The sequence below is a fragment of the Schistocerca serialis genome, chromosome 4 (assembly GCF_023864345.2).
Source record: "Schistocerca serialis cubense isolate TAMUIC-IGC-003099 chromosome 4, iqSchSeri2.2, whole genome shotgun sequence".
Classification (NCBI taxonomy): Eukaryota; Metazoa; Arthropoda; class Insecta; order Orthoptera; family Acrididae; genus Schistocerca; species Schistocerca serialis.
Window position 1 is genome coordinate 832394591 of NC_064641.1, and position 284348 is coordinate 832678938.

The following is a 284348-nucleotide window of genomic DNA, read 5'->3' on the forward strand; positions in this document are numbered from 1 at the left end:
GCATGGGATGAGAAGGATCATTTTGTGCACTCAGTGTGTATGCCTCAGGTCCTCATCCAATATGATGAGGCCGTTCTGGCAGTCACTGAGAGAGTAGGATGCAATCAGGCGCAGATATTGGCGTAAGTTGGAAGGAACAATGACTATTCTCTGGGCTAAGGCCCCAGATCTAATTATGGCTCATTGGTTCTGAGTTGAAAGGAAGGCTTGAAGCAGTACTTGAGAGGTTCTGTAACTTTCTTGGCCAGAACTACAGTGTTGAGAACTGTGGCATCCCCCTAAACGGGTCAAGGGAGCACAGCCAAGGCTGGTAGTCATGTAGCTGACTGTAGGTGGGGTGTACACAAGGGTTATCCAACTGGGTGACTGCATTCAATCCAGATAATGCTAGCTGTACAAGACCCCCAAATGTTAGTGGAAAACTCAAAGAAATAATGCTCACAGATGAGATGATTAAAATTGTAGTGATGGGCTGCTAAATGATACACAGCTGGATGAAACCTGAAGTTAACTGCAGTGATGTTTTTATATTAAATTTAAGTGTAAATCAAAATAAAATGGGAAGCTGGGGTGATGTGTTCATTACAGTAAACAAGAAATAAAAATCCACATCAATAAAAATTAAAGCTGCATGCAAGACTGATTGGGTAACACTCAGCATTCAGGGTGGGCTTAGAACTGAGACCTTCAATCAGTTACTGGTTATCAGTTGCCAAATCTACACTGAAAGCTTCTTTTTTTTTAAAAAAAAAAATTAAAAAAAACCACCTCAGCTCACTAGTACAAATGGAGAAAACTTACTATGGGTGGAGACTTTAATAAAAACAAAGATCAGTTGTGATCATTGCTGTTTTGTAAGTCATGGGTGTGACAAAATATCATGCAAGACAATATTACATGCTTTCTCTGGAAACTAACTAGAACAGATACTCTGAAAGCCCACTCATGACGCAAATATTGACAAAAAATACACTTAAACTCTTTGAGGATGTCCGCACTGAAATTGATATCAGTGACCGTGAGACAACTGTAGTAGCAACAATGATTACTAAAGTAAAAGTGACAACTAATACTAGTAGAAAGAATTACATGTTCAGCAAAGTAAATAAAGAGGCAGTAGTGTCTTAATTGACAGTAACTTCAAAACCTTTAGCTCCGATCACGAGTACAGAAGCAAAGTTTAGAAAAATAGTTGGCCATGCGTGGTTCAAAAAGTAATGCCTCCTGTGTCATAACAATTTTAATGATTAACATATAACAGTGGACTTAGTACAGAAAATAGCCTGAACTGTCCTCAACACAATGCTACTGTGCATTGTGGCATAGTTGGCTATGCGTGGTTCAAAAAGTAATGCCTCCTGTGTCATAAAAATTTTAATCATTAACATATAACAGTGGACTTAGTACAGAAAATAGCCTGAACTGTCCTCAACACAATGCTACAACATAAGTCACCATGCATTTGTACATATTTGTGCCATCAGTGAAACCAGACATCAAAAACAGTTTAGAAAAATTCACGGTTGTGCTTCTTGACCCAAAATTTTAAAGCTGTTTTAACCTCATCCACAAAGAAAGTGTTCAGGGATGTTGTAATGACCATAAATAATGGAGGAACAGACACTATGGCTGGCCAACAACATCTGTCACACAAGCCAGTCAAGGACAGGCTGATGAAAGGATTCGAGGGGACGGACACGTTCGAGTTTACAAATAAAGATGAAGCCTGTGTAACCATACTTAAGAAACTTAAAGAGGAAATAATGCACGCCCCCAAATTACACAACCCATGCAATTTCAAAAATGGGCTGGTTAAGTGTTGCCTTATGCATACTACATCCCTGATTTTGCTCCATCTGACTTCTACCTATTTGGGCCTATGCAAGACAGCCTATGTCATTACAGATTCAATGACATGGATGTGATTACAACAACTTTAAAATCATGGGTTAAGAAGCCAACTGATTTCGATGCCTTTGTTCAATGATAACACAAAAGCATACAAATGCTAGTCTACATTGAACGGTTGGTTTGTGTAGAGGACAGTTAAGGCTATGATCGTACTAATTCTGCTGTTACATGTTCATTTTTAAATTTTTATGATGCAGAAGGCATTACCTGTCTGATCTGTCCTCATATGTACTCCTTGCGACTATTCCACATCTACATAGATACTCTGCAAGCCATCGTACGGCATGTGGCGGAGGGCACCCCGTATCACTACTTGTCATTTTCTTTCCTGTTCCACTCAGAAAAAGAGTGAGGGAAAAATGACTGTCTGGGTGCCTCTGTATGAGCCTTAATTTCTTGTATCTTATCTTCATAGTCCTTATGCTGCAATGTAGGTTGGCAACAGTAGAATCATTTGGCAGTCAGCTTCAAATGCCGGTTCTCTAAACTTTCTCAATAGTGTTTCTTGAAAAGAACATCGCCTTCTCTCCAGGGATTCCTATTTTAGTTCCCGAACCATCTCTGCAACACTCACATGTTGTTCAAATCTACCAGTCTTTATTCAACCCAACCTGGTATGGATCCCAAACACCCGAGCAGTACTCAAGAATAGGTTGCACCAGCATCCTATATGTGGTCTCCTTTACAGACAAACCACTCTTTTCGAAAATTCCCTCGATAAACTGAAGTCGACCATTAGCCTTACCTACCACAGTTCTCACGTGCACATTCCACCTCATATCACTTCGCAATGTTACGTCCATATATTTAAATGACTGTGTCAAGCAGGACACTAGTGATAATGTATCCAAACATTACAGGTTTAATCTTCCTGCTCATCAGCATTAACTTACTTTTTCCACATTTAGGGCTAACTGACATTCATCACACCAACTGGGAATTTTGTCTAAGTTGTCTTGTATCTTCCTACAGTTACTCAAATTTGACACCTTTCTGTACACCATGGAATCATCAGAAAACAACTGCAGACTGCTGTCCACCCTGTCAACCAATCATTTATGTGTATCAAGAACAACAGTGTCTCACTACACTGCTCTTGGACACTCCTGATGATACCCTTGTCACTGATGAATACTGGCCATTGAGGACAACATACTGGCAGCAGCGTCAGCAGCCTCATTTCCTGGCAGACCAACATCACCAGGAACCCCCATAAACATCACAGTGGCTCCACCAACTGTGAGTGAGTGACGGTTTTCCTGGATCCATTGCACTAAAGGATGGGCAGTACACGTAGAGTTTGAAGGATGCTGAGAGAGTCTGAGCAGAGGACGCAATTGAAAAGTCTGTGTCGCCGAATGTACTCCATGGCCTGATACAAGACGAAGAGCTCAGCTGTAATTATTGAGCAGTGTGCCGGAAACCGATATCGAAAGACGTGGGCACTAATGACGAAGGCATACCCGACACCATGGTCAGTCTGAGAGTGATCAGTGTACACAAAGGTACTATCATGAAGTTCCATGCCAAGGTTGTGAAAGTGAAGGTGACAGAGCGAGGCTGGAGTAGTGTCCATAAGAGGCAAATGAAGGCCAAGGTGAACACGGGCTGCTTCACGAAGCCAAGGTGAAGGGTTCAAACCCACCGGTAAAGTGGAAGGTAGTTTGAAGTTAAGCTGCCGGAGCAAGTGCTGAAAGCAGACTCCAGGAGGTAACAGAGAAGAGGGACATGCCTCATACTGGCAATCAAAGGTATCATCGAAGAAGGAGGCATAAGATAGGTGGCCACGCATGGCAGACAAATAGCATGCATACCTGCCGAGGAGAAAGTCACAGCAGTAGGACAGTGGTAGTTTAGCAGCTTTAGCATACAGACTCTCAACCAGGCTAGTGTGAAAGATGCCAAGGCCAAATGCATGCCACAGTGGTGAACTTATTCCATACGCTCATATCTTCGTTAACAACCTGCAATGGGGCACTGTGTCAAATTCATGGCAGAAGAGACCCCTCCACGGTGTGAAGTATCTGTAAAGAAACTTCTAGATAAAAACTAACCTTTCCGTAATAGATGTAAAATAAAGCATAGTGCTGTAAATAAAAAGATGCTAAATGAAATGTTTTGGACTGTCAGAAGGGGAATGACTGAGGACTTAAATGACTACCGTAGCATCATCTTCTCAAAAGACTTCACACATACCCAAAGATAGAAAGAAGGTAGATTAGAATTTAACGCCCCATCAAGAGTGAGGTCATTAGAGATGGAGCACAACCTCAAGTTACGAATGGATGGGAAAAGGAAATAGGCTGTGTCCTTTCCAAAGGGAGTGATTTCGGGAAATTATGAAACACCTAAATCCTGATGAGTTTGAACTGTACTAACCACTGTGCCACCTCATTTAGGTAACCCAAAGAAATTCTGCTTATACACTATGTGATCAAAAGTATCCGAACAACCCCAAAAACATACATTTTTCATATAGGTGTATTGTGCTGCCACCTATTGTCAGGTACTCCATATTAGCGACCCCAGGAGTCATTAGACATCATGAGAGAGCAGAATGGGGCACTCTGCAGAACTCACGGACTTCGAACATGGTCAGGTGACTGGATGTCACTCATGTCATATGTCTGTACACGAGATCCTCACACTCCTAAACATCCCTAGGTCCACTGTTTCCGATGTGATAGTGAAGTGGAAACGTGAAGGGACACATACAGCACAAAAGCCTACAGGCCGACCTAGTCTGTTGACTGACAGAGACAACCCACAGTTGAAGGGGGCCATAACTGCCGTCTGCTTACTTCTTCTTCCGTGTGTTTTTGCTTTTAGGAAGCTTTAATTTTCGAGTGCTAGTAATAGTGTTCCATAGATTTCATGTTTGTTTTGAATACAGTCAGAAAGAGTACCTTTAGTCAGCCATAGTGCCAGTAGTGTCAGTGTCATCGTAACTGCCGTCTGCTTCACATCTGCTGTGCAGCGAGCTACGTTATCATAAGTACTAACTGTATTTTTCTTACTTGTCACTTCTTCTTCCATGTGTTTTTGCTTTAGGAAGATTTAATTTTTGACTGCTAGTAATAGTGTTCCATAGATTTCGTGTTCATTTTGAATACAGTCAGAGAAAGTCCCTTTAGTCAGCTGTAGTGCCGGTAGTGCTAGTGTTTGTTTTGAATACAGTCCAGAGAAAGTTAGTGCTTATTTTCATTGTTTTCAACAAGAAGTGTCTAGTAACCACAGTTAGTCAGCTATCAGCCGCCTTTAGTGAATTAGCAGTCTAGTTAAACAGGCTGCTGCCTCGGAGTGTAGCGGCAGTGGGGAGCCTGGTGCATTGCATGGTAAACCCCAGGTGTTACATGCTTCACCCACGGTCCCTGCTGCTGAGACACCTTCGTGGGTACCGGGTGCGGTTGGGCCACCCTCTCCCCAAGGGGAGTGGCGGGTTCAGTGGCGTTTGCGGCACACAAGGTGAAGGGTTAATGTGGAGGCTGGCCGTGCGGCATCGCCCGCACTGCCTGTGAGTGGACATGTGGCCGCTCCTTCAGCATGGTCTGAGCACGCACACGGGGGAGGGGTTTATTAGTGATTGGGAGCTCCAACGTTAGGCAGGTGATGGAGCCCCTTAGGGAGATAGCGGAAAGGTCGGGGAAGAAGGCCAGTGTTCACTGTCTGTTTGCCGGGAGGTCTCATCCGAGATATGGAGGAGGTCCTGTCGGCGGCGATAGAGGGCACTGGGTGCACCTGGCTGCAAATTGTTGCTCATGTTGGCACCAATGACTCCTGCTGTCTGGGTTCAGAGGTCATCCTCAGTTCATACAGGCGGTTGGCGGAGTTGGTGAAGGCGGAAAGCCTCACTCGCGGGATGGAATCTGAGCTAACTATTTGTAGTATCGTTCCCAGAACCAATCGCAGTCCTCTGGTTTGGAGCCGAGTGGAAGGCTTAAACTAGAGACTCAGACGATTCTGCGGAGATCTGGGATGCAAATTTCTCGACCTCCGCTATCGAGTGGAGAAATGTGAGGTCCCCCTGAATAGGTCAGGCGCGCACTACACGCAGGAAGCAGCTACAAGGGTAGCGGAGTATGTGTGAAGTGCACATGTGGATTTTTTAGATTAGAGAATTCCCTCCCTAGGCCTGACAAGACGCCTCCTGAGACGCGACAAGTTAGTAGTAGGCAAAACACAACAGGGAATAACAATATTAATGTGGTAATAATAAACTGCAGGAGCGTCTATAGAAAGGTCCCAGAACTGCTCTCATTAATAAACAGTCACAATGCCCAGATAGTACTAGGGACAGAAAGTTGGCTGGAACCAGATGTAAACAGTAATGAAATTCTAAACTCAGATTGGAATCTATGCCGCAGAGACAGGCTGGACAGTGAGGGGGAGGCGTGTTTATAGGGATAAAAAGTGCAATAGTATTGAAGGAAATTGACGGAGATCTGAAATGTGCAATAATTTGGATGAAGGTAATGGTTAAAGCAGGCTCGAACATGGTAATTGGATTAATTGGATGTCTCTATAGGCCCCCTGGCTCAGCAGCTGTTGTGGCAGAGCACCTGAAGGAAAATTTGCAAAATATTTCGAGTAGATTTCCCCACCATGTTATAGTTCTGGGTGGAGATTTTAATTTGCCGGATATAGACTGGGAGACTCAAACATTTATAATGGGTGGCAGGGACAAAGAATCCATTGAAATTTTTTAAAGTGCATTATCTGAAAACTACTTTGAGCAGTTAAACAGAGAACCGACTCGTGGCGATAACATATTAGACCTTCTGGTGACAAATAGACCCGAACTATTTAAAACAGTTATTGCAGAACAGGGAATCAGCGATCATAAAGCGGTTACTGCATTGATGATTTCAGCCGTTAATAGAAATATTAAAAAAGGTAGGAAGATTTTTCTGTTTAGCAAAAGTGACAAAAAGCAGATTACAGAGTACCTGACGACTCAACACAAAAGTTTTGTCTCAAGTACAGATAGTGTTGAGGATCAGTGGACAAAGTTCAGAACCATCGTACAATATGCAATAGATGAGTATGTGCCAAGCAAGATCGTAAGAGATGGAAAAGAACCACCGTGGTACAACAAGCGAGCTAGAAAACTGCTGCAGAAGCAAAGTGAACTTCACAGCAAACATAAACATAGCAAAGCCTTGCAGACAAACAAAAATTACACGAAGCGAAATGTAGTGTTAGGAGGGCTATGCGAGAGGCATTCAATGAATTCGAAAGTAAAGTTCTATGTACTGACTTGGCAGAAAATCCTAAGAAATTTTGGTCTTATGTCAAAGCGGTAGGTGGATCAAAACAAAATGTCCAGACACTCTGTGACCAAAATGGTACTGAAACAGAGGATGACAGACTAAAGGCCGAAATACTAAATATATTTTTCCAAAGCTGTTTCACAGAGGAAGACTGCACTGCAGTTCCTTCTCTAGATTGTCGCAAAGATGACAAAATGGTAGATATCGAAATAGACGACAGAGGGATAGAGAAACAATTAAAATCGCTCAAAAGAGAAAAGGCTGCTGGACCTGATGGGATACCAGTTCCATTTTACACAGAATACGCGAAGGAACTTGCCCCTCTTCTTGCAGCAGTGTACTGTAGGTCTCTAGAAGAGTGCAGAGTTGCAAAGGATTGGAAAAGGGCACAGGTCATCCCCGTTTTCAAAAAGGGACGTCGAACAGATGTGCAGAACTATAGACCTATATCTCTAACGTCTATCAGTTGTAGAATTTTGGAACACGTATTATGTTCGAGTATAATGACTTTTCTGGAGACTAGAAATCTACTCTGTAGGAATCAGTATGGGTTTCGAAAAAGACGATCGTGTGGAACCCAGCTTGCACTATTTGTCCACAAGACTCAGAGGACCATAGACACGGGTTCCCAGGTAGATGCCGTGTTTCTTGACTTCCGCAAGGCGTTCGATACAGTTCCCCCCAGTCGTTTAATGAACAAAGTAAGAGCATATGGACTACCAGACCAATCGTGTGATTGGATTGAAGAGTTCCTAGATAACAGAACGCAGCATGTCATTCTCAGTGGAGAGAAGTCTTCTGAAGTACGAGTGACTTCAGGTGTGCTGCAGGAATGTGTCGTAGGATCGATGCTATTCACAATATACATAAATGACCTAGTGGATAACATTGGAAGTTTACTGAGGCTTTTTGCGGATGATGCTATGGTACATCGAGGGGTTGTAACAATGGAAAATTGTACTGAAATGCAGGAGGAATTGACGCATGGTGCAGGGAATGGCAATTGAATCTCAATGTAGACAAGTGTAATGTGCTGTGAATAAATAGAAAGAAAGGTCCCTTATCATTTAGCTACAATATAGCGGGTCAGCAACTGGAAGCAGTTAATTCCATAAATTGTCTGGCGGCAGGCATTAGGAGTGATTTAAAATGTGATGATCATATACAGTTGATCATCGCTAAAGCAAGACTGAGATTCATTGCAAGAATCCTAAGGAAATGCAATCCGAAAACAAAGGAAGTAGGTTACAGCACACTTGTTCACCCACTGCTTGAATATTGTTCAACAGTGTGGGATCTGTACCAGATAGGGTTGATAGAAGAGATAGAGAAGATCCAACGGAGAGCAGCACGCTTCGTTACAGGATCATTTAGTAATCGCGAAAGCGTTACGGAGATGATAGATAAACTCCAGTGGAAGACTGCAGGAAAGACGCTCAGTACGGGCTTTTGTTGAAGTTTCGAGAACATACCTTCACTGAGGAGTCAAGCAGTATATTGCTCCCTCCTACTAGCTCGTGAAGAGACCGTGAGGATAAAATCAGAGATATTAGAGCTCACACAGAGGCATACTGACAATCTTTCTTTCCATGAACAATACGAGACTGGAATAGAAGGGAGAACCGATAGAGGTACTCAAGGTCCCCTCTGCCACACACCATCAGGTGGCTTGCGGAGTATGGATGTAGATGCAGATGTAGAATGTGTAATAGGCAGACATCTATCCAGACCATCACACAGGAATTCCAAACTGCATCAGGATCCACAGCAAGTACTATGACAGTTAGGTGGGAGGTGAGAAAACTTGGATTTCATGGTCGAGCAGCTGCTCATAAGCCACACATCATGCTGGTAAATGCCAAATGAAGCCTCGCTTGGTGTAAGGAGCATAAACATCGGACAATTGAACAGTGGAAAAACATAGTGTGGAGTGACATATCACAGTAAACAGTGTGGTGATCTGATGGCAGGGTGTGGGTATGGTGAATGTCATCTGCCAGTGTGTGTAGTGCCAACAGTAAAATTTGGAGGCGGTGGTGTTAATGGTGTGGTCATGTTTTTCATGGAGGGGGGTTGCACCCCTTGAATTTTTGCGTGGCACTGTCACGGCAAATGCTTACATTGATGTTTTAACCACCTTCTTGCTTCTCACTGTTGAAGAGCAATTCGGGGACGGCAATTGCATCTTTCAACACTATCGAGCATCTGTTCATAATGTACGGCCTGTGGCAGAGTGGTTACACGACAATAACATCCCTGTAATGGACTGACCTGCACAGAGTCCTGACGTGAATCTTATGGAACACCTTTGGGATGTTTTAGAATGCCAACTTCATGCCACGCCTCACTGACTGACATCAATACCTCTCCTCAGGGCAGCACTCTGTTAAGAGTGGGCTGCCATTCCCCAAGAAACCTTCCAGCACCCGAGTGAAAGTATGCCTGCGAGAGTGGAAGCTGTCATCAAGGCTAGGGGTGGGCCAACAGCACATTAGATTCCAGCATTGCTGACGGAGGGTGCCACAAACTTTTAAGTCATTTTCATTCAGGTGTCCAGAAACTTTAGATCACATAGTGTATATAAAGAATATCTCTTGTATCAATGTTAGTCTAAAGGCACTCATGGCAGAGAAACTGAAATTGAGGGCAGTAAATGAAAAGCAGAAGTGCTGAACACCTTCAGATGTTCACTTACAAAGGGGGATATAGAAATATTACACCAGTTTAAGGCTCCCACCACTAATTTGTTGAAACTGAACAAGACCCCATGGTCCAACATAATCTGTGTCAGATTCTATACAGAATTCACAACTGAGTTAATTTCTCTTTTAACCATAATATACCATACACCCCCTGAACACAAAGTTGTGCCCAGCAGTTGGAAGAAAGCACAGGTTTCACCTGTCTACAAGAGGGATAGTAAAAGCAATCCATAGAACTACTGTCCAATATCAATATACATTGTAGAATCTTAGAACATATGAGGGGATTTTGAAAAGTCCGTGCGAAAATAAAAACTACTTACGTGTTTGGTGTAAACCTATTTTATTTTTTGACATAGTCTCCTTTTAGACATGTACACTTTGTCCAACGCTGTTCTAATTTGTTGATCCCTTCTGAATAATAGGAATTGTCCAAGTCTGCAAAATAGCTATTAGTTGCTGCAATCACCTCCTCATTTGAATAAAATCTTTGTCCCGCCAGCCATTTCTTCAAATTGGGAAACAAATAATAGTCCGAGGGAGCGAAGTCTGAAGAATGGGGCGGGGGAAATGAGTTGGAATCTATTTCCAATAATTTTGTGACCACAACTGCTGAGGTGTGTGCTGGTGCATTGTCATGATGGAAAAGGACCTTTTTGCGGTCCAATCACCGACGTTTTTCTTGCAGCTCAGTTTTCAAACGGTCCAATAACTATGAATAATAAGCACCTGTAATAGTTTTACCCTTTTCCACATAGTCGATGAGGATTATCCCTTGCGAATCCCAAAAGACAGTCGCCATAACCTTTCCGGCCGAAGGAATGGTCTTCACCTTTTGTGGTGCAGATTCTCCCTTGGTAACCCATTGTTTAGATTGTTGTTTGGTCTCAGGAGTATAGTAATGTATCCATGTTTCATCCACAGTGACAAAACAACACTTACCCAAAGTCCTGCAGATTCTTCCAGAACAGCTGCAAAACATCCTTGTAACACGTCACATGATTCAATTTTTGGTCAAGCGTGAGCAATCGCGGAACCCATCTTGCAGATAGCTTTCTCGTGTCCAAACGTTTATGCAAAATATTACGTACCCGTTCATTCGAGATGCCCACAGCACTAGCAATCTCATGCACCTTAACTCTACTGTCATCCATCACCATATCATGGATTTTATCAATGATTTCTGGAGGCATAACCTCCACAGGGCATCCAGAATGTTCAGCATTACTTGTGCTAGTATGGCCACTCTGAAAATTTTGAAACCTCTTATAAACTGTTCTAATCGAAGGTGCAGAGTCACCGTAATGTTTATCTAGCTTCTCTTTAGTCTCCTGAAACATTTTGCCTTTCATAATCACCACATGAAACACTTTTTTTTCATACATTTTTTGACAATCACTCGACTTCCTTGATTAACACGAATGCCAAACACAAAGATATAGATGAATATGGCCGAAACTTGGTGTATGGCCTCAGCACCACACCAAATTTAATTAACAGAAATACAATCATATGGGATATCAAATGAATGTTTTGAGGGATGATGCAGCATGTTATTTTGGAGTCATTTATATAAGTAGAATTTACTTCAAGTGTCCCTCAGGGAAGTTTACTGGAACCCTTACTGTTCATGTTGTAAATTAATTACCTAGCACATGATATTAATAACAACTTCTGACATAACATACTTGTCGATAAGTGAATGTTATTGGAAAAATGCTACACAAATATTCATCGAGTCAGATCTTGCTAAAATTTCAAATTGGGGCAAAGACTGGCAAATTGTTTTAAATGGTCAGAATTGTAAAATTGTGTGCTTCACAGAACTCAAAAAATTGTATTCTGTGACTACAATATCAGTGAGACAGCTGGAATCAATCAACTTGTACAACTATCGGTCAGTAACAATTTGTGAGCATACAAAATGGAATGAGCACGTAAGACACACACCTACGTAAAGTGGGTGGTAGACTTCAGTTTGTTGGTTGGATATTGGGAAAATGCAATATGTCTACAATGGAGATTGCTTTCAAAACACTCAAGTGAACCATCTGAGAATATTGTGAAACCCAAATTGGTATAACAGGTGATACTGAATAAATACAAAGCATGGCAGTATGATGGTGGTGGGTTTGTTTCAGCTAGGGGTGAGTGTAAAAAAAATGCAGAAGTACATTGAATTGGCAAGTGTTTGAATACAGGTACCAATGGCAACTATCCCATGAAAGTTTGCTTACACAGTTTCATGAAGCCACATTACGTGATGAATCTATGTATATACTATCTGCCTCCTAAGTATCAAACACATACATGTCACAAAGGCAAGATTAGACTAATTACTGCAAGCATAAAGGCATTAAGAAGTAATTCCTGCTGTACTCCATATGCAAACGCAGTGGGTAGTGCCCTCTCTCAAACATTTCACAGTGACTTGCAGAATATGGATGTAGATGAGCAAAATCACATCACATTTCTTGAGACAAATCTCCGCAATTACCAAAAACACAGGCTCCATGTGAAGGAAGGCAGCGGACTTGTGGCTTGCAAAATGGATTGGGTAAGAATAGGGTAAATATTGTATGAGGGCGTGTAGAAAAGTATTGTGTCCAAAATTTTTATATGAAAACTCAAAGCTTTTTAAATAAAATAAATGTTATTAACATTCTGTATCTTTATCCTCCATGTCTACATATTTATTTCTCAACATATTCATCCCAGCAACCAGCAAATTTCTCCCAATGAGAGACCAGGTTGTTGATACTGTCACTGCAGAATGTTGACAAGTCACAACCTCAACTCTCCTTGCACAGCTTCATCTCTACCAATGTGTAGTCCTCGAAAGTGTCCTTCAGGTTTTGGAAATGATATGGGGCTATGCTGGGATCTTACAGAGAATGATCATGTCTGTGAACTCAAGGCATCGGATTGCTGCAGATGTCGCAGCACTCGTCTATGATATGGCATTGTCATGCTGAGGAGAGTGTGCTCCATGTGTGAATGATCTCTTCAAATGTGAAACTCAATTATAACACCCTTTTTCTCATGCACCGACACTATTGCATTAATAGTGGCAGAGGGCTGCAAATATGTAGAAATGAAGAATAAAAATGTAGAATGTTAATAACATTTTTAATTAAAAAAACCATTAAGAGTTATCACATAAAAACTTCTGATGCATTACTTTTCAGCACGTACTCGTAGTTGGATTCTTGTATCAACTAGTAGTGGATGTAAACTTCCTGTGAAACTTTTATAATAGTGCTGTTTGAAAATTACCTAAAACACACTATTTGAAATTGCTTACATTACTGAGGAACTATCTGTCATAGCATACTAATGCAACACTATTATTTGTCCTTGAGCTAATCTGTGCTTCTGTGAAAAGTCTCTTTTGACAAGCAACTGAGGAACTATCTGTCATAGCATACTAATGCAACACTATTATTTGTCCTTGAGCTAATCTGTGCTTCTGTGAAAAGTCTCTTTTGACAAGCAACGAAATAGCAGTGGAAGAGCCGTTTACAACATATAGTTTCTTTTGTTCTGTCATGAAATCTTTTGTACTAAATGTGAACAGCGAATAAATGTCAAGTTTATTGTGAAACTTAAAATCAACAACAGTAACTTTTCAAATGCTGCTTGATGTTTACACAGATGAGCACATGGATTTGCATGTCTGAATGGTAAAAGGGATTTTTCTGAAGGCAGACACATGGAAAGTTACTATGAAACAGGTCAGCCATACCATCGATTAACGATTAAAGAGTTGCAAAAGTTTGAGAACGAATATGGAAAAACTGAGTCTCAGGTTCATTTCAGTTTTACCACAAAAATATTGAAAATAAACTATTTAGAAATATACATTTATGTTGGCCCTGTTACTGGTAATGAAAAACTTTACAACATGAATGTGATATGACAATTAGTTGTACTCTTTGAATTTGCCTTGGCACAAATAAATTAATATATAGCTGGATTAACAATTTCCAAGCAAATTTGTTAAACAAATATGGAAAGACATCAAAAGGCAACTCTAATGTGTTTGAAGTTTCTACTGTACACAAATACAACAATCAAAATGAATTTTCGATTTGTGTAGTATCTTGAAGCAATTGGTTGTACCATTTATTTTCCAATAATAACTTGTCTAGTATCACTATTTTTGTTAATTAAGCTGCATAGGCTACGCAAAAAAACTGAGTGTAACACGTACACAGCAAACTGAATCAAAGTTACCTACGTTGCAACATCAGTTAAGACAGCGATGAAGAGTAAAGAATTTGCAGACACAGCCTTAAAACTGTGACATTATGTTCAATAATATTTTTGTGAAATGCTCATTTGTAGTAATACCAAGGACAAATCAATTGCTGATATACCGTGTTCATCATAAGAATAAACCTAATAAAACATTACACCACGTATTATTCGGCATCTGCTGGAATCTCATTGTATTTCGTTTCACAAAGGCAGAAGACAAGCTGTCTCCAGTACAGGAAAGTACAATAGTAAGGATATGTTTTTATGCTGTGCATTATGCACACATCGACTGAGCGATAATAGAGGACAACAGCTTTACCAGTGCATTTAACTCTGACAGCACTTGCTAGCCAGTTGGTTCAATGAATCTGTAGTGCAGTTGCAGTTGTGATGTAAAAAGAGAAAGCAGAGGTTTTGAATGTCATTTAATTTTTTTAAAAAGTGAAATAATATTCGGCAAAACTTCAACAATACCACACACTTCTTAAGAGGACTACAGGCAAAATATAACACACTCTCATTCTTAGCTATCATAGTATTGTAATTAAAAACAACTGTGATGAAAATTCCTAACTTAAAAACAGGGTAGTATTTCTACTTGAGAAATGTGTGACGCAAAAGTGTACTGCACAGACTTTACCACGAAGCATACTGAAGCCACTTAAGGTATTAACTTACAGTCAGTCATCTCATAATCTCTCAATTCCTTCCATATATGAATCCGAGAAAAACATGTCAGTATTGGAACTGTAATCTGCTACATTGACAATGAGTCAATCAACAGAATCCAAGAAGCTAACCAAGTGCAACATTTCCTCCTCTTCTTTTATGAAGTGCTATTATGTTTCCCGCCAGTGTTCAACAGTGACACGTGCCAAGGCTTTGTGCGTTAGTTCCAGTACATCTGGCAGCTTAAATGCCTGGTTATTTCTTGCAACAAATCCTTTAACTCAGCTGCAGATCACTTATGTTGCGTTCATGTCACAGTGGTATGGGGCAACCGTGAAAATATGGAATTTGGATGATATGCTCAATGTTGTGAAAATGATTGTTCTCCATGTTTCCACAACGCTTATCACTCTGGTTCATTTGAGACCATATCTGTGCTATAAAATGCTGGATATATAGAGTATTTAATTTTCATTTTTATACTAAGAATTTACTTTGTAATTATTTCTTAATTTAAATAATCTTAACTGACAATCTTTTATAAAATACTGATGATTAAGAATTTACGTTTGCAATGAAATCTGGAATTTTAAATGCAATTAGAAACAAGACATGCATTTTTAATTAAAATGATTAGATATTTGTTAATTAGCATATATTTGATGAATTTGACATTTAACAGATGTATGTATTCCACATTTAATGAAAAAATGAACAACCAAAGCGATATTTGAACACCTGATAAAAGGATTAATTCTGGATTAAAGGCAACTTTCTCCCAAGACTTCTGAAAAACACTTAGAACAACCTGTTTCTCACCACTTTTTGACTGTGTCCCCTGTGTGTTGTGCTATGGAGCAGAAAGCAGCATCATACTTTTTCACCCTACATATTAACAGTGCGACAATCAGAGCACAACAGTACAGAGACTACGACTGTATATTATTTTTGAAATAAAAACTACTTTGCTGAAAAACAATTACGAAAAACGTTGATGGCTGCCATATATTAGAATATCTTAAAGTTTCATTTAGCTTAATGTAGTAATAAAATACATAATATACAAACAGCAACTACTTACAAGAGCGTAACATCAGTTTACATGGACTATGGCTGCCGACCAATCACCGTGTTTTTGTTCTTTTACATCAGTTTTACTCTTATGATGAAAAAAGTATAATGCTGGCTATGTACATAATTCAAATGCAATTTTTTTCAGTGATTGAATGAAAAGAAAGTTATATCATCTGGTATCCAAATTAGCTGAAAGGTCACAGGAGCCTGCAAGTTTCTATATAGCCAAGACTAGGCCATTACAACTAGCAGTAGCTCATATTACCATCAACAGTTGAAACATACTTAGTACAACATTTCTATGCTCATGAAAGATTTCTGCATGATGAATTTACATTGGTACATTATTGGTAAGAATCATTTGAATAATCTCCTAATAAAGCCACCTGGTGGACAAGTTTGATTTAATTTGCCATGTGCAGAGGTTGTCATACTGGAAGTGATCTAATAATTTGCATAATATTAATTAAATAATCTGTTGGTACTTGGCAGAAAACAAGAAAGTGTTCCTTTTTTGTTCATAACTATTTTTATTAATTCTGTATCAATTATTTGTTAATGAATGTCCTATGAATCATTGTTCTTGAATATAACTATGTACACCACATTAACTACATTCTGTTGGCTTCACAACACCAAATAACTCATAGTGATTTATTTTGTGTGCCACACACTAATTTACTTCAGTATGAAAATTGTGATGAATAATGTAATATGCTCAGGACTACATAAATGGGTAAAAAATAATTTTGTTTGATTTTCAAAGGAAACAATATTATTTATATTTCTCCAATTTACTTCTCAAACTTTACAAATTATACAGAAGATATCTGTATCCAGTATAACTTAACACAAAGTTGTTTACAAATTTACAGTTTTATGCAGAGCTAGAGTGTAATCCAGTGTTACAAAATGTTTCTGCTTGTACTTATACCTCCAACTGTCTGGAGCTAAGTTCCACACAGTTCAATATACTGTCTTCGTTTTTGCCATATAAAGGAAATGTCAAATAATAACTACAAAAATGTTAGCTCACCACAGCACCTACTGTGACTTAACAATATAAAAAAAGTGTTATGCAAATAGAAAATCAAATACTGTTTCTAAAATGTGTAACAAAGTGTCAGTATTATAATTTGACAAAACTAAGGACAATGACTTTGAACTCTCAGGCATAAATGAAACAGCACAGTTTGACTGTACACTCTGTAGGACCATGTCTAGCACATTGACAGTTTTGCTGATGCTCATGCCTCAAACATCTGCCTGTATATGGACAAGCACTTCTGAATGACCAACTTTGATGCAGGACCTAACAGTACATTATTTGAAATTACAAACAAATACTGCCAAATTGCAAGATTCCATGCATGGGTATCACGACATGAGACATAATGCATGATCTTACGTTTTGCAGGAGGAAGACAAGAAGGGGCACAAAATACAGAATAAAACTGACGGTAAAGGGTATAGAACAATTTTAGTCAGAGAGAGAGAGAGAGAGAGAGAGAGAGAGAGAGAGAGAGAGAGAGAGAGAGAGAGAGAGAGAGAGAGAGGGGGGGGGGGGGGGGGGAGGCACATAGGCATGTTGCAGGAAAATCTAAAATGCAATGATTTAACTTCTAGATCTACAGTATAAATTTATACTGAATCTATGCTAGTGAATCACAAGAAAGAATAAAAAAAAAAGGGAAAAAATCCTTTATTTACCAGTCTTTATCAAAGGCAGTAAATTAAACACTAACCCAATAATCACAAAGGAAATGTACTCTTTACAGAAAGTGACAGCCAAAAGGCTATTCCGAGATAATGGAAAAAGAAAACCACCGGTATGTTACACTTTCTCATTTACAAGTGTCTTTTGAACATTTTAAAGTGTGACCACACATCTACTACAGTTTTCTGCTGCTTGAGGGCACACTACTATCCATGAATGATCATACAACATCCAGTGATATGACAGAAAATACTTTTATCTGAGGCTCTAATACATGAATACTATTTAGCTGAAGATCACTTGTCAAAAGATGTTACAATGCAAAGAAATACATCAAGCCATCATCTGGTCATTGTACAGATACGCACATTTCATTATAGCACCAGGGTAATTCAATACATATATTTACATAAGAATTTTACTTTTTAACCTGGTAACTTTGACACAGGATACATTTACAAATCAAAAAGCTACTAACCTATTTCTATCAATGAAAAAGGATTCACCCTAAGTTAAATTCCAAATTAGAAATACTTCAATCCCACTTACGCAAATGTAAGATGACAACACATAATTTGTGCCAGTTTCAATATTATTTTAAAAAGCTATGCTAAAAGAAATTCTTAAGTTAGCCCCTAAATCATTTCACAAGTAACACATGGTAGGCCTGTGCAGTGAACTAAGAGAGAGCCACAAACTTATTCTTCACAGTGCAACATTATCTGTGTACTGTGAGTAAAAATTCCACTGATACAGGGTCTATGCTGCAACTCAGGGGGGCCTGAGGGGTTTACAGAGAAAAATAGCATTCACATATATTTTGCATTTTTCTTCAAGAAATGAGAAACAACAGGAAGTAATCTCCAAATAATGGAAGGAATGGGAGGGCAAATATCGGTTTCTCATGAACCTTCTCACCTGCACTAAACATCGTAAGTGTAATACGTTACTTAACAAAGGATTATGAATTTATGCAAGATTCCAATGTCATGTGAAGTATAATGCATTACATCAGCACAAAGATATAAAACAGATAAAATGAAAAATAGGTCATAGTAGTGATATATTTGTTACCAAACATCAATCTGTGAACAAAAAGATAAACTACAGGATGGTGATGAAAGGCAGCTTTGCTGCTACTTGTGAAAAAGCTTCGGATTTGTTTCGGATAGCCTGTGGTAGAGGATGGGGTAAGAGGGCAGGGTGAATGGCAGTTCAGCATATTCTTTCTTAAATCTGCAGTGTGTGTAACTTTTCCAGCCTCTACAGCTGTAAGATTTTCCTCTGTTTCTTACTACTTTTTTAGCCTCTCCATATTCAGTTTCAGCACCTTGTAGCAAATACTGAAAGAAGATCTGCCATGTCAAGGTAACAATGCATTAAGATGAAAAGCTGCTCGTAAAACAAAGATTTACATTGTGTATAAAACTGAATGGACTATTTATTATCCTGTTGACTAGATCATGAAAAACATCACATCCTTAAGTTTAGTACTTGAATGAGCACCATGAGATTAATGAAAGAAGGTATCTAATACAGGGAAAGGACATTTACATTAAAAAATTGTGCTTTAAATAACAAATCGAAAGTCAAACACGACTTCAAATACATAATATGCTTTTGTGACATAATAAATTACACTAATATATGCTACTATGTTCCAACCCAGTATGATTTATTTACAGCTGAAATGTCACAATTTTAAATAAATATTCATGTAACATCTTGGAACATTATATACATAGAGATCATGTACTTATGCAATACATATCTATACAGACAACAGAAATATAATCATGCCTGCTATAACGTGACCATGAAAAGCATTCCACTGTTCTGTGTGTGATGAGGATGATTTTCTAAGAATACCACAACTGATATTTATAAATGTTCAGTGCACTACTCCAGAGAATACAAAAAAAGGAAATGGAATAGGAAAGTGCTTCTATCATTATGCACAGAAGATACTAAGTTTCCCAAAATAAGCAAGGAATGGTCAGTAACAATATGAGGTATTTGGGAATGGAGGTACCATCTAAAAAATCAAGTACAGTTTTATTTACCAATAGATATTATACCATTTTACTCTGGAGCTTTTGTATAATGACTGTGTAAAGATGAAAAGTAATAGAACTTTAAAAATATAGTGTCACAAGTTTAACCACACATAGGCTGCTGCTTTAACAACATAAAAATATTTAGTATTGGAATTTAAAATCCAAACTTATTTATTAGAATACTTCACAGGCTTCTTTGGGCTATATTTTATTGTGACATTGACATACCTTGAAAGAGGAAAACCTAGTCTCAAAATGAGCACTATATTACAGAGATTAGTATGAAAATGCCCTTACAAGATTCTCTAGGAGATGGAATACTATTGAGAAAGAAACACATTTTAAAAAAATCAAGGCAAAGAAGAGCTGTAATGCCAGAAATGAAGTAGGAGATAGAACAACTTACTTCAACATCATGGCGTTAATTAGGGACCATTTAAGAAAAAAATAAATACTAATGTTTCAAGAGTCTAAAAGACAGAATACAAATTATTGCACAGGGCACACATTGTAGCATTCCTCTCATAGACAGAATTCTGGCCATGGGATACAACAGAGTAGAGGGTCTTGTTTCAAAGTAAAAACTTCTTTTTGAAAATGGCGTAGATGACAAGCAACATGTTCTTTATTCTGAAACTACAAAAACTGCTTGAGGAAAAGGCTTGTCTCCTAGTACATTGTCTTGTCAACAGATTAAAAGGAAATACTCTGTTCATGACATGCCTCACTTACTGCCTGGAAATTTGGAAATGACCCCACATACATTTCTACTATTTCCCATTTTATATGTCTCAAGGCTGCTTTTGGTTACACCCACATAATATTACTTAGAATGCTCTAGATTTTTTTATATAACTGCCTACTGAAGAAATAACACAACAAAAATGCCATTAAAGGAAAATAAAAATTAGAATAAAACTTCACACTCAAAGTTACCAAGTAATGATTCTAAATACACACACATTCAACTGCAAACTGAAGCAAAAGCAAATGGAACCAGTTATTAAGCTCATGCGAACACAAAATATAATTAGTTTACTTTCTTTCTCTCTTGCATTTACACAAAATTAACTGGCAAAAAGATACAATGACATTTTTGGTACATATTAACATCAATATAAACAGAAATCGATTTTCTCTTTACTTGGCCACAGTAACAGTCAACACAACCTTAACATAGAAAGAGTGAGGGTATATATCAAATATGAAGCTGTAATACAACAGATGGGGGCCAGAAATATCAGTTGCGGTAAATCACTGGTTTCATATACAATAAATCACTGGTTTGATATACACTGTTCAATCAGATAAAAATGTTTACGTGGTATTACAATGTTGATGCACATAAGTACACACAGTCAGACTTTCAAATTAAGTAATCAACTCAATTCTCAACTTACCGAGGCCTTTATCTGAAAATAACTCACTCACACAGAAATCCCTGTCTACGTGCACGCTAACAAGTCATTTTCATCTACAATAAAACATTATCCACATTGTGTTGCTGGCAATATCACTGCCAGATAGACACTGAAGATGCATCACAGCAGGTAAGTTCTTTTGTGACATTAAACACAAGTCCATTGATGGCATCGTAATTGAAGAAACGAGACAGAGATAGAGAGAGAGAGAAAACTCTCTCACTACTTGTAATGTAGATAGGATTTTTACCATTAACATTCTGACATGTAAAACAAATTTTCAATATAAAAAGTATTTTACTGCACTTTTAGTCGATAAAAGTCATATTTCACCACAATGAAATTCAACAACGGCTTCAGTAATCACCACTCATACAATGTATATTTTGGAACATTGATAAACAAACTTCCAATGTCTCACATCACAAAGTAACATCATATTCCATGTAGTCAGGTGAGGGAAGTGGACCTAAAATGAGCAACTAAACAGGACCCTCAGGAGCACCTGCAAATGCGAAACATTTATAAGTGTTAGAGTAAATAATGTATGACTGACAGAAAGGACAGACAATATGAATTTTGTCAATTGTTAAATTACCCTTCAAATCAACAAAAATAGCAAATTTAATATATTGCCCAAAAACTCTGCACAGTAATTAATCTTTACAAGAACACGCCTTATGCGTGTTAAAGGCAAGAATAAGGAAATTTGTGTGCCACAAATAGAGTCACCCTCAAAATACAAATCAGAGACAAGAAGGCAGCACCACTCCATTTCCATATTCTGCAAATGTATTCAAGGAATCAGAGCATAATCACGCATGGCCATATAATTGTTAGGAGCAGTAAATGAATTGAACTAACAGGTATCCTTATTGAGATTTCTTAATTTATTACTACAATAACCATCATTATACACTGAGGTGACAAAAATCATGGTATCATGTCATCTCTCTTTTTACCAATAGTGCAGAAACTCGACATGGCTTGGACTCAAAAAGTCACTGGAAGTCCTCCATGCTGCCTAAATACCCATCTATAACTGTGGCCCGGTGACATAACACATTGCATCCATAAAAATTCCATTTCTGTATGGAAATATGGAGTCCATGAATGGCTGCAAATGGTCTCCAAGTAGCTGAACATAACCGTTTCCAGTCAATGACCACAGGACACATCAATTCCATGTATACATGGCCCACACCATTATGGAGCCATCACTTGCTGGCACAGTGCCTTGTTGACAACTTGAGATGAAGGCTTCATGGGGTCTGCGCCATACTCAAACCCTAACATCAGCTCTTACCAACTGAAATCAGGACTCATGTCACAAAACATCAGCTCTTACCAACTGAAATCAGGACTCATATCACAAGGCCATGGTTTTCCACTGTTTAGGATTCTTCTGATATAGTCACGAGGCCAAGAAAGGCACTGCAGTTGATGTTGTGCTGTTAGTAAAGGCACTTGCATCACTCATCTGCTGCCATAGCCAATTAATGCCATATTATGTCGCAGAGTCGCAATGGATACATTTACCGTACATCCCACATTGATTACCTGAGATATTTGCAGGTGTTTCTCGTCTGTTGGCAGGGATAAATATACACACAAGCCGCTGCTCTTGGTTGTTAAGTGACAACTTCATTGTTCATGGTGAGATGTAATAAGTGAAATTTTGTATTCTTGGCATGGAATGCTGAATTCCCGAATGATATCCAAAATGGAATGGCCCATGCGTCTAACTCCAACTACCACTTCTTGTCCAAAGTCTGTTGATTTCTGTTGTGCGGCAATAATCACAACAGAAAATTTTTCACGTGAATCGTCCGAGTACAAATGGCAGCTCTACTAATGCATTGCCCTTTTATACCTTTTTTACATAATACTACCACCATCTACATCAGTGCGTATCGCTATCCCATAACTTTTGTCACCTCAGTGTATATTGCTCATAAACTATACAAATTTTAATACTGACCAACAAAAGATATCTGGTTCAATGAAAGAGGTGAAGCTCCTTAGCAATTATCAATTAAGAAGAAATAGGTAAGTGAAACCCCTTAGCAATTATCAATTAAGTGGTTACAGAGAAAGTAGGCCACAGAGCACTGCTTGGGTTTCATCAGAACATTGGGTGATTTAGTGGGAAAGAAGAAAAAAAAAAATTGCTGGACAGTACTCACCTTCAGGAAGTGAAAAATATAGTACTGCCGACAGACACATAGAAAAGGACACAACACCATGTTAGCTTTTGGAGCCATTAGGTCTTCCTCAGGAAAAAGAGATGCACAAGTTAATGAAGATTGCAAAGAAAGGGCAGGTCAATCACTCTTCTAAATTAAAAGGACCCACCTGTTGTGTGCATCCCACTTATCCTGGGGTCTGAATGACCTGCCCTTCTTTTTTAACCTTTCCCAACCCATCTCTCTCTCTCTCTCTCTCTTTCCACAGAAAGCAAGTAAGTTTCACAAACTACAGCAGTGTTCTACTTTAGTAAAAATCTATCGGCAGTACTAAGTTCATTGCCTCTTGAAAGTAAAAATGACCAGCATTCTGTCTCGATAATTTTAAATATCTTCTAATAATCATGAAAAATGCGTGCACATGTGTGGTGCTTAAGGATGCCACCCTTAGGAATGTGATACTCTTATACATATTGAACTTCAAAACAAAGCACTCTAATACAGTCGCATATTCTATGAATTTCAAGAAAAATGTATTGAGTCACAACAGTTAAAACTGTATTTGTTTCAGAGACAACAAAATGAAAATAATTTGAAACTCAACTTGAACTGAAATAATGCCATGCCATTAAGTAGGATTACTGAAAGTTTCACATTTCTAACACTTACCTAAGTGTTACCATAGGCGGTGAAGATGCAAGTTCCTACTAAGCACACTTCGAACATCCTGGGTGAAACGTAATGCGTCCAGTACTGGCAATAGGTTCAGCAAAGCTGTATCCATTGGATCACAGAACCACGATTTAATTGGAATTGCATTATCTGCAAGAGTAGGATCGTATTTCTCAACTCTCTAAGCTTTAAAGATACAAATTAAATCAAAGTCTAGTGCATATTCCTCCAAGGCCAACAAGAAAAATCATAATAAAAGCTTGTACTCAAATTGTCATCTTAATAATCTTTCATCTTTTTGCCAGATCCTCCCATCACCTTGTTCGTGTCTCTTATCTCTTTGTTCCTATTTCCATTAACAATTAATTATAAAGACTAATACAGGAAGTTTTGCATTTGATACAGAAAAAGCATGAACACCCTTATAGTAGTTCATTTAAATCTGTGGTCTCCAAATTACAGCCTGTAGGCCAACTCTGGCCCATGAACACCATCAATCAGGCCTGAGTTAAGGAGTCAGACATGCATGGTATTTGGCCTGCCATAATATTTTTTAAAATTACAGTTGAACCTAACTTATCGAGCACCTCCCATAATGAGCGATTCAAACAAAATATAGAAGAAAATGTAAGCAACTGACATGCCTAGGGATAATGTTTCACATAGTCTGTTTCGTGTAATTTTTTCAGTTTTTAATAATCATTTAAAAAACCATCTTCTGGCCTGGATCTGGCCACTATAAATGAAAACTAAGTTATGCATTCTCCTATAAACTACTGCTATGTAAAGTAGAAGCTCCAACAATGTTATATTCATCAGCTGTACTGATCGCAATGCATCTCGCGCTGCAATTATTGCCACTCATACCACTGCTCAGGCTTCTACAACGATGTTGCAAATGCTCTGCAATGATTTTGCAAGATCTTTTCATTGGTGGCACATGGTAACCCCTCCTCTTGCACTATCTGTTCATGAATTCCAATTCCGATTTGTCGTCATTAACTAACACAAATTCATTAAAGATGCCCATAAGTCAGTAGCTATCCATGTTATGAATTTAATTCACAATCGTGCTAATTTTTTTCGGTAAATTTTGAAGCAATTGCATGAACAAATATCTTAAGACAATTTTCTTCTGAAACTGGATGTACTGTACTATAAATAAAAAATTACAATGCCATATTATAAATTTGTTCCGTGTACCTATTTTTTCAGAGTGGAACGCACTGACCTCTTCTACATGGATTCGTGTGGAAGAATGTGTTTCACGTGACAAGTATTAATAACGAGCAAAAGGCTCAGGAATGAATCATGTTCATTAAGTGAAGCAACACTGTACAAAATGTAAAATTTACAATGCAAATAAATCATACAAAATATGTGCAATAATCAGCTATTTTTGTTTTATTACCAATTAAGATATACATTAACTGACATATGTAATGTAACTGAACATTTTAACTGTTTTTTCCTGGAAATTTACCATTCCTATGTGATGAACATAGGCAATTCACATAATGAAATTAAGCACTGCAGTTATGATTAATGAGATTTACTGTATGCTGCTATAACCTCCCATTTACAATTGCTTGCAGTTGTAGAGCAAGTTTACTAGTGTAAATTATCAGCAGTGACTTCAAATGCTCCTCAGTTAATTTGGTCTGTAAATATTTTTAGTGTATTTCATTTTGGAATATGTTTTTTCACAGTGCCAAAAGTGGAAGAAAGCCATGAGCAAACTTATGCAGCTGACAGGACTATACTGAGTCTATGACTATCCAGCAATGATAAATTTAAATATTTATCTTTATAAAAATAGCTACATTGCAAACCAATGATTTCCATATGAAATTCTGGGGTAAGACTTTCTACACTGGTGTTAAAACAGCTTTGGAAAATCTTAGTATCATTTGCAATTGCATCAAAATCTGAAAAACAAGACTAAAAATTTATTTGTAAAACACTCAAGAGAATCAGCTGCAAAATCTACCGTAAATTGCTGACTGAATGTTTGGCATATACTAAAATGCTTGAAACATTTTTTGTTCACCTGAGATTGAAACAAAACATTTTTTGTCAAGAGTATTTAATATATGTGAACAAATCAGACAGTAGCAGGTCTTAATTAAGGTCATTCATATGTTTAGTGAAATCTGTACAAAATGGTGTTTTGTAACTCAGCCAGAGGATGACTCTTTTCATTCAAGAAAATTCTGATTGTTGGAAACTTTCCTGGCAGATTAAAACTGTGTGCCAGACCATGACTTGAACTCAGGAACTTTGCCTTTTGCAGCCAAGTGCTCCACCATCTGAGCTACCCAAGCACAACTCACACTCCGTCCTTGCAACTTTACTTCTGCCAGTACCTCGTCTCCTACTTTACAAACTTCACAGAAGCTCTTCTGTGAGGACGGGGCATGAGCCGTGCTTGGGTAGCTCAGATGGTACAGCACTTGCCCACGAATGGCAAAGGTCCCGAGTTTCAGTCTCGGTCCGGCACACAGTTTTAATCTGCCAGGAAAGTTTCATAACAGTGCACATTGCACTGCAGCGCGAACATCTCATTCTGGATTTTGATTGTTGCTCATAGCTACAAAACTAATCAGTGCTCTCTCACAGCTAAGCCAGGGTATTATTGTATAACATGGTAAGTCACTTTCTTCAATCCCTTCAATAAACTTGTGGAACTGACAGTGATTGAGAGCATGTGATCTTATATAATTAATAGCTGGAGGCTTTAAAATGTAAGTTTAATTGTTTTGATCCACTGTCATTTTCTACCACCTTTGACACAAGAGCAAAGACACCTTTACTTTTTTCACAGATGTTTTCTATGTTGTCAGTTGTGATACACTATAAGTTTTTCCATTGAAGACTGCTTTTATGAACAGCATTTCCTGCTCATTTAAAAATTTCTTCTGCCATGGATGTGAATGCTACAAATGCCAAAAAGCTCTTCATAGACTTCATAATTTTTGGTTATCCTTTGAATAAAAATTAACATTTGTGCAGTATATGAAACAACTGTCGACGCATCCAGAACTAAAGAGACACTTAAGTGTAGAGTTTTCTCAGATAACTGTGTTAATATATAGTCAGCAATATCATTTACTCTTGGAGCCACAGTGTTTGATGACAAACTAGTGTTTTTAAATGAATAAGATTTTTTTGGTCACATTTCAACTGCTACAGTCATGCAATTCTTTACAAATTCAGTGCCAGCAAATAGTTTTCCACATTTGCTATTGAGTGAGCCACATGGAAACCAGCACTAGTTACTTCTTCTTATTCAGCATTTACATTCTTAAATAACATTTGCCGAGGTTTCAAACCACGTTTCAGAGACACATATATTTCTAACCGTTGGTATCCTGTGAATCTGGTATACCTCTGAGAATGTTTAGTCTCATAAAGAAGTTTTATATTGGATTCTTTGAGAACACTTATCGTTTCATTTCAAATTATACACTGGCCTTATAACTTGGATAAATCACAAAATATTTGTGTATTGATGTAACTGCAAATCAAAACGATGCCAATTAATATTATTATAGTATAACCCCACTTTCATGTTCCCGGAATTAATGTTTTCCCGCCGTTTACGACATTTTTTATCGGTCCCACCAAATTTCCTATATCCACAAATGACCAATCACAACCATTTCCAAACTGTCTCGACTGCGCAAACACAATTTCATGATTGTGGCATCTTTGTTGAAGCATATTTAGCGTGTTTCGGTGTACGGCCGCTTGGAGCTCTAGTTGACACCGTCATTCACTTTGCGTTGCTCAAATATTTTCAGTTTAAACACAGCACCGGTTATACTTTATTTTATTCATGCTGAGCAAAATGTGTTTCGAGAATTTATTGCTGTTGTCAAGTGCAGTATTTACGTATGTATTTTTTTGTGATGTTACGCAAATAAACAACGTGAGTGATAGTTTGTGTGTGTGTGTGTGTGTGTGTGTGTGTGTGTGTGTGTGTGTGTGTGTGGTTTTCTACATAACTGATGAGGCACAGTACCTGATAACCTCCAAAAGACGACTACAGTGCAAGAGATGCAGAATAACACATATTCGAACACCATACAGAATACTTATTTACATATTTTCAATTGACAACGAGAAAAAATTCTTGTAATGCATTGTGCTAAATACATAACTAGTGCAGTATTTCATTATTTAAATAATTAATGACAGCTGCAGGCTTTCAAAAACACCAATTATGACATGTGAAATTGAGTCAAACATTCCTACTTCCCAGACAGTTATCAGTTCCAGCCACATCAGCAGTTTTTATTAGATAGCAAACCTTCAATAGATAACAAACAAGTCCCTGACAAGTCTTTTGATGCTTGTAATGTACATACACCTCACATAAAGTGCAAGGGGGTATCCTATACGTAATTTTTACAGCTTAAAACGTTATCTCCCAAATTTTACATTTTGCCACATTTTACACAATTTAAGTCATTTAAAAAGTGTAAAAGCGGGGTTCACTGTAATAGCAAGGGTTCTGAGCAAAGAATTGCACCGAACTTATCTTCAAGGCAATTTTAATTAATTAATTACTGTGAAACTGTGCCTTCACTAAGATACTGTAGTCACAAAATGCTCTAGTATCACTATACTTTGCTTTTCAGATCACACATGTCGCTACTCCCTAGATGGTGCTGTACTACTGCACATAACTTCTCTTCTATCTGGAAGATGGCATTACTATACATTTAGCATTGTTTGAAGTAGTTGTAACAATATGTAAGGCACAGCACACACATCGGTTCACTGTAAAAATGAAATGACGTGTACACTTGCCAACAGAAATTGCAGCCTGCTCCCTGTGCCATAGATACTTCAATCACCGTCTAGTCCTGAAATGAAAGTTGTGCATAATTCTATACTACAGTACGTCAGTATGGTGAACTATATATTCTGTCCAACTTTTCTTCCGCCATGCCAGTGGTGACCACAGGGAGCGGAGGTAACCACACTATTGCCACCGTGAGGTGAGGAATGCTGTGGTGGAAAGATATCCCACAGTGCTGATACCATACACAGCTCACAGTACATTCTGATCATTTGCTGTGAAGTTAAAGACGTACTGAAGTAACAAGGTTTCATAAAATCGCATTACAACACCCTTCATGAGTGGTATATATTAGTAGCAATGTATGTGAAATGAAATAAAGGCCACAGTTCAAGGTCACGCAATAATCAGTTCACTGTATAATGACTATTGCAAAGCCACTCAGTGTCAGCTCACGAAGACTGGCAGCAGTGGTAAGCATCCCGAAAACTTCTCCACTGTACCGAAGAGTTCTGAGTAGTATTACAGTATCAGGCCTCAAGAAAATTAGACTACAGCTAGGTCTTGTCCCTTGGGACTTAGTGGAAGCGCCAGTGTGACCCTTGCGCTAAAATGTTTGGAGACACCTGATTTAAATTATACAAACAATACTGTATGCAATTTCCAATATTCCGCATATTCAACGCAAAGGTAAGTATCCACTCAACAAAGACTCAAATGGGACAGTAACATACATGAAAAATGTTGAAGCTCTTCCTTAAATGACATCTAAAGCAGTTCTTTCAGCAACAATTACAACAAATATGTTTCATTTACATCTGACTACTATCAGTATGAAGTATCTACAATTTTACACAAATAGTTGACACTTTTAATTATTCTTGCATATATTACTCTTTCGATTCCTGGATGAAATACTTATAAAGAAAACACTAAAAACTTGAAGAGATTAACCGTGTGTGTGTGTGTGTGTGTGTGTGTGTGTGTGTGTGTGTGTGTGTGTGTGTGTGTGTGTGTTATCTTGGGAAGAGAAATGTAGCTTGAGAAGCTAGTAAAAAAAACTGAGTTCCACTCATAATAGAGAGAGATATATTGCAAGAACTATTCAGATTACTATATTCCACTAAAAGATCAACTCAATCTGATATCTTGCCAACTGTATATATCCGAGTTTCTGAAGAATTTTGAGAGAAACTATCATCATTTTTAACATCATACAGAAAATATAATCACAAAACAGCTTCTCCTCAGCCAACAAAAATCAGGTTAATCCACTTCATGTACAAGATTAAAATAGATCCCGACAGCCTTATATTGTTGATTGCTACTAATATAATAAGGAAACGGTATGCAGACTATTCTGTAAATTGGTAAGGAGAACACACATGACGAAAATCATCCATTACGAGAGTACAATGTCACATGTCTCATGGAGGCATTTCTAAACTTGGACGAAATTCAATGTCACACAAGCTCCTTTATGTCTTCCAAACTTTGTACAGACTGGCAAGTGAAAGATAACACTGTTAGTACAACCAAGTAACAAGGTAAATCTGAAAGAAAAAATTAGATAGAAATCCAACAATAAAGTACACTCCATCAGCATCTTATTGTTGAACAAAGACAGAAACAAAAAAATATATTGAAGCTCTTTTCACATTAAAGTAGCACTGGGAAATGAATATAAAAGAAAGCAGATACTGAAATTATAAATAAGAGCACTAAGTATGTGTTCTAAGGGTCTCACCAGATGACGTGTAAATGTGTCACAAAGGCTGCAGGTAAAAAGCAGCAACTGCATGCCTGCTACAGTATCTAGCAGACAACGAATAATTATGCAAGGGTCATTTATCTATTAAGAAAAGGAACCAAGAGATCAGGGGAAGAATATGTTGCAGAACAACAGGTAACAATAAAATCAGATGAATGATTAATGGCAGAGGGGTTGAGGACATTGGTCAGCAGGCAGAAGCAACATGGATGTGTGTAGTAGACGACCACAATGAACTCCTGAAGGTGGTCTTAATCCAGCAGCAGGTGTTGAATGGCTCTATTTAATTACTTATATTATTATTGTAGCATTTAGATTAGTTGATTACCACAATGATTATAGTTTTACATCCTAGACATTTTGCATTGAAAATCTCTGATGAATGTACACAATTTCTTGTTCTTCACACTGCAGTATGATTCTCTCACAGAGGTAATTGATATAATTAAATTCTTCACAGCCTCAATGTATAGTCTAAATGATGGAGTCATTTTAGCCATCACAAGCGGTCAGTTTTATTCCTTTACTGTAAAATGCATGTAAATTACGTTACTGGTCAGTTTCGACCTTAGGCCGTTATCAAATGTCTGCGATACAATACCAAAAGTACACTCAACATGTAAGACATATTGAGCAGATAACATTACACTTTCGTATTACAATTGTTATTTAAACTGACAAGATATTGCTGAAGTGTGTGTCACATTTAAAAATGTTTGTTCTATGTTATGTGGGAACAGACACCATTCCACACATACATATGATGAATGTTACAGATACGGTCTTACATGTACCAATCAACTTAAAGAACAACTTTCACACCACATGATGTAGGAAAAAACCTTACAGTAGGTAGCTTACTAGCCCTTGCACATTTGTTTAGCAGCATACTGTGTACTCTTCTGCACTCATACATAGACATAGCTGTTACAATTGCAGGAAACACACATCAACCAAATAGCACGCTAAGACCTGTCATTTTGCAGAGACAAAAGTATCACCAGAGGGAGCTGTAGTCATGATGACAGTCTTGCGTACAATGAGACAGAAAGAATGTCCAGCCAAAATAATTTAAGAGTCCAAGAACAGCACTGTGCCTACCCAAGTTCAGAAGTGCCAGTGTTCATAACTCTAGCAGTCTGTGGAGCTACAATACTTAAGATACAATAAATGTCAAGACACTTTGCAATTTAACTCATCGTATAATTTCATCTGAAAATCATTACTTGAGCATGTAGAAGCAGTGAAATATAAGAACTTCACGTCGGTAGAATCACTACAACCATGAGCGTCTCACATCTGTTTCAATGGCTGAGTGTATAGGCTGATGATTTACATAAGTAAATTATATATATATTTTTTGGGGGTGGGGGACCTGTGCAGGTAATATCTCAAACCTCAATTTGGTACAAACTGTGCAGCTGTAGGCTTTCCCAGGTTCCATTTTATAATATTCTAATATTTAAACAAACCAGCAAATGGTTGTAGTAAAAATATTGAAAATGAATGTATTTATTAGTAATTACTTCGACCACCACCTGGTATGTCTATAATTTTCAGATAAGAGAAATTTATCAACTGATTGGCATCTTACACGTGGTTTACACGAGTGAGTGGATATGCCTTTCAGTATCTGCTGTTTCCAGTTTAATATCCATTTTTCAACTATGGCAGTCCTGTTCAACCATTATGCTATGAAGACGAGATGGGTAGCTCCTTGGCAATGTGTACCCTTACTGTACTGGTAGCTGTTGTATGTGTCAGATTTAATCTCACTTCAGCCCTTTCTTTTATTGTGTCACAAATGTTTTGTGCCTTATTTACTTTTTGTTATTAAATTATATTTTCTTTATTTTTACTTTTTCAATATTCTTTTCAGTAAGTAACTAATTATGGTTTACGAATTTCATGTCTAAAAATCGTCTCCCTACGAAGGTGTTATTTATCGGAAATCCAATAACAACAAAAATAATCATCCTTGGAGAGTGATATTCATCTGACTTCTCATAAAAATACAAATAATACAGTGGCAAAAAGATTTGTATTTTGAAATTAAAATTTTTGGCCTAATAACTATGAATGCCTTTTACAGAAAAAAAGGAATAAAGTAAAATGAAGAGTAGGCCCCACCTATAGTTTCAGTATTAGTCCACGTACAATTGGCATCAAATACAGCTTGGATCCTCTGAGGCATAAATTTTACAAATCTATGGAAAAAATTCCTCATCCATGGCAATTCTCTTCCATGAAGAATAAACCAAATCCCGCAGGCATTCACAGTTCCCAGAGGAGGGTCTTGCCTATTGTCCCATGGAGTCTTCTTAAGTTGAGCCCTTACATGCTCTATGGGATTGAGACCAGGTGACTTTGGGGGCCACAGAAGGCACTGAATAATATTCTCCCTCTTGAAATCAGCTCTGAATCCTAATGCTAGTGTGTGATGGATGATTATTGTGTTGGTAAGTGAGATGTCCTTCAGGGTACCAAAAGCCAAGCTCCACAGACGATTACATTTTCAAGGAAATGTTCATAGTGTGCTGAATTGAACTTTCCTGGATATGTTCTTTAAGTTCCTGCACCCATGTAAGACACCCAACCTCAATATTCCACACTCCTGAGTCTGCTTCTAGTACGTCTGCCCACGAAGGATGCATCATATCATTGCTGTAAACAAGAACAGGACCTCTGCTCATTGAATCAATTGCGCACTAGTCAGAGAAAATGACTTTCCTCCAATCAACATCTTCCCAGGAATACACAATCCACACCTTATTCATCAGACAATGGTTCTTTGTTAATAAGAGAATGAAGGGACATGATTCCATGGTCCTATAATTTTCTTAGAGCACTTCTCAACAAATGCAAGACTCTCCTTAGTTCCTGTATGATTCACAAAGGTGCATCCTGGGCCACACTGACCAATTTGTCATCTTGTCATCTTCCAGGTATTGGACATCTCACTACCTCACCATTATCTCTAAATTGGGCCATCTCCTCGCTATGGAAGCATCAACACCCTAATAACGTCCTGCCTCAGATGCACAGAGAGAGAGAGAGAGAGAGAGAGAGAGAGAGAGAGTGCGCAATTATTTGCTTGCTAACATTCACATCAGCCACTGTGAAGCAGACCTATGACACCAACTGATATGTTTCTCTAAGCTGAAAACTATACAGACACCATGTGGCGGTCGAAATAATTACAAATAAATACATCGATTTTCAATATTTTTACTATGACCATCTGTCTGTTTGTTTAAAGATTAGACTATTATAAAATGGAATCTTCTGAAAGAATGTGGAACCTGGAAAAGCCAAAAGTCTAAATAAAAAAAATGACAATTGACTCCAGTTAGATTCGAATGCTCATCCTTTATGTTCGTAAGTTGTCAGCCTAACCACTCAGCCATTGAATCGGATGTGAAACGATTGTTGTCATAGTAATTCTACCGAGTAGTTCTTATATTTCAACTTTTTCTATGTGCTCAAATAACGATTTTCAAAAGAAATTATATGACGAGTTAAATTGTAAGGAATCTCGACATATACTGTATCCTAATTATTATATTGCTTTTATTTGACAATGTAAACACCATGCTGAATCTCCACAGGCCACTAAAGTTGTGAACACTGGCACTCTGCACTTGGGCATTCACATTCTTGGAATCTAAATTATTCGGGCAGGGCAATCTTTTTGCCTCCCATTGTATATGTTCTTAGTTTCTATTAAACTTCTTATGTGATGGACTTTGACAATATTTATAACCACTATAGGTATAAATAGACTTCTGTTGTTGCTGCAATGATGCTACATGGTCTTATTACGGTACATCTTTTTAAAAATTGCTGCAGTTTAATATGGCATTGCTGAAAACAACCTCATGCTAGTTGTCATTACACAAATCATCACTACTATACTAAAACAGCCTTTACATTTGATCAGTCCTATATCACATTAATCTGTGGACTTACAAAAGTATTCACAATACTTTACCAATTGTTTACAATAGTGTCAAATACTAAAATGATTTAGATTCATTATTGCTGTATAAAAATAAGTGTATCTGGTAATATTTATCACTGAAGAAGTCACATTTGTTCACCACTTTCCTACAATAATGAGTAATAGATGATTTTTGACAATTTTAATTGTATTTTATGAGCTATATGAGTTAGGTAACAAGAGTGACTCATCTTTGTGCCATGAAATTTGGTTGGTGGTTGTAGCGCAGTATCGCATCTCCGCAAAGAAGTAGATTTGTAGTTTTACTTATGATGAACATTATTTATCTCAATACATTGCTTTAGGAAAACAAACACATCAGATAACTTAACTGAAATATAATGCCAGAAAGACGCTTATTTTTAGACATGATAACAAACAGATAGATGCGATATGGGACTGATCAAATATAAGGACTATTTTACTGCAGTAGAGAGAGACAGTAATGAGACACTTTATGATTTGTGTTATGACGACAAGCTGAGAGGTTATTTTCAGCAATGACATATAAAAGTAAGAAACTGAGGCTATTTTTAAAAAGATGTAATAAGACCACTAGCATCATTGCAGCAATAATGGAAGTTTAATTATGCCTACAATGATTATAAATATTGTCAACATCTAATATGTAAGAAGTTTAATAAGAATTAATGACATGCACACAAGACTGCGATCACATGACTGCGGATCTCTCTGGTGAGAGCTTTGCATGTGCAAAATGATGAATTTCAGCATGCTGTTTGGTTGATACATGTTTCCAGCAATTGAGCTGCTCGGGGGAACAAAATGGTACGCGCCAAAATCACAGTTTCAAGATACAGCGCATCTAAAGTTTCAATTGATCTCCAAATCTGAATAATTTTTTTTGGACAGTCTTTTAATTCAGTAGTGATTCTAACATCTATCTTCTACTATACAGACATAAATGAAACTCAGGACTGACTAAACCAAATGAAATATACAAAAATTATTACATTACCATACACCATTAACAACACATAGTGATAGAACATTACACATTAAATTTTACAGTAAGTCTTCAACACTTTACTGAAACTGCAAAATCATTCATCACTATCATTACTAATGTCTTTTTCATCTAAAACTGTTGGCTTTAGTGACAGGAAAAATCCATTGTGGACAGGAGGTATGTAATTTAGGAGCGACAGGACGTCAGCAACTTTCTTCTTTTCAATAAGCCTTGGCCCATTGTATTTAAGTCGAAGCGTAGGAACTGGTCTTTGCTTTCCACGTTTCCTGAAGTTTATTTCATGCCCAATGTCATGACAAAATGTCTCGCTGGTGAATAAAGATGATGGATATTCGGAGGTCACCTTCCACCTACATACTTTCCTTAGGTTGACATCTCAACCATGAACTGTCTTCTTTCTGAAGACAAACACCTCTTTGGAGTGTCGTATTTGATAGAAATCCTCTCTTTTCATATTATATACAAGCAATGGATTCTTCTTAGCCGACTTCTTGATGATCTCGCAGCACTGTGTCTGGACTGTACACATCTTGTACTTGTCGGCGAACTTAATTCTCAATTGTACTTCAGGAACATAATGGTATGTACATGCACTTACCATTATGTTCGTGAAACGTACTAAAGACAGTATATTTACAAAATAACATACCTCTGAGTCATCTGAATTGTTAGGAATGTGTTCTGGATCCCTCTCGAAGATATTAGTATCATTGGAAGTATATTCCTCGTCTTCTGCCATGTTCACTGTAGCCATAATCTCGAAGATGTTTTTACTTGCCGCCATTCTCTCTGTCACTTACCATTATGTTTCCGCAACAGATGGACAATGGCGCTTACCATTAAGCCCCTCCCTGACATCTGTTGAGTGCATTTGGAACTACGAGTAAGTTTACTGCATTTTGCATCCCACAGGTGGTTTCATTAGTCATCTACTGCAAAATACACGGCGATGGCGCTTACCATTGTGTTCCCCCGAGCAGCTCAATTGTAAGTTATGTTTATGTAGAGTGCAGAAGAGCACATGGTAGATATATTTTTAAATGTGACACGAACATCAACAATATCATGCTGTTTTAAACAACAACAACAACAACAACAACAACAACAGCAATACATAAGCATAATGTTATCCACTAACACGTCGTATCTTCTGGCTCTACTTTTGGTACTATATCGCAGAAATTTGATAATGGCCTAAAGGAGGCTGAGTGAGTACGTCCGACTCTTCATGACTTATCTTTTGTGTGTGTGTTTTATACTCTTGTGATCACAGAAAATTGGTTGTACAACCACCTGCATAATGATGTCAAAGTAAATCTGCATTCTCAGTGCAGTTCAGTACTGTGTGCAATGTACCCATTCATGAACGGGACAATATGGTGCGTACACGTTTAATCTCTCAATATGGCTCCATTTCAAGCTTAGAATGTGCAAGTATTATCACTTTAAAGTAACAGGGGTTGTTAATGCATGAAGTTGCCTACTGCATTAGTATACGTCACAGCGATGTCATTCACACTTTCACCCACTGCCATGCGAAACAAAACTCTGAAGATCTGTCTCTAAGTGTTTGTCTGCACTCAATGTCACTTTATGATGACTGCTACCTCCAAATTATGGTTCATAGGTACCCTGAGGAGAACGGTGGCATGCTAGGGACAAAACCTGGATCATACATGCAGATTTTGATCTCCAAGAAGTGCAGGATTTGTGAGATGGCCAATGACTTTTGTAGAAGAATGTGAAGAGAGTCAGGTACCATGCATGTCTCAAGCATGCAGTCCCAGCATACAGAAAGGAGGCCACAACTTAACACTCCCTGAAGAATTTGTTCTAACCTGACATTGCAACTCATTTGAATGTCACATGGGCAAGAGTGTTTACTGGCTACTCCTTTCATTCTGGAAGCATCCTACAAATGAGACAGATTTACAAACGAAATTTCTTGGGTCCAAAAATAGCAGCTATCTCTATTAACACTGAGGTACTATCCACATAAAAAAGAACTATTCGCAGACTTCTGTCAGAGATACAACTGTTATGTCATTTGCCTACAGGAGACCCACAGAAATAGCACACAAAGAGGACTGAAAATAAATGGCACGAGGCTAATGACAGAAAGGCCACACCGACAATATGACATGGATATATCTGCCAAAAACACTTACATATCCACTCAACAAATGTATGTGACACATCTGACAGTTAAGTGCTGACTATTGAACTATACGGCTACATGATCACATAAACCATCAAATGTAGTGTTCTCCTAACATCTATAGTTTTAAGAGAGAAAAAGACAATATTGTCATTGGAGTGTACAACAATCACACAGCACTCTTTGGGCCTTTTTGAAGACGATAACAATGAGAATGTACTCAATGTGATAAAATTAATTAGAGATGATCCACAACAAACTTCCTGCATCTTACAGTAGTGGAAGATAGCAAAGAAGATAAAACGGAGACCTCAGTTTTGTCGGTTAACATATAGCACAGCAATGTCTAAATGGTTTTTTGTCACCATTACTGGCGAACCATGTGCCAAGTAGTGCACATTGTCCTTCCACTAAAAGTACCGTTTCAATGCAGGTAGAACTTCCAAAAAGCAAACTGGAAGAAGTTCCACAGTCCAGTGAATAATGCAGTATATGAAACAACTACAGCAACCAAGTTCCACAACAGGTTTGTTATAGCTGTAAAAAGGAGCTCAAGGCAGTCTATCCTAACAGACAGTAGCTGCAACTACACCAACTAAAAAAAGAAAGGGTACAAAGACAACTAAAGAACTAGATGTGAGAAGATGCAGCCAGAAGCCATGGAAATTGCTACGACACACCTCTAAACTAAATTTCAACCAAACCAGTGCCTTCATCACATAAAAGAGCAGCTAAAAAAAAAAAAAAAAAAAAAAAAAAAAAAAAAAAAAAAAAAAAAAAAAAAAAAAAAAAAAAAAAAAACAGCTACTGGTGCCTATACTCCAATTAAAATAACTTTGTGTTTGACAGACTGCAGTGGCGGGACAGCTTTGTCAATGTGCAGCCAGATATGTTAAGCATGGCTGCATATGAACCTACAAAACTTACAACACAATGAGCAAATGGCAACTGAGAAAGAATAAGGATTGGCTGGCAGCTGGCCCCCACCACTTGACTTCCTAAAACCTCAATCGCAAAGTAATTTTAATATGAGTATAAAATTGGCCAACTACCCAACATCTGGAAACAAACAAGTCATTGCTATCCAAGAACCGGAAAAGCCACTTATGATCCTAGTATGATATGCTTAATATCGCATTCCTGGTGAAAAGATCTGCACTGTTGTTGTTGTTGCTGCTGTTGTTGTTGTGATCTTCAGTCCAGACTGGTTTGATGCAGCTCTCCATGCTACTCTATCCTGTGCAAGCCTCATCATCTGCAACCTACATCCTTCTGAATCTGCTTAGTGTATTCATCTTTTGGTCTCCCTCTACAATTTTTACCCTCCACATTTCTCTCTAATACTAAATTTGTGATCCCTTGACGCCTCAGAAAGTGTCCTACCAACCGATCCCTTCTTCTAGTCAAGTTGTACCACAAATTCCTCTTCTCCCCCATCCTACTTCGTACCTCCTCATTAGTTATGTGATCTACCCACCCAATCCTCCGCATTTTTTCTGTAGCACCACATTCTGAATGCTTCTATTCTCTTCTTGTCCAAACTATTTATCGTCCATGTTTCACTTCCATACGTGGCTACACTCCGTACAAATACTTTCAGAAAAGACTTCCTGACACTTAAATCTATAGTCAATGTTAACAAACTTCTCTACTTCAGAAATGATTTCCTTGCCATAACCAATCTACATTTGATATCCTCTCTACTTCGACCATCATCAATTGTTTTGCTTCTGAAATAGCAAAACCCATTTACTACTTAAAAGTGTTATATCCTAATCTAATTCCCTCTGCATCGCCTGTTTTAATTCGAATACATTCCATTATCATCGTTTTGCTTTTGCTGATGTTCATATTATATCCTGCTTGCAAGACACTGTGCATTCCATTCAACTGCTCTTCCAGGTCTTTTGGTGTCTCTGACAGAATTACAATGTCATTGGCAAACCTCAAAGTTTTCATTTCCTCTCCATGGATTTTAATTCCTACTCCAAATTTTTCAGACCTGCACTATAACAAAGAAATATGTATCGTAGCACATAGTATTGTGCTGAACATTTTTAATAATTATATCTATTAGCAACAAGAACTGAATAACACCACAATTTCATATATGTCGATGACCAACATGTGGCCATGACGAAGCTGAAGTGAGGCTCACTAAAGCCCTAGAAACCAACTTGAGGTGGGATTTAATGGGCTAAACAGGCGAGGTCATCAGTACATTCTTCATGGGATAGTCAATTTGGAGTTAGTGACATGCCAGAAAACTGACAGAACTTGATAGCATGTAGTAGCGGTAAAACTGAGGCACTGAAAGCAATACTGATGCCAGAGATGAGAAATAATAGAATTAAGTAAAAGTATATGAGTAGGGCCAGTCCTCAGGCCAGAGAGCAGATGAGGTCCCCTGGGCTCGCTTATACTGAGAAGTATGTCCCCCCATGTTTGGCCGCTGCTGACCTGATGCAGGGGTATGAGAGTAACTAAATACCGTATTTACTCAAATCTAAGCCGCACTTTTTTTCCAGTTTTTGTAATCCAAAAAACCGCCTGCGGCTTATTATCGAGTGCAAAGTAAGCGGAAGTTCTGAAAAATGTTGGTAGGTGCCATCACAACTAACTTCTGCCGTTGAATATATGTAGCGCTACACAGGCATGCTTTGCAGGCACAAAGATACATACTGGCGCCAAAACCTCTGCGCCAGTAAATAAATTATAAAAAATGGTGGGAGGCGAGTGTTTTTCTCCGCCCCCGAGTATCGACCACTGCATTTTCATGTATTATCCAACGAAGTAAATACAAATTCCGTATTGTTCATCTTTGAATGTAGCAGCATTTCAATGTACCACCAAAATCTGACTGGCAAGACTGTTCGGGATGTTTGTCAATATGGCCAACTGAATTTTTTCCTACCTGTGAGAAGAGATGGTTGCTAATAGGAACTTTTATGAATGGTGAATCACGTGCAGTATTCTCTTCACCATAAGAATAATATGAATATAAACATTTTGCCATGTATTCTTTCGTGTTTGCTGCTATCTCATTTAAATCTTGTCTGCCTAATAAACTACGAAACTAGAGTGAGACAACAGCAAACGTATTATTCTTATGCCTAATAGTAATACAGTCAGAAATGAAGCACGACAATTGACTAGATTTTTAAATCTGAGATGACTCTAATTTCTGTGCAGAATGTAATGTACTAAAGAGGCGTCTGCAAAGATTTTCAAACGGAGAAAAATTTTCGCTAAACTCTCGTTCAGAACATCTTCTATCATACGCAGTCTATTATTTGGTTCTTGTTGATCATTATCAAAGAAAGCAGCAGTGTAAGTAACAACAAATAGCAGTCTCTTGCCATTGTTTCGCTAATGAGACGATTCCTCTCTTCTCTCTCTTTTTTTTTTTTTTATTCTAAGCGGCGGTAGCGCGCACAAAAGCAAGCCAAGCCACGAGTGTCGACAGGCCGTAAACATTCATCATCAGAATGCAACAAACAATGCATGACACAGTACAGTAATGCATTTTCAGCTTAGAGTGACGTAAACACCTATAACAAAGAGAACGGCACTTATCAGATCAAAGAAAAATAAGCAAGAGAACGGCACTTATCAGATCAAAGAAAAATAAGCAATCAGTTCAAACCAGACGAAGCATGTGAAAAAGGAAGGGTACCCTTATAAATACTGACGCATAGCAATGGCTACCTGGTAAAGCTTAACTGCTAAGCTTACGACTCGAACCTAACTACTGTAGGTGTATCGTCATTCCTTCGAACTAAATTGTGTCTCATATTACAATGGACCAACTTTGTTTCGATTTGGAGGTGCAGCCTAAAGCTTTTCTCTCCCCTTGAATTTCAAGTCTCAAATTTCAGGTGCGCCTTAGATTCGAGAAAATACGGTAAATGAATAATTCCTTCTAGTCAAATGGAGAGTAAATCTGTAATAGTACAAGTAAAAAGCATGAAAACTAATGAATATCAACCAACAGGATAGTGAAATAAAGTGAGGGAAATAATTATGGCAGCAGGTTTGTGGCTTGCAATTGAGTGCCCCCAAAGCTTAGTATTTGGCAAGAGACATCCCTCCCACAACCGCCCAACCCTGAACAGTTACAGTCAAAGTGTTAAAAGATAAGAAAAACCCATTCCCTCAGAGGGAGCGTAAAAACATGTTCGCTTGTTCTTCCATTATTTGCTAGCTTCAAGGATAAGAAAAATTTAACGCCTTTACTCTATGGAAGTACTATATGAAGGGGTCCCTCTTAGAAAGCAAAATAGGATGTGGCAGAAAAAAGGGCTAACCACATAAAAAATAATTAAAAACAAAGTAAAAGAGTGTACCCAAGTGTCTGGCTGAGGAGGTACTGTCAGACACCTTCCCCTCCCTGTGCCCACAGTGCGGCATCAAACACCAAAACTATCCTGAACATGCCTGACAGCAGTTTAAAATGTTAGATTTGAGAATAAAACCCACTCCCTCGGATTAAATGAAGAACCATTTCAACTGTCCATATGTCATCCACCAACATTAGAGACAAAGAACCTGGAAAATCATGCTTGGTGTGTAAAAATAGAAGGAAAGATGTGGCCTATTGTCTGTGAGGCTCCATAACCACACACCATGTGGGTGGCTTATTATAGAAGACTAGCTTAGCACCCATTGCTTCGCTTGCATAGACTTTACAGTCTGTAGAGATTTTATTGTTTTTATTTAATCGAATTTTTGTTGTTCATAAATTGCAACAGCTTCTAAGCTTCCATGCTAGTTAAGGCCATATAAGCATGGGCTTTTCTGAATGTACTTCTGACCAAAAAGCGATTCTGGTAGTTGAAGTCTAAAATTTTTGTTAATCATGCCTTTTGAATTCTCGTGGCGATAGCTCCATAGCAACTTTCATCCCCTGACAAATATTTCTTTATACCTTACAGAGCCCCCCCCATGAACCATGGACCTTGCCGTTGGTGGGGAGGCTTGCGTGCCTCAGCGATACAGATAGCCGTACCGTAGGTGCAACCACAACGGAGGGGTATCTGTTGAGGGGCCAGACAAACGTGTGGTTCCTGAAGAGGGGCAGCAGCCTTTTCAGTAGTTGCAAGGGCAACAGTCTGGATGATTGACTGATCTGGCCTTGTAACAATAACCAAAACGGCCTTGCTGTGCTGGTACTGCGAACGGCTGAAAGCAAGGGGAAACTACAGCCGTAATTTTTCCCGAGGGCATGCAGCTTTACTGTATGATTACATGATGATGGCGTCCTCTTGGGTAAAATATTCCGGAGGTAAAATAGTCCCCCATTCGGATCTCCGGGCGGGGACTACTCAAGAGGATGTCGTTATCAGGAAAAAGAAAACTGGCGTTCTACGGATCGGAGCGTGGAATGTCAGATCCCTTAATCGGGCAGGTAGGTTAGAAAATTTAAAAAGGGAAATGGATAGGTTGAAGTTAGATATAGTGGGAATTAGTGAAGTTCGGTGGCAGGAGGAACAAGACTTCTGGTCAGGTGACTACAGGGTTATAAACACAAAATCAAATAGGGGTAATGCAGGAGTAGGTTTAATAATGAATAGGAAAATAGGAATGCGGGTAAGCTACTACAAACAGCATAGTGAACGCATTATTGTGGCCAAGATAGATACGAAGCCCACTCCTACTACAGTAGTACAAGTTTATATGCCAACTAGCTCTGCAGATGACGAAGAAATTGAAGAAATGTATGATGAAATAAAAGAAATTATTCAGATTGTGAAGGGAGACGAAAATTTAATAGTCATGGGTGACTGGAATTCGAGTGTAGGAAATGGGAGAGAAGGAAACATAGTAGGTGAATATGGGTTGGGGGACAGAAATGAAAGAGGAAGCCGCCTGGTCGAATTTTGCAAGAGCACAACATAATCATAACTAACACTTGGTTTAAGAATCATGAAAGAAGGTTGTATACATGGGAGAACCCTGGAGATACTAAAAGGTATCAGATAGATTATATAATGGTAAGACAGAGATTTAGGAACCAGGTTTTAAATTGTAAGACATTTCCAGGGGCAGATGTGGACTCTGACCACAATCTATTGGTTATGACCTGTAGATTAAAACTGAAGAAACTGCAAAAAGGTGGGAATTTAAGGAGATGGGACCTGGATAAACTAAAAGAACCAGAGGTTGTACAGAGATTCAGGGAGAGCATAAGGGAGCAACTGACAGGGATGGGGGAAATAAATACAGTAGAAGAAGAATGGGTAGCTTTGAGGGATGAAGTAGTGAAGGCAGCAGAGGATCAAGTAGGTAAAAAGACGAGGGCTAGTAGAAATCCTTGGGTAACAGAAGAAATATTGAATTTACTTGATGAAAGGAGAAATATAAAAATGCAGTAAGTGAAACAGGCAAAAAGGAATACAAACGTCTCAAAAATGAGATCGACAGGAAGTGCAAAATGGCTAAGCAGGGATGGGTAGAGGACAAATGTAAGGATGTAGAGGCCTATCTCACTAGGGGTAAGATAGATACCGCCTATAGGAAAATTAAAGAGACCTTTGGAGATAAGAGAACGACTTGTATGAATATCAAGAGCTCAGATGGAAACCCAGTTATAAGCAAAGAAGGGAAAGCAGAAAGGTGGAAGGAGTATATAGAGGGTCTATACAAGGGCGATGTACTTGAGGACAATATTATGGAAATGGAAGAGGATGTAGATGAAGATGAAATGGGAGATATGATACTGCGTGAAGAGTTTGACAGAGCACTGAAAGACCTGAGTCGAAACAAGGCCCCCGGAGTAGACAATATTCCATATGAACTACTGACGGCCGTGGGAGAGCCAGTCCTGACAAAGCTCTACCATCTGGTGAGCAAGATGTATGAAACAGGCGAAATACCCTCAGACTTCAAGAAGAATATAATAATTCCAATCCCAAAGAAAGCAGGTGTTGACAGATGTGAAAATTACCGAACTATCAGCTTAATAAGTCACAGCTGCAAAATACTAACACGAATTCTTTACAGACGAATGGAAAAACTAGTAGAAGCCAACCTCGGGGAAGATCAGTTTGGATTCCGCAGAAACACAGGAACACGTGAGGCAATACTGACCTTACGACTTATCTTAGAAGAAAGATTAAGGATAGGCAAACCTACGTTTCTAGCATTTGTAGACTTAGAGAAAGCTTTTGACAATATTGACTGGAATACTCTCTTTAAAATTCTAAAGGTGGCAGGGGTAAAATACAGGGAGCGAAAGGCTATTTACAATTTGTACAGAAACCAGATGGCAGCTATAAGAGTCGAGGGGCATGAAAGGGAAGCAGTGGTTGGGAAGGGAGTAAGACAGGGTTGTAGCCTCTCTCCGATGTTGTTCAATCTGTATATTGAGCAAGCAGTAAAGGAAACAAAAGAAAAATTCGGAGTAGGTATTAAAATTCATGGAGAAGAAATAAAAACTTTGAGGTTCGCCGATGACATTGTAATTCTGTCAGAGACAGCAAAGGACTTGGAAGAGCAGTTGAATGGAATGGACAGTGTCTTGAAAGGAGGATATAAGATGAACATCAACAAAAGCAAAACAAGGATAATGGAATGTAGTCTAATTAAGTCGGGTGATGCTGAGGGAATTAGATTAGGAAATGAGGCACTTAAAGTAGTAAAGGAGTTTTGCTATTTGGGGAGCAAAATAACTGATGATGGTCGAAGTAGAGAGGATATAAAATGTAGGCTGGCAATGGCAAGGAAAGCGTTTCTGAAGAAGAGAAATTTGTTAACATCCATTATTGATTTAAGTGTCAGGAAGTCATTTCTGAAAGTATTCGTATGGAGTGTAGCCATGTATGGAAGTGAAACATGGACGATAAATAGTTTGGACAAGAAGAGAATAGAAGCTTTCGAAATGTGGTGCTACAGAAGAATGCTGAAGATTAGATGGGTAGATCACATAACTAATGAGGAAGTATTGAATAGGATTGGGGAGAAGAGAAGTTTGTGGCACAACTTGACCAGAAGAAGGGATCGGTTGGTAGGACATGTTCTGAGGCATCAAGGGATCACCAATTTAGTATTGGAGGGCAGCGTGGAGGGTAAAAATCGTAGAGGGAGACCAAGAGATGAATACACTAAGCAGATTCAGAAGGATGTAGGTTGCAGTAGGTACTGGGAGATGAAAAAGCTTGCACAGGATAGAGTAGCATGGAGAGCTGCATCAAACCAGTCTCAGGACTGAAGACCACAACAACAACAACAACCTTACAGAGAAATGAAACATCAATTTTCATAAATATAGCTTTAAAATTCTTTTTAATGTAACAAAATATTTTCTTAAAAATTTTCATCACATATTGCACTCCCATAGCGGTTGAATTTCCAGAAACAATGAGGTTGAATTTCAAAAAATGCTGAAAAACAACTATGTTTATTTTCTGGCTAAGAAAACAAATATCAGTATTTGTAGTTCTAGCTTCAAAATTCCCTTAATAGTGACATACTTTCAAAAAGTCTTTCAACCCAAATTTCACCCCTTTAGGAGTGGAATTTTGGACAATCCCTTCTTAAGTGATGCCTACAACATAAGAACCACACCCTCTTCGAATTTCAAGTTTCTACCCTTAGCAGTTTGGGTTGGGTGATCATGAGTCAGTGAATCAACCTGACCCTATTTCATCCTCTTAGGGGTTGAAGAGTACTGACAGACCTAAGTCGAAACAAGACCCCAGGAGTAGACAACATTTCATTAGAATTACTGATAGCATCGAGAGACCCAGACATGACAAAATTCTTCCAACTGGTGAGCAAGTTGTGTCAGGCAGGTGAAATACTCTCAGACTTCAAGCAGAATATAACAACTCCAATCTCATTAAAAAAAACAGGTGTCGACAGCTGTGAAAATTACCAAAATATCAGTTTAATAAGTCATGGTTGCAAAATACTAACATGAAGTCTTTACAGACAAATGGAAAAACTGGTAGAAGCTGACCTCAGGGAAGATCAGTTTGGATTCTGTAGAAACATTGTAACACGCTAGGCAATACTGAACCTACGACTTATCTTAGAAGATAGGTTAAGGAAAGGCAAACCTACATTTCTAGCGTGTGTAGACTTAGAGGAAGATTTTGACAATATTGGGATACTCTTTTCCAAATTCTGTAGGTGGAGGGGTAAAATACAGGGGGCAAAAGGCTGTTTACAAACTGCATAGAAACCAGATGTCAGTTACAGGAGTCGAGGGGCATGAAAGGGAAGCAATGGCTGAGAAGGGGGCGAGACAGGGTTGTAGCCTGCCCTCAATGTTATTCAATCTGTATATTGAGCAAGCAGTAAAGGAAACGAAAGAAAAATTTGGAGCTGGAATTAAAATCCATAGAGAAGAAATAAAAACTCTGAGGTTTGTCAAGTTTCTTGAAAGGAGGATATAAGATGAACATCAACAAAAGCAAAACAAGGATAATGGAATACAGTCTAATTAAATCAGGTGATGCTGAGGGAATTAGGTTAGGAAATGAGCCACTTAAAGTAGTAAATGAGTTTTGCTGTTTGGGGAGTAAAATAACTGATGACGGTCGAGGTAGAGAGGATATAAAATGTAGACTGGCAATGGCAAGGAAAGCGTTTCTGATGAAGATAAATTTGTTAACATTGAAAAGATTTAAGTGTCAAGAAGTCTTTTCTAAAAGTATTTGTATGGAGTGTAGCCACGTATGGAAGTGAAACATGGACGATAAAACAGTTTAGATAAGAAGAGAATAGAAGCTTTCGAAATGTGGTGCTACAGGAGAATGCTGAAGATCAGATGGGTAGATCAAGTAACTAATGAGGTGGTACTGAACAGAATTGAGGAGAAGAGGAATTTGTGGCACAAGCTGACTAGAAGAAGGGAACGGTTAGGAGGACACATTCTGAGGCATCAAGGGATGAGCAATTTACTACTGGAGGAAAGCGTGGAGCATAAGAACTATAGAAGGAGACCAAGAGATGAACACACTAAGCAGATTTGGAAGGATGTAGGTTGCAGTAGTTATTTGGAGATGAAGAGGCTTGCACAGGATAGAGAAGCATGGAGAGCTGCGCCAAACCAGTCTTTGGACTGAAGACCACGATGATAACGACAACAACGGCTGAATTTCCAAAAAAGAAGCGAAACATGAATTTTTTAATCTCTAACTGAGAAGCCAAACATCAATTTTCAAAGATTTAGCTTTAAAAATGCTTTTGCAATGAAATATTTTCATAGAATTTTTCACCCCATAAGGGGTTGAAATTCCAAAAACAGTTACATTTGTACATTTTATTTCTAGCAGAGAAGGCAAACACAAATGTTCATTGCTTTACCGAAGTGAAATATGCAAAATATAAATTTCTGATTTGACTTCTCCTTAGTCCTTTTGTTTTCAGCTGTTTTTCTTACAAGATTCTCAGTGTATCGCCTCTTATTCCATTAAAAACAATACCAAATAGTTTCGTTTTGTCTAGGATATTCTATCACGTTCTTACTGTCATTTACTTGAAACTCTCACATTTTCCTCAGTATGAGGGGTTGTCACAAACTTTTGTTTGTTCGCAGTATGTGTCTATAGATCTGGCACAGACTGAAATCCCTGTGCCACAGTAAGATAGCATGCCACAAGAAGAGGCAAAATAAAATGGTGCAGACGACTGATAAAGGGTGTACTTTCCGGTAATTTGTTTTGTGCAGTTGATAATGAATAAGGCTGCAACAATCTATTTTGAGTTGGAGGAAGTGTATAGCCACAATGTATCATCATACGACACAGTGGTTAGGTGATGTAGATGCCTCCAGTGTGGTCAAAAGGTCTAGATGACAAACAACTAAGTTGCAGACAACCTCTCTGTGAAGAAACAGAATCACAAGAGAAGTGGGGACCTCGTGCATGAAGTGAAAGTGAAAAATCAGTCACAGATCTATTTCAAACACCTGGCATGACTATTTGAATAAGACACATATCACCATCCAATTGATTCTGCAATAGCTCACATCCATTCAATAGTATGCAGAATGGAAGCAGCAATGGAAAATTTAAGTTGTTCCAGGCCAATCCAAATGACTTCTTCAGCTATTTAATCATCATGGGTGAGCGATGGGCGTATAATTATAACCCCAAGAAAATGGAGCAAATGGCAAAGTACATGAGGATTTATCACTGCCAAGAAAAAATGAAGACCAACCCATCAAAGAACATAGTGATGTCTAGTATAGTTTGGGATTACCATGGTGTGGTGCTAAGAGATTATGTTTGTTAAGGGGCAAATGGTTACAGGAGCATAAAGCCGTAATCTCCTGATGAATTTACAGGAGACTGTCTAGACAAAGGCATGCATGAAGCTGTACAAGGGCGTGTTTTTGCTCCACAATGCTCCAGCTTAATCTGCACTGCTGCTTCTCTGGGATACAAAATTTTGCCTTACCCCTGTATTCTCTGATATGGCACCCAGTGACTTCTTCCACTTTCTTCAAATGATTAAACCATCACATAATGGGCATTTCCTGAATGACAATCACGCGATTTCCGAAAATTAAATGTTTACCGAACAACCAAACTGCAGACTTGTACAACTGAGGTCTCCACCACACTGGTAAGAATGTGTCACACTGAAGGGTGAATATGTGAAGAAGGACTAATGGTATCACCAAATTGACTGGCTGAAGCTTTGTTTTCTTTCCTTGGTTTCTTTGGGATGACAACTGAAATTTTATAACTACCCCTCACACTTCTTGTTCTAATTGAGACTTTTTTCTCTTTTGCTTTCTCCATGATTGTGACTTCTTTTACTTGCTTCATAATTATCTGTGGTAAATTGTTGTGTTTTGTCTATGTCTTCATAAATTTAATTTTCTAGGTTTCCAACTTGTTGCTTAGTTAAATCTGGTGGATATCACCATTTTCAAATAAATTTATATAATAAACATTTTTTACTTTATGCTCTATGAGTTTCCCCCTAGCTTCTTACGTATTTTTCCTCTGCACCTTATTAATATATGAACACTCCAAATTTTCTGAATGCCTTAGGATTTTTGATATCTCTACAATCCATGTTGTCTCTTAAAGTAAATGTAATTTCAGTTTTAGCAGAATTTAGTTGTTCTCAAATCCACTTTCTATTAATTTCTTCTGGAAGAATGTGCCAAGGACAAATATGTAATCATTCCCAGAAATATCTATTAATTTATAACTACTGATATCAATATAATAGAAGGAAACATTCCACGTGGGAAAAATTATATATAAAAACAAAGATGAGGTGACTTACCGAACGAAAGCGCTGGCAGGTCGACAGACACACAAACAAACACAAACACACACACACACACACACAAAATTCAAGCTTTCGCAACAAACTGTTGCCTCATCAGGAAAGAGGGAAGGAGAGGGGAAGACGAAAGGAAGTAGGTTTTAAGGGAGAGGGTAAGGAGTCATTCCAATCCCGGGAGCGGAAAGACATGTCTGCTTGTGTCTGTATGTGTGGATGGATATGTGCGTGTGTGCGAGTGTATACCTGTCCTTTTTCCCCCCCTAAGGTAAGTCTTCCTCTATTTCACTCCAGTAGGGGTGGAATTTCGAACAATCCTTTCCTGAATGATGCCTACAGAGTAAGATCCACACACTCACAGGCCCTTCACAGATTGGGCTGGGTGATGAGAAGTCAGTGAATCAGTCTAGCCCCATTTTTCACAAACAATGAACCACTTATTTTTCATTTCTAACCAAGATGCAGAATCCAATTTTTCATACATTTAGCTTTAAAAATGCTTATACATTGGAATATTTTCACAAAACATTTCATAGGTAATTTTTATAACTATTTTTTCTAAAAGAGATGCCAAATGCAAATTTTCATGGATTTACCTTAAAAAATGTTGGCATAATTAAATATCTCCAGAAAAAACTTTCATCTTCTATTTCACCCCATGGGGAAGGGGATTTCCAGAAACAGCAAAACATATATTTTTAATTTCCTACCAAGAAGCCTAATTCAAATTTTCATAGATTTAGAACCGCTTTTATAAGGAAATTTTTTCATAAAATATCTCATGCCGTTAGGGATGGAATTTCAAAAAATCTCATCGTAAGTGTCGCCTGCAATATAAGATCAACACACATTGCACATTTTAAGTTTCTATCCTTAGTGGTCTGGGCTGGGCGATGTTAAGTCAGTGAGCGAGTCAGTCAGTTGGGACACTGGCTTTTGTACACTCATGCTCATAAATTAAGGATAATATTGATACATGGTGAAACAACGCTGTGGTGGGCGATTTGCAGGTTTAAATCACCTCTGCGTATGACCATGCCGTGCATTTGACCTGCGATCGTAGCACGGTGACACAGGCAGCAGTCCACATACGCAGAGGTGTGTTAGTGTATGTCAGAGTACGGTGCAGCGAGTAAGTGTGCAGATGTTTTCAGATGTGCTAATGGTGGCTGTGTGTTGAAAATGGCTCAAAGGACACATATTGATGATGTTATGAGGGTAGAATACTAGGGCGACTGGAGGCTGGTCAAACAAAGCAGGTCATAGCACGGGCTCTCCGTGTGCCACAAAGTGTGATATCAAGATTATGCCAACGATTCCAGCAGACAGGAAACGTGTCCAGGTGCTACAGTATGGGACGTCTACAGTGTACAACACCAAAAGAAGACCAATATCTCACCATCAGTGTCTGCAGACAGCCACAGAGTATTGCAGGTAGCCTTGCTAGGGACCCACAGCCACTGGAACAGTTTTCTCCAGACACACAGTCTACAGACGACTGTACAGACATGGTTTATTTGCCCAGATAACTGCAAGGTGCATTCCACTGATCCCTGGTCACAGGAGAGCCCTTAAAGCCTGGTGTCAAGAACACAGTACATGGTCATTGTAACAATGGTCCCAGGTTATGTTCACGGACAAGTCCAAGTATAGTCTGAACAGTGATTCTCGTAAGCTTTTCATCTGGTGTGAACCAGATACCAATCCCTTAATGTCTTGGAAAAGGACCCGTATGAAGATCGTGGTTTGATGGTGTGGGGTGGGATTATGATTGGTGCACGTACACCCCTGCATGTCTTTGACAGAGGAACCATAACAGGTCAGGTTTATCGGGACGTCATTTTGCACCAATATGTCTGCCTTTTCAGGGGTGCACTGGGTCCCACCTTCCTCCTGATGGATGATAACACACAGCCCCACCAAGCTGTCATCGTGGAGGAGTACCTTGAAACAGAAGATATCAGACAAATGGAGTGGCTTGCCTGTTCTCCTGACCTAAACCCCATTGAGCACGTCTGGGATGCTCTCGGTTGATGTATCGCTGCACGTCTTAACCCCTACGACAATTCAGGAGCTCCGACAGGCACTGGTACAAGAATGGGAGGCTATACCCAGCAGCTGCTCGACCACCTGATCCAGAGTATGCCAACCCGTTGTGTGGCCTGTGTATGTGTGCTTGGTGATCATATCCCATATTGATCTCGGAGTACATGTGCATGAAACTGGCGTTTTGTAGCACATGTGTTTCAGGACAGTTTTCTCAACTTATCAACCCGCACCACATTCTGGAATTATCCTTAATTTATGAGCATGAGTGTATATAGAGATTGTTGCAGCCCAAATATTTGCCCACCCATCCAGATTTAGGCTTCATTGTATCAATTAAGGTACATGGTGGAATGGTTTCTTCGTAAAAGTTAAAGGGGCAGTCAAATGGAAAAGAGCAGAAGGTAAGACAACTGTTTATGATCCCAAAAGTAATCACCATACCTATTAACAGATGTATCCCAGTGTAAGACACGATGATCAAAGCCTTCTTGGACAAAATCTTTGCGGTTGCCTATGGAACCATGATAGCACCCAGGCACGCACCTCCCCGTCCAAAGCAAAGTGACGGCCATGAATGTCTTTCTTTCGGGCTCCAAAAATATAGAAATTGAACGGAGAGAGATCTCGACTCTATGGAGGATGTGTAAGAGGGTTTGCCACATGTTACCAAGGTTGTTTCAATAATGCTGCAGAAGTTTCACTGGGAAGTCCTTTCTTACACATCCTCCATACAGTGCACATCCCTCACCATGTGATTTTTATATTTTTGGAGTCCTGAACGATTGATTAATTGAGAGTGTTTATGGGACCAAACAGTGAGGCCATCAGTCCCGCGATTCTGAAGTTACTCACAGAAAGAGGGTCCACTAAAAGTGGACAGATCCAGTCAGGGGAGTCAAATGATAAAATAACTAAGTTAAAACACACACACACAGTAAAAGGCTTAGAAGGTGAGACCAAATCTAAAAACTGGAAAAAACGAACGGTCTTTCCATGGGGGAGTGGTCATGGGGTCCCAGACCGATAAGACATGAAGAGAGATCCGACCACAACCACCCTGCCCCTGCTACATGAGTATAGCAAAACATTATATCTGGAAACAAAAACCACTTTCATGGAAGAAACTCAGGACCAGTTCAGACAGCCATGAATCGTCTGCTAATATTAGAATTAAGGAAACTGGAAGATTATACTTAGCACCATGGTCCAAACCAAGAGAACATGCCACCTATATATGGGATGCCATCAGTCTGGTTCCACAACCACATTGTGAGGGTGGTTCATTACTCAAGAGCCCTATATGACTAATGCGTTGACGGTATAAAACTGTGGACTCCTTCCAAGAGGAGTGGCAGATGTTATTCCACTTTTGCGCAAAGAGAGATTTGATGGAGATCTGCATATCCATAGCTAGAATCACGGAAGGGAATATGGGACAGCCATGTCAGTTTTTTATCAAACACAAAGCCCAAGAAAGGGAAAGTGCTACAACCTCGAGGAGCTGGTCGTTCACCTAAATAAAGTTGTGGGTCTCTGTGCACTGTGAGTCAATGAAAAAAATGCATAACCCATATTTTGGAGGGAGAAAACTGGAAGTGATGGGTGATGGCCCACACTCAAAGGTCCAACGCGTGGCGTCTTTGAGCCTGTACTCAACAGCTGCTAACAAGTGGGAGCTGCGCCAGTTGCAAAAATTGTCAACGTACAACGCCAAGGTTACCATAGGCACAACAGAAATTACAAGCCCATTGAAGGCTATGAGGAAGAGTGTGAAACTTAACACAGAACCCTTTGGGATACCGTTCTCCTGAATCCGAGGGGCACTGAGTGAAGTGCCAACTTGAACCCGGAAGAACCATTGAGATAAAAACTTGCAAATAAAAATCGGAAGGGGGCCACGAAAGTCCCAGTCATGAAGGGTAACTAAAATGTGATGGAGCCATGCAGTATCGTATGTAGGCCAAAGAAGACCGTGACAAGGTGCCAGTGATTAGTAAAAGCCTGCTGGATTGCTGTTTCCAATCTGAGTAATTGATCAGTTGATACTGGACGAAAGGCCCCGAGATTTGAATACCCAACTTCATCTGAAGGTAACCATCCTCTCGAGCAGGATAATTGGGCGTTTCCTGTCGAGGGACTTTGGTTCTTCCCAGACTTAAGAACGGGGATAACTATACTGTCACACCACTGCAACGTGAAAGCACCTGTGAGCAAAATGCGGTTGAAGACCCTGAGGAAGTGTCGCATCTGGGGAACATCAACATGTTGGATCATCTGGTTGTGGATGGAATCCGGGACTGAGGCCGTGTCATGTGAAGAGGTAAGAGCCTGCAAGAAGTCCTGTTCAGTGAAGGGTTCATTACAGGGTTCAGTGTGGTGCAGGCTGAAACAGAGGGTAGTCTATTCAACTCGGTGTTTCTGCTGGAGAAAGGTAGCAAGATAGGAAGAGGATGTGGGACAGAAGGCTATAGAGCTTGGACGAAACCTGTGATGAAGAGGCATACGTCCCTAGGGAGGAAACTAGTGCTCCCAGCATTCCTTTATACTCTGCTTAATAAGGTAATGAGCCTTAGCATGGAGATGCTTAAAAGCAAGGAGGTTAGTCTGAATTGCTGCAGTGCCAGTCAGCATTCCTAGACAGCGACTGCTTCATCCTTGGTCCACTGCGGTACCAGTCAACAAGGGGGTGGGGGACTTATGGATAGGGGACTGCAGTGCCAGCAGCATGAAGAATAGTGGCAGAGATGTCTTGCATGACCGCATCAATGCAAGTTGAGAGGGAGGTGCCAAAGTGCACAACAGACATATATAAAAGCCAACTGGCCCTGTGTAATACCCAATGTGGGAGCCTCTCTGCAGCAGGGGAACGATTAAAATCACCGGAAAGTGCTCTCTGTCACAAAGATCATCCTGAGATGACCAATGTAGGGAAGCCATGAGAGCAGGGGAGGAGATCGTCAGATCGATAGCAGTAAAGGTGCCTTAAGCGGCACTGAAGTGGGCAGGGGAAACATTATTGAGAAGACACAAATTGAAATATGTAATAAGTTGGTCAATTAGGAGACACCCACCTGTTGAGATGGCACTCTCCCATAGTAGGTGGTGGGCACTGGAAAAAAAAAGGAGGAAAAAGGGGGTGGGAATTGCTGTATTGAGGTACGAAGTTCAAATAATGAAGTGGCCTACCTGGAGGGAGCTAGACACTGCAAATGGTGATTGCCAGAGTCATCTGTGCTCTAACCATTACTGCTGCCAGGTTGGTATAGAGGGGGTTCCAGTCTCTAATTACACCAAGTAAACCAAAGTGCAGACCCCACAAGATGCTACCCTGGGGCCAGCATGGTTCCGACAGAGCACCCAATAACCACAAAATGTTAGAGTGTGGTTGTCACAGAAGTGCATTTCTTGAAGAGCAAGGCAGAATGCAGAACAAGAGGAAACAAAACATTGTATTTCTGGTAGATGATGATAGTAGCCGTTGCAATTCCACTGGATGAACGTGTGGCGAGAGTTCAGGTTAGACATGAAGAAGCCGAGAGGTGGTCATGTCACTTGGTCAGTTGTCACCGACAAGGATGGGGTGACATCCTTAAATAAGATGTCAGACTCAGGATGTGAGAGGGGGAGATGGCACCTCTGGGGGCACCAAGGGGGGCCGTGTCTTGGGACTTAAGTTCCTTCTTCTTCTGTTCTGGAGGTGGAGGAGGGCAGGGCACAGAGGGAGTACAGGCGTCTGCAAGATCCAGAACTGAAAGAGAGCAAGCAACCTTAGGGTGCACAAGTAGTGCTTCTCATGGTAGGAAGCTCTGGACTGACACACACCAGAGAGTGGGGGAGGGGGGGCTTCATCAGCTGGTGCTGAAGAAGGGGGGGGGGGCACTTCTTTGGCTGAGGAGGAGGAGGAGTGGCTCCTGGATGGGAGGTCGTGGGAACTGCATGGTGGGGGGGGGGGAGTGGGGGGGGGGAGAGGGGCGAGGAGGGGAGAGGGGGGCGAGGAGGGAGGGGAGAGAGGGAGGGGAGAGAGGGTGTGGAGAGAGGGAGGGGAGAGAGGGCTGGGGGGTAAGGAAGAGGTAGGAGGAGGAAAGGATGTAACTGAGGCAAAAGTTGAAGAAAGTGACACTGGAGGGAGTGTCTCATGTTTCTGGTGAGCCTCAGCATAAGAGAGGCGATCCAGGGACTTGTACTCTTGGATCATCTTTTTTCTCTTGTCAGCCGGGCAATCCGGTGAGTGAGGGGAGTGGCAGTCATGACAATTGACACACACAAGTGGCGGAACATATGGCTTCCCTCATGGAGTGGGTGTCCACAATCACCACACAGAGGGTCTGCCATACAGCGGGAAGACATATGCCCAAAATGGACGCAACACTGAAAGCACTTCATGGGTGATAGGATGTATGGCTTCACATCACATCTGTAGCACATAACCTTGACCTTCTCTGAGAGGGTGTCCCCCTCAAAAGCCAGAATGAAGGCGCCAGTATCGGTGCGGTCGTCTCTGCGAGCCCTCTGCACATGCCAAACGAAACGAAGCCACGTCACTCCAGCTTAGCCCGGAGTTCATCATCAATTTGCAGGATGAGGTCTCTATGTAAAATCACTCCCTGGACCACATTGGTGAGAGGTAATAGGCACTGGGACATTGCCAAGAAGATAACAAGCATGGAGAGCTGCAGATTGGGTGGCAGAGGAAGCTTTGATCAACAGGGAACCTGACTGCATCTTATTGAGAAACTCCACTTCACCAAACTTGTCCTCGATATTCTTCACAAAAAACAATGACTTTGTGGTGGTGAATGTGTCCCCATCCGTGCTATTACAGACAATGTAGCAGGGAAACTGTTTCATCCCAAGTCGGAGAGTTGGGCCCTCCTCCCATGGTGCAGCCAGGGAAGGGAAGGCTGCCGTGTCATACAAAGCAGCAATTAATGATCTTTCACCATTCGAAGAGATGACTGTTTGAGAACAGCTAGATTTTTTCAGTTTGATATGCTTCATGTGCTAAGCATCCGCCCTGATATCACCCACTACAATCAGGAGCTCTCCCCATGTATGTGACCCAGCAACAGCAAGGGTAACCTGGCAAAGCTCCGTTGCTGGGAGTTCTGATGCTCCAGGAAGAGAAGCAACCACTCATTCTCATACATGGGGAGGGAACAGCTCAGGTATCAGTAGTATGATCCTTGTGTTGTCAGAGGGCTCAGCCAAATGGGTACATAACAGCTCCACAACACGGACTGCCTACATGGGCTGGTGACCTAGCAGGGCGGAGGGGGGGCTACAATGGAAAAGAACTGAAACTTCTGCAGCATAACTGAAACAATCTTGGTAACATGTGGGAAACCCTTACACATCCTCAATACAGTCCAGATCTCTCCCCATGCAATTTGTATATTTTTAGAGCCCTGAAGAAAGACATTCAAGGCCATTGGTTTGATTCGGATGAAAATAAGCATACCTTGGTACAATCATGGATCCCTAGGCCGCCACAAACATTTTTTGATGAAGGCATTGACTGTCTCGTCTCACACTGGGTGATTAAGAGTTTTGGTGATTACTTCTGAAATGACAGTTTACTTACTTTTTGTTCCGTCTGTCTCATTTTCATTTGACTGCCCCTTATATCTTCACACCAAAAATCACTTGGTCCAACAAAAATATATAGTAAACTGCCATTTAGCATAATTTAATGCAGAATTCAGAATAATAACATACTGTATATTTATACTGAAATAAATAATCATGCTTAGTAATACTAATGACCTTAGCATAAAAATTAAAAGTTGGTAATATTAACAAGTTCTTATGCAGGAGTAAAAATAATCTTTTATTGCCATTTAATCGGTCACATTCTATGTTGGTACTGTGTTAATTTTTCAGCAGCTGGTTATCTAATCATTTACACCTTTCTAAAAACTAACCTGGGTATGCCCTGTATGCTCCTGGAGAATTGTCCAGGATAAAAACACTGGAGAGGTCACCACATATTGCAGAGAGATCCTTTGTATAGCTGCCCAAATCAGGTGTGCAATGCTGCCTGTAAAATCGTCGCTGTAGAATGCCACGATTATTATCTAATTTATCTGCCACTGCTGCTCCATATATTTCCATGCTGGCAGTGAATACAACCAACTCATACCACTGTGATACCTATTATGAAGGAAAACATTAAAATTTCTTTTAGATGCTTACACAACTCCACACTATATCTCTTCCAACATTCCTTGAAACTAAGTTATCATTTCAACTAACACACATCACACAGTACAATGACATAAGCACTTAAGTACACAATTTTATCAAGTCATAGAAGCACTTACAATATCCAGAAAGAAGTCCACATGTGGTCGCTTATGGACAAAAAATCGCACTGGATGTCTGTCTATTGTAACTTTAAGCACAAAATCTGGTGGAGTACCAGGTTTCACTGTTTGTCTAACCACACCATCATGGTGTGAATGAATCAATGTCTCATCAAGATCTAGTACTAGTACTTTACGTTTTACAATACCTGTAAACACAGAAATACATATTATATTTACAAAACATTTGCAGAAATTGTATTATTGTTATTGTGAGTTACTGACAACAAACACTGAAACCCCCCCCCCCCCCCCCCCGACATGTACTGAACAGTCTGAAGACTGCTGAGGCAGCTGGAGGAGGCAAGACAGAAGCGCAATTATCTGTTATGAAGGGGAATCTGCAATGAAGGCCACATTACCATTACTAATGCATATTACTGCTCCAATGCATCCACAGATTTAAAAAGCCACAATCTATCTTGTTATTATACTACACACTCTGGGAGGTGTATCAGACAGATCACAGTGAAATGAATTATGTTTACAGGTCTGCAACAGAATTGCATTTCCTCTAACTCCTAGCATAGTAACAACTCTGAGGCAGTGTCAATTTCACACAAGCAAATGTGTATACAACTTGTAACTATTAAACTATTTTTATTATTACTATTTAATGAATATTGTTCCGATTCATTTTTATTCACAGGGGCCTTTACTTCAAGTGATTAATTAAACTTTCAGTTATTTGATGAGTAACAGATCAACTCTAAGCACGATTTCCAAAGCACTTCAGTAAACTGAAATAAAATAAAGCCATTCATTTCAATGGTTAGTCAAGCAACGTGTTTATTGCATTAGGGCTACTGGTGTTATCCAGCAAATTTATACGAGGTGTGATTGGAAAGTTTTAAGAGTGGGCTTGTAATTGTACAATGGTGATGCTACTGTGATGCATCTCCTTCAAAATAGTTCCCTTCTTTCTGAATACACCGACTCCAGTGGTGTTTCCACTTTTGGAAACATTCCTGGAAATATTTTTCTTGAAGTGTGTTAAGGACGCTCTCTGTATTTGCCTGTATATCTTCAATCAAGTCAAACTGCTTCCCTTTCAGTGACAATTTCAGTTTAGGAAACAGGTAGACGCCTACAGGGGCCAAATTAGGGGAATATGATGGTTGTGGAAGCACAGGAATGTTGAATTTGGTCAAAAATTCAACTATGGAGAAGGCACGATGAGCCAGAGCATTGTCATGGTGTAGCACCCAACTCCTGTCTTTCCACAATGGAAGCCTTTTATTCCGCACCATTTCGAGCTCAAGGACACATTTGTAGTATTCCTGTCCTCCAGGTGCAAATTCATGATGCACAATACCGGTAGGGGGAGGGTGGGGGGAGGGGGGGGGAAATCGCCAACATTGTCTTCACCTTCGACCGACTGTGCCTCAATCCCCCCCCCTTTTTCTTTCCTTGGGTCGTGGTGAACCCGGAGTCTTCCACTGCGAAGACTGCAATTTGGTATCAGGATCATATCCATATACCCAAGATTTGCCACCTGTAATTACCCTATTTAACAAATCTGGGTCATTTTTAGTCCAATTAATCAGTACTTGGCACACTTCAAGTCGGTATTGTCTCTGGTCACTTGACAACACTTTTCCAATGAACTTTGCAGACACTTGGCGCACGTTCAGATCCTCAGTTAAAATTGACTCAACTTAAATGAAGCACATCAGCCATCACCCTAATTGTAAGTCTATGATCAGAGCGCACTAAGTCGAGAACTTTCACATTTTCGTTCATTTTTGAGGTGAAAGGACAACTGGACCGTGGTTCATCTTCAAATGATTCGTGGGCATTTTTAAATCTGTTGAACCAGACAAAAACATTTGACTGGCTCATAAAATTATCTCCAAAAGCTGTTTTTAATAGTTCATAAGTCTCAGAAGGTGATTTCCTGGTTTTAAAACAAAATTTCACACAAACTCGTTGCTCCATTTTTATGCCCATTTTCACGTAGGCAGAATCCAGCAACAAGCTCTAGCAGACCCGCACTCCACCAGCAGCCCCAACAAACTGAATAAAGGAAATGCATTTTCGTGTCAGAGGGCGTTCAAGGGTAAGGCAATGACTCATTCTCCACCCTCCATGTACCTGCCAGGCAAACCAGTAAGCAGTAGCGGATCCATTCTTAAAACTTCCAGTGAGATATTACTGTGTTGTATGCATATCAGTGTTTTCAATCAGCACTGCAAATACATGTGCTCAATGAAATATTGTTTATGAAAATGTGCTTCAGTAAATTTACCCTTCTTATTTTTTTGTTTATATATTTTTGTGTGCAAATTTAGGAGCGGATAATTTAACATAAATTCTGTGTCATGCTGTTTAATGCCTCACCAATGGTAGGGTAGTCCATAACCAGTCATAGTAATACTTAATTGTGAACAACAGTTACTGTATCAGAGGGAACAGAATCGAAAGTGTGTCGCTGCACTGCAGTATATTAAGTTTTCAACACACAAGTAATGGCAATGCCTAGTGAAATTTCAGTTTATAGCAGTTGCATGACATTAACACGAACACTCTTTGTTAAGAGAATAAAAAAGGCCATTTCTGGCTATATCTTTACAGCAGAGTTGCATTGTACTTTGGTTACAGAGCTTTTTTGTTACAAAGTGTGTGGGTTTAAATGTGTCCTACTCTGAAGATGACTATCACTAATAAAATCTATTTGTGTTACAACAATAATTAGCAATACCAGTCTTGTTTCTTTTGTGTCACATTTGGTACACAACACTTACTGGTTCAGTAAATACCTCATTCATGATCGAGTTACCTTTTTGTGGCTCTGAAACACACATCTACAACACCTAGAGGGCAGGGAGGAATGTCATTTATTCTTGTTGTGACTGAATACTGGTCAAAGTTAGTAACATTATCTCTGATGAAGACAGCTCCAAGCTATGTAGTAACAACTACACTCATGGACCACTATTTTAGAGCTATAGGGAAGAACAAAAGATTCACTTTCAGATAATGGCACACAGTTAACCAACTATAAGTTTAGGCAGTTCTTAGCCTGGGAAAATGTAAATGAGCAAGGGCACAAAACCTTGTGATGAGTAACTGTTTTTTTAAAATTTTACATCTCATTAATGTCAGACACTTACAAGATTGATTTGACAATGTATAAATTTTTTGAGACTGTATGGTCCACAATATAATTATACTATAGTGGTTATAATAAGTCAGTCACAAATTACTTGGGTTACTCAATAGTAGAGGTGACAGTTGTGAGGGCACAGAGACGCGATTTAATATTTCAGGAGGTCATAAAACACTTACCTCATAATAGCTGATGTAACTGAGAAATCGTGGTCACTTGGTAGGCAATTAAGTTTAAGTTAAGTTATTAGTGTTAGAGTATTGTACCGATTCTGGATTCGTTGCATTTGGATTTTTTGTTAGAGGTTCCCCTTGGGCGTCATGCAGCAGAAAAAGACCATCTTATGATGAATCTGAATCATTACAGGTAGCCACAGAGTAAACAGTGTCATGCGTCAAACCACGACTCCCTTTATAATGAAGTTCTGTGACAATGGTTAACGCTGACCTAAGAGTGTCGAATGAAGCGGATGAGGATTCTGCGAATAGCATTGGAACAGTTCAGTAATACTTGTAATCTGGCAAGTAAAACCAGATAATCTTCCAGAATAGTTGAATAGTTCTCCTTAGTAAAAAGGAATTTTCAGGAAGGACGTCTGGTTGAAGTAGGGAGTTCTGCCAACTGAAATTAAAAGTGTTGGTTTTGTTTGGTTTTGTTTTGCTTTAGGGGACAAAACACAACTGGGGTCATACACGCCCAAGTCAAAACTATAGAACATGAAGAGAGGGGAGTTAAAAAACGACTATACGTCAGTCCCAATTGACATAACAGAAGGCAGCTACAAACAGGCACGTGGAAAAAGGGCTAAAAAACACTGTACAGAAACAGAGGTCCAAAACTAAAAATTAAATGGCCTTTGCCATATTGCTTTAGCGGATAAGTGCAACGTGCACAAAGTGGTGGGGTAGCGCCACTTATCAAATTATGATGGCTAAAAAGGCAGTGCCCAATATGCAGCTGAGGGGAGGGGCTTAATAAGCCGCAGCTTATTCCTGTGAAGCGAGAACCATTGGTGATGCCAAAGGGACACCACATCCTGACAGACGACAACACAGAGATTATCAGAGGGAATATATGAACTAGCGGGCTGAGGTACGAGAACTGCAGCCTTGGCACCAGCCTCGTTTCCTAGCAGACCGATGTGACCAGGAACCCACAGAAACATCACACCGGCTCCACCAAGAGTGAGCAGTGACAGTTTTCCTGGACCCACTGCATTAAGGGATGGGCAGCGTACAGCACACATACTCTTTGAAAGGCAATGAGTGAATCAGAGCAGACGATACCGATATTGAAAGACACGGGTGCAAATGATGAAAGCACACCCGACCCCACTGTCAGTCCGCGAGCCATTAGTAAAAAGGTACTATCGCGAAGTTCCATGTGTAGGTCGTGAAACTGAAGGCAATAGAGGGAGGCTGGAGTAGTGCCCTTAGGAACCAAATGAAGGCCAAGGTTAACAAGGGCTGCTTCACGAAGCCAAGGTGGTGAAGGGTTCACACCCACTGGGAAAGGTGCAGGTAGTGTGAAGTTAAGCCACCGTAGCAAGTACCGAAAGCAGACTCCAGGAGGTAACAGAGAAGGGGGACGCACTCCATACGGGCGATCAAAGGAATCATCAAAGAAAGAGGCATTGGATGGGTGGCCACACCTGGCAGACAAACGGCATGCATACCTGCTGAGGAGAAAGTCGCGGTGGTAGGACAGTGATAGTTCAGCAGCTTCAGCATACAGACTCTCAACCGGGCTAGTGCAGAAAGCACCAGTGGCCAAACGGATGTGACGATGGTGGATAGTGTTGAATGATATAGGAGGGATGGTCTTGCAGACGCATAAACAAAGCACCCATAGTTGAGTTCCAAATGGAAAAGGTACCAGTACAAACGTAGGAGGGTGGTTCGATCGGCACCCCAGGAAGTATCGATGACACGTAGGACATTGAGCAACCGCGTACAGTGGGCTGCCAGGTAAGACAAATGGGAGCACCAAGAGAGTTTTCCATCGAGCATGAGCCCCAGGAACTTCGTAGTTTCAATGAATGGAAGGGTAATAGGCCCAAGATGTAAAGATGGTGGGAGAAACCAATTGCGCCATCAGAAATTCATACAGACGGTTTCGTCAGTGGAAAAATGAAAGCCATTGTTGATGCTCCAGGAGTAAAGATGATCAAGACATCGCCGAATACACCGTTCAGTGAGACAGGTCCTGGAGAACTGCAACAGATGGCAAAATTGCCAACAAAAAGGGAGCCAGAGATGCCCAGCGGGAGACAGGCCCCTGAGGAATACCATTTTCATGGATAAAGGTGTCCGACAAAGCAGAATCCACATGCACCTTGAAAACTCGGTCTTTTAAAAATGCCTGAAGGAAACAGGGTAGGCGACCATGGAAACCCCATGTGTAAAGATTACAGAGGATACCAGTTCTCCAGCAAGTGGTGTAGGCCTTCTCCAAACCAAAAAATACGGCCACAGTCTGGTATTTACACAGAAAAACATCATGACTTGGGTCAACAAAGTAACAAGAGGGTCAACTGTAGTATGCCGTGCTCGAAATCCACACTGTACATTTGGCAGTAAATTGCAAGACTTGAGCCACCATACCAGCCGTCCATGAATCATACATTCCATCACCTTGCAAACACAGCTGGTAAGAGAGATGGGACAGTAGCTAGAAGGAAGGTCTTTGCCCTCACCGGGCTTAGGTATGGGTACGACAGCGGCTTCATACCAGTGTCCGGGAAATGTGCCCTCTGCCCAGATGCGGTTGCACGCGTCAAGCAGGAAGTGCTTGCCCACAAGAGAGAGGTGAATGTCACATGGGTGTGAATGGCATCTGGCACTGTGTCACAGGATAGGGATGAACTGAGAGCATGATCTAGCTCCCTCATAGTAAAGGCGGCATTGTAACACTCATGATTCGGAGAAGAGAAGGGTATCGCCCGAGCCTCCTCTGCTAGTTTCCGATGGAGGAAGGCAGGCTGACAGTGGGAAGAGCTCGAAACTTCTGCAAAATTGTGGTCCATGGTGTTGGGGATACCAATTGGGTCCAAGATAACATCGTCTGCTACTGCGAGGCAGGAAATGGGGAATGGCTCTTGGTCCCAGAGAGCTGTCGGAGGTTGGCCCACACGACAGAGGAAGGGGTGGAACTGTTAAAAGAACTAATGAATGAAATCCAGCTAGCTCGTTAGCTATCTCGAAGAACATGATGACATTTTGCACACATCTGTTTATAATGAATGAAGTTTGCCAGCATAGGATGATGGTCAAAAATGTGTAGAGCAGGTCTCTGTGCATGAATTGTGTTGCAGCATGCCTCAGTCTGCCAGGGGACTGGAATAAGGCATGGTAAGGAGGAAATGCGAGGAATGGAACATTATGCAGCAGTAAGGATAACAACTGAGACACATTCCACCTGGTCATCACAACTGGGGAAATCTTGTTCTTCGAAGGCCGCCAGGGAGGAGTAAAGCTGCCAGTCAGCCTTAGTAAGTTGCCAATTGGGCATGCATGTGGATGGGGTACGAGTCAGCTAGCAGATAGCACACGGGAAATGGTTGCTTGAGTAGGTGTCAGAAAGAACGGACCACTCAAGATGATGGGCAGGCTGGGGAGACCACAAGGATAGGTCCAAATGAGAATAGGTGAGCGAGGAGTCGGAAAGGAAAGTGGGTGCTCCAGTGTTAAGGCAGAATAGGTTAAGCTGGTTAAGAGGATCAGCCAAAAAGGCACCTCTCTGACAGGTCCTGAGAGAACCCCAAAGGATATGATGCACATTAAAGTCACTGGGTAGCAAAAATGGGGGAGGTAGCTGCCCAATAAGCTGAAGGAAGTCTGCCCTGGTGACATCGAATGGCAGAGGTACATAAATGGTACAGAGGGAAAAACTGAGGTGAGGAATAAAAGGCGAACTGCAACAGCTTGAAGATGGGCAGTCAGCGAGATTGGGTGACTATGAATGTCATCTTATATGAGCAGCATGACGCCCGCCCCCATGAGATGGAATGCTGACCTCATGGGGAAGGTCAAAACGAATCGGTAAGAAATGTGAAAGCTCAAAGTGGTTGTGAGGGCGCAATTTTGTTTCCTGGAAGCAGAGTACAAGGGGACGCTGCAATGTTAAAAGCAGCCGTAAATCCTCTTTGTGGGACCAAAGGCTGCAAATGTTTCACTGGCAGAAGATCATGATGAGGAAGAGACGCAGGGGTGTCACATCGGCAGCTGCTAAGTGACAGCATGTGAAGAGTCGCTACCTCAGGGCACAGAGGCAGGAGGATCCTGCTCCATGGGGTCCACAGAAGCATTGGCTTGCTTGTGCGGTCAGTCTGTGGAGTCCAACGCTGAAAAACGGTTGGTGGTGTGCACCTGCAACACGGAGGCTGGCTGGGCTAAGGTATCACGTGGCGACACCATTGAAGAGGATCTTCAAGTTGGTGAAGGAGAAGACCATTTGCCTTGGTGGACTTCTTCAAGCCTTTCTGGTTAGAGGAAGACTTGGGTGTTTGGCTGGAGGGACGGAGGAAGTCTTCACAGGAGTACTCATTCTGTCCTTTCTGGTCTACTGGTTGTGTAGCTGGTGGCTTCACCACTTGAGGAGAGAGTTTGACGGCCTGATGCACTGCTGGATGGGGGGATGGCTGTGCTACCTTGGCAATGGGCGATTTCACAACCTCAGAGCTGAACTGGAGGTTACATGTCTGCGTGGCCACATCCTTTGTAGAGCGAGGGGTAACAAGAACAGAACTACAGGTGCCAGATGGGACAATGCAGGGTTTGCGAATAGCCAGTAACTTGCGAGTGACTGGGTAAGGCACTTTTTCCTTTATCCGGATCTCTTGGACAGCCCGCTCACCAAGATACATGGAACAGTCCCGAGAGGAGGTGGCATTCTAATGTGATCTGAAACGATGACACTGGTAGCAGCGCATCGAGTTCGGAGTGTACGGCCGGACTATGATAATTTCATAGCCTGCTTTGATCTTGAACGGAAGCACCACTCTATCAAAGGTGATAAAAAGAGTGCAGGTGGGCACTAAGGAGGAATCCACCTTTTTCATCACATGATGGATGGCAATGAAGCCCTGATCAGAGAGGTAAGATTGGATTTCGGCCTCGGTTAGACTGTCGAACAGCCTAATGTAAATTACACTACGGGAAGAATCAAAGTTCTATGGGCCTCAACACGAACAGGATAGCCGTGGAGAAGTGAGGCAGCAAGCAGTTGTTGCGCTTGAGAATCAGATGTGCTCTCCAAAAGCAAAGTACCATTTCTTAAACGAGAGCAGGATTTCACAGGGCTGGCAACTGCATCAACACCTTTCTGAATAATAAATGGATTTACCGAGGTGAAGGACTGGCCGTCTTCAGTACATGAGACCACAAGGAATCGTGGTGCAGGGGGAGGGGTCTTTGAATCATTAGTCTCATTATGTTTACGTTTCGTAGATGCTGATTGGGAAGACGACTGGCTCATCGTGAGGAAATTCTCCATGATTGCCAATGTCTCCGATGGCATGCTCTTCCATCAGGGGGACCTCTTCACAAGGGGCGCACCCGCCTTAGGTGATTGTTCACATCTCAGGTCAAACCTCCCGAACATCTGACAGAGGGACCAATCGGCAATTTGGGAAGGTTGCAGCTAAGGCAATCACCCCTCCCTGGGCCTGGCTTTCACCAGGGGTATGTTCGAACCCTACCTGTTGACCCAGGGCTGGGAATTACACATCACCCAGTCACCCGTCACACATCACACGTCAGACGCATGGGTTGGCCTTAAGGAGTGCACAAGGAGGAAGAAAGAAAAGAGGAACCTCAAATGCCAAAGTGGAGGAACGAGATGAGAAGGGAAACAAAGAATGGAAAAGGGAACGAAATACGAAGGTGAGACAGTTCTTACGTACGTGACGGACAATGCAGAACATTCCCAGTAACATCCCAGACACGTTCCCTAAGTGAGAGGAAAAAGAATAGCAAGAGGATAGACATGCAGCACAGACAGGAGAAAATGCTGCAAAGGCCGGGGCCCCAAGGCAGCCAAGTATGAACTCACCAAAGAGTGGTGAGCCCCCTGGGGGGAATTATAAGTATGCATCAAGACAGCAGAACCCTTGCACCACAACAAACAGTTCCTTAGTACTGCCCACTGCCTCATTTCTTTTTCTTTGTAGGTAGCATACAGAGAACAATTGTGTCCAACCTCTGGTCTGTGATTGGGAAGAATGGAGAATAGTGACTGCTCTCAGTGCTACACGAAACTGTCTGTTGCCCAGCACAAAACAGGAAATCGCAACAGCACTAAACAGAGAATGCCTTTCTAGAATCCATAAAGTTGGATTTTACACACTTACTAATGATTTTAATAAAGATTCAATGTGAGTTGTACGTTTTTGTTCTGACAAGCAGCCTTTACCATGAAGACCAATTTGATTCCCACTGTGCTACCTTTCTTACCGTGACACTGACAGCAAATTGCCTTTCTCTTTCTTTTCACCTATCAAATAATTTGGATGGTTATGAGGAGAATAACAACATTTTACAGATTACTACAGAACAGAAAATAGAGTAAGTTTAAAATTCCAAGATACAGGACAGAATATTAAATTTTTTCCTGTATGTAGATTTTCCTAAACACAGAGAGATTTTAGGTTTTAGTTCTTGATTTCTCATAGGTATACAAGAAAAAATGAATGCAGGGAAAACTTAAACCCCCATGGAGGAGGTTACATCCATATATTGGTTTTCTAAACTTTATTTGACATCACACAAACACCTGCAGACCTTAATAAAAAGTATAACTTTGACAACTGCCCCTATTCATAATGTGACTGCTTATAACAGCACACGATGTCTCTAATGTTTTTAGTTTTGTAAAATATAGATAAGCAATTACTGTTTACAATATCCACTAACGAGGACAAAGTTCACCAAACTCAAAGGGAAAAATAAGGAGCAGTATCAAATAATGTTCAGTACTTCATGAACAGAGAAAAACCTTTGACAAAAGGTGCATCACAGAGTATGAGCTTCACTCAACAGCCTACACAAACCTTTTTAACTATCTTCCTTTCTGTTGTCATCAGCATTAATTATCAAATAAAACCAAGATTTTTTCTGAACAATGGTAATTATGAACAGTCTTACTCATCTAAACTTTTACAATTTTATTCCTTTACACATTTGCAAACAATTATTGATGAATCAGAACATACAAGCATTAATCTGTTTCTAGCAGTTTGGAGATAGGTACCATGGATTAGGACTTCACAACTACTATTAATATTAAATAATTCTATTTAGAAACACATAATATTGATCTGAACTTACTGAGCCTGTGCCTGGATAAAGGTGATAGCGGGAAAATTTCATACTTGACTGGTTGATGTTGTACAACCTGTGGGCAGAGTTAACATTCATTATATTTTGTTATGGATGGTATGGATGTTGTTACATGACAAATGGTTTTACAATATATTATAATGAACCTTTACTAAAGTCAGCAGTTAACTCCAAGGTAACATACAATATACAACAATTCTGTCACTGTATTACAGTAGTATAGAGGAGGTGTTCAGTCACAACAAAAAAGACTGCTAAACATTTCAGTGGTTGAACAAGAAAGTCCTTCTTCTGAAATAGAAAACACACATACTTGCAAAAGCACAACTCATACACACACATGGCCACTGTCTCCAGATACTGGGGCCCAACTGTAGACTGTGACTGTGTCTAATGCAAGCAGCAATCTGCTGGGTTGGGTGGTGAGGGTAAGAAGGAGAATGCATGGGGGACAAGAGGGAGGTGTAGCAGGGTATGGATGGGGGAAGTGCTGTGTTGCCTGCAGGAGTGTGCAGGAATGAGGTGTGTAAGGATGGGCTGCTAAGTGCATAGTTGGGACACTGTGTTGAGTGTGTGAGGTTGGGGGGAGAGGGGGGGGGGGAGGAGGGATGGGGAAAAGACTAGTAGGCACACTGGTGGGATGGAAGGAGGGGGTGGGAACGCGGAGAACAGGGACTAGTGCTGGTTGAGGCCAAGGGTGTTATGGGAACAAATGATATATTGCAGAGAAGGTTCCCACATGCACAACTGAGAAAAGCCGGTGTTGGTAGGAAGAATCCAGATTTCATGCGCTGTGAAGCAGTCACCGAAGTGAAGCATGCCATGTTGGGCAGCACGATCAGTGACTGTGTGACCCAGATGTCTCTTGGCCACTGTTGGGCGGCAGCATGACACGAGGGGTTAGGAGCAGAGTTGGAATAGGGATGGACAAGAATATTGTGTAATTCGGTGGGTGGCAGTATACTACCCCTCATCAGAGCTGAATATGTTACCCAACATGATGTGCTTCACTTCAGGGACTGTTTCACAGCTTGCACCATCTCTATTCGTCCCACAAGTGCCTTCTTTTCCGAAACGTGCAGGTGGGCATTCTCTCTGCAACATGTGCTGTGTCAAAACGCACGGGGTACGTTCGCCCTTACTGGTGCTGAGCGTCCTGCATGATAAATCAGTGATAACACCTGGTGGTCACAATAATATATGTGTATGATGTGGTAAAACCAAAATCAAATTGTGTCCTAGATGATATGAGAGCGTCTATCATATGCAAGCATGCGCGACTGCAGCAATCTACCATATCGCCCTTGCTGCGTCCAGAGATGCTGCCTGAGCGACAGGCAGCAGCCGGCCGCTATTGCGAAGAATCGACAGCATCGATGATTATTACATTAATTGTTAAAAGTTGGCGTGGCGTTGCGTGTTTGTTTGTTTTAAATGGTTCCTATTGTACAACAAAAAGGGTTAGTTAGTTCCCGGATAGACCTCTCACCGACCAAGTGGTGGTAGTGGTGTATATCAGGTCTGATCTTATAGCGTTTCACTGCGTGGTGTAGTGAGGCTACTTAGTTGACACCTAAGTCTTGGGAGGGTGCACGGAATTTTGTTGATTATAGTTGTGGGAACAGTTTTGTTCGTAACATTTGCTGGGGTGAGTTCCGCGTGAGCCTGATTTAATTGAGAGATTGATTTGTTAAGTGATGAATTTTGTGGAATCGGTGTGACCGATATCCCGTCTGCATTGTATGTTGAGCGGTCGCGACACGCCCAGAGGTAATTGGGCTGCTTGTCGTTTTTATTGAGGTGGTTTGGCTATTGTGCGTGTGTGTATCGAGAAGGGAAAGCCTCGAACACATGTTGGTAGTTTTATTTTCAAGACCACTAGCTTGCAGCAGACAGCGAATTGGCTCATAGAACGACGAACTGTTTCACTATGCGGTGATGGTGTGCGCGTATCACTGAGTAGACAAGCGATAGTAAATTCAAGGAACCATTCAACGAGCTACACATAGCTAAACCAAAACTTGATTAATCAAGGTGATGAGTGGTCGATTAAAATGTTAGAGAACTTAGTGGGTCGCGTGTGGTCAACGCCTGAAGAGGTCAAGATTTGCTTTTAAGTTGTAACTTAAGGTTAGCTGAAAAGTGGTGGTGACATTAGGATATTTGTTTGATTTTTTTTATTACCTGTTTCCGTATTGTGGGGACTGATAATATATTTGCTGGCACTCGTTCACTGGTGATAACCAACAGGTATTGAGATACCTAGAAGGAAAATAAATCCAATTTTATTGGGGTTAAAGGAAACTTCCCAGTCTATTCAATTGGTATCTAGTGTGAATATATCTATATCATTTTCGGGAAGTCTAAAAGAGTGTAATTTAGAGATATTGATACAGTGGAGTCGATATCACGTATAATGTGCAGTTTTAAATGTGTTTGGTAAAAGGGTCTTGAACGAATGAAATTATAAATAGGCTACTGAAAGTAGATCGTCTAAATATTAAAGAAAAGATTTCAATTAAGGGAAAAAGTTTTTTAAATGATGAATAAGTTTAATTGAAGTAATTGAATTATTTGCGGAAAGACCAAAGATTTTGCTACTAACAAAGATTCGTTATTCTGTGACGCATGCGAAGTCTCATCACTTACATATTATCGCTGCGTCGAGTTGGAAAAATATTTAAGGGAAAATTAAAACTGTTTTAATTCCTAACAGTAGTGATGGAAGTGTCCATAAACAGAATAATCATTTCAAGACAGTAGACAGATTGGTATTTTAGTACAAGTAATAAAATAGTTCCGAGTTTATGTCAGAGAGTATGTACTGCGTTGTGAAAAGCTCGTTGCGAAAGATAACAACTGCTAGTTGGATGTCGCATTTATCATCAAGCAAGATAATCAGGTACTGAAATTAAAGTAATTTGTTGCTCTGGCAAGATTAGTATCATAGACAACGAGAGTGGTTCATTAAATAGGGCCATTTATTCACTACTGCTTAACTTCAGTAATCATTGGCGTGTGAATATTGTTAAGTGATTATTCGCAGTTCTGTCGTGGCTTGGTACGATTCCGGCGTCATGTCTAGGCAGGGTGTTGTTCCCATTATTTGGCAGACAGGCTGTTTGCATGGTCAGCGGTTGAGGTGGCTGCAATATTAATTGTACTAAGGCTGATTTCGTGTCCGATTGGTTCATTGCCAGTGTGATTGCGGCGCGGGCTAGATTATTGTCGATATCAGAGGCTCCTCTCCGACTGGAATCTTCTGCAATTAGATAGCGTTCTGCAGTCTTAACATCTAGTTAAAAATAAGACACTGTACCTAATTAAAGGTGTGGTGGTCGACTGGTGGCCTAAGTACATTGCGCAACAGGATACTCTGCAGTAACGGCACAGAGACGTTAGTACAGTACGATCCCTTGTCGTCGTCAATCGATCTTGGGTACTGCCAGTCACGCACCAGTACAAACATCCCCTTTGTTCTTGTACCCACCCTGTTCTCACCTTTGCTGGTCCCAGTCCTCCACCCATCTACCACAGTCCTTGCTCCCAATTCCATCACTACACGTGCCTTCTATTCTCTCAAAGCAACTACTACAAGTCTCCCCCCCCCCCCCTCCCTCCCTCCTTTTTCCCTAAACACAACCTCCCAACATCATCTAGCAGCCTATCTTGTTCCAACTACATCCCTGTGCACACCCACAGGCAGCACACCTTTCCTCACTCCTAATCTGCTATCCCTCTGCTTTCTCGCCCCATGGCTCCTCCTCACACTTACTGCCGACCCCAGCAAATTGTAGCTCACATCAGACGTAGTTACAGTACACAGCTGGGCCCAACACCCCGAGACAGTGGCCATGTGTGTGAGTGTCTTATTCTTGTGTGAATGAATGCATTTTCTATTTCAGGTCTTTTTTTGTCCGAAAGCTTAAAAGTTCAGCATTGTGCCTGACTGCAACTCAAGCCCCCATTCTTCGCTAAGTAGCAATCTGTTTTCTCATATTGTTATTATTCTATCCTGGACTTTCCATTATCACTGTAATTAGTTAGCAAAGAAGTAATGTCGATACTATAGGGCAGATGTCATGAGGCAGAGGAGCCCTAACCCTGCAAGCATGACACAGGGGACAAACATTATGTATACAACCGTCTGGCCACATCCTGGAATGCACTGAGATGATTATAATACTGCAGTGGCTTACAATGGGATAGTGATTTACATCATGGTGAAGCTTGCCATTAAAAATTACAAGAGTTCACATTCAATCAAGAAAGTCAGATGTTACTTTCCCCCCCCACATACATCCACATAATTCTTAAGAGTATTGAATCAGAGGAATTTAAGTTTACACAGAGCCTTAAAAGCTGCTGGAGCTAAATGAAAAGGGCAGTCAGGAGATCTATGCCCTGATGGAAAGAACACATGTAGGGACATAACCAAAAAACATTGAAGAATGTATAATATTAATGTTGTTGTTGTGGTGGTGGTTTTCAGTCCTGAGACTGGTTTGATGCAGCTCTCCAGGCTACTCTATCCTGTGCAAGCTTCTTCATCTCCCAGTACCTACTGCAACCTACATCCTTCTGAATCTGTTTAGTGCATTCATCTCTTGGTCTCCCTCTACGATTTTTACCCTCCATGCTGCCCTCCAATACTAAATTGGTGATCCCTCGATGCTTCAGAGCATGTCCTACCAACCGATCCCTTCTTCTAGTCAAGTTGTGCCACAAACTTCTCTTCTCCCCAATCCTATTCAATACCTCCTCATTAGTTATGTGATCTAACCATCTAATCTTCAGCATTCTTCTGTAGCACCACATTTTGAAAGCTTCTATTCTCTTCTTGTCTAAGCTCTTTATCGTCCACATTTCACTTCCATACATGGCTACACACCATAAAAATATTTTCAGAAACGACTTCCTGACATTTAAATCCATACTCGATGTTAACAAATTTTTCTTCTTCAGAAACGCTTTCCTTGACATTGCCAGTCTACTTTTTATATCCTCTCTACTTCGACCATCATCAGTTATTTTGCTCCCCAAATAGCAAAACTCCTTTACTACTTTAAGTGTCTCATTTCCTAATCTAATTCCCTCAGCATCACCTGAGTTAACTCAACTACATTCCATTATCCTCGTTTTGCTTTTGTTGATGTTCATCTTATATCCTCCTTTCAAGACACTATTGTTGTGACTCGCCAATTATTCAAAGTGCCGCCGCGCAATTACGCATGTCCTCTACGTGCGGCGCTGTCTGCCAGCCATGCAGCAGCTGCGCCACCTAAGCGGCCAGCCGAGCAGCGGCCACTAGACTGAGACTCAGTGTTTAATCGAATGCCGACTTGTTCACAGGACCACTTACTCAGTGACTTATATGTGTTGTTGTGTTGTCCGAAATATATGTGTTAAATTTGAAGATTTAACAATTGGCGACGAGGATGGGATTTTTCCTTTTCACCGTTTACTTACAGGGTTCCATGGCTACTGTCGAGCAACTCTTGCAAAATCTCCTTGAACAGCAAACGCTTCTAACAGCGGCGATTCGCGATTTCGTTGCGGCGTCAAATGCGGGGCGTTTCTCGTCATTGGCTGTACCTCCTTTTCCACCTTACGACGAGACGGCGGAAGACTGGTCTGATTATGAAAAACATCTTCGACAGCACTTCTTGGCATTTCATGTCACGGACGAACAACCATGTAAGTCTCTGTTCCTTTCCTGGATTTCACCTCAAATGTATCGGTTGTTGTCGCAATTGGCTCCTTTGAAGGATCCTGCATCTTTGTCCTTTGCTGAAATGTGCTCCCTTCTGTCTGCCTATTTTCAAAAGCAAACGCATGTGGTAGCCTCTCGTGTTGCCTTTTATCATTGTCAAAAACAACCAAATCAGTCCTATCGCGCTTGGGCTGCTCAACTTCACGGCCTCAGTCGAAAGTGTCAATTTGTTACTGACGTTCACAAAGAATCCTACGCCGATTCCATGGTACGGGATGCGATTATCCGGTCGGCGCCCGACAAAGAAGTTCGGCAACGTGCCCTTCAGTTGGCAAATCCGACACTAGATTAAGTTCTCTCCATTGCGCAGTCTTTTGAAATTTCGCGCGCCGCTGAGGCGCAAATAGAAGCGTGGGGTGATGTCGGGGAAATACAACCTCTGTGCGCTGTTGACGACGCGTGTGGCGCGTCCCCGCCGGCCGACGTGGCCGCAGTACGCTCCCACGCGCAGCCTTGGCCTAGCCGTAAACAACCCACTAAGAAACTGCAGCAAAATCCCCGGCAACTTCCTTCATGTCCGCGGTGTTTTACGAAACATTCACGCGAGGATTGTCCCCAACGTTGGGCTGTGTGTCACAATTGCAAAAAGAAAGGTCATGTGTCTTCCGTTTGTAAATCCGACTGCATACACGATGTTCATGAACGTGACGCTGATTCTGTGTTGTCTGTCAATTGCACTTCTTCCCTTTCAGGGAAGTTATTCCTCACTGTCCAAATCCTTGGTCGAGATGTTCGCATGCAAGTGGATACCGGTTCTGCTGCCACTATAATTAATTCTCAGACGTATCTTCAGCTGGGTTCTCCACTCCTGTCCCCTGTCACTCGGCAATTACGGACGAACAATAAACAGAAGATTTCTCTCTTGGGACAGTTTAATGCTGCGGTATCTTACAAATCCGTCGTTCGCACTGTTCCCATATTTGTGGTCGACCAGAGCAACGCAGAAAATCTTTTTGGTTTCGATGCCTTTCGCGTTTTTGGGTTCTCCAAAGATGACTCTGTCAATATTGTCTCTGATGCTATTCCTTATGCTCAACTGGATTCCTTGTCGACGACATTTTCGTCCCTTTTTTCTCCTGGGTTAGGCCGTGCAAACGACTTTGAAGCTCATATCATGCTCAAACCTACTGCTCGGCCTAAGTTTTTTCGGGCTCGGCCCATTCCTGTGGCCCTTCATGATCGGGTAAAACGGGAGTTGGATCGTCTCACTGCTTCAGGGGTCTTGCTTCCTGTCACTTCCAGTGAGTGGTCCTCTCCTGTCGTTGTAGTTGCTAAGCCCAATGGTGATATTCGTCTCTGTGGCGATTTCAAAGCCACTGTAAATGCTCAATGCCTCATCGACACTTACCCTATGCCCCGTCCTGAAGAACTGTTCACTAAACTTGCTGGAGGACAGTATTTTTCTAAAATTGACCTGTCGGAAGCTTATCATCAACTTCCTCTCGACGCTGCTTCCCGGCAGTTTCTGGTCCTTAACATGCCTTTCGGCCTCTATCAATACCAACGCTTGCCATTCGGGGTTGCTAGCGCCCCTGCTCCTTTTCAGCGATTCTTGGAACAATTATTGCTCCCTGTCCCGGGGTGTATCAATTACATGGACGACATAGTTGTCACTGGCTCCACCACTGAAGAACATCTTCAAAATCTCCGCACACTTTTTAATGTCTTACAGACTGCCGGTCTTAAGTGTAATCTTCAGAAATCACAATTTTTTCAGGCATCTATCACGTACTTGGGGTTTCAACTCTCTCGGGATGGTATTCGTCCGCTTCAACACACTGTTGCTGCGATCGATGCCCTTCCTCGCCCTACATCTGTTAAGGAACTGCAGGCCTTCTTGGGGAAAATAGCATAATATCACAAGTTTTTACCATCTGTGCCGTCGGTGGCTCAGCTGCTGCATCGCCTGTTGCATACAAACATGCCTTTTCACTGGTCCGCGTCATGTGACACGGCTTTCCGGAAATTAATGACTATGCTGACACAGGCCCCGTGCCTGGCTACTTATCGACCTGGCCAACATCTTGTTCTTGCCACAGACGCCTCTCAATACGGGGTCGATGCAGTCCTTGCGCACTGTTTTTCTGACGGTTTGGAACAACCCATCGCTTATGCCTCCCAAACGCTCACGGATGCCCAACAAAAGTATTCTCAAATTGAGAAAGAAGCTTTGGCCATCATTTATGCTCTTCATAAGTTTGGTGCTTTTATCTATGGCTCAAAATTTCATCTTGTTACAGATCACAAACCACTTGTTTCCTTGTTTCATCCATCAACGTCACTTCCCGACAAGGCTGCACACCGCCTCCAGCGTTGGGCTCTTTACTTGTCCCGTTTTAAGTATGAGATTCATTTCCGGCCAACGGCTCAACATGCGAATGCTGATGCTTTGTCTCGCCTTCCCATGGGTCCTGATCAGGCATTCGATAGGGACGAACTTTTGTGTTTCCACCTGGATGTTGCCGAGCAGCGGGTTGTGGACGGGTTCCCCATCACTGGGGACAGGCTGGCAGCTGCTATGGGTTCTGACCCTACCCTCTCCCGGGTTTTACGCTGTATTCAGAAGGATTGGCCAGATCGCCCGTCCGCTAAGACTTCTGATACGTTGCAGAACTACTACACTTTGCGCTACCGCCTCACGGCTAGGGATGGTGTTATCCTCATCTCCACTGACAATGCTTCGTTGCGTGTTGTGGTACCTGCATCTTTGCGTGCTTCGGTCTTGCGCCTCCTTCACCAAGGGCACTGGGGTGTGTCTTGCACAAAATCTCTGGCGCGCCGTCATGTGTACTGGCCTGGCATCGACTCTGAAATCGCACACATGGTCGCTGCTTGCGGCCCTTGTGTGTCACAGGCCCCTGCCCCGAAGTCATCTTTGTCACCGTGGCCTTCGCATGAGAAGCCCTGGGAGCGCATTCATGCTGACTTTGCGGGACCCTTTTTAGGTACTTATTGGCTCCTCGTAATTTGACGCCTACTCTAACTTTCCTTCCATTGTCCGTTGCACATAACCTACCACCGCGGCAACCACTAGTGCTCTCGCCCGCATTTTTTCTTTGGAAGGCCTCCCCTCTACTCTCGTTACTGATAATGGTCCGCAATTTGCCTCTTCCGACTTTGCGGATTTTTGTGCTCGTCACGGCGTTACGCATGTCACGGCCCCGCCGTTCCATCCACAATCCAACGGTGAGGCTGAACGACTGGTCCGCACATTTAAGGCTCAGGTGCGGAAACTTCTGACTTCTTCTGCTGCTTATGATGATGCGCTTCTCCAGTTCCTGGCGTCTTACCGTTTCACCCCCATGGGCGATCACAGCCCAGCTGAGCTCTTACATGGCCGACAGCCCCGCACGCTACTTCATCTTCTGCAGCCTCCCACCTCACGGCCGCGGGTGCCTTCACTTGGCCGGTTCACCGCCGACGACCTCGTCTGGGTACGGGGATATGGCAGGCGGCCAAAATGGAGCCCGGGCCGCATCTTACGACACCGTGGCAGACACCTGTATGAAATCCAGACGGACACGGGTGTTGCAGTGCGTCATTCAGACCAGCTTCGGCCTCGGGTGCCAGCAACGCCTGTTCCGAATGCCGCCACACCACCTTTGGCTCTACCTGATGCTTGGGATCTTGGCATCTCTCAATACTCACAATGCAGCCCTCTCACCGTCATCGCGATGCCAGCACCAGAACGGACGCCACCAGGAGATGTGCCCATGCAGGAACCGGAGGACTATCCTCTGTCAGAGTACATCTACTCGCCTCCTCCTCCAACGGACGCCGACACATCGCCCATGTCTCCTGTCATATCAACTGGACTTGCCGCAACGGGCAGATTGGTGCATGGGGCCCCAGCAGATTCGACCCCTACGTCTCCTGTCATCTCGACCCGTTATCATCGGGGACACTTCCGTCCGTATGGGAAGCCTCCTCCTCGAGGCTTTACGGCGAGTCAAACAACGCCTATGGACGTTAGCCATCTCCAGGACACCTCCATCAAGACCAGTGCAACCATTTCAAAGGGGGGAAAAGTGTTGTGACTCGCCGATTATTCAAAGTGCCGCTGCGCAATTACGCACGTCCTCTATGTGCGGCGCTGTCTGCCAGCCATGCAGCAGCTGCGCCACCTAAGCGGCCAGCCGAGCAGCGGCCGCTAGACTGAGACTCAGTGTTTAATCGAATGCTGATTTGTTCACAGGTCCACTTACTCAGTGACTTATATGTGTTGTTGTGTTGTCCGAAATATATGTGTTAAATTTGAAGATTTAACAACTATCCATTCCGTTCAACTGCTCTTCTAGGTCGTTTGCTGTCTCTGACAGAATTACAATGTCATCGGCGAACCTCAAAGTTTTTATTTCTTCTCCATGGATTTTAATACCTACTCCGAATTTTTCTCTTGTTTCCTTCACTGCTTGCTCAATATACAGATTGAATAACATCGGGGATAGGCTACAACCCTGTCTCACTCCCTTCCCAACCACTGCTTCCCTTTCGTGCCTCCTCTACTCTTATAACTGCCATCTGGTTTCTGTACAAATTGTAAATAGCTTTTCGCTCCCTGTATTTTACCCCTGCCACCATCAGAATTTGAAAGAGAGTATTCCAGTCAACATTGTCAAAAGCTTTCTCTAAGCCTACAAATGCTAGAAACGTATGTTTGCCTTTCCTTAATCTAGCTTCTAAGATAAGTCATAGGGTCAGTATTGCCTCACGTGTTCCAATATTTCCATGGAATCCAAACTGATCTTCCCGGAGGTCGGCTTCTACCAGTTCTTCCATTCGTCTGTAAAGAATTCGCGTTAGTATTTTGCATCCGTGACTTATTAAACTGATTGTTTGGTAATTTTCACATCTGTCAGCACATGCTTTCTTTGGGATTGGAATTATTATATTCATCTTAAAGTCTGAGGGTATTAAAAGCCTGTCTCATACATCTTGCTCACCAGATGGTAGAGTTTTGTCAGGATTGGCTCTCCCAAGGCCGTCAGTTGTTCTAATGGAATGTTGTCTACTCCCGGGGCCTTGTTTCGACCAGGTCTTTCAGTGCTCTGTCAAACTCTTCACGCAGCATCGTATCTCCCATTTCATCTTCATCTACATCCTCCTCCATTTCCATAATATTGTCCACAAGTACATCGCCCTTGTACAGACCCTCTATATGCTCCTTCCACCTTTCTGCTTTCCCTTCTTTCCTTAGAACTGGGTTTCCACCTGAGCTCTTGATATTCATACAAGTGGTTCTCTTTTCTCCAAAGGTCTCTTTAGTTTTCCTGTAGGCAGAATCTATCTTACCCCTAGTGAGATAAGCCTCTACATCCTTACATTTGTCCTCTAGCCATCCCTGCTTAGCCATTTTGCACTTCCTGTCGATCTCATTTTTGAGACGTTTGTATTCCTTTTTGCCTGCTTCATTTACTGCATTTTTATATTTTCTCCTTTCATCAATTAAATTCAATATTTCTTCTGTTAACCAAGGATTTCTACTAGCCCTTGTCTTTTTACCTACTTGATCCTCTGCTGCCTTCACTACTGCATTCCTCAGAGCTACCCATTCTTCTTCTACTGTATTTCTTTCCCCCATTCCTGTCAATTGTTCCCTTATGCTCTCCCTGAAACTCTGTGCAACCTCTGGTTTAGTCAGTTTATCCAGGTCCCATCTCCTTAAATTCCCACCTTTTTGCAGTTTCTTCAGTTTTAATCTACAGTTCATAACCAATAGATTGGGGTCAGAGTCCACATCTGTCCCTGGAAATGTCTTACAATTTAAAACCTGGTTCCTAAATCTCTGTCATATTAATGTATAAACACATTAAATGTCTCGTGGAATAATTTCAGGGTTGCTTTCTGCTCCACTCATTGCCAAAGAAGACACTAAAGCACGGTCTAAGAAAATCTAAGTGATACACTTCTCCAGGCAGTGACTTTGTTCCTTGATTTCAATAATGGCTTCCAAACCCAAAAATATATTTTGGTTGTGGAGACACTTTGAGAAACAGTGACGGCACTAACACTGTACTTAGCAAACTGTAGTAAGTAAAGCAGTCTCTTGCAGCATTGCAATCATGATGAAACAAAACCAACAGCAGGACTTTTAGCAGAAGTTATTCAAATCGAAGCAATCTGACGGAACAATGGAATGTACTCCATCCAATAATACATTATTCAAGCGTGTTTCTACAATAAACTCTTTTTATAATAATTTTTCACACATATACTTACTTATGAAGGACCATACACATAAAGTTCACTGGTAAATAACATTTATTATTACAGTCTTAGGTGGCTTTGATATTATTGACAATACTGTCAGTACTTAGAAAATGCTTGCAATTGTTAAATAATTATGTATAGGTTTCTTAAACAACCTTTACAGTCAAATTACACCACGACAAACACTGCTGACATGCAAAAAAGAAGAGTACAGAAATCCACAACAAGCGTATAAAACATGAAGCTCGCAGATGGCTTTCTCTATTTTCTTTCACTAATGTCTGATGGCATCATGTTCCGTCTTAACTCATTACTGAGAAAAGCATTATTGCAACATAGAAGCAGGTAACAAGGATAACATGTGGGGTCGACTCAAGAACCTGTTATACACACCAGCCTTACAGTACACTTATTTCCTTATGAAATTAATTGTCAACAATCAATTGATGTTTGAAAACAACAGTAAAATCCACACATAAAATACTAGAGGAAGAAATGATTTAGACTAAATTAGTTGACAACAATCAAATGATGTTTGAAAACAACAGTAAAATTCACACATAAAATACTAGAAGGAGAAATGATTTAGGCTATCCATCGCTCAGCCTTAGTATGGCACAGAAATGAGGGTTCAGCAATGCAAAGAATTTAATGGGTAATACACCAAAGAGCCAAACAAACTGGTACATCTGCCTAATATCGTGTAGGACTCCCGTGAGCACACAGAAGTGCATTAACATTATGTGGCATGGACTCAACTAATGTCTGAAGTAGTGTTGAAGGGAACCGACACCGTGATTCCTCCAGGGCTGTCCATAAATCCATAAGAGTATGAGGGGGTGGAGATATCTTCTTAACAGCATGTTGCTAGGCATCCCAGTGTCCTGCTGGAATTTCCCACGTCCAATGGAATACACAATGGACATGAATGGATGCAGGTGATCAGACTGGATGCTTACGTATGTGTCATCTGTCAAGAGTTGTATCTAGACGTACCAGGGGGTTCCATATCATACAGATTATACATGCCCCACATCATTATAGAGCCTCTACCAGCTTGAACAATCCTCTACTGACATGCAGGGTCCATGGATTCGAGAGGTTGTCTTCACACCTGTAGACGCCCATCCGCTCGATACAATTTCAAACGAGACTTGCCCGACCAGGTAACACGTTTCCAGTCATCAACAGTCCAATTTTGGTGTTGATAGACCCAGACGAGGCGTAAAGCTTTGTGTTGTGCAGTCATCAAATGTATACGAATGGGCCTTCAGCTCCAAAGGCCCATATTGATGATGATCCATTGAATGGTTTGCACGCTGACACTTGTTGATGGCCCAGCATTGAAATCTGCAGCAATTTACGGAATGGTTGCACTTCTGTCACATTGAAGATTCTCGTAAGTTGCCATTGGTCCTGTTCTCTTTTTCCAGCCCGCAGTGTTGGAGATTTGATGTTTTCCTGGATTCCTGATATTCATGGTACACTTGTGAAATGGTCATACAGTAAAATCCCCACTTCATCCCTACCCCACAGATGCTGTGTCCCACCCATCGTGTGCCAACTGTAAGACCATGCTCAAGGTCACTTAAATCTTGATAAACTGCCTTTGTAGCAGCAGTAACGGGTCTAACAACTGCACCAGACACTTGCTGTCTTATAAAGGCATTGTCGACCACAGTGTCATATTCTGCCTGTTTACATATATCTGTATTTGAATAAACATGTCTATACCATTTTCTTTGGCACATCAGTGTAAAAATAACAAACTGAAATCATGTCTTCTTAACAACTCCTACTACTTAGAAAGAATTCCAAATGTGTAGTAGTAAGAACGTCTGGTGACAAGACACCACTTCAGAGCAATGATGCATAGCGCTATGCCTTTTTACTGATGAATAACGCTTGCAACTAAAAGTTATAATGTGTCAAATGTAAAGGTAAAGATACTGTGTAGGGGTTTTATTTTTATTTTGTATATGATGAACTGGACTGAAGGGTGGCATGCGTCTTCAGCATGGGATGGCCATCATAGAGATGTCACGAAAAGAAATAACTCCTCAGATGTGGCCTGCCCTGAAGATCCACAGACTTCCAAAGCATGGTTATATTAACAATGGGCTAATGTTGTCAGAGATGAAAAATGAATTTCTAACACATTACAATGATACTGTAAATGGAATGATAATGGTTGTCATTTAATGTGGTTAATGTATGTAATGATGAAGAGAATAAACACTTTATTAACTCAAAAGGCATATGGCAAGTTATTTTTAAAAATGTGAGGTAGCAAATATGTCAGTTTTGGATGTTAAAAGTAATTACTACAAATCTGCGAAAGAAGTCCAAAAGAACTACGGTCAGACAACGGTAAAGGAGGTAACACTCAGCATGAAGAAATATTTACATCATGTTTGTGCTGCCCCACTGCAAGACACAGATCAAGTGATAAATGTTTATCACTTAAAGAGAATCAAATATTTAAACTTCACAAGGAAACATTATACAGACCACAAAGGGCGATGAAAGTGTATATGACTATAGAAAACTGATGAGGAAGAATACTGCAAGAAAGTACATATGAAGAAAGACCTGGTTTAAACAAGGAACTGTTGCAAAAATGTTGCATTGTTCCCAACAACTGAATGAATAACAGATCAAAAAAGGAAACTACATTTGTTAACATAACTGCTAGAGACAATTATCATGAAGAATAATAATTAGGGGTCACAGCATTGTATTCAATGAAGATTTTAAAAGATGGTGGAATGGAAGAAAGACGGCCAAATGCTTTGGTGGGCCACAACTGATCACAGAGGACAACCAGTGACTACACAGAAATTTCTAGATTGATCCACTGCTGCCCTATTTCTTCATATTTCCACCGAGAGTAGCAGGATGCAGTGCAATCTACATTACAATGCAGTGTAAAATCACACATCCACGTGAGCTGTATAAACAACAAAATTTTTTTTATCCCACTCTGTGCTGTGTGATATTGTGGGGTTGGAAAGTAACGGAGTTTAATTTACACAGTAATTTTGAAGGCAAGGGTCAGTAACTGTCATGGATTGGGAAAAACCTGAGGATTTTTTGGAAACATTTCAGTAATTGAAGGCAGATCTAGAGGCTAAATCAGGACAGTTAGGTGCTGATTTGAAAGCAGAGATAGGACAAACTAATATTAACATAAATTTACAAAATGTTAGGTTTCAAAAAACACTTGCTGAGACAAACAATGTAGGACAGTTAACTACTGGCCTAAATTTAGAATTAGATGCTATTAACGAGAAGAAGTACAGTCACATCAGGAAAAGGATTAGATAAATCTAAAAAATATTAAAATTAAAGAAAATTATATTGAATTTAAAGATGAGCTGGATTCTGGGATAATTAAGCAATGTGATACTGTATATGAATTTTCACCTAAGAAACTTTTACCTAAAACATGCTAGAGCATCTACTGAACAACAATTTGCAGAGGTGTAAAAACAAAATTCGGATATCAGCATAAGATTAAACATTTTCGATCAATGTGAAGATTCAGATGAAGTAGCTATGTCAGTTTCCAATTTGACAACATTGGAGTAACGTATGAATGATTAGACTGAACAAAAAGTTCAAGAAAAGATACAGTTATCCATTAGTACATCTCATTCATCAACTGACCTCAGGAAAACAGAAGCAGAATTTTCAATATTAAGAGCAGAAAGTTATTTTAAATGTATTATATGTCACGAGTCTGTTGGGGGTGGGTATTTAAATTTTGTACACAACAGCATGACCAGTGAAAGAAATATGTAAATAAATTTTGTAAACAGTTTAAAATTAATTGGGATAACTTCTTGTTATGTAGTAATTAATGTTGATTTGTTTAAAACATCTGATTCTGGTGGAAAAATGGGATCTCATAACTTGACAGGTTAATGAAGAGGGATATTTGAAAGGACAGTTACATCTGTTTCTGAAAATCCATACTCTTTTGATTTAAAAGTAGAACTGAAAGGGAGAGCGGTTACAAAATGTAAAAAGAGCATTGTGTTTGACATTAGAATTGTATAGGAAAAGATACTAACTAATAGAATTTAAAAAAAAAAGAAGAAAAAAAAAACCACCAGACAGATTTAAAGTGTCTTCTCAGAGAAACTGTAGCCAAAGCCTCGAAGGTCCCTAGTTGGTCAGTGTGTTTCTTCATATTCGGTTTTCTATCACTGATCCTACCCTCTTACTATTGTGTTTACTCCACCTGTAGTTTCTTTCACCATCAGTATCTATCACACAAATGAGTAAATAAATTTAGTACTTTGTTTGCACCACTAAGTACTATCAAGGTTATGCATTTGTTTTTTTACTTTGTCCCAATAATTGCTGTGGATATTCTACTTCATTCTAGCACTGATTGGTAATACCTAAGCATCCACAATAACAAATGCCAATTTAAAGAACACATCATAATTCGGAAGATCTTAGTCGCCGAGACAGTTGAATAAATTGTGAAATATACCTTTAAGTTTCACAGCGCACTGCATTTAAATTTTCTCTATGTATTAGCAACGTCACACTGACATGGGGCATTAACAACTGAATAGTTCACCACTAAAATAACCTGTATGAAATGTTAACTGACTGCCAAAATTATATCTATGGCATGCTGACATGATGAACAACACATTGGAGCGATGACAAGCTATGCTGGCCACAATGGCACAGAAATAAGTAAAAAGGGATGAAACAAAAGCTGGAAAGTGTGTAGTTAGAGAACTAAAGAAAAATTGCAGCTGCAAATGTAACAAGTTAGGTTGACACATCTGCACTGCTTGATACACCAGGTCAATGGCTGGCTGGCCACTGAATTCTGCTGGGATGGCTTCCTGCACATCCTGTGGTGCTGACACGGATGGTCCATAGAATGTTGACGGTCTCATTACATAACCTGGACTTTGCAGTTCCTGAGCCAGCGGTGTGTACTTGATGATGGTGTGTCTGCTATAGCCCTGAGTGATCCCCAGCTGCGTCATGGCAGGGAAGGTCCACATGCTGGGATACTCATCTAGTGATGGTGGGCAATAGCTCATGTGCATGGGGTGCAATCCACTGCCCTCTGGGCAAGAGTTGGTTGTGGTGCAGGAGATGACCTGGGATGGCCAGCTCTGCTGTGGCACTATGTCTGGGGAGGGATTTAGTGCACAGAGCTGTTTCCCTGTGTGGCCTCAAACTGGTGACTTCTACTGGCAGGTCCACATGGAGCCCTTGTCTCGCACAGCCCTGTTTATCTTAGTAGGGCTGCAAGACTAACAATAAGTCTATTACAAAAATGTGCAATACTTCTAGTCAGCAGTGGCAAATTGTTATGCATAAGTGTCAACTGATCCTCAAACACCCTGCCACTGTCAGCATGGAAATATGCCTTGCCAGTGGCTGCACTAGTCTCTGCAGTACCACTGCAATCGCTGTTTCAGTAGGCTAACCTGCATCACAACATCGCATCAGCCTTGCCAGCTGTCAGAGCTATTATCAGTACGCAACATTAGCGTCCTCTATGAACAAGACCCTGTCCCTCAGTTTGGCATTAAAACCAGTTTCATATCACATTACATGTTTCATATTGAATACAGAGAAATCTTACAACCAATAATAACTGGAAACTTGAGCACATGGGTTACATACTGCATCCAATATTACTTACTATTCTGTTTACTACTACTGTACTTGCAATTATATTTATCACACTTGTTTTGTGTTTCTAGCAATTTAATCTTCATGGCTTGTTCCATTACTTCCTTTTCTCTTCGCCCTAAATTTGCATTTTTTTTTTTCTGTGTTCAACTATAAGGTTACGGTCACTCTCTCTTATGTTCTAGGGATCCAGACCACTGCAATCTGGACTATTGGTGGTTTACATTGACAGTTGGCTAATATGTCTCAAAAGAATAAAAGGTAACCACAGCTGAGTTAGTGGCACTTGGTAATGCAGCACTCAAAGTCATTGTTACGCTTAGTTGTTCTCCTTTAAACTGCTCTATGTGCACTGCATTAACTGCTCGATTGAAATGGGCTCTTCCTGAATGGCAATGAGTCAACCCAGGAAATGGATTAGGTCAGGTTCCAGAGTTTGATTTAGGAATGTTATAGTCAGTGCTGGAAATAACTCTGAAGGTACATTTAGCCAACTGCAGTTGTGAGATGTTCACTTGCACGATTCCCATAGTTGTGGCTGGTAGACGGAAGATTAGCCCCATTATGTCGCATGCAGTCCTCTTGATTAATAAACCACTTCCCTTAAGTTCAATCCACCTGGCCTCTCTGAGCTCCCTGCTTGTAACAAATAGCCACTATTACCATGTCATCGTAAGTGGAGTAAATCCAATGAAAACCCACTTGCTGGAAATGCAGTCTGGTTCCTCGTTGTCCCTTGGACAATCTAGACTCTTCTGTCAGACTAAGAACAATTGTATGGTACATTTTCTCTGGCTGGTTTGTATTACACTGGTTGGACACACTGTGACCTCCCCCTTTGACGACTTTGTAACTCCTCCTCCCTCATTACTGCGTGCCTGCTACCATCTTCCGAAATTAATAATAACCTGTAGATTCTCACCTGCATGAATTTTCCCAGATCCCTCCACTTCAATGGTTACACATGAATGGCATAACACTTAAATTGTGCACATCTTTCAGTTACCGGCAATTGAATTAGAATATGCAATCGAGCTCAGTCATTTTTCACTTCTATTAATACTACATGGTAGTAGAAGCAAAGGTTTTCTCTACTGGGTTCCATAATTAGGCCTACAACCCCCAACAGGTACTATTCAGTTGACAAAAGGCAATAATACTATGACTTTCATGCTGAATGTCAATATATCGCAACCTGAGCCACAGGGACTTCTATCACCCTTCCGCCTTCCTCAGAAAGCTGCTGCCACTAGCAAGCCCATTCAGAAACAACAAAAGAACAGAAAAATATTTCCACTAACATAACTTAATCACTACAATCCTACACATATGCAAACATGTAAAGAGAAGAAATCCGTGATGACATCCTTCATCATATTGATTTCAAAGCATACAGTACATTGTCAACAGGTTGAACCATATCTTCCTGTCTCTTCCTGCGATTCCTTCACCCTGCATTCTTCTCCAGCTCCATCCGTGAAACTCCTGGAATCAACTCTCGACTACGTCGAAAACGTAACAGATGCCCAACATGTACTATTTCATTTCTGCTGGCAAATGAAACTTCATGTTGACTGGCGAAGTAGTCTGCACCATGTAATAGGGTCCTTGATACCTTGTGATGAACTTCATCTTCCCTTTTGGCATGTACAGACTGGATAACTTTACCCACTGTCCAACTTTATACTGAAGTAAACTAGCCACACGTTTCACTGATTTCTCCTGCTTCACTAATACCTTTTTATTCGCCTTCTGTACTTGTTTCCTTACTTATCATACTGTTTCTGCATACTTGGCTTACCGACTCTCCATCTTCACCTTTCTTGGCCTTTATCAAATCTAATGTTGACGGCATTTTCCAACCATACACCACCTCATATGATGACAACTCAGTATTTATGTGGACTTTTGAATTATATGCTGACACAACATACCTTTAATAAGTAGCCTAGGCAGTATGATGCGCATTCACATAGAACTATTGCAAAAATGTTAAGCTACTATGTACCCGTTTCCATTCTACCATTGGCCTGTGGATGAAGAGGACTAGTTCTTAATTTCTTCACATGCAATAACTGACACAGATTCTTCAATAAGTCCAACGTGAAATTATCGTATCTCATACCCCAAAATTCAAAATCAGTTGTTAACCATTGCTTGTGCAACTGTCACTGGATGCTGGCTCAGAATAGCAACCGTCTCCAAGTACAGAAAAAAGTGATCTATTATTGTTAATACGAATCAGTTTCTTGCTGTTGTGTGACAGAATGGCTCTTATAAATCAACCCCAAACATTTAAAATGATTCTGATGCTTCTGGTAGCCTCTGCATCGGTACTCATTTACGATTCAAGTCAGCTCACAGTGCATGGTACACTCAATTCCTCATGTATTGATACACACCTGCTTTTCTTCCTTTCCACCAGTATCTCTCTGCCCCCCCCCTCCCCCCACACTTATTGCTCTGCATCCTCTGTAACCAGGTAACACATGATCATGTGCTACCTTTAAAATCTCCTCCTCAAACTTTGCTGGTGTTACTACCTGCAGCCCTAGTCTCATCCTCTTCCACAACAGTCAGTCACATGTGCTAAACTGCGATTCATCCTGCACTGTTTACCCGTCACTGGTAGCACTGTGCGCAGCTTGCCACTCTGCTAAGACCATGAGCCAGAACACTCACCACTGCTACCTTCCTGCTTAATACATCTGCATTCAAGTCCTCCACACCTTGCTTTTGTACTACGTTGCAATCAAATTCAGGGGCCATCTTCTCAGCCTGTTAGATAGACCTTGCAGTCCCAATAACCACTTCAAAGCAGCATAGTTGGTCACTAACAAAAAATTTTCCCGTAAAAATAACATCTAAAACATGTGAAGCCATAAATATAGCTCAAAATCTGCATCTGTATTGTTGAATAATTGTTCTCCACTGCATTCAGCTTTCTCAATGTGTAGGCTACAAGATGCTCTTCACAATTAATCTCTTGGCTTAAAACACATACCAAAGCACAATCAGATGCATCACACAACAGGACAAACTCATTAATGTCTGGAAATACTACAACTGGGGTGGATGTCAAAACTCTCTTTAATTGTTCAAATGCACCTTGACGCTCTTCCATCCACATGAGTTTCACACCTACCCTTAGCAACTTGTGAGAGTGGTCATGCTGTCAGGAAACCCTTTCGAAAATTTTCTGTAGCAGTTTTATATTTCCTTAATGGATATGGGCACTGCGACTCTTGTACAGCTTGTACTAGCCTCAGACCTGTCCTCACTCCATCTTTACTAATTACATGGCCTGAATACCTTCTAATACAAAATGGCACTTCTCTGTGCTCAACATTTGACATGCTGCCCACAATCTCTTTAACACTTCCTTCAGACACTGTCTATGCTGCTCCACGTATTCTGAGAATATGGTGGTATCATCTAGCTGAATTAGACACTCATGCTGTTTGACACACTGCCTAATAATACCTGAAACATAGCAGTGCATTTCTCAGTCCAAATGCCATTCTCTTGAACGGATAGTGCCGCACTGTACCAAAAATGCTGTCTTCAGCAACAACCTCCAGTTGATGGTAACCACTCTCAAATCCGTGGATGAAAAGTACCGACATTGTCCCACGTTACTGATGATATAAGTAATGTTGGAGATGGGATACACATCTGTTATAGTCTTGCTGTTCAGGTGACAGTAATCACAGCAGAATCTGTGTTGTCTAGAACCATCCACAGATTTCTCTGGTACAACTATGATTCCTGCATCCCCATGGACTACGACTCTCTTCTATTATCCCGTCAGTTAACCACTGGTTAATAAAATCTTCCATAATTGGCTACAGATACCTAGAAATGTGATACTGTTTCTGATACATTGGTGCTTTGTTCCCTGGACGTGGACTTGGCAACACTAATCTTTTAAGGCTTTTACTGCACCTTCAAATACAACACACATTAGATGATAAGTACGCTGTTACAGGAGGCATCCTAGGTAACAAATAACAAACTTTTTAAAAAAATACACTCATATACTCATTGTTGATATAAACTTCTGGTCATTGGTATACCTTGACAGTGTGGCTGCCGCAGAAGACTCTTTGCCACCTTTGACTACTTTGCTCTTCATAGTTAATCTCGACTTGAAACACATATCAAAGCATGATCAGATGTGTCACACAAGATGACTGACTCTTTAATGTCTGGAAATACTAGAACAAAATTATTTATTTCCAATCTTGGACTACAAAATACTGGGAAATCTTGTACCCTCACACAATGGACCCTCTGGAGAACATAAATCCTCAAATTTGAACAGTAATTCTTCTATCCGCTCTTTGTCTACTCCAATTTCCTGCATGTTGTTGTTGTTGTTGTGGTCTTCAGTCCTGAGACTGGTTTGATGCAGCTCTCCATGCTACTCTATCCTGTGCAAGCTGCTTCATCTCCCAGTAACTACTGCAACCTAAATCCTTCTGAATCTGCTTAGTGTATTCATCTCTTGGTCTCCCTCTACGATTTTTACCCTCCACGGTGCCCTCCAATACTAAATTGGTGATCCCTTGGTGCCTCAGAACATGTCCTACCAACCGATCCCTTCCTACATAATGCTGTCTTAATGGTGGCTTGCAGTTCACATTCCTCGTGCACCACTCGTCCTCATCAGGAATGTCGAAACTCACTATCAACATCTCCTTCCTTCACTTTGTCAGTGTCAAAATTACATATATTTATGGGTACCACTCCCTTGCTGCATCTCTTTTTCATATGTACTTCTCTCGATAAAATAACTTGCTGGATCCAGCATATCATTCTCTTCCAGAGGCTCTACAGTACATAACATACCCACTAGTAGTTCTGGCTCAACATCCAACGAGAGTGACTTTCCAGTGCCTACTGGCACACAATCATTTCAATCAATCCTTAGTGCAATTGTATGCACCTCAAATAGCTTGTCCAATACACTACATACCCCTTGTGACAGTTCTACACTGGCAACAGTTTCCCCTAGCTAGAATGTCATTCCACTAAGTTCTACTGTATGTTGCCGAATGTCAATTTTAGCACAATGCTGATACAAAAAGTCTAATGTTGCAATCTCCACTACTTTCATTACTATATCTACACTCTGCCTAAATCAAATATTCCCTACACAAAAATCTATTTCCACTGACCCCAATGGTCTCAAATTATACACAACCCCATGTAACCTACTACGGGGCGGGTTCCATTGCCTTCGACCAACTAAGCCTCTACTGGCAGCCGACACTTGCGCTCCTGTGTCTAATAAAAGCTTGTACTCTGTAGCGGTTCTAATGCAAAGTACTGATTAAGTTGTTTGGGCTCTGTATTAGGTTATTAAATTTAATAGTTTTCAATCTTTCCTTGAAATATCAAACCATGTGTTTACATTTCGCAGCACGCAGTTGCAACTGTAGCGGTTCTGAAGTACTGACAAAATTGTTTGTGCACTGTATTCATTTAATAAATTTAGTAGTAATTTCTAACAGTGTCTCGTGCTGTTCCTGGTGAAATAATGGTTGAATAACTTTTCAGAAACTTTCACTCACTGTGTTTTATACATTTGTTTGTGTGTTGTAGGCTTTTGTTAAATTCAGCACGGTTATTTCCTGCTGATGTTTCTTGGTGAAATATTTCAGAAATACTTTTGCTCACTGCGTTTAGTTTTGTTGAGTATTCCAGTAGACACTTGAATTTCCTTGCGTACAGGTATCAGTTGTGGTTTAGTAGTATTAATAGAAGTAGTTGCTTTCTTAGTAGAGAGCAAAATTCGAGGTAACTGTTGCTAGTTCTTTAAATTGTTCAACTATAGTAACTGAACTTAGGTAATGTATCCATTTAGTTTTTCAGTAATTGTTAGCATTTTACCATGAGTGAGAAGTAGGTTTGTGAGTAGTGGGTTACTGTGTAAGATTTGTTCAAAGTATTTTCATTGGGGGGAATGTAGTGGGGAAGCCAGTGGGCATTCTACGGAGATCCTCTCCTGGGAATGCAGAATTTGTAGCATAAATAAGTTAACAGATGAGCAGAAGTGTAAGGTCTGTGCTCTTCAGGTGCAGTTCCAAAATGTAAAGAAGGAACTAGATAGAATGAGGAGGGAGAAGAGTGCAGGGGAATGGGAACTGGCACTTCGTCCAAAGGCTGTTAGAAGGAGGAGATTTTCACACAGTTGTGCATTACACGCTTTACACATCACCAGCAGATCTGACCAACTGTCAGAGTTTAGTGGAGAGGGGCCTCTTGTACATGCAGGTGTAGGTATAGCAGGAAACATGCAGCAGACCTCAGTAGTTAAGGGCCATAGGACAGTTGCAATCTCAAACAGAAAGAAGAACGTTCTGCTATTAGGTAGTTCACATGGCAGAGGTGTTGGCCAGCAGTTGCAGGAAGTGTTGAGGAGTGAGTACCAGGCCACCAGCATTGTGAAAACTAGTGCAGAGTTGGCTCAAGTGACTGTTAACTTAGGGGAGTTATGCAGGAATTTTATGAAAGAGGGTCAGGTAGTGATTGTGGGTGAAGCTGGGAAGAGTCTTGATAGGGACAGGGAATATGATGTAGGTGGTGACCTGGAAAAGACAGTTACTCAAAATGGTAGCACAAATGTGTGTCTTGTGAAACTGTTTCAGTGTCATGATTGCCCTCATTTTAATGCTGCTGTTAGGCATATTAACATGGGGTTTGAGAAGGCACTGATGGCGGAGGACATGGCTCACACTGTAGTGGTGCCAGGTGAGTCTATCAATAGTTTGTGTTTCACCAGGCATGGCCTGCACCTCAACTGCATGACTGCACATCCTCAGATGATTTTCCAGACATGGAAACAATCAATCCTAACGCAACTGGATCTACCTCATGCTGCGAAACCAGAATCAATACTGACAGTTCATACATTGCTACCAACTGCCCATGTAGCTGCATATTTTCCACTGTCAGCTGTGCTACCTATTATAACAATTTTCATACCGCTTTCACCTCCGGTGAACCTTTCGTCTATACCACTGAGACACATTTACACCCCGTTAAATATAATAATTCAAAAATAAATTACAGCTCCAAAAGATAATCACAAATTAGTCCTTATGTCATGTCAGGGGCCACCTAGACACTCTGCATTGCCTTGCAATATGAACAGGTCGACAACATATAAAACAGGTTAGAGACACTCTCTCTGTGAATGGTGCAGTATGCCCAAATAAATTACACGACATACCTCTTAAAGACACCAAATACTGCTCCTCACAATTACCCTTAAACTCTTGAAAGTCAGTTGACTCCTCTGGCCTAAACAAGATATTCTTCAAGTTACAATTATAGTCACACCTCACTCCCATGCCTATTACACTCTCCAAAACATAACCAAATAGTTCATAACTCACTGCGCTGTGTTGACACTGTAGGACTACAGGTCACGGTCCAGACGCCATGCTACATAAAGATGATGCCACATACTCTGATACCAAACTATAGGGGCCCCAGTGCGGGGTGGGGCAACTATGAGCCAGTATGGTACAAGTAGGTGACAGACATGAGATGAGAGCTCTGGACGCTCCAGAGAAAGCCAGCTGGAATGTAACAAGTTCTTTATTGACCCGTTTCTGTTGCTTGATACACTGGTCGCTGGGTGGCTACTGCTGAATTCGGTTTGGTTGGCTTGATGGCCTTGATGCTGACATGGATAGTCTGAGCATTGGTGGCCTCGTTATGTAAGCCAGCCGCATGGTCCCTGTGCCAACTCGACAATGGCGTATCTGCTACGACACACGAAGATGCCTGGCTGTGTCACAGCAGTGGAGGCGCACAGCACTGGGATTTCCATCCAGCGATGGTCGACGATGGCTAGTATGCACAGGGTGCGGCCTACTGCCCCTGTTGCGGAAGATGATCTGGGATGGCCAGCTGCACCGTGGCACCAATTCAGGCTTGTCTGATTGGTTGTTTAGGGTGAGGGGACCAAGCAGCGAGATCTTAGGTGCCATCAGGTTAGGGAAGGATGGGGCAGGAAGTTGGCTGTGTCCTTTCAAAGAAACCATCCAGGCATTTGCCTGAAGTGATTTAGGGAATCACAGAAAACCTAAATCAGGATTGCCAGATGCGTGTGAGAGCCATCGTCCTCCCGAATGTGAGTAAAGTGTGCTAACCATTGTGCCACCTCGTTTGGTACCAAGTCTGGTTGGTTGGTTGGTTTCAAGGCAGGAGAAGGGACCAAAAGTGCAAGGTTATTGGTCCCTTGCTACTAATAAAACAAAGCCACAAGTGTGAGGATGAAACGGACGAAACATATAACGCAAAACGGAAAGAAAGGAAAAGCCACAAGAACGAAGGGAAGGCAACGAACACTAAAAGGAACAAAAGAGGCCAAGAAAACAACAGAGAGACGCTAGAAACAGAAGAGCATAAAGCATGCAAGCAGATTACAGTGGCAGGCCAACCACGAGAATAAAAAGGGAAAGCCAGCCACTCTACAAGACATTAAAACCTCCACACCAAAAACCCCAGGGTGGAGAACACAGAGGGACAAATGACATGTGCTAAAACCTACATAGAAGTATAAAACCCACTCTCACGGATAAAATGTAAAACTAAAGCTGCTGTGGATGCACTGTCGCCCAACACTGAAGGCAGGGTGCTGCGAAAGTTAAAAGTCTGCTGCAGAGCGGCTAAAATTGGGCAGTCCAGCAAGAGGTGGACAACTGTCATTTGGGAGCCACAGCGACACTGAGGTGGGTCCTCACGACGGAGTAGGTAACCAAGCATTAGCCACGTATGGCCAATGCGGAGCCAGCAGAGGACAGCTGATTCCCTGTGAGAGGCCTGCATGGAAGACTTCCACACATTCATGGTCTCCTTTATGACATGCAGTTTGTTGTGCGTGCTGTTATGCCATTCCATCTCCCAAAGCCGGAAAACCCTGCGGTGTAAGACAGATCGCAGGTCAGCTTCTGTGACGCCTATCTCCGCATCACCTGTTTGGCCAGCCTGTTGGCAAGTTCATTGCCGGGGATTCCAACGAGTTCTGGAGTCCACACGAACACCACGGAACAGCGGGACTGTTCCATGGCATAGATGGACTCCCGAATGGATGCTACCAGAGGGTGGCAAGAGTAGCACTGGTCAATAGCTTGTAGGCTGCTCAATGACTCAGTACACAGGAGAAATGACTCGCCAGGGCACGAGCAGATGTACTGAAGAGCACGAGATATGGCCGCCAGCTCTGCAGTGAAAACACTGCAGCCAACTGGCAAGGAGTGGTGCTCAATATGTCCTCCATGAACATATTCGAAGCCTTCGTGACCATCAGCCAATGAGCCATCGGTGTAAACCGACTTCAGAGTTCCGGAACACGTCAAGAATCGAAAGGAAGTGACAGCGGAGAGCGGCGGGGTTAACAGAGTCCTTAGGGTCATGCAAAAGGTCCAGACGAAGCTGCGGCCAAGGCATACACCATAGAGGCATACATAAACGGACCGCAAGTAGAGTTGGTAAAGGAAAGGACTCCAGTTCGGAGAGAAGGGACCGCATGCGAACCACAATCATTAGCCCCGATCTGGGCCGCTGATGCAGGAGATGGACTGCCGTGGGTGGCAAAAGGAGGCGGTAATTTGGATGCTCAGAGGAACTGTGAATGTGTGCTGCGTAACTGGCGAGCAGATGCGCATGTCTGATCTGCAGTGGAGGGACACCGGCCTCCACCAGTACACTGGTCACCGGACTCATCCTAAAAGCTCCTGTCGCTAATCGAACCCCACAGCGGTGTACAGGGTCGAGTAAATGCAACGCTGAAGGCGCTGCCGAACCATAAACCACACTCCCATAGTCAATTCAGGATTGGACAAGGGTTCTGTAGAGCTGCAGCAGCGTACAGCGATCAGCATCCCAATTGGTGTTGCTCAGGCAACGGAGGGCATTGAGGTGCTGCCAGCACTTCTGCTTAAGCTGATGGAGATTAGGCAGCCAAGTCAATCTAGCGTCAAAAACCAGTCCTCGGAACTGATTTGTCTCCACTACAGTGAGCGGATTGTCATCAAGGTAAAGTGCAGGTTCTGGATGAACAGTATGACGCTGACAGAAGTGCATGACATACAACTTTGCAGCTGAAAACTGGAAGCCGTGGGCTACAGCCCATGACTGCACCTTGCGGATGGCTCCCTGGAGGCACCGCTCAGCAACAACAATACTGGAGCAGCATTACGAAATGCAGAAGTCGACTGCATACAGAGAATGTGGGACAGAGGGCCCGACAGCTGCTACTAGACTGTTAATGGCCACTAAAAATAGAGACACATTCAAATACAGAGCCCTGCGAGACTCCATTCTCCTGGATATGGATGGAACTATGGGAGTCACGAACTTGGACATGGAAAGCATGGAGCGGCAGGAAGTTTTGGATAAAGATGGGGAGTGGTCCCCGGAGACCCCACTCATACAAAGTGGCAAGGATATGATGTCGCCAAGTCGTGTCGTATGCTTTACGCAAGTCAAAAAAGACGGCAATCAGGTGTTACTGCCTGGAAATGGCTGTTTGGATGGCAGACTTGATGAATACAAGATTATCAGTGGTAGAGCGATCCTGACAGAAGCCGCCCTGACATGAAGCCAGCAAGCCACATGACTCCAGGACCCAATCCAACTGCTGACATACCATATGTTCCAGCAGCTTACAAACAATGTTGGTGAGGCTGATGGGCCAATAGCTATCCACATCAAGCGGGTTTTTACCGGGTTTCAGCACCGGAATGATGGTGCTCTCCCGCCATTACGATGGAAAGACGCCATCATACCAGAGTCAGTTGAAGATGACGAGAAGATGTCGCTTGTAGTCAGAAGAGAGATGTTTAATCATTTGGCTGTGGATGCGATCAGGCCCAGGAGCTGTGTCGAGGCAATGTGCAAGGGCACTGAGGAGCTCCCACTCTGTAAATGGGGCGTTATAGGATTCACTGCAGCATGTAGTGAATGAGAGGACATTCCCTTCCAGCCACCGTTTGAGTGTGCGAAAGGCTGGGGGGGGGTTAATTCTCTGACGCAGAGGCTCAAGCAAAGTGCTCGGCAATCGCATTTGCCTAGGTACATAACTCGCCAGGGACAGCTGTTGGGGCCTGGTACCCGAAAAGACGTTTTATCATTGCCCAGACTTGGGAAGGTGATGTGTAGCACCCAATGGTGGAGACGTATCTCTCCCAACACTCCTCCTTCCATTGTTTGATAAGGTAGCAAACACGGGCACGGAGCCGTTTAAAGGCCATGAAGTGCTCCAGGGAAGGGTGCCGCTTACGCCACTGTAGAGCTCGCCGATGCTCCTTAATTGCTTCAGTGACTTCTGGCAACCACCAAGGGACTGCCTTATGCCTCAGGCACCCTAAAGAGCGAAGGATCAAGTTTTCTGCCGCAGAAACAATTGTGATAGTCACCTGCTCAACCATCACATCGATTTTACTGTGTGTGGGAGATTCAGCAGTAAAGGAGAGGTGAAAGTTTCCCAGTCCGCATTGTTCAAAGCCCATCTGGGCAGGCACCCGTGTGCCTGACGCTGGGGCAGTGACAGGAAGATGAGGAAGTGGTCACTACCACACAAGTCGTCATGTGTTCTCCAGTGGGTAGATGGGAGAAGTCCTGGGCTGCAAATTGATAAATCAATGGCCGAGTAACTACCATGAGCCACACTGATATGTGTGGCGGCCCCAGTATCTAAGAAGCAGAAGTCGAACTGCGACAGTTAAGTTCCGACATCTCTGCCTCGGCCAGTAAGCATGGTACCACCCCACAAGGGGTTATGGGCATCAAAATTTCCCAGAAGTAGGATGGGTTTAGGGAGTTGATCAATCAGTGTAGCTAATACATTCAGGGGTAGTGCACCATCTGGAGGAAGATATACATTGCAGACAGTTATTTCCTGCGTCGTCATTCTGACAGCCACAGCTTCATGAGGGGTTTGAAGGGGCACATGTTCACTACAGACCAAGTTTAGCACATAAACACAAACTCCACCTGACACTCGATTATAGTTGTTGTGTCTAGACAAGACAGCCTAGACACAATGAGAGGAAGCTGAAAGGCACGCATTTAAACTCACACAGGCTGGCGTGAGGTCTGAAACAGGATACGTAATGAATGCTATAAAGAAAAGTACGTAGCTTCTGGAATACTTAACTTTAATCCACATTTGTAGAACATTGCTCTTGATGATACATTAATAGAATCTCAATATCAATTGAATACGGCGCCTTGCTAGGTCGTAGCAAATGTAGCTGAAGGTTATGCTAACTATCGTCTCGGCAAATGAGAGCATATTGGTCAGTGAACTGTAGCTAGCTACGTCGGCTGTAGAACTGGGGCGAGTGCCAGGACGTCTCTCTAGACCTGCCGTGTGCTGGCGCTCGGTCTGCAATTACTGACAGTGGCGACACGCGGGTCCGGCGTATACTAATGGACCACGGCCGATTTAAAGGCTACCACCCAGCAAGTGTGGTGTCTGGCGGTGACACCACAATAGTCACTATGGTTCCTGTAATATCCCTTATAGCCGTGGAGGGCTGGGGTCCGCATTGCTGGGAACCAGGTTTCATGGAGGGCAATGCAGATAGCAGGTGAAAAGCTTAATAATTGCCGTAGCTCAGCCAGGCGGTGGAAAAAACCGCCGCAATTCCACTGGAGGATGACATCATGAGACTGGGAAGGCATGGAACATTCAACGAGACAGTTTACACCTCAGAGTCACCTGCTGCCACTGACTTATTGCCCGAGCAGTCTCTACCCAATGTGTCAGGGGGTCTGGCGAGATCTAGGTCCTCAGCGAACGATAAAATCTCCACACCATCCTCAGCTGCAGAGCTTGTAGGTAGCGGTGGTGTGGGTGCCACTACAATTTCCTTGGTCTTAGGGGTTTTCTTTTTGGATTTCTCTCGCTGCTTCTTGGGTTTCCCTGGGTGGGAGGACTTCATTGGCTCAGTCTCCGGGACTGAGGATGAGCGTGAAGCCCTACAACCAGCTGCTTTTGGGCTCTTCAGCCACTGGCGGGTGTTATCTTTCCCATTAGATGAAACCTGGGAAGGGAGTGACACAAGGGACCCCTTCCTAGCGAGAGAAGTCGAAGAAGACTTATGCTTCTCTGGCTTAGAAGTGGGGATGGATGTCCCCGCTGGTTGGTGGTGGGGGGATGGGGTGTGGGGTGGTGGTGTTGCTCCCGAAGCTTTTTGTTGAGCACTTAGAGGACAAGTTCAGGGAGGTGGAGGGCTTGCCCAAAATGAGACAGGGAGGGAAATGCCCCCCCCCCCCCCCCCCCCAACAATCAATGGGGCAGGTGTAGTCTTCCGGCTCTCAGAGGTGACCTGGATTGGTGGAGCTGATGGTGCCAGAACTGTTGTAGCGGCGGCGTAGGACGATGTCATGCGCACAGCATGGAGGTGTTCAAATTTTCTCTTAGCCTCAGTGTAGGTCAGTCGGTCCAGGGTCTTGTACTCTATGATTTTCCTTTCTGTCTGGAGAATCCTGCAGTCAGGCGGGCAAGGCAAATGGTGCTCTCCGCAGTTGACACAGATGGGAGGCAGGGCACATGGAGTATTGGGATGTGATGGGCATCAGCAATCTCAACATGTGACACTGGAAGTACAGCAGGAAGACATGTGGTCAAACTTCCAGCACTGAAAGCACTGCATCGGGGGAAGGATATAGGGCTTTGCAGCACACTGGTAGACCATCACCTTGACCTTCTTCGGCAATGTATCACCCTCAGAGGCCAAGATGAAGGCACATGTGGCAACCTGATTATCCTTCGGACCCCGGTCGATACGCCGGATGAAATGTACACATCGCCGCTCTAAATTGGCACGCAGCTCGTTGTCGGACTTCAAAAGAAGGTCTCTGTGAATTATGATACCCTGGATCATATTTACGCTAGTATGGGGCGTGATGGTTACAGAAACATCCCCCCGCTTGTCACAAGTGAGTAACTCCCATGACTGGGCAGAGGATGCTGTTTTGATCAAGACTGACCCAGATCTCATTTTGGACAAGCCCTACACCTCCCTGAACTTTTCCTCTAAATGCTCAACAAAAAAACTGACACTTCATCGTCATGAAAGATTCCTCATCAGCTCTCAAACGTACAAGGTACCGGTGCGAATAAGATCCACAACCACCCGTAGCCTAATGTTCCTCCCATGGTGTGGCCAGGCAGGGGAACAATTTGGGGTCTTACTTCTGTGTGTTGAATTGAGCTCATGATATCTAGAGATTGCTGGTGTTTCACCACCAGCAAGAGAAGATGGACTATGCATCATCGCATGTCATCCGCCCTGATGCCACCCACTCCGACCAGGGGCCCTCTCCACAGGCGCCACCCAGCCGCAGCAAAGGCCACCTGGCAGGATGGCCATTGCCGGGAGTCCCGATGCCCCAGGGGGATGGGCATCTACCCCTTGGCATACGTGCGGAGTTAACGGCGCAAGCATCAGCAGAGCGATCCCTGTGTGGTCAGGGGCTACAACCAACATGATACATGGTAGCCCCGCCATAACGGACTGGCTACTGTGCTGGATATCAGGTGCAAAAGAGGTTCATGGTCATTGTTGATGCAGAAATTGACACTGCATAGGGCATGCGGAAAACACACCCAGGAAGGTGTCCTCAGCCAAGAGATGGAGAATGGGCAGGACTGCAATGCGATGACGAGAAAGTGGGCTAAAAATCTCTATGCAAGATGGACACTATGCACCTTGTAAGGCGCCCTTCCCCAATTAGCTTGCTCTTCGGGAAAATTTTGAAGAATGGAGGTCAAACTTGACAGGGGACCATCACATAAAGGCAGAAACACGTGAAACTCCTTTTAGTCACCTCGTACGACAGGCAGGAATACCTCGGGCCTATTCAAGCCCCCGTACCCGCAGGGGAGTACTAAGTCTGGGGAAGGACTAAGTGCAGAGTTGTTGCCCTGCTATGGCTTTGAACAGGTGACTTTTACTGGCATGTCCATGTGGTGTCCTTGTCTTGCATAGCCCTGTCATCTTGGGTGGGCTGCAAGACTAATAATAATTCCATTACAAGAACATCCAGCACTTATAGTCGGCAGTGGCACATTTTTGTGCATATGCACCACTATCAGTCACGTATCTCAGAACACCAATGTCTCTGTCAGTGTGGAAATCTGCCTCACCTCTTGCTACAATAGTCTCTGCAGTACCAGTGAGTTCACTGTTTCGGCAAGCTAAGCTGCCTTGCAACATTACACTGGCCTTGTTGGATTATTTCAGTGGCAACATCTTGCACTCGCTCACTGTCAGAACTGCTGATTATATACAACCCAGACTTGCACTAATATGCCCATAAATGGCTGGTATGCTGCAATGCAGTGAGAGGTAGGCACAATTGTCTGCTGTGTTGGTTTATAGTAGTTCACTATTTCATACTGTCTCCATTCCTGGAGATAAACATATACAACTGCTGCAGTTAGAATGTTTATTAAATATGTCAATGCGTAAGCCATTTTTGGTTTCATTTATGAACAACATTTAAGCAATTTTTCACTTCCTTGATTGATTTATGGTTTTGCTGAAGCATGAAGTGCAGTTATGATGCTGGCTTTCTACAACTCAGGTGTGATTTGTTCCCCACGCACTGATCGTCATCCCATGGTGGTACCATCTGAAGAGAAAAGAAAGAAACTGGGAATGAAATAAGACCAACAAGTTTGGGAAATGAACTGAAAGTAGTATAATGTAATTTCAATAGCAATGAAATATTTTACTTTAGAGACTTACTCCCATGTCGCGCAGAGTAATAGCTGTCCAAGATGTAAAAGACTACAGCGGTTAAGCAAACAGGAAATATTAAAGATATGAAAAGTTTCTCAAATTGTGTAGCTGTGATAATATACAGAATACAGAAACTAAAGTACAGAATACATGTAGAAGTTAGAATACAGAAGTTTTCATAAAGTCCTCATTCTATTATGCTACTTATGAGAGGCCAATTTTTTGAAGATTATTCCTTGTAACTACAGCATATATGCACAATCAGTATTGTTTATTAAAGTCTGTAAAGGCTTTGTGGCCATAAGCTTTACTTGCTTAGCACTCTTTTTGTTGTGCCTGCCTGCAACTCAACAATTTCACTATATGCTGAGTAGCAATCTACCATTTTCAGAATATTGTCATTGTTCATAAAGATCTAAGGTGATTCTTAACAAAGTATCATCTACATTACACCTACATTGATACTCCACAATCCATCTAACAGCATGCAGGACCACTACTACTCATTTCCTTTCCTATTCTACTTGCAAACAGAATGAGGGAAAAACAACAGCCTATATGCCTCTGTGTGAGCTCTAATTTCTCATATCTTATCTTCGTCGTCCTGACATGCAATGCATGATGGAGGCAACAGAATTGTTCTGCAGTCAGCTTCAAATGCTGGTTCTCTAAATCTTCTAAATAATGTTCCTCAAAAAGAATGTTGCCTTGCCTCCAGAGATATCTACATCTACACGAATACTCTGCAATTTACATTTAAGTGCTTGGCAGAGGGTTCATCGAACCGCAATCATACTATATCTCTACCATTCCACTCCCGAACAGCACGCGGGAAAAACGAACACCTAAACCTTTCTGTTCGAGCTCTGATTTCTCTTATTTTATTTTGATGATCATTCCTACCTATGTAGGTTGGGCTCAACAAAATATTTTCGCATTCGGAAGAGAAAGTTGGTGACTGAAATTTCGTAAATCGATCCCACCGCGACGAAAAACATCTTTGCTTTAATGATTTCCATCCCAACTCGCATATCATATCTGCCACACTCTCTCCCCTATTACGTGATAATACAAAACGAGATGCCCTTTTTTGCACCCTTTCGATGTCCTCCGTCAATCCCACCTGGTAAGGATCCCACACTGTGCTGCAATATTCTAACAGAGGACGAACGAGTGTAGTGTAAGCTGTCTCTTTAGTGGACTTGTTGCATCTTCTAAGTGTCCTGCCAATAAAACGCAACCTTTGGCTCGCCTTCCCCACAATATTATCTATGTGGTCTTTCCAACTGAAGTTGTTCGTAATTTTAACACCCAGGTACTTAGTTGAATTGACAGCCTTGAGAATTGTACTATTTATTGAGTAATCGAATTCCAATGGATTTCTTTTGGAACTCATGTGGATCACCTCACATTTTTCGTCATTTAGCGTCAACTGCCACCTGCCACACCATACAGCAATCTTTTCTAAATCACTTTGCAACTGATACTGGTCTTCGGATGACCTTACTAGACGGTAAATTACAGCATCATCTGTGAACAACCTAAGAGAACTGCTCAGATTGTCACCCAGGTCATTTATATAGATCAGGAACAGCAGAGGTCCCAAAGTTTCTCCGTAACACTTGTGTGTTGTTCGAACCTACCAGTAACCAATCCAGCACCCACCTCTGAAATGCTTTGATGTCTTCCTTTAATCTAACCTGGTATGGATCCCAAACACTCGAGCAGTATTCAAGAGTAGTTCACATTAGCGTCCCGTCCCGTATGTAATCTCCTTTACAGATGAGTGGCACTTTCTTAGAACTATCCCAACAAATCAAAGTCAACTATTCACCTTTAATACCACAATCCTCACATGCTTGTTTGTTTGTTTTGTTTTAGGGTGCAAAAAACAACTGGGGTAATACACACCCAAGTCAAAATGATAGGACACGAAGCCAGAGCGTGTTAAAAAAACGATTATACATCAGTCCCAACTGACGTAAGAGAAGACAAATAAAAACAGGGATGGGAAGACAGGGCTACAAAACACACCATACTGAAACGGAGGTCCACAACTAAAAATTAAATGGTCTTCGCCACATTACTTTGGCGGATAAAAAGTAAAATGCGGTCGACAGCCCGCACGTCGTTTGGTAAAACAGACAATAACTCAGACGGCAAACACAAGTGGGAAAGTAAACAGTTAAAAAATGAGCATTCCATCAGGAGGTGGCAGACAGTTAAAACTTGGGCACAATGTGAACAAAGTGGTGGGGTAGCGCCAGTTATCAAATGACGATGGTTAAAAAGGCAGTGCCCAATACATAGCCAAGTTAAAATGACCTCCTACCAGCTGAAGGGCCGAGAGGAGATCGTCCAAGCTGCTGGGAGAGGCTTAATAATCTGGAGCTTATACCTGTGAAGGAAGGACCATTGGTGATGCCAAAGGGACAATACCTCTTGACAGATGGCAACACAGATGTCACTGGAGGGAATACATGAACTAGCGGGCTGAGGTACTTTAGGGCGAACAACTACAGTGGTCATTAGCGCCCAGACTAAATTATGAATGCACTGCGAGGCACAATGTTAAATCAGCAACTAAACAGGACAACACTATAAAAGGCACATTAACAGGCAAGGGATTAAAAGAAAACAGCATAATCAAATGTCTTTAGACAGGTTTGTCAAGCGGATAAAACTAAGAACATGAGCAGCTGCTCCTGGGTCATCCGCTAAAATTTCATTCAGAGTACATGGCAGGCCAAGATCAATGTGCAATGTATTAAAATTCGGACAGGACGTTAAAATGTGGCGTACCGTCAGCAGATGGTGGCAGTGTCCAATCCATAACCGGGCCAAAACGACCTCCTCCCGCCGGCTGAGGTACGAAGACTGCAGCCTTGGAAGCAGTGTCAGCAGCCTCATTTCCTGGCAGACCAACATGATCAGGAACCCACAGAAACATCACAATGGCTCCACCACGAGTGAGCAAGTGACAGTTTTCCTGGACCCACTGCACTAAGGGATGGGCAGTGTACAATGCACGTACACTATGAAGGGCGCAGAGTGAATCTGAGAAGAGGACACAAATGAAAATTCTGTGTTGCCAAATCTATTCTGTGGTCGGATACGGGGCAAAGAGCTCGGCTGTAAATACTGAGCAGTGTGCCGGAAACTGGTATCAAAAGATGTAGGGGCCAATGACGAAGGCACACTAGACACCATGGTCAGTCTGAGAGCCGTTCAGTGTACACAAAAGTACTACTGCAAAATTGCATGCGAAGGTTGTGAAACTGAAGGGGATAGAGCGAGGCTGGAGTAGTGTTCTTAGGAAGCGAATGAAGGCCAAGGTTAACATGGGCTGTTTCACGAAGCCAAGGTGGTGAAGGGTTCACACCCCCATTCCACTGTGCAACAAACCATCAAACTCTCGCCTCAAGGGACGAAGCCACCAGCTATGCAACCAGTAAGCAGGAAAGGACAGAAGAAGTACTCCCGTGAATACTTCCTCCGTCCCTCCTGCCAGACAAGACCCGAGTCTTCCTTTAACTGGAAAGGCTCGAAGAAGTCCACCAAAGGCAAATGGTCTTCTTCTTCGCCATCTCGAAGATCCTGTTCGATGGTGTCGCCACTTGGTACCTTAGCTTGACCTGCCTCTGTCTTGCCGGTGCGCACCACCAACTGTTTTGCAGCATTGGACTCCACGGACCGATCACACAGCAAGCCGAAGCTTCTATGGACCCCATGGAGCAGAATCCTCCTGCTTCTGTGCTCTGTAGTAGCAACTCTACACTGGCTGTCACTATGCGGCCACCAAGTTGACACCCCTACAACTCTTCCTCCTCATGACTATCCTCCAATGAACGTTCATGGCCTTCGGTCCCACAATGAGGATTTACAGCTGCTTTTAGCATCACAACATCCCCTTATACTCTGCCTTCAGGAAACGAAATTGTGCCCTCATGACCACTTTGAGCTTTCACATTACTTACTGATTCGTTTTGACATTCCCCCTGAGATTGGCATTCCATTTCATGGGGGCATCAAGCTGCTCATACGTGATGACATTCATAGTCAGATCTCCCTGACTAACCATGACGTTTGTGTATGACTATGACTGGTGGATTGCAGAGATTGTAGAAACCAGAAATGAGTTAACCGACATTGTAGTGACCTTTATGCTACCACATGGATGAGCTGCTGGATATAGGTTTCCAGCTGAAGGACGGCAACAATGCCATCAGTGCTCACTTCCTCTTCACAATGTTTTGAAGACTTAGTGCTCCAGCTCCTATTTGTTCAACAGGAAGGCATCACTCTATATCAAAGGAAGATACTGAAGCAGTGGAACACATTTTTAGTTCATTGACTGGCTAATTCAGTACAAAACAGTGTCCACAGAAGTTGTATAAATTGAAACCTTTAAGTCTTTGGACCTTTCACATACATTTTGGAAACATTTAAAATGGTTGAAAAATGATTCTCTTACTCATCTTTCAAAACTAAAATTATGTTAAATGAGGCTAGGTTTTGATTTTTTTGGAGCCTGTTATGAGATAATAAAACAGGTTTTATGTATGGTAAAAATTTCAATTGTTTATAAAACCTGTTCAACCTAAAAGTGGAAGCTCTTCTTTTCAGAGAATTTAGAACTGTATGGTATTAATAAACAGAAAAAAAAAAAAAAAAAAAAAATCAAAATTTATAGATTGGCATTAAAAAAAATCCATAAAGTATACAAAAAGTTCAGAATGCTGTAGTAAAAGAACACTGACAGATAAGTCAAAATGGAGGATTTCTTTGTAATCATGTTAAAGCAATTATCTTTCAAATAATAATAAAAAAACCAACAAAATATCTGGAACTGTTCCAGATATTTTAAAATTTTTTCCAAAATTTGCATCTTCAAAATGGTATGCGCAGTGTTATCTTTGAAGGGCTGTATCTCTGAGCAAAATTTTTTTTGAAGAAAACAAAAAAATACGTGTTCCTCTCTTAGTCCTTCATTTTAACATGCGCTAAATTCAATAACATTTGAGTCTATGAAGGTAAGATTTTTTTCTTAACCTGCCTGGACTGTTATGGACTATGCCTCACAGAGATGTTATGGTCTGCATGATATTGCAACATTTAAATTTGTTGCTTTAATTTTGGACACCAGTGTAGAGTGTCTGGATCAAAATGGTGAAATGTTCAGTCCTGACGCAGCTTTACACAAAAACTGAAGGACATGTTATGGCAGGCATGATCTGTAAAAAGTAAATAAATTTACATGGTTCATACAATAATCTAATGGATGAGTTGAAAAGGAAGCACTACCCAGTTCTTAAACATTGTATCTGTGACTAATTTGTCAGAAGGTACAACAGGCAGCCAACTTGTCCATCCACTACCGGCACCATGTCTATACTGGAACCACAATGTGTGCCTCTTCCTCTGTTGCTGCTGACACATTCACAGACACAAACAATTTTATGACTGAACCAACAGCAATAAACTAATCCTCCTCCCCCCCCCCCCCTCAATTGTCCAGGTGCTACAGTCCCAAAAGTGCCATGAAAAATATCAAGGCAGATGATGATTTTTGATACAGTGAAGATAAAATATCTAGTGGTAAAATTAAAGACGTGAGAATCTACTCAGTGGTACTGTGGCTGAGAGTTTTCCACCATTTTGGTTGGTTGGTTGGTTGGTTGGTTGTTGGAGTTAAATGGACCAAATTGTGAGGTCATCAGTCCCTTCATTCATTGTGCATCGAATCAGGAGTAATCCTCAGCAGAAGGATACAAAAGCAAATCCTGGAAGCCCAATTTAAGTAAGATACAATAAGAAGTAAGATACAATAAGACAGAGATAAATCAAGGCGAAGTAGGAAGGGTATGAGAGGGATGAGCTATTCTACTCAGAATGCAGTTGGAGGTCCCCAGAGCATGGTACATGGTGGGGGACGTGCCGTCTGCATCCCACCAGCACCATCTCACTATCCATTAACAAAGGAAAACGAGAAGCACAGACAAGATAATGAAATTTTAGTAAAGAGAAAACATTAAAAATGGCAAACATAAAAGAACATGGAAAACATAAAGGTGGGAAACATAGGGGCCAGCCAGGCCGCCAAGGAAGAGCCGTCACGGGACCCCTGGTCCACAGCTGGCGAGAAGTGTCCCTCCAACCTGTCAGGCGGTCAATAATGCCAAAGAGCCCCACCTTCACAGATGAAACTTAAAACCAGGTCAGCCACTTTGGTACTGTGCACTAGGACCAGCTGTAGCATATCAGGAAGGTTAAGAGATTGCAAAAAATAGCCACATTTGAACAGTCCAGCAGGATGTGGGCCACCATCAGGCAGGCACCACATTGGCAGCAACTTGAGTCCTCATGCTGGAGAATGTGGCTATGGGTTAGCTAATTGTAGCCAATGCATAGTCGACAGAGGACAGCAGATTCCTTGCGAGAAGTGCGAAGGGAAGACTGCCACAGTCGTGGTCTCCTTTATTGCCCTCAATTTGTTTGGGGAGTTCGGGGTGAAGCATTCAGAGTTCCACACATCCAACAACTGAGGGAATACAGCCAACCAAAGGTACAGTTCTGAGAACTCCATTTCCAGAAGTGGCATCCTGGTAGCCAACTTTGATAAGTAGTTGGCATGCTCATTCCTTGAGATTTCAACATGTCCACCAAGGGTTGAAACAACAACTGGCTGTCCAGCTTGATGGACATCAGAAGAAGATGGTCATGACTAATGGATTATTAGTTTAGCACTGGTCTCTAGACTTAAGTCTGTTCAGGGAGTCACTGCAAGTTAGAAGCATACTGACAGTGCAAGAACAAGCATGGCTAAAGGTTCATTTGACAGACACCAATTCATTAGTGAAGACATAGCATTCATTCGCTAAGGAGCATACTTTACTGCACCTTGCACATACATACGCAAAACAGGTTCTCCCATCAACCATTGAGTCGTCAGTGTTTAGCACTTCCGAACCTGGAAATCCATAGAGGACAGCCAGGAACAGGTGGCGAAACATCATGGTGTCAACTGAATTTTTCAGTTCACGGGATTAACTGAGAGAGATGTGAGATCAGGGTATACACCATGGGGTGTATGCAATTGCTCCCTGACAAGAGACAACAGTGGGGGAAGCTGGAGTTCAGAGCAGAGACACCATAGTCAAACTACACTTGTAACGCAGTTCGGAGTCTCTATTGTGGGAGGTGGACTTCCCTGCTAGGAAAAAGGACACAATAGTCTGGATGTTTAGGGGAGCTGCAAATGTGGATAACATAACTGAGCAGCTGTTCTTGGCACCTGATTGATAGATGAGGGATTCCAGCCTCCTCAGGTAGGATGCTCACAGTGCTAGTTCAAAAGGCTCCTACAGCAAGTCGGACCTCACAGTGGTGTATCGGGTCCAGTGGCCGCAAAGCTGAGGGTGATGCCAAACTATATACTCCAATAATCGAGATGGAACAGGATGAGGGTTTTGTAATGCTGCAGAAGGGTAGTGTGGTCTACCTCCCTTCTGGTGTTACTGAGGGAGCAAAATGTATTAAGGTATAGCAGCACTTTTGCTTAAGTTGGTGAAGATGGGGTAGCCACATCAGCCAGACATCAAAGACTGTCCCAAAGAGCAATAGGTATCCACCACATTGAGTAACTGGTCACCAAGGTAAAGTTCTGGTTGTGGATGAACAATATGACAGTGACAGAAGCACCTGTGCAAGTCTTGGCAGCAGAAAACTGAGAGCTGTGGGTGAGGGGATATGAATGCACCTATCGAGTGGCATCCTGCAGTCAGTGTTCAGAAATGCCCACTGGAGGGGCAACAGTAAATGCAAAAATCATCAGCATATTGAAGACCCAACAGCTAGACCATTGATGGCCATTAAAAAGAGAGGGATACTTTCATAGAGAGCTCTCCGACACCCTATTCTCTTGGATACGGGAGATACTGTCGGAAGCACAAACTCCAACCCATAAAGTATGCATTGACAACAAGTTATGGACAAAAATCAGAAACAGACCCTGAAGACCCAACTCAGTAAGGTACCAAGGATGTGGTGTCGCCATATGATGTTATAAGCCTTTTGTAGCTTGAGGAAGACAGCAATAAGATGTTGACAGTGATCAAAAGCTGTCTGGATGGCAGACTCCAAGCACATAAAATTATCAGCTGTGGAACAGCCTTGGCAAAAACTGCCGTGGGATGGAGCCAGAAGGGCCCGAAGCACAGCCGCTGGCTCATAATGCCTTCGACCAACTTACAGAGAACATTGGTGAGACTGACAACAGCTGCGCATCAACAGAGGATGCTTACTTGGTGTTTTCTTTCCATTGAGGTGGGAGCGCACCCTCACTCCAGATACGGTTGACGATGGTAAGGTGACGTTGACAATCCACTGATAGTGGTTCGAGAATCTGGTTATGGATGCAGTCTGGCCAAAGGGCTGTATCAGGGCAAGGGGTTGGAGCACTGAAGAATTCACACTCCCTGCATGGAGCATTATAGGATTCCATGTGGAATGTAGTGAACTGCAATCACTCCAGTTGCTGTTTAAGGACACAAAAGGCAGGTTGATAGTTCTCAGATGCAGAGGCCCAAGCATAACATAGAGCAAAATGTTCAGCTAAGGCATCTGAATCAGTGAAAAAAGCATTGTCCAACGAAATGCCAAATACACCTATAGAATACTGGTGTCCATAGAGGTGTCTGATATTCGCCCAGACCTGCAAATGAGGTGTTTGTGGTCCTATGATTGAAACGTAACGTCCCCAGTGTTCTTGCTTCTGTCATTTCATTAAGTGACTGACCATGGCATGTAGCTGTTTAAAGGCAATGACGTGCTGGACTGATGGATGCTGCTTATGGCATTGGAGAGACCACCTGCGATCTCAAATGGCCTCGGCAATATTCCAGAGCCACCAAGGTACTACCTTCCAACAGGGGGACCCTGAAGAATATGGGATCGCTGTCGGCTTGAAATAGAATGGCTGCTGTTGCATTCTGGACAGCTTCATCAATGCTTCCATTTAGCAGGGAGCAAAAATGACACTGGAGGTGGAAGTATTCCAGTTGGCAATATGGAAAGCCTCTCTAGATAGACGCCCAAGGGAGTGATGTGGAGGGAGGGACAGGAAGATTGGGAAGTGGCTGCTACCACACAGGTTATCGTGGACCCTCCAGTGGATGGACGGGAGAAGAACAGGGCTGCAAACAGAAAGACCATTGGCCGAGTAATTCCATGTGCCACACTGAACAGTGTGGAGGCACCAGTAGTCAAGAGATGGAGGTCAAGCTCAGCCAGTAAGTTTCCGATATCTTTACTGTGGTCAGTGATCATGGTTTCACCCCACAAAGGGTTATGGGTATTGAAATTGTCCAAGATTAGGAAAGGTGGGAGGAGCTGAGAAGCCAATGCAGACAATAAATTCTGAGGGACACCATTGGGAGGGAGATAAATACTACAGATGGTAAAATACTGAAATTGCATAGCCTCCAAAGTTGTATTAAGAGGCACATATTTGCAACATACAGAGTTCAGAATATATGTGCAAACCCTGCCTGATATCCAATCATAATTGGTACGATTCTTAAAATATCGCCAGTAGCCATGAAGGACAGGGGCTTCATGTCACATTGGTATACCATCACCTTGACTATTTCAGGCAACAAATCACCCTCAAAGGCCAAAATGAAGGTCCCAGTAGCAACCATATTCTCCTTTAACCCCCCATGTACACAGCGGACAGTGTGTACACCATGTCGCTCCAAGTTGGCATGCAGCTCATTATCAGACTACAAAAGATGGTCATGATGGAAAATGATGCCTTGAATCCTATTTGGACTATTAAGGGAACAATTGTCACTGGTATGTTCCCCAGCTTGTCACAAGCAACCCGTAACTTCCCCAAGCTTGTCCTCTACAGTTTCTACAAAGAATGAAGGCTTTGTGGCCAAAACAAGAATACTCATCTGTCCTCGTACAAAGCAGGTGTTGGGGGAGAGTATTTTTCTACTTGTCGCTTAGTCCGGCGTTCCTCCCACGGCATAGTCAGGGAAGGAAACATTCTGGGGTCACATCTCTCTACATTGAAGACTTCTTCCCTTATGAAGAGGCTGCTGGGTCCATATGATCACCAGTGGGAGAAAGCTTTATCTGCTTCAGATGTGAGTCATCTGCCATGGTGCCACACACTCCGAATGGGGGCTCTCCCAATGGAAGCCACCCAGCCTGGCCAGTATTCTATTGCTTGGAGGCCCCATGCCCCAGTTAAGATGAGCACATACTCCTTGGCATACTTGGTACATTGTGAGGTTTCAGTTCAGGCACCAACAGTACAATCCTTGCATAGTCAAAAGGCTACAACCGTGCATGTAACTGACGACCCCTCCCCCACAATGGGATGGCTACCATACTGAGTTTTGGGCGTACTACCTTACTGGAAAGGAAGGGCACTAAGATGGAAAAGCACAAAGGTGGAACAGACACCAAATTGGTCTACCTTCCTTGCATGATCTGCAGTTCTGAAAAATTTGGAAAAGTGGTGGCAGGTCAATCCCAACAATGGGGACCATGTATTTACTAATGTAAAGGTGCAGAGACTGCTGGAAGGAAAATGGAAAACCAGGGTCCTAAATCAAGTATCAGGTGCATTTGGGGTCTACACCAGAAAGACCATCTGGTGAAAAGGGAAATATGGGTCTGGAGTACAAGAAAGGAAGTAGTACTGCAAAAGTTGGGGGCCTATGGCAGCCAAGAATATACTCACAAGAGAGTTGTGAGCCCCATGGTGGGGATCTACCATTTTATTTAGTTGACAGCACCAAGTATAGTCCATTTAAAATTACTTGACAGTTGAGGTTGGTCACTTGCCACTATGGTGTTGCCACACTGGCCACCAGCTACCACGTTTTTATAGGTAACACTCAAACATGGCAAGTCACTTCACAAATGCTGTTAATGTGTCATGCGTAGCAATGTTGGAAGTGACCACTACATGGTATGTTGGAAATGCGAGAATGATCAATGACTGAAGTGCACCAGGAGACACAATTTGTAACCCTGAATTTAAACTCATGTCCTAACTAACTGCAAACTCATGATGTGTAATGTATCCGAGAAAGCTGTGATCAACAATCCGCAGCAGAACTGAAGTCATGATTGCTTTGTTCACAGCTATTAAATGCTCACCTTTATGAGCAAACAAAAAGCAGATAAAGTTCAGTTTCAGTGCTAAAAGCAAACAGTAATTTCTTGCTATCATTGGTTACCTTAAAGTATTCTCTCACTGGCTACACAAGCTGCAGAGTTACCAACCGATGAGCAATCCTCATTGCCACTTGGTATCAGATTATAGATGGCACAGGCAGGTTCCAGACAAAAAAAAAGAATTATAGGCAGAGAAACAAGAGCAACTAAAAAAGTCAAAATGATGTGGCAAAGAATTAAAAATAAGAAAAACACTTAAACCAATTAATTTAATAAAAATGAAAATCAAACTCTTTCAATTAGATTTACAAATAAAAAAATTCACAACATTTGAAGAGGTTTGAACCTACAAGCTTCAAAATTACAGGTTAATACGCTAACCACTGCGCTAAAGTACAACACAAAGTCAAGCTGTTATATTTTTGATTGTGACCATCCAGTCGCAATGATGAATTGCAGCCTTGAAAAACTATGTTTCTCGCAATGTGATGCGAAGCTTATCTAATGTAGCCCGATCTCTGTGATTATGATAATCACATCTTTTGCAAAAGTGTCCAGTAGTGGAGTCATTTCATGTCAAGTGGCCTAAATTAAGACAAGCTCCCCACCCGACCACCTCCAACTTTTATGAGATTTACAGGATGTACATATAGACCTTACATGAAGCACTGCCAAATTACAGCTTCATAAGTAGTATGGTGGTGACACTAGACACCTTTTCATAAAGGCTTGTTTTTTAACATTGTAACTGAAATGAATAAATGACCAACTTTGTTTTACCATCGTTCAGGATCTAAGAGACCTGTCGTGCTGAAACTTTGTGATCTTGATCAACTTTTTGGGTACAGTAGATTAGTTGTAGTACAAAAGGTCAAATTATGGTAAATTCATCATAGTGTGCTATCAAAGTGGCTCATAAGCCTTGTTGTGCCAAATTTTGCCTATATTTTATTGCCTTATATCTACTGAAAGAGTGACTTTCTGAAGCTAATACTTTGGTCATCTGCAGCCTGCCAGCATGTCACAAAGCTCTGCAAGTGGCACCCAGATTGCTCAAATAATAACTGAGTTATTGAAGTTCAAAGTGTGCTAAAAAATTTAATCCATCAATTTTGACTCACTTTCAAAAGGTCATATCTCAAAAGGGATCACTCAAATTTGATTTTTCTCAGCACCATTGAAAAGAGCTCACCTTGTTTGATCAGAAAAAGTTGTTTTTATTTTGGAGACTTTGTATTTAAGAACAAATAAAGTTATATTTTCATTACATTACATTTCTCGAAATCGTGACTTAAATGAATAAATGACCAATTTTGATTTACCATTACTCAGGACCTAAGAGACCTGTCATGCTGAAACTTTGTGATTCTGTCCAACTTTTCGGGTACAATATCTTACAAGGGAACCTCCCCATCGGACCCCCCTCAGATTTAGTTATAAGTTGGCACAGCGGATAGGCCTTGAAAAACTGAAGACAGATCAACCGAGAAAACAGGAAGAAATTGTGTGGAACTATGAAAAAAATATGCAAAATATACAAACTGATTAGTCCATGCGCAACATAGGCAACATCAAGGACAGTATGAGCTCAGGAGCGCCGTGGTCCCGTGGTTAGCGTGAGCAGCTGCGGAGCGAGAGGTCTTTGGTTCAAGTCTTCCCTCGAGTGAAAAGTTTACTTTCTTTATTTTTGCGAAGTTACGACCTGTCCGTTTGTTCATTGACGTCTCTGATCACTGTAATAAGTTTAGTGTCTGTGTTTTGCGACCGCACCCCAAAATCGTGCGATTAGTAGACGAAAGGATGTGCCTCTCCAATGGGAACCGAAAACATTTGATCGCAAGGTCATAGGTCAACCGATTCCTCCACAGGAATACACGTCTGATATATTCTATATGACACTGGTGACGGCATGTGCTCACATGACAGGAATATGTTGTCGACCCACCTAACTTGTACACTTGGCGAATGGGTAAAAAGATTCTTCCACCTTGCCCGATTTAGGTTTTCTTGTGGATGTGATAATCACTCGCAAAAAAGTGATGAAAACATAAGAGATACATACACTGTAACAAATGAATGCAACAGTTTCACAGTCGCACAGTTTTCCCTGTGCTCTGTCAAAACATATGTTTTCCACGTTTTCAAATTTTTCTGTGTGTAGCGTCCCCATACTACGGCGCAGTTACCTTGCATCGAACGGACGGACAGATAATAATTGTCTGAAAATAAAAAAAATTAAAATTTTCACTCGAGGGAAGACTTGAACCCAGGACCTCTCATTCCACAACTGCTAACGCTAATGACGGGACCACGGCACTCCTCAGCTCACCTTCTCCTTGATGTTGTCTATCTTGCGCATGGACTACTCAGTTTGTATATTTTGCTTATTTTTCTCATAGTTCCACACTACTTCTTCCTGTTTTCTCGATTGATCTGTGTTCAGTTTTTCAAGGCCTATCCTCTGTGCCAACTTATAACTAAATCTGAGGGGGGTGTGATGGGGAGGTTCCCTTGTTAGCTGTAAAACAAAAGGTCAAACAACGGTAAATTCATCATAGTGTGCCATCAAAGTGGTCCATAAATATTTTTGTACCAAATAAACTTACATTTATATTACATTAAAAAATACATGTACGAGTCGTGCTCTTTATGGTTCCCAAGCCAAATATTTCAGTTCTTATTAATTCATTTGCTGAAATGTGTTATTAATAGCAATTACAGCCGATTCTAATAAGCTATAATGCCGGCCCATTCTTGTTGCTGATGGAGCTGGAATGACAGAAATAATGTGTTTGTTTGGAATCCAACAAGCATCCTGCCTAGCTGGCCAATAGAATGAATGTGCAGATCCATTGGGGTGGATGAAACTGACTAAAACATTGTTTTCTTCTTCTGAAACTTCAGACACATTACCAATCCACCATTTTCCATCATATATACAGGCAACGTATTGGCCTGGTTGTAAGGCTGTAATATTTCTGAATGAATCTGTTGCTTGACTTTGGTCAACATTTGCCACAAAAAAAATTGTATCATTGGATACTCTTCTAATACAAACTTACTTTTCATTTAATGCACAAAATGGAGATTCTCTCTTCTTCCTGATACTGCACAGCCATTTATGAATCTTGCTTCCTGCTCAGTTTTTCCTGTTTCAATTTCTTCTTTTGAAACAGAAATGAATTGGATTCCTCTGATATTCTTTGTACAGTATTTAAACAAATCAGTTGGTGTCAAAATTTGGTCCTCAGTTGGTCTTTGAAGGCTTTCTCTTGCTGCCAGGCACTTTACAGGTCCTCCAATTCCATCACATGGAGATTTTCCATGGCTTGTAGCAAAAAAGTTCCATTCAGCTGAGATTCCAAAGTCATTTTGATGGTGGCAGAGATTCAGAAAATTTTTGAAGTTTTTGTACTGTGTTGCTGAAGTAGTAAATGTGTGTGATTTTTCCAAGGAGGCACTTTAGATCTTCTATTAGTTTCACTATAAAAGCATGTACAGCGACTGCATCATGTTTCAGGCTGTCGCTTATTATACAGTAGCTGATGCTTCTGATGTCCAAGTTATTTCTGAAGTACATATCAAATGGGTGTAAAGTTGCTTGGCTGTTATTCCAGTGAAAACTTTGAGTGGCACCCTGGACAATGAAGGAATAATTTTCAGCAAAGTCTATTAATACAATCAGTTCAGTTGGCTTACAGCTTTCTTTTATCCATTTATAGTGATTGCTCTGCTGCTTTGTAACATGATGATGAGTGGAAAGTTTGTCAATTTTTGAAATCCGATCTTCAATAAAATCCTCGGTGGCCATCTGCTTGGCTTCTAATGTATCTCTATTGGTGTGCATCCACTGTTTGAACTCAATGGTATCATCTGGATCACTGTCTTCAAAACTACTTTCTAAAAACTGTTCCAGCAGTTCTTTTCCCAGACAGATTTCACAGTGATCAAGCATGCAGTCTTTGCATTCCAAACCACACGCTGTTTTAGCAGTCAGACTCTTATAATCTTTTTTGATTGAAGTGCTTGCAAACATCACTTTAACATTTTGGTGTAAAGTGCAAACACAGACTGAGTGGGTTCCTGCAGCACCCACAGTGATGCACCATTTTGGTCTCAATTCGCAAAATTTGGAAATGCTAATTTCAGGCCCATGCTGAAGTCAATAAGCAGCAAACATTTATTTCAAATTATTCAGAAGACAGTATTTTTGCATCAAAACTTTCTTTCCTTCTATTCTCATTCATACATAGTGTTTTTTACCTGGACAAATTTGGCTAAATTCTTCATTCTGAAAAATGTTACCACTCTTTCTTTTACGGGATCTGGAATCTTCATGCCACACTTGTTCTTTGGCAGAGCCAATACACCATTTTTGCCTGCAACTTCCTAGCTGCTTTTACCATCCTGTCTGAAACACCAAATTCTTGCATTGTCTTTTTTATAGTCCAGCTTTGTGGTACTAATGTCAGTATTTGCAATTTTTCAGGCTGCCTTGACAATTGCAACTTCTCTTTCAATTCTTTAATCAGATGCTTATAATCTTCACAATCGGGACATGTCTTGCTTGTACTAGGTGCTTGAAGATCTTTTGGGGTGAATCCTCCAGCAGCAGCAATGTTATTCGTAATTGCCTCTTGAGCTTTGCTTATTTTTCATTTTGTGTAACCTTTCACATCCCTTTTTGATACTCTCTGAAATTTTAGTGAGGAGACTCCAAAAGCAGTTAAGACTTGAATCAATTGCTACTTCTGGATATGCTTCATCCTCTGACTGGTTTGAATTTGACTGTGATTTTTCTGCTTTCTTTGCTAAAAATTGCTTTCTGCAAGTTGGACAGATCTTCTAACCAGGTTTCACACTGATCTTAGTCTTGGCTTGCAATTATTTTGCTGTTTCCATGTTGACAATCCGTAAACCCTTTTTAACAGAATGGTTCTTTGCACCAAAAGGATTACAACAAGATCTCTGTATGAAGTCGTATTTGTCCACAAGTATTGCTTTGTGATGAAAGCATATTTGTGGATTTTCAGTAAGACATATCTCACTTCTTTGGTTTATTAATTCCTGTTGCTCTACTGAAAATTCTTTGATTGGAATGAAGCGTTGTTGATGTGTGTATGTTTTCAGAATTATCTGCAAGGCCAATGACATATGGTACTGAAACCTCATTGATATCCATTACACTACTATTAAATTTAAGCTTCCAATTGCCGTTTGTTTCAATATTAGATAAAGTAGAAGTGGTGTATTTTTCCCACTGAAAAATATTAAACGATCATATATAATGGGAACTTCCTTGAGAATACAACAGACAAAATTAAATAACCTGATAAACATTTCTAAAAAGTCACCCCGTACCTTGAAATAATTACCGAAAAAAGATGTTGATCCAGTAATGACAACACACTTTACATAATTTAAAAAGGCACACACAACATCTGAACACACTTAACTACACAACAGTGTGCTTCAGACTGACTGTTGAAGCACGTTACCAGACTCCATTGCTTACACTAAACACTGTTGACACTAAACTGGTCTGTCTCCAAAATAAAAAATAAATAAAAATAATAAAAAATTAAAAAAATCTTTTTTTGATCACACATGGTGAGCTCAGATAACTCAGTTATTATTTGAGCAATCTGGATATCACTTGCAGAGCTTTATGACATGCTGACAGGTTGCAGATAACTAAAGTATCAGCTTCAGAAAGTTATTCTTTCAGTAGATACAAGGCAATAAAGCATAGTCAAAATTTGGTATGACAAAATTTATGAACCACTTTGATAGCACACTATGATGAATTTACCATAGTTTGACCTTTTGTACTACAACTAAGCTACTGTACCCAAAAAGTTGGCCGGCCGGAGTGGCCTTGCGATTCTAGGCGCTACAGTCTGGAGCCGAGCGACCGCTACGGTCGCAGGTTCAAATTCTGCCTGGGGCATGGATGTGTGTGATGTCCTTAGGTTAGTTAGGTTTAATTAGTTCAAAGTTCTAGGCGACTGATGACCTCAGAAGTTAAGTCGCATAGTGCTCAGAGCCATTTGAACCAAAAAGTTGATCAGGATCACAAAGTCTCAGCATGACAGGTCTCTCGGGATCCTGAACAATGGTAAAACAAAGTTGATTATTTATTCATTTCAGTCACAATGTCAAAAAATGAGCCTTTACAAAAAGGTGGCTAGTGGCCACACCACACTACTTATGCAGCTGTAATTTGGCAGTGCTTCATGTAAGGTCTATATGTATATCCTGTAAAAATTTCATCAAAATTGGAGATGGTCGAGTGGAGACCCCTAGGCCACTTGACATGGAATGACCCAGTGTTTAGTCAGGGCTGTGTATGAAATATGTGTATTTCATTAGCATAATTATGTGTATGTGTTGTTTGTAGTGTGGTTATACATATATGATGGAATACAAAATTAAAGTGCCAGACCCATGATTCAGGATACAAACGTATCACGAAACAATGCTGGACAAGGTATTTGAAAGTTAACTGACCAATTTTTGTGGCAGTTTGGCAACAGTGAATGGTTCAGGCATGACACTGAGTGCTTTGATTGGAGGAAACCAGCTCCAATGTGTGAAGTGTCAAGGATCAAGTAATTTCATTCAGACTATAGTCAAGACATCAGAACCATGATATTCTCTGTCTTCAAGAAAGAACCTGATGAACAAACCGTCAAATGATCAATTCTTGAAATCAGGGAAGTTATGGGCAATAAGCTGGCTGAAACCAAATATGCTACATTGACTGTGGACCAACAAAAGGTTTCTGACAGTGACAGTACACTTTACTCAGCAGCACAAACTGCAGTCTGCTCTTTTGACAAATGTGCAAGGAAAACGAGTGTTGTTTATTTGTCTTGCTTTACTCACACACTCATGTAATTTAGTATTGCCATGTTTGTTCAACAATCCTGAACCAGCAGCACTAAGTTCCTTGTGATAGAAACATTGCCAAATTTTTGGTGTTTTCAAAAGCACCACTGTAGCCAATGTGAAACTGGTAGACTGCCCAGTTCAGTTCGGGGTGTGGGGAGACAATTAAAGCTGAAATAGGAGGCCCCAACCAACAGATGGAACTCTACTTTCCTTACGTACAGCACTTAGTATTGATCAAAGATGTCATCATAATGACAATTTCCAATGTCAACTGGGAGGCTATGATGGCAGGATAGTGGCTTGTTTCAACTGCCTTCCTGGACTAGAACCTCTGAGTTAATAGAATAAATATCTGAAGAGCAGTTCACAACATCCTCCATTGTGGTGCTATTGGTTAAAGGACACCCAAGAGCAGTGATTGACACAACCACAACTATGGAGGCAGGTATCACTTAGGCTCAGAAAGTGTGGGTTTTGAGCATGCGAAAGCGCTGAAAATGGCAGAGTGCGCTCATAAGACAGCTTAGTCAAACTCCAAACAACGACACTGTTGTGGTAGATGGCATGTTCGTTCAAGTACAGACAGCTGAAACACAAGTTAATAGGAAGAAGATTTGGACTATTTCATGGAACAGAAAACTAAAAATGAGTCAGCATCATGGATACTTACTAACGTCCAAGAGGAAATGCAGTTCCCCTAGTCCAAAAAGATACTACACTTGGAGGATATACCTGATCCACTAGGTGTTGGAAGAAGTTCCACAGTCCATGTCATCTTTTGTCTGACACTGCCTTAAAGTATTTGTGCATTCCAGCTGCTTCGATTCCCTCAGAGCGAGTTTTTTCAAACACTGGACACTTCTACAAAGAGGAGGAACCACTTGAAATCTAAGAACCTGGACAAGATGGTGCTTTTAAACTCTTACCGAAGTAAATTTAAGTAAACGACCTACAGTACCACCACCTGACAGCTATGGTTTGATTAAAACTGTTAGGACTTCTCTTGTAACAGAAATGTGCTTAAATAATATTTTGAGCTTTCATTAAAAATCAATACTTGCCTATGTATTCTGTGTTACACAAACTAAATCAAAACTTCATGAACATCCAATGATAATAATTTATAATTACCCCAAAAGCTTATCAAATCAAATACACTGATGGGAAAAAAACCACAACACCAGAAATTATTTATGTACAGTAATTTGAAATTTTGGGAATACATTTGTCTAGGCAAATATTTAAGTGGTTAACATGACAAGATCAGAGGCTAATGTAAGTAAGTGCAAGACATGTCACTGCAAATGTGAAATGCTGGTACATTAATAACCGGTATAATTGCCAGAATGTTGAATACAAGCATGGAAATGTGCATGCATTGTGCTGCACAAGTGCCGGATGTCAGTTTGTGGGATGGACTTTCATGTCTGAAGCACTTGATCTGTCGACATAGAGATGATTCATGCAGTTTGTGGATGATGCTGGAGTTGCCATCCAATGATGTCCAACATGTGCCCAACTGGAGACACTTCTGGTGATCGACAACGCCAAGGCAGCATGTCAACACTCTGTAGAGCATATTGGGTTATAACAGCGGTATGTGGGTGAGCACTGTTAGAAAACATCCCCTGGAATGTTGTTCATGAATAGCAGTACAACAGACCGAATCACCAGATTGATGTAAAAATTTCGAGTCAGGGTGCATAGGATAATCATGAGAGTGTTCCTGCTGTCGTATGAAATCACATCCCAGATCATAACTCCAGATGAGGGCCCAATGTGTACATCAAGCAGACAGTTGGTTGCAGGCCCTCAACTGGCCTCTTCCTAACCAACACAAGGAACCAATGCAGAACCAGCTTCATCAGTAAACACAACAGACCTCCACCCTGCCCTTCATAAGTACTCACTTGATACCACTTACGTCACAAGTGTCTGTGATTTGGGATGAGTGGAATGCACACTACAGGGTATCTGGCTTGGAGCTGTCCTTGAAGCAAACCAGTTTATAACAGTTCGTTGAGTCATTGTGGTGTAAACTGCTGCTCAAATTGCTGCTGCAGATGCAGTACGATGAGCCAGAGCCATACAGTGAACAATGCGATGTCTTTTCCTCTCTGTAGTCCCATGTGGCCATCCAGAGACTTGTCTTCTTGTGACTGTACATTCTCGTGACCACCAATGCCAGCAATCACGTACAGTGGCTACAGTCTTGCCAAGTCTTTCTGTGTCTCATTCTTGCTACGTCTTTCTGTAATATCACAGAAGGAACATCCAGCTTCTCAAAACCTTATTGCATGACCTTGTTCAAACTCGGGATGAGTTCATAATGGCGTTTTTGTCACCTTAAAGGCATTCTTTACTAAGATTGACTCACCATATCCAATCTCACAGGTACAGGGTGTTTCAAAAATGACCGGTATATTTGAAACGGCAATAAAAACTAAATGAGCAGCGATAGAAATACACCGTTTGTTGCAATATGCTTGGGACAACAGTACATTTTCAGGCGGACAAACTTTCGAAATTACAGTAGTTACAATTTTCAAAAACAGATGGCGCTGCAAGTGATGTGAAAGATATAGAAGACAACGCAGTCTGTGGGTGCGCCATTCTGTACGTCGTCTTTCTGCTGTAAGCGTGTGCTGTTCACAACGTGCAAGTGTGCTGTAGACAACATGGTTTATTCCTTAGAACAGAGCATTTTTCTGGTGTTGGAATTCCACCGCCTAGAACACAGTGTTGTTGCAACAAGACGAAGTTTTCAACGGAGGTTTAATGTAACCAAAGGACCGAAAAGCGATACAATAAAGGATCTGTTTGAAAAAATTTCAACGGACTGGGAACGTGACGGATGAACGTGCTGGAAAGGTAAGGCGACCGCGTACGGCAACCACAGAGGGCAACGCGCAGCTAGTGCAGCAGGTGATCCAACAGTGGCCTCGGGTTTCCGTTCGCCGTGTTGCAGCTGCGGTCCAAATGACGCCAACGTCCACGTATCGTCTCATGCGCCAGAGTTTACACCTCTATCCATACAAAATTCAAACGCGGCAACCCCTCAGCGCCGCTACCACTGTTGCACGAGAAACATTCGCTAACAGTATAGTGCACAGGATTGATGACGGCGATATGCATGTGGGCAGCATTTGGTTTACTGACGAAGCTTATTTTTACCTGGACGGCTTCGTCAATAAACAGAACTGGCGTATATGGGGAACTGAAAAGCCCCATGTTGCAGTCCCATCGTCCCTGCATCCTCAAAAAGTACTGGTCTGGGCCGCCATTTCTTCCAAAGGAATCATTGGCCCATTTTTCAGATCCGAAACGATTACTGCATCATGCTATCTGGACATTCTTCGTGAATTTGTGGCGGTACAAACTGCCTTAGACGACACTGCGAACACCTCGTGGTTTATGCAATATGGTGCCCGGCCACATCGCACAGCCGACGTCTTTAATTTCCTGAATGAATATTTCGATGATCGTGTGATTGCTTTGGGCTATCCGAAACATACAGGAGGCGGTGTGGATTGGCCTCCCTATTCGCCAGACATGAACCCCTGTGACTTCTTTCTGTGGGGACACTTGAAAGACCAGGTGTACCGCCAGAATCCAGAAACAATTGAACAGCTGAAGCAGTACATCTCATCTGCATGTGAAGCCATTCCGCCAGACACGTTGTCAAAGGTTTTGGGTAATTTCATTCAGAGACTACGCCCTATTATTGCTACGCATGGTGGATATGTGGAAAATATCGTACTATAGTTTCCCAGACCGCAGCGCCATCTGTTGTTGAAAATTGTAACTACTGTAATTTCGAAAGTTTGTCTGCCTGAAAATGTACTGTTGTCCCAAGCATATTGCAACAAACGGTGTATTTCTATCGCTGCTCGTTTAGTTTTTATTGCCGTTTCAAATATACCGGTCATTTTTGAAACACCCTGTAACTAACCCTCACGACCGTTAGAGCGCGTATTTAAAGAAAACCTTATTTGTATCCTCATAGTGGCACCACTAACATCACTCTTACAGGACTAGCACGAAATCTGAATAGACATCGTCTCACATATGCAGTAACATGCCTACCAACTTCTGTTTGTCACACACCACTCCTCCTTGGCAATGGGATTTCTTTTACAATCAATGTATATCTATGCTCATAGTGACTTTGTTACCTTGATATTTATCAAAACAGAATTATCGTTGACAGGTTCAACCCAGTGGAAAGAGAGACAAAGTACTTGAGTAAGTTTAAAAAAAATATTGCCCATTGTGACATAAATTTACAATGAAACACCAGTTGTTAAACTTTTAAATTTATTTATATTTAATTTCAGAAGCATGAAAAACTCATAGTTAAATAAATTTTGAAGATGCTTAATTTTTACAAATATAGCATACTGACTATTGACCTCTCTTTGAATGTAGATGTTACTTGTCACTAAAAATAAGTTGGAACACTATTCATGGCTCGTATTTGACCAGAAAGGCTGAACAAGTGTTTTCATGAAAACACTTCTACTTGGAGACCGAGTGAGAAAATCTATATGCTGGACATAACTGTATAACATTTGTTTCAGTTGGTAGTCTCACATTAAGTAGAACCATTAACATCCAGAAAGGAGTGAAACCTTTCCTACAGTGATGGCAGAAAAAAACTTTCATTTCATTGTTTCGTTCAATTGAAAACCTGACAAAAAAAAAAAAAAAAAAAAAAAACATTGTTTGGTCAATCAATTGTTTAAACAAGTCACTAAACACAGATCATCTAATAGAGTACCCCTGCTTAGACCAACTATAAATAGTCATCCTTTTGTACATCACATTTAAAATTTTATAAAAGAAGAGTTACGAAGGTGCATTCTTTCCTTTACCGCAGTAAAACTAAAATAATTCTGGACCTCTTCGGTACCCAGGATGGCAGTAAGCACCATCTCTACTGTGAATTATGCATTTGTTACACACTTAGTGCCACTAAGTCACACTTTGTAAGACTCCCAAATGGCTTTTATGTTAGTGAATGATTCATGAAAATCAATGGTTTAGTATGCCAGTGATTATGGAACAATGAAGAAACCGCATACCACGTACACCATCAGCAGCTGAAGCCAGGTGGTAAATGGTGGTCCATTAGCCTCAACGCAGACGCTGGGTATTTGGTGTCTCCTCTAGGTGCACGTTGTGAGCCTAGTCCCTTCAAGGTGCAAAGCCAAGGTACTTTAACTAGCAAGGTAGGCAATTCCAGTTGATGTGCAGCCATTTCTGCTTTTCTAGCATCATTATGCCAATAGTAATCAGTTTTCATGCTTCTTGCTCTTTAATCGATTCAGAATGCCACAATGATGGGATTCAGTATTTCTTTAATTAATTACTACATGGTGTAATCTAACAAATAGTTCCTTAGCAATAATGACATCACTTGTCACACTGCAATCTGGCTGTGAATATTAGTCATTCACGGTTCTGATTTGAAAATGTAATTTGTAAACATTTTGTGATTTTGCATGCTTCTTTATACCATATGTATTCCGCAAATAAAATGAAAATGATCACCAAACTCATTACAAATTTATTTGTAAGTAATAGAATATAGTCAAAAGAAAATTATTTTTGATAAAAGTCTGTTTTATCATGCCTTCTTTAATTCTTTTATTTAAATACTTAATAGAAATTCAAGTTCCTCTATGTGGTATGTAGCAATCTATACATTTTGTATTACTGTTAACACAAATAAAAGTTCTTGTGAAATATAAAATAATGATTTTCATTCTGAGTTCAGGAAATTTTGAATGTATCAAAGAGAAGCTGAGGCTTCCATTACATGGTTACAGCTGGAAATATTTTCTACATTAAATAAATAAATAAAAACAGGCAAGCCTTGATACGACACTGATGAGAAAACACTCAGGTGATGGATAAATTACACTGTTTCACTATTTCTTAGCTGTGAAATCAAAAGCTGTCTTTGACTTGTGATGTTAAAATGTGATATAATACATGCATGATATATCTGAAACTTAGCTTGTGTGAAGATGGCATCACGAAGATGTGTTGTTGGATGTGGCAGTCTTGAGGTAAATTTCAAACTCCAGTAAATAGTAAAATGAATTTCGAGGTGGTTCTACTGCTTGCGCTGATTATCAACAAGGATTCCTAGGTTAAATTTAACAGTGGAATGTTGTATAAGGAAATCTTGGACATGTCATCCATTATTTCTTTTCTACAAAAGAGTAGTGCTCTTGTTGATTATGCTAAAGGTCACAGGAGTGGCAAGAATACAAGTTTGATCCAAGTTGCCTCTTTGGTTCAAAAATTCGAGACATTGATCCATGTTACTGTATTTTTGTTACTGGGCTTCCATACAATTTGGTGCACATGACATAGATATCAGTGAGCAAAGGAGAAAATAAGGGGGGGGGGAGTTATGAAAATAGATGAAACTGCATTTGGTCAAGTGAAGTGATGTATCTTATGGGATACTCGATTATGAGGAAAGGGAGGGAAGCGGAGAGGAGGGATTTCTCTAATGTGATTCTGCCAAGTTCTGTCTAATACAACTATGTGAGTCCATTGTCGGAATAATAGATGAATGTATTGAGAAGTGTTCTACCATAACTTCCAATTCATTTTGGTTTTAACTATTATTTAGTTATAGAGATTAAAAATGATGATGCCAGGGCTTGTACTAACACTACTGTGATCTATTGGCAGGTGCTAAATCTATTTATGGGGGAAGTATCTGTACTGCCTTACAGTCGCATTAGGTGAGTGCGGTTGTCAGAAGAGATGTCTGAGAATCACTGGTCATTTTCAGTTTTTTAAATAAAGTTTATGACAAAGATAGAAAGGCTGAAGTTGTCAACTGAATTATACAGTGTATTTGGTGTAGAACCTTGAGAATACCTACTTGAGGTCATCTCCCCAGTATCCCATGGTTATAACAATACCTCCATTTCCTGTAAATCACAACGTTCCACTGCTGTGATAACACATGCTAAGCTTGTGGTACTCATCATTTACAGTTACAGAACTGCAGATTTACCAAATCCATAACCATCCCGGCTGGGCCACATGGAATTGGGTCCCACATACAACTACAAGGACATCTTACAAGTAATAAACGAGAGCTACCCGATGACAAGCACATGAAAAATAGTTAAACCCAGAAACAAAGCAAAACAAAAGTTACTTTCAAAATTATTTGGATTTTTCTTTAACACACACACACACACACACACACACACACACACACACCATTGGAGAGCACCATCAAACACAACAAGAGGACATCTACAACTAAAACCAAGTCATAAACTTCCTGCCATAATGTCGTCACACACAACAACACCCTTACATTACGGGTCAAAGCAGACAGGTGGACCTGGACGCTTCCGTTGACCCAACAACTCAATGAGTACGAAGAACCAACCTGTCTGGAGGTACAGATTCAGATAAAGCTTTCGACTGTTTCAATCAAATCTGTGCTAAAAACCCTTGATAACCAAGGCACAGAAACAATCTGTGGTAATATAATGGAAAATGTATAATACATGATTACTGCAGTTTCCATTACACATCAGGATAGTTAGAAATTGAGAATTATAATAAGACTTTGACATGGAAATGTCATATAAACTGTTCTCAGATATTCCAGATTAAGTTTCGGACCCATTAAATGTTGATGACAAAGAAGGAAAACGTATCACCATCTTCACTACCTCAGCAATCCAAGTTGAAAGTCAGATTCACAGTCTCCTCCTGATCCAACGAACATTAAATAAGTTTCAATGACTGAAAAACTATGTGATTAAATCCAGAGGAACACAAAAAGCAGACACAGAATTGTTTTTGGTGAAACAATTCTGCTTAGTGTTGAGTTGGAATGATTTGAGCAAAAGTAAAGAAAACCTCAATCACAACAGTTAAGTGAGGAGTTCAGTGACATATCACAAGGGTCAGCATACAATGTTAAAGCATCTAAAATGTACGAGAAGGAAGCTTAAAGATTCTTACAGCAAGAAGTAGTATCCTGGATGGAATAATAATAATAATAATAATAATAATAATAATAATAATAATAATCAGCCTTATCCATGTCAGTCCTAAAAGACACACTTTGTAAACCAGACAGTTTTAATTTAGTGTCTTACGACCATTATGCTGAGCTAATACAATTCAAAGTACAATACTCTCTGCATCTACCTGTATCTTGCACGACTAACATTGGGGGAGACTATAATTTTTGTAGATGAACCGTATGTACATGTGTATGGAGGAATAAGTTTTCAGAATGATGTAACACTCCAATTGCTATTGTGGTTTCAGTTGGTCTCTATGAGACAGATAAATTTCATACATTTACACTATATGATACATTCAGTGAATCGTATATCAGTACAAGCATTTCTCCAAGATGAAACTGACATGCAGCGAACTCTGGAGTTATAAAATTTCATTCACAGCCTGGGATTCGCAGTAAGCATCATAAAAGAAAAAACCTTGGTGCAGACCATCAGTTCAAGTATCACATAAAACAAATCAATTATTTAATTGTTGAAGCACCTGTTGGTGCAGGGTGGGTTAAACCCGCGAAGAAATCATAACAACTCTAGGTTTTAAGGTGAGAGACCATAAAAATTTGCTCATATGCATGGCAATGACAACAACAGGAAATACAAAATAACAAAGCTTTAAACTATGTCTTAGACAGTCCGACACGCTTAAAACGTCGACTAACGAGAACAGCACAGTCGGTGGTGTAAAAATACCACGAAAGCGAACTACTAGTACTTACTGCTCTAACCTGTTTCTTCAGTAAGAAACAAATACAGGTCCATACTCTTGACGCTAGGAGTAAAAACGCGCGAAGGCCCATTTGCAATTGTTTCAGCATTTGTGAAATCTTGCACGCACGTCTTTTTGAAAGGTACACAAGTGATTTAATTGAATCCGCGCTGAACGAAATCAGCAACAATCACATATCTATATGCACCGATACACAATAGTCGACGCCATGATCGACCCATTTCAAGGCACATCGTAGAAACACATGTCACATGCGGCGTACAGCAGAGATAATTGAAAGTGGAGTGGTGATTTCCCCGTTCTTCTCTTAAAAACGTAATGAACTAGTACTCACTGATCAATTTTGTTAAATCTTTACATCTCTCCAATTTCTGCTCACTTTCTATAACTTTAGAGACATTTGAAAATTCTGTTTCGTACTTGAGTATGAAAACTGAGTTCGGCAATATTTTATAATGTACGAAATAACTCCAGGTACTTTTTACCCCTGAAAAAAAACGAGCAGAGAATTGGCGATATCTTTCGTAGCAGAAAACACGCATATTAAACAGAAGTGGCGAATGTTATGATCAGATCCTGTAATACGAAAACTTAGATAAACTTGTAAAAGTATTGGTTGCTCCAAGGAGGACTGCGTTCCCTACATAATTCTTTCGTCCCGTGTGTTTTCCTTTGAACTTTATTTACTGTGCGTTGCTGGTGAGACTCCTTGTTATATTGTATAGAAATCTGTGGGGAGGCTATGTAGTAGCGGGATACTTTAAATGTAGTGGGAACGGGGAAGGCAGCGTGGACGCTAGAATTTAGCGACAGAATTGATATTGTTCTTCCCATAAGGGATAGCGGCGTATCCGTAGTGTGCAGTTCTGCGTGGTCATGGGAGATAAAGTGAACTGAAGATGCGGGTGTGAAAAGTGACACAAGCCGATATCGCTAAGTGACAACACTGTAATGACGCTATGGTCACTGAATGCCCTCTCCTCCGAAGTCGATAGCGTAGTACTTGCATCGTCATTTGGAATAGTGAGCCTTAGGCCGATATTACCAGAACAAATAACAGCATGGTTTCCTGCAGCCCATTTCACTCCCGCGAAGTAGAACATTTCCTGACAGATCAATTTGAATACAGTGACAATCCGGTAAGTTTTATAGTGATATCTTTCTTCTTTTACAGAAATGTAAAGTGTAATAAAAAACTGAATATGTTGTTAAGTTGATTGTTGGCCGTTTGTAAATAAATTGCAGAATGACAAGCAGAGGCTTCTGGCTTGGTTGATGACGACACCTCACTTCACAACACTCAGGGTTAATACATTGAAGTCGTCGGTGAAAGACGTTATAGCAGCAATAAATGACGCCCTGCAGAAAGTAAGCCATTCAGTCTAATAAGTCGGTATATTTACATAAATAAAGATGTTGAGAAATTTTCGTTGGAAAACCTGTCAGCTCTCATCATCACAAGAAGTGGGACTCTTATACTGAGATTGAATGACGCTTTATTTATTTATTTATTTATTTATTTACTACCTTATGCACTTATCCTTCTTTCCTCCCTCCGTGTCAGGACAGTTGTGTACCGTTGTGTATGTATTGGCAATATTAAACAGTTGGGCTGTTTTCTTCCCCCCCCCACCCCCCCCCCCCCCCCCAGACTAAATATTAAGATCTACCTGTCATGAAGTCAGTTTATTACATACTTAGTTATCTTAACTGGCTATTATTTGATGGCTTGCGCTCTGAAAACCAATACAAATGTTATCCAATTAACCTGTGTATAAACAGATCTTTGAATTTTGTGAATAAACCAAGATGGTCTGCCCATGATTGTTGCTTTCAAAATCAATGCAAAGTACCATATGAGTACTGATTAGATTCGTGGAAAAACTTGCTCCGATATCTTAAACAATAAAATTCAGTATTAATGTTCTACAAGATTTATTTTGTTTGTGGACCACCTTTGACTTTCTAGGTCATCAACAGACAACTTAAGACTGAACAGTCCTAAGCTGTCTAATGTTGACCTAGAAAACCAAAAGCCAGTGTATGAAACATAAGTATTGAGGAACATTAATACTATATATTTCAGTTTTTAATATGTGTGTTTCTCCAAATGCTGACAGAATGTCCCATAAATGTTAGTATGATGTATCCAAGAATTTTGCAGGAAACTGACATAGATAATATGATTTACAGTTACACAGATTGGATCAACTACTGTACAGAATTGGAGTCTAATATGAATGCAGATGAATTGCTGTTATTCAGAGCTTTTAGTTATTTCCATATAGATATGCTTTCACCATCTCATATTTGTCATGCGACTGAGAAACTTTGTAAGTCTTCATCAGTGAACAAACTTAGTATTATTTTGCTTGTTCCAACAACAGTATGATTGCTAGTAGTTGAGTAAGAATTTTATTCAATTGGATGACATCACACATGATGTAGAGAGAATGAAGAAATTAATGGAAAACTTCTTACGTAGATTTCAGCATTGTCCTTATGTTTTTGTGTACCTTTTGAGTGTTGCAGTCTTAAAAGGTCTATGAATCTGTTTTGCAAATCTCTGATCCTTAACTGCTTTCTCACAGACCTGCAGTTGATGGTTATCTTCCTTAGCTATCCTACTTAATTCCTTTTTTAGTGATTTTTAGTAAAAGCTTTAATTTTTTATAATAAAAACAGTATATAACAGCAAATCTAAAACAACTGTTTTGTATTGTTTTTCCATAGCTGCACTGAAAGTAGGTCCTAAGAAGTAGCATATTTAACACAAACGGAAAGTCCTTTATAATTTCTCAATAAAAACTTTTGGATAATTCAGCGTAAATTCAATTCAGCACTCAACCCAACCGATCCAGATAAGAGCTGAAAAACTACTAAATTGCAGAGGTATTTGACAGTTGTGAAGAAAATTACAGATCTGCAAAATTTGGAAACTGTGTGAAATTTACATGTGTCTGTCTCAACATCAATGACTGTAATTCTGACTCTAATCCAGGTGCATCAGTGAAGTTGTATCATTGATGCAGAACATGGTAGGTTTCTAGGAATTTTCACATTCGAGGTCATTGACCTTAACCTTTGGTTTTGAATACCTCAAAATAGCCCACTTTTTTTTTTAATTTTAATTTTTTTAAATATATTACATTCCTCCTCTATGCTGCTATAAATATAGTAAATATCAAGATGGCACACCAAAGGCATCAGGCCCAAAAATTTATTTCATCCACATCATTACACTAAGAAAATGCAGTTAGCAGCTAAGTATCTTGGTTTTTCCAGGACACCAGACAATAGCAGTCACTATTACTTTGAGAAACTGGTGAATATTTGTGCAGTGAACAGTCAGTCAGACGTTTATTTCAACCAGTCATCATTAGCTTGTCTCGTGGGTGTGGCTTGTTTACTCAAACTGCTGTGTACATATACTGTGAAGTAGTATTTAGCAGTAGTTCATAAAAAATGGATTTCATTTCAATATTATATTGCTGCAATCCTTTTAAAGGTCATGGCAATTGTCATAATATATAAGGGGCATTCAAATGAAACCTGGTCACTATTGTAAAGTAATGGTAACAATTTTATTAACTCGAAAATTTAGTTATACACATACTGAAAAATAGTTGTCAAAACTGTTTGCACATTTATCCCATTGCGACACTAGCCATCCATGAGGAAGCTAGTAGGCTGCTGTTGGATCCACACCTTGACCCAGTCTCACACTTAGTCATCCTTTGCAAATCGATGTCCCTGAATACCTCGTTTTAGAGGTCCACACACATGAAAGTCACATGGTGAAAGGTCGAGACTGTACGGTGGATGTTCCAGCAGTTTCCCACCAAAACTGCTGCAATGTCGTCTTCACCACATTGGCTGTGTGTGGGCGGGCATTATCATGCAGGAGGATAACACCATTGGACAACATGCCTTGGCGTTTCGACTTGATGGCCTGTTTAAGGTTCTGTAAAGTGGCTTGATAACACTGTGCATTGACAGTGGATCTCTGTCCCAGGAATTCGACAAGCATTGGGCCCTTGTGGTCAAAAAGGAAGACATCATGATCTTACCAGAACTGGTGTGCATGGCCTTTGATTTCTTTGGAGGTGGTGAAGTCAGATGTTTCCACTGCTTGCTCTGACACTTGCTTTCCAGTTCAAAATGGTGACACTGTTTCATCACTTATGACAATACACGACAGAAAGCCGTACTCCTCCTCATGATAACATTGCAGATGACTCAAGGACCGTGCCGTTCTAGTATTGCACTGCTCAGCAGTTAGCTGGTGGGGAACCCACTGTGCACAGATTTTTCAAATGTTCGAGTGTTGATGCATTATGGTGTGGACAGTGGCGGTGCTAATACCCAGTAACCGATGGATCTCATCCATGGTGAATCTGCGGTTGTCCAAGACTAAAGCATCCACTTCCGCAACCATTTCTGGTGTGATGACAAGATCAGCCTGTCCAGAATGAGTATCGTCACCCAGTCACTTGCTCCCCTCAAGGAATCATTTGCGCCATTCTCCATCACTTGAATGACTCAGACTGTACTCACCATACGCAGCCTTCATTCATTGATAATACATTTCACGGCCTCCAACTACCTCCGCCGCCAAAACTTGAATCACTCCTTGTTGTTCTTGCTTATTTCCCGCATGTTCGGTAGTGGATAACTTATGTAACCACCTTCTTTCTGGCATGAAACCACGCTGGCACTATGCAACGTCAAACGGTGTGTACGCTTCAAGTCTCTCTACCAGTATATGACACCACCATACCTGCAGTTACGTGGTGCCACCTTACATGTAAGGCAAAGGTAAATGCACTGACCAGGTTTCATTCAAATGAACGTCGTATTTCTAGGTGGAAAAAATTTGCAGCAAATGTAGAAAGCAAATATTACAAAACCCATCAACACCTGTAAATGTTACTCAGCTGTTCTAGGTACTTCCAGACATGATAAGTGAAGATAAAATCTAATGGAATCGGGCATTGAATTGTTTCATCTCTAGCCTCGAGTATTCAGTTGAAACTCCGATGAAGAAAAAGAAAAAAGAAGCTCCAGTGTGAGGAAAAGTACCCTTAACAAAAATTGAAAATGGTTGCCTCAGTGTTGCAGCATACTTACATGAAACAATTGGAAAAAGAAGAGTGTGAAAAAAAAATAGAGAAAAAGAAATCGTAGCCCAGCTGAAAGATAAGTTTCACATAGATGGTATGTGTGACAAAATAGAGATTTTGACAGTACTTCCAAAGAGCTGGAATACAAAGAAACCTATGAAAGAATTTTCTGCTTCAGATTATATGGTATGAAGAGCAAAACGGTTTGTTGCAGAATATGGTATATTAGTGATATCTAATCCAAATCCATGTAACGCATTGTGTGAAAAAACTATTCCGCAGGTACGTGGTTTTTACTGTGCTCATAACTGAACCATGTGATGCCAGTGCTGCTAGTGTTGCAAAATCTTAATCAACTTAGTTTTTAGGTAGTGTTTTGCACTTTAATACAGCTCGGAAATTCTCTCATTTTTAGTAGCAATTCCTTCGAGTTTTTTTTTTAACTGTCACTGATTAAATATTGGATTCTCAAAATTTTATGAGTCGTAGCCAAAGCACTGTGTCCTTGCCAGTGACAGCGAGATCCATTCTGTGTAAATTACATACAAAAAAATTACACATAAGATTTGGTTAATTATGGGCTTGGCAGTTCTAGAGACTATAACAAAACTGTCATATGATTTCATTGAGGTGTTTGCATTGAGTTTACAACAGCTCATAGCACACTTTTATATCACCCAGCAGCAGTCACAAATCTTCAAAACCTCTAAAGAACTACTCAGTGTGTGTATGTATTGTTTGTGATTTTGCAGAGAGTTAAAACTTCACCTTTCAGGGTGAAGTACAGGGATTTCATGCGTGTGTAGCTTACTACAGAGACACACATTCTAATGAAATACACTGTAAGTCATATGTGCAAATATCTGACTGCCTTCAGCATGGTACTGTGTGTGTGTGTGTGTGGGTGTGGGTGCATGGGCGCGCATGGACAGAATTGCTACCTAGTAAAAAAACAGAAATAATTTTGTGAATCTGTCCAACATCAGGTTAGCCACACTTGCCAGCCTCACGTGGCTGCATGAAAACCATATTTTGGCACCACAACTGTCGGGTTAGCGGAGCAAAGGAAATATTCCTTTGTGTGTCTTTGATTGTACATTGGCTTCCCATCACGATTGAAACCAAGTCAGGCAGAAGGAACATTTCAAAAATACAAATAGAGATACCACTTCTTGTAAGTTTCATAGTGTAATACATGTTTACAAAGGTATAGTAATAACAGACATATTCTGCTTCTTTAGCGCGCAGAGGTGAGTCGTGATTGCTATAGTGAATGAAATGCTGTTAACATACAAAAATGGATTTATTTCCTGTATTGTGACAGTCATCAGTGGGTTGCACATGTCTTATAAATTTATGAAGAAATAGATACAGCCACTTGGCCCATCAGCATCATTTGTGTTTCCTGTCAAACCATACATTTGTATTATTAGATGATGTGACATTTTCACAAGACTGAATCCACTGACACTAATTGGAAGGACGTACACTCTCCCTGTGTCAGATCTGTTGAACATTAACAATTTAATTGGAGATTTGTGAAATGAGATATAACCATGTTTTATTGCCTTTTAATAGATGCAACACTGTCTGTGGTTCATAATACCACTACAACAATACAAGACATATCTTTGCACATCATTATGTATGAATTGTATTTATAATAATTTGTGTTACATATTTATGTGCTATTTTTTGCATTTTGGTAGTATACTGATGCTGACAAAATAAATTCTTGGACATGATGCCTGGTGTGCCTGCTTGATATTTACGTCATTTATAGCAGCATATTGGAACAACAGAATATTTTTTTTTCTTTTTCAAGAAAATTTAAGGTGTGGTGTTTTGAGACATTCAAGGTTAAAGTTCAAGGTCAATGACCTTGAATGTGAAAATTCTTAGAATTCTGCCATGTTGCATGCCAGTGTAAAGCTCTACTCGTTAGCTTTTCAATGACACAGGGTTCATTATTGCATCTGGATTAGAACCAGAATTACCGTCATTTATGTTGAGACAAACATGTGTAAATTTCACACAGTTTCTGAACTTTCTTCACAACTGTCATGTACCTCTACAAATTCTGGACCATGGGATGCACCAAATTTGAGAGAAACCTGAAATGGTCTTGTTTGAAATGTTACTTATTGACATGGTATTACCCTGTTGTTTTTTCTGATTCAGTTAAACAGGCAATTCATAAGGATTTTGTGTTTTGTATTTATTTAGATAGTTTACATCTATGTTGGAGCACTATAATCAGTCAATATACACTAAGTGTTAAAAATATTAACTAGACTTTATCATCATCATCATCTCCTTCTTCTTCTTCTTCTTCTTCTTCTTCTTCTTCTTCTTCTTCCTCTCTTTCCAAATCTTATTCATTCTTTTTGACTTGATTGATCTGTCTTCATCAGTAATGGAGTATCGTTTTGTTCATTATTTTTAGTTTCTCATGCATTGCTCAGCATATGGATGTGCACTTGAACTTCTTTTGAAATAACAAAATATCCATTTCGTGGAAACTTTCTTGTTCCGATTCTGTGATTGTGTGTAGTGGTTTTGTAAAGGTTATGATTGTTTGAGCTCAGCCAGACTATTAAGTAATGTAGTTGAGATTTCAAAAGTGGTGCTAGTTATTTTATCCATGAAGTTAATGCTGGTTAAAAATAAAGTCATTGCGAAGTCATGTTCACATCAGTATGCGTTCTATAAATCCACGTGCAAAATAATCTAAACCTACAGGATGTTAGGAAATTCCCATTGCAAACTGCTAGGACTTTTAGAGGGGAGTGCATACATAATATTTTGGAATGCAACTCATGTCCAGAAATGTAGTTTTCTGTTATGACCGTTTCAGTTCAGCTGTTTAACTCATCTGCTTCTGTTGGGGATTGAATTAAGTGTGATGTAATACAATTATTAGGTAACAGTTTGAAAGGAAACACAATGAAACCACCATTTATCACTTAAGCTTATTTGTCTCTATTAATACTTAAACATTACATGTTTACATTATTCCAGAACAAAAAAGACACCAGCATACTGTATGTACAGAATGTGATGTGATGTTTTCATGTTGACACCAACAAATGTGTTTAAGTGATAAATGGATGTTTTGTTGTATTTCCTTACAAATTGTTACCTAATAATAATACTGCATCATGCCCAATTCAGTTCCTGAAGCAGATGCGGTTGAGTTAAGGTTAGTCAAGATTAGGTATTTTGTGTGAGGTAAATTTATTAAAAATGCATAATGGCATGTCATACTGGCAGTTTATTAATTCTGTGAATATTAGCAGTTCCAGCGTACTGTATTGCATTCACCTAATTTGACAATCTCCTGACAAATGATCAGGGTTTTAATTATTATATTCAGTTTTCTGCCATGTTCCACACCCACGAGAGTCATCTCATTTTCGAGTCTATGGAATGAAAACTGAATCTAATCTAATCTAATCTTAATTGAAACCATGGTTGAACTGAAACAGTATGTTTCTGGACATGAGTTCCTATTCAAAACATTATGTACTCACTCCCCTCTAAGAGTCCTAGAAGTTTATAATGATAATTTCTGAACACCCTGTATAATTAATGTGCCTCTCACACACTAATGAACGATAGATAAAGACTTTCTTAGTATCTAACTAGTCCACATTGCTCACAGACTCTTAGCAAGAAATTCATCTCTACGGACTGCCTACTAAATCTGAACTCTTAACTGCCTAGCCTGCTCATACTAAACTCTATTGGCCGCCAGTGTGACCTGAACTTTATCAACAGTATGCACAGGCCACTACAACAGGGCACTGTTCATAATGACTCGACAATTCATGAAGTGATTTGAGCTGTTCATTTACACTGAAGAGCCAAAGAAGCTGGTACACATGCTTAATATCATGTACGGTCCCTGCGACCATGCAGAAGTACTGCAATATGACACGGAATGGGCTCGACTAATGTCTGAAGTAGTGCTGGAGGGAATTGACACCACGAATTCTGCAGGATTGCCCATAAATCCACAAGAGTATGAGGGGGTGGAGATCTCTTCTGAACAGCATGTTGCAAGGCATCCTAGATATGCTCAATAATGTTCATGTCTGGGGAGTTTGGTGGCCAGCGGAAGTGTTTAAAGTCAGAAGAGTGTTCCTGGAGCTACTCTGTAGCAATTCTGGATGTTTGGGGGTGTCGCATTGTCCTGCTGGAATTGCCCAAGTCCATCGGAATGCACCATAGACGTGAATGGATGCAGGTGATCAGACAGGATGCTTACGTACGTGTCACCTGTTGAGCCATATCTAGACACATCAGAGGTCCATTATCACTACAACTGCACATGCCCCACACCATTACAGAGCCTCTACCAGCTTGAACAGTACCCTGCTGACATGCAGGGTCCATGGATTCATGAGGTTCTCTCCATACCCGCATACTCCATCTGCTGGATACAATTTGAAACGAGACTCATCTGACGAGGCAACATGTTTCCAGTTGTCAACAGTCCAATGTCAGTTTTGACGGGCCCAGGCGAGGTGAAAGCTTTGTGTTGTGCAGCCATCAAGGGCACACAAGTGGGCCTTCGGCTCCAAAAGCCTGTATCGATGATGTTTCGTTGAATGGCTTGCATGCTGATACTTGTTGATGGCCCAGCATTGAAATCTGCAGCAATTTGTGGAATGGTTGCACTTCCTTCACATTGAAGATTCTCTTCACTTGTCATTGGTCCTGTGCTTGCAGTATCTTTTTCTGGCCGCAGTGATGCTGGAGATTTGTTGTTTTACTGGATTCCTGATATTCGCGCTACACTTGTGAAATTTTAATATGGTAAAATCCCCACTTCATGCTACCTTGGAGATGCTGTGTCCCTTTACTTGTGTGCCAACTATAACATCACTTCCAAACTCACTTAAATCTTGATAACCTGGCATTGTAGCAGCAGTAACCAATCTTACTACTGTGCCAGACACTTCTTGTCATATGTAGATGTTGCCGACCGCAATGAGATCTTCTGCCTGTTTACTTATCTCTGTACTTGAGAGTACACATGCCTACACCAGTTTCTTTGGCACTTCAGTGTATTATCTTATCTTTTAAATGTAGGTGTCACATTATTTTCATCACTACTTCATCATGTCTAAGTTGATGAGAGACCCTTAATACATATAAAAATTCCTATTTGACATTTATTTAACAAATAATAAACAATCAACTCACATGTTTTGGTGTGCATGCACCCCCTCAGCAGTCGATAAGTATAGTACTGCACCTCCAGTACCATATCAGCTAAGTAGAGGCACCCAGCAAGCTATGGTGCCATGTTGACACATGTTGAGTTTTGTGGTTGCACACATGAATCAGTATTTTCTAATGACATCATCTGCCTGATGAAGCACATAGGATGCTGTATCAATAATGATGTAATCGTGGCTGCAATAGCTAGAAATGTCACATGTTGTTGAACACTATCCACAGCACATTAGAAAATGGGATTGAGATACATTATTCAACCTTGCTATAGTAAATTAGCTTGTGTGCTGCTACCATGTCGGCCCCCATAGCATGGCTGCACCCTAGAATCAATTATATTCAAAAAGTAAGAATGTCCCACTTAGGATAAAATCTTTATTATTATCATTAATAGTATCATTATTGAAGTACTCCTATTTGCTGTGATCTCAGCAACACTGAAGATCGTTCTCAGATACTTAACCTGGAAAAAAAAGGAGGAATACATATGTAATAATGGAACACACCTGAACAACCTATGGTATGTTTTGCTTGTGGCATATTGTTTGCCTTTGGTGCAGATATACTCCCCATGACAGTCAAAGACTCATCACTGTTGTAAAACGTCAAAAGTAATAATATCGTTCTGACAGATAATTCACACATAAGAATAGTATATTATTGGATTTGAGGCCCTTGTTGAGAAAACAGAGATTTTAGTAAAGGATTTCATTAAGTTCATATTCTCAAAAATCATCCTTTGAGGTATTCTTGAAGTGATTGATAGATGGTAAGTTTTTACGTTTTTAGCAAAGTTGAAGTTTCCACAAATTACGCCTTGCAGGCATCCATTAGTGATCGTCTTTATTACCCTGTAATCTCTTCCATTCTACTCCTTCTCGTGGCATTCTCAAAGCCAGCAGTTTTAAGATCACTTGTATACGTGAACATTGCAAGCCACTTTGGCTCTCCCATTGTAGCTGCTTTACAGTGACAAAAGTTATTGTTGTGGTACTGGCCCTCAGTCCGAAGACTGTTTTGTACAGCTCTCCATGCTAGACTTTCCTGAGGGACTATCTTAATCTCTGCGTAGCTATGGCAACTTACATCCATTTGAACCTGCTTATTATATTCAAACCTAATTCCCCCTTTAAAGTTTTTATCACCTAACCCCCATTCCCCTCTCCCCCAGTGTGTCCTTCCATTACCAAACTGACAATTCCCAGATACCTTAGGATGTGTCCTATCAACCACTCCATTCTTTTGGTCAGTTTCTTTTTTCTCCAGTTCGATTCAGTACCTCCTCATTTGTCATTCAATCTACCCATCTAATCATCACGATTTTCCTATAGTCCCACATTTCAAAAGCTTCCATTCTCTTCTTTTCTGAACTGCTTATTATCCATGTTTCACACCCGGGCAAGGCGACACCCAAGACAGATACCTGCAGAAAAGACAGCCTAACACTTCAGTGTATATTTGATATTAACAAATTTCTCTTCTTCTGAAAAGCTTTTTTTCCCATTACCACTGTAAATTTTATATCCTCTCTACTTCGGTGATCATCTACCACTCTTAGTGTCTCATTTCCTAATTTAATTTCCTCAGCATCATTTGATTTAGTTAGACTACATCCCAATACCCTCATTTTACTTTTGTTGATGTTAATCTTATACCCTCCTTTTAAGACACTGTCCAATCTGTTCAACTGCTCTTCCAAGTCCTTTGCTGTCTCTAACAATATTACAATGTCATCAAGAAACCTCAAAGTTTTTATTCCTTCTTAATTCTTCTTTAATTTCCTTTCCAAGTTTCTCCTTGCTTTCCTTCACAGCTTGCTTAGTGTACATGTTGAGTAACTATGAAAATAGCCTACAACCCTCACTCCCTTCTCAAACTACGGCTTCCCTTTCAACTCTCATAACAGCAGTCTGATTTCTGTACAACTTATAAATAACCTTTTGCCCCAAATATTGTATCCATGCTTCCTTTAAAATTTCAGGGTATAGTCCAGCCAACACTGTTGAAACCTTTCTCTAAATCTACAAGAAATATAAACATATTTTTCCTTTGTTCAACGTGTGTTCTAGGACAAGTTGTAGGGTAAGTATTGCTTTGGGTGTTAATACGTTGATCCAGAATCCAAAGCAACCTTCTCTGATGTTTTCTTCTACCAGTTTTCTGTTCTTCTGCAAGTAAATCATTCCTGTATTTTACAAGCCAGATAGAATAATTTGGTTGTGGCTGGCTCCCCCAAGGATCTCAATAATTCTGAAAGAGTGTTGTCTGCTGCAGGGTCCAAAGGTCTTTCAGTGCTCTGTCAAAGTCTCCTCATAGTATCATATCTTACACCCTGTTTTCACCTACTCTGCCATCTCTTGATATTACATTATCCTCAATTTATTTCCATTATGTAGACACTGTGTATATTCGTTCCATCTTCAGCTTTCCTTTCTTTGCTTAGTACTGACTTGCCATCTGAGGTCTTAATATTCATGTAGCTGATTCTCTTTTCTGGTAAAGTCATTTTCCTTTTTCTTTAAGCACCGTCTATCTTTCTCCTTATCGTGTATGCTTCTTCAGCCTTGCATTTGTGCTCTAGCCATTTCTACTTAGCCACTTTGCATTTTCTGTCAACCTAATGCCGCGTCCACATGCTTGTCAAACCTCGACAAGCCATCACAAATTCAAATGTGTGGCTAGGACATTTGGCTTGACTTGGGTAGGCTTGCTAGTGCTTGTGGTCGATCTGGTTGAGTCAGTTTTTTGACACAAATCAAAGGAGGTTTGCGGCAAGCACTTGCGACGTGTCCACATGTTTGTTGTGGACCTAGTATTGTTTGTGCACTGGCGGTGGACAGAAGTGCATTCCTCTTTGTATAGAAGTAGGCTACAGCAGGGAAAATGAATACCGGTGACTGGTCCAATGAGGAAATTTACAATTCATCGAATGTTATCAAGCAGAACCCTGCATTTGGGACCTGAGGAACAAAGACCATAAAGATAAAAAAAAAAGTGGCTGATGCCTGGAGTCGTCTCAGTGAAGTTTTAAAGAAACCTGTCAAGGAGATTAAAAGCAAAAAGGAAATTCTTATGGTCACATTTCATAAACATTTAAAGAAGAAGCAAGATTCTATTCATTCTGGCTCAGGTACAAATTTCTTTATTTTTTAATATTTACATAATATATACAATAAATTTGATAAATAGATGATTGGAACAAAGTGTACATTATTCAAAGTTCTATATTTATTTTTACTAAAATAGTTGTGTTACTAACAAAATAAGTATGTATATGACGTAAATAATAAGTAATTATTTTCCCTCAGAAGTTGAAGGTATATACAAACCAGTTTGGTTTGCATACCAGCTTATGGAATCATTTCTGCTGCAAATATATACCAACAATGTGGTTTGAACTCAGATACGGTAAGCAAAAACACTTCAGTATTTTGGACTCTATCAATTTTGATTTTTACTGTTTCTATAATTTGAAGTACATGCTCCAAAATTAAGAAGTCAGAACTCCTCATGAAGCATTTGTACTCCTACAAAAATATGAAGTAAATTCATCCCTAATCTTGATGGCATTTAGCGGCGATCTTTGAGGTACAAGTGGCAAATTTTGTATTGCATTATATTCTTCTATATTCCTCCATGCACCAGGTATTATCAGATTCCCATTACTATCCCATACATTCAAAGTTCCAGGGGGAATATATCTTTCTGAAGAAGATCTACTTTTTCTGAGAAAGTTATGTAGTAGCACACGGGTCATAGTAATTTCTTTCACAGTTTCGAGATCTAAATTAATAGGTCTTTGAAAAATTCTGAACACTGTAGTTAAAAATGCCAAAAGTATTCTCCATTCTAACCCGGGTTCTAGACAATTGTTTGTTAAATATTCTTTTTGGCAATCCAATCTCATGAAGTCCAGGGTAAGGCTTCATAACACGTGTACTGAGTGCAAAGGTACCATCTGCTAAAAATACATATGGCACATTTACGTTATTATTCGATCCAAGAAGTGGGCATGGTGTGGGGAAGTTCATTTCGTTTCTGCAGATTCTTTGCCATAATAATGAATTGTTAAAAACGCCACCATTGCTAATCCTCCCTTGACATCCTATGTCAACAAACATAAAGTTATAATTGCTATCGACGAATGCCAAAAGCACTATACTGAAAGTTTTCTTGTAGTTGAAATATTCAGTTCCACTATGAGGTGGACACTCGATAACTATGTTTGCCATCCAACAATCGCACATAATGTGGGAATTTACTGCTGTATCCCCTTTCTATATTAATCCAATCTTCCACTGTAGAGGGCATCTGAAAAGATAATGTTAAAATAATAATTAAAATTTGAAATAATTTTTTGTTCTGTAGAATTATTAATAAAATCTAATTTTTGCAGCAGTCAAGATCTTCAGAAACAGCTGGAAAAGAAACGGTGGATGAAACCGAGGAGACAGAAAATTATAACAGTGTGGTGGGTTCCTCGACTCCTGCATCTATGGTTTCTTCACCATCTACAAGTAAATCTAAGGAGAAATCTCGTCGTCGCACTGCATCGAATATAGCAGAAGAGCAAATGGCCACAGCATTTGGTCAATTAATGAATGTGCTTAGTCAATGTCCATCATGTGCAAATGCTGAAGATAATGAATGTGATCTGTATGCTAAGCTATTAGCCAAAAAGATGTGGGAACTTCTTCAAGACGACAGGAAATTAATGATGTATGAAATAGATGGTTTATTTATCAAAAGAATTAAACAGAGGTCATTTTTTTTTTTGAAACACCATTCCCTCATAATTCATTTCAATATTCTAGACCATCATCAGTGTCAAGTGGATATACGGTAGTACCAAACCACTCAGCATGTGTTCAGATGTCATTTTCTGAACCTTCTACCCCAAATCATGACCCCTTCACTACCAATCCCATCTCCAATTATGAAAGATCCTCCACTCCATTACTACCACCACATCCTTGAAATAGAGATGACATCATAACTATTTACTCAACCGAATCCAGCCCTTCAAAGCCCACCTCTACAATTTCAGTAATACCGGTACCGGTATCTGATGAAATAATCGTGCCTCAGACACACAACATTATTAACGAAGCATTCCAGAGAGCTTACGAAGATTTTGAGCAGTATGATACTAGTGCATAAGTACAGAACACTGATTTATATTTTTGTACGCTTATCTCTTCAAACTAATAAAAAACATTAAAAACAAAATATCAAACATGTTTCACATTACCTTTATTGCATCTTTCAGAACGTTATTAATAGCTCTGCTGACTTCAAGTACAGTTTTTGATATTGTCTGGGTGGATACTTTAAACAAATAGTGTAGTCTTTTGTAACTGTCTCCAGATGCTAAATATCTCAGTGTTATTGCCAGACGATATTGAGCTGGTATAGCTTCTCTGAAGTCTGTATTTTCCTTCGAATCAGAGGTGAAATTTCATTCAGCAAATATTCAAAATCAGCGTAGCTCATCCTGCAGAAGTTATCAAACTGTCCAGATGGTTTATGAAGAAGCTCATTATAGTTTTCTTCCATAAATTCTCCGCAAACACAAATTTTAAATCAATAATTTTCTCATAGGCCTAATTATATTGAATGAAATACACATAAGAAACTATATAATGATCATAGATACATGAATGATGCTATAATTTAACAATTACCTGGTACGGTTTCTATGAATTTTTAACATCCACCATCTTTGCCATATTTTTAATTTTCTTTCCTCTTTTTTCTTTTTTTAGTAAAGATAGGTTAAGCCAAAGGTTATGGCCGACACAACCTCTACATCCATCATGCCTGCTTCTCCAGAACAAACAAGCACACTCGCGAGCGTGTGGATAGTTCCCCAAATGTAGCCAAGCGTTTGTAGAGACTTGGAGTTTGCGGCAAGCCCCAAGCATGTGGACGCGGCATAATTTTTCAGGTATCTGTATTCCCTTTCACCTGATTCATTTGCTGCATTTTTATATTTTCTCATTTCTTCAGTGAAAGTCGATATCTGCTTTATTATCCAAGGATTTCAACTAGACTGTGTCTTTTTACATGTTTGATCTTTTATTGCCTTCAATATTTCCTCATTTAAAGATATCCATTCATGTTCTGTTTTAATTCTTCCCACTGTTTCGGTCCAATATTGTCTAATGCTCCTTCTGAAACTCTGAATAATCTCTTGTTACTTCATTTTATCCAGATCCCATCTCCTTTTTGCAGTTTCTCCAGTTTTAGTCTGCAGTTCATAAGCAATAAATTATGGTCAGAGTCTGCACCGGGAAATGTCTTGCTGATAAAACTGTAATTTCAAAATCACTCTTTAACCATTATTCAATCAGTCTGAAACCATACAGTGTCCCCAGGTCTCTTCCAAGTGTACACCTTGTAGCGGCTCGCCTACTTTGTTTCTTCGTTGATTGTCCTTGGTGTTGACGTACTGGCTGAAAAAAATAGGAGGTGGACATGCAGTACTGTCTACTGTAGCCGACAGTTGCACAGTTGCATTTCACAGTCTTTTACTTTCACTTTTCACAGTCCCCCAATAATACACAGTTATATATGGCCAGTGCACTATTGTTCTAACTTCCCATAAGCCTCATTAATAGTTAGCAGGCAAAACTCCACATACTGCTACAATAATTTACTGTTGAACATCTATGAGCAGTAAAAGCCAAACCACAAAGTTCACAGTTCTTTAAGAATAGAAAGGTACATATGGAGCAGACACAGTCACTGTTTTAACACACGACGTAATTGTGTAACACTTGTTACACTGTTAAGTTGATGCATTGTTGTTGTTCTAACCAACACAGATTCCTCGTCTGAAACTTGGCTGTGGGCTGACTGTCACGGGATCAAAAATTGGGCCTTATATATCCTCACAATAATAGGGGCTGAAACTACACATTGTTCGAAGTTAAATTTACAGAAATTACAATTAAAACTTAACTCATTAAATTAACTGAATACATCGAAAAATTCAGTCTTTTTAACAGTTTCTTCTACTACCAGGGTTAAGCCAAATTATTTGTTTAAATGATGAAATTAACACATATAGTTATGTAAACAGTACTTTTGACAAAAGTGTTAATTACTTTGGAATTAATCAAGTGCTGACTTTGCTAACGTGTTTTCGAATAGAGCCAAATAAATACTTAATGAATACTATTAGTTTGTCTTCCAAATGTTTATAATTAGTACAGAATTTATATTTGTTTATACATCAACAATAGAATTTAAATTACGAAACAATTACTGATTTTGCCTATAATGAAAGATACTAACTAGGAATAGTCAAAATAAATTAGAAAATCAATTACATACATAAAACTAAGCACAAAATTGGATCTCATGTTATATTCTTTAAAACTAAGGGCCAACCTTTCTCTTTTATGAAAATGCAGGTAATGTTCACATATGTTAATGGTAATTAGTTAAAACTGAAAAAATGAATTTTAAGGAGGCGTATGGCAAAACAAGAGGGGAAGTAAAAATATCCCAGCTTGCTTTGTCACAACCTTGTTTCATGATTCTTAAACCAAGTGTTAGCAAATCATGCTCTATACAAAATTCTACCAGATAGCTTCCTCTTTGTCCTTTTCCCCAGTTCATGTTCTGCAACTGTTTTTGCTTCTATTCCTTTTCCTGTCAAATTTCAATCGTCCATCATAATTAAATTTGTGTCTCCCTTCACTAACTGAATAACTTAAGGCAGATACAGATTGCTACTTCCCATAAAGATCACACGTTAAGTTGCAGACAGGCACAATTAAAGACACTTACACATTAGTTTTCAGCCACAGCCTTCATCAGAAAAAGAAAGAGAAACATACACACAGACATGCATTCACACAAGCTAGCACACCTCACTGAAGGATTACCATCTCTGACAGCTTGGACGAGAATGCAACTGTCATGTGGAACAGAAGCAGCAATCTGGAGAGGATGGGGAAGCGGAAGGGATAGTAGTGTACAGGTGGGGTGAGACAAGGGCGCTGTCTGGCAGTGTGTGCATGGACTGCCAACAGTTGCAGCATCGGGGGCTGTGGGCATAGTGGTGGGGAGCAGGAGCAGAAGAGGGACTGAAGCGGAAAACGAGGGTAGTGGGGAAATATGGGCATGTGCGTTGGCAGAAAAACGGTGGGAGACGAGAATAGGGAGGAGATTAGTCAGAGAGGGGTGGAAACTGTTAGATGGAGGTGTGTGGGCAATATGTTACTGTAGGCTGAGGCCAGGATAATTTTGCGAGCGGAAAATGTGTTGTAAAGGTAACACCTGTCTGCACAGTTCAGAAAAGTTGATGGTGGAGGGGAGGATCCAGATGGCCCAGGTACTGAAGCAGCCATGGAAATCAAGCACGTTATGTCTAGCTGAAAGTTGTGCCACAGGGTGTCTGTTTTGCTCTTAGCCACATTTTCCGATGGCCAATCATCCTGGTGGACAACTGGTTCTTAGTCATACTAATATAAAGGGTTGTGCAATGATTACAGCAGAGCTCGTATATGACATGGCTGCTTTCACAAGTGGCCTGACCTCTGATGGGGTAGGATAAGCCAGTGACAGGATTGTAATAGGAAGCACTGGATGGGTGGATTTGGCAGGTCATGGACCTGAGACTTCCAATGGGATATGATCTTAGTGCAAGGGATAGAGGTTGGAAGCAGTGTATGAATGGACTAGGATGTTATGGAGGTTGGATGGATAATGGAACACTACTTTAGGAGGATTGGGAAAGATCTTGGGTAGGACGTTGTTCATTTCAGGGCATGATGATACGTAATCAAAGTCCTGGCAAAGGATGTGGTTCAGTTGTTCCAGTCCATGGTGGTACTGGGTGATGAAGCGGCCACTCCTTTGTGGCTGTTTCTTGGAGGTGGTGGGAGGATTGGGGTGTGAGGGGAAATGCCACGGGAGATCTGTTTGCAGACTAGGTCTGGGGGCTAGTGCCTATCTGTGAGACCCTCAGCATACTGGGCAAGGGAGTCCTTGTCACTGCAGATACACCATCCATGGGTGAGCAGGCTGTATAGGAGGGATTTTTTGGTATGTGTCGAAATGCAGGTACTGTTGGCGGTCTTAATGTGGACAGAGGTGCGGATGGAGCCATCAGAGAGGAGGTGGTCAACATACAGGAAGGTGGCACATTGGGTTGAGGAGGACCAGGTGAAGCGTATGGGAGAGCCTTCTCACCCATCTGCTTCACCTGGTCCTTCTCAGCCTAGTGTGACAACTTCCCGGATGTTGACCTCCTCCTCTCTGATGGCTCCATCCACACCATTGTCCATATTAACCCATCAACCACAACAGCGCCTGCATTTTGTCAGCTATCATCCCTACATTTCGACAGCTGTCATTCGTTCCGTACCAAAAAATTCCTCACATACAGTCTAGCCACATGGGAACAGTGTATATGCAGTGACAAGAACTCCTTTGCTCAGTATGCTGAGGCTCTCACCTAGGCCTTCATAGACAGGCACTATCCCCAGACTTAATCCACAAACAATTCTTCCTTGCCTTTTCCCCTCACACCCCCAGTCCTCCCACCACCCCCAAGAACCATCCACAAAGGAGTGCCCCTTTGTGACCCACTACCACCACAGACTAAAACAAATGAACCACATTCTTCACAAGGGTTTTGATTAATTATCATCATGCCCTGTAATGAGGAACATCCTACCCAAGATCCTTCCCACCCCTCCTAAAGTGATGTTCCATCATCCACCCAACCTCCATAACATCCTAGTCCATCCCTATGCCACTCCCAACCACTACCCCTCGCCACAAGGATCATATCCTGTGGACGACCCAGGTGCAAGACCTACCCAATCCATCCACACAGCACTTGTTATTCCACTCCTTTCACACTCTTATCCTACCCTGTCACAGGTTGAGTCACCTGTCAAAGCAGCCACGTTGTGTACCAGCTCTGCTGCAATCATTGCACAGCTTTGTATACTAATGTGACTAACAGCCAGCTGTACACCAGGGTAACAGCCCACTGCCAAACTGTGGCCAGGGGCAAAGTAGACCACCATTTGCAGCTGAACATAACATGTTTGATTTCCATGGCTGCTTCACTACCCAAGCCATCTGGATGCTCACCTCCATCACGAGCTTTTCTGCATTGTGCAGGTGGGAGTTATCCTTACACCATATTCTCCACTCCCAAAATTAACCTGACCTCAAACTACAGTAACATACTGTCCCCACACCCTCCCCTTAACAGTTTCCTCCCTCCTCTGTCTTATCACCTCCTCCCTATTCTCCTCTCCCACCCTCTTTGTGTGCCACCTTCTGCCAATGCACTCTCCCATCTTTCCCCACTCTTCTCCCGTTTTAGTCCATTCCCCTTCCGCCTACACATCTCCCTGCCACACAGCCTCCTGATGCTGTGCCTGTTGGCAGTCTAGTCCTTGCACGCTCTGCCAAACAGCGCTCTTCTCCCTCCCTCCACCTGTATACTGCTATCCCTTCCCCTTCCCCTCCAGATTGCTGCTTGCATTTTATGCGACGTTTGTATTCCGGTCTGAGCTGCCGGAGATAGTGGACATGCTTACACAAGGTGTGCTAGCTTGTGTGTGTGTTTCTTTTTTTTCTGATGAAAGCTGTGGCCAAAAGCCAATGTGTGAGTGTCTTTTAATTGTGCATCTCTGCAACTTAATGTGCCATGTTTACAGTAAGTAGCAATCGATTTTTTCCTTACATTGTTGATATTCCAACCTGAAGTTACCATTGTTTGATTTTTAACTGAATAATTCATTTATTGTATCATGTATTCGTTCAATCTCCTAATCATCTGCAGAGATAGTTGGCATGTAAACTAGTACTGCTGTAGAGGCTGTTAGATTCATGCCTATCTTGGCAAAATAATGTGTTCACTATGCTGTATGTTGTAGCTTATCTGCATTCCTATTTTCTTATTTATTATTAGACTCATTCCTGCGTTATCCCTATTTGGTTTTGTGTTTATGACCCTGCACTCACCTGACAAGACCTATTCTTGCTGCCGACGCTTCACTGATCCCCATATGTCTAACTTCTATTTCCCTTTTTAAGTTCTCTGATCTGTGTCTCCGTTAAGGAATTAAACATTCCACACTTCGACTTGTAGAATGCCACTATTCTTTTCCTGATGATGACATCCTTCTAAGTACCCCCCCTGAAAATCGAAATGGTAGACTATTTTTGCTCCGGGATATTGTATTCAGCTGGATGTCAACACCAGTAAACTGTACAGTGGAGTTGCATTATCTTTGGGGAAACAAAATGGCTGTAGTTTCCCCTTGCTTTCAGCCATTCGGAGTACCAGCACAGCAAGTCCATGTTGGCTAGTGTTAAAAGACAAGATCAGTCAATCTCACAGACTGTTGCCCCTGTAACTGCTGAAAGTGGTGCTACCCTTCTTCAGGAACCACAGGTTAGTCTAGCCTTTCCACTTATACACCTCCATTGTGGGTGCAACTATGGTATGGCTGTCTATATCATTGAGACACGTATGCCATATGACCGCCGCAAGATCTATGGTTCATGGATGCTTGCCCAAGAGCTTCAAGTCAAGCAGCAACAGCAGCAGCAGCAACAACAACAACAACAACAACAACAGTAATGATGGTGATGGTGATGGTTTGGTGATGGTGATGGTGATGGTGATCTTGAACTACATTAGAAGCCTAAGTGCAATCAGGCTGTTGCACAGTTTACAGGAATACAAGAAGGCCCACCAGAAATGTGTCTATAATGTTAATCTAAATGAGCTGTTGCTGGCGGACAGGCCACACTTATTCCCCAGCCACGGCCAGTCAAATATTTGTAATAAATGTTATTTAACACAATTAAATTCCCTGGTCATGGCCAATAAAATGTTTGTAATAAGTGAGACCTCTCAAAATGTTAAACATATACAGTGCACAGAACTTGGGTACAGGTGAGGCCCACTGTAAATGCAAAAAATGATTTTAAATTTTAAATAATCAGCCATGCAATAATATAGCAACATCCACCACTCGCTGGCGCTATCAATAATTTTCACAATAGCTTAAGTGAAAAGAGCTAACATCAATGGCCTTGGATAACTGAGCTTAGTACCAGTCAATCAAATCATTAAGTCTGGTGACCTGCCCTTTCTTTTTAACCTTTCCCAACCTCTCTATCCCTCAGGTCACTCGCCCCACCCCCTACCAAGGAAGGAACTCTTGGTTCCAAAAGCCAGGTAATGTGTCACTTTTGTGTGTATCTGTTGGCAATACTACACATTTTGCCTCCTGGGGTGAAGTGTTGGCCGGAAGATCTGTCTAATGGACTTTTTATTTGAGATTATGAAATTAATTCATAGGTAAAATGGTCACATTATAAAGATTTTATGGAATTACTCCATCTAAACAAAGCATGTTGGTCACAAAATTCACAAGTTAGTTGCGAACCAAGCGAAAAGAGGTCGTAAGTTTGGAAATACTGTATTTCTTTTGGGTGCAGTTGTCAAAACTACATGGCAAATGTTGTTGAGCAAAATGACATACTTTCCTTTGTACTTATCTCTACCATACCATCAACACGAACCAGGAAATCTCCTCCATGGCTGTTTGTTTGGACGTCCTCACATAGTTCCCCACTTTGCCACTGGAAGTTTCTGAATATTCTTCCTATAAAAAAGAAGCTTTGATGTTAATTATTTACTAAATGGTCCATGAAGAAAATGGGAGTTAGTGATGTGCAGTTTTTTTTTGTTTCGGACAGCTGTTTTGGACGTTGCCTTGGAATGATTGCATGAAGCTCCATGTTCACCAGGGTGCAGGAATTTTAGCCTGTGAACTCAGTATATGTGTTTACTTACAATATCACATAATTCTTTAACAGTAATCGGCATGTAGTTCCACAAGTGCCACAAATTTCTCAAGTGCCTGTCTGATCTGTGGTAGTATGTCAGTTTTCAAAGATGAATAAAAAAAGGAAGCCAGAGTAACAAGCCGCATTTCATATATCATGGATAAAATGGTACATAAAGCTCTATAGTTTTCAGTGTATTTGATGCCCTTTGTGGTTCCAAGAACAATGCATCAGAACAGAACCACAGAGCAGGGAGCAGCGCAGCTTGTAGAAAGATTGCTTAGTTTAGTGGTTTCTACTCAGTGCTTGCCATACACAAGTTACACGAACAGGGGAATTGGGACAACTCATTACTGTCATATTCATAATTGCCTCTGTCAAAGGGAAAATACATTTAAGGTAAGTACATGAATAAATAGATCAGTTTTGTTCTTGAATATTTCAACATTTGAGACTCCTCAAGTGGTACACTAATTAAAATGGAACCAAGCTGTAACTGATGCAAATGCCTCACTAGCTTTGGCAAAGATGCATCAGCAAAAGCACTTACAACTGCATGGTGCCTCTGGCAATAGCCAAAACCATTATGGATGTAGGTGTGGTAGGATATTGTTGACAGAATTGTTTAAGTCCTTTTTGGATAGTAGATATCTCAGTGAAGACGTGTGATTGCAGTCATGATGGGCATAGCATGCATGTTTTGACACCCTACAGTATCCACACATGTGAGTGATCCACATCTACAGACTCTTAGACTACTGCAGAGACGATGAGAATTAGTAGAATGCAGCAAATTAAATTTGATATAGTTGGTTACTAAATGATGCCAACTTGTAGACCTGTTTTCTGCGATCATATTACTAGAATTAGACATGATGATACGGAAGCAATTGTTGCTTATCCTTATAATACAATTATGTTAGTTTTCAGGAATTTCTTTGCTTGTGAGGTGCATTAATGTTGATAGTGGTATGACAGTAAATCGTACCCCTTATGCATTGTTGGTTTTCTGGAATCTTTGGACCTGTACATGCTTTTTTCCAAAAGGGACATTGTCATGCTGTTATGTTCAACAATGTAATGGTCACGGACCAGAATGCGAGGAGAGAGTTGTCGTTTGGGTTTCAAGAAGACCAGTTGTAAGTAATTGCATTGCACCAAGTTTATTTCTACAGTTTGCTAAAGTGATGAATTAAGACTTGGGAAATGTTTTGTTGGTTGTCATGGTAATAGTGAGTAATGATTCGGTTTATTTGTGGAAGGTGCACGTAATTATCTGTGATGTCAGTGGATGAACAGTATTGTCATTCTGTGTCAGTAGCTTCCATTGGCAGATCATATTATTATTTGACCAGTTATAAAAAGTCTACCACAGAGATTAATTCGGAAAAGTAGTACAGTAATGCCAAACTTAAGTGTTGAAATGAAATTTAACTGTTAATGTGGACATGGTTAGGTGTAGGCATTATTAGGAAATGTGTTTCTTACAAAACCAATAAATGACTTGTGGACTGCTATCCTTTCAAGGTTACATTTTTCACCTGAATCTGAAGAACTTTAATATTAATAAAGAGACACACAATCTTATTAGCCAACAGAGTCAGATTCAATTAATAGTGAAACATGTTCTCTGTGAATCATCCCCCACCCATGTCCAGTCACTGAAAATTAATATACAAGGAGGTAATGAGGAGGTGACAAGCGGTGTTATTAAGTTGAATTTGGCAGAGACGTTATACAAAAGTTCTACGAGCTGCAGATATGGAGATCGTGTTTGAATGTCTGTGTGTGTTGGGATTGCCTTACAAGTACTGAAAGACAGTATGCTGTGATTCACAATCATAGTGTCTGTTCTTGCATTCTGAACTTCTTGATAGCTTCATACAGCAGACCAGACTTTCAAAGAATTACATTAGTGCGGTGACTGTATTTGACAGTGTCAGTATAGTTTGATGCAATATTCTTTCAGACATGCATGCATGTCCAAGAGGAACATTGCATCGAACTGTACAGACACTGCACTAATTTATTTCCTGCCAAACCCAGTGAAAGCTGTTGAGAAAAATAAAGAAGTGTCTCCCTTTGCGCAAGTCGTACAATTGTGTGATACCTATGGAAAGCAGACACAAGGACATATGGAGACTTGGGTCAGTCGTGGAAGCATGTTTGTATAGCTGTTGTTAACACAACCACTTGTGACAAGTGGGAAATCGGGATAAATTTCCAGTAAATTACATAGCTGTTGTGGTACTGTATTTGCAGTCAGTGACAAGTTTCATGTTTCAGGGAAGTGCCTGTGATTTCTTATGGATGTTCTGTATAGGCTGCTGCTGTTAAGTTTTATAGGCAGGACCTGCAAATATGCATTTCATCTTTTCCTAATGGTTATTTTTCAGGTACAATAAGGGCGTGTTGCCTTTATGTACTGGAAGGATTACAGCATCACTGTTATTCACATATTGTTGCAGATTTCTTCACTTGAGGTGCTCAAACATGTCTAAGTATGGTATGTGGCCTGTCTGACCTCAGGTGCTTCAGAAAAAATCTACCAACAATGTGTTACATTACATTGATAGGAACACAGAGGGTTGTTGCCTCTACAGTGGAACAAATCTGATGTTCTTTTTTAGGACCGATAAAACATTTGTGTGCAGCTCTTGGGACACAGATTCTCAGTGTTGCACATTTGGTAACTTTCCCTGTAACATGTCCTACATTCCCACAACTGCACTGGTCTCAATCACTGTTAGTCTCTATTGACCTCCTATTGTCCTACAAATGAAGCATGTTTGTAACAAAAAGGTATGGTTGAGGTTGAATCCAAAACCATAGAAGGTTCTGCCTCAGAGTACTTACTAGGACACAGTTTAAATTTGCCTAAAAGCTTGATTTACATTTATTATATATCCTCATAATTGATTTTATTAAAAATTTTAATATAATTAAGTCACGTCTTTTTTTAATGGAAACTTTGGGACACTTCTGTGATAAGAGGAAGCTGCTCATGCAGCAACTGTTTTATTAAGTATATGGTATTATATAGTTTACCCACTTTGAACAGTTCTGATTTTGATATTTTTCTTTGTATTTACCTGTAATTTTCTCACACACAATTTTATTAATAATTATTCTTGACTAAGCATTACAGTTATGAATTTCTCAGAAATAATGCTAAAATTGTGATAAAGAATGTTTAGATGTTTATATATGTTTCATTGAATTGCAGCAGTGTGAGGAATATGGAATTGATGAGATGCCACAAGTCTTTGTGCACCCTAAATTACCAGAAACTGTTGTTGTTGGTCCCTGGAATGTGAATGAACTTGATCTGGATATAAAGCAACAAGAAGTAATTGTTGATGTAGCTTGTGGCATTGCAGTTCTAAGAGGAGCTGATGTTTTTGCACCTGGTGTGATGGGGATGCAAACAGGTATTTTATAAACTAGTGACTTATTGCTTCAAACGATTATTTGGTGTTTTTGGTCTGCCTTCCTCTCTTACACTCTTAATTGTACAATGACTGTGCAATCTTAATCACAGATATCCATTATACGTTGAAAATTTTGATACACAAGAGCTTGACTAAAGCACTAACTGATTTCCTATGTTTAGAGCAGGATGAAAAGTAAATTGTATGTTACCCAAGGAACACTGTGTGGAGGTTACCACTTGTCATTCTGGTATTCTTTAATATTTTTTAATTAAACAGTGTGTTAGAATGGCATTTACGAAACATGTTTGTTTGTGTTATTTTCATTCTGGACAATGGAAGTACATAATGTTTCACTTGACATCTGAAGTTAAGCTTCATGAAGTTTCCCTTGCAAAAAACTTAAAACACGAGTTAACATTTGAAGAGTCTGCTCCAGAGACTTGCATACCCTTTAAGAAAAGGCAGCTTTCACTGGAAGCTTAAAATATTTGATTTTGAAGAACATGTCTGGTGGTATTATCAGGATCCAGGGAATGAATATGACTTCCCTTTTAGCACACACAGTTAATATATTGACTTCAATTGCATTTCACTTTTATGACTTCATCAATCAGCTTTATCTGTTACACAGTGTGAGTGCTTCCAAATCCCACAAAAGCATTATAGGAATTCTCACTGTTGGAGCAAGTTTATCGGAGGGCACTTAAAGTAGTTCCATAGTGTTAACGAAATCAACCAGATAATGTTGTACTTCATCCACTTTGATGACAGTATCGGTGGACAGATAAGATACTGTCGCACTGAAAATGCTGTTAAAAGTGTTAAATGCCATTTTTTGGAGAAAGATTGATCTTCTGTATACTCAGAAGACATTCAAGATTAGTTCACAGGTAGATTAAGGAGATTTTCAAAATTAATCAGAAATACAGTTTTCCATATTTTTCTGCAGCTACGGTTACATTGCTGCCATTGAACAACTTAGCTGAGAAATCTCCAGCAACTGGAGTCATTATAATGGTGAATGCTCGTGTATTGTGTCAAATAAAACTTTTCAACGTAAGTCCATAAAACCAATTTCTTGAAATAGGCATTTAACCTGTCTAATGGTTCACTGCATGACTGACAGTGTTTGCCAGAAGTCACCAGCTAATAAGGTAACGAAATTCCCATATAATGTATATTTACTTCTGAAGAGTCAAATTCAAAGCTTTACAGGGAATTGTGTTAGTATACTCATCTCATGCCCCCCATGAACCACAGACCTTGCCGTTCGTGGGGAGGCTTGCGTGCCTCAGCGATACAGATAACCGTACCATAGGTGCAACCACAACGGAGGGATATCTGTTGAGAGGTCAGACAAACATGTGGTTCCTGAAGAGGGGCAGCAGCCTTTTCAGTAGTTGCAGGGGCAACAGTATGGATGATTGACTAATCTGGCCTTGTAGCACTAACCAAAACGGCCTTTCTGTGCTGGTACTGCGAACGGCTGAAAGCAAGGGGAAGCTACAGCCGTAATTTTTCCCGAAGGCGTGTAGCTTTACTGTATGGTTAAATGATGATGGTGTCCTCTTGTGTAAAATATTCCGGAGGTAAATTAGTCCCCCATTCGGATCTCCAGGCGGGGACTACTCTAGAGGACATCGTTATCAGGAGAAAGAAAACTGGCGTTCTACGGATCAGAGCGTGGAATGTCAGATCCCTTAATCAGGCAGGTAGGTTAGAAAATTTAAAAAGGGAAATGGATATGTTAAAGTTAGATATAGTGGGAATTAGTGAAGTTCGGTGGCAGGAGGAACAAGACTTTTGGTCAGGTGAATACAGGGTTATACAGGGTGTTTCAAAAATGACCGGTATATTTGAAACGGCAATAAAAACTAAACGAGCAGCGATAGAAATACACCGTTTGTTGCAATATGCTTGGTACAACAGTACATTTTCAGGCGGACAAACTTTCGAAATTACAGTAGTTACAATTTTCAACAACAGATGGCGCTGCAAGTGATGTGAAAGATATAGAAGACAACGCAGTCTGTGGGTGCGCCATTCTGTACGTCGTCTTTCTGCTGTAAGCGTGGGCTGTTCACAACGTGCAAGTGTGCTGTGGACAACATGGTTTATTCCTTAGAACAGAGGATTTTTCTGGTGTTGGAATTCCACATCCTAGAACACAGTGTTGTTGCAACAAGACGAAGTTTTCAACGGAGGTTTAATGTAACCAAAGGACCGAAAAGCGATACAATAAAGGATCTGTTTGAAAAATTTCAACGGACTGGGAACGTGACGGGTGAACGTGCTGGAAAGGTAGGGTGACCGTGTACGGCAACCACAGAGGGCAACGCGCAGCTAGTGCAGCAGGTGATCCAACAGCGGCCTCGGGTTTCTGTTCGCCGTGTTGCAGCTGCGGTCCAAATGACGCCAACGTCCACGTATCGTCTCATGCGCCAGAGTTTACACCTCTATCCATACAAAATTCAAACGCGGCAACCCCTCAGCGTCGCCACCATTGCTGCACGAGAGACATTCGCTAATGGTATAGTGCACAGGATTGATGACGGCGATATGCATGTGGGCAGCATTTGGTTTACTGACGAAGCTTATTTTTACCTGGACGGCTTCGTCAATAAACAGAACTGGCGCATATGGGGAACCGAAAAGCCCCATGTTGCAGTCCCATCGTCCCTGCATCCTCAAAAAGTACTGGTCTGGGCCGCCATTTCTTCCAAAGGAATCATTGGCCCATTTTTCAGATCCGAAACGATTACTGCATCACGCTATCTGGACATTCTTCGTGAATTTGTGGCGGTACAAACTGCCTTAGACGACACTGCGAACACCTCGTGGTTTATGCAATATGGTGCCCGGCCACATTGCACGGCCGACGTCTTTAATTTCCTGAATGAATATTTCGATGATCGTGTGATTGCTTTGGGCTATCCGAAACATACAGGAGGCGGTGTGGATTGGCCTCCCTATTCGCCAGACATGAACCCCTGTGACTTCTTTCTGTGGGGACACTTGAAAGACCAGGTGTACCGCCAGAATCCAGAAACAATTGAACAGCTGAAGCAGCACATCTCATCTGCATGTGAAGCCATTCCGCCAGACACGTTGTCAAAGGTTTTGGGTAATTTCATTCAGAGACTACGCCCTATTATTGCTACGCATGGTGGATATGTGGAAAATATCGTACTATAGTTTCCCAGACCGCAGCGCCATCTGTTGTTGAAAATTGTAACTACTGTAATTTCGAAAGTTTGTCTGCCTGAAAATGTACTGTTGTCCCAAGCATATTGCAACAAACGGTGTATTTCTATCGCTGCTCGTTTAGTTTTTATTGCCGTTTCAAATATACCGGTCATTTTTGAAACACCCTGTAAATAGAAAATCAAATAGGGGTAATGCAGGAGTAGGTTTAATAATGAATAAAAAAATAGGAATGTGGTAAAGCTACTACAAACAGCATAGTGAACGCCTTATTGTGGCCAAGATAGACACGAAGCTCACGCCTACTACAATAGTACAAGTTTATATGCCAACTAGCTCTGCAGATGATGATGAAATGTATGATGAGATAAAATAAATTATTCAGATAGTGAAGAGAGACGAAAATTTAATAGTCATGGGTGACTGGAATTTCATAGTAGGAAAAGGAAGAGGAGGAAACGTAGTAGGTGAATATGGATTGGGGGTAAGAAATGAAAGAAGAAGCCGCCTGGTAGAATTTTGCACAGAGCATAACTTAATCATAGCTAACACTTGGGTCAAGATTCATAAAAGAAGGTTGTATACATGGAAGATGCCAGGAGATACTGACAGGTTTCTGATAGATTATATAATGGTAAAACAGAGATTTAGGAACCAGATTTTAAATTGTAAGACATTTCCAGGGACAGACGTGGACTCTGATTACAATCTATTGGTTATGAACTGTAGATTAAAACTGGAGAAACTGCAAAAAGGTTGGAATTTAAGGAGATGGGACCTGGATAAACTGACTAAACCAGAGGTTGTACAGAGTTTCAGGGAGAGCATAAGGGAACAATTGACAGGAATGGGGGAAAGAAATACAGTAGAAGAAGAATGGGTAGTTTTGAGAGATGAAGTAGTGAAGGCAGCAGAGGATCAAGTAGGTAAAAAGATGAGGGCTAGTAGAAACGCTTGTGTAACAGAAGAAACGTTGAATTTAGTCGATGAAAGGAGAAAATATAAAATTGCAGTAAATGAAGTAGGCAAAAAGGAATGCAAACGTATCAAAAATGAGATCGTCAGGAAGTGCAAAATGGCTAAGCAGGCATGGCTAGAGGACAAATGTAAAGATGTAGAGGCTTATCTTACTAGGGGTAACATAGATACTGCCTACAGGGAAATTAGAGAGACCTTTGGAGAAAAGAGAGCCACTTGTATGAATATCAATAGCTCAGATGGAAACCCAGTTCTAAGCAAAGAAGGGAAAGCAGAAAGGTGGAAGGAGTGTATAGAGGGTCTATACAAGGGCGATGTACTTGAGGACAATATTATGGAATTGGAACAGGGTGTAGATGAAGATGAAATAGGGGATACGATACTGCGTGAAGAGTTTGACAGAGCACTGAAAGACCTGAGTTGAAACAAAGCCCTGGGAGTAGACAACATTCCATTAGAACTACTGACAGCCTTGGAAGAGCCAGTCCTGACAAAACTCTACCATCTGGTGAGCGAAATGTATGAGACAGGCGAAATACCCTCAGACTTCAAAAAGAATATAATAATTCCAATCCCAAAGAAAGCAGGTGTTGACAGATGTGAAAATTACCGAACTATCAGTTTAACAAGTCACGGCTGCAAAATACTAACCTGAATTCTTTACAGATGAATGGAAAAACTGGTAGAAGCCGACCTTGGGGAAGATCAGTTTGGATTCTGTAGAGATATTGGGACACGTGAGGCAATACTGACCCTACGGCTTATCTTAGAAGCTAGATTAAGAAAAGGCAAACCTACATTTGTAGACTTAGAGAAAGCTTTTGACAATGTTGACTGGAATGCTTTATTTCAAATTCTGAAGGTGGCAGGAGTAAAATACAGGGAGCGAAGGGCTATTTACAATTTGTACAGAAACCAGATGGCAGTTATGAGGGTCGAGGGGCATGAAAGGGAAGCAGTGGTTGGGAAGGGAGTGAGACAGGGTTGTAGCCTATCCCCGATGTTATTCAACCTGTATATTGAGTAAGCAGTAAAAGAATCAAAAGAAAAATTTGGAGTAGGTATTAAAAACCATGCAGAAGAAATAAAAACCTTAAGGTTTGCCGATGACATTGTAATTCTGTCAGAGACAGCAAAGGACTTGGAAGAGCAGTTGAATGCAATGGACAGTGTCTTGAAAGGAGGATATAAGATGAACAACAACAAAGCAAAATGAGGATAGTGGAATGTAGTCGAGTTAACTCGGGTGATGCTGAGGGAATTAGATTAGGAAATGAGACACTTAAATCTGTATTTTGCTATTAGGGGAGCAAAATAACTGATGATGGTCGAAATAGAGAGGATATAAAATGTAGATTGGCAATGGCAAGGAAAGCGTTTCTGAAGCAGAGAAATTTGTTAACATCGAGTTTGGATTTAAGTGTCAGGAAGTCGTTTCTGAAAGTATTTGTATGGAGTGTAGCCATGTATGGAAGTGAAATATGGATGATAAATAGTTTGGACAAGAAGAGAATAGAAGCTTTCGAAATGTGGTACTACAGAAGAATGCTGAAGATTAGATGGGAAGATCACATAACTAATGAGGAGGTATGGAATAGAATTGGGTAGAAGAGGAGTTTGTGGCACAACCTGACTAGAAGAAGGGATCGGTTGGTAGGAGTGTTCTGAGGCATCAAGGGATCACCAATTTAGTATTGGAGGGTAGCATGGAAGGTAAAAATCGTAGAGGGAGACCAAGAGATGAATACACTAAGCAAATTTAGAAGGATGCAGGCTGCAGTAGGAACTGGAAGATGAAGCAGCTTGTACAGGATAGAGTAACATGGAGAGCTGCATCAGACCAGTCTCAGGACTGAAGACCACAACAACAACAACAACTCATCTCATACCAAAATATTTGCCCCATCTAAGGACTTAATCTGGGTCTTTACTGTGGAAACTTTACTGTGGAAACTTTACTGTGGACCATTTCATTTTGTGAGATTTTCAGTGGAAATTTTAATGCTGATTGGGCTATGCTTGGAACTGGCAGCAATGTGGATGAAACGTTGATGGATGCTGTTGCAAAAACAGTGTTCTTTTTCTCACCTGAGCCAGCAAGAAATTGATCAAAAAGTTTTCATAGTTCTGCCTGCAGCAATTTCCTTCCTTTCAACTCTTTTTTTTTTTTTTTTTTTTTTTTTTTTTTTTTTTTTTTTTTTTTTTTTTTTTTTTTTTGTGACTACATCAGCCAAAATGTTCTGGTGTTTCCTGAATTTAATTTTGTAGTTGACAGATATAAGCAAGAAATTTCTCTGTAAACCGGAAGAGTTTGATACCAACAGCCACTTGAAGATTGAGAGAAGTGGGTGGTGATGGGGATGGAGTCTCTCTCTCTCTCTCTCTCTCTCTCTCTCTCTCTCTCTCTCTCTCTCTCTATCTCTCTCTCTCTTTCTCTCTCTCTCTCTCTCTCTCTCTCTCTCTCTCTCTCTCTCTCTCTCGCGCACCCCCCCCCCCCACACACACACAGAGAGAGAGAGAATCCTCTCCACATGGTGAATTAGTCCTGTTTTAAATGGCCACTAGAATTTTGTTGTAAATGGCTTGTCCTCCCAGATTTCTAACAGATTACACAATACACAAATGCTTATGAAAACAATTGCTAGGAAATGTACATCCATGCATCTTGTGGTAGACTAGTTGTTACAGAGTCTATGATTTACCCTTGGATTTTGCTCCATATGCATTTGCTTCCTATTTTGCTTGACATGTCTCTGAAGTTTCAGAAAAATGCTGTGTTGACATTGTATTGGCATTAGCTTGCAGTCAGTCCCAACTCTTCTCTGAAGCATGCTGGGAGACTTTTCATTGGTCAACTGTAATTAATTTTTGTCTGTAATGTTCAGATTGATTGTTTCACAGAGAACATTTCCCTTGTGATTGGTGATTTAAACTGAGATCTCTCTTTCTTATCTTAGGGATAATATTTACTGTTTGCTGCAATTAAAGCAGTAGTTATTAAATCTAAATTTTCAAGCTGTATTATCAAAGGTTTACTACGCCACCGATTAAAATTCATTTGGATGTTGGGGAAACGGCATAATGATGATGTTTATGGTGTTCATCAGTCTCTTTTAATTGTAATGGTAGCATTATATTTTATAGCATTATAATTCACTGATTTCTGTGACAGAGTAAGATTAAGTTTATAGGTTGACTCTTACATAGGAGATAACAGGAACCAGCCACTTTTTATAGTGCTATTTATTTATTTAAATAGCACCATTACCAGTTTCAAACCAACAGGTGCCTCTTCAGATGCCTAGTTCATGTAAAGATACATTTTGCATTAGCTTTCACTTTTTGTTTTCCTAACTGATGAAATGTCCTTGGAGTGGTGGCGCCAATGAAAAATCCATGTCATTATGTTCAGTGCTGATGGCTTGTGATCATGCAGCGGTGAAAACTGTATGATGCACTTTTTTATGTATATGTATACACACAGTCTATAGCACCACTCACACACCAAGAAGATTCATCATATGGAAGTACGTATACCAAATAAATAAATAAAATAATAGTGTTGTAAAAAGTGGCTAGTTGGTGTCATATTTTATTTATGAGTCAACCTATATTTTGTACCCAGCCATGGGTTGAAAATGTCAGTTCTTGACAAAATAGCAAGATTAAATTTTGTACAGTGGTAGAAATTTTGGAAACCATGGGTAACAGAAAGTTTCTAATAAAGGAAGTGAACTGTGCACAGAAACCATTTGCAGTGGCCATAAAGAAGGAAGCCTAGAAAGCAATGAAGAAATGAAATCACTGAATCTGTGGAGTGCAAGTTCTGTTCGAGCCACTGCTACAATAAAAGGGAAGCAGCTATCATTAGAATATGTAAAAAGAATCACAAAACACTGTCAACATATCATTCTTAAACTAAAATATCTTTCAGTCTACAATAATCAGAATAGCTAAAAAGTCATCTACTTGCAATGATTACAATATAACACCATTGTAGCTTTGTCAGTAAAAATGAAAAGTATCTATTGAATCAGAATTTCAATTTGCAGTACCCTTAAGACAAGAAGAAACCAAAATAACAGTCAGAGTAGGTGGTTTACAAAGCTCAGTGTGGGGACAGAGTTTTTATACGATGCCTCGAATTTTGCCCAGTTTGCTCTTAATGTAGTTCCTGAAAGTTAATGCTAACAATGCCCCTAGACCATCAGATTATTCATATGAAAATTATTGAGTTTAAATTGCTAAGCAGACTGTTTCATTGAGTAGAACTCCAGTTGCAATTGAAGATGATTCAGGCATTTAATCCAATTGTAATTTAATTCTATACACACAAAATTATCTCTGAACTGCTCTCACTGTTATTGCCTGCTTCATGAAATTTGCTGAGTGTTGTGTCCAGCTTGACAATCAGAAGCAAATAAACTTATCGAAAGCTCATCACCATTGTAGGGGATTTTCTTCTCTTAGCCATACGATGGTGGGGTTTCGGGCTCCGCTGAATCGGTCAGGAGTTCACTACACTCAGCTGGCGGCTACACGGGTAGCGGAGGCTGTGTGGCGTGGACTGGGCGGCTTTTTAGGTTAGAAGGCCTCGGGAAAGTACGGAGTGGGCTGCAATCTCAAAGGGTGCATGACAAATACAGGACATGCTTGGATCAAGGAACAGTCGGAATTTTAGTTGTAAATTGTTGTAGTTGTGCTGGGAAAGTTCCTGAGCTTCAAGTGCTAATAGAAAGCACAGAAGATGAAATCGTTATAGGTACAGAAAGCTGGCTAAAGCCTGAAATAAGTTCTGCAGAAATTTTTACGAAGTCTCAGACAGTGTTCAGGAAAGATAGATTAGGCAGAATTGGTGGTGGAGTGTTAGTGTGTGTCTGTCAGTAGTGGTTTATCTTGTAGTGAAGTCGAAGTAGATAGTCCGTGCGAATTGCTATGGGTGGATGTTATACTTAACAGCCGAACTAAGTTAATAATTGGCTCCTTCTACCGACCCCCAGACTCCGATGATATAGTTGCTGAACAGTTCAGAGAAAATTTGAGTCTCGTAACAAATAAATACCCCACTCATACGACTACAGTTGGTGGGGACTTCAACCTTCCCTCGATATGTTGGCAAAAATACTTGTTCAAAACCGGTGGTAGGCAGAAAACATCTTCCGAGATTGTCCTAAATGCTTTCTCCGAAAATTATTTCGAGCAGTTAGTCCACAAACCCACGCGAATTGTAAATGGTTGCGAAAACACACTTGACCTCTTAGCCACAAACAATCCAGAGCTAATAGAGAGCATCATGACTGATACAGGGATTAGTGATCACAAGGTTGTTGTAGCTAGGCTCAATACAGTTTCTTCCAAATCCACCAGAAACAAATGCAAAATAGTTTTATTTAAAAAAGTGGATAAAGTGTCACTAGAAGCCTTCCTAAGAGACAATCTCCATTCCTTCCAAACTGACTACGCAAATGTAGACGAGATGTGGCTCAAATTCAAAGATACAGTAGCAACAGCAATTGAGAGATTCATACCTCATAAACTGGTAAGAGATGGAACTGATCCCCCATGGTACACAAAACAGGTCCGAACGCTGTTGCAGAGCCAACAGATAAAGCATGGAAAGTTCAGAAGAACGTGAAATCCCGAAGATTGGCTAAAATTAACAGACGCGCGAAATTTGGCACGGACTTCAATGCGAGATGCCTTTAATAGGTTCCACAACGAAACATTGTCTCGCTATTTGGTAGAAAATCCGAAGAAATTCTGGTCGTATATAAAGTACACAAGCAGCAAGACGCAGTCAATACCTTCGCTGCGCAGTGCCGATGGTACTGTTACCGACGACTGTGCCGCTAAAGCGGAGTTACTGAACGCAGTTTTCCGAAATTCCTTCACCAGGGAAGACGAATGGAATATTCCAGAATTTGAAACACGAACAGCTGCTAGCATGAGTTTCTTAGAAGTAGATACCTTAGGGGTTGCGAAGCAACTCAAATTGCTTGATACGGGCAAGTCTCCAGGTCCAGATTGTATACCGATTAGGTTCCTTTCAGATTACGCTGATACGATAGCTCCCTACTTGGCAATCATATACAACTGCTCGCTCACCGATAGATCTGTACCTACAGATTGGAAAATTGCGCAGGCCGCACCAGTGTTTAAGAAGGGTAATAGGAGTAATCCATCGAACTACAGACCTATATCATTGACGTCGGTTTGCAGTATGGTTTTGGAGCATATACTGTATTCAAACATTATGAATCACCTCGAAGGGAACTATCTATTGATATGTAATCAGCATGGTTTCAGAAAACATCGTTCTTGTGCAATGCAGCTAGCTCTTTATTTGCACGAAGTAATGGCTGCTATTAACAGGGGATCTCAAGTTGATTCCGTATTTCTAGATTTCCAGAAAGCTTTTGACACCGCTCCTCACAAGCGACTTCTAATCAAGCTGTGGGCCTATGGGGTATCGTCTCAGTTGTGCGACTGGATTCGTGATTTCCTGTCAGGAAGGTCGCAGTTCGTAGTAATAGACGGCAAATCATCGCGTAAAACTGAAGTGATATCAGGTGTTCCCCAGAGAAGTGTCCTGGGACCTGTGCTGTTCCTGATCTATATAAATGACCTGGGTGACAATCTGAGCAGTTCTCTTAGGTTGTTCGCAGATGATGCTGTAATTTACCGTCTAGTAAGGTCATCCGAAGACCAGTATCACTTGCAAAGCGATTTAGAAAAGATTGCTGTATGGTGTGGTAGGTGGCAGTTGACGCTAAGTAACGAAAAGTGTGAGATGATCCACATGAGTTCCAAAAGAAATCCACTGGAATTTGATTACTCGATAAATAGTACAATTCTCAAGGCTGTCAGTTCAACTAAGTACCTGGGTGTTAAAATTACGAACAACTTCAGTTGGAAAGACCACATAGAAAATATTGTGGGGAAGGCGAGCCAAAGGTTGCATTTCATTCGCAGGACACTTAGAAGATGCAACAAGTCCACTAAAGAGACAGCTTACACTACACTTGTTCGTCCTCTGTTAGAATATTGCAGCACAGTGTGGGATCCTTACCAGGTGGGATTGACGGAGGACATCGAAAGGGTGCAAAAAAGGGCATCTCGTTTTGTATTATCACGTAATAGGGGAGAGAGAGTGGCAGATATGATATGCGAGTTGGGATGGAAGTCATTAAAGCAAAGATGTTTTTCGTCGCGGTGGGATCGATTTACGAAATTTCAGTCACCAACTTTCTCTTCCGAATGCGAAAATATTTTGTTGAGCCCAACCTACATAGGTAGGAATGATCATCAAAATAAAATAAGAGAAATCAGAGCTCGAACAGAAAGGTTTAGGTGTTCGTTTTTCCCGCGCGCTGTTCGGGAGTGGAGTGGTAGAGAGATAGTATGATTGTGGTTCGATGAACCCTCTGCCAAGCATTTAAATGTGAATTGCAGAGTAATCATGTAGGTGTAGATGAGCAGCTTGTTGCTCATTACAGTAATTAGTAAAGTAACATGCTTGTTATCATATGAATATGTTGATACAGATGGTACTAGAATGGCCTGACACATGCGGTTGCTGCTGATCCATGGTTTCAATTTACCACCATTCTTTAACAGCAGATAATGGTAGCAGGTTTACAATGCAGACTAAGTTTTGCCAGTTACACAATTACTCAGCAGTGAGTGAAGAGTATCAAGACAGACTGATTATACTGTGGCAGTTTGCCCTAGGTTGGAATGATGCTACCAGTCTCTTTGAACAAAACCATCACTTGAAAGTTCATCACAGATGGAGGATTTGTCACACAATACAAACTTCTGTTGAATTTGTGATTTTGGACCAAGGGTGTGAAGAATTGACCTGAAAAGTGGTCCTGAAAAGTGTGAATCATCCTCTCTGTCTTGCTGTGTGATTGAGGGTGGAAGGGAACAATGAAGAAAGGATGAAAGGAAGAGATGAGGAGATGCGATATGGCATGTTGGGTGCTAAACTCTACAAATGGGGGCAAAGGTGAACTTGGGAGGTCGTTATATCACCCTGGTCTGTTGGAAGCCTCCACTCGTGAACACCTATGCAAGGATATCAATAATCGCTTCTGCCATCGTGAAATAGATCCTGGTGACGTATGGAAACTTTGATAAAGACTCCACGATGATTAGCCACATTGAGATGGGAAAATTATCTGTGAAGTCTATATGAACTCATTTCCAAGGATCAGCTGGCCGGGGCCAGGATAAAAAAAAAAAAAAAATACTTTTGGGAGGGTAATGCCTATTGGGGGGCACAGTTGGGTGAGTTCCTAAATGTATTTGCCTGTGGCCTGCCAGTAAGCATGACAGTGGGTGAAGTTCTTGATTGCATGATGCTTTGTATGAAGCCAGACGAGGACCCAAGTGCAGAGCAGGGGCAGAATCCAATTCTCTGTAGCATGTAGGAGGACACCATCCTGAGCTGAAAGCTGATTTTTCAAAGAAAAGTAACATCGTAATGGTGGGATCAATCTCATAAAGCAAGGGTGTGGTCAGCCTGACTACACCCACATAAAACCTTGGATGCATCATGGGGTTTTACCATGATTCTGTTACAGTAGTGGCTACCATGAATCGATAATTGTTTTAAGTGAAAAGATCCTCCAAATCAAAGTGGAAGCATTTGAACTGTTATTCAGTTTGTGTGCTGATCTGTTGATTTGTACATTATGGAATACTGATAAGCAAATAAAAAGAGGGAACACTACTGTAAGTGTTATGCCTTTTGTCAGACAATGATGAGTGAGGGCCAAATATAGTGAGCAGTAGCTAGCACACTGGACTCGCATTTGGGAGGACGACGGTTCAATTCCACGTCCGGCCATCCTGATTTAGGTTTTTCCGTGATTTCCCTAAATCGCTCCAGGCAAATGCCGGGATGGTTCCTTTGAAAGGGCATGGCCGACTTTCTTCCTCGTCCTTCCCTAATCCGATGAGACCGATGACCTCGCTGTCTGGTCTCTTCCCCCCCCTCCCCATCCCCATCCCCTCCCCCGTCCCTCATGCTGGAAACCACCTGTGGCAAGAATGGATTTCTAGGGGAAGTTAGGTGCAAAAAAGGCTCTCTTTGCAAGGCCCATATATTTGTGCAGAATGAATTGTTGTATGCAGGTGACCAAATGAACTCAGCTCCCTTTACTCAGAAGGCATTCAGGGGTTGTGAAGCCACAGCTAAGTTTGCTGTAATTTTTCAACAGTTGTTCCTGTTGCCTATGAAAAATTGTAGTCTTTGAAGTTCTGAGGTGGGGACATGTTTTCATTGAACTGCATTTAGTTAGAAATATCACATTTCTGTTTATGAGGAAACTCCTGTATTCGGCCAGATGTTGAAGAAAATACACATTTTGTGATTGCACTTTAGACTGGCGTCCAGCAGCAGCAGAGAGAGAGAGAGAGAGAGAGAGAGAGAGAGAGAGAGAGAGAGAGACTGTAGGATTTAGAGATGCACTTGGGTGTCACACCCCATGACTATTATATCATTGAGAAAACTGAAATGTGGGAGAATCGCTGAGATCAGTTGGCAAAGCATCTTTGGAAAATTGCAGGTGTGCTAGAAACACCAGAAGGTAGCTACAGGTATTGGTAGAGGTCAAAGGTGGTAGTCAAAAGAAGCACTTATTTGCAGTCCGAATTTGAAAGTAGATGCTAGTATGCCTCTGACAGATCAATTTTAGTTACTTTTGTCACCTTTTAAGTCTGGAAAACTGTGCTCAGAATGTAGAATCAGATAGATGTCTTGTCATCCACCACTTATGAATTAACTACTCTAAAGTTTCTACACAGTATGACGGAGCCGTTCATTTTGTGTACCACTAGTAAAGGAGTGGCCATGAACCAGATGAGACAGGTGTGATCCCTTGCTATTTTTGGAGGCAAATAAGTTTTGTTTTAATGTCCTCATAAAGAATGTAGGTTAAAGGACATGCTCATACAAAATGGAAGGCTATATTGGGTTGGACATTATTTTGGCCTGTATGTCAGGCAAAGTCTAGACATAGAGAAAACTACTGTGAAAAACGTGCAGAGGTCATCTATGAAATCCAAACAGATTACATGCATTAAAAAACAAACACTTGTCCGAGAAGATTCTGAAGGCCCAATGGCAACAAAAAGTATTATCTGTTGCAAGTGAAGTAATAACAATAAAGGTGATGAGTCATCATGGCATACTTTTGTAAGTTTCCTCTGTTTGGAAAGTGCCTCAAGTCTGGAGCTCATATCCACTGTAGGACATAATTTTTTTTTGTAAGAGTTTGTAACGCTGGTGAACCAATCTCTGTGTATGTGTTCCAGTTTAAGTGAAGCTGAAGCCCCTGTATCTATTTGAAATATCATCAATTTGTCAAAAATTTGCAATTTATTTAATAACTTCCATGGCACGCCAGTCTCTGAGTTTATGATGGTTTCAATTTTATTTACTAAATTCTCATCCTGGTTACCTGCCATAGTTCTATAGAGGGAGAAATTGGAGAACCTACACATATGGTGGTATTTCTGACAACGAAAATGGCATTTGTCATGACTAGGTCGTCAGTGGTGAGTGTGGCATCGGAACCAATTAGCACAAGACAGCAACTGTCTTTCACAATTTGTTGATGTAGAAAATGAGCTAGAATCAGAAGAGTATGGCTGAATTTGAACTACATCACTGGGTGGTTGGTTGTGTATGTCTCTGAGTCTTGGTGGAGTTGTATGCTAGTAAAAATACATGCAGGATGCTGTCGGTTGCACTCTCATTGAACTAACTATTTGTTTGTCTATCACTGCTGAAGTCAGTGGGAAAATACAGGATGATATTGCTACTGTTGTTCAGTTTCCTGAAAAAATCCGAAATTCTGTGAGAACTACTTCTAATGAAGGATATGAACTTTTAAAAGCCTTTCTGGTAACCCCTGTGGTTGGGTATACCGAATAATTTAGTCGTGAATGAAAGTGTCTGTGTAAGACTGTTTACATGTCTTATTTGTATGTGCGAATTTACAATGCTGACGTAAGTATTGTAGTTTTATGAACCATTCTTAGTGTGATTCAGAAGGTGACTTGTAATGCCAGGCAAATTCAAAACTAGCGAATACTTACGAGTCTTGCAACTACAATAATCTGACAATAGTTCTTGCATTCTAAATAAATAAGTCTCCCTCTGGGTCATCTAATGGGTGGAACTTACAAAGAAAATGCAAAAGTCTTCAGAGAATCGGGACAAAAAGAGAGACTTTTCAGCTTATGGATCACTAACCTTAAACGTGAAGGATTCCAGGAATATAGGATCCATTGTACTATGCCATTGATACACAGAACATTATTGCCTCTTAGGGAACAGTGCTTCCATTCCCATTATTTGAACAACACCACAGTTACAGGTTAAGAACAGGAAGTGAGTTCATTGTACAGCACAAAATTCTTGGTGGCTATGGTTACACACATAATGAACAAGTCTGCAAAATACTGCAAGTTTGTGAATAAAGCCCAAGGCTGTTTTATTGGAATGAGAAATCCAGCCATAATCAAACACCAAACATCGTCCAATTTTGCTGCGTAGGATATCAACAAGAGGGTAGCGTATAGACCAAGCCTGACCAAACAGCACTTCACAAGCATGAGCACTCTGGCTTGCTTCCGCCTAGTGCTCAGAGTGCTGCCATGAGTGTGGCTGGGGACTGAGGGGTAAGAGGAGAATGAAGGGTGCAGCCAGACGCCACTTGAGCAGAGCATTCACCTTGTCAGATGCCAAGCAGTTTGCTTGTCTAAATATAAAAAATGGAGAAGCCACATTTTTCAATCACATTGTTCAGTGCCAAATAGGAATTGTCTTACTTTTTGTGTTGTTTAAAGGCCATGCATAGTGCTTATGCCATCACACTATTATGGGCTGGAAAAAATAATTACTGGATCATCACTACAACACCAGCTAGAAGGATAATATGACACACTTGTCTTCTGATGAACTACATGGAATGCTGGCTGAACCGAAGGCAACCACTAGGGAAAAAACTGAGTTAAGGGTGTGTAGTGTGGTGACAAAATGGTTAACAGCATGTATTATTTGTGATCATTAAGTGTCTTAATGTGAGGGGATAATCATTTGGTAACACGTGGTGGACAAGGCTGATGCCATCAAAAGAAAAATAATCCTATGTAAAAACCAGTTTAAAGTTCATTACACAGAGTACTTCCCGTAATTCAAGGCATTCATTTGTGGACCAGGCGTGACTGATTATGTTTCAGTAATTAAAACATTTCCTCACAATTTCTCAAAGAGATTCCAAGACACTGCACAGCGGATGATGGAATTCATTTTATTTGTCAGATCTTTCTCGCTTTTGGCTGCCAATGTACCTTATTACTTCCAACCTGATCTCGTAGATGTCCAGTGTAACACAAAGCTCAATGACCTGTTTGTCAGATCCTGGTATTTATGAGACTTAAAATGTCATCCCAAGAGCAATATTGTGGACTGCACAGGCAAGCTGCCAAACTTATTTCAATGTTTGTTTCAACATGTGTGAACTTTTTTCTGTAATGAAACGGACAATGTCCCACCAGCATTCAGGTTTTAATCTGTGTCACTTGATGTGTTTGATTGGACCACAGACCATAGCTCTAGATATATTACATATTTTAAAAGGAAATTTGTGTAAAATTATTAATGTCACAACTTTATGTTATTTGCCTGTACGTAAAGCTTTTTGTAATTCTGCTTGCCATATTAACTCTATGTGATGTACTTATTTAATCAAGTAATGAAAGTTATTGCTTTCACAGAAAAACGAAAGTTGAAAATACACAATTGTGATGAAATCCAATTGTGTGTGTAGTGATCCTACTCGTGCCATGGCCAAGTGGCCGCTGTGTGCGTTAACTGTGCCCGTGGCGTGGAACACGGTTGACTGCTCCCTCAAGCGTGACTCATGGACCCCATGTAGAGAGCCAAAGGGAAGCAGCTGACCACTGTTGTTGTAGTGTGCCTTAGCAGCTCCAGCCATCTGCCCAGGCCAGCTTGTTCATTGCGCGCAGACTCTCTGCATCCGGAAGGCAGCAAGCTTACACCCGCCTCGTCCCTGCGGGTGGCAGCTTGCAGACCACCACACGATGCCACCCAGAGAGCGGAGGCTAGCAGCCCTCTTACTCCTCGTGCCACCAGTGTAGCACCAAGGTGTGAAGCGCTCTGCCACAGCAATGACACGTCTGTACACAAGAGGTCGGGAGTAGCTTCAGCCGGCTGGTTGGCCTCCGATATCCTTCACTGAAAGGTCATCGTAGTTGGTCTACAGCTTAAACAATCGTCATTCTCTCCAGTTCTAGACGCAGACAAAATTGTGACACGACTGCCTGCTTTGAGCCTCTGGGCTCGCTTATTTATACGTCCTTTACCTACGACTCCGCTGGAGTTCCTCTGGATGGGACAAGTGGAGTGCTCTTTGATAATTCCATCATCAGCTTTTCTCACCCTGCTTCGGCCCCTATACACAGGTCATTAGGTGCTGTTGTAATTGCAGTGTATGGGTTCTTCACAGCACGTCTGTACTGTGTGCTGCTACATTTATATACCATGCCCACCAGGCCATGCCTTCTAGCCTGCAAGTGGTGTTGTAAACCTGCCTCACAGAATCATTTGCAAAATATCAACATCGCTTGCACCTGCCATCCGTTGTGCCTATCAGTCCCTTAATTACTGCCTTCCAGCCATAGCTGCACAAGATTGCCCTGTACTTATTCGTGGCATAGCAAAATAGTCTCGATATCTGAGTCACTGAATACAGCACCCTATTGCTATGTCTTTCTGTAGATTTAACTTTTTCTGTAGAATACCACAACTTTGTTGTGGAGATAATGAACGGAAGTTCCTAACCATTACTCTCCATCCTACCCTCGCTTGTCCCCCTTCACCCATCATATTTGCGCGTGTGCATGTGAATGTTGGGGAAGTTAGTGTCCAATAGTGGCAAGACCGTGGGAATTAGGGATGTGGTATCAATGGTGATGAGCAGGGCTCCACATGGTAAAGGAACAGGAACTGTCGAGAGTCGGTGGAGGAAATGGTTGGTATCTTTTATATAGGAGGTTAGGTTGTGAGTAATAGGCTGTAGGTGTTGGTCTATGAAAGTGGGGATTCTCTCAGTGGGGGCAAGGTAACTGGCCACAATGGGGCATCCTGAGTGGTTGGGTTTTTGGACTTAGGGAAGCATGTAGAAGGTAGGAGTGTGGAGAGTGATAGTGGTGAGAGAGATGGACTCCAAGGAGAGGTTCTGGGATGGGCCTAAGGATCTGAGGAGAGACTGGAGATCCTGCTGGATTTCTGGAATGGGATCACTGTGCCAGAGTTTATAAGTGGATGAATCTGACAGCTGGTGGAGTCGTCATACCGGGTACATCCGTGTATGCTGCACAGGCAGTATTTTAGTGTCTACCCCCCTCCACCACTCTGCCGTCCCTCCCCCTCCCCACCCTAGCCAACTCCTTACCCCCTCCCCTCCCCTCCCACCCAGTTGTTTCTCCCATCATGCACTGCTGCTCACAGTCTGGCCTCGACAGCCAGAGATTGTGGACACGTGTGTGTGAGTTGTGTGTGTGTATATATATGTGTGGGTGTGCGTACGTGCATGCGCGCGCATCTGTCACGTCTTACCCTGCCCACTTACATAAAATTGGTGTATTGGACACAGTGTACTGACAGTGTGCTATTATAACAATTAGTGGAAAAAAGAGAAGCACAGTAAAAATTTTAAGCAGCTCTCGAGCATTGCTCACCGCTGGCCACTTTTGCACAATTACAGTTTTTGGAGTTAAAATTAGACATTCATATGAAGCCACATAGCAGAAGAAGAGACAGAAATCTAAATGGAATGATAAACATTGACTTTAATCAAAGGACTGAATTAAATATTTGCTGTACTATTGTTAGCTATCAGTTTATATCTAGTGGTGTAATTTTATTTCTGTAATAATTTCAACCTGACATCATATGTAACAATTTGTCCCTAAAATGTATTTATGAAGATGGCCGGATATTAATTGCTATATATTTTAAAGCTTTTAACATGTGATGGCAAAATACATGTATGTTAGAAGCCAATAAAAATTCAAATAAATGAATGAAAGTGTATGATAAGTTCTTGTCTGGTGAAACACAATCACATTTGTCATTATTGTTTTAGGTGCACAGATTGGAGATATTGTAAGTGTTTTTGCAGATGTCTCCAAAAATTGTAAGAAAGGTTTGCAGTGTGTCTACCCTGATGACCAGAAATATTTTGTTGGGAATGGTATTGTGAGGATGTCAAGAAAACAACTCTATGGCAAGGATGCTCAGCCAATGTAAGCAGTGATTTCATCACTTTAGACAAGAAGTGTTTGAGGGGATCTGTGAGTATGTTGCCACTAATAATTATACATTTGTCTTGATCATCAAAATGGTTTTATTTGATTTCTGATAACATGTTTCCGGTTACTCCATTATCAAGTCTGTGGCATATGAATACAGTGTAAGACAAAACGGAGAAATTTCTGTTATAATAAAGCAATGAAGCTGAGGAATGTAGTGTACCATTGATCAAACTGGCTCAAGCAGTAAAAGTTATAAGGTAAACAATTTTTGCAAATAGGTAGAATTAGTAACAGTACCATAATGCCTACGACAGTGGGCATATCTGTAATATGACAATGCTTACCACGTGTTATTCAACTTCCAGTTATATAAATATTTTATAACTACATTATGTTAATAAGGATGTAACTGTTACATTGAAAATCTGTTTGGACATGAGTGTAAGAAATGACCTTCACAGAATATCATTTTCTTCAAAGCTGCTAAGAATGTTACATCCTGTTGTATGCTTACTATATCAACACTACCTAGTAAGTGGTTTTTTTTTTTTTTTTAGAGAGAGAGAGAGAGAGAGAGAGAGAGAGAGAGAGAGAGAGAGAGAGAGAGAGAGTATTATGATTAGATTTTCATGTAATAGTGCTTTTAACTTTTTTGAAAATATACAAACAGCTTTTACATACATCGGTTACACTGTTATTAACACAGTGCCACACCTTTTTTATTAATTTTTTAGATAACTGAAAGTTCAATAATACAAGTACTTATTATAAGTGTTGTCATATTGCAGATATTGAAAGGGCATGGTCAACATCCTTCCCCATCCTTCCCTAATCCGACGAGACCGATGACCTCGCTGTCTGGTCTCCTCCCTCAGACAGCCATATTGCATATTTGCCTGTTGTTCTAGGCATTATGCCACTGTCACTAATGCCACCTATTAGGAAAAATTGTTTTCCTTACAACATTTTGTACTGTCCGAGACAGTTTGCACATTGATGGTGTTGCGGAAGAGTAGAAATGACTAGATAATTCGTATCAATTTAACTGTTTATTGTAATGTGCAGTGTTCAATTTCATTGTGTCAAGTGAGGCAGCACATTGGTTAGCACACTAGACTCGCATTCTGAAGGATTTTCGTTCAAACTTACTTCTGGCCATTCAGATTTAGGTTTTCTGCGATTTCCGTAAATTGCTCCAGGCAAATGTTGGGATGGTTCCTGTGACAGAGTGCAGCAGGTTTCCTTTCCAATCCTTGAAGCAGTCTGAGCTTTTGCTCTCTCTCTCTCTCTCTCTCTCTCTCTCTCTCTCTCTAATAACCTTGGAGTTGAAATCATTCTTCCTTCCTTTTTCAGTTTTGTCTTACATTGTGTTCTTATGCCGCAAATCCAATGATGGGGCAACTCTAACACTTTATGGGAAGCTAAATAACAAATATTTGTCAACCAAGACAAGTGCATAATGATTAGTAAAAAGTGTATACAGTAACATAAGTTATTTATACAGTCAGAAGCTTGTAATGATATCTTTCTACAACGAAATCCACATATTTCCACTATGTGTATTTCTTTCGTTATTATTATATTTGACTGACCAGGGTGGCACAATGGTTAATGCACTGGACCTATATTTGAGAGAAGTGGGCCTCAAATATCCATTTGGTTATCTCCATTTGACTATCCTCCTTGGAATATTCTCATTTAGACATTCTGTGGTTTCCAAACATTCCTGAAGGCAATTGACAGTCCAGGATGGTTCTTTTGATAAGGATTTAACCAATTTCTTTCCCCATTTGTTCAAACCTAAGCTTGTGCTTACACTCAAATGAATTAATGATTGATGGGACGTTGAACTCCTATCTTTCCTCCTCTCTCCTTTTAGTACGTATCAGAAGAACATCTTGTTGTAGATAACTATATGTTGACTCCTCTGATACTATAATTAAACAATATTATTGTTTACAGCAGGACATTAGCAAACAGTCTTTTTTAAATAAACAGCAATCGAATGACAGCACTTTACATTTCAGTTACACATGACAAAATAACTGCCAAAGAACCATTGTTCATTGCTTTGCATTCATGAAACAGAAAGGATCATATGTAACAGTGGTTATTGTTAGAGCTCTGAATTTGCACACATGTAAACCGCGCATACACAAACTCATGTCCATATTTATGTATCTTCAGTATTATGTCAAGAGTTGAGTGAAACAAGTGAGAAACATTTTGCATATGGTAAATATAAATATTCAGTCATGTTTTGTGTTTGTTTGTTGGAATTAATGTTGCAAGCAATAAAGTAAATTTGGAATCAGATAAATATTCTTCAGATAAATCTATTGGTAACCAAAGAGTAACTGAACGAACTGCAGAGTAGAACTGCTGCAGCAGCTGGTGGAGAGTAAAATGATGAAAAGTTGATGCCTTTGTCTGTTCGTTGAATTTCAAGTAAAAATCAAAACGACTATAAAAAGGTTTGTTATAGTCTTGTAAACTTTTGAGAGTAACTACACTCTTGATTTTCATACTAGTTGCAACTACCTAGCTTTATAGGGGTATATGATGTCATTGGCACCTGTGACTCAAATGGGCATCTAAAAGAATTCACATTTGAATTTATTTGAAGGTAACAAGAAGTTTTAAGTTATTTCTTGGAAATACACTGGTGAGGGGGTGGGGGGCAGGGGGAATCATAACACCAAGAAGGAGTTGTGCAACGTAAATGAAAGTTGGTAGGCGTATTTCTGCATGTTTTACCAGTGCCTCTTCTTTTAGTCGTCTTCTTGTTAGTCCTGGCTTCTTGAGATCCCTTGGTGAAGACACATGATATATCGAGTTCCGTAGTGATACAATGAAGTTATGCAACAGTTGGTGAGTTAACTTTTGGAACTGACCGTTTATTGGCATTTATGGAAAGAAAAACACTCTCGTACTCTCATGTGGTTACGTGTAATATTTTGTGTGTGCAATGGGACTTACTGCGTCGCAAATCTTTCTGATAAATTAATTAAGCTGCATTAAAGTGTTGCTGGGCAACGTAATCAACACAGTGATACGTCTCTCAATTAGAACTGAATGTCAATATTTTAAATAAACTTTCAGTTCATTTTTGTCAAAATCAGTACCTGTCTCAAAATTAACTTCCAACTCAGTGCATTGAGTCCAAGCACATTGGCAAATATTGTATGCATTTTACAGGACAGCTCAATTATGCACTGGCGTGTAACGTATTTTAAATCGAGTGCGTAAGTTTCACTTTTCCCTAATGGGCTAAACGTCTTTTTTGTAATAGCGTAATCTCACGTAAAGTCTAACTGGATCTGGATTTTGTGTCCATCTGAGTCAAAATCATAAAAAATAAAATTCAGCACACAGGTGAACGAACTGTACGTGTGCACTTTTTCAGCCTTAAGTGACGACTCGTCTCAGAGTAAAAGCTGCACATAAATTCAGTTTTTTTTATGCATACAAAAATCAAAACACCTTTATATCCAACAGATGAATTATGGCATGTAATTACTAATTAAACATTTCCGATTCTGAATAAACATCAAGAACTTGTATTTCATAGTCAATAAAATTTATTGTCTGAGAGAAACTATTAGTTTACTAAAACAGATTCAGATTACAGTCAACTGATGTCTGGACGATGATGTCACGAATCGACACTTGCTTGGAATGAACAAAATGCCTGTACTGAAAAATACTGTCCGTAGCGTGATTTACTGACTCTTACGACAAAATTGATACCCCTGGTATCGCTACCTTGTGCCCCAGTCTGTAATGTTGCAGGATTCACTGGAGCTTGCTAGGGTGGTGTACTGTGCTGTTATACCTTAGTTTAGGCATTCCAAGATTCATATCACAAGTTGTAACATACACTTTACATCAAATTTTACATGAGTAATTGTAAATGGGGGCTTAACAGAAATTGCCCATTCAAATGAATCTCCAAAAGTCAATGAATTTGTTTGAATTTCACTTTTTGACATGATACACTTTACACTCACTATACAACACACACACACACACACACACACACACACAACACTTCACTATTTGATGAGAAGATGTTTCAGCGGGCTGCACAAGGCTGGGATTGCAGACAGTTCCTATAGAAAATGGACAGAACTGTGACGACCACTGAGCCATATAAGCAGCCGTAGTCAGCTCAGTCATCTGCTTCTTTCTTGCTTTCCAAACGAGCCACGTACAGTGTCGGGTTGAACAACATATCAGCTGGTAACATCATCTCTGCTTCTCAACTGCGTGTCTTGCGAGTCTCTCTGGAGCAAGTGTTGTGTCCTCGCCTGATATTGTTTTGTCAACAGAAAAACAAAGTGAATGCACAATTATTCCATTTCATTTGCGAATGTGTTTCATAATTTGTTTAATAAAGATTGTTTCCCTGAAATTTGGATTACAGCATTTGTTGTCCGTTTCATGGCCTGAAGTCGCTTACTGCAGGCCGGCAATATTCTCGTCGATGTGTGCATTGTGATGTACCGCTATCTTTAAAAGATTTATTGTTATAAAAAAGCATGCTACAGATCTGCTTGTGTGCCTTTCCCTTATTGTGCAGATTTGCGTTCTTCATCGTAAACACTGAGAGTATGGTTCATCAGTATTTGTTTTCGTGCATATTGTTGTTGTTGTTGGTGGTGGTGTATACATTGTCATCCAATATTGAAGTTTGTTCCGTCACATAATTTTCCTCGGTTTATATTAGACAATAGTCTTTCCATCTTCCTATCACCATACCTTCATGCATTCAGTTTCCTTACCATAATGGTTATTGGTTCATCATGAGATAATTTCCAATAATAATTGCGATCGTAAATTGATCATGCGACTCTGGTGGCAGGCAGTATGAGTATGTTTACAGTGGTCACTACAGCAATGACAAAATAAGATTGTTACAAAAATACTTGTAATTACAAAGGAGACGACTTACCTTGCTCATCGTCAGTTCTGTCATCATGTGAAAGGCCATTATGCTGGTCTGGATGGATAATTTGGAAGAGTCAAACCATGTATTCTTCCTTTTACTCATTCGTTTTCTTCACTGTCCACAATGAAATTGTAACGGTTTTTTAGCATCGAAACTGTTCTTGCGAAGTTTTACACACCTCGCACCACCACAGTCTATACAGTCTCTTCTTTTGTCATCCGGTAGTACTCCGTATTTGCGACAAAAAGTCGAACAATTTTCTGTGGGGGATAGGCATGGAATTAGATTTTTCCATATGAGAGAATCTGCCGAAGAAACATCAAGAACACCAGACATCCCACTCACTACCAACATAAATTGTCTGGGTTTCCCTAACAACTCACAAATAATTCGCAGAGGTATGTAATTTAGAACAACTAAGGGAACGACGGAAAACAGATAAAAATTACGATCACAAATAATTGATCATAACGCCTGCCAGAAGAGTTGCACGATCAATTTACGGTCACACATTCAATGTGTATCATTTGGACCACGCAACTTCGATAGGCAATCATTCTTGGAAATTATCCATTGTGAAATTCAAATATACTTTCTACCATTAATTCATATAAAATTCCTTCAACAATTCATGAACATAAAATACTTATGCCTCTAGGGTAGCATTCTTTTAAACTTAACTAACAACCCTGAAGTCAGTTAATCTTGCTTTCTATTGTTCTTCAATCTATTAACTCTTTTTTTTCTCTCTTTTCAGAAATTATCTTTTCTGTGAACTTTTTCATTTTAATCTTGTTGAATTATATTATTGTGGTGTGTGTGTCATAACACATACATTATATTTAATAATAACTGAATAAGATAATCCTCCTAACTATATATGAAATAATGAACAAAATAATACATTTTGTAGCTCATCGTGTGGCTCAAGTCTAATATCGGTGTCCTGTAAATACTCTTCTCATTGATAATATTTCTTTCTTTCTGTGTGGTGGAATAAACCTTTTATCACATCAAAATCACAGTCAGCAAGTATATAACTTCCTTCATGGGGAATTTGTATTATTCTGTATGGTCCAGTATATAAATACTGCCATTTGTTATTGAACTTTTTCTTTATCAAGGCCTTTGGATGGTTTCTCAACAATATTTCTTCTCCAACAGAATAGGTTCTTATCTTTTGTACATTTTTATCGGATTTTGCTTTTCATAATTGAGCTTTAAGTTGTAGATTTAAGTAAACTTTCAAGATGTCCTCAAGGGATGTCAGGAAGCGAGCACAACAGATTTTCTGAATTAACTCATCCAAATTCTCAGGTATTGTCTGTACTGGTATGATTATCTTGTTTATCTCTCTGGTGTCGAGAACTAATCTGACGTCACAGTTGACTTTGAGGACCACCAAAAGAGGGCTACAATTTTCAGTATGAGGGGCTCTGTAATTCCCCACTCTAACATTTTGTTAATTTCTTTCTTGACTGCCTCTCTCTTTGACCAAGGAACAGAATAGGAAGTACGACAAAAAGATTCATAAGGATATGTCTTAATGTCGTATTCGAAACCTTTGATTATTCTGAGACGTTTGCTAAATATGGGCAGATAATTATGTAACAAGCAACACAAATCATCTTGTTGACATGCAGATAGTATTCGGATTCAGAGATTTTCTCCTGAAGTGTAACTTGACTTATTTCTTCTCCTGTATATTCAATATAGAAAATATCATCAACTAAATTACAGTCAGTACCAATATAGCTAACCATTAACTTCATGCAATACTGATCCAGGACTACTTTGCCCTTAATCACAGAGACTGTCAAAATGTCGCCATCAGAGTCCAAGGTACGTGTTCCTTCTTTTAAATTGATGACTGCTCCAGCATCACACAAAAAATCTAGACCCCAAACACATGGTACTGTCATTCTTGAAACAATTAAGAAGGTACTTTCTATTGAAGCCCCCTGCATCATGATGTTGCTTGTGCCTGCTTTGAGACCTTTTGTGCTTTTGCACTAAATGCTCCAGATACAGTACATGCAGTAACAGGAAATGTAAGCACTTTTGCTCCTCGGCTAATTTGTTTGAAACAATTGCTTCATTACGCTAATGGTTGCTCCAGTATCAATCAAAATTTCAACATCAATACCATTTATTACTGCTTGAACTACTGCCTGCAAAATTCATCCACACTTATTCGAAATGTAAGGTGTTTCTTCAATCAGTTCCCCCCTTGGGTCCAGATCGTCATTATACCTCAGTACATTCACCTTAAAATGATGCCTGCCCTCCTCATCCTCTCCAGTCATCCTAGGAAGGCTTTCGGTGACCAGTTCTAGTTTAATCTTTCAATAGACGTCATGTTTGGTGGTTCATGTACTTCAACAATGCGTACAGTATGGTCGGAATTTGGTGGTTGTTCCCTTCGTGACTTTATTGCTCCGTTACCAAGTGGTATCGGTCCTTGTGGTTGTTGAGTTGTATTTGCATCTACCCATCGAACTTCAGGTGTCGAAAGGTCTTTCCAAGGTTGTATACTATCAGGATTGTCTTCTGGGTATATATCACATCTGTGTGAATTACCATACTGATTATTCGAATCATGCTGTCTGTGCTTAAGATTTGGTTTTCCAGTACTAATCTGATTCACCTGATTATTATTATTTCCATAGGTTTCTGTAGTATAATAGGTGTTACGTTTATATTGATTATTATTGTTGGCTTTACTATAGACATAAGATGTCGCTTGTCCTCCTTCATGTAGTATAGGTATAGGATTTCTATCTCAGTTGTCATTATTGTTATTATTATTATGTTGTTGTTGTTGTTGTTGTGAGGTATATATTTGATTATTATTCCGCACTAGGGCATCTTCAAGTATCATATTGATCGAATCGACCACAGACAGGAAATGTTCCACATCATAGTCAGGGACATTTATAAGTTTCTCACGTATATGAATAGGTAATCTTTCTTTCAAAATATGTATCACTTCTCTATGGGAAATAGGATCACTCCAGTACCTCATTTTATTAATGTATTTCTCAAAATACTGTCTTAATGAACCTCGTTTACTATTATAAAACACCGGTTGATACACCTCGTTTCGTAGCCTCTCTTGTTTGCTACTCGACTAGTATTTTGCTAGGAAAAGTTGTTCAAACTCCTCACATGTATTGCAATTCTCACTCGCTTCTGCAGCCCACAGTGCTGCCTCAGCTGTGATCTTGAACACAGTAAATTGAAGTCTATCATGTTCAGACCAACTGCGAGGAAAAATACACTTAAAATTGTTGATGATGAAAACTTTTGGATGGATGTCATCTTTTTCAGTCAAAAAGGTAGGAAACTGTCTGCTTTTGAATATGCTTGTCTCAACCTTTAAAGACGACAAGTACCCTCTTTGGACGAAAGTGCCATTTTCATTTCCATAACAGTCACAAAATTTGTCGGGTGTATTCCCACAACAGTTACATTTTACTTCACTACAGGATTTGTTATTCCTAAGCCTGTCTTTGGAATAGTAGTCTTTATTCAATACATTTCATGAAGATTTTTGTTCTAATTCTGACAATTTACAATTTGTTTCACTTTGCCACTTAGGTAATTCTTCAGTTACTTTATTTTTAATAGCCTGAAACTCACTAGAAAATAAATTGATAAGTTCCTCATTTTCAGTTTGTTTTTCCTTAACTATCTCAGCTTGTTTCAACTCAAGAGTGGTATTGGTCCTTTAAATATTTATCTATGTCCTTGCAAGTGTTTATTTCGAATTATGACATCTTTTTAGACACATTCTCAATTTGCACATTAGTCTTCAAGTAACTACTTTCACAGTTACAGATTTTACCTGACAAATCACTATGCCCCTTTGAAATAGTTTCACATTTATTCTCCATCTCATTAATTTTACCCATAAATTTCGGTATGTGGGTTAGTCATGTAATTCACTAAATTTAGTATTAATTGTTCTTCCCACTCTACTTTTAAGTTATCAAATTTCTCATTCAATTGTCTATTACCCTCTATAAGTGACTCGAACTTGTTTTTCATTGAGTAAACCCATTTGGATGTCGAATTTTTCAGTTTGGGAATCAAATTTAGCATTAATATTCTCATTTTGGGAATCATACTTCTCATATAGACGTCACATGTTTTCAGTTAACTGACGTTGCATACTCGCCATGAATTTAGTAATCATATCATCTTTAAGCTCTGTAACATTTGATGTAAGATTCACACTTTCCTGTGTAACTTTGGTATTTATACACTCCTGTACATTACTATTTCTACTTGTACTTGGGTCTGTTTCTACTGTCACCTCCACACCAATGACATTATCATCACTTGAATTATCTGATTGCTGTCCTACATTTATTACATTTGGGACTCCTTCACCAAGATTTTCCTCACTCAAATTATGCGATTGCTGTTCCATAATTGGTTCCTGAGTTACCTCCTCATGAGGATTATATCCACTTTTACTCCCCTCACACATCACTTCCAAACTCTGGGTTGCATTATCTCGTGCTCTCCTTGTTCGGGTATACATTTTCCTTAATATTTTATACACAGTTAAAATATCAGTACCTACACAACACACAAAATCATTGTATATCTTTTATACTATGTCTATCCTACCCATACCTGCAAGTATTGCACGTTAGCTGTGTCTTTCCGACGGGTTGAAGCTCATGCCTTGGGGCTGAAGTTATTACTATATCCTTTTCAGGACCCTCGTTGGGTGCCAAATATTTTACTGATGCCTCTTCTTTTAGTCATCTTCTTGTTTGTTCCAGCTTCTTGAGATCTATTGATGAAGAGAGACGATATAATAAGTTCCGTAGTGATACAATGAAGTTATGCAACAGTTGGTGATTTAACTTTTGGAACTGCCGGTTTATTGGCATTTATGGAAAGAAAAACACACTCATACTCTCATGCAGTCACGTGTAACATTTTGTGTGCGTAATGGGACTTACTGCATCGCAAATCTTTCTGATAAATTAATTAAGCTGCATTAAAGTGTTGCTAGGTAATGTAATCAACACAGTGATACGTGTCTCAATTAGAACTGAACCTCAATATTTTAAATAAACTTTCGGTTCATTTTTGTGAAAATCAGTCTCAAAATTAACTTCCAACTCAGTGCATTGTGTCCAAGCACATTGGCAAATATTGTATGCGTTTTACAGGACAGCTCAATTATGCACTGGCGTGTAACGTATTTTAAATCGAGTGCGTAAGTTTCACTTTTCCCTAATGGGCTAAACGTCTCTTTTGTAATAGCGTAATCTCACGTAAAGTCTAACTGGATCTGGATTTGTGTCCATCTGAGTCAAAATCATAAAAAATAAAATTCAGCACACAGGTGAACGAACTGTACGTGTGCACTTTTTCAGCCTTAAGTGACGACTCGTCTCAGAGTAAAAGCTGCACATAAATTCAGTTTTTTTTTATGCATACAAAACTCAGAACATCTTTATATTAAACAGGTAAATTATGGCATGTAATTACTAACTAAACATTTCTGATTCTGAATAAACGTCAAGAATTTGTATTTCATAATCAATAAAATTTATCGTCTGAAAGAAACTATTAGTTTGCTAAAACGGATTCGGATTACAGTCAACTCATGTCTGGACAATGACATCATGAATCGACACTTACTTGGAATGAACGAAATACCTGTACTGAAAAATACTGTCCGTTGAGTGGTTTACTGACTTTTACGGCAAATTTGGTACCCCTTGCATCACTACAATGTGAAAAATGATGTCTATTCAAATTTTGTGTCGTTTGCATACTAGTAGCCCTAATACTGCCACTATGAGGATGCAAATCAGATTTGCTTTAAATACACGCTGAAATGGTCATGGGCATTACACACCTTTGAGACTGGATGTATTGAATTGATACTAGTCCAGAATGTCTCTAAGATGACAAAAACTCCATTATCGGTACCACACTGACTTTGAACAGTGTCGTGTAATAGGGATACGAGAAGCTAGATGTTCCTTTCACAGTATTGCAGGAGGACTTGGCAGGAATGTAACCACTGTACTTGATTGCGGGCAGTGGTGGTCACAAAAAGATACATTTGCAAGAAGAATGATCTCCGGACAACCACATGATGCTACTGAGATGGAAGACCATTGTGTTGGATGTATGGCTATAGTGCATCGTACTGTATCTGCAGCAGCAATTTGAGCAGCAGTTGGCACCAAAGTGGCACACTGAACTGTTAGAAATTGGTTACTTCGAGGACAGATGCAAGCCATATGCCCTGTAAATTGTATTCCAATGACCCCACACCCATTTACACATCTCTGTACTTGAATATGTTTGCCTATATCAGTTTCTTTGGCACTTCAATGTATGTTACCTAGTGTCAACACCTCCAACCAGTTGTCCATAATCTTAACTTCCCATGACAATGATACCAACCACTTCCTTTACTGACTCTCCACCATCCCCACCCCTTCACCTCCTGGATCCCTACTCATCACTGTTGATGCCACCTCCCTATACACCAACATCCTTCATGACCATGGTCTTACCATTGTAGAACACTACCTTTGTCAACGTCTTAACCCACAATTACTTCTCCTTTGAAGGAAGCGTATAAAAACAAATCCATGGCACTACCATGGGAGTGTGCATGCCACAGTGTTTATGGGCCATCTAGAACCGACCTTCCTAGCCTCCCTAAACACCAAACCCCTAGTGTAGTTCAGGTGCATTGATGATATCTTCATTATCTGGACTCAGTGCCAAGACACCCTATCTTTTTTCCTTCACAAATTCAACACCTACTTTCCCATCTGCTTCACCTGGTTCTCCTCAACCCAGTGTGCCCACCTTTGTAGACATTGATGTCCTCTCCTCTGATGGCTCCACATACAACTCTGTCAACATTAAAACCACCAACAGTAACTGCATATCGACACACACCAAAAATCCCTCCTGTACAGCCTGGTCACCCACGGATGGCATATCTGCTGACAAGAACTCCCTCACCCAGTATGCTGAGGGCCTCACTAAGGCATTACAGACAGGCACTCTCTCCAGACCCAGTCTGCAAACAGTTCTCCTGTGCCATAACCCCTCACACCTGAATCCTCCAACCACTCTCAAGAACCAGCCACAAAGGAGTGACCTCTTCATTACCCAATACCACCCCGAAGTGGAACAACCGAACCACATCCTTTGCCAGGGCTTTGATTACCTATCCTCATGCCCTGAAATGAGGGGCACCCTATCTGAGATCCTTCCTGCCCATCCTAAAGTGGTGTTGTCACCCACCCAATTTCCGTAACATCCTAGTCCATCCTTATGCCACTCTCATTCCCAACCTCTTGCACAATGATCATATCCAAGTGGAAGACCCAGGTGCAAGACCTGCCTAATCCACCCACCCATCACTTCCTATTCCAGTTCTGTCACAGATTTATCCTACCACATCATGGACCGGGCCACCTGTGAAAGCATCCATGTCATTTACCAACTATGCTGTAGTCATTGCACAACTTTTTATATTGGTATGAGTACCAACCAGCTGTCTACGAGAATGAACAGCCATCACCAAACTGTGACCAAGTACACTGCCCTGTGGCAAAATGTGCAGCTGAACATAAAATGCTTGATTTTAATGGCTACTTTACTACCCGAGTTGTGCAGATCCTCCCCTCCACCACCAGCTCTTCTGAACTCAGCAGATGGGAGTTATCCTTACAACACATTGTCCGCTCCCCTAATCGTTGTGGCCTCAACCTACAGTAACGTACTGCCCCCACGTCCTCCACCCAAAGGTTTCCATCCCCTCTGTCCTCTCACCGCCACCCTATTCTTGTCTCCCACCCTCTTGATTTGCACCCTCTGCCAATGCACTCACCCAACTTTCCCCACTCCTTTCCTTTTTTGCTCCTTTTCTCCCCAATTACCCTGCCCCATAGCCTGCACCTGTTGTCATTCCAGCCCCTCCACACACTGCCAGACAGCGTTCCTCTCTCCCCCTACCCCTACACTACTATCCCTTCCCCTTCCTCACCCCCTCCATATTTCTGCTTCCATACCACATGATAGTTGCATTGTGGCCTGAGCTTCTGGAGTTGGCAGTTATGTGTACGTGGGGTGTGCTTGCTTGTGTGTATGAATGATGTGTGTTTCTGTTTTGCTGATCGAGGCTGTGGCTGAAAGCAGTATGTAAGTGTCTATTAATTGTGTCTGGCTGCAATTTAACGTGCCATCTTTACAGTAAGTAGCAATCTAACTTCTCCTACTTTGTTCATACTCCTACCTGGAGTTTCCAGTTTGAGTTTACCTAGACAGATGTATTCCCAGAATTTCATTACTCTACCTTAATTATTTCTTGGTGCTGTGATTTTTTTTATGTCAGTGTATTTGTTGCTAAATTATTCTAATGCAGAGTAATATTTTCAGTTTTACAAGTTGCAGCCATGAGAATTGGAAATTAGACTAACAGTAAGACACCAGTGCTTACTATACAGATTGTAGTTCATAGGACAGTGTGTGTACAATTTCAGAGAATGCTAATGACAGTAAACTAGGAGGTTCTAAGCCCCACAGTGCTGATTCTCATATAAAAGTGTGTGCACCAAATTTGGTCGAAATCAATCCAGCGGTTAGGAGGAGATGCTGGACATACACACACCAAGGGAGGTGGCACAGTGGTTAGCACACTGGACTCACATTTGGGAATACGATGGTTCAAACCCACTTCTGGCCATCCAGATTTAAATTTTCTGTGATTTCACTAAATCGCTCCAAGCAAATGCCAGGATGGTACATTTGAAAGGGCATGGCCGAATTCGTTCCATATCCTTGATACAATCCGAGCTTGTGCTCATCTCTAATGACCTCGATGTCTGCAGGATGTTAAACCCAATCTTCCTTCCTGTGGACACACATACACGTGCGCACCACGCACACACACACACACACACACACACACACACACACCCCTCACCCACTTCCCAATGTCCCCTCTCACCAACCTTCTTCCCCTTTCTAATCATATATTTTTGAACTTTTAATCTGTGTCATAAAATTATTTGATTAACATACTGTTAGCAGAATGCTCATAAGAGCAATTTTCCTTTAAATAGTGATGTAATATTATGTATTCTGCCCTTCTGCCGGTGGTGATTTAATACCTAAGAATACTAGGTCATCAATAAAGTTACAGTGACTAATTATAGTAATTTTTAAGTTGCTTTGGTTGAAAAATTGCTTCTGTTAACATGACTTTGGGAAAGAATTGTGGTTTATACAACGTGCTTCTTTGTCATTCAGTGGAGTGGCTGTAAGGATGCTGTCTCGTCCTTCAGGGTGTCCCTCTGTTCCACCACTTTTGGGTATGGCAATCCTGCAGAACCTCCCATCAATACTTACATGTCATGCACTGGATCTTTCACCAGGGCATTATGTTCTTGATTGCTGTGCCGCTCCTGGGAACAAAACATTGCACATAGCAAGTTTGATGAATGACAAGGTGAGGGAAGTTGTGTGTGTGTGTGTGTGTGTGTGTGTGTGTGTGTGTGTGTGTGTGTGTGTGAGAGAGAGAGAGAGAGAGAGAGAGAGAGAGAGAGAGAGAGATGGATGGTTTTTTTGTTTTGTTGTTATTCCATCCTAGATTTTCCATTGATTGATTTCACCTTGGTGAATATGTTGGATTATGCTAACATCTCTAGTATATTAGGCAACGCAAACAGGAAACTGTGGAAACACAGGTTTTAGAACTTATCTTTATCAATTGAATGATCTTTATCAATTGAATGAACCTTTTTCAAACAGAGATCTTTCTGAAATGTTAGAAATATCTTGATTCTGGTCCATTTATAGACTTCCAAGAAAGATATGATAAAGTAGAGCCTCACTAATCCAACCTCAGATGGCCCAACTCCTTGCATGTAAATAGTCTGACCATTCCATTTATTGTGTTTGTTTACATACATGGGCCACTGCTACCGTCAGTTAACTAAATGTAAACATGTGATACTGTCTTTAGTGGAGAAACTGAAAGTTCTCGAAAGGTTAGATAAAGGTGAGTATCTTCAAAGCAGTAGAGAACAGTAGCAGTAGAGAACAAAGTCAGACAGTGATGACTGATGATGAGAAAAGACTGAAAATACACAAGACTTTGAAAAAGCCTAAAAGTGAAATTCTATATAATGCTTTTTGGACATTGTTTGAGCAGGAGAGAAGAATAGGAACTCCATTGTATGGACTAATCATAAAAGAAAAGGCACTGATCTTGTATGAAAAATTAGATGCAGACAATGAAAATGAATAGCTTACAGTGAATGACAGCGGCTAAATAGGCGGGAAAAATGCCATGGCATTCAGAATGTAATTATTACTTCTGGCGAGAAGCGGTCTGCTGACAAGACTGCTGCCAATGAATTTGTTCTGAAATTTGGAAACTTGGTTCAAGAGCTTGAGATGACCCCTGATGAAGTGCATAACAGTGAAGAGTTTGACTTAAGCTAGAAAATGCTCCATACGAAGACTCTTGCTGCAAAAAGTTAGTCTGTAACAGGTACTAACTTGCCAAAGATAGAGTAATTATTATTATTTGTAGTAATGTTAGTGGCAGTCCCAGATGCCTTTGTTTGGGACTGAAAAGAAAAGAAAAGAACCAAGGACATTCAAAAACATTAATGTGATATCACTACCTGTATATTATCATAACCAAAAGTCAACATGGATGGAATTAAGTCTCTTTAAGGAATAGTTTTAAGACCAGTTGATTCCTTTCATCCCTGCCTTAAAGAGCCATATTGATATGCCACTGTGACATCTCATCCATCTGAAAATGAAGAGGGTGAAATAAAAGCTTATTTTTTTCTGCCAAAGTAACATGTTTAATCCAACCCATGCATCAGGGAGTCACTGAGTGACTGAAGAGGCAATACTGTTGAAAATGCATTGGATCAATTTTAAAGAGGGCTCAAGAAGGCAGCACCTTGTTTCAAGTGATGAAATCAATAAATATAAGAGATTTGAGCTATACAATTGCCAAAACTTGGGGAAAAATGCTGGCACCAGGACATGAAAATCTTGGCTCAAACTGTGGCCAAAAATGAATGAAAAATCAAGATGAAACATCAGAAGAAACCAGTGGAGAGAATCAAGATGAAACAGCCTGTGCAACAAGTGGTGAAAGTCAAGACGTAGACACTAGAGTGATTTTGAGGGATTTGTGAACTTTACAACCAGAAGTTGAGTCCAGTGATATGAGTGAGTGTATCAGTAATGCTGAATTTGGCTGCAAAGCAGAAGAAGAATTAACTGATGAACAAATTATTGATGTCTGTAGTTCGAACAACCCATGAGAATGAGAAAGGTGATGACGACAATGAACCTACTGCTTGGATATCACATACAGATGCTAAAAATGCATTTGAAATAGCAATTCAGTATGTCTAACAAAGCTCTACATCTACCCCAATAGACATTTTGTGGATTTGGAAATGACAGAACATCACAGCAAAATCAAGATTGTTAGGAGTGAAGCAAAAGAACATTACAGACTTTTTTCATCCTGTTCAAGAACAGAACATGATTTCTCATGTTTTAAACAGTTGAGTACAAATCAGCTGTGTGTCAATACAGTACTGTAATAAGGCATGTACAGTTGTTAAACTTTCACTCACAGTAATAGTGTCTTATTGCACAATACAGACTTATTTTACAGTACAGGTAATACAGTGTATTACACTTTTGCATAAAAATTTTTATTGTGGGAAGTTTTCTTCTCATTTTGTCAGTTTTAACATGGAGCAATATTTCAGACAGTGTTTCTAGTTGAAAATGAGAGTTGTGCTGTACTGTATTGTGATGTTACAGATCAGTGGAAGTATTCTTTGGGTAATCTGATTTTTTTGTGTTCTCACCATGCTCCTGGTCCCATTGGGGATGGATCATTCAGTACAGTTAGTATACAGTTTAGCATAACCAGAGTGTAGGTAGTGGAAAAGTTCTTAGAGGAAACAAAATTTATAGATGATGGAATTCAACCATTCAAAAAAGATAATATTGAGAAAAACATCTGGACTTAAGAACATAATAGCGTTATGGGCAGCCAGTGAGCAAGAAAAAGAGAACACGAGACTTGGACAAGAAATGCCAGAACAAGAAAACAAAAGTCAGAGGTTTGAAGAAAAAAATATCTGGACAGTAGTAGTTTTATGCAAGAGTTATTGAGTTACACCTCAGAATTTCACCATAGTTCTGAACATAGTCTAGAAAAATTAAACAAGGCCACACAGTTTATTCATCCAAAGGAAAACAATGTTGTGAAAAATGCTGTGCAGCACTTTGTAGAACTAGTCAGCCTCAGGAAAGAAAAAATTGAAATAAGAACATGTGAGCAGCAAACAATGTTGTAGTTGTAGAAAGAGAAGCAGAAGCTGATACCAAAAGCTTATAGAAAATACCAGGACAAATAAAGTTCTAAAATGCGGACCACAAATAAAACATAAGCCCTTAGTAATACCGTATGATATACCATCAGAAATGACAGCTGAAGAGCTAATTGGAAGAACTAAAGGACAAAAAGTATCCAACATATGGAACATCAAAATAAATCAGATATGTATGTTGCTACCATGTTTTAAAAAGTGAGAAAGCTCACTGAAAAAATGGCTCACCAAATACTATACATTCAGGAGCCACACAGGAAAGAAGGCTAATCGCAATTCATGCCAGTCACAGCTGAAATAAAAATGTCACCATCTTAATTAATGGTACGCCGGTCACAAAGATTGATGAAGTTTATGACATACATACCCTATCCGTAGAAATTTTAAACAGATTCATCAGATATTATGTTACTACATGTACTTTGAATTCAGTCATGGTATATATACATCTACACTATGAAAACTGCGAAGTGCATGCTAGAGGGTATGTCCCATTGTACCAGTTATTAGGGATTTTTCCTGCTCCATTCACATATGTACAGAATGTGTTCCATAAGTAATGTGACCAATTTTTTGCTGACGCAACGAAACACCACAGCGTGTTGTAACCGGCTGGGTTAAGTGGAGGAGGGTGTTAGCTTCAAAATGCTCTTTGTCTCATTCGACTTCGAGCTGCCAGAGTCAGGACATGCGTTTCCGTCAACCCCGTTTTGAGTTTATGTAACACAGCACAATGGACCATTCTGTAGAGCAACGGTACACTATAAAATTTTGCGTTAAACTTGGGAAGTTCACCACCAAAACGTTTCCATTACTTCAGCATGCCTTAGGGAATGATTGCTTGTCCAAACCACAAGTTTTCCGATGCCACAAGTTGTTCATGGAGGGCCGAAAGGAGATCACCAACGAACCTCGCAGTGGACAGCCATCAACTGCACGAGTCGACAAAAATGTGACGCATGTGCACGATTGTTTTAACTCTGACATACGGCTGAGCCTTCAATTGATAGCACAAACTCTAAACATGTCAAAAACAACCATTTTCCGCATTGTGACCGAAGATTTGAACATGAGAAAGGTGTGTGCCAAACTCGTCCCAAAAGTGTTGACCTATGAACACAAGCACATGCGAGTGCTTCGGTGCCGAGAAATGTTGGGAATGTGTGAAAATGATCCTCAATTTTTATACTTAGTTATCATTGGTGATGAGTTGTGGAATTTTTTAGTACAACCCTGAGACAAAAAGGCAGAGTTCAGAGTGGCACACCGCATCGTCGCCCCATCCCAAGAAGGCATGCATGAGCAAGTCCAGGATCAAAACCATGCTCATTGTCTTCTTTTACGTCAGAGGCATTGTTCACCACATATTCATACCTACCGGGAGTACAGTGAAATCGGCGTTCTACTTGGAAGTGCTCAAAAGACTGAAAAGGAGTGTCTTGCGCTGCCGAAGCGACATCAAGGACACGTGGAAAGTTCACCACGACAACGCGCTGAGTCACAGTGCCTTCATTGTCAATGACTTCCTGACCAGGACCAAGACCCTGTTGGTTCCCCAGCCTCCCTACAGTCCTGACCTGACTCCTGCCGACTTTTTTTTTGTTTCCTCGATTAAAAGGAGTCGTGAAAGGAAAACATTGGAACACGATTGAAAGCATCCAGGCGCATGTTACATCAGTTCCAAAGGACATTCCGGAAAAGGCATTCCAGGATGCCTTCCAGGCATGGAAACACTGCCTCTAGAAATGTATCGATGCAAGAGGGTGCCATTTTGAAAATTTTTGATTATTTGTATGAATATATTCAATAAATGATTTTTTTTTTTTTTTTATGAATTTGGTCGCATTACTTGTGGAATGCACCTTGTATTGCTCGAAGAATGGTAATTTAAATGACCCTGTGCTTGCTGTAATTAATCTAACTATGTTCTCATAACCCCAACAGGATCGACATGTAGTGGGTCGTAGTATTGTCCTAGATTCATCATTTAAAGCTGGTTCTTGAAACTTTGTAAGTTAGTTTTCTTGGTATAGTTCATATCAATCTTAAGAGTCTCCCAGTTCAGTTTCTTCAGCATATCTCTCTCTCTTTCTCTCTTTCTGTCTTTCTCTCTTTCTCTCTTTCTGTGTGTGTGTGTGTGTGTGTGTGTGTGTGTGTGTGAGAGAGAGAGAGAGAGAGAGAGAGATTGTAATTTCATTTTGAACTGTTATTTTCCTTGTAAATATGTCGTGATTGTGTTTTATTACAGGGACGGATTGTTGCTGTTGACAAGACACAGGGAAAAGTGAATATTATTAAAAGAAAATGTGAAGAGTTCTCTGTGAAATGTGTGGAAACATATGTTGGGGACACTACAAAATCAGTTCAAACCCTTGACACAAACATGTGTAAGGCAGGTGAAGATCATTCCTTGCCGCACTGCCCATTATTTCCTCCTGAATCATTTGATCGTGTCCTGTTAGATGCACCATGCAGTGCTTTGGGGCAGAGACCACAGTTACGCAATGATATCAGCATACAACAGTTACAGTCATACCCTATTCTTCAGCGTAAACTTTTCAAAGCTGTAAGTATTGCTGTGATTACATTTAGTTAGATACATAGTTTATTCTACAATCAAAACTTAAGGAGATACTTGGCAATGTGAACATGACGTGAAAATAGAACACATAATACTTAATTTACAGAAGAAGTAGGTGCTTAAGAGGTAAAGCTCATTCCACAGGTCTCTAGTGAAATGGTACTACTAAGTGTGGGATAAGTAAAAAGTAACTCATTTTTATTTATTCAGAAATACAATAGTGTGCATGAACTACTAAGAAATATATACTAAAGTTCATAAAATAATTCCCTATATTATGTAGGTGCCTTATCTTGGCATTTGAACCCCTTAGTTTAGAACTGATAGAAGTTCAAAGACTTCTGTCAGTGGTCTTTTGTGAAAAGTTGCTGCTAACAGTGCTCTTTGCAGCAGTGAATTTATATATTGATTCAAGGATCATTTCCCAATGATATAGCATTTTTCATAGTAATACAATGAAAAAATATACATCCACGTGGAATATATATGTATGCCCTTATGAGGATAGGACAGGCTGCTGGCCTTGTCATTGATGAAGGAACCATCCTAGCAGTTGATTGAAATGATTTAGGAAAACCATAGAAAGGTAAGGGTGTATGCAAAGAATGCACATTAACCACCCAATGGGGGCCAATGTGAGGCAGCTTGAAGCAGCATGAAGTATATTGCCGTGTTATCTAATGGGGCACCATACTGTGGAAACTGGATGGCAGTGCCAACCACAGTGGGTAGGTGCAACCTGCCTAGCCAAATTAAATTAAACATTCTTTGCCTACTTCGATGTGGCAGGTGGCTGGCACAGTACACTGAGGAAACAGCACTGCATGCTCACCAGCTGCCCTGTAGTCTGTCTCAAACTATTTTAAATAAACTATTTGGTGAAAAATTGTGTTACTTACAGCCTCCTTTATCAGATTCATGTTGGACTGTCTATCTTTCATTAATGATCACAGTTATTGTGATATTTCAAAGTTACATAGGCCACTGCATGAAAGTATAGTAGTTTGCAATGAAAAATAAGAGTCACTACAAGTTTATGTTTGTTGCATGTTAGATCACACTTTACTGCCTATGAAATGTAGCTAACATATACAATTAGTCTTCAGGTTTGGGAGGAGGTATATATCTTATCTCTGATCTCAAAATGATGAATTACATGTTATGCACCTGCTTCTGCTTGCGAGCCTTACAGTAGCGTGACAGAGAGTTATCCATTACATCAGTCCTATTTCATAAACAATTCATATCAAAACTGATGTTTTGGCAAATACAATTCTCAAAGACTAGAGTACTGTGTTGTCTGGCTAATATCTGAAATATTTTTATTAGCTGACTAACTATAACTCAAATATTGAAATTTATTTCTAGTGCCTGACCGGGATTCAGTTGTTTCTTGATTATCCTGTTGCTTTACCACTTAGGCTATATGACAACATTCCACAGATATATAAAGATGTAATATAAATATGTATAAGGTGAAGCCAGGCCAGTGATAAAAATCTCAATGATAGTTTGTCTTCTCATTATCTTGATTCTAAAAACCTGCACAGGACTCACAAGCTGTGTGAGTATGGGTTAATGGAATTAAAAATCTGTGATAAGAAATAGCTAGGCATGTGACGTGTGGAAGTTTGGGTCAGTCCTGGGAGTATGCTTAGATAGCTGTAATGGTAAGGCAACCATTTGTGATAAGTGAGAAATCCAGATTTGAGTTCCAGCCCAGCACAAATTTTTACATGTTGCTGCTTCAGGCAATACATCTGTACCTATGATAGTTAACTAAGTTGGAATCTATTAGATCCTTGTGAGCGCAGTTACCACTGAGTGTTCAAATTTAGAGGAGGACAGCCTTCAGTTGCAAAATCCATGATTTATCAGAGCAGATCTAGATTGCAACTATTATATAGTCATTATTGGTGTTAAAAATAAAAGGGGGATGGAATCAAGAATCAGCAACAGGTATAAATGTGTCTAGTACCATAGCTACAGGAAACCATACATGTGTGTACATAACAAGAACATACCAATTACCAAACAGTGACATAGATCTCTCTGCGTCTGATCATAAACACTGATAAATGACACAAGCTTTTGCATGACGGACACACAACTAAGGCCGTTACTTACACCTGTTGCCCCCCCTGCGGGTCCGGGGGTTAGAATAGGCCCGAGGTCTTCCTGCCTGTCGTACGAGGCGACTAAAAGGAGTCCATCCCCCTCAAGGGGGTAGTTAGCGCCTGCGTCCGGAGACGGACGGTCCCACGACCTATATTTGTGGTCTTTTTGGTTTTTCACTTCTCGTTTCTTCCTTCTTTGGTTGGTTCCTTTCTTTGTTCTTCTCCATCTCACTGTCTTCCTTACTCTTTCCCTTGCCTTCTTTCCCTTGCCTTCTTTCCCTTGCCTTCTTTCCCTTGCCTTCTTTCCCTTGCCTTCTTTCCCTTGCCTTCTTTCCCTTGCCTTCTTTCCCTTGCCTTCTTTCCCTTGCCTTCTTCTCCTCCTCGCCTTCTTCTCCTCCTCGCCTTCTTCTCCTCCTCGCCTTCTTCTCCTCCTCGCCTTCTTCTCCTCCTCGCCTTCTCCTCCTCCTCGCCTTCTCCTCCTCCTCGCCTTCTCCTCCTCCTCGCCTTCTCCTCCTCCTCGCCTTCTCCTCCTCCTCGCCTTCTCCTCCTCCTCGCCTTCTCCTCCTCCTCGCCTTCTCCTCCTCCTCGCCTTCTCCTCCTCCTCGCCTTCTCCTCCTCCTCGCCTTCTCCTCCTCCTCGCCTTCTCCTCCTCCTCGCCTTCTCCTCCTCCTCGCCTTCTCCTCCTCCTCGCCTTCTCCTCCTCCTCGCCTTCTCCTCCTCCTCGCCTTCTCCTCCTCCTCGCCTTCTCCTCCTCCTCGCCTTCTCCTCCTCCTCGCCTTCTCCTCCTCCTCGCCTTCTCCTCCTCCTCGCCTTCTCCTCCTCCTCGCCTTCTCCTCCTCCTCGCCTTCTCCTCCTCCTCGCCTTCTCCTCCTCCTCGCCTTCTCCTCCTCCTCGCCTTCTCCTCCTCCTCGCCTTCTCCTCCTCCTCGCCTTCTCCTCCTCCTCGCCTTCTCCTCCTCCTCGCCTTCTCCTCCTCCTCGCCTTCTCCTCCTCCTCGCCTTCTCCTCCTCCTCGCCTTCTCCTCCTCCTCGCCTTCTCCTCCTCCTCGCCTTCTCCTCCTCCTCGCCTTCTTCACCTTGCCTTCTCTGGTCTCCGCCTCGGCGTTTGAGACAGTCTGTCCTCTCTCTCCCTCTCTCTCTTCTTTTTCTTCTTCTTCCTTCCTTCCTGTAGCCTTCCGCACGCGTAGCCGGTGACGGGGTAACGCGTAATTCCCCGCCCTGGGTAGACAAGTAAGGCACGCACGTGCCCCCTGGTAAAGGCCAGGCCCAGGGAGGGGTGATTGCCTGAGCTGATACCTTCTGACCATGCCGATTGGTCCCTCCGTCTGTTTCTCGGGAGGTGTGACCTGAGGTGTCAACATTCACCTAAGGCGGGAGTGCCCTCTGAGAGGGTCCCCTTAAGGAAGGAGCGTGCCATCGGAGACGCTGGCAATCATGGGGGATTCCTTCGCAATGGATTTCTCTTCTTCTCTCTCGACTTCTGCCCACAAACGGAAACATGACCAGCCCCCAGTGACGAAAGTACTACCGCCTACCCCACAGTTCCTTGTCGTTTCTCGATCTGAGGATGGAAAGGATTTTTCCTCTGTCAACCCTTTTGTTATCCAGAAGGGCGTAGATGCCATAGCCGGATCTGTCAAATCTTGTACCAGGTTGCGTAATGGTACCTTGTTACTAGAAACTGAGAGCACCTTTCAGGCACAAAAACTGCTTCGGGCCACACTCTTGTACACGTTCCCTGTCCGGGTGGATGCTCACCGAACTTTGAATTCGTCTCTTGGTGTGGTCTATACTAGATCCCTCGACGGATTGACTGATGAGGAGATTCAATCTTTCCTCGCTGAGCAGGGAGTGACAGCTGTCCATAGGGTCATGAAAAAGGTCAACAATGACCTTGTACCGACCCGGACACTTTTCTTGACCTTTGATAGTGTTAAGTTGCCATCGCGCATCAAGGCGGGCTACGAGGTTATTTCTGTTCGCCCCTATGTCCCGACACCTACGCGCTGCTACCAGTGTCAGCGTTTCAATCACACTCGACAGTCTCGTTCCAATGCGGCTAAATGTGTCACTTGTGGCAGGGATGCCCATGAAGGTGACTGTCCACCTCTGTCTCCTCGTTGTGTGAACTGTCAGGGTGACCATGCCGCATCCTCCCGCGACTGTCCCGTCTATAAGGAAGAACGCTGTATCCAAGAAATTCGGGTCAAAGAGAAAGTGTCCACCTCGGCTGCTCGCAAGCTATTGGCTAGTAGGAAGCCCACGCTGCTCCCAGCGGGGAAATACAGTACTGTCCTCGCCTCTCCTCGGACTACCAGGGAGGTGGCAACCCAGACATGCGATCTGACCTTCAGCACCACGGTCGTCTGTTCGGCCAGTGCTAAGATAGCGCGGTCGACGTCTCCCCTTCCTCCCATCACCCCACAGACACCAGCCCCTTCATCAGCTTCTGCTAAGACGAAGACCCAGAAGTCAGATGCACGGGCCTTCAAGAAGGAACCGTCCCGTGCAGACTTCCTACGTACCTCGACCTCCCAGCCTTCGACCGGTACTTCCACCAAACGACCTTCCAAGAAGGCTCATAGGAAGCACAGTTCTCTTCTCTGCCACGGCGCATTTCTTCTCCTGCGCCACCCAGCGGTTGCCGCCCCAGGCCGTCATCCGTTTCACCTGGCCGCACCGCTGGTAGCCGAACATCTGGCCGTTCACCGGCGGAGGAAGCTCCCCCTCCCGGCCATCTTACCACGGTGGCCGATGAACGTATAGAACCAATGGACGATGACTGTCCGCCTACTGATAGCGGCGGCAGTGCTCGCTTGAAGCCAGGCCCTCAGCGGCCTTCGAGGTGACCCCTTCTTTCATCTTCCTTTTCTTCTTACGATGGCACTTATTCACTGGAATATTCGCAGCATTCGCTCCAACCGAGAGGACTTGAAGTTGCTGCTCCGCTTGCACTGTCCGCTCGTCGTAGCCTTCCAGGAAATGAAGCTATGCCCATGTGATGAAATTGCCTTGGCACACTACACGTCTGTGCGTTTGACCTACCCCCTGTGGTAGGTATCCCGGCTCATGGAGGGGTTATGTTGCTGGTCCGGGATGATATTTACTACGATCCCGTCACGTTGCACACTGGCCTGCAGGCAGTTGCCATCCGCATTACTCTCCCCAGTTTTACATTTTCCATTTGTACCGTTTACACTCCATCGTCGTCTGCCGTTACCAGGGCAGACATGATGCAACTTATTGCTCAGCTACCTGCACCATTTTTGTTAACTGGAGACTTCAGTGCCCACCATCCCCTTTGGGGCTCTCCAGCATCCTGCCCGAGGGGCTCCCTGTTATCAGACCTTTTCAACCAGCTCATCTTGTCTGCCTCAATACTGGCGCCCCTACTTTTCTTTCGGACACATCTGACACCTATTCCCATTTAGACCTCTCTATATGTACTCCCCAACTTGCATGCCGGTTTGAGTGGTATGCACTTTCTGATACATATTCGAGCGACCACTTCCTGTGTGTTATCCATCTCCTGCAGCATACCCCCTCTCCGTGCTCATCTAGTTGGACCATCTCCAAAGCAGACTGGGGGCTCTTCTCTTCCAGGGTGACCTTTCAGGATCAAACCTTCACAAGCTGCGATCGTCAGGTCGCACACCTCACGGAAGTCATTCTCACTGCTGCTGAATATTCCATCCCTCACCCTACTTCTTCTCCACGTCGTGTACCGGTCCCCTGGTGGACCGCAGCATGTAGAGATGCTTTATGTGCTTTACACACCTTTAAACGCCACCCTACAGTGGCGAATTGTATCAATTATAAACGATTACGTGCACAGTGTCGTCGTATTATTAAAGAAAGCAAGAAAGCCAGCTGGGCTGCTTTCACAAGCACCTTCAACAGTTTTACTCCTTCTTCTGTTATCTGGGGTAGCCTGCGCCGTCTATCTGCCACTAAGGTCCACTCACCAGTTTCTGGCTTGACGGTCGCGAATGACATCCTTGTGGCCCCTGAGGCTGTCTCCAATGCCTTCGGCCGCTTTTTCGCAGAGGTTTCGAGCTCCGCTCATTACCACCCCGCCTTCCTCCCCCGCAAACAGGCAGAGGAGGCTAGGCCACCTAACTTCCGCTCCTCTAATCGTGAAAGTTATAATGCCCCATTCACCATGCGGGAACTCGAAAACGCACTTGGCCGATCACGGTCCTCCGCTCCAGGGCCTGATTCTATTCATATTCAGATGCTGAAGAACCTTTCTCCTGCGGGTAAAGGTTTTCTTCTTCGTACTTACAATCGCATCTGGATTGAGGGACATGATCCCGCATGCTGGCGCGAGTCTATTGTTGTCCCGATCCCTAAGCTGGGGAAGGACAAGCACTTGCCTTCCAGTTATCGACCCATCTCGCTTACCAGCTGTGTCTGTAAAGTGATGGAGCGAATGGTTAACTCCCGTTTGGTTTGGCTGCTCGAGTCTCGACGCCTACTTACCAATGTGCAATGTGGATTTCGTAGGCGCCGCTCTGCTGTTGACCATCTGGTTACCTTGTCGACCTTCATTATGAATAACTTCTTGCGGGAGCGCCCGACCGCGGCTGTGTTCTTTGATTTGGAGAAGGCTTACGACACCTGTTGGAGGGCGGGCATTCTCCGCACCATGCATACATGGGGCCTTCGTGGTCGCCTCCCTCTTTTTATTCGTTCTTTTTTAATGGATCGACAGTTCAGGGTACGTGTGGGTTCTGTCCTGTCAGACACCTTACGCCAGGAGAATGGGGTGCCACAGGGCTTAGTTTTGAGCGTCGCTCTCTTCACCATAGCGATCAATCCAATAATGGATTGCCTCCCAGCTGATGTATCAGGCTCCCTTTTCGTGGACGATTTTACCATCTATTGCAGCGCGCAGCGTACATGTTTCCTGGAGCGCTGTCTTCAGCGTTCTCTTGACCGTCTTTACTCCTGGAGTGTCGCCAATGGCTTCCGTTTTTCTGCCGAGAAGACGGTCTGTATTAACTTCTGGCACTACAAAGAGTTTCTCCCACCGTCCTTACGACTCGGTCCCGTTGCTCTCCCATTCGTGGAAACAACAAAATTTTTAGGTCTTACATTTGACAGGAAACTTAGCTGGTCTCCACATGTGTCATATTTGGCTGCCCGTTGTACCCGTTATCTAAATGTCCTCCGTGTTCTCAGTGGTATGTTGTGGGGAGCGGATCGAACCTTCCTACTTTGCCTATATCGGTCGATCGTCTGCTCCAAGCTGGATTATGGGAGCTTCGTATACTCCTCTGCACGGCCATCCATCTTACGGCGCCTCAACTCCGTACAACATCGGGGTTTACGACTTGCGATCGGAGCGTTTTATACTAGTCCCGTCGAGAGTCTTCATGCTGACGCTGGTGAATGGCCACTCACCTACCAGTGCGATATACTGCTTTGTCGGTATGCCTGTCGGCTACTGTCAATGCCCGACCACCCGTCTTATCGTTCCTTTTTTGATGACTCTCTCGACTGTCAATACGGGTTGTATGTCTCTGCCCTGCTACCCCCTGGAGTTCGCTTTCGTCGCCTCCTTCAACACCTTAATTTTTCACTCCCTGCAACCTTTCGAGTGGGCGAGAGCCACACGCCACCTTGGCTCCAGGCTCAGGTTCGCGTCCACCTTGACCTCTGCTCGCTCCCAAAGGAGGTTACCCCCGGTTCGGTCTACCACTCCCGTTTTGTCGAACTTTGTTCTAAGTTCATTAATATGACCTTCATTTATACAGATGGCTCTAAGACCAATGACGGGGTCGGGTGTTCTTTTATTGTCGGGGCACAAAGTTTCAAATACCGGCTCCATGGCCATTGTTCGGTCTTCATAGCTGAGCTCTTTGCCCTCTACTAGGCTGTTTTTTACATCTGCCGCCACCAACATTCTGCATATGTCATCTGCTCCGATTCCCTGAGCGCCATCCAGAGCCTCAGTGATCCGTACCCGGTTCACCCTTTCGTGCACCGGATCCAACGCTCTTTTCAGCAGCTGGTGGACGTCGGTTCTCCGGTTAGCTTTATGTGGGTTCCTGGCCATGTCGGTATCCCTGGGAACGAAGCTGCAGATGCCGCGGCCAAGGCTGCAGTCCTCCAGCCTCGGACCGCTTCTTGTTGTGTCCCTTCGTCAGATTGTAGCAGGGTCATTTGTCGGCGCATTTTATCGCTGTGGCATGCCGATTGGGCTGCACTTACAGACAACAAGCTTCGGGCCTTGAAACCTCTTCCCGCGGGTTGGACGTCCTCCTCACTCCCTTCTCGGCGGGAGGAGGTAGTTTTGGCCCGGTTACGAATTGGACACTGCCAGTTCAGCCATCGCCATCTGCTGACGGCTGCGCCGGCGCCGTTCTGCCCATGTGGGCAATTGCTGACGGTTAGACACATTTTAATGTCCTGTCCGGATTTTAACACACTGCGTCTTGATCTTGGCCTGCCATGTACTCTAGATGCCATTTTAGCGGATGACCCACGAGCAGCTGCTCGCGTTCTTCATTTTATCAACTTGACAACCCTCTCTAAGGACATTTGATTATGCTGTTTTTTTTTTAATCCTCTGCCTGTCAGTCTGTCTTTTATCGTGTTTTCCGTTTCGTTGCTGTTTTAAACTTGTGACTCGCGGTGCATTCCTAACGTAGTCTGGGCGCTAATGACCGTTGTAGTTGTGCGCCCTAAAACCAAAAAAAAAAAAACCACCTGTTGCAATCAACATGAACATACATTGTTAAGGACCTCTAGTGGTGTCTACTGGAATATGTAGCCAAGAAAATTGTTTAAAATTTTTAGTAAAGATGTAGCTGAATCGTATATTTGGAATTTACAAATTACACAGAGAATATATAAATCTATAAAAACAAAAAACAAAATTTACATGCAAATAAAACCATTAAGAATGTGCAGCATCCCCTGTGTAATAAGATGACGATAAATGCACAGTGAATTTAATGTTAAGACTAATGGCTTAAAATCCACTTACAAAGATTCATACAACATTTGACTCAATGTATGTTAAACAGTATAAAATATTTTAAGTAACCATCGAAATGTACAGTGAAGTAAAATAGTATAAAAACATAAAGTAAGGTCATGGGGCACCCAGTCTGGGCTACATTTAAGTAATGTTGTATTTCAAAGAGCTTTATATTACAAAACCAAACATTTGAACAAATCCACATTTCGCCTTATCGTATTTTTTATGTTTGTGCCATTTGTAAAGGATGTAAGCAGCAACATTAGTTTTGTGTTGGTCATATAAAGGCTTGCGTCAGTTTTATCACTGTTTATGCCCTGACATGTTGGGACCTGTGTCATTCTTTGGTAACTGGAATGTTATTACTATGTACACACACATACTGTTTCCTGTGGTTGTAGTATTTGGCATAGTTGTGTCTGTTGTTAATTCTACCTGTCTTTGCATTTTTAGTGATAGTTGAAATCTAGATCTGCTCTAATAAATAACGGATTTTGTGACTAAATGCAGTTCTCCAGTTGAGTTGAATTTCAGGTAAAAATTTCAATATTTGAAATTGCAGTTCGTCATAAAAACTAAATATAAGTTGCAGACAGACCTGTGACAAAAATGGCAATGATACTCTAAGACTCCTCGTTGTTTTGAGTCTAAAAACATGCGCTGGAATCACAAGATACGTGAGAATGGGTAAATGAATTAATAATCCAGGAGAAGTAGACGATAGGCGTGTGACGTGTGAAAGTTTGGGTTGCTCCAGGGAGCATGCTTGGATAGCGTATCCAGTAAGGCACTGCTGGTGGTAAGTGGGAAATGTGGGTTTGAGTCCCAGTCCGACATAAATTTTCGTATGTTGCTTTACTATCTAAAGCCTATCCTCTATCTATACCTCTATACCTATTACAGATAAGTTGCATTTCAGAAATAAATTTCAGTAATATGTGAAACTTTCGTAATTACAGATTTATCAAAGGAATAATTCAAGTTTTAAGGACCACTGATAGCTGATGGAAGGAGAAATTGTCAGCTTGCAACAATATAAGGGAACAAATTAGATGTTTTATTATACTGAAAAAGAGCTTCTTGTGATCTGCTGACCCGACATGTCCTTAGCTGCTTGTTTAATAATGTACTGTGATCAGGATTCCATTACAGTTGCAACTTCATTAGCATGATAGTAAGGCAAAATTCTGTAAGCTCATGTGTTTGTAAGAGAAGGAAAAATTTTTCACAGTAACAAGAAGAATGCAGACAGTGCTGAAAACTTGACACTGACAATGCTTTTGTGAAGAAGAAAAAATTTTAAAAAATCATTAAACACCTCTCCACTTCTGCTGCAAAATTGAGTAGTCCTGTAACCAACTGAATCTAATAATAAATGACTGGAATGTGAGCTTTGAAAAGGACTTTCTCTACATTTCAGATTACTGAACAAAATGAACTAACCATTCACATCTGCCCCCACCTCTACCTCAGTTCCGGGAAACCACCAGCTCTTCCCAGAAAACTACCTCTGCCTTGGGAAACTGCCTCTGAGAGGTGAGACCTTTGCAGCATTCTTGCTCTTCCCTGCTGCAGAAAAAGCTATTCCTAGCTTTTTAACCTGTTACTTCCTTTCTCAGTGAGGAAAGAGGGGTATGTTTGGGAACGTTAGGATGAAATGGCAGGCCACCGTAATTCCAAGTAAGGAGGGACCCATCCTATCAACCTATGGCCTGAGTGATTGAGTCTTCCTCCCCAAGCTTTCCTAATACATCCTCCTTTCCTTACTGGATAATGAATTAAATTTTTTTAAATCCAGGAGTTGTTTTTCAACTTTTAAATGTACAGTAGCACTGGACAGGTTGTTGACTTCATCTGGAAACTTAAAAAGGATTCTGAAAAATTCAGTTCATTCTGAGGTTGTCTACAGATAGTTAAACTGTTCATGGACAGAAAGAAATGTACAGAATCACTTTGTTACAAATCACTCTGAGATTCTGCTCCAGAATTGGTGGTGGAGTCCTAAAAGAAAACCCAGAAGGGCATTCTATTGTTGTCATGTTGGTCTCTCGATGCAGTGACCTTCAGTACAGTTGAGAAGGAAGATTGCCGTTCCAACACTCATTCTGTCGTTTTAAACTTGCGGACCACACCACTGAACATGTGGCCACAGATACACAGGTGTCAGGGACAATGAGTGATGGCAAACAATTACACATGTGCAAGATTTGGTCTGTGGCTGCACGGTCAATCCACACTGGGATGTCGTCGTATCACTGGGAGCTGCACAGTGGTGAAACCTTTGCAAGTTTATTATGGAAAGTGCTGGCTCCCTTTACTTATCCAATCTGAAGCCACTATCTCTAATAATTAAGTTTGTCACAAAATGAATTTCAGTTGCTTATTCCACCGCTGAGACCCAACAGAATCATGAAAGAAGGTTGTATACATGGAAGAGGCCTGGTGACACTAGAAGGTTGAGATAGATTAGATAATGATAAAGACAGAGATTTAGGACCCAGGATTTAAATTGTAAGACATTTCCAAGGGCAGATGTGGGCTCCGACGACAATTTATTGGTTATGAACTGTAGATTAAAACTGAAGAAACTGCAGAAAGGTAGGAATTTAAGGAGATAGGACCTGTATCCTGGGTAAACTGAAAGAACAAGAGGTTGTAGAGAGTTTCAGAGAGAGCATTAGGGAATGGTTGGCAAGAACAGGGGAAAGAAATACAGTAGAAGAAGAATGAGTAGCTTTGAGAGATGAAATAGTGAAGGCAGCAGAGGATCAAGTAGGTAAAAAGACAAGGGCTAGTAGAAATCCTTGGGTAACAGAAGAAATATTGAATTTAATTGATGAAAGAAGAAACTATAAAATTGCAGTAAATAAAGCAGGCAAAAAGGAATACAAACGTCTCAAAAATGAGATCAACAGGAAGTGCAAAATGGCTAAGCAGGCATGGCTAGAGGACAAATGTAAGGATGTAAAGGCTTGGGGTAATATTGATACTGCCCACAGGAAAATTAAAGAGAGCTTTGGAGAAAAGAGAAACACCTGTATGAATACCAAGAGTTCAGATGGAAAACCAATCCTAAGCAAGGAAGGGAAAGCAGAAAGGTGGAAGGAGTATATAGAGGGTATATAAATGGATGATATACTTGAGGGCGATATTATGGAAATGGAAGAGGATGTGGATGAAGATGAAATGGGAGATATGATACTGTGTGAAAAATTTGAAAGAGCACTGAAAGACCTAAGCCTGGGAGTAGATAACATTCTATTAGTCTACTGATTGCCTTGGGAGAGCCAGCCTTGGCAAAACTCTTCCATTTGGTCAGCAAGATGTATGAGACAGGCGAAATACCCTCAGACTTCAAAAAGAATATAATAATTCCAATTCCAAAGAAAGCAGGTGTTGTCAGATGTGAAAATTACTGAACTATCAATTTAATAAATCATGGTTCCAAAATACTAACACAGATTTGTTACAAATTAATGGAAAAACTGCTAGAAGCTGACCTTGGGGAAATTGAGTTTGGATTCCAAAGAAATGTTGGAACATGCGAGGCAATGCTGACCCAACGATTTATCTTAGAAGATAGGTTGAGGAAAGGCAAGCCTACATTTTTCGCATTTGTAGACTTAGAGAAAGCTTTTGACAATGTTGACTGGAATACTGTCTTTCAAATTCTGAAGGTGGCAGGTGTAAAACAGCCATCAGTCTGTTCAAAACATTCATTATTAAACAAAAAGGATGTTGAGTTCGTAACGTTTTGCTACAAAGCTGAAATCTCTTTATCAAAACTTTTGCCACTAAGAGATAAGAAATCTGGAAGGGAACCTTTGTGAATAAAGACACCACATCAAATCAGACTAATAGATCAGAACTGTTCACACACTAATAGATCAGAACTGTTCAGTTTCAGTGATTTTAGTTTTCCATTGAAGTCTGCTGAGTTGTGTATGTGATGAGGACATTTTCCTCACAACAGGCCGTAGTAATGGCATGCAGTGATTGATACAGTCGTTGTTTGGAGAGCCACTGTTACTCGCTAGTGGACTTATAGGAACATTTTTCTTATGAACCGTTAGAAACCTATAACGCCTCAGAGGGACTGCACACTACTTGATTTCAATCCTTACACAACTCCTAGTGGAAGAGTGGAGTCATCAAGAAGTGAAGTAATCTTCCCCACCACCTGGTTAGTGGTATCTTTACTGATCTTCCAGTAATTGCTATCATTCTATAAACTGTACATGTTGTTATGGTAGTCATCACGAGACATTAAACCAATGGCATTACATTTATCAACTGGAAGAACTACCATATAGACATCTTGGTGAAGCTTACATAGTGCAGCTCTATCTGTGGCAGCTCTCCCTGCCACAGAAATATCACTCCTTTGTGGGTGAGTCTTCATAACGGCTTGGCACATTTTAAGTCTTATTTCATCTGGTGACACTATGGGGAGTGGTTGAATAGCTTCTTCAGTGGCACTGAAGAATACAGCTATTGGCAAAACTTTTGACATTGGGCAAAGTTCAGTTCTTTACCTAAAACCATCATCGTAGCATTGCCTAGATAGCCCATCATATTAATGATGGAGCATCAAATAATAATTTCTTACTGGAAAGATGTCTCAAGCCAGCTAAACTTTGCTGTCTGTCTCGGTGTGACCAAATCCTATCTGATTTGGCCCATGTTGTTCCATTTGTCCAGTTCCATGAGCCATAGGATAGCTCCACAGACATCTTCAGGTGGAGGTGATACAGTTGCTCAGAAATAAAGTCCAATTTTTGATGGGTAAATCAGATCCTTTCCTTAACACTTCGGAAACTGGCTGCTTAGAAGAATATTGGGTCTAGAAAACTGGCCATTTATTTTTCTTCTTCTTCTTCTTCTTCTTCTTCTTGCGTTATGGCCTCTGTACGACCATGGGTAGCCTCTTCGTGGACTGCGTTTTCCTCCTCTTCTCCCAGAACCTCTTCATTCTTTCTCTTCTTCTCTCCCACTCTTCTTCAAAGATCTTCAGTGTCCTTTTCTCCTGTCGGCTCCACTGGTGACACTCTAATCTTTTCCTGTATTCTTCTCTGTCGTTGATCTCCAGCATATTGGTCGGCGTATATTTGTTCCTCCAATTTTCCTTTCTTTCGATCGTGGTCTGCAATTCCAACCAGTCCTTCCAAAGTTCAACAACCCACTTGGTTCCTGTCTTTCCCCTTGTCCTCCCTGTTGTTTTCCACACTCTGTTTGTCATTCTCTCCATACTCATCCTAATTACATGTCCAGCAAACCTTGCCCTTTTGAGTCTGATTTCCCCGGATATTGTTCTCATGTTCTGGTACAGTTCTTCCCTAGGTCTTTGCATCCATCTCTCTCCACCTCTTTTGGGACCTAGCATTTTTCTCTCTTCTTTCTCTAGTTGTTCTGACCCATTTCTTCCTAGTGTCACCATCTCTGCAGCATATAATACCACATTCCTCACTGTTGCCTTGTAGTGACTTATCTTAGCCTCTGTGGATATATTCTTTTTATTGTATATCTCTCTCATCATACAGAAGGCTGACCTTTATCTCCTTTATCCTCTCTTATTCCCTCCTTGCTCCTGTTCGTTCCTGTTATAAATTCTCCCAGGTATTTAAACTTGTCCACAATTTGCACAGTGCCTTCTGGTGTTTTCCAATCTGCAGTGGTATGTGATGTCTTTGTCTTGTTATAGACGATCCTCAGTCCCACCTTTCTGGTTACCTTACTTAAGTTGTCGAGTTGTGTCTTTGCGTCCTCTTCCATCTTACTTACTATTGCTATGTCATCTGCAAAGGCAAGGCAGTCCACTCCCTGCTGTCCTTTTCGTCCTCCACATGGGTCTTTGGTATTCCCATTTCCTTGTTTATTGCTCTCCACTGCCTGATCACTTCGTCCAGTGCTATACTGAACAACAATGGTGACAATTCGGGATTCGGATTCTGGGGGACCTGCCAAAAAGTGCATAAGGGAAGAGTCTGAGCTCCCAAGAACCTCAAAGAAGATTAAAACCAGCCACATATTTAATTGATTTATCTTCAAGAGCAATATCTACTACAAAAAGACCAAGCTTCAAGATTTATTTTTCGTATGTACTTTAGATTACCAATTTTAAAATAATGATGATAGAAAATACAACCATTCTTTAAAAAAGTTTGAGGTGAGTTACTGAGCTATTTTTTCCTCTTGAGCTTCCAAAATTTGTTTCTCATGCAACAAACATGATGTATTTGTAGTGGAATTACAACAAATGCAAAGAGGCAACATTGTACGAAAGCCGTAGAGTGGTCAATATACTGTAAATCAGAAACAGGGAGGAAAATGTATGTATTATCCCATTAAAAGAGTAATACAATAAATGAGACACCATGTAAACATTACATTGTCAGTCTTTTGAGACATATTTCTTGTATCAAATATTCTTGGTGCACTCATCACAGTAATTCCCTGCCAAAATCAAGCCAGTTGATAAAGTACATAATTGCCTATTATAGGAAGCCAATTGAGGGTCAAGTAAGGAATTGAATGACACAGGTGTAAATGATATAGTACTGCTGACTGTAACCAGAGATTACACTGATGTCGATGATGGTGTGCATTTGTTTCCATATGTCGCTGAGTTTTCAGTAGTTTGCATATCCATAATAATGATTCTGGGAGAACAGTTCTTAAAACTAATGTGAAGTGTACTGAGCTTTCTTTACAATGTAGTTTTTCAGTTTTTACCACTATATAAATTAAGCAAAAAGTCCTTGGGCAAATGACAAGAGTACTGTAACAGACATGCATATTTCAGAGTTGCCATTGCTCCAACAGTAGTCTGAGTTGAGTTGTATAATCAAGATTTTTTGGCAATTTTGACTTTATTCATTTCTTTTGAGGTTGTGTCCCAGAAGTTAGAGATTGGTGTTAGCACTTCCATTTAACCAAAATTCATTGGACGTCCAGTCATCAATCAGTATTCTATGACTGACAAAGTGCCTGGTTGTTGAAAATATGTGTGTCACTGATGTTTGATGTAGTCTTCTTAAATGGTTCTGATTATTTGGCCAAAGTGTATCTGAGCACATTGGCATAGGTCTGATACACTCATAACCTGCAAAATTCTAGATAGTCTCTCTCTCTCTGCCCATGAATGACCAATTTTGTTTGGTGAGCTGAATATGTAACTCGCGTCATGGTTGTACAAAATCAAATAATCTCTCTGCACAGGGCACCTCCTCATGATTTTCATACCTATGGACCACCGTTGAAGTAGGAGGGTGTGAAGAATTTCGTGCTCTATGACTCCATTAATTTTGACCAAATGTAGTTCTACATAGACGTACACATACATACATACATATAACAATGTAGGAAAAGACCGATATCGCATTCCAGCCTAAGATGCTGGAGTTGACAGTCCTGTGTGCATGATGATGTGTGCTTGCTTGTGTGTGTGAATGGTGTGTGTCTCTCCTGCACTGATGAAGGCTGTGGCCGAAAGCTATGTGTAAGTGTCTTTTAATTGTGCCTGTCTGAAACTTGATGTGTCTTCTTTACAGTAAGTAGCAATCTGTCTTTTCCTATATTGTTGATATTTCTACCTGGAGGCAAGCCACTGTACGGTGCATGACAGAGGGTACCCTATGCCACTACTAGTCATTTCCTCTCCTGTTCCCCTTGCATATAGAGCAAGGGAAAAATAATTGTCTGTGTGCCTCCATATGATTCCTGATTTCTTGTATATTATCTTTGTGATCCATACGTGAATCGTATGTTGGTGGTATTAGAATCTGTCTGCAGTCAGCTTCAAATGCCAGTTCTATAAATTTTCTCAATAATGTTCCTTGAAAAGAACATCACCTTCCTATTTGAATTTCCAAAGCTTATGCGTTATACTTGCATGTTGTTCGAACCTACCAGCAACAAATCTAGCAGCATGCCTCAGAATTGCTTCAATGTCTTCATTTAACCTGACCTGGTGTGGTTCTCAAACACTTGAGCAGCACTCAAGAATAGGTTGCACTAGTGTCCTATATCTGGTCTCTTGTAGAGATGAACCACACTTACCTAAAATTCTCTCAGCGAAACAAAGTCGACCATTTGGCTTCTCCACCACAGTCCTCTCATGCTCTTTCCCTTTCATATAACTTTGCTGCAATGTTACACCTGTCAAGCAGGATACTATTAATGCTGTATCTGAACATTACGGGTTTGTTTTTCCCTACTCATCTGTGTTAATGTATGTTTCTCACATGTAGAACTAGCTGCCATTCATTACATCAAATAGAAATTTTGCGTAAGTCATCTTGTATGCTGTTAGTTACAAAACTTCAACACCTTGCTGTACACCACAGCATCATCAGCAAACAATCGTAGATTGCTACCCACCCTGTCAGCCAGCATTTATGTTTATAGAAAATAATAGTGGTTGTATCACACTTCCATGGGACACTCCTGGCAATACCTTTGTATCTGACGAACATTTGCTGTCAAGGACAGCATACTGGGATTCTGTTACTTAAGAAGCTTCAAGTCAGTCACGTATCTGGGAACCTATTCCACATGCTTGTACCTTTGTTAACAGTCTGTGATGGGGCAACTTGTCAATTGCTTTTTGTAAATCTCAAAAAATGGAATCTGCCTATTGCTCTTCATCCATAGTATGCAGTATGTCATGTCAAAAAAGGGCAAGCTAAGTTTCACATGAGTGACGTGTTCTAAAATTGTGCTGATTTGTGGGCATAAGCTTTTTGCTCTCAAGAAAATTTATTACAGTCAAATTCTGAAAATGTTCTAGAATTCTGCAGCAAACCTATGTTAATTATATTGGTCTGTAATTTTGTGGATTGATTGTTTCTCTACATGATGGATGATTATTACTGTGTCATCCATACAGGACTCTGTACGATGGTCAAGTGGTGGTATGTTTGTATGATTCTCCTATTTGAACAGTTTCTTAAATGTGAAAGTGAAAACTTTGGCTTTAGTGTTGCCATCTGCTATTACTACACCAGACTGGTCGACAAGTGACTAGATGGAAGCCTTAGACCCAGTCAGCTATTTTACATATGATCAGAATTTTATCAGGTTTTAGGCCAGATCTTTTGCTATGGCAGGACAGTGACAGTTGTTACATGATTTGCACATAGACCTTTTCATAGATGCATGAATCTCTCTTAACCTTTGCCTGTTGTCATTTGTGCATTGTGTTTTGAACCAAGAGTGCAACAGTCTTTGCTTCCACAGCATTTTCTGAATTTTGTTTTTAAACCTGTCCTTAAATCGATTACTAGGCACATACTTGTCTACAGTACAATTTACAATCTGTTTAAACTTTGCCTGTAATTTATCTAGATCCATCACACTGGAGCTAAGTGATGTCAGTTCATTGTCTAAATGAGATGCTAACATCTGCTTATCTGTTCTTTCTAGCGGAAGCTCTCTCCTGGTCTTCTTGACTGATTTATTAATTTTTGTATCCATAGTTGCTGTGATGACTTCATGATCACTAATCTCCATCTCTATACTGACACCATCGATAAGTCCAGCCTGTTTGTAACTACAAGGTCTAAGATATTTCCATTGGGTGTGTGCTGCCAAACTAGCTGCTCAAGCTAGTTTTTGGAAAGTGTGTTCAAAAGAGCTTTGCAAGACTGTACGTGTGTTCTCCCTGCAATGCATCCGTAGACACCCCAGTCTGTACTTGCCTCCAGCTAGTATTGTACAATCTGGATATTTACTTGCTACTGGCTGTAGATCTTTTTTTTTAATGATGCTGGAACTGTCACAGCAGAATAGTTGGTCAGCAAAAACATCCAACAGTTTGTCTGGTTTCAACCAGAACTGTAGATGGCTAGATAGCTTCACTGTCACTCTCAATTTGACCTCAAGAGAGACAATATTTTTGTCAATTGCAGTGGATACTCCCCTCCTATGGTATCTAACCTGTCTTTCTGATATATGTTCCTTGGCTCATTATACATCTCGGAGCTTTCTACTTTGGGTTTAAGACAGCTCTTGGTCCCTAGAATAATTTATGTAGAGGGCAGTAAATTCGGGATGTTTCTTATGAATATTTAGAGATTTTGCTCTGAATGTGGTCTGATTTTGCTATCTGTGTATCAACTGGTGAGTGTTTATCAAAGTACTTTAGACTTCTGCCTAGCCTAAAAGAACCTTTTACGCATTCCATTGTGCTACCTGATTATGTGCTTTCTCTGTGTAATGCATCCTTGACCTATCAAAGGGAGTATTACATTCCCTACACAATAACGGAGGTCCAGAAATCTGCAGCAAAGGCCATCACAGAGTCGATGAAGCCATTGTTTCAGTCCCTCCACTCGGTTCCAAACCAGAGGATCCTGATCAACTCTGTGAACAATCCTTCAAATAGTGAGTTCTGCTTGCACCCCGTGTAGGAGGCCAGCTGCCACTCGGAACTGAGGATAGCTTCAGAACCCATGGCGTAGGCGTCATTGGTGACAATGTGAGGAACAACTTGCAAATATCTGCACTCTGCACTCTCGAGAGCTGCAAGCAAGACTGTCTCCACATCACTGCTGAGGCTCCTTGGTAGACATACTGAATCCCCCCCCCCCCCCCCCCCCCCCTGCGGGTCCGGGGATTAGAATAGGCCCGCGGTATTCCTGCCTGTCGTAAGAGGCGACTAACAGGAGTCCCTCCCCCTCACGGGGGTAGTTAGCGCCTGCGTCCGGAGACGGACGGTTCCACGACCTCTCTTTGCGGTCATTTTGCTTTTTCACTTCTCGTTTCTTCCTACCTTTGTTTGGTTCCTTTCTTTGCTCTTCTCCACCTCACTGTCTTCCTTACTCTTTCCCCTGCAAAATCTCCTTGCCTTCTTATTGCCTTCTTCTCCTTGCCTTCTCATTGCCTTCTTCTCCTTGCCTTCTCATTGCCTTCTTCTCCTTGCCTTCTCATTGCCTTCTTCTCCTTGCCTTCTCTGGTCTCCGCCTCGGCGTTTGAGACAGTCTGTCCTCTCTCTCTCTCTCTCTCTCTCCCCCCCTCTCTCCTTTTTCCTCTTCTTCCTTCCTCCCTGTGCGCGCCTGAAGGCCGACCCACGCGTTCGCACGCGTAGCCGGTGACGGGGTAACGCGTAATTCCCCGCCCTGGGTAGACATATAAGGCACGCGCGTACCCCTTGGTAAAGGCCAGGCCCGGGGAGGGGTGATTGCCTGAGCTGATACCTTCTGACCATGCCGATTGGTCCTTCCCTCTGTTTCTCGGGAGGTGTGACCTGGGGTGTAAACATTCACCTAAGGCGGGAGTTCCCTCTGAGAGGGTCCCCACAAGGAAGGAGCGCGCCATCGGAGACGCTGGCAATCATGGGGGATTCCTCCGCAATGGATTTCACTCCATCTCTCTCGACTTCTGCCCAAAAACGGAAACATGACCAGCCACCAGTGACGAAAAGTACTACCGCCTACCCCACAGTTCCTCGTCGTTTCTCGATCTGAGGACGGAAAGGATTTTTCCTCTGTCAACCCTTTCGTTATCCAGAATGGCGTAGTTGCCATAGCCGGATCTGTCAAATCTTATACCAGGTTGCGTAACGGTACCTTCTTACTAGAAACTGAGAGCACCTTTCAGGCACGAAAACTGCTTCGGGCCACACTCCTGTACACATTCCCTGTCTGGGTGGAGGCTCACCGAACTTTGAATTCGTCTCGTGGTGTAGTCTATACTAGCTCCCTCGACGGATTGACTGACGAGGAGATTCAATCTTTCCTCACTGAGCAGAGCGTGACGGCTGTCCATAGGGTCATGAAAAAGGTCAACAATGACCTTGTACCGACCCGGACACTTTTCTTGAACTTTGATAGTGTTAAGTTGCCATCGCGCATCAAGGCGGGCTACGAGGTTATTTCTGTTCGCCCCTATGTCCCGACACCTACGCGCTGCTACCAGTGTCAGCGTTTCAATCACACTCGACAGTCTTGTTCCAATGCGGCTAAATGTGTCACTTGTGGCAGGGATGCCCATGAGGGTGACTTCCACCTCCGTCTCCTCGTTGTGTGAACTGTCAGGGTGACCATGCCGCATCCTCCCGCGACTGTTCTGTCTATAAGGAAGAACGCTGTATCCAAGAAATTCGGGTCAAAGAGAAAGTGTCCACCTCGGCTGCTCGCAAGCTATTGGCTAGTAGGAAGCCCACGCTGCTCCCAGCGGGGAAATACAGTACTGTCCTCGCCTCTCCTCGGACTACCAGGGAGGTGGCAACCCAGACATGCGATCTGACCTTCAGCACCACGGTCGTCCGTTCCGCCAGTGCTAAGATCGCGCGGTCGACGTCTCCTCTTCCTCCCATCACCCCACAGACACCAGCCCCTTCATCAGCTTCTGCTAAGACGAAGACCCAGAAGTCAGATGCACGGGCCTTCAAGAAGGAACCATCCCGTGCATACTTCCTACGTACTTCGACCTCCCAGCCTTCGACCGGTACTTCCACCAAATGACCTTCCAAGAACGCTCATAGGAAGCACAGTTCTCGTTCTCCGCCACGGCGCATTTCTTCTCCTGCGCCACCCAGCGGTTGCCGCCCCAGGCCGTCATCCGTTTCGCCTGGCCGCACCGCTGGTAGCCGAACATCTGGCCGTTCACCGGCGGAAGAAGCTCCCCCTCCCGGCCATCTTCCCAAGATGGCCGACGAACCTATAGACCCAATGGACGATGACTGTCCGCCTACTGATAGGGGCGGCAGTGCTCGCTTGAAGCCAGGCCCTCAGCGGCCTTCGAGGTGACCCCTTCTTTCCTCCTCCTCCTCTTCTTCTTACGATGGCACTTATTCACTGGAATATTCGCAGCATTCGCTCCAACCGAGAGGACTTGAAGTTGCTGCTCCGCTTGCACCGTCCGCTCGTCGTAGCCCTCCAGGAAACGAAGCTGCGCCCATGCGATCAAATTGCCTTGGCACACTACACCTCTGTGCGTTTTGACCTACCCCCTGTTGTAGGTATTCCGGCTCATGGAGGGGTTATGTTGCTGGTCCGGGATGATATTTACTACGATCCCATCACATTGCACACCGGCCTGCAGGCAGTTGCCATCCGCATTACTCTCCCCGCTTTTACATTTTCCCTTTGTACCGTCTACACTCCATCGTCATCTGCCATTACCAGGGCAGACATGATACAGCTTATTGCTCAGCTACCTGCCCCATTTTTGTTAACTGGAGACTTCAATGCCCACCATCCCCTTTGGGGCTCTCCGGCATCCTGCCCGAGGGGCTCCCTGTTAGCAGACCTTTTCAACCAGCTTAATCTTGTCTGCCTCAATACTGGCGCCCCTACTTTTCTTTCGGACACATCTCACACCTATTCCCATTTAGACCTCTCTATATGTACTCCCCAACTTGCACACCGGTTTGAGTGGTATGCACTTTCTGATACATATTCGAGCAACCACTTCCCGTGTGTTATCCATCTCCTGCAGCATACCCCCTCTCCTTGCTCCTCTAGTTGGACCATCTCCAAGGCAGACTGGGGGCTCTTCTCTTCCAGGGCGACCTTTCAGGATCAAACCTTCACAAGCTGCGATCGTCAGGTCGCACACCTCATGGAAGTCATTCTCACTGCTGCTGAATATTCCATCCCTCACCCTACTTCTTCTCCACGTCGCGTACCGGTCCCCTGGTGGACCGCAGCATGTAGAGACGCTTTACATGCTCGTCGACGTGCTTTTCTCACCTTTAAACGCCACCCTACAGTGGCGAATTGTATCGATTATAAACGATTACGTGCACAGTGTCGTCGTATTATTAAAGAAAGCAAGAAAGCCAGCTGGGCTGCTTTCACAAGCACCTTCAACAGTTTTACTCCTTCTTCTGTTGTCTGGGGTAGCCTGCGCCGTCTATCTGGCACTAAGGTCCACTCACCAGTTTCTGGCTTGACGGTCGCGAATGACGTCCTTGTGGCCCCAGAGGATGTCTCCAATGCCTTCGGCCACTTTTTCGCCGAGGTTTCGAGCTCCGCTCATTACCACCCCGCCTTCCTCCCCCGCAAACAGGTAGAGGAGGCTAGGCCACCTAACTTCCGCTCCTCTAATCGTGAAAGTTATAATGCCCCATTCACCATGCGGGAACTCGAAAACACACTTGGCCGATCACGGTCCTCTGCTCCAGGGCCTAATTCTATTCATATTCAGATGCTGAAGAACCTCTCTCCTGCGGGTAAAGGTTTTCTTCTTCGTACTTACAATCGCATCTGGATTGAGGGACATGTTCCCGCATGCTGGCGCGAGTCTATTGTTGTCCCGATTCCTAAGCCGGGGAAGGACAAGCACTTGCCTTCCAGTTATCGACCCATCTCGCTTACCAGCTGTGTCTGTAAAGTGATGGAGCGAATGGTTAACTCTCGATTGGTTTGGCTGCTCGAGTCTCGACGCCTACTTACCAATGTACAATGTGGATTTCGTAGGTGCCGCTCTGCTGTTGACCATCTGGTTACCTTGTCGACCTTCGTTATGAATAACTTCTTGCGGAAGCACCCGACCGCGGCTGTGTTCTTTGATTTGGAGAAGGCTTACGACACCTGTTGGAGGGCGGGCATTCTCCGCACCATGCATAACATGGGGCCTTCGCGGTCGCCTCCCTCTTTTTATTCGTTCTTTTTTAATGGATCGACAGTTCAGGGTACGTGTGGGTTCTGTCCTGTCAGACACCTTTCGCCAGGAGAATGGGGTGCCACAGGGCTTAGTTTTGAGTGTCGCTCTCTTCGCCATCGCGATCAATCCAATAATGGATTGCCTCCCAGCTGATGTATCAGGCTCCCTTTTTGTGGACAATTTTACCATCTATTGCAGCGCACAGCGTACGTGTTTCCTGGAGCGCTGTCTTCAGCGTTCTCTTGACCGTCTTTACTCCTGGAGTGTCGCCAATGGCTTCCGTTTTTCTGCCGAGAAGACGGTCTGTATTAACTTCTGGCGCTACAAAGAGTTTCTCCCACCGTCCTTACGACTCGGTCCCGTTGCTCTCCCAATCGTGGAGACAACAACATTTTTAGGTCTTACATTTGACAGGAAACTTAGCTGGTCTCCAGATGTGTCATATTTGGCTGTCCGTTGTACCCGTTCTTTAAATGTCCTCCGTGTTCTCAGTGGTATGTCGTGGGGAGCGGATCGAACCGTCCTGCTTTGTCTATATCGGTCGATCGTCCGCTCCAAGCTGGATTATGGGAGCTTCGTATACTCCTCTGCACGGCCATCCGTCTTACGCCGCCTCAACTCCATACAACATCGGGGTTTACGACTTGCGATCGGAGTGTTTTATACTAGTCCCGTAGAGTGTCTTCATGCTGACGCTGGCGAATTGCCACTCACCTACCGGCGCGATATACTGCTTTGTCGGTATGCCTGTCGGCTACTGTCAATGCCCGACCACCCGTCTTATCGTTCCTTTTTTGATGACTCTCTCGACTGTCAATACGGGTTGTATGTCTCTGCCCTGCTACCCCCTGGAGTTCGCTTTCGTCGCCTCCTTCAACACCTTAATTTTTCACTCCCTGCAACCTTTCGAGTGGGCGAGAGCCACACGCCACCTTGGCTCCAGGCTCAGGTTCGCGTCCACCTTGACCTCTGCTCGCTCCCAAAGGAGGTTACCCCCGGTTCGGTCTACCACTCCCGTTTTGTCGAACTTTGTTCTAAGTTCATTAATATGACCTTCATTTATACAGATGGCTCTAAGACCAATGACGGGGTCGGGTGTTCTTTTATTGTCGGGGCACAAAGTTTCAAATACCGGCTCCATGGCCATTGTTCGGTCTTCATAGCTGAGCTCTTTGCCCTCTACTAGGCTGTTCTTTACATCTGCCGCCACCAACATTCTGCATATGTCATCTGCTCCGATTCCCTGAGCGCCATCCAGAGCCTCAGTGATCCGTACCCGGTTCACCCTTTCGTGCACCGGATCCAACGCTCTTTTCAGCAGCTGGTGGACGTCGGTTCTCCGGTTAGCTTTATGTGGGTTCCTGGCCATGTCGGTATCCCTGGGAACGAAGCTGCAGATGCCGCGGCCAAGGCTGCGGTCCTCCAGCCTCGGACCGCTTCTTGTTGTGTTCCTTCGTCAGATTGTAGCAGGGTCATTTGTCGGCGCATTTTATCGCTGTGGCATGCCGATTGGGCTGCACTTACAGACAACAAGCTTCGGGCCTTGAAACCTCTTCCCGCGGCTTGGACGTCGTCCTCCCGCCCTTCTCGGCGGGGGGAGGTCGCTTTGGCCCGGTTACGCATTGGACACTGCCGGTTCAGCCATCGCCATCTGCTGACGGCTGCGCCGGCGCCGTTCTGCCCATGTGGGCAATTGCTGACGGTCCGCCACATTTTAATGTCCTGTCCGGATTTTAACACACTGCGTCTAGATCTCAACCTGCCATGTACTTTAGATGCCATTTTAGCGGATGACCCACGAGCAGCTGCTCGTGTTCTTCGTTTTATCAATTTGACAAACCTCTCTAAGGACATTTGATGATGCTGTTTTTTAATCCTATGCCTGTCAGTCTGTCTTTTATCGTGTTTTCCCTTTTAGTTGTTGTTTTAAACTTATTCCTCACAGTGCATTCTTAACGTAGTCAGGGCGCTAATGACCATTGAAGTTGTGCGCCCTAAAACTACAAAAAAAAAAAAAAAAAAAAAAAAAAAAAAAAAAAAAAAAAAAAAAATAAAAAAAATACCGAATGCACATTAGCTTTCTTTCCAGCCCTGAATATGATATTGCTAATGGGCTCCATAACATGTAACATTGAAGCTCCCAGTAACTAGCAAACTCCTGTTCACGTGCGCTTGCTCAGATCCTGCTGAAGGAATGACCACTCAGACCTCTGTTGTCTACAAAACAATAATAAAAGAATTTATCTTTTATGGATACATAAAAATTCGTTATTGGTCAAGCCTCAGCTGAGATGTGGAGGCAGCCTTGCCTGCAGCTATTGAGAGTGCAGGGTGCAGTTCTTATTTCTATTGATTACTAGATTTGGCTAAGTTGTTAGCCATTTTCAGGTCTGTAATTACACAGAAAATTGCATGTAAGAAAAAATGGTATGGTACTAGTTGTCAATACAATAGTTCCATATTGTAAACACATATCACAGGATAGGAAAGTCCCCCCAGGGGGTCCACAACTCTTTTGTGGACACGTGCGTAGCGAGCACGGGACCCCGAGCTAATGTGGCCCTCCTTCCTTTTCCGGGCTGCATACCTTCCCTTCCCTTTCCGCATCCCTCCCCGTCCCCCATCTTCGCCCCCCCCCCTCACCTCTGTCTCTTTCCTTCCTTTCTCCCCCTCTGGGAGTATGGTTTGTGCCTACGTCCGGAGACGGACGCTCGAAACTGTTCCAAATTCCTTGCTCTTACACTTGCCAGTCCTCGTCCTTCCTCTGTCCTTCTCTTTTCCTTCCCTCTTCTCCTTGCCCTTTTCTCCGCTACGGCGTTTGAGACCCCCTCTTCTTTCCTTTCCCTTTCTCTTCTTTCCTCCCTGTGCGTGTCTGAAGGCCGACCCACGCACTTCCATGCGTAGCCGGTGACGGGGTAACGCGTAATTCCCCGCCCCGGGTAGACAGGTAGGACACGTACGTACCCCCTGGTCACGGCCAGGCCCAGGGAGGGGTGATTACCCGAGCTGATACCTTCCGAAAGTGCCGATTGGTCCCTCCGTCCGTTTGTCGGGAGGTGTGACCTGAGGTGTGAACAATCACCTAAGGCGGGTGTGCCCTCGGCGAGGGCCCCCACAAGGGAGGAGCGCGCCATCGGAGACGCCGGTAATCATGGGGGATTCTTCCGCAATGGTTTCCTCACCTTCCACTATGTCTGCTCACAAACGTAAGTTCACTGAGTCTCAGCCACAGACTGTTCTTCCATCGTTGCCACAGTTCCTTGTTGTTTCCCGGTCTGACGAAGGTCACGACTTTTCCACGGTCAACCCTTTCATTATACAGAAAGGTGTCGACGCAATTGCGGGTCCTGTAAAGTCTTGTTCCAGATTACGGAACGGCACCCTGTTGTTAGAAACACACAGTGCCCTCCAGGCTCAAAAATTGCTGCGTACTTCTCTGCTCCACACCTTCCCTGTCCGGGTGGAACCGCACCGTACCTTAAATTCCTCGCGTGGAGTCGTTTATACGCGCTCCCTCGATGGGTTGTCTGACGAAGAAATTCAGCATTACCTGTCTGACCAGGGCGTCACAGCTGTTCATCGGGTTATGAAAAGGGTTGATTCGAACATCATTCCAACCCGCACTGTCTTCTTGACATTTGACAAAGTTCAACTCCCATCAAAAATCAAAGCAGGCTATGAGATAATTTCCGTTCGCCCTTATGTCCCAAACCCTACACGTTGCTATCGATGTCAGCGGTTCAATCATACCAGCCAGTCCTGTTCCAATCCGGCCAAATGTGTTACTTGTGGCAAGGATGCCCATGAGGGTGCTTGTCCACCTCCATCCCCTCGCTGCATCAACTGTATGGGTGACCACGCTGCCTCGTCTCGAGATTGCCCCGTTTTTAAGGATGAAAAGCTCATCCAGGAAATAAGAGTGAAGGAAAAGGTGTCGACCTTTGCTGCTCGAAAGTTACTCGCCAGTCGACAGCCCACCGTGCCTCAGAAAGGTAAATACAGCGCTGTCCTTGCTTCTCCTCGACCAACAAAGGAGGCGGCCACGCAGACTTGCGACTTCACATTTAGTACCACGGTCGTCAGATCGGCCAGCGCAAAGATCGCCCGTTCAACCTCACCCCTTTCGCCTGCCCACTCTATGGCTCACCCTTCATCGGGTTCTGTTAAATCTCGAGCCCAAAAGTCAGACGCCAAGTCTTCGAAAAAAGAGCATTCTCGTGAAGAGTTTTTACGTACCGCAACTTCACAACCATCGGTTCCTCCTTCATCTAAACATCATACTTCTAAGAAGGCTACGAAGAAACACAGTTCCTCTCCTTCTCCGCCAAGGCGTGTCCCATCTACAGCACCACCTGGCGGAAATCGCCCTCGGCCATCTTCTGTGTCGCCGAGGCGCACTGCTGGTGGCCGGTCAACTGGCCGATCGTTGGTGGCAGGAGCTGCTCCTGACCAACCTATGGATCAGGATCTTCTGCCTTCGACTGAATGCCATTCCATGCTGTCGGTCGCAAGCTCTGAGCAGTCGTTGAGTTGACAGCACCCTTGGTCACGTTCCTCCATTTTCTGTTCACCCTATGTCCATTATCGACTGGAATATCCGCGGCATTCGCGCCAATCGGGAGGAATTGTCGATCCTTTTACGATCCTACTCGCCGGTCATCTTCTGTCTTCAGGAAACAAAGCTGCGTCCCCATGACCGCTTTGTTCTCCCTCATTTTCAGTCCGTCCGATATGACCTCCCCTCTGTTGAAGGCACTCCAGCCCATGGAGGACTCATGATTCTGCTCCATGATACTCTCCATTATCACCCAATCCCCTTAAACACTTCCTTCCAAGCTGTCGCCGTCCGTCTTTCCCTTTCTGGATACACGTTCTCTCTTTGTACGGTATACATTCCATCGTCTACACCAATGGCACGAGCTGATCTCCTTCATCTTCTTGATCAGCTTCCACCCCCCTATTTGCTGGTTGGGGACTTCAATGCCCACCACCCGCTTTGGGGATCTCCACATCCTTGTCCACGTGGCTCACTATTGCTAGACGTCTTCCACCAAGCGGATCTAGTCTGCCTCAACACTGGGGTCCCCACATTTTTGTCTGCCTCCACGGCAAATTTATCTCATTTGGACCTTGCGGTCGGTACTGTTCCGCTAGCTCGGCGCTTCGAATGGTTCGCCCTTGATGATACACACTCGAGTGACCACTTTCCATGTGTTCTTCGACTGCAGCCTCAACTGCCATATATGCGCTCGCGTCGCTGGAAGTTTGCCCAAGCCGATTGGACACTTTTTTCGTCTCTAGCGACATTCGATGACCGTCGCTTTCCCAGCGTCGACGATGAGGTCACACATTTTACCGACGTTATTCTCACAGCTGCGGAACGTTCAATACCACGCACCTCCGAATTGCCCCGGCGCCCTCCAGTTCCTTGGTGGAACGAGGCATGCCGTGACGCAATACGTGAGCGGCGACGTGCTCTTCGCATTTTCCGTCACCATCCAACTTTGTCCAACTGTATCCGATATAAGCAGCTCCGTGCGCGATGCCGTCGCGTCATCCGCGATAGCAAGAAGGCAAGCTGGAAATTCTTTACTAGCTCATTTAACAACTTCACTCCCTCCTCGGAAGTTTGGAGTCGGCTTCGACGGTTCTCAGGCGCGCCTAGTTTCTCCCCGGTCTCTGGGCTCACTGTCGCGCATGATACCTTAGTGGACCCCGTCGCAATTTCTAACTCATTGGGTCAGCACTTTGCTGAGATTTCGAGCTCTTCAAATTACCCGCCAGCGTTTCTCCCGAAGAAACGTGCAGCGGAAGTGCGACATCTTGCTTTCTCCTCTCACAATCGCGAAAGCTACAATACTGTTTTCTCCATGCGCGAACTCCAACATGCACTCTCTTCTTCTCGCTCCTCCGCCCCAGGACCGGATGGTATCCATGTCCAAATGTTGCTGCATTTATCAACCCATAGCCTGCGTTACCTCCTTCGCCTTTATAATCGAATTTGGACCGACAGTACCTTTCCCAGGCGATGGCGGGAAGCTATTGTCGTTCCCGTTCCGAAACCTGGAAAGGACAAACATCTCCCCTCTAGCTATCGCCCCATTTCTCTCACGAGTAGTGTCTGTAAGGTTTTGGAGCGTATGGTGAATTACCGTTTAGCTTGGTGGCTGGAGTCCCGCAGTCTTTTAACACCAGCCCAATGCGGATTCCGAAAGCATCGTTCTGCCGTTGACCATCTTGTTGCTCTCTCCACTTATATCATGAACAATTTTCTCCGGAAACGCCAAACGGTAGCAATATTTTTTGATCTGGAGAGAGCATACGATACCTGTTGGCGGACAGGCATTCTCCGCACACTGTTCTCTTGGGGCTTTCGAGGCCGGCTGCCCCTTTTTCTTCGCGAATTTATGGCAGAGCGCACATTTAGGGTGCGGGTGAACACTACTCTCTCCCGTACTTTCTCCCAAGAAAACGGGGTACCCCAGGGCTCAGTGCTGAGTGTTGTACTGTTTGCCATCGCCATTAATCCAATTATGGATTGTCTCCTTCCTGATGTCTCGGGCTCCCTCTTTGTGGACGATTTTGCGATCTACTACAGCTCTCAACGGACCAGCCTTCTTGAAAGACGTCTTCAAGGATGTCTCGATCGCCTCCACTCGTGGAGCATCGAAACCGGCTTCCGTTTCTCACCCAGTAAGACCGTTTGTGTAAATTTTTGGCGACGTAAGGAGTTTCTTCCACCCTCCTTACATCTAGGTCCTGTCAACCTTCCGTTTTCCGACGTCGCTAAATTCTTGGGTCTTATGTTTGACAGAAAACTGTGCTGGTCCTCCCACGTTTCCTATCTTTCGGCTCGCTGTCTGCGTTCGCTTAACGCCCTCCGTGTCCTGAATGGTACCTCTTGGGGAGCGGACCGAGTGGTCCTTCTCCGCCTCTATCGCACCTTAGTGCGCTCGAAATTGGATTATGGAAGCATAGTCTACTCCTCTGCTCGGCCGTCTATTCTTCGGCGTCTCGACTCTATCCACCACCGTGGATTACGTTTAGTATCTGGAGCTTTTTACACCAGCCCTGTGGAAAGCCTTTATGCTGAGACTGCTGAACCTCCGCTGTCCAATCGGCGGGCAGTCCTTCTGAGTCGTTATGCTAGCCATCTGTCTTCCATGCCTGCTAATCCAGCGCATGACCATTTTTTCGACGCCTCCTTTGATGTCGGGTATGCAGGCCGCTCCTCCTCCCTACTACCCCCGGGAGTCCGCTTCCGTCAACTGCTCCATTCTCTTTCCTTCCGCTTTCCTAAAACCTTCTTGACAACTTGGGGTACAGCACCGCCTTGGCTCCGTCCCCAGATCAACTTGCTCAGAGACCTATGTCAATTTCCCAAGGATGGTACCCCTACACTTGTTTACCGTCGGGCATTTGCTGCTCTATGTGCACAAATGACGGATGCCACATTTATTTACACCGATGGCTCGAAAACATCGTTAGGTGTAGGGAGTGCCTATATTGTTGGCGACACCCGAAATAACTTTCGGCTTCCCGACCAGTGTTCGGTTTATACTGCGGAGCTTTACGCTGTTCTCCAGGCTGTCCATTACATCCGCCGCCATCAGCGGATACAGTACGTAATCTGCTCAGATTCTCTCAGCTCTCTCCTAAGTCTCCAAGCTCTTTACCCTGTGCACCCTCTGGTCCACCGGATTCAGGACTGTCTGCGCTTGCTCCACCTGGGGGGCGTCTCAGTGGCGTTCCTCTGGCTCCCAGGACACGCTGGTATCTGTGGAAATGAGGCGGCCGATATAGCGGCCAAGGCTGCAGTCTCTCTTCCTCGGCCAGCTATTCAGTCTCTTCCGTTTACCGATCTACGGAGCGTTTTATGCCGCCAAGCTGCTCATTTATGGCATGCGCATTGGTCAACACTTCCCCACAATAAATTGCGGGAAGTGAAAGCCCTTCCTTGCGCTTGGACCTCTTCCTCCCGAACGCGTCGTCGGGAGGAGGTAATTTTAGCTCGACTCCGGATAGGGCACTGTCTTTTTAGTCATCGACATCTTTTAAGCGGTGATCCTCCCCCACTCTGTCCCCACTGCTCTCAGCTGTGGACGGTCAGACACCTTTTAATTGAATGCCCCTATTTTAATCCGTTACGCTCCCGTCTACAGCTATCGCCTGATCTATCGTCGATTTTAGCAGATGACACGCGCTCAGCTGACCGCGTTCTACAGTTTATTAGTGACAGTGAAATGACGTCAGGCATTTGAAGCTTTTTTTTGGGGGACAACCAACCCCTTTCTATAGTGGATTTTTAAGCATTCCTTCTGCCTTTAGTTACTCAAATTTTATGATTTTGTTCCCATTGCTGCTGATTTTAAATTTCGTTTTTTCCTGTTTTCTATGTCACGGGCTGGGCGCTAATGACCATAGAAGTTTTGCGCCCTAAAACAACAAAAAAAAAAAAAAAAAAAAGGATAGGAAAGTATTTCAATCACCAACCGATAGCAGCATAACCCAATCTTATTGCACAGCTCAATGGAACATTAATGTAAAATCACCTGAATATATATTTACGTTATGAAGAATATGAACAAATGTGTGCAGTTTGCAATCATATCAAAGGAAAAGTTGAGATTGCATAATTCTTACCCAAGACTAAGAGACTGTCATATCCACTATGTAATAACATTATGCAGAGTAAAATCAAAGTTGACACAGTACATTACTCTAGACCAGTGGCAGCTGCTGTGTAAGAGCACCAGAGCATGCGAACACCCTAACTTTCGACACCTTGTAGATTTATTGGTTATTTTTCTTTGAATGCTGTTAAATGTAACACAGATGCTGCAATCTGAAAGATATGGAACTTAAATCTACTGTGCTACTGCTCCTCTAGAATCCGTGAAACTTGGCCTCAAGGTTGCGAGCACACTTTCAGTTGTGTTCATTTTAAGTGTGCTACTCATGTGACATAATTGCCTTTTGGGCCAAATATATAAAGATTTTATAAACAATGTGCACAGTTCATGATGTGCAGCCACCATGTGGTAGCATACTGAAGCAGACTTTTATCCCTGTATGCTTGGCATAAATCCTGCTAGATGATAGCACACTCCTCAGATATGCTAATTCACTCACTATATACTGTTGGAAAATTAGATCAGATGTCAGTATATGTTAAAGTTGTACTGACAATAAATCTATTTTGTGGGTGTCTGAATTAGTTATAGTATATTAAGGTATGAATTTCATCATACAGTAATCCATTTGAGGCGCTGAGAATCATACTAGCCTAAAGCACATCACTGTCAATTGTGAGACTGTAACATTTTTCCATGCTTCTGAAATCAGTTTATCTTATGGTGAGTCTGCTGGTGGACTATGTTGTATATACTAAAATTTATGAAAAGTTGTATCACTGGTTTCTTTGATATTCACTTAAATGTAGGATTGACAGCAGTGTGCCTTGGTCCCTTATGGTTCTCAGTATCTCATTTGTATTCTAGTCAAATGACCATGTTGGCAGATGTTACTACTTCAGTTTAATCATTTCCACAAACAGCACTTTGTGTTTGGAGTTGGTTGTTTACTGTGCAGGACTCGTCTTTCATCTGCAGTGCAAACATGAACTATGTTGAATCTATTTTAAATGCTAACTGAAGAGTAAAGCTGTGAGGATGGGTTGTGAGTTGTGCTTGGGTAGCTCAGTTGGTAGAGCACTTGCCTGTGAGGCAAAGGTAGCGAGTTTGTCTCAGTCTGGCTCACAGTTATAATCTGCCAGAAACTATCATATCAGCGCACATTCTGCTGAAGATTGAGAATCTCATTCTGGGAACAGAAAAGTAAATTACCAGGAGAAGTTAACTGTAAAGAAATTGGGGCCTCCGAGAACAGATCCTGTGATTGACAGAGTGATGAAATTAAATAAATGTGACTACAAGCAAACATTTAACAAGGAAGTGTACAGTTAGCCCAAGGTGCTGTGTGGGTGCAGTGTAAGAATATCTCATTTTGAGTGTGGAAGGAAATGTATGAACTAATACATCTCTTAGGGATCTTGTACATTTTCCCAAGAAAATGGAAAAAGCATGAAAGCTCCCACTTACACAAAAATGCAGAATGGAGAGTTGAAAAAGCTTACGCATTATTTTGTTATTGCCCTAAACTTTACATAATTATGTAAAAACAACAAAATTCCGCAAAACAATTCTTTCTTTTGTCAGGTAAGTTTTGCATATTATTATTATTATTATTATTATTATTATTATTGGCAGTTGCTGTAGGTGTATAAAATTGTTGGTAAGCGTAACTGTTATACAGCAGATGCTATTAAGCTCACACTCTCAAATTTATCTGAATCTAAAAATTTGTGTACACGCAGAATGTATACTCACAAGCCACCACTGCTCTAGACTCACAGCACCAGAAAACAATACATAATATTCACCCTCTTATATGAGGATGTCGTCTTCACTGTGCAAGTGTTGTATTACATACACTCCACATGTGAAACGTGAGAACAACACAATTTATAGAATGAGTTGCCCATGACAAGTAGAATTAATGAACAACAATGAAAATGTCTATATCATAGTAAGCAGGACACTGAACGATATTATGCATCAGGGCCTACAAGAAAGCAGTGTTTCACCGGATAATGCTCTGAATCATAATACTTATTCATTATGTCAATACATATTTGCGATGATGTGACATTAATATTTTATTGAACTGTGTAATAAGACTGAGTTATGCAGCTTGTGCAAAATTTATGACAGTGTCCTACTGGCTGGTGATTATTCACAGAGAAATATTTTCTATCCTGTGGTATGCATTTACATGTGGTACTATTGTGCTGTCAGTTTGTACCATACTATTTTTCCGTATATGCAATTTTCTGTATAATTACAGACTTGGAGATGACTAGCAACCTCAGCCGAAATTAGTAATCAATAAAACAATAAACTGCAATCTTGCGCAATGCATCCAATAAATATAAACAATTACAGATCACGTTTCTCCGATTTGACCATGTCAAGTAACAACAAAAAAAATAATTCTCTGAAATGAAAATAGCAGAAAACCTATAGGCACTGGTTACTACATCCGACAAGGCTAGAGACCCTACCGTTGTTCTGCTTACCAAGCAGTGAGTGTTAAGATCAGAATCTGACTTGAATGGGATGGCTATTTGTTCACTGGTTTTGATTTCATTGCTTTAAAGTAGGCAAATATTTCACAAAAATCACAGTAAGCACAATAATTCCCACCTCACTAAAAATCAGAAGCATTTGGCAAAACTGTGATGACCCAGTTTTGTTCCTCTTTATGGCAGCAGGTAAAAAATCTAATAGGAAATTTCCGGTAGTTGCCACAAGTGGTGGTGATGGTGGTGGTGTTGGTGGTGATGGCAGTGTATGCACACCCAAAGCTGAAGCAGTTTTTGAGATGTTAGTGACTAGTCAACATAAGTAAAAACATGAACAATAAATACCTTATATTTTACTTTTTCTTATGTACTGATGATAACTGTTTCTCATTGCGTCTTTTCTAATTGACATCACCTTGTCCCTAGCACACACTCTTATCTTAGAGAGTATTTGCTCTGTTTATGAAGATTTCTCAAAGCTCTATCAGTAACTGGTCAAAACCATTTATTATTCCTTTTACTGTATAAAAGACTAGGTGAAATTTTAGTTTTGTGTTTGATGATTCTTAATATTATGTAACAACAACACTATTGTACATTGCGACAGAGAGCCAAAACCAAGATTGGGAGAGTGCACCTCCTATGATTCAGTAATCTTTGAAATTTGTCATTCTTATTAATGTCTGTCCATATGCCTATACTCAGGGCAAAAAATAACCAGTCCTTATATTTTTTTATTATCAGGCATACACTTTGCTGAAGCCAGGTGGTTATCTTGTGTACAGTACATGCACAGTGAATGTAGCAGAAAACGAGGCAATTGTTGGCTGGGCACTTAAGGCATACCCACAGCTTGTTCTTGAGCCAATAATACCAATTATTGGAGGACCTGGAATTCCTCATGCTGGAAACCTGACAGAAGAACAGACTGAATGTGTTCAGAGATTTGGTCCACCAGTGGAGGGTTCTGTTAAGGGCTGTGATACGGACACTGTTGGTTTCTTTATTGCTCGTTTTCGAAAGAAAGTGCTGCACCACTGTTGATGGTGTCTGTGATCTGTATTCTCTCTGTAAGAAATTGTATTGAAGCTTTTACATTAAAATTGTTATGAAATTCTAATTAATTGTGAATTATTTTAATGGTCTCTTCAAAATCTTTGTGGAAGTACACTTTCATATTTGAACATAAAAAGAAATAAATTGCAACATATTAAAGATCTTAGCTAATGTTGTGTGTGTCAAAATATATCAAATTTAAAATGCAGGATAAATATCACACTGAAGCAAGAAACTCAAATGGAAGATGTAATTATAGTTTTACAGTTTTTTGCCCACTCTGGTTTTGGTTGCCCATGCTGTGAAGGGTGGAATTGGGAGGCATAAATAGCGGACCTCATATGCAGCAGTTGCATGACACAAGTAATAAATGCCAACAGACTAGAACAATTTTGTTTATTAAGTGTTTCATGAATCCATACAGGGATGAATTCATCATGGATGTGGAATACATCAAGATTATGATTACATTATTTACATGTATATTAAATTACAAATTAGCACTCAACAAGTATTACAGTATTACAAATAAAACAAAATGTCATTACTATCTTCACTCCTCGATCACAATATTTTTATAACAGTTTAACAGAAGTAGTTGTTAAACACTATTGGGAAATCATGTCGCAAAACGTATGCAATCAAAATACGTATCCACAGCACACAATGACTAAATGAAATAACCCAATCTACATGATATTTTTATATTATCATTTGCAAAGAATTTAGGAGTAAAGGAGACGACTCACCGAATAAAATAAGCATTGAATCGATACACAAAAAATGGAGAAAAACTTACTAGTTTTTGGAGAAATTATTTAATAAGCTAGAGCACAACAGAACTCCCTCCCCATACACACCTGTGCTACGGAATTGTACCAGCTGAACGTACAATGTGACTCTAGCAGTTTCATGGGTTTACATGGTGAGAGGTTGTGGTAGATGGGGTTGTTAGAGAGAGAAAGAGGTGGGGAGTGAAAGGAGGGGTTGGGGCGGGGTAGCTGATGGCTCGTAAGAAGGCAGCATGCCTGTGAGAGAGAGAAAGCAGGTGCACATGAAAGGAATGCAACACATGGCCAATGGAGCTGGTGAGTTCATGTGACGTGACGATGTGTGATGTGAAGGCACGGGTTGGGATGAGTGACAGGAAAGAGCAGGGAGAGACTGTAGGTAGAGGATGTGGATGCAGTGGGTTAGTGGAGATCGAGGGAGGAGAGGATTATGGGAAAGAAGGATATGTTGCAAAGATAACTTCCATCTACATAATTCAGAAAAGCTGGCAGTGGAGGGAGGGATCCAAATGGAATGGATTGTAAAGCAGTCATCGAATTTGAGCATGGTGTACTCAGAAGAAGTGCATTCCACCACTTGGTAATCAACTCTGTTTGTGCACGCAGTTGGGCAGTGGCCATTCATTCTTATGGATAGCTGATTGGTGGTCATGCTTCTTAACATTTTATGCAGAAATTGCAGTAGAGCTGGTACGTAACATGACTGCTGTCACAGATGGCCCTACCTGTGATTGGATAGGGTAAGCCTGTGAGAAGAGTAGAGTGGGATATGCTGCGTTGGTGAACTGAAAAGGTCTTGCACCTGGTTCTTCCACCAAGTATACAAGCTGTCAAGTGGCTGGGAGTGGCTGTGGTATAGGAACTGATCAGACCACAATGTTGTGTTAGTTGGGTGGGCAGTGGAGGAAGTAAGTAGGGAAGGGAAGGATCACAGGTAGAATGTCTCCCATTTCTGGGCATAATGAAAAATTGTTGAAGTTCTGGTAAAGGACATGGTGCAGTTGCCCCAGTCTGGGGCAATACTGGGTGATGGGGGAGGGGGGGGTGCCCTCCTTTGCAGGCAGTTCTTGAGGGTGGTGGGAAGATTATGGGTGTTTGAGTATATGATGTCGTAAATGTGTTTGCAGACTAGGTTTGGGGGTTAGTGTGGGTCTGTGAAGGCTTTTGTGAGACCTTCAGAATACTGGGCAAGGGAATTCTTGTCATTGCAGACACACCATCAATGGCTGGCCATGTTAAGTAAGATGTGTGGAAGAGGTGACAACTGTCAAAATGTAAGTAAATCTGTTATTAGTAGCTTGATATCTGCAGAGATAAGGAGGAGCCATCAGACAGGAGGTCAATGTCTAGGAAGGTGGCACATTGGGTTGAAGGGGACCAGGGGAAATGGGAGGCAAATGTTCAGGTTGCAGAGGAATGAGGATAGTGTCCAGATCACAAACGTACCATCAATGAACCTGAACCAGATAAGGGATTTGGTGTTTTAGTAGGCTACGAAGGTTTCCTCTATATGGCCCATACCATGTGGGCATAGGACAATGCATTAGGCTCCTTACACACGTGCGGTTTCCGGCAGCACTGCTGAGCAGCGCAGCAGCAGCGGTCAACATTCCATAGTGCAAATAGATGGGGCATTAACATACATGGCGATTCGTACACCAGCGGCAGGGGCAACTGTGCGACCATCTGTGCAAGAGCGGCTGCCCGCTGCTGGCAGCGGCGTTTTCACACCTGTTACCTTTCACACATGGCGTTTCATTAGCGTTTCAGTCGTTCTTCAACACCATGAGTTTTGATACTGAGCGTTTCATCTTGCTATTTGGGATTCAACATGTAGCAAATACGGCAACAGGATTTTGAAACGCAGAGCATGGGAAGAATTGTGTGAACTGTTTATTCCACGATTTGCAAACGAAACAACAGATTCGAAAAACCAAAGAGGTATGTATTTAGAATTACATGTACAATATGTTATATTATTATGTACAAATCTTAGAAGTCCCCAGATCGAATTTTGTTCAATTGCCATTTCACTGACCTCCTTCTCTTGCAAAGAATTCAGCAAATTTATCTCTGATAACAGTGGCTGATTTGTTCCTTGTTCTCGGCATTTAGGCTTCCTCGACTCCATGTAGTCCAGCAATGTTCAGTGTGCCTTCGAATGTATACCCATCTTTACAACGAACGAAATTATGTAATATGCAGCATGCTTTTATTATTTCTGATGCCAAATCAATTGAAACTTTGAGTGGACGGTGGAATATTCTCCATTTGTTGCTGAGTATTCCAGATGTACTCTCTATGAAATGTCTCCCTCGTGATAAACGATAATTATATATATTTTTGATGACTGGCAAATTATTTCCACCATTGAGTCTTTGCATATATTCTATCAAACCAAATGCTTCATCACCAAAGAATGTAAATGGCAGTGGCTCTCCTCCAGCACATATTGGTGTCAGTCTAGGAATGTTCAGTTTGTTGTTTCTTATCTTATTGAATAGCGTACTGTTTTTGAAGATTTATGAATCTGAACCTTTGCCATAACACCCGACATCTGTGTAAACGAAATTATAATTTGCATCACAAACTGCTAATAACACAATTGAGAAAAACTGTTTGTAGTTATAGCAAAGTGCGCCACTGTGCCGGGGCTCTATCAAAAGCATGTGTGTACCATGTATTGCCCCTATACAGTTTGGAAAATCTGCATTTGTCTTGAACCCTTCTGCAATATTCAACCAGTCCTCTTCAGTAAGCTTCGGAAATGTAGACTCGTTCAGAACATTCCAAATATTTTGACAAGTGTCCTTTACTATGCTCGAGATGGTAGAATCTCCACATTTATATGTGTAATGTAGATCTATGAATGTATTTCTTGATGCAAAATACCTGAAATCAGGAAAGCTTTTTATTTCAGCAATACCGTTGCAAAATAGGTGGAAAAATGTAAGAGATTTATACACTCGAGAGCTGCAAAAACAGGAAAAAATTGAAGAGTGGTTCAGCGGCAGATGCCAGAAAGCAGTACATTTTCTTCAAGCAACTTTCGTTTTTAGCGCATGTATGTGAAACTAAACCTCCTGTTGAGAGAGACACAGACAATATGACAAATGAAGAGTCAAGCACTTATCAAGAACCATCTCCTAATGTCTCAGGTTCTAGCATTCCCAAAAAGAGACTTTCACAAGAGCAGAAATTGCTTAGGATACTTGCAGAAAATGTTCAAAAGAAATCAGCATTGATGGAGGAAGATCCTGATAAACTATTTATCTTGTCTCTGCTACCTCATTTCAAGGCCATGCCTGAAGAAAAGCGATTTAATGCGAAATTCGTACTTATGGTTCAAATGGCTCTGAGCACTATGGCACTTAACATCTGAGGTTATCAGACCCTACTTAAACCTAACTAACCTAGGGACATCACACACATCCATGCCCGAGGCAGGATTCGAACCTGCGACCATAGCAGCAGCGCGGTTCCGGACTGAAGCGCCTAGAACCGCTCGGCCACAATGGCCGACTCGAACTTACGAGTGTGCTGCAAAAATACATTACAAACGATACTGCTTATGGAAACGTGGCTTTATCACAGGGAAATGTAAGTGGAATGCACTTTTTCGAACATGGCTCATCTGCTTTCATGGCCACTTAACGAGGAACAGCTGGCTCAGTCAGCACAAAGGGCATAGTTGGAATCACCATGTCAGTTTTCTGATACATCAGTGTACAAAGATTTGTTTTAGGATGTCTACACATATTATAATTTTCTTATGTAATACAAATTGCTAAATTAAAACCATTTTACATCAACTATTTGTACTTACCTTAATGTGATGCCCAACCTTTCCTCGGCAGAAATACTGTTTCTCATGCAAGTGTTCTGGTGTGAAATATATGTTTTCAGCAAATGTAGTAATTCCTCAAAGGTCGGTGCTGACATCCTGATGTAGTTGAAGAACTTGGACTGTCTTCACGTAACTTACGATATACAGTATAGAAGTGTCTGTATATTATAAGAGTGGTGCACATTGGGTGTTGCCAGTATTTATATTTACAACGTTCACACCTGAATTTTGTTTTGATCAACAAAGCCAGAGCCAATACTTCTTCGTCTGAGTCCACATTATCGACTGAGCGGGATGTACAAGGCATGAGCAGCGCCGATTATGCGCAGAGTTAGCGACCGACGCACGCTGCTCAGCAGCGCTGCTGAAAATCGCCCGTGTGTAAGAGGCCTTAGAGATGGGCAAAGTCGTTCATCCTTGAGAATTAGTTCACTGGTGATCGCTCTTTTTTGGGAACCGTTCATTTTTACTCGTTCACCGTTCATTGTGCTTGGTATATGGTTCTTATGAAAAATTGAAAATTAGTAGCATAGGTGACTGAAGATGAAACGCACCAAGAGTGGGCACTTGCCTCCCACCTGGAGTAGAGTTTTTATTCATAACAGAATTCTCACACACTTGTAATTTTCGTGATTCTGCAAAACATCTCATTTAGTCAATTGTAGCATTGTGTGGCTGATCGCAGTGAAATAATGTATGGTGGCGCACGAAAAACCGGCCCCGAGGACAGACTGCTCGCCAATTACGCACGATTTGTTGACTGCTACGAGCAGAATGTATAAACATGTAATAATTAGGCAGTGAAGAAATAACAAATAAGCTAATTCAAACAACTTTGAAGCAATAGACGATGATTGGTAAGCGACAATTAGCAGTCTAGTACTCGGGGCCGATTTTTCGTGCACCACCCAGTACCACTGAAATAATATTGTAGTAGTTATCATATTCTCTTTACAAAATGTGACACCATACACTCGATTACGAAGCGCGGGCTGCATTTGGTTATAAGTCGGTCTGCCCTCCATAACAATGAACATGCTCTCTTACGTTGGATCAAAAAAAGACGGAAAATGGTCACTTGTGTGCCGTGCCGACGTCCTTTGCATGTGTAATAACAAAAAATCTTGCCTTTTTACAAGTATTTCTTATGCTGTTTATCGAAATAGTGAAGTAAGCTGATACGCTGGTTTGTTACCTGAAAAGATGCATGTATTACATACCACATAATTTTTATGTAATTTACGTAATTATAAAATTCGTTTTAATTACCGGTCGTGGACGCTGAATAGAATACAAAGGGAACCATAAGTTCAGAGTAAAAAAAAAAAAAAAAAAGTTTGAAACAGATCTATAACGGGCGGGCGAAGTGAACGAAACGAACAACAACTCGCTGCTGAACTACCTATGAGCAGTGGGCAGTGTAACTGCGATGTGTGGCCATGCGAAGGAAGACGAGTCCGGCTGAGCGAGACGCAGACCGACAGGAACGGGACCGAGACTTGAACAAGACCGACTGTTTCCCGTTCCCGGGAACTATAAGTAGAAAGCCGCGACTGAAGTGAACTATGTAAGACCGTACCTTAGGATTCATTCCTCGCTCGTCCTGTTCATCTTGGTGAACCGTTCCTTTGGACAGTGCATGTAGATGTCCATAACTGTGATCTAGATTTGTTTATACCTCTTCTCCTCAAAACAGAAGTAGTTTTGTGTGAGGATATACAGTAAAACTTCATTTATAAGTTTTTCACATATACTTTTTTTCTTTTTTTTTTGTGTCCCGGCGAAATATCCACAGTGTGCACAAGTTATGATGCAGTGTTTCAGAGAGTGGATTGGTAAGGCCGATATTAAACTATTATAAAATTTGATAGTGTAATAAGGAACATTGTCAATGTTAGGCATTGGTCAAATTTTCTTTGATAAAATCTAGCGCCTCGCCTTAGATTTGATGTAAGGAAGCGTTCGACTTATTTTTACTGGTGGAGAAATCAACCGCTTGTAGCGCTAGCATCGCTAGTCGCTACAGCTGTCTGACATACAATGTTTATCAATATGACTCCCAAATGTACATGGTGCATCACATATATAACGAAATTGTTAGAAATATTCAAGGCAGATGAAGCACTGCGTAACTTATGACATCCCAAATACAAAAACAAATAAAAAGTGAGAGCTATAAGAAAAACTGCCGATGCTATTAGCCGTGAAGTAGACCCCCGAGAATATAAAGGAGAAAATCTACAACTTCTGTGGAAATAAAAATTTTTCATGACTGCAGTAGGTACTGTATTAAATTTATTTTTCTTCACATATTCCTCCTTCAGAGCGTTATAAATAGCTTCTAACGCTTCTAGTATTATTTTCTTGAATGTGCACTCTAGCATTAGAACGCTCCACCAGTACTGTAAACTACAGTAGCTAGAAATTGCAGTATTACAGTAAGTCTGTCTTTTGCGGATGTAGCATTTGTGAGGAGCCACTTTCTTGAGCACATATTGAAATGTACTCTTGTCCATTGTCAAAGGGATTTTCATGCACTTTTATGTCCTTGACTTGCACCTCCTGTAGCAAATCTTTCACATCTCGCCATGAAGTCCACGGCTTTACACAAGAATGTTTCCTTTCCTTCTGTTTCTCTTGCAAATGCAATGACAATGCAATTGCAGTGTACGCAACTGCAGACCAGGTATAATTTTACTTATGGCATCGGTAGCGTAATGTGTTGATGTTGGCGACGACCATTCATTGCTGGGAATTCATTTCACCACAAAGTAAATAATTAAATCAGTTCTTACTGTATGGCTGACAGATTCTTATATGTACCCTTGTCCACTCAGTAAATTAGTTATACTCGTAAAATGGACATTTCACAACAAAACATTAGGGTTATACGAAGATGGTGTTGCCAACATCAGCACACTACACTGCCGATGCCGTAAGTAAAATCGAGCTGCAGAGAATAGTATTAAGTTGTCGTCGGCCATTATGAAGGAACTTTGACGAAATATCTGATGGAAGTGTAATACCCCCTTTTGCGCCACGTCAAAGATACTTGTCAAAGAAAATTTGATAGTCTAATATCGGCCTAAACTCCGTCTATTAACACATCACCATGGTTGCCAACAAGAAAATCGCTTTGTTGCGAGCATCCGAATCCAACTAACACTTAATTTTTGATGTGACAGACTTGAGATTGTTTTATAGATTGACAGATACGCAACAGTGGCATAAACCAGATGTTATGCAGAGACTGTACGGTATTAGAAATACAGTATAACATATGAAGCTTAATATTATGGCAGTGGTGAAAGCCGTAGGGAAGATTGATAGTAGGTGCAGACTTCTTTGTTTTCCCAAAATTACACGACTTCTGCCGAACTAGGGCACAACTGGAGAAGAATTGTTGCATGTCACTCTGGAATCCCGAAACACATCACACCTCATACTGTATAGGATATAGTATGGTACTACTTTACTTCTAATTATTTTGAGAACTGGTAACATGAGTGGAAGAAATAAGAAAAGCGTTACTATCACTGGAAAGCTTCGAATTTTGAGAGTTGTGAAGGAAAACAGTAATCGAAAGCGAGTGGATATTGCCAAGGGATTAGAAATTTCTGTGTGTACTTTAAATTCTATAGTAGCAAAGGCAAAGGAAATTGAAGATAGTGCATGTGTGTTCGGAATATCTGCTAGTAAGCGGATACACATTCAGGGCGGGAACTATGAAGACGTGGAAGATTGTTTATTGCAGTGGTTTTAGCAACACAGAGCGCCCCAATGCTTTGTGGAATAGCAAATGAATTTGCAATTTGACTGGATGTGGAAAATTTCAGTGCTTCATCACGTTGGCTGCACAAATTTAAGGCAAGATATGGCATCAGCTGTCATAATGTATCTACATCTACATTTATACTCCGCAAGCCACCCAACGGTGTGTGGCGGAGGGCACTTTATGTGCCACTGTCATTACCTCCCTTTCCTGTTCCAGTCACGTATGGTTCGCGGGAAGAACGACTGCAGGAAAGCCTCCATGCGCGCTCGAATCTCTCTAATTTTACATTCGTGATCTCCTCGGGAGGTATAAGTAGGGGGAAGCAATATATTCGATACTTCATCCAGAAATGTACCCTCTCGAAACCTGGACAGCAAGCTACACCGCGATGCAGAGCGCCTCTCTTGCAGAGTCTGCCACTTGAGTCTGCTAAACATCTCTGTAACGCTGTCACGCTTACCAAAGAACCCTGTTATGAAACGCACTGCTCTTGTTTGGATCTTCGCTATCTCCTCCGTCAACCCGACCTGGTACGGATCCCACACTGATGAACAATACTCAAGTATAGGTCAAACGAGTGTTTTGTAAGCCACCTCCTTTGTTGTTGGACTACATTTTCTAAGGACTCTCCCAATGAATCCAACCTGGTACCCGCCTTACCAACAATTAATGTTAAATGATCATTCCACTTCAAATCGTTCCATACGCATACTCCCAGATATTTTACAGAAGTAACTGCTACCAGTGTTTGTTCCGCTATCATATAATCATACAACAAAGGATGCTTCTTCCTATGTATTCACAATACACTAAATTTCTCTATGTTAAGGGTCAGTTGCCACTCCCTGCACCAAGTGCCTATCCGCTGCAGATATTCCTGCATTTCGCTGCAATTTTCTAATGCTGCAACTTCTCTGTATACTACAGCATCATCCGCAAAAAGCCACATGGAACTTCTGACACTATCTACTAGGTCATTTATATATATTGTTAAAAGCAATGGTCTTTAATGTCTGTAGACGTCTCTCCATTGAGAACAACATGCTGTGTTATGTTTGCTAAAAACTCTTCAATCCAGCCACACAGCTGGTCTGATACTCCGTAGGCTCTTATTTTGTTTATCAGGCGACAGTGCAGAACTGTATTGAACGCCTTCCGAAGTCAAGGAAAATGGCATCTACTTGGGAGCCTTTATCTAATATTTTCTGGGTCTCATGAACAAATAAAGCGAGTTGGGTCTCACACGATCACTGTTTCCAGAATCCATGTTGATTCCTACAGAGTAGATTCTGGGTTTCCAGAAATGACATGATCTGCGAGCAAGAAACATGTTCTAAAATTCTACTACAGATTGATGTCAGAGATATAGGCCTATAGTTTTGCACATCTGCTCGACGACCCTTCTTGAAAACTGAAACTACCTGTGCTGTTTTCCAATCATTTGAAACCTTCCGTTCCTCTAGAGACTTACGGTATACGGCTTTTAGAGGGGGGGGGGGGGGGGGCAAGTTCTTTCGCGTATTCTATGTAGAATCGAAATGGTATCCCATCAGATCCAGTGGACTTTCCTCTGTTGAGTGATTTCAGTTGCTATTCTATTCCTTGGACACTTATTTTGATGTCAGCCATTTTTTCGTTCATGCGAGGATTTAGAGAAGGAACTGCAGTTCGGTCTTCCTCTGTGAAACAGCTTTGGCGAAAGCAAAAGTGTCGACCCCAAGACAGTGCAAGATTGGAAGGAAACCTGTTTGAAAGAACTTACATCCCAATATGCTCCTAAAAACATGTTCAATGCGGGTGAGACAGGCTTGTTTTTCAATGTATTGCCTGACCTCACAATGGCATTCAAAGGCGAAAACTGCCACAGAGGAAAACAAAGTAAACAACTTGTAACGGTGTTGTTATGTGCTAACAGTGATGGGAGTGAGAAGCTCCCCCCTCCCCTCCCCCCCACATAGAATCAGGAAGTTTGGGCAAGCCGCGTTGTTTTAAGAATATTGTCACATTTACTGCAAAATACACTAGTAACAAGAAATCATGGATTACGACAAAAGTTTTCGAAAGCTGGCTTTGAAGTGTTGATGCAAAAATGGGTGCTGCGGGCTGGAAGATTTTATTGTTCGAAGGCAGGTGTGCAGCACATCCTCCCCTTACGTACTATTTGAGAAATGGGGCTGAGGAATTCTTTCCAGCGAATTGCACTTGTGACCTCCAGCCACTTTACCTTGGAGTAATACATAATGTCAAGTTGAATTATCGCAAAATGCTCGTGAAGCATGCTATCAGGTGTGTAAGCACCGAAAGAAAAGTAAGAAATGAAAATAAACGTTTTACCAGTAAGATTTTTACTTGCCATCTATTTCATGTTGGCTACCGGAGCCAAATTTAGCATTGAAGGGCAGCGTGGAGGGTAAAAATCGTAGAGGGAGACCAAGAGATGAATACCCAAAGCAAATTCAGAAGGATGTGGGTTGCAGTAAGTACTGGGAGATGAAGAAACTTGCACTGGATAGATTAGCATGGAGAACTGCATCAAACCAGTCTCAGTACTGAAGACCATAACAACAACAACAACAACAACAACACTGGAGCCAAAGAACACTTCGAGAAATTTTTAATGAGTTTGTTTCTTCTGATAGGCAATGCACTATATTGCAGCTTCATGGCACAGTGTTTCAGACGATACCATTCAGAACTGTTTCGGAAAAGCCGAATTTGGAAATGCGGTCCATGATAATGGTGGAAATGGTCATTCTGACGATATTTCACCTAATGATGAAGAATGGAATCTACTTGAAGAGCAGGCATCATTTGAGGATTACGTGAACGTTGATGAAAACCTCCTCACTATAAAACCCATGACTATTGCTGAGATAGATCAATGTGCATCACGGGACATGGATGAGGAATAAACTGACAGTGAGGATGATACAGAAGAGCCTCAGCATTACTCCGTGACGTTTAACGATGCAGTAAATGCGTTAGAAATAAACAATTTGTGATGCGCCACAATGTTTCTGATGAAATAATGACACAGTTATCCTGTTTTGGGGGTACAGTGTATGCTATTGCTGTGTCAAAGAAAAAAAACAAGCAAAATTATGGACTTTTTTTACGAAATAACGTTTTCTTCTGTGTAGATATCCATCCACACATATACAGACACAAGCAGACATATGCTTGTGTCTGTATATGTGTGGATGGATATGTGTGTGTGTGCGAGTGTATACCCGTCCTTTTTTCCCCCTAAGGTAAGTCTTTCCGCTCCCGGGATTGGAATGACTCCTTACCCTCTCCCTTAAAACCCATATCCTTTCGTCTTTCCCTCTCCTTCCCTCTTTCCTGATGAGGCAACAGTTTGTTGCGAAAGCTTGAATTTTGTGTGTATGTTTGTGTTTGTTTGTGTGTGTGTCGACCTGCCAGCACTTTCATTTGGTAAGTCACATCATCTTTGTTTTTTTATATATATATATATATATATATATATATATACACGTCACCATGAAACGTGGTATAACAAAAACGCATCTGACATGGAATAACAAAATGCAAATGACAGCTAAACGTCTATGGTTAAGTATCAGTATATATCATTAATTAAAAATTTAAAGAAATAATTTGTATTTTCCTTGAAACATCATATATATATATATATATATATATATATATATATATATATATATATCTGCTTGTGTCTGTGTGTGTGGATGGATATGTGTGTGTGTGCGAGTGTATACCTGTCCTTTTTTCCCACTAAGGTAAGTCTTTCCACTCCCGGGATTGGAATGACTCCTTACCCTCTCCCTTAAAACCCACATCCTTTCATCTTTCCCTCTCCTTCCCTCTTTCCTGATGAGGCAACCGTTGGTTGCGAATGCTAGAATTTTGTGTGTATGTTTGTGTTTGCTTGTGTGTCTATCGACCTGCCAGCGCTTTCGTTCGGTAAGTCACCTCATCTTTGTTTTTATATATAATTTTTCCCACGTGGAATGTGTGTATATATATATATATATATAAGAAAGTCGTGTTAGTTACACTATTTATAACTCAAGATCGGCTGGACCGATTTGGCTGAAAATTGGTGGAGAGGTGGCTTAGAACCAGGAGACAGACATTGGATACTTTTTATCCCGGTCGACCGCTATAAAACATGGTATAACAAAAATGTATCTGGCGTGGAATAACAAAATGCAAATGTCAGCTAAACGTCACCATAAAACGTGGTATAACAAAAACACATCTGACATGGAATAACAAAATGCAAATGACAGCTAAACGTCTATGGTTAAGTATCAGTATATATCATTAATTAAAAATTTAAAGAAATAATTTGTATTTTCCTTGAAACATCATTAACAATGCCGCGACCAAGACGATCGAATATTTCTCGGCAAAGCCGTAATGCAAGAAGGATACAAAACATTGCGAATGAAAGGACTGAAAAAGAACCACAAATTGCCCGTGATGAGCGCCGCATTAGTATGGCTCGATTGGTAAAATGGGAGTAATGGTCGAGTACCTGTCGAAGAATCGAGCGGATTGATGTCATTTCCTCATAATTTCTGTAACTTTATCTCATCGAAAGACGAACTTATCAACAAAGTATTCCCAAACATCATAACTAACTACAAAAGTAGCCTAATGAATGGTTGAGTGAGCGAGCAATTTTAGCGGCTAAGAATAAAGATGTAGATGACCTAAACTACATAATTCAAAATGAGATCATTGGTAAAATGCATTCATTCAAATCTATTGACTGAGTAACAAATGAAGATGAAGCCACCAACTATCCAATTGAATTTTTAAACTCCTTGGATGCGCCTGGCTTACCACCACACAATTTATGCCTAAAAGTTGGCTCCGTAGTAATCATGCCTCGAAATATAAACCAACCAAAGCTGTGCAACAGCACGCGTTTGGTGGTAAGTAAATTGATGAACAATGTTATTTACGCGATGATACTCACAGGAAAATTTGAAGGAAAGGAAGTTATCATTCCGATGATCCCAACCGATATGCCGTTTGAGTTTAAAAGACTTCAATTTCCGATCCGTCTTGCATTCGCCTTGACCCTTAACAAATCACAAGGCCAATCCTTGAAAGTTTGTGGTTTAAATCTGGAATATCGATGTTTTTCACATGGTCAATTATATGTTACATGTTCACGGGTCGGAAGACCATCTGCGTTGTTTGTTCTTGCGCCTGAAACAAAAAATGTCTTGTATCACAAGGTACTTAATTGAAGAATGGAAGCTATGCGGCAAAAACCATAAAGAATAAAGAATCATTAAAATACTTAATTTTTTATTTGTATTTTGTAATAAAAAATTGATCTTAACATCCAAAATCTGATTATTTATTGGCTTTAAGGCGTAACAGAGTACGCCGGGTCAGCTAGTTTTTCTTTATACCTTTGTTAAGTGAGGTACCTAGTAACCCTATAAAACGTTTTGTAGAATGTAACTTTATTTACTGGATTTTTCATTTGTGCTTACCAATTAATTTGACAGTATGGTGCTATTTTTGATATGTACGTTTTTCACACTTACATGTTTTTTTTCTGTAGTCCGTTGAAAAATGTATAAATGAAGTTTTACTGTAATTGGTAAGGTGAATAAGGAATGAGATAGTGTGTTTGGTGTCAGAAGGATGTTGAGGTAGGAAGTGTTCACCTGCAGCAAGGCTATGGGCATGGGGGATGATGATGTATGGAGAGGTGGCATCAGCAGTGATGAGTAGATATCCAGGTGAAAAAGGGCTGGGGATGGTTGAGAGTCAACTAACAAGCAGTTTGTATCTTTGATATGAGAGTCTAGGCTAAGGGCAATTGGTTGGAACTGTTGGTTGACAATAGTAGAGATTTTTTCAGTGAGGGCACAGTAGCTATCTACAATGGAACACAAGATTGTTGAGTATATGGGTTTTGGGAAGCACGTATGGGTATGTGGGTTTTGGGAAGCATGTAGAACGTAGCTGGGGTGAGGTTGGAGGAAGATTCTGGGGAGAAACCCCGGTTAGGTCTAAGGATTTGATTAGGGATTATGTTGGACACGTGGGATGGGATCACTATGGCAGAGCTTGTAGGTGGAATAGTCAGATAGTTGGCAGAAGCCTTCTCTCAGGTAATCAGTGTGATTTATCTTGATAGGAGGGGAGCCTTTATCTCCGTGGAGAATGATTAAATCAGGCTGTTCTTTCTTCTTTTGAGTAGTTTGTGTTCTTTGGAAGAGACCTGAGAAAGGATGGTGAGGTCAAGTTGGAGGTACAGAATTCCTGGAAGGTGATCAGAGGGTGTTTAGTTGGGGTGGAGTGGGTAACGGTTGAATAGTGGTATAAACTAGGAGAGGCAATGTTTGATCTTGGGATTAAACTGGCTTTGGTTGGAGGGGTTGGTAGCAAAGAAGTTTTTCTGCTGTAGGGATTGGGGGACATGTGCAGTTTGCCCAACCACCACAAATTACCTTAGTCTTGTCACTGACTTATTCTATGCCATCAAGAGCAGGGCCACCTATGAAAGCAGCCATTCCATATACCAGCTCTGCTGAAATTTCTGCATAGAATTTTATGTGGACATGATCATGAGCCAGCTGTCCATCAAAATGGCCATTGCCCAGCTGGTGCCAAGAACTGAGTTGATCACCCAGTGGTGGAATGCACTGCTGACTACAACATGATTGAGTTCATCGACTGTTTCACAACCTGTGCCATTTGGATCCGTCTCTCCAGCACAAGCTTTTCTGAACTATGCAGATGGGAGTTATCCTTGTAACATGTCCTCCTCTCCTGTAACCCTCTTTCCCCAATCTCCACTAACCCTTTGCATCCACATCTTCTACCTACAACCTTCCCCTTCTCTGTCCTGTCACCCATCCCAATCCATGCATTCCCATAACCCTCATTATGTGCTGCATAAACCCACTGGCTCCATTGCCCATGCATTGCATTCATATTGTGTACACCCGCTGCCTTTGACTCCCACACACCTATCCTGCAGACTGGCTGTCTCCAACCGAGCCACCAGCTTCTCCTGCTTAGCCCCTCCTTCCGCTCACTGCCTCTGTCTCTCTACCCATTAAACCTGACACAATCCACTTATCAAACTGTAATCTTGATATTGTGTGTTCAACTGGCACAATGCTGCAGCATAGTTTTCTCTAGCTCATTAAAGAATTACTCGGAAATATAAGGAGTTTTTATTCTTTTCTCTGTGGCTATCGGTGACTCAACGCTTCTACTATCTAGTGAGTGGCCACTTTTACTCATAAATTATTACTTTCACTTTCTGCACCATATTTTTATTAACTTTTGATAATCATGAAGGTGTTTAGCTATATCTGATCTTGGGTAACCTCTCTTGCACAGAGTCCTCAACAGAGTAGAATGAGTGATTTGAGCGAAGTTTGTGTAGTTTATTTTTGAAAAGGGATGAGCTATTCCAAATGTTTTTAAGCTCAGTGGGAAGTAGTTGAAAATCTTTGCTCCAGCTCCTCTCTGTAGAGTACCAGGGACAGATTTTTAGATTGCTAGTATACGCCATTATTATGTATAGGTTCCTGCCTGTGAGCTGCTGAGATGTATACAGAGAGAATGGAGTTCTTTTATCACAAAGCACAAGAGAGTAAAAATGTGTTGAAAAGCAGTGGTAAGTGTTCCTAGCTGGCTAAATAATTTGTGAAAGGAGGTTCTTGGACCTACTCCACATATAACTTTCTGGGCAATGAAAGTGTTTTGTGCAAGAGGAGAGTTCCCCCAAGAAGATAATTCCATGTGACATGATAGGCTGTGCATGAAAAAAATACAGTAAGCTGCCAGATGACCATTAGGACCACAATATGAGAGACAGCCTTAATGCAAAAGTGGCTGAGATCCATCTCTTCAGTTTTATGAATGTTATGTCAGTTTAGTCTGCAATCTAAGTGAATGCCTAGTAACTTGGTAATGCCAACTATCTGTAACTGTTGGTTGAGTGTCATTGAGTATTCCTTTGAGTTTTTGTGACATGATCTGAACTGGAAAAAAATTGTTTTGTGTAGTTTGACAGAAAGGGAGTTAACAATAAACTAGAGGCTTGTGATAAAATGTTGTTGATAATTATCATTGGCAGGTATTCTGTCACAATGCTAGTGTCATCAGGAAACATAGTTGAACCGTGATTTATTTTCAAAGGATATTCTTAAGAATTTATTTTATTTACTAGCGATTCATCAAGAACATTAACACATTTAATTACACTATGTAAGCATGGAAGTAGTTGCCAGGGAGTAACTGATGAAATCATAACCAAATTCCTTTCAACTAATGGGAATTTTATTCACTTTAATAGTGCCTAAAAGCATTTTTTAAAAGAAACAGATTTAAAATTATAATCAAAAAGCACCCTCTAAATATCAGAGTTACAATTTATTCAGAGGCAGAAAGAAACAAGTTTTTACTGTATGAGCTTTCGGGCAGAGAACCTTGCCACTCCCTTTCGACATGGCCGTAGTTACGACCGCTCACAACAGCCTCTGAAAGACTATACTGGCGCAAATCTGCAACTAGAAAACACTAACAATTAAAATATTAACCTTGCCACTGAAGGTGCAACTTGATTTTAACTTCTAAGAAAAGTCTTACGGTGAAAGGGTGGCAACTTTATGTACTAAAATGATCATTTAAATAAAATCCCATGAAATGCAATCTTATATAAAATTCTACAAGGTTGGCTAAACAATAGTTAAGATGCTCTACAGTACATAGATACCGTTTCTCAAGATCATAGGCAATAATATCAAAGTTTCCAAAGGTCAAAACATATTTCAGGTATTAAGCCATTACTCTCCAAGCAATAAACTCGTTAACACACCAAATCGGACAAACATGACAGAGGCAGCTACTAACGTACGGTAGATTGATAGGGAGATTACCAAGCAACCCAATCCGCAGGTTGCTCTAACCTGCCTCTACACCACAAGGGAAAAATGGATCACCCAATTTATAAACAACCACCTTCCTGCGGGTGGACAAACGGAGAAGAATGGTGGGACGACCCCAAAGCAAAACGGCTGGTGACCTCACCAAGAAAACAAGTAGAATTTAACAAGAGTAGATCAAACAAGATATCACCAATCACTTAACTTCTAATATACTGTGATTTCTCGAGAAGACCTGGCGCAGCACCCCCAAATCGCTCTCCCGAACCGTCTGCTGCCAGCCACTTCAACGGACGGGGGAAGGCGTGCCGATCTCCTGTCTCAGTGGGCAGATATGTATGAAGAAGGGGAACTAGAGTAGAAGAGGTTAGTATGTATAAACTGGACTAAGAGAGGAGAAAGTGTGTGTGTGGAGGGGGGGGGGGGCAGGGGGGGAGGTGATAGGGTGAGGTACAAATTCATGTGGCACAGGAAGGTACATAAAATAACACACAAAAATACCCGAGAGTGACACAGAGAGATAGAACAATTTGATGTTCTAGGATTAATGATATCAGTAGGAGTAATGTGGGACACAACATGCTGTACCAACAATGAGAGCAGTCTTGTAGATGCGTGTTGTGTGCAAATGAGATGGCTGATACAGCGTGGCTTGTTAGTCAGAATGTATGGTGCTGTTTAGAAGGCATCATGTAAAACACAGAAAAGAAGGGAAAAGAAAATAATGGACACTGAGTATAGTAACGCATAGGAAATAGTTCCAAAGGAACGGGATGGAAGAAAAGTTGTTAAGCAAAATTAAACAATGGAAAATCCAGGATGGAATTATGACAATATTATGAAAAGGATAAATTGCTACTCACCATATTGTGGAGATGTTAAGTTGCAGACTGGTACAACAAAAAGACTGCTAAACAAATAAGCTTTTGTCTGAAAGGCCTTCTTCCGAATTAGACAACATACACACATTCACACAAATGCATCATACATACATGGTCACTGTCTCTGGCTGCTGAGGCCAGACTGTGAGGCAGCTAATTTTTTTATCTACAACAAACATATTTGAGCAACTAATTATGTTAATGAAATGAAACTTTGTTTTTACTTCTCAGGTAACAAGGAACATACGTCAATAGGATTTGTCTGTCACAGGCCAGTTTCAGTCGGAGGAAGTTGTCTTTAAAGCATCACTTTCATTGGTTACAAAATTGAAACAATGCACAAAGTTTGGCAGAGGAAGATCATCACATCTGTGAGTAACAGGGAATCTGTGACTTGGGAAGAAACACTAGAAACTGCAAGAAAGTTTCAATTATAGATGAAGGTTGTTACCCAAATTTTGACAAAAAAAAATTATGGTTAATACAGACCAGACAGGTTGCCATTTCCAGTCAACTTATGACAGAAAAAGGTCGAAAACCCTGTTTATTAAAAGGCATGATACAATCAGAGTAACACACTCATACATAGCAGAATATGTGATGACTATATCTGGTGAATTATTACCACAAGTGTTTTTGCATTTGCAAGAAACCTTGGGAAAGTTTGGGCAATGGTTCAAAACACTGTTGAAATGTTAGCAACAGTGTTTCCAAATGTCATCAAATGTCATTGTAACAAGTTTGAAACTTTGGAAACTTACCATACAGCTCTGCAATTCTTTTTTAATCAGTGTAATGCCTTCTTACATAGGACAAGAAACATTAATGCTAACTCTATTCTCTTTGTGTGTGTGTGTGTGGGGTGGGGGGGGGTTTAATTTCTATCCTGGGTTGTACAACAACCTTTACCAGTGAAGCAGATCCTGGAACTCATACATTTCAAAGTTCAAGTCACACTGTCAAAGTGTTCTCCATTTTGCCAACCGTGCAATGTTTATTCCTGTACGCAAATTAAAAACTTTATTGAATGTCTTCATAATTGTTCATATTTTATTGACAATGAATGAGAAATTGCGTCTCATGAAGCTGCCATGAAAATACATACTAGGAAAGGGCTCACTGAATATACATACTATTGGACATATACATACTATTGGACATCACGAACTACCAGCACTGATATTTAGTAAAGTATTACATTACACATAGTTTTCATCAAACTGTCGAAACAAAGAGAAATTTTTCAAAATATGAATGAGGTTTGTTTTTACTTAGACACTCTCAATGTTCCTTGGGCATGTGGTAAAATTACATTCATTAGAATTAGTAGATGCCATTTTAATTTATGTTTTCTGGTCTGTATCAAAAAATCATCCTTCAACTTGTAATGTAGGAAGCACATCTAACGATTACATTTACATTACTCTTACAGTCTCATTGCATTACTGAATAAAATTATTCACACCTTTATTTATCAATGACTGACGTGGGCTTCCCAAGTCTATCCCTTGTCCTTGAAACCTGGGTCTGTAAGTTAAAGCATCCAGATGCAAAGCAGTTCCAAATACTTTACTAATTGCAAGTATAAGGGATTTTGAAAATCATAAATAGGCATGCATTTGCAGGAAAATCATATGCATGTGATCATTTACTTGTCAATAATTATGAATACAATATTTGTTGTAATAATAAAAATTAGTAAACAGCCAAATAACATTGGAAATTCAATAAAATGCCAAGCAAATACATGTGTTTCTTCAATGTATAACCTTTCAAATGAAATAATATAACCAGTGTTATATAAAAAAGAAGAGGAGCAGATCTTTACCCAGTGATCCACTGATTAGAAAGTGTGAACGCTAACCACATGACAGCTGCCATCTCATGCTTAGAGTATAATGCACTGGTACATAATTGACGCATATAACTTCTCTTGTGATTTTGTTGTACACCTCACTACTTGCACATTATGTTGTCTTGCCAGACTACTAAAAGTGTATGAAGTTTGAAGAAAAACCATGATCCAAATACAGTGGCCTCCTCTTGTCACATCTACCAGTGTGGCATAGTAAAAACACTCATTTGCAGCCCCGCTAAATATTCTACTACTGCACATGCTGTTTCTTTACTCAGAAACTAACTTATTATTTTTATGAAATCACTGCAAGGCTCCTACTGAAAGACTACAACACCCCATGAAGTTGGAACACACACTTCAAAGCCCCATGGTATAGTTCCTGTTTCCTTTTGCAGCGTATTCTGATGTGCATAGTGATCCAAGGTTAGTTATTTGGTGAGCCCTTTCCTAGCTTCTTTTTGGACTGTATTTTTGAATATTGCACAATTTCATCATTAACCATGTTAAATTTGTTATTGGCTTCAGGTTCTTGATAAGAGGTTACCAGTCAGCTTCTTCAAGGCAGTGTTTAAATTTATGAATTGTAACAATATTTATGAACCTACTTGTTCTCCATGTGGGTTCAGCTGTGCTGTGAATGCACTGTGGGTCAGAAAGGATATTAATGACATTCCTGACAGAAATGTTGTATATTAGCTTTGTGAACACTGAAATTAACATGGCTATTACACAGTTTGCTGCTGTCAGCCAATCACATCACAGAACACATGACTGATGTGACACACACTGAATACATATCCCCGTTGACTGCTGAGGGTAAGTCAACTTGTCATGCTCTTCTGCTCTCAGGTTGCTGAAGCCTGTGGGTTTTCCTTAAGTGCTATTAATATGTTTATACCACCCCCTGTACTGAAGTGGATGAGTTACTTCCATATCTCAATGAATAAAAAAGTTTTGAGTATTTATCTTACATGTGTACATGACTCTTTTTGTGCTATCAATCATAAAAACCTTATTTTGAGACCTTGATCTGCTTATTAAAAATGAAGACTTTTGCGATGATTTGGTTGTCATATTTATACTTGTATACTGCACAAGTATGCAGTTTCAGGGAGACACCCTTTGAAGAAATCCCTAAATTGCAACGTTTTTTGTATGGTTTGTTGTGCTAAAGTGTCCAGACACATGACATAGGTCTGTAAAATCTTTAGTATCAATTGTACAATATTAAAAGAATGTAGCAGGCATTCAAGATCACCATTGTGACATGAGCCTGGTAGAAAATTATCATTAAGATCACCAAGAACTGCTGTAGTCTTTGCTTTTCCTCTTAGGTGCTGCAGTGCATGCTCTGACTGTATCTGAAATTCCCAGGAGGAGTTCTGTATGAAGTATCCACACTGCCAGAAAGGAATGCAGAAACACAAGTCCAAAACAATTTATTGGATTCACCAAAATGAAACAAAAATACAATATCCCAACTGCAGATAATCACAAATATAAAAGAACAAATAATAATAGAAAAGACCTGACTCTTCATGGGGAGAGATCACAATCAAACAATTCTACAATATCAAGATGTTGATCAACTATATCAAGTCCAACTGTGAGTGATTGGCCAGCTAGAAGAGGCATCTGGCTGTGGCTGCCGGGGTGGTAGCTCTGTATACTTCCAAGCAGTGCATTGAACTGCCCTGAGCACTGCCCTATAAAGACCGTTTGGTGGATGTATCTGCTAGAACTATTTGCGATCATGTGCCTGGCATATCAGAGTAGTTCCTAGCTAGCTGTGACCTCTGGTGAAGCTGTTCTGCAGGCTACATGAATGGGTAGCGGTCCCTGGCAGTCATTGATGAACACCTGGTGTTGTGCTGTGTTGTGTTGTGTTGTGGCTGTTGGTAAATATTTGTGTTGACAACATAGATGATGTAGGTTTTCGTGGCATCCCATGTTCATAGGACAAGAAGTGGGATGCCAAATCAGTAGGCACTACATTGTCTGAAGTGGATGGCAGCTGACAAGATAACCAAATGAATAATGTATTTTAATCTCCAACCCTCTACCTGTCTTGCAACTCACCAAGTGGCAGCAGGACAATTTGAGATTCAATAAATTTTACTACGTGTTTCAATTGTATATTATGGTTGTATCTGCCACACCTCTGTAAATGGCCACAATTATTACACATGAACAAGTCTGCACCATTTCAATTGCACATACCTCAAAATGCTGCTCTGCAAAATATTTCTGAATGTCAAGTGCTTCACAAGGACACTTGATTTTGACAAAAATTTGTAGTCCTCCTCCTCACTTTCTCCTCACTCCTCTACCATTCCACTCTTAAACAGTGTGTGGGAAAATGAACACTTAAATCATTCTGTGTGAGCTCTGGTGGGTGCCAACAAAAGTATTTTCACTCTATGAGGAGAAAGTAATGATTGAAATTTCATGAGAAGGTCGTGCCACTGTGAGAAACACCTCTGTTTTAATGATTGCCACCCGTATTCATATATCATATCTGTGGCCATTATTTTGCAATTATACAAGATGAACCACCCTTCATTGAACTTTTTTGATGTCCTCTGTCAATCCCACCTGATTCAGATCCACACCGAACAGCACTACTCAAGAAGAGGGCAGACAAGTGTAGTGTGAGCAGTCTCTTTAGTTGACCTGTTACATTTTCTAAGTGTTCTGTGAATAAATCATGATCTTTGGTTTGCTTTCTCCACAACAATGTCTATGTTATTGATCCTATTATTCGTAATTAGTAAGTCCAAATTTTGCTCTTTCTGCTTCCATTATTTTGTACATATACATAAGAATTCCTGATGACTAACAGAGTCCTGTTCTTTTGCAGTTGGTTCCCTCTGGGATGGGACCCAGCAGGTTGCCCAACAGGAGCTGCACTGAACAACAAACAAAATACTAGACATGTGCAAAGATTTAAAATTAATAAATATAAACAGGTCAACATGAATAATGAGTTAAAAAAGGAATCAGCTGTTGACTGAAATTCAGTGCCATCAGTAGAGATTACCTTAGTTCCTTCTGTTAAGTACTTTAAAAAGACTTTTTAGCTCATACTTTGCCATGTATTTGTGCCACTATGACATATATGCGTACACACTACATGTCCTAAGAAAATCAGTACAACATAAGTTTCCATTACTAGAGAGTCTGTTAACATATTTTCAAAGTGAACTCAATTACTGTTAATTAACAATAAATAATTGCACAGTCATTTACTTGTAAATATATTAAGGTAAAATATTAGAATGGCAATATTTAATCAAAAAGATTTATAACATTTTGTTCTACTCTATTGTCTTCATTTACATTCTTTGTTGCTAACAGATTTCATAAAATTTCATGGTTATCAATAGATTATCTTTACATTTACATACTATATCTACATAAACATTTAGCATTTTTCAAAACTGAATTTCTCATCAAGCACAGCAGTAGCAGTCAATTCAACTTCAAAAAAGTCTTGAGGCACACTGGTTACAATCAGCAAGCCATCTTCAAAGGGCATACTGTTCCTAATAACAAAACATTAGTAATTAGAAATTGCACTATATGGTTTACTGCATTAAAATAACAATCAAGTACTGCTAAAATCGTCTGCACACTCCCATTATAAGAAATCAATAATTATACTTTTTAGATAATGATTACCAAAACTTAGGCAAATAGAAAACAATGTTTTTTGAAAGAACTTTCTGCCATTTGACTGTTAATTGTTTATTTATTGTACACAACCATGATTTCAGCTTTGTAGTCATTTTCAGGTGTGTGTCGAAATGGAAATTAATAAAGCACACACATCATGTAGTGTAGGACACAGAAACAAGCAGTTATTACATACTGCAAACATTACTTACATGTTAAAAATGTCTGACGTGTCTGTGACATGTCATTGTCGAAAATTCATATTTCTGGTATTATAAACCATTTGTCATATTACAGGGTATGAGTACATATCCAAGATACAAAATATAACTGACATTGTGCACTGTGAGCCACCATTAACATACAATGTGATGTATTTAAAAACTAATGCATTTGTTGGAGCTGCATTCATCGCTTCTGTACAATAACTTATGTTGATATATGTCAGAATAGTGGCAGAGATCATAACAAAGTAGCACCACTGTGTGAGCTAAATGACATTTGCTTTGCCAAAGGTATTACCGAGAAAAGGAAGTCAATATTTCTGTGGCTTTATTCTAAAAGGGCCCGTGTCAATATTTGTCAAAACTGGTTTTATTGGTGTACATCTATAGTTTTCACGTGCTCTTCATAGTGTTAAACGGCCAATGTCTAAGCCACATAGGTTGAGAGATACTGGGGTTTAAATATGTAAGCCCAAAATGTTTTATCAAGTTTCCAATTAGCATAAAAGGGCCAATCTTGACATTGGCCCTCCCTCTTATTTTACATTTGTTGTAAGAAGGGCCAATGTTGATATTGGCCTTTTTTGCTGACAGACAGTTTCAACAATTGAAACAGTGCTGTGACATTGGATTTAAATCTGGTGGGAATACTCAGTAATAAGAGTTGTTCCTTTAACAATTCCCCTAACCATTCAGTGCATTGTTGGTGAGGAGTCTAGACAGTCTTGGTGGGCACAAACATCATGTTTCACAGAGGCAATAAGGAAGAGCTTGGGGAACAAACTGCACCTGAAATATCACCACTGAAGTTATATCTTTGTTTTGAAGGTAAGATTACTAAAATAAACTGGTATCAGGAGCACTTATACTAATTTTTCCAACACAAGAAGACAAATTGACTGGTGTGTCTACTTAATGCCAATCTAAAGCATTATCAACTGCCCAACCTGCTAACTTAGTTGGTGAAATGTATTGAGTTTCCAACTTGTGAAGAAAAATATGGGGGCATATCATGGTAAGAGGAAGAAGGAGCATGACAAAAATCTTAAAGTTACATAGTTTAAAACAGGAGACCTCATGTTGACTATGAGTTATGAAAAGTCAAAAGCAATTAACAAAGAAACAAAAAAGTTCTTTGATATATACATTGGACCATTCAAGATCTTAGAAATACAACATCCAAATGCATTTAGTTTAATTTTTCCAAAGTCATGTAAGTATATTTGGTTTGAGAAACATCACACAGCTGAAGCCAAATGTTCATACATGATCAACTTTCAGGGGGCTACACTCTATGTTTGTACCTTGTGCCTGGCAAGCAAGCACAGCTGATGTGGTATCTGCTTCAACATCATTATACATCAGTACTACATTCACATACACACATTCATACACACTTCTATCCTTTGGATTTATGCTGACTTTGATTATCTATTTTGATTCATGATGTTGGTGTTTGATGATGTGAGGTACAATAATTTGCTTAATACACTCTACTTTTATGATATTTTCTGAGGTTTCATATGATCAACCCTCAGGGGGGTACACTCTCTGTGTACCATGGGTCTGGCAAGCACAAGGGCCCTAGCTAATGTAGTATCTGCTTCAACATCTTTATACTTTGGTACTATGTTCATTATTTACATCATTAACACTTTGTTTCTAGCCACATGTCTAAAACAATTCTTGGTACATGAAATGCTTCGCTGATTTGAAAATAGTACCTTATCTCATCTATACTGACAGGAACTGACAACAATACGAATTTAGAAGAGAAATATAGTCAACTGGATAATACATATGCATCTGTCTACTTAACACTCTACAGGATGAAAAGTATTTAAACCGACAAACTCTGGGAGGTTGTAGGGGATATAAAAGAAAATATTTTTCCCTAATGTCATTTTTTCCTATGAGGATTACTTAAACCGGTGGAGGCCGTATTACGCTCTTCAGTTGTTAGAGGCCGTATAACGATCTTCAGTTGTTAGAGGGTGTATTATGCTCTTCAGTTGCAGGCAACTGCTGTCCATCAGTGTAGTAGTGCTTTGTCTCTGTTTACTAATGGAGCGATACAGCTGGAGTGAGTACACTGATATGGTTGGTGCATACTATGTAGTGCACCACAACGGATGAGCTGCACAGCGGGTTTATCAACAACAATATCCTAATCATTGTATCCTGCATCATACGACCTTTCCTGGGGTGTACCAACGTCTGCGTGAGACCGGGTCATTTAGCCGATTGCCTGGACAGGGACGCTGTTGCATGGTAAGAACACTGCGATTTGAGGAAGCTGTCTTGCAGCATGTGAAGTGGGATCCTTTAATCAGCACTCGTGCAATTGCACATAACATGGGGATGACTCACACAAATGTAAGAACAGTCCTTCGAGAGCAATTGTTACGTCCATTTCACTTACAGCGTGTCCACAACTTGGAATCAGTTGATTATCCACCCAGAGCACAGTTTTTGCAGTGCTACCTGAAACAGTGTGAAATGCATCCTACATTTCCATCCTCTGTGTTGTTTACCAATGAAACAAAGTTCAGGAGTGATGGAGTCTTCAACATGCACAATTCGCGTGTTTGGAGTGAGGAGAACCCACATGCCACAGTTACTAGCGCTCATCAAGTGCGGTTCTTCATTAATGTGTGGGTCGTTGTTGTTGGGGACCTGCTACCTAGGCCATTAAATGGCAGGCACTATTACAATTTTCTCACCAGAGCATTGCCAGAATTGCTGGAAGACGTCCCGCTCCCTACAAGGCAACGCATGTTGTTCCAACATGACGGGGCGCCAACACATTTCAGTCATCATGTGCGTCGATTCCTGGACTGAAAGCTCCCAGAAACGTGGATTGGCAGAGGTGGTCCTGTACCATGGCTTGCTTGGATCCCAGATATGTCCCCTCTGGACTTTTTTGTGTGGGGAGAGATGTGCAACCTTGTTTACGCAACTCCTGTTGCATCAGAAGAGGATCTGGTTGCCTGGATAGTAGCAGCAGCAGGAACAATTCAGGATACTCCTGGAGTTTTTACCCGTGTCAAACAGAACACGATCCGACGGTGTAACATTTGTTTACGTGTCAATGGAGGCATTTTTGAAAATCTACTGTAATTGAAATTGGGTTGTGTTAACGTGTTGTCTCTTGGTCATAAAAAATGGAAAAGTGTTTGTTGGTTTAATTAATTTGCCACCAGAGAAATCTCCCTCCACCAGTTTAAATAATCGTCATAGGAAAAAATGACATTAGGGAAAAATATTTGTTTTGATGCCCCATACAACCTCCCAGAGTTTGTCGGTTTAAATACTTTTCACCCTGTAGTTGATCAGCAGGAACTATGGTATAATCTTGGTCACCTGTATAACTTTTGGTATTATAACAGATCTTCATGATTTTACAATTATTCAACATTACATGAATCTGAAATACTTCATACATATATGATTGAATGTTCAGCATGATTATTATGGAGACTTTTAGTGACAATCAACGTAACTTACATTGCATACACTCAGCCTTCTATTTGAAGTTTATATATGACACATATTTAATGTGTGGAATCGAGATGTTATGTACGGTAATATCTCACCAAACATTAAGTATTAGCTCGTTTATAATGAATTAACTTTATTTTGATCACGTTGGTATAAACACATCTGCTCGAATACAGAGTTCGGAACACACTGAGATCAACAGTTTTCAAAGAAGTTCATTCTCAAAGATGAGGCGGTCGACTCTTGCCATCGATAACCACCACAGAGACCCCCGCCGGTAGTGCGGAGCATGGCAAGGAGGATGAGAGGCGTGTGTGCACCCGGCCGGCAGATGGCGCAGGTGCACTTGGCTGATCGTGTAGTGGCAGGCGCTAGTGCGAGGTTCGATTGGACCATTTCTCAATGTCTTGGTAGGCGTGACCAGTGGAGGGAAGGAGGCACGGAAGACATCCACAAGTTGACTGTGCCATGCTGCTGATGGCATGGTGGAAGCAGAAGGCGGCAGCATGTCGGTGGGGAGAACATTGTCGCGCCGAGGCCGTGCAACGCAGCGGGGTTTTGATCCAATCAAAGGCGCGGAGTGCGTCGAAGATGCGATGCGATGTATTGCCAAAGTATTTGCTGGTGAGTGCTGCGGTAAGTGCAGTGTGTCCGGTAACAGTTTGTTATTGGCTGTATGACAAAAGGAGCAAGCATGCTGTGGCTTAACAGGTTGCGTAAGAGATGCCAGATGAGCAACACTCTTGGCAATGACGGAGTTGTAGAGACACTTGATATCGCAGCAGAGGAGAAAACAGCAAGCTGCACATGACTGACCTTGGCAGCAGATGACTTTGGTGTAGACAGAAGCGTCACCTCAGAGTCCGTGGACGGTGAGTGTGTTACAGTGGTAGATGGCAGGATGTTCCAAGCGGAATTGACAGTGTCAGCGTTTTGATGTGTGAAACAGCTGTGATTGAAGGTTGGGGGGCCGTGGCCATGAGCTCTGTGCATGAGGCATGGCAACGGCGAGAGGTGGTGGAAGGCAGACATGGTCAGTGAAACCATGGTCGGAGCAGGATGGTGATGAGACGTGATGTGTACGTGAAGAAGTCGAATTGGCGGATGAACTACTGGTGCGTGGCAGAGAGGCGACACATTTCAATGCAACTGGAGCTGCGTGTGTGCTGTTGCTGTCAGTGCTGCAGTTGAGTCATAACGCTGCAAGCTGCTTGCGCGGAACTGCTGCACGGTCGTGTGTCGGAGCGGAAAGATGCTCACTCGTCGAAGCACAAATGGCAGATGTGTTGGTCGTACATTGTGGAGGTAGTGAAGAGGGTGGTAAAGAAAGTGGCACTGGAATGCGGCTGGTTATGCCATGGTACAGAAACGAAGTGTCTGGAACTACCAAGGAAAGGTGGCAGCGGTGTAAATAAGTTGCTTGTACCATATTAGTAACGTAGAATTTCCACATGAGGCGGTGTGATGATGTCAGTTGTGACATCTGGGACACAGATCCATGTAGCGTGTTTGTCAGGGTATTAGTTGTAGCAGGTAGTAACTGCAAAGGATCGTCAGCAGTTGGAGGTGGAAAAATGACAGGAGCATCTCGTTGCATGTCATGCTCGGTCGGTGTCAGCTGCAGCATGTGTAACTGATCTTGTACCAACAAGTTGTATGTCACAATTTGCTCACGTAGCTGTTGCAGTTGTTCAGGCAAGTAAGATGGGGTCGAAATCAGAATCTGTCTCTATCAAAGGGTAACCTGGCATACAAGACAAGGTCGGCGGCACAGTATTGACATAACAGTTCGAGTAGAAGAGATAGTGTGTGCGATCGTGAATGTGAAACTCAGTACTCGGCGGTGGCAGAGTGAGAACACGTTCACTGCTGTATGAAGCGTTGATACAGCTGAAATTGTATTCTGGGGTGGGTGAACAAGTTGTAGGCGTGATCGAGTAGTGAACGGCCGAGCGGTAAGTGTGTGTAATGTTGGCGAGTTGTTGACAAGATGCGGGTGCGGTAGCTGTGGTAGGATCATATGTCACACAGCTGTTTGAATTGACTGGGTCAAGATCAGTGAGCCAGCAGGCGGCAGCCGTGATGTCGCTGTCGGTAGCAGTCGAGCAGAGTCGGTGCGGCTCAGGTGCTGCGTAGAGGGAGGCGTAGCACGTCCAGTGTTGCACTGAGAAACAGCCGGCATTGTCGTCAATGTAATTGGTGCATTGTCATTGATCGGTAGGATGTTCTTGATGAAATTGTTCCTGTGAAGTTGGTGACAGGCGCTGAATTAAAGCGGCTTTCACTCTGGTGTACAAGTGCGGAGAAGCGGTGGAAAAGTTGGCGCGAACATTTGAACTCTGGAAGATGGGCTGTGCAGAAACTGGGTCGAACGAATTTGCATGCGGCGTGGAAGACACAGTAGCCATGATGGGAATTTCTGAATTCGACCAGGTATGCAGTTTAGACATAGTTCAGCGTTCATGTGAACTGGGATTTGCAACATAGTCCCTGTTTGTTGCAGTCCATTGTTTGGTATGATTGTCTGATGTCAAAGTACTGCACAAAGTTAATTCATTACACAAAAGCAAGTCAAAATAGTCCAAATTAATCGGTGAAGGTGCACTGCACTGTCCGGAAGTGAAACTACTGATGCATTGAACGGGTTTCAATGGATGACTTGTGTCCCTCGGTCCCATTGTCGATGTGTGAGAAGGTGACGAAAGTTACCAAAAAGCACGATTCACACAAGAGTCAGGAATTTACACACTAATTACACTTCCTGTACACTGCATCCAGATGTGGCGTGATGTGAGTTGATGGACGTAGAAATCCGACAAAGGGTTGCTGCATTGTTTGTCCATGGTGATGTTCCCGTACACATTTCTGGCGTCGTAAGCGACGTTCGTAAGCGTTGGGGTCACCAATGAGGGAATCACGATGTTACATATGGTAATATCAAACCCAACATTAAGTATTTGCTCATTTATAATGAATTAACTTTATTTTGATCATGTCGGTACAAACACATCCGCTCGAATAAGAGTTTGGAACACACTGAGATCAACAGTTTTCAAAGAAGTTCGTTCTCAAAGATGAGGCGGTAGACTCTCGCATTCGATAACCACCACAAACGGATTTCAATGATTTACTTATTATTTACTTTATCTCAACTATAACGAATCCCATTGCTCTGCGATGAAGCTGGTACTGTCTTTGAAAGCTTTTGATAAATACGATTTAGGAGTATTTTTCTTGCTGTTGTCCTAGGGTGACAATAGTATTATTAGTGGATTTTAGCTGCATGGTTACAGATGACCACAGTCTTGATTAGATATATGCATTGGTGGATTACTTTGAGGAAGGCATCAGTCAGATAGGAGATATTTTGGTTGAATGCTCTCGCTGGACATCAACCGTTTCTTTAACACACCAATTACACATGGAGTTTAAGCAATGTTTCAATATGTCAAGTGTGTTATTCTGCTTTGCATTTTGCTTGTGCTTTTATCTATATTTGATTCTGTGTATGCTTTGTGTCATGTTTTCTATATTGGTTGTTAGCATTCATCATATATGTTCTTCAGTACTTTGATGCTCAACATTGTCATGTGCTATTTTGATGCTCAATTTAAACATTTTCATTTCTACATTTAACCAACTGACCAACATATTTTCTCTTACATAAAATTGCTTACATATAGCTTACACATGTATATATTCAGTTTTCTCTCTCAATTTAACCTCCATGTCAGAGTTTGCCACAAAATCTTTCACATCAATGTCACAATAGCAGTGATATCATTGTGGTTCCTCAGCTGCTTGTTCAGGATAATAATGAATATTTACATTGCTTTTCCTATTGAATCATTTAAGTGCCAACATATGTATTTATCTACAAACTACCATTCATATTAAAATGTGGTATGAAATAATTAGATTTTCACTGAACATCACCTACAAAATCATTTTCACCACATTTTATTGCATTATGAACATGAATAATTTTGTTTCTCTGGAAAATTTTCCAATAGCTGACGTGAGTTGTAATCATTGTCTGCTGGACATTTCTTGTGAGAAAACCTTATCATACAGCCCAGTTCATGCCTCATGAACCACATTTAATAATCTTCTGTTTCTATGATCAGGATAAAATATTTCGGTTCTTGATTCCTGGAATGGAAAGTCATAACTTTCAGGTTGATCTGATCATCACAAACATAGCCCTTGAGCACATATTTGCATAATTATTCCTTTTGAGATTTGAACTAACTGATTATGAATTTTCTTACTGGTTATTACCTGGCAGTTTGGATTTTTCAAGTCAGTCTGATTGTCGCAAATGTAAGTCTTGAACATTTTCAATTTGGTTTGAGATGTCTCATGCCAAATTCTAGTTTCTTGTAGTTCTGCTTACTGTACCCATTTGATCTGTTTTCAGTTGTGATGTCATGATTTTGGTCTTCCTGTATAGTTTTAGTTGTCTATATATATGATTTTCTTCAAATATAACTTGTTTTGTGGCCTTACAGTTATTTGCTGCAATTGCATTTCCTATGAGTGGATGAACTCTATATGGTTACAGGCACTACTTAAGTCTCACTTAACAGACTCCAGGGAATTTTCCTTTGCATTTTCTGGTATGTACTTTAAATTAGTGTTTTTCTATGATTTGATGTAGGATAACTCTTGAATCTGATATGTCACTCATGGCCACAAATCTACATTTTATCTGTATAGTAGGTTAGATTTTATGTTATCAACTTGAATTTTGCTTTGTCACACTGTATTATATACACAGAATAACTCTTTATACTGTACAGCTCACCATACTTATGAATTGGAAGTTACACAGTGATTAGATTAATTAACAGTTATGGGATATACAGGGTGTTACAAAAAGGTACGGCCAAATTTTCAGGAAACATTCCTCACACACAAAGAAAGAAAATATGTTAGGTGGACATGTGTCCGGAAACGCTTACTTTTCAGGTTAGAGCTCATTTTATTACTTCTCTTCAAATCACATTAATTGTGGAAGGGAAACACACAACAACAGAATGTACCAGCATGACTTCAAACACTTTGTTACAGGAAATGTTCAAAATGTCCTCTGTTAGTGAGGATACATGCATCCACCCTCCATCACGTGGAATCCCTGATGCGCTGATGCAGCCCTGGAGAATGGCGTATTGTATCACAGCCATCCACAATACGAGCACGAAGAGTCTCTAAATTTGGTACTGGGGTTGCGTAGACAAGAGCTTTCAAATGCCCCCATAAATGAAAGTCAAGAGGGTTGAGGTCAGGAGAGCTTGGAGGCCATGGAATTGGTCCACCTCTACCAATCCATTGGTCACCGAATCTGTTGTTGAGAAGCGTATGAACGCTTCGACTGAAATGTGCAGGAGCTCCATCGTGCATGAACCACATGTTGTGTCGTACTTGTAAAGACACATGTTCTAGCAGCACAGGTAGAGTATCCCATATGAAATCATGATTACGTGCTCCATTGAGTGTAGGTGGAAGAACATGGGGCCCAATCAAGACATCACCAACAATGCCTGCCCAAACGTTCACAGAAAATCTGTGTTGATGACGTGATTGCACAATTGCATGCGGATTCTCATCAGCCCACACATGTTGATTGTGAAAAGTTACAATTTGATCACGTTGGAATGAAGCCTCATCCATAAAGGGAACATTTGCACTGAAATGAGGACTGACACATTGTTGGATGAACCATTCGCAGAAGTGTACCCGTGGAGGCCAATCACCTGCTGATAGTGCCTGCCCATGCTGTACATGGTACGGAAACAACTGGTTCTCCCGTAGCACTCCATACAGTGACATGGTCAACGTTACCTTGTAGAGCAGCAACTTCTCTGCCACTGACATTAGGGTTATCATCAACTGCACGAAGAATTGCCTCATCCATTGCAGGTGTCCTCGTCGTTCTAGGTCTTCCCCAGTCTTGAGTCATAGGCTGAACTGTTTCGTGCTCCCTAAGATGCTGATCAATTGCTTCGAACGTCTTCCTGTTGGGACACCTTCGTTCTGGAAATCTGTCTCGATACAAACATACTGCGCCACGGCTGTTGCCCCATGCTAATCCATACATCAAATGGGCATCTGCCAACTCTGCATTTGTAAACATTGTGCTGACTGCAAAACAACGTTCTTGATGAACACTAACCTGTTGATGCTACGTACTGATGTTCTTGATGCTAGCACTATAGAGCAATGAGTCACATATCAACACAAGCACCGAAGTCAACATTACCTTCCTTCAATTGGGCCAACTGGTGGTGAATCGAGGAAGTACAGTACATACTGACGAAACTAAAATGAGCTCTAACATGGAAATTAAGCGTTTCCGGACACATGTCCACATAACATCTTTTCTTTGTTTGTGTGTGAGGAATGTTTCCAAAAAGTTTGGCCATATCTTTTTGTAACAACCTGTATGTACTGGTATATATGAGTAAACTAATAATGATCTTGCACTGATGCAAATTTGAAATGAACCGAGGAAGGAGTTGGAGCAAAGTGATGTGAAATGGAGTATGGTAAAACACAGCACTTTATACTGATATACTGTTTACTGCATTTGATAAACTCATGGAGGTAAGAGGCACAGTTGTTGTGATGCCAGGGGCGTTATTCTGAGAAACAATCAATTTTGTTTACTGATGTACATTTACACTTATTTGAGGACACTGATATAGATGTGATCATTCTGACCATTAAATTTGGAAGATGATACATTTCTGTTGTCTACTGAAATTTTGAAATTGAAAGCAACATGCAGCATCTAATGTCTGGCATTCTGGTTGAGGCATGTCCCTGACTGGAAAAAAGAAAATATGACCACAATTTACTTGTGACTGCATATATATATTTTTTTTAAAGAAAAAAAGAAAAAAAATTATACTGTATCCATAACTTGACATCCAACTTACATTAACATTTTTCAGAGGTAAGACATAGTTTCTTAGGTAGTAATATATGAAGAATTGAATATAGCGATGTTGTTGTTGTTGTGGTCTTCAGTCCTGAGACTGGTTTGATGCAGCTCTCCATGCTACTCTATCCTGTGCAAGCTTCTTCATCTCCCAGTACCTACTGCAACCTACATCCTTCTGAATCTGCTTAGTGTATTGATCTCTTGGTCTCCCTCTACGATTTTTACCCTCCACGCTGCCCTCCAATGTTAAATTTGTGATCCCTTGATGCCTCAAAACATGTCCTACCAACCGATCCCTTCTTCTAGTCAAGTTGTGCCACAAGCTTCTCTTCTCCCCAATCCTATTCAATACCTCCTCATTAGTTACGTGATCTACCCACCTTATCTTCAGCATTCGTCTGTAGCACCACATTTCGAAAGCTTCTATTCTCTTCTTGTCCAAACTGGTTATCGTCCATGTTTCAATTCCATACATGGCTACACTCCATACAAATACTTTCAGAAATGACTTCCTGACACTTAAATCTATACTCGATGTTTAGAAATTTCTCTTCTTCAGAAACGATTTCCTTGCCATTGCCAGTCTACATTTTATATCCTCTCTACTTCGACCATCATCAGTTATTTTACTCCCTAAATAGCAAAACTCCTTTACTACTTCAAGTGTCTCATTTCCTAATCTAATCCCCTCAGCATCACCCGATTTAATTTGACTACATTCCATTATCCTCATTTTGCTTTTGTTGATGTTCATCTTATATCCTCCTTTCAAGACACTGTCCATTCCGTTCAACTGCTCTTCCAAGTCCTTTGCTGTCTCTGACAGAATTACAATGTCATCGGCGAACCTCAAAGTTTTTCCTTCTTCTCCATGAATTTTAATACCTACTCCGAATTTTTCTTTTGTTTCCTTTACTGCTTGCTCAATATACAGATTGAATAACATCGGGGAGAGGCTACAACCCTGTCTCACTCCTTTCCCAACCACTGCTTCCCTTTCATGCCCCTCGACTCTTATAACTGCCATCTGGTTTCTGTACAAATTGTAAATAGCCTTTCGCTCCCTGTATTTCACCCATGCCACCTTCAGAATTTGAAAGAGAGTTTTCCAATCAACATTGTCAAAAGCTTTCTCTAAGTCTACAAATGCTAGAAACGTAGGTTTGCCTTTCCTTAATCTTTCTTCTAAGATAAGTCGTAGGGTCAATATTGCCCCACGTGTTCCAACATTTCTACGGAATCCAAACTGATCTTCCCCGAGGTCGGCTTCTATCAGTTTTTCCATTCGTCTGCAAAGAATTCGCGTTAGTATTTTGCAGCTGTGACTTATTAAACTGATAGTTCGGTAATTTTCACATCTGTCAACACCTACTTTCTTTGAGATTGGAATATTATATTCTTCTTGAAGTCTGAGGGTATTTCGCCTGTCTCATACATCTTGCTCACCAGATGGTAGAGCTTCGTGAGGAATGGCTCTCCCAAGGCTGTCAGTAGCTCTAATAGAATGTTGTCTACTCCATGGGCCTTGTTTCGACTCAGGTCTTTCAGTGCTCTGTCAAACTCTTCACGCAGTATCATATCGCCCATTTCATCTTCATCTACATCCTCTTCCATTTCCATAATATTGTCCTCAAGTACATCGCCCTTGTGTAGACCTTCTGTATACTCCTTCCATCTTTCCGCTTTCCGTTCTTTGCTTAGAACTGGGTTTGCATCAAAGCTCTTGATATTCATGCAAGTGGTTCTCCTTTCTCCAAAGGTCTCTTTAATTTTCCTGTAGGCAGTATCTATCTTACCCCTAGTGAGATAAGCCTCTACATCCTTACATTTATCCTCTATCCATCCCTGCTTAGCCATTTTGCACTTCCTGTCGATCTCATTTTTGAGACGTTTGTATTCCTTTTTGCCTGTTTCACTTACTGCATTTTTGTATTTTCTCCTTTCATCAAGTAAATTCAGTATCTCTTCTGTTACCCAAGGATTTCTATTAGCCCTTGTCTTTTTACCTACTTGATACTCTGCTGCCTTCACTACTTCATCCGTCAGAGCGATAAGGAACCCTAATATAATAGTCAATGGAATGCATCAAAAGGACACCAAGATGATAAAACTGAAATTTTATATGCTTGTATTTTTCTTGTCTTTTTTTACTATAGTGAAAAAAAAATCATCTTGTATATGAGAAAATGATTGACTAAACTTTACGTATAACATGTATTTTTCATGCACACTAATTGTGAAATTGTTTATTTCTTCCACTAATAATGATTATAGTCCCTTCATTTTAACCAGAGATTTAGAAGAGCTTTCTGTCTCTCTGCAATAGTCAAACCTCTTTGGTTGGTATTTTCTGATACCACAACCCCTTTGGGAACCTTTATTCTATTACAGTCTCATTTCCACTTTCCCAAAGAGGACAAATATGTAACATTAGTAATTTACACTAATTTAATCTGCTGCTTTGACTTTGTCATTTCTGGTGATCTACATTCGAATACACTGAAGATTTTTGTGCAGAAAGTTAGTAATTTATGCTAATTAAAACTATTGTTTTGACATTTTTTTATGTTGGGTCTCACCAGTATATAGAATGAAGGAAACATGTTAGACTAATGTACCACCACAGTTTACACACAATATAAACTACATGCACATGGTAGGAATAAAATTGCTATTGTAATTATGGAGTAATTAATGATTGAAATTCTGATATTTCAAGTCATCAAGAGACAGCTATTATCCAAGTTTTTGAAATAAATTAAAGATAAGAAACTATTATGTAATTGTCTACATCCATACAATGTGTATTGTTGACGGATGAATAAAGAGATTGATTAATTGAGCATTAAGAAGCACCAGCCTGGATTACACAAGAGATGTGTTATTTATTTGGTGGAGGATATCTGTAATAAGAGGTGGTATATTGTTTTTCTTGTGTTAAGCAATGATACACATCCCAAACTTTATCACAAAAACGTTTTTGCCATTACAATCCGGTAGGGCAGCAATAATGTGATGTACTATGAACTGCTTCCCTAAGGTATAACTGTCACTGCTGACATGTATTGTCAACAAATGAGACATCTTGCATACACAGTCCAAGAACAGTGACCAGGAAGTCTTCACGAAATGATGCTACTCCATGATAACACCTGCCCACATTTTGCTAGACTGACGGAAAACACTATACAGGAGTTGGATTTGGAAGTCATTCTCCACCCACCATTTTCATCTGATCCTGCACCCTCAGATTTTCACCTTTTCCACACTGTATCAAATAACCTTCAAGAAAGTTCCTTTTGCACATGAAAATGTCCTTTGAACACGGCTCAATAGGTTCTTGATCTCAAAACCAAGTGACTTCTTCAGTCATGGAATCAAAAAGTTACCCCAGCATTGGCAGACTGTTGTAAGTGGTGAAGGAGAATATATTATTGATGACTAAATCTCTATTCTGTGTACCTGCTGTGTTTATTAAACTTATGGAAGAACACTACGGACTTATGCACCAATCCAAAAACATTACAGCTGAAACTGATTGCTGAAAAGTCACTCATTAGTACTATGGAATATTTTTCTGAATTTTTTTGAACTATCCCAGGAGGCTTGGAATCTTGTTTTGTCACAATAAAGTTCTTGCTAAAAGCTTACATACAATATACAACCAAGATTTAACACCAAGTGTCCTAAAACGAAAGAAGTAGAACATATGGGAATCATATGTTCAGGTAGAACCACTTTTGACTATAAAGTGCTTCTAGATTACTTTTTCACATCACAAAATATCTAACAAGAGATGCCACAATGTACATATCTATATCATTATTGGTGAAAGAAAAAGGAGGAGGGGAAAAAAAGAACTCTTACGACTGGGCTGAGGAAAACTGTACTCTCAGTTCCATTGTGTTGCTGCCAGATGAAGCAGAGTGCAGAACACCTTCAGTTGGAATAACACTGAAATTCTTATCATCATTCCTTAAAATGAATTCCATGGTAATGGTGGCTTCTGAAATCAAAAGAAGTGAATCAGTGCTTAACTAAGGAAAATTATGCACACAATTATTTATTAAAGACTTATCAAAAAACAATAGTAATAAAAATTTTCTGTATTTCTATAGTTCCCATATATTAAACATCCTGACAGATTAAAACTGTGTACCGTACCGAGACTCGAACTCGGGACCTTTGCCTTTTGCGAGCAAGTGCTCTACCAACTGAGCTATCCAAACACAACTCAGGAGCCGTCCTCACGGCTTCAATTCTGCCAGTACCTCGTCTCCTACATTCTGTTCCCATATATTGCTTGACAATAGGATGTTCGAATATTTAAATAAATATATGAAGGTTATAAGATGTGAGAGTAATAATTTGTTCCATTTAAATTGGATAGGATATCTGTCTTGTGTACACTATGCTCTTGACATTCTGAACAAATCTACTTACATCCATAACTTTTATCAAAACATTAAAACGATGAAATCTAAATTTCTGTATTCTTATAAAAGTAAATACACTGATGGTCACTAAAACTACAATGCCAGAAAGGGTGACAAACAATGAAATTGTAATTATTGTGCTTATATAGTGTTGCAGGAAAAATACATGACTTAATTTGTAGGTGATTTGAGGGTATACAGGACATGAAATTCAGCACACAAAGCTGCCACCTCTAGCAGCAACAGTGACAGTAACCCACCTGGACATCAAGTCCAACTGAACTTGGATCCAAGGATGTATCATTTCATGTTGCTTGAACTTTATGCCACAGTCCATCAATAATTCTGGCTGGTAAATGGTGGCATACTAACATCTCTGCAACCCACGACTGGCTGTTTCGATGGTAAAGGAGCTGAGAACATTCTGGCCAGGGTAATGATAGAACACCCTCTGTACTGAGGTAGGTGAGAATAACACAGGTTACATATAATCTTGAATTATCTTGTTGATAGATAACATTATGGAGATATCAAGGACAGGGCACAGACACTGACCTTAAGCCATCAGAGATCTGACAGTGGCTGTCCAAATTAAAGGCTATGCAAACCGGGTATGATTCTGTCATGTTCCAAATGGCAAATGATACCATCACAACAGTTGCTGGTTTGTACGCTGATAAGAATAAAATCTGGCGACATTTGTTCTCCACGGAGCATCCACACACAGATTCATCAATTGTGATGCTGTACACAGAATTAAGGCTTGTCTGAAAGGTGACATGATACCACTCCTGTGTCCTATGTTCCAACTGAACGCATCACTAATAGTGTGCCTTTGTCTACTGCTGTGTCAACAGGAGCCACAACAGTGGTTACTGTACTGATGGTTGGTCGTGGTACCTCACTGTCCATGTAGATACCTGTCTTGCTCCATACAAGCCAATTCTCCAACTTGATGTTTGTGATGTGGCTATTCAATTGTGCACAGATGAACAAACAGCATGTCTTTCCTCATGGACACTTCTCATACAGGGCACTTGATATCTTGAATGGAGCTGAGTATGGCTTTCCTTGACACAGTAATTTCACGTTTGCCTCAATCTTGTGGGATCTCAACCAATGTGAATAACAAAATCATAGAACAATAAACTGTAGTTGTGACAGGTCAGTGTCCTGCTACAGTCAAATTCTGAAATGTGTTGCTAAATGTTTTTTATTCTAACATGAAAAATAACATTAAGTTCTTATAAATAAGCAATAGCCACATGTGACATTTGAATGAGAAACCAGCTGCTGCATAATCTTACTCTTGCGTGAGACTATTGAACAAATAACAAAACTATCAAGAATCTTATAAAAGCATCTCAAGAACAAGTGAACATTTTTTATAGTCTACTGTAACATTAAAGCTGCTCTCTGAAAACACAACAGTCAGTCTTTTTAAGTAACCTTTTAAATAGTGTACACTGCATATGGCACCCCAAATCAGGAGAGCTCCAGAAACAAACAGCTTGAGTATTTTTCCAGTGAATAAGGTGGTTACTCTTTCCTTATTCATTTATTTTGTCTTTCTTATCAATACTGTTTAAATTATGACTACTTAACAAAAAAAGTATGCATTTTATACTGCTGATTCAGATCTTAATGAAAATAGTGCACAGCAACATTATTGCTGGAATTTTTCCTGTATGATGGAGAATTAGTTCATTGAGTCCACTATAACACTGCAGTTATTTTCTGCAGAATCTCATAAGCATTCCATTGTCAATGATTTCACAATGATAATCATCAGTGTGTGCTGAAAGTATTTCACTCAATAAAAGTAAATGATGTGGGGCTCACATGAAGTTTTTCAATCTGATGTTACTTCAGCTGAGTGGGTTTCAGTTTCATTCTTTATATTCTCAAGCAACTTCTTGTTTGACCTTACCAGGTTCAGATGAACCCTATTCTGTACTTCCCTACAGTAAATGGGGGGGGGGATTATTTTCATATCTGTAACTAGCAATGCTAGCAGCTACCATATAGAAGTCCTCTCTCATTGAATTTTATACAGATCCCCCTTTCAGCCTGATGAGTAGTTTTTATGTGACCCAGCATCAACTAGTCGCATTTCCTGTGCAAAATATTTGATCATGTGAACATTGCAACTGAGGAACATATTTATAGAATAAAAATCCACTTCAGTTGCTAGTAAATTTATTAATTTATTCCAGTACTGGTTTTAAAGCTGAAAGCCTTGCCTTCAGGTGCCACCAAATAATTATGAAAACATGAATGTGTGCTTTCCCTACAATTTATGTTATGTGGCCGCATTCCAATTTAGGTTTCTCTGGGCAGTTACTACTAGATATTTTGCAGTTTAACTATTTTGGCTGCATTTTCATCAGTAGTGTAATTGAACAGTAATGGATCTCCTTATCTAGTTAGGTGTATTGTATTACATTTATTACAGTCAAGGTCAACTATCAGTCTGGCAACAATCATCAGTCTTGCATTTCCTGCACTTTGCTACAGTCTCCTGGCATTGCAACCATCATACGCAAGAAGCCTCAAACAACTTCTGACCTTATCATACTACAAACAGCAGTGGATATAATGCTTTCCTGGAGCACCCCAGAAATTACCTTTAAATCTCCAAATTTTATCCTTTAAGAGTAATGTAGTGAGTTCTTTCTCTCAGAAAGTCCTGAATACAGTCACAAGCCAGTTCCAATACTCACTAAGGCTGTAGAGCAGAACTGTACTGAATGTATTCTGGAAATCAAGGAACGTGTCATCAATTTGGGTGCCTTTTGTCTGTGGTGCTCTGTATCTCATGGATGAACAGAGGATCTGGATTTTACAAGACCTCTGCTTACACTGAGGTGACAAAAGTCAAGGGATACCTCCTATTATCACATCAAACATTTGTGCATGTTGCCTCTACAGCCATCCATACTTGCAAAAGTGTTGCTGGTGCAGGATTTTGTGCATGAACTGATCTCTTGGTTATGTCCCATAAATGTTCAATAGGATTCATGTTGGGTGATCTGGGTGGCTAAATCATTTGTTTGAGTTGTCCAGAATGTTCTTCAAATCAGCTGTAAACAATTGTGGCCTGATGGCATGATGCATTGTCATCCATAAAACTTCCATTGTTGTTTGGGAGCAAGAAGCCCATGAATGGCTGCACATGGTCTCCAGGTAGCCACATTATAAACATTTGCAGTCAATGATCAGTTCAGTTGGACCAGAGGGCCCAGTCCATTCCACGTAAATACAGCCCACACCATTCTGGAGCCACCACCAGCTTGGACAGTGCCTTGCTGACAACTTGGGCCCATGGCTTCAGGGGGTCTGCACCACACTCAAACCCTACCATCAGTTCTTACTAACTTAAATTGGGACTCATATGACCAGGGCACAGTTTTTCAATCATCTAGAGTCCAAATAATATGGTCAGGAGTCCAGAAGGGGCACTGCAGGTGATGTCCAGCTGTTAGCAAAGCAGTCATGTCAGTTGTCAGCTGCCATAGACTATCAATGCCAAATTTTGTTGCACTGACCCAATGGATACATTCATCATATGTCCCACATTGATTTCTCTGGTTATTTCATGCAGTGTTGCTTGTTTATTAACACTGCCAACTGTACACAAACACCCCTGCCTTGGTCATTAAGTGAAGGCTGTCTACCACTGCATTGTCCATGATGAGAGGTAATGCCTGAAATCTGATAGTCTCAGCACACTCTAAATACTGTGAATCTCAGAGTATTGAATCCCCTAATTATTTCTGAAGTGGAACATACAATGTGTGTGTAGCTCTAACTCTCATTCTGCATTCAAAGTGCGTTAAATCCCTTCATGTGGCCACAATCATGTAGGAAACCTTTTCACTTGAATCACTCGAGTACAGATGATAGCTCTGCCAATGTGCTGCCCTTTTATGCCTTGTGTACATGATACTACTTCCATCTGTGTGTGTGCATATCATATCCAGTGTCTTTTGTCATCTCAGTGCATGGCATCCATGTTGGTTTTTATAGCTGAGATTTTCATTCTTCATTCTCCCATAATTTGTGAGGATAGAACATGTTCCATAAGTGTACAAAAGAGTGACATCAGTGATATTGGTCTATAATTGTGTGCATCAGTTTGACAACATTTTTGAAAATAGGAATGACCTGAATCACTTGGAATGCTCCATTGTTCCAGTGACCTACAGTATCTACTGCTAAAAGGGGAGCAAGCTTTTTAATACAAAATCAATAATCTGCTTTCATATCAAATTTCAGACATGTGACTTGTGAGATGACTAAAAAAAAATCAGATCAACAGGAGCTCATACAAAAATTTACCAACAGACATTCATCCTATGCATCATTCATGAATGGATCAAAAATGGGGGAAAGTGGTAGTGGTACCAATGATATCTTTCACTACACTCTTTAAAGCATTTTGTAGATTACAGATACAAATGTAAAATGACACAAAAGATTCTTAATTGTTGGTAGTCCCCTTGATGTGTTGTTATAATTTTCTATTAGCTCTTATATGCTCCATATGTACCCTTCCATGTTCTACTCTCTTCAGCCGCTTCTCTAATCTGCTTTACTTTCTCTGGCCTTCTCTTCCTCTAAGCTATGTGCTTCAGGCTTTTCTGATCTGAGGCAACTATCCCTCACCCATAAACTTGTATTTCTTCTTGCTTTGGTGGTTTAATCATATTTTCACTTAATTTTTAATTTTTTGTGCTGTACCCCTGTCCTACTTCCATCCTTTTTTTGTGTGGTACAGATCCTGTTTTCACTTGCCCCTGTAAGTTGTTCCTGTATGATAGTATCCCACCTCAGCTTCCCCATCCTCTTTGTGTTCTACACAAAAAACATTCCACCATCTGCTTCCACATCTGTGTGGAGGGGAAATGGGTATTGGGTTGGCTATCATCTTCTTGCTTCTTACTGTGAAGAATATTAAGATTTTGGGATCCAAAGGTAGGAGTCATTGGTACCTTTTGTATGCATACATGCCAACCATAATAAGCTGTGTGGTTTCTATCTTTTGTTTATTTTTTAAATGAAAATAATCAACAAACACAAAATGTGAAATGTAAACCACATAGAATATTTCTGGCCTTCTTAACAAAAATGATTAGTAGAATTCTCAGAGGCATGTTACACAAGCAAAGGGTAGAGTTTTTTGCTTTATCATTTTCTTTGTAAGAAGTGCAGATAATTCACAGAAATTGATGTTACAAGTCTTTCAGATACCTTCCTCTGTCAAATGACTTACTCGATATCCTACAGTAAAATAAACATTGATTTGAAGCCACATGTTCTAGAATTGTCATTGTTTAATACAAATGAAGCTTGCTCAAATAATTATGAAGATTTGTCTGGCTAGTGGTAAACTCAATACTTAATCTGCTGTTCAGCATGAAACACCAAACAAAAATGTTCTTTTCCTGTTTACCATTGTTTTCCTGTTTACCAGAAAGTTTTATATGAGAATAGCACTCAAGACATCCAACTCAGCCATTATTTTACAGTTTTAATACAACTAGTATGCTGTCTAGTATTACTCAGCTTACACTTCAGTCTCCAGACATTTGAGTACCTTACTCATATTTGAATTGACACTTACTTAATTGATTACATGAAGTGCCACATTATTATCATCATATTACAGTTTGGGGGAGCCTTCTGACAACAGATCCTTACATTCTGGGTTAACTTTCTAGAAAATCACATAATTTTTTCCTAGTACATTATGTAGCTTTCAAACAAATGGGCTGCAGTTTTGCAAGCAATAAATTGGAAATATTTGGACATACATTATCAAATGGAATGTTGTAAGGTTATTCTTAACACATCAGGAATAAACCACAGACAAAATTTGCCTACTCACATAGTACAGTAGGTGTCAGTGTGTACTTGTGACTTTATTAGATTAGATGAACCCCACCATAAACTTGACGATATATTATCTGATGTAATTGGAGAGAGTGAATCAACTACATTAAGCATAGAGGTGAACATTACATCTTCCAGAGCAGAAAGAGAAAATGTTAATATGGTATTAGTTAACTGCACAAGTGTCCATGGTAAGGTTCCAAAATTAGTCTTACTTATTAACAGTGTTAAAGCCCATATAATACTAGGAACAGAAAACTGGCTTACACCTGACAGTAATAACAGTCATAGCTTAAATTACAATTGTAAAATTTATTCTAAGAATAGGCTACATACCATGGGTGGCAATGTGTTTACTATCATTGTTAACTAAATAGTGCCGGCCACGGTGGCCGAGCAGTTCTAGGCGCTACAGTCTGGAACCGCGCGACCGCTCCGGTCGCAGGTTCGAATCCTGCCTCGGGCATGGATGGGTGTGATGTCCTTAGGTTAGTTAGGTTTAATTAGTTCTAAGTTCTAGGGGACTGATGACCTTAGAAGTTAAGTCCCATAGTGCTCAGAACCATTTGAACCATTTTTTGAACTAAATAGTATGTAATGAGATTTCTTCATATTGAGAATGTGAAATAATTGTAATGATTGCAGAGCTGTATCATGTTGATTCTGCATCCTTAGCAGAACTGCCAAAGCTGCATCCCCTCCCCCTAAAACTATCATTCTACAATCTTTTGTATGCAAATTTAGCAAATTTTATAACTTTGTAAGTAGGATGAATAAATTTGTAAGGCCATGACAGGAAAGCACAGTAAAAACGACTGTCCAGTGAGGCTTGACACGATAATTATATGGGATACATGTTTAGCACAGTGACTAGCAAAGAAACTTAATCCCTTCAATGTGTTAGCATGTTCAGAGTTTCATTACCATTAGAATAATAATTAAATATTTAGTACATAAGTAAGGCCTCCTTCGAGTAGTCTTATGACACCAGCAAAGCAGCTGATGACCAATGGTACAACACGTTTGTTTACACAAGGGTTCAACTTACTTGAACAAAGTACAGGTGTCAATAGGCTCAATGGCTAACAGCTCCTATAATATTATTAATTAGCTACAGGAGACTTATTCTTGAATTATTTTCTATTTTTACTGCAAATTGCAGCAAACAAAATTTGGGAGCTGTGAAAGTACAGGCTGAAAGGACAAGCTTCCTTGCTTGCCTCTTTAACTGTTGCACCTAGTTCCTGTCCTCACTCAGCAGAAATTATTGAAAATCAGAGGTCCTTATTCAGATAGCATATTTACTATAACATGCATTCATCAGTCTTCGATATCCTTCAGTACCTTAGTAAAATATCAGCATTGGTGAACATGGGTGGCAGCAATGTGAGCCCAACACACTGCTGACATGGTAACTAAGTTTGTGATAAATGACTGCTGGGTAGCAGTCATTTCATTATGATGCTACTTGGACAAAATGATGAACCAGAAATCACACAGTGACAGCAGTGTGCAATTACAGTAATGGATGGGGGAATGGTTTGTTCTTGTAGGCATAAGATATGAACACTAGAGGAAGGACGTCTCACTTGCCTCACCAGATTAGTTCATAAAACATCTTTTATTTATTTATCTACCTTTTTTTGCACAGCCTCTGTGCCTGTGCCACCATTGGTGGGGGCCTGTCTTGCCATGCCTGTTGTACAGCCCTGGATGAAGGCAATTTTCAAAGGTGTGTAATACATGCTAACTGGATGCTTTTATATGCCACCTATTTTCAGGAACTGAGGCAGCAAGTACTATAGAAGTTTAAAGGCTTCTTAAGAAAGTTAGAAAAATGTTTCTATTCAGCAGAGCAGTCAACATTTTTTTTAAAAAAAGTCATCTCTGGGGGAAGTGTGGAGTATCAATGGATACATCCAGGGGATTTGTGAATTGATGGCACCCAGAGCAAGGTTATTAGTCCCCTTATTAAGATAGTCTGAAGTAAACTTGGTTAAAATGGGTACAACTAAAAATGCATAAAATACAAACTCTCTTAAAATCACAATCATTTTCTTCCTTTTGCTCTCAGATTCACCTATCCAGTCATACCCAATCATGCAGAATATAAAATTTATCAATATTAAAAATTCTAATTAAACTAAAGAATAAAGTGTTATAACCTTTAATCACTAATAAATTGCGTGGATATACAAACGTAGAAACAATAGCTGGTTACATGCTACCAATTCCGTATCGATCATTCGACTGCCATGCTGTGGCATGCGGCCAGTGCCATTCGTAGCTAGGTGGTGCTCCCATGCTCAGCCGAGTTGCGGAGCGCCTCTATCGCCATTTGTGCGTACTGACGTGGCAGCACTCTTAGATGTTGTGGCACTGTCACAACACTTTTCCCCCCTTGGAAAAAAAACACTCACTTCCTGGGAGACACGGACAGCGCGGAGACATCCATGGCCTCTTGGGAGGCCCCGAGAAGATCCCGCAGAGAAACACGAGAGTACGGTCAAAAATGTCCAGGATGGAAGCCCGTGTGTGGAACATGCCTCCTGGACGAGATGATGGGTGAAAACTCTGGAGCAGCATCCATAGGTGTCGTGGACCTGGGAGTGTGCTCCAGCAAGATGGGTCCCGGAAAAGGTGGCGTCGCGACTGGGGCCGGTTCCGGCGTACTTGGAAGCGGTAGCGACGTCAGCTGCAGCAACATGTACGGTAGATCGGCAGCAGTGACAGGACTGGCTTCTCGGGCTGGTGGAGGCGAAGGAAGGGGCGGTGGTACTGGCGTGGCCACCACCCGTGGGCGCATCTGGTCATAATGGCGAACAACCATGCCGTCGTCCGTACGTATTTCACAAAGCCGGCGGCCGCGAAGAGCCTTCACCACCCCTGGAATCCATGTAGGGCAAGATCCATACCCTCGTGCCCACACGTCGGCGCCCACCGAGTATTTTCCCGCACGAGGGGACACAGTACAAGGCCTGACAGGGTGAAGCAGGTGCAGTAGAGTGCGCAGTTGGTGGCCATGCAAGAGTTCAGCAGGGCTGCGATCACCTAGAGGCATGAAGCAATAAGAACTCAGAAAATGTAACAGAGCGTCATCTGTGGAAAAATCACTAAGGAATTTTTTCATCTGGCTTTTGAAAGTGCGGACAAGGCGCTCGACCTCCCAATTCAATTGCGGATGGAAGGGCGGTGCTGTAACATGATGAATCCCGTGTCCAGTACAAAAATCATGGAAGGCCTGCGAAGAGAACTGAGGGCCATTGTCCATGACGATCGTGGATGGAAGACCTTCTAGTGCAAAGATTTTGGACAAAGCCAGCATCATTGCCGCAGTGGTGGGTGACGGACATCAAACAACAAACGGAAACTTCAAGAAGGCGTCAATCAACAGCAGCCAATAAGTGCCGAGGAAGAGGCCGGCTAAGTCAGCGTGCACCCGTTCCCATGGCTGCGCTGCATCAGGCCACGGAGAGGGCATTGTATGGGATGCAGCCAGTTGTTGAGCACACTGACCACACGCAGCGACCATGTGGGCGATGTCCGAAACAATACCGGACCAATAAACGTGCCTGTGGGAAAGGGACTTAGTCCGAGAAATCCCCCAATGGCCTTCATGCAACAGTTTGAGAACATCTTTGCAAAGAGAGGCTGGCCCCACGACCCATGGAGATGCGCCATCCGTGGCCAGAAGAACAACACCATCACGAACAGACAGACAAAGGCGCAAGGCATGGTAGTTGCGAAGGGGATCCGATGCCCGGCCCTTGGTCCTGTCCGGCCAACCCCGTTGAATAAAATCGATCACCTGACGCAGGACCGGGTCCCATGCAGTAGCCGAAGCGACCTGCAACCTGTAAGCGGAAAACCCTCGACCGCACGATGTTCTGCCTCATCAATGTGGAAACAGAGTAGTTCATCTCGATCGAAAACCGGGTTGGGGCCCATCGGCAAATGCGACAACGCGTCAGCGTTTGTGTGCTGGGCCGTGGGGTGATAGTGAATCTCATAGTGAAAACGAGACAAGTATAAGGCCCAACGTTGCAGGCGGTGAGCTGCCTTATCTGGAAGCGACGCTGATGGGCGGAACAGAGAGAGCAGCGGCTTGTGGTTGATGATGAGGTGAAACTTAGAACCATACAAAAAAACGCTGAACTGTTTTAGAGCATAAACGATAGCGAGCGCCTTCTTTTCGATTTGAGAATAATGCCGTTGCGCATCGTTGAGGGTCTTGGAAGTATAGGCGATGGTTCGTTCCGACACATCCTCATACCGATGGGCGAGAACAGCCCCTAGGCCATACTGGGACGCGTCAGTCGCCAGAACCAAGTGCTGACCTGGACGAAATGTGGCAAGACAAGGCACCAACTGCAAATGAGCCTTCAGGCAGAGAAAAGCCTGCTCACACTCGTCGGACCAACAGAAAGGAACGTTTTTGCGTAACAGCTGATGTAGAGGATGAGCTACCGCCGCCGCGGATGGAATGAATTTGTGGTAATAAGCAATCTTGCCTAGAAACGCCTGAAGTTCTTTTACCGTAGATGGCCGGGGTAGAGCGGTAATGGCTGCAGCATGCTGACGTAGAGGACGTATACCCTCACGGGACAAGTGGAAACCAAGATACACGATGGAGGGTTGGAAGAACTGTGACTTGTTCAGATTGCACTTCAACCCAGCCGAATGCAGAACCCGAAACAGTGAACGCAAATTGCGAAGGTGCTCCTCAGTGGAGGTTCCTGTGACAACAATGTCATCCAGATAGTTTATGCAGCCAGGAACGGAAGCCGTGAGCTGTTCCAAAAACCGCTGAAAAATGGCCGGCACGCTAGCGACGCCAAAAGGTAACCGCTGGTACTGATACAACCCACAAGGAGTGTTGATGACGAGAAATTCCTTGGAAGACACATCCAACGGCAACTGATGGTATGCCTCTGATAAGTCAAGTTTGGAAAAGAACTGGCCCCCAGCGAGCTTGGTAAATAACTCCTCAGGACGGGGAAGAGGATAAGTGTCAATGAGGCTCTGAGCGTTGATAGTGGCTTTAAAATCACCACACAATCGCAGACTCCCATTTGGTTTAGAAACCACCATGATTGGCGATGCCCATTCGCTGGAGGTAACAGGAAGGAGAATCCCTGAAGCTGTTAACCTGTCTATCTCAGCCTTGACAGGTGGACGCAACGCCACCGGAATAGGGTGTTCCCAGAAAAACTTAGGGCAAGCTGTAGGTTTAAGAGTACTGTGGGCTTCAAAATCCTTGTCACGACCCAGACCAGCAGAGAACACGGACAAGAATTCAGAACACAATCCATCCAGCTGTTGATACGGAATATCCTCAGATATGAGGTGCACATCATCATCAATGGAGAACCCGAACAACTGGAAAGCATCATAACCGAACAGGTTTTCAGTGCCCGCATGATCTACCACATAAAACGTGAGGGGCCTAACAACAGACTTGTAGGCAGTGGAAGCATCAAACTGGCCAACGATAAGAATTTTCTGTTTATTGTAAGTTCTCAGATTTCACATAACTGGAGACAAGGGAGGGAAGCCCAACTCCAAATACGTGCGAGAAGTAATGAGAGTTACTGCAGAGCCAGTGTCCACTTGCATGCGAATGTCTTTATCCAGAACACGGACAGTAACAAACAACTTATTTGTTTGAGAAAGCACACAGTTAACATCCATGTCCGATGCCACATCCTCGTCGACAGGAACTTTAGGGGACTGCCACACAGAAGCAATGTGGCCTTTTTTCCTACATGAATTACACGTGGCCCAACGTTTTGGACACGCGGCCCTGTCATGCTGTACGAAACAACGTGGACAAGAAGGAAGTGCGGAACGAACCTGCTTCTGTGGTTGCTGTTTCCGCTGCGAGCGTGGCAGCCCAACGCGATGTTGTTGATGCAAGTGAACCTCCGCCACATCGTCATTCCCCTGGGAAACAGGCAAATTGTCCATGTCAAAAGTGGTCTGTATAGTGCCTACATCACACCACACATCTATTTGTGCACCAGCAGTGTGAGACACTTCAAAAGATTGAGCGATTCTTAGAACTTCCGACAACGACCGGTTTGGCAGTTGTAAGGCACGTTGCTGAACTTCTTTATGAGGAGCAAGCCGTAGAATAGCATCCCTAACCATTGAATCAGCATAAGACTCATGATGAGTGTCCATGACAAACTGACATTTCCTACTCAGACCGTGTAGTTCCGCCGCCCAAGCCCGGTAAGATTGATGGGGCTGTTTACGACACCGGTAGAACGCCACGCGGACGGCAACGACATGGATGATTTTTCAGTAATAGTTAGACAATAAGTCACACATTTCTTGGAAGGACAGAGAGGCAGGTTCCCACAGCAGGGCTAACTGAGATAGCAGCTGATAGATCCATGGGGAAATCCAAGATAGAAAAAACGAATTACACATAGGAGCATCGACAATGCCGAAAGCCAAGAAGTGTTGCCGCAAACGCTTCTCATAATCCTCCCAGTCTTCAGCGGCCTCGTCGTAAGGAGGGAATGGAGGTGGAGAAGAGGAAGACAGACGATGAGTAAGCAACGTCTACAATGCCTGAATAGCAGCTGTCAGCTGTGTTTGCTGTTCAATGAGCACTTGCATAAGCTGTTCCATGTCTGCCCCGACATGAACACACAAATCCACAACGCAGGAACAAAAATATCCCATCCTCATCACCAAAAAGTGTTATAACCTTTACTCACTAATAAATTGTGTGGATATACAAACATAGAAACAATAGCTGGTTACATGCTACCAATTCCGTATCGGTCATTCGACTGCCATGCCGTGACATGCGGCTGGCGCTGTTCGTAGCTAGGTGGCACTCCCGCGCTCAGCCAAGTTGCGGAGCGCCTCTATCACCGTTTGTGTGTACTGATGTGGCGGCACTCTTAAATGTTGTGGCACTGTCACAACATAAAGTATGAAAGAATAACTGGGAAAATGTGGCTAGCTGATCACTTACAAAAAACATGGGTGAGCTACCCACCCTAACACATTAAATCTTTACTCTAGTAATTTAAAGCTTCTTACAATTAATGCAGTGAGATCATCAGACATTTCACAAAATGTGAAAAGCCTTACTACAGTTACCTTAACACATGCTTAAAATAGTGGACAGTTAAACTGTTACAATTAGCCTCTTCCCACTTGTCTGCATATAGTATACATTCAATGAAAATGAAGCATGCTGAAATCTGTACACTCTGTACACAACAAGCACCACACATTGGAGAGCCTCCCACCAGGACAAAAAGCCATGCTTTATTTGATTGAGCCCTGTCTGCAGTCAAGTGAGAACAAATTCATCTTGCCTTAGTGACTGAAGGAGATCCCCCATGGCTGAGTAGTTGACTTCATCAATTGCAGCCTATTGGCTATCATTTCCAACCATTCTTATTCACATCGGTGTATGACCTTGTGCCTAGGCAGCAAAGGTATAACATGTAAGAGGACAGCACACTGAACCACAACATTCTGAGTACATGCGTCCACTAATTCACTATCCTGAATTCCCAGGTGTCCTGGTTCTCAGCAAAAAGACAGTTCCTTCTCTAAATCTACATCCATATTCTGCAAACCACCGTGAGGTGCATGTCAGAAAGTACTTGCTACTGTGCCAGTTATTAGGCCTTTTACCCATTCCACTCATTTACGCTGTGTGGAAAGAATGATTGCTCAGATGCCTCTGTCTTCACTGTAATTAATCTAAGCTCATTATTGCAATCCCTGGGGGGAGATGAATAGGGAGTTGTAGTATATTCATCACTTAAAACTCATTTTTGAAACTTTGTATGTAGATTTCTTGAGACAGTTTGCTTCTATCTTCAAGTGTCTGCCAGTTCTGTTTCTTCAGCGTCTCCATGACAGTGTCCCATGGGCCAAATAAACCTGTAGCCATTCATACAGTCCATATATATTGAATGTCCCCTGATTTTTGCAGGTGCTGCACACTTGAACAATATTCTAGTTTTTCAAATGCAGCCTCCTCAGTAGATAGACTGCATTTGCCTGGTGTTCTACCAATGACTCAAAGTCTGCCACCTGATTTGCCTATGACAGAGTCTAAGTGATCATTCCATTTCATATCCCGACAACCTGTTAGACCCAGGTATTTGTATTTGTATGAGTTAACTGATTCTAATAGTGACTACTTGACATTATAGGGTGTTATGAGTTTTCATTTTATGAAGTGCACAATATTATATTTCTGAACATTTAAAGCAACTATCAGTTTTTGCACCACTTTGACATGTTAGCAAGATCCTTCTGAATATTGGTGCAACTTTTCGAAGACAGTACTTCATTATAGATAACTGCATCATCTGCAAGAAGTATGAGGCTACTGTTAATATTAACTACAAGATTATTACTGACAACAAACAATATGAACAGCTAGACCCTAACAAACTTTCACAGGG

The 284348-nt window shown here is 41.3% G+C and overlaps 2 protein-coding genes and 1 pseudogene across 8 annotated transcripts; 2 read left to right on the forward strand and 1 right to left on the reverse strand.

The window, feature by feature from the left end:
- Positions 1–16558: 16558 nt before the first annotated feature.
- Positions 16559–129317, reverse strand: LOC126473445 (CTD nuclear envelope phosphatase 1 homolog). Of its 4 annotated transcripts, none has more exons than XM_050100496.1 (7): positions 129098–129317; positions 70957–71034; positions 68761–68827; positions 58285–58475; positions 57886–58114; positions 23937–24089; positions 16559–21586 (listed from the first exon to the last, which is right to left on the reverse strand). In XM_050100496.1, exons 1-6 carry the CDS (start codon positions 129185–129187, stop codon positions 23944–23946), a joined length of 801 nt encoding a protein of 266 aa, XP_049956453.1. In that variant the 5' UTR covers positions 129188–129317; the 3' UTR covers positions 16559–21586; positions 23937–23943. The 4 variants fall into 4 exon arrangements, with proteins under 4 accessions (XP_049956453.1, XP_049956452.1, XP_049956455.1 ...); XM_050100495.1 differs by having other exon boundaries at positions 129089–129317; XM_050100498.1 differs by lacking the exon at positions 70957–71034 and having other exon boundaries at positions 16560–21586.
- An 83-nt stretch (positions 129318–129400) lies between these two features.
- Positions 129401–231224, forward strand: LOC126473444 (tRNA (cytosine(72)-C(5))-methyltransferase NSUN6). Of its 4 annotated transcripts, XM_050100493.1 has the most exons (10): positions 130345–130467; positions 142410–142596; positions 142775–142874; positions 143863–144185; positions 145232–145413; positions 155530–155734; positions 175105–175264; positions 189537–189735; positions 194916–195233; positions 230849–231224. In XM_050100493.1, the coding sequence occupies exons 6-10, from the start codon at positions 155557–155559 to the stop codon at positions 231146–231148; spliced, it is 1155 nt and encodes a 384-aa protein (XP_049956450.1). In that variant the 5' UTR covers positions 130345–130467; positions 142410–142596; positions 142775–142874; positions 143863–144185; positions 145232–145413; positions 155530–155556; the 3' UTR covers positions 231149–231224. The 4 variants fall into 4 exon arrangements, with proteins under 4 accessions (XP_049956448.1, XP_049956450.1, XP_049956449.1 ...); XM_050100492.1 differs by lacking the exon at positions 142410–142596 and having other exon boundaries at positions 130346–130467; XM_050100491.1 differs by lacking the exons at positions 142410–142596; positions 142775–142874; positions 143863–144185; positions 145232–145413 and adding an exon at positions 129401–130238.
- Positions 231225–231501: 277 nt separating this feature from the next.
- LOC126474797 (uncharacterized) lies at positions 231502–235699 on the forward strand (annotated as a pseudogene).
- Positions 235700–284348: the final 48649 nt, after the last annotated feature.

Excerpts from the sequence above, each read along its gene's own strand:
- LOC126473445 (XM_050100495.1), bottom strand. The coding sequence starts at position 129,187 with ATGCTGAAACAATTGCAAATGGGCCTTCGCGCGTTTTTACTCCTAGCG. Across the intron at positions 71,035-129,088 it reads TGAAGAAACAGGTTAGAGCA|GTATCTCAATACCTGTTGGT; the intron begins GTAAGTACTAGT and ends TTTTCCTTCTAG. Across the intron at positions 58,115-58,284 it reads TGGACTTCTTTCTGGATATT|GTATCACAGTGGTATGAGTT; the intron begins GTAAGTGCTTCT and ends CCTTCATAATAG.
- LOC126473444 (XM_050100491.1), top strand. The coding sequence starts at position 130,161 with ATGGTTTCCTGCAGCCCATTTCACTCCCGCGAAGTAGAACATTTCCTG. Across the intron at positions 155,735-175,104 it reads TGTGATGGGGATGCAAACAG|GTGCACAGATTGGAGATATT; the intron begins GTATTTTATAAA and ends TTATTGTTTTAG. Across the intron at positions 175,265-189,536 it reads GGCAAGGATGCTCAGCCAAT|TGGAGTGGCTGTAAGGATGC; the intron begins GTAAGCAGTGAT and ends TTTGTCATTCAG.